General features: G+C 46.6%; 1 protein-coding gene across 1 annotated transcript; it reads left to right on the top strand.

The window, feature by feature from the left end:
- Window positions 1-54,484: 54,484 nt before the first annotated feature.
- NSMCE4A (NSE4 homolog A, SMC5-SMC6 complex component) lies at window positions 54,485-267,822 on the top strand. Its single transcript, XM_069611968.1, has 11 exons — window positions 54,485-54,979; window positions 81,908-81,988; window positions 83,182-83,312; window positions 118,283-118,449; window positions 128,836-128,935; window positions 156,749-156,839; window positions 168,848-168,942; window positions 169,425-169,473; window positions 192,777-192,868; window positions 261,206-261,289; window positions 267,622-267,822. Exons 1-10 carry the CDS (start codon window positions 54,727-54,729, stop codon window positions 261,269-261,271), a joined length of 1,125 nt encoding a protein of 374 aa, XP_069468069.1. The 5' UTR covers window positions 54,485-54,726; the 3' UTR covers window positions 261,272-261,289; window positions 267,622-267,822.
- Window positions 267,823-288,358: the final 20,536 nt, after the last annotated feature.

Below are 288,358 nucleotides of genomic sequence, written 5' to 3'. Positions count from 1 at the left end.
AATCAAAAATAAGCTCCATAAACCAGGAAGTACAGGAGATGTTAGATTTGGGTATCATTGAGCCATCCCATAGTGATTGGAGCTCACCGGTGGTCTTGGTACCAAAACCAGATGGCAGTGTAAGGTTCTGCATGGACTTCCGAAAACTGAACGAAATCTCTAAATTTGATGCTTATCCCATGCCACGTATAGAAGATTTATTGAATAATCTAGGGAAGGCCAGATTTTTAACAACTATTGATCTAACCAAAGGCTATTGGCAGATACCATTATCACCGACAGATAAGGAGAAGACAGCCTTTGCTACACCTACCGGCTTATACCAGTTCACGGTGTTGCCATTTGGGTTACATGGAGCACCTGCAACATTTCAGAGATTGATGAATCATCTCATAAAGGGTCATGAAAGTTATGTCGGTGCATATCTTGATGACATCATTATCTATAGTCATTCGTGGCAAGAACACCTTATACATCTGAGGAATATACTTTCAACTTTGAGACAAGCTGGGTTACATATAAACCCTAAGAAGACACATGTAGCAACCTTCCATACTAAATATTTGGGATACTATGTGGGTCAGGGAATGATTAGACCCCAAGAAGAAAAAGTGAAGGCTATAAAGCAGTTGAAATTCCCAGAAAGTCCAAAACAAGTACGGGCATTTCTAGGATTTGTGGGGTATTACCGACGGTTTATCCCGCATTTTTCTACTTTAGCCGCTCCTTTAACAGATCTGTTGAAGAAACCCACGGTATCTAAGAAAAGTTGGGAAACAGTTGAAACCAGAAAAGCCTTTGATCTTCTAAAAGAGGCTCTCACCAAAAGAGCTGTCTTGCAATGTCCAGATTTTAAATCTACATTTACTCTTCAGACTGATGCTTCAGGAACGGGACTCGGAGCAGTACTTCTTCAGAATCAAGGCGAAGGGGAGAGGCCTATACTGTTCATCAGTAGGAAATTACTACCACATGAGTTAAGTTACCCGACCATAGAGAAGGAGTGTCTGGCCGTCAAGTGGGCCATTGAGGCACTCAGGTACTATCTGCTTGGTCGAGAGTTTACGCTGATTACAGATCACGCTCCCTTGGTCTGGTTAGCCCGTAATAAAGACTCAAACCAGAGAGTTCTAAGATGGTTTCTTTCCCTCCAACCCTTCTCCTTTAATACCGTTCATAGACCTGGAAAAATGCTATCACAAGCTGATTATTTGTCCAGAGCAGAAACCCTTCCCTAACGTAAGGGTTTAGTAGAGGGGGTGTGACGGTGTCTTTAATCCTTAACTGGGAGCACGTATACAGTAAAATAGTGAATGTGTAACCAGGAAGTCCTGGTTGATGTAATCCATGTATGGACTTTCCTCTAATGACAAGGCTGTCATTTGTTTTTGTCACCTAGGAGACGGAGTCTCGTGGGGAGGACGGAAAAAAGGACGGTTACGCATGGGCGTATTAAGAGAAGTTTGTTTTTGTTTATAAAGCAGCTGTTGGCTTCGGCCCTGAAAAGACGATACGAAGTTGCGCCGTTGCGCAGGTTGCCGAGTTATTATTTTTGGCTGTACGTTTGAATACAGCGACTGTGATCGCTGACTTTGCTGAGGGAGGCATCATACCGGAACGAGAGTAGGAGCCGTGTCGGGAGTGCTGAAGTTGACCGTGGAAGTGACCGAGGCGAGAGGCAGTGGACGCCGTTACCTTGGGGAAGCTGTCCCGAGGCAATACAACGATCGTGGCCGCTGACTTTGCCGAGAGAGGTAACCTTCCTGAATCGACGAAGGTGTCGTCACCGGAGGGCAGAAGCAGATCGTTGAGAGGGCTGAGACGGGAGACCCTGGAGGCCGTTGTCCTGGAGAAGTCGGACAGAGCCAACTACGAGTCGTGCCTAGAAGAGGATGACGGAACGCAGAAGTCCTTGCCGAAGGAAACCGTAAGACAGTGAATAAAGTAAGTTCAGAGAAAACCCGGATGGGAGTTTTGTTGATAGTGAAAGACTTTCGAAGAGGGAGAACATTATAGACTGCAGGGAACCGCCAATAAGGGAGCACCTTTATTTGATGGACATTTTTATGAAGTCAGTTACCGAATAAGGACTGCAATACGACGGTGCAAATAAACCGCGAACTGCAGAATTTGTGAGAATATGACTGGAAGAGGCTGAAGAGGGGGGAGAGGTCGAATACAACACATTTATGATTATTATCTATGTAAGGAGGGAGTCTCAAGGATATTTTATTATTTCCGATGAAATGAAGTATCTATTGAAGAGAAGATATAGAGGCTTTGCGACGATGTGTTAGGAAACAGGACTACCAATATTTGCCTTTTTAAAAAAATACTCAGAAGAGTAAGAAGCTAAGTTTGGCTAATTGAAGAAAACCAACATAAAAGTTTACTCTGAGAGAAAAGAAACAAGTTTCAAAACTATATGGTGGAAGGAGAGAAGTAACAACATCCCCAAAAGAAAGAGTCAAAGTAACATAAAGAGACAACTTACCTTGGGCCAGAGGAAAAATCCGCACTCATGCAAGATTGACCAGATTCAACGGTGAAGACGTATCCTTTTTCATTTAAACGATCTCTGAAAGAAAGAGGAAAACATTGTTAATAAAGTTATTTGGAATCTCGTTGCATTCCATACAAACTATTTATTGTCTCAGACTTTTATTTTATACGATATTGAAGACAGGCCATCACACCATCCCAGAAGGATATACTACCATTAGACAAGACAGAACTGGCTCCCGAGGCGGTGGGATAGCCATCATTGCCAGAGATAGCTTATCTCTTAGACTAGCAGACCCACACAACCTCAACCTTGTGAATTCTTCTCAACCTCAACCTTGTGAATCCCTCTCTATCAAACTACCATTAAAGAACTCTCAATCACTCACCATGCATTTAGTCTACAGACCCCCGGGCCCCATTGGCACCTTCTAAGAGGACCTGCATAACATTATTGCTGGTAATCTCAAACACACCTTGCAAGTATTGCTGCTCGGTGACTTCAACCTAGGACTGAATGATCCTTCGGATAAACAGGCTGTGCAAATAGCCAATTCCCTTAACGCATTAGGACTAACTCAAAAGGTGAACACACCCACCCACATCAAGGGTAGAACCTTGGACTGGGTGGCCGACCACAACTGTACTGCCACCATCTCCTCTATCACTCCACTATCTTGGATCGATCATTTCCTTGTGTCCTTGACACTTTCCACCATAAAACAGAAACTTACAGCACCCCAAGTAGCTCCACCTTGTCTAACCAGGTTAAAAAAGAACATCACAGTGGACAGTGTGATCCCAAACATTATACCTACCCTAAACTCTCTGCCAAATAACCTCGACCCAAGCACCATGGTACAAGAATACAATAAGATCATGCTCTCCACCTTGGACAAAGTCGTGCCCCTCAAACTAAGAGCCAGCAAAGCTAAACTACATCTCAATAAATGGTTCACCCCACAACTAAAGGACATGCGACTCTTAAAAAGAAAATGCGAAACTGATTGGCATGCCTGCCGGTCCCATGAGAACAAGAAGAAGCTAGCAACCACTGCATCACGTTATAAAAAAGAAATATGCCAGGCCAAAAGAAATTCTTACAATGAACGAATAGAAAACTCTAATTCTAGTATGAAGGAATTATTTACAATCCTCAAAGAACTAGAGTCCCCTATATCTCCTCCCGATATCTGTATCAAAGACAAGAATTGGTGCTCAGAAATTCAACAAGCATTAACCAATAAAATTAACACTCTCCAAATTAAAATAAAAAACAAGAAAGATTCTCTGAACTTACCTCAAACTGACAACCACCACTCTTCTCCAAATGCAAATATCTCTGACCCAAATACCACCTTCTGTTTCACCAAAACAACAATCTTGGAAGTGGAAAAAACCATCCTTTCTCTAAAACCATCTAATTGTAAAGGAGACATCTGTCCAATGCACATCATAAAAGAGGCTGCTAGAGACCTCTCTCCCTTTATCTCCATATTGATTAATGCCTCCTTCACTTCCGGCACCGTCCCAGATAATCTCAAACAATCTTGGGTGCTCCCGCTTCTCAAGAAGCAAACATTAGACCCTCTCATCGCTACCAATTACCGCCCTATCACAACGGTACCATTTTTACTTAAGATCTTAGATAAAATTGCCTATCTACAGATCCAGAAACACCTTGAAAAGCACAAACTTATTGGAGCCCGACAGTCAGGATTCCGACCACTGCATGGGACGGAGACTGCACTGATAGACTTGAAGACTCAGATCGATGAGCTGAGGGATCAAGGGAAAACAGCACTATTGCTGCTACTTGATCTTTCAGCTGCATTCGACCTGGTCGTCCACAAGGTCCTCTGTAGGCATCTAGTTACAGCAGCCCACTTTTCCACAGGTGCTGTTAAGTGGATAGAATCATTTTTGAGCGATAGAACTAGTAGAGTATTCTCACCCTCCGCAGCTGCGGATCCCACCCCCATTATGTGCGGGGTCCCACAGGGCTCTTGCGTGTCCCCTACTCTCTACAATATATTCACCAAGCCATTGTTCGATGATCTGGACCTTCTAGGTGTCACCTACACTAATTATGCCGATGACACCCAGATTCTTCTCCCTCTTTCTGGGGATCATGGCAGTGACCTGGCCTTGGTGAATAGAATTTATCTCATCATTCAGGCATGGATGGCTGCACACGGCCTCTGCCTGAATGATGACAAGACAGAGTTGATAATCCTCGGTTCTCCTTCCAACATTTCCAAACTAGGGCATGAATATGCCTCCTTCATCATTGACGGTAACAATATCATTGTCTCTAAGGAGGTAAAAACATTGGGTTTCTATCTTGATGCAACTATGTCCTTTACCAAACAACTAAACTCCTTGGCGTCTACCACAGCATACACATGCAAGCTGATCAGAGCAGGTAGACCCTTCCTTTCTAATGACAATTGCCTCATACTGGCCAGAGCTTTAATTCTATCAAGACTAGACTACTGCAACCCCCTCTACAGTAGTGCTAATAAAACCATCATCCAAAACCCCCAAATCTTACAAAATAATGCCATTAGAGCCGCCCTAGGCATTATCAAAAGAGTGCACATCTCGGCTATCAGACATCACCACAAATGGCTATCTACCCACAACAAAATTGAACTAAAAATCGCCTCCCTGACTTATAAGGCACTACACAACATGGCACCAATCTACCTTATTGACAGAATAGCTAGAAGAACCTCTAGTAGACCGACTAGAACCATTAATACAAACTGTCTGGTAGTACCCAGATTTAAATCCTCCAAGATTGGCGGCAACAGCTTCCCTGTCAAGGCCGCCAACCTGTGGAACTCCCTACCACACCAGCTGAGAGCTGACCTCCCCTACTCCTTCTTCAGAAAAAACCTTGTCATTCATCTTTACCTGACTGAAAACTAGCTTTCCTCTGAAACTGTGTTAGGCCAGTCTGACTTGCTCCTAAACTGTATATTTGTCAATTGTGTACATCCATAGATACTATTTAACCGTGCCCTTTTGCGTAATTTAGCCTGCATATTGTATTATTTCCTGTGTACTGTGATTTTTCATTTATTGCCTGTATATTTTGTAACAATTGTAAGCTTCGCATATCCTTCGGCGCCCTGCTACTCACGGGTCTGGTGCGCCTTATAAATGTAATAAACAAACAAACAAACAAACAATTGCAAACCTACAAGACATCAAAGAAAGGATAGTGTTTTGTTGAACAAAGAAGGAACTATTTAAAATGAAGGAATTGTGAGGCTAAATCAGCTTTGTACCTAACTAGATATTTGTGTGACAGGAAAAGACACAAAGAACTGTTAGACCAAGAAACACTGCCATACCATTGAAGAATCCAGGGGAAGGGAACCACCCTCTAGAACCAGGTACTTTTACCATGGAGAATTTTTATGTTGGAGCTGTTCTATTTTTATTTATGAACACTTTTTGTAAATGCTAGGTTAACGATATTTCCCATCTCACTTTATTATTTTGTTTGTAGTGTGAGGGTGGGGATAGAACATTTGGACACACGGACGATTTTGATTTCTGACATCCTGACACAGACAGATCCTTAGTTCTTGGTTTTAGGTTCTAAGGTTCTTCTTAGACCAGGGTCAGAGAGGCAATTTCTCGACCCGTTTATATTAATAAAAGTCTTTAACCAAAAACATGACAACTTTGTGTCCGGCTTTCATTTCTGACCCCTCACAGCATCTTCAGTAAATGCAATACAAGGACGTTGGCTGTTTCTGCCAGGGCGTGTATTCTTACAACAAGCCTCATCCCTACACTGTCCAGGAACCGCCCATTCAAACACTTGCACCCCAAATGGTTACCCAAGCAGGCTAACCTCCTCAAAATACCTCTTTGTCACCCAAAAACCCACACACTCTATGAACTCACACACAGTCATGCTGATCAACGCCCAGTCGGCCGTTGCACATGTACCCAAAATCTCACACCTCATTACCTACCACAAACTAGCTGCAATCTTATCTCTAAAAACTGGCTTTCTCCAACTACCTCCCAAGCCTTCAATGTCCTCATACCACCCGGATACAGCATTCAACATGCAATCTAATCAGGGAAAACAGGTGGTGCCAGTCATATACAAAGGTGATTGGCCATGTTTGGTTCAAAGCCAACCACCCCTTACTACAACCATTACATACAAATGCTCCATCTCGCACTTTCCTCTCATCTATACACCACCTCAAAGGTGTATGTAGTATCTTCCGAGATGAGATCACAGACTTAATCTTGACAGCCTCACCCTTGCACAGAACTAACGTCTTTCATGGAGGCCCCAATCTCCCCAGGACCCACCCAGTCAAGAGTAAATCCCTCTTATGCATAGCTGAATCGGTAGGCCCACCTCAACATATATTCTACCCCAATAACATTAATGGGAATACAGTAGACCTAATCCTCTCCTCCACAGCCCTCTAAACTGTGCTGACCCCATTGACCTGGAGTAGCCAGATGAAACGGCCATACCCTCACACCCAAATCACACATCAGCCCATAAAAACAAGGATAAATGCCCTATGCTTGTATAACGATCATTAAAAATCTTCATGCTACACACCGTGGAAGAACGATTCTCTAGCATCCCTTCCTTGGCGAAGGTTTCCTCCCTTTTGGACTTCTTTTGCCAAACCTGAAAGGAGTTATCTGACACCCATGCACCAATCAAACTAAGTCGGGCCAGGACAAAAACCTCTGGCCTCTTGGTACAACAAAGAACCCACAGTAACAAATGCGCAATTAGATAACTAAAGAAACAGTGGGGCAATACCAGCAAAGCAGAAGACCTCCTACCCATCAAGGCTTTATAGTTCAACCACTGATCCCTCCTAATTGGAGCCAGAGATACTCATTACACCAACACCACTGCAACACCCCCTAACAGGAGCAAAACCCTCTTGGTAGCTGTCAGACAATACTCTAACCCCACACCAGACCCAGTGGTAGCAGATTCACAAGATAAATGTAAGGCTATCAATGACGTCATCAACAAAATTCAACACCAGCAGGACACACATTGAGTCATCTCGGCAATTAGGCCTCACCTAATCCCCTGCGATCCATACAACCCTGGATAGACCTTTCCCTTCTATTACCTGAGGACTTTTCAAAAACATTAATTTGCTAAATCCCAGTGCCTACTAGGATGACATCATCCAGGCAAACATCTCCATACAACCTAGAAGTGTGATAAGGCCAGTAATTTGGCCTTGTCCAGAGGGGATGGGAACCGGTCTCGGCCGTAGGGGGGAAGCCCAGCAGGGACAGATCCAGAGCCAGTTTTGAGGCGGATTGTGGCAGCAGAGAGGCCCCCAGTTCCTGTTACCTCCCCCAGAGCCAGCATGTTTGCTGGCAGATCCCTATCTTCAGCTTTACCTCGTAAAAGAGATACTCGCAAGTTCCTGTTTATTTTCTTTAGAAAACCTGCACTGGAGGTCACAGCTCAGACCTAACAGTTTAGAAAACAGCAGTGCAAATAGAATATCATGGGGCCAGAAATGCAGGAAAAGCTGTAGGCGAGAGCCAAGGCAAAGCCAGAAGCACATTTACTGCTCAATGGAGGAAGAGTGGAGCTGCTAAACTATGCAGCCACACTGAAGGTCTTGCAGAGCTGCACGACCACCAGGGAACAGGGACGGACCCAAATCCAGGGATTGAAATTAAGATTGGATAAGCATGAGCTAAAAGCGGTTCCTAGGTATCAGGCATTAACAAGTGATCAGGAGCTAGTACATCGTTTTCTGCTAATTGAACTTCTACAAAAGATGCAAACTTAACATTTTGTCCATTATTTATTACCTTTTATGCTTTAAATGTCATATAGATGTGCCCTAATTCTCATTTATCAAGTGGACCAAAGGCAAAATATTAATTACACATAGGTAGTTTTGATTGGGATGAGTTGGCGTGGGGAACCAAAAGTAGCTCCTGGTAGCTGTTGCTGTCAAGCTAACCAGGCATTTCTAGGCTACAAAAAGAAGCCATATAGCTCCCAGCTTCCCTCAATTTCAACCGCTGCAGATCCATCCTCCAAAGAGACACTTACCTGTGAACCCCACTTTAAGGAAAGCTGGCACATGAACTGAGACTCTGAACTGTGTGATGAATCCAGGATGTTCGTCCCTTCTCCCCTAGGAGGAACCGCCCTCTTTCAGGCTAGGGAGGGGAGCCTGCTCAGCTAAACCAGCCCTAGGGTTTTGGGCAAGTGGGACCTCACTGGCAGTGACCACCCCTTTGGGAACAAGTACTCCCAGGATAGGATGAGAGCCCTGATAAAATCTGTACTCTCCACCTGTGTGGGGACCACCAAGGTTAGAGAGGCATTAAGACTTGTTTTCACTGCCGAACCCTCCTCAAAATCAATGAATATTAATCAGAAGCACATTACCGCTTGTAATTTATTAAAACCCGGTCAACTAACTCCACAGCTGACTTAACTTCTGTTTTGGACTCACCAAACAGTGTCATTTCTTCAATCTCTTTGACTTCAGGTAATGCTGGATCTCGCCTGAACTCCACTGTCAAAGAGGATGACATACATAAAACCAAGAGGAACATGTAATCGAAGGGGGAGAACCTATGCAGAGGCGAGCCTCTGATAGAAAGATGACCTGGAGGGACAGAGCCATGATGGACCGCACAGCCAGCGGTAGCGTAGTGTGAAGAATCCTACAGATCCCTCACTGAAACCCTGCCTAAAGTCTCCTCCCAGGAGGCCAGGAAAAGACAGATGCTTCCTGATCCTGAATTTGGGGGTGGTGTACTGTGGGAGGATCACCTGGGAGGAGACAAGGCTCCGGGTGGTGAGGAGATCCCGTGGGATGAGCCACAGTATTTGTCCTTTGAAAGGGAGAACCTTTCAAGGGTGCCGAAACAGGTAATGGCTTATTGCCATTAAAATGTATCTGAACCATGTATGAGATCTGTGACGCTGGGCACAAGTAACATTAAATCTGAGCCAGCCTTACCAACAGAAAGACCCTTCAAGGTATTTCAGGATAAACACCCTCCTTATTCCCAAAGGTATAATGTAAATAAATCTAGAAATATTGCCTTAAGTAAAGTGTCTTCCTCTGTAACAATGATTTCTAATGGTTCATCTTTAAATGAATTTAGGGGAAGTAAATCGACCCTTAAAAGCATGCAGCTACCTAAAAGAACTTATTTTGTTGTTGGGGACTACACGTCCCATAATCCCATAAGTACCGGGACGAGGAAAAAAGCTAAAGATTCACGCTGTAGCAGTAGTAAGGTAATTAAGCCTAACAGCCCACACCTGAAGTAGCCTGAGAGGCATAAAAGGCCCCACCAGGTGCAGGCAGGAGGAAGGATCTGGAACTGTGGCTGGAGTGCGTGCTGTAGTACCAGAGGAAGAAAGAAGAAGACACAGTGTTGGCAATCCAGGCAGAAGTGGGAGAACCAACGGGATGCCGGTGCACTGATGTAGCAGATTTCGCCTGCTTGTTGGCTGGTGTATGAGGGGTGTTGTTCGGGGGGGTGGGTGGGGCACAGCGACCTGGGGGGCAAAACTGTGACCCCAATCACCTCGACAGAATGTTAGACACAGCCAATGGATGCAGATGTGGTATGCCTACACATCTGTGTGTTAATGTAAGCAACAAACACAGCGCCCACCCCAGCACATGCACCTGCAACACTATGAGACATGAACCACGGGTACCACGATGCACCACCCTGCAGGCACAATGCATGAAATACATGAGCGAAACAAAGTCCATCATGGGGCACGCAGCCATGCCTGGGGCAAATCCAACTGCCACACATGGAAATCTCTGTCACTACACCCACCCCACAGATACACCGCAGACCAGTATACCGGCCCAGTCACCTCAAGTGACACTTTGAATTGCAATGGTGCAAGCAAGAAAACTAATGTAATCACCAATCAGTTACCACCACTAACATATGAGTGAGTGGTGCAGGACCCAACCACAGTACCTCAGCTCCACCATGCCAGTACACACCCAGCCTCATCACAGAAACCTTTGCCTTCACTGGCGGACCATACCACCAATGCCATTGTGCCTTGGTCATATGGGGGAAGGCAGTGATGGACAAGTACATGGTGACATCAAGTAGTCGTAAGCATGATTAGCAAACCACTGTGTATCATGAAGCACATCAGGCAAATGTGTTATGATGCACACCACATGTATAGTACACATTTGAAATGCTACACACCCATCAGATGTCAGAACATCACGGTCATGCTCAACTCATTTGTGTGAGTGCTGTACCTGATGAAAAGGTCCCTAAGACGTGAACAGCACACATACCCCCCAAGCATGGATCATCCCTAAGTACACTTACCTGGGTCTTACTATAAGAAAATGTCAAGTGTAGTCATGATGAATCTGTGGCATGTGACCATGAACACTGTACAGGCATTGAACACAAGGAATGACAACAATGTTCTAAAATACACTTTACATTGCTCCTGTGCATGTGATGCTGGGTATCCCTTGAAGCAGTGCATCCCGACCCCCATCAGGAAACCAGTCAACAGGCATGAAGAGGGCTACAACCGTGCACATGCACGCACTCGTGTGACGATTGAGCAGACCTTTGGCCTGTTGAAGGCCCGTTTTCGCTGCTTGAGCAGGTCGGGTGGGGCACTAATATACAGGCCTGAGAAGGTGGGCAAGATCGTGTTGGCATGTGCCATGCTGCACAACATGTGCATCGGCACAATGTACCCCTGCCCCTGACATGGACCAGATTCCACCTGAAGATGAGGAGGATGACGGAGAAGATGCAGCATATCGCCCACAATGCAATGTGAATGAAGGACGTGCTGCACGCCAAACTTTGATTGCACAATACCTTTGGTGGATGGACTGGGCAACACAGGGCAGTGGAAATGGGGGACACTGGGCACTGGAGAGAAATAAATTGACACACACTCAAAAAGCAATGTCCAGTCATGTGTTTTTCTTATGCACACCAGGTGTATTAATTAAATGAAAACTATGTACAGTGAAAATGAACCAACGTGGACCTCTATCCAGCAGTTCATTACAAACTAACCCCCACCCCCAACTCCCCCACACACCCCACCCCCAGCTCCTCCACACATCCATGCCCCCCACCCTCCAACTCCCCTACACACCGACACCACCTGCCCCCACCCCGAACTCCATCACGCACCCACGCCTCCCACACCCACCCCCCCAAGTCCCCCACACACCCACGCCTTCCAACCCCACCCCCCATCTCCCCCACACACCCCACTGCTCCCACTGCAGGTTCAATTTCACTCCCTCGTGACATGTGCATGTGTGTCAGGCTACTGACACCCCCTTTTAGGTGGAGTGGTGGTTGGTCTGTGCGGCACATACTACACAGTGACCTCCGCACCGGGCTCGTCTGCGTTGAATTCGCCAGGGTTGTGCTGGTTGATGGTGCGGGTTGTGGTTCGGTCCCAGCATTCCGCTGTTGGGCCATGGTGGCAACTAACTGAGTGACGGCCTGTGTCATGGCTGCCATTCTTTCCTGCACGTGCCGGGCTACACGGTACACAGCACGGCTGACTTTCCTGGAGTTCTCCTGCATGGCCCGGCTTGTGGCTTCCCCTTCTGCAACATACTGCCTGACCATGTCATGCATGGCCTGCTGGCGCTCTTCCATGCTGGTCAGCTGCGCCTCCAGGTCCCTGATGGATTGTGCAGCTGGTGGTTGCATGGGAGGTGGTGTGTGTGTGGTTCCAGGGCTGCGTGGAACTACGGGCATGTCATCTGCAGAGCTGTGTCCACCTGAGCCAGGTTTGGGTGAGAACTGTGGGGTAGGCAGCATGGTTGGGGTGTTCAGCATGTCCTCAGGCATGATATAGCCTGCGGTGCCTGCTTCCTCCACTTCCTCATCCTCCTCCGCACTATGTTGCGCAGATTGTGCCGCCTCACCAAGATCACAGGTGGCCGTTGACTGTGGCCCCTCCACGTCACTGGCCGCTGGGGATCCCTCCTCTTCCACCTGAGGTGTTTCCTGTGGGACAGATTTTTTTTTGTTGGGACCTTTGTGGCAGGGGAGCCTTTTGGCATGGGTGCCTTGATGGCAGCAGTGTGTCCTTGCTGGGGCTCCTTCCTGAGTGTCAGTGGTAGCTGCTCGGCTGGTTCTCCAGACTTTGTGCCCTGTTGGCTGGGGGGCTGTGGCTTGGAAGCGGTGGTTTGCTTCTGGCCAGCCCTTGATGTTGAAGGCCTGGAGGCGTCGTTGTTCCCTCGCCTCAGGCGTGCAGGTGTCTTCTTTGGTGTTGCAATGTGTTCCGCCTTGCTATCTGATCCCGTGCCTGCATACCTCCTACATACATCGATGGTAGTACATTTAGAATCCTGTGCATTCTCGTGTACATGTTAGAGGGGCGGCCATGGTGCTTACAGGAGTTGGGAGGGGTTCAGAGTTTGGGCATTCTTCTGGTGCAGCCATGATGGGCATGGTATCTGTTGGTTGACCTAAAGGTGTATCGTGGGTTGCGTGTTGTAGCCATGCCTCAAGGGCTGTGTGCCATGTGTTGTTTAAATGTGGGTCCGATGTGCTTGCACAATGTGCGTTGGTGCATTGGTGTTTACACTGCATGCATGGTCATGGTGGGTGGGTGAAGTGTGCAATCAGTAGTGATGATGTGTGCACCATGCAATGGGATGGCACAGTGGTCAGGCCTGCATCTGTATGGTAATGTATATGTGTGTGTGTGCATACAGATGGTGCATGTGTTTGCATTTGGGGACTCATGTGGTTTGTGTCAGTGGGGTTTGTTGTGCATTTTCACGACATGGATTTTGTGGTTTTGTAGGAGCTGATTTTAGGTGGGAGGTGATGGACCATGTATTTGCTCTCATCTACTTGCCATTTGGACTTCACCATTGTACTTGGGGTATTAGGTGTGTGTTGTGACTTTTGTAGTACGCTAAGGGTCACTCACCATCATCGGCTGATGAAGGGATTCCCATCTCCGAATGGCCAACACCCTCGCTGGACTCCATGTCCATAACAGTGCTGCATCTCTCCTCCAAACAAGCAAGTTTAATAGGGGATGGCGCTCCTCCACCTGTGGCCTGGGCCTGGGCCTGGCTGCGATTTGCAGAAAGGATGTTGTGGACACGCAGGTGCAGATTGTCCCAATGTTTCCTGCAGTCTCAGAGAGTGCATGGGGTTGTCCCCACCGCAGAGACCTTTTGCGCCACCTGCTCCCATATGTTTTTCTTGCAGATTTGAGCCTCCCGGCGCAGGCCTGCGCAGAAAAACACATCTGCATGCTCCACCAGTGTCTGCGAGCATGTTGAGCTCCTCGTCACTGAAAAGTGGCTTTCGCAGCCGCACGTTGGCTTTCCTAGTTGCCATGGTCATCACCTTGCTAGCACACTCCACAGTTCACCGGTCCAGGTGCTTTAGGCAGAGGATTGCAATGGATTGTGTTTTTTAGGATGGCCGCCGGAGCATTTTCCGTTCCGCCGTGATGACGTTGCTTCCGGTACTGTTTTTTCTGGTACCGGTATTTACGGTACCGTTCCTTACAGCATCTAGGATGCCGGTGCCGATGTCTACGGCATCGATGATGGCGCTATTGGGGTTTGGAGGGCCTTACCGGCATGCCGGTGCAGCTGTTTCCAACATGCGGGAATGCGCGTGCACGGTAACTCAGAATCAACAGTTGATTCCTGCAGTAGTGCTACACGGACACGGTTGCACCGGCATTCCGGTAATTTGCTTTTTTTACCGGCCAACTCGTAATGAGACCCAATGTCCTCTTGGTACACTTTAGTATTGACATTGATATTTTATTTCTATCGCGCTAACACACGTGTTTCAGAGCGTGACGAGGCAAGGAAGGGGAAACATGGGAAGACAAAACAAATGGGGCCTCATTACAACTCAGGCGTTAAGGGTTAACGCCACCGTTAACCCTTAACGCCTGATTCTGATTTTAACGCCTGCTTTTAGCAGGCGTTAAAATCCATGGCGCTAACCTGCCATGGTGCTAATTACGCCGCCGTAATTTACGGCGGCGTAATTAGCGCCTTCCCCACTCCCATTATGCCCTATGGGGCAAAAATGGGAATGGGGAAGGGAAAATGGGAAATGGGGATTTACCGCCCCACTCACCTTGGAATGGGGCGGTAAATCCGCCATCCACCATGGTGTAAACGGAGTTTACACCATGGTGGTAAAGTTGGTGCACTTAGCACCAAGGTTGTAATGAGGCCCATGATCTTACTAGGCCCAGTGACATTGAGAATGCGCAAGTGAAAGGGAGGGGGAAGGGGAAAGTACAAAGGAAGTGAAGTGCTTAGTAGAAGTTGTTGAAGTATAATTAGCAGTACAGTAGAGTAGTCCTGACCAACCTACTGTGAATCCTAAAGGTTGTGAATAGTGACATAAGAACAGTTAACCAAGAATTTGGTTTTACTAACAATTGTAGAAGTTGCATTTCTTTTGAACTTTGGCACGTCTTCTTGGATTATTGGAAGTGGTGGCAAAGCACCGTGGCTGGGAATACCATTGGTGCTGTTTTGAGGAAGTAGAAAGTTAATATTTCACCAAGAAGAACAGACTTGCTATTGTTGGAACTTTGGTTAAAAAAACTTTACCTTGTCATTGAAACATCAAGGACTTATCTGAGACTATGTTACCTACAAGGATTTCCTTGTTTCTTTTTGTTGAACATTGGAACTGAATTCACATTGAATCCTGGGGAAGGGAACTCGCCCAGGTTACTGAGAGGTTATCAAGAAACTGTGAATATTATTGTTGTTATTTGAAATAAATAACATTATATACAAATTTCTTTGTATATAATGTTTATAAGTGAGGGTCAGAGATCCTGTGTTAGAGTGTTTCCCTTTAGTTTTGTTAGGACGGGAAATCCTCAGCAGAGTAGGGATAGCAAGGTATTTAATATCATTTTTATTTTAATAAAATGGCATATTTTGAACAATTATCAAACAGTTGACTGCCATGCATTGCTGACCCCTCACAGCGGAGAGCGAACAAGTTGCTTGCATAATGCTGGAAAGCTGGTGTCTTGCCTGACCGAGAAGCCAAGATCGGAGGAGTGACGGAGACGGAACAGTGACTGTCTCAGCTGGTGGCGTGACCACATGGAAGCCGTCGTAGGCCTGGGGCCCATTAAACGATGCAGAGACCAGAGTGCAGCGGAGAGCCTGTAATGCCTAGAAGTATATTAGCTGTAGAGCCAAGCAACAAAGGGAAGCAAATGCTCTCAAAGAGGAAATGCCGTGGGGAGATGTGAACAGAGACATTCGAGGCTGGAAGAGCTACTAGGGTTATGGGATCCTGGAAAACCTGAGTAGGCAGATGCCCTATTGAGGCCCTGCTAATGCAAGCCTGACAGAGCGCCAAAGGAGTTCAGAGAATCCTAAGAAAGTGAGAGACTTTCGAGGCTGGGAAAGCTGCAAAGGTTACAGGAACCAGCAAACCCAAACAGAGATAAAACAAGCCTATCAGGGGGCCATAGGACTTTGGCGAGTCCTGAGAAACAGAAAGGCAGTCCGAACTGGAGCAAGAGAGAACTTGGAGGGTTCCAATCATTAAGTGTCATTTCAGAACATTGTCAAGCCCTGAGTCGGAAAGAGGGGTATTGTATAAAGAAAACCTTAATTCCTGGAAGGAGGAAAACATATGGAAGTAAGACTTGGCACAACAGAACATACAGAGAGGCTGTGAAGTATGTTGCGAGACATTTACTAACTTTTAAAACCTCTTGGAAAAATATTTAAGCGATTGGGCCAGGCAGAAGCCCAAAGATAGAGGCCACTGCTCCGGCCTTCTTTCTTTTGTTATTTTTCTTCCAAGTAGCGGGGACTAGTTATCTGTCATGCATTCACCTATGAGATGTGGTAGTAAGAGTCCCTACGCCTTTAGAACGGCGGCCAAGCCGTTTTATACCAAATGGAGACTGTTCTACAAACTGCCTGCCAAACGATATTGAAGCTACATTAAATCACATGGCTAGTCACGTGTCTAGGGCACGTATTTAGGTCCTTTCCTTAGAACGCTATGTGCTTCTGATCAAGCTTTTGCTGGCATTCCGTGCAGTCACATCCAAACAGAATTTCTTCTTGTTTCTTGGAGTTCCTGTCTTGCCATTTTGGATTTTGTCTTTCCGGCGGCTGTTAATGGTGAATCCTCGTGCTCGCCATTTTTATGCGAGTTGTGTGCTTCCTAAAGCACACTCCATTGACGCGGCGGCTTTCCTGACGTCCGCGTCAGTTTTCATCGAGTGCTCCTTAAAGCACTTTCAGTAGCGCGGCGGCTTCCCTGGCGTCCGCATCAGCGTCATTCCTGCAACTCTCCGTGGTCGCCAGATCCCACAAAAGTTTCCGGTGGTGTGCTGTTGTCTAAGCACTTCCAGTAATGCAGCGGCTTCCCTGCCGTCCGCGTCAGTGTCAATCCTGCAACTCTCTGTGGTCGCCTTTTCCCACACGAAAGATTCCGGTGGCGTGCTGTTGTCTACAAGGACTGCTTTCTACCAGGACGGCTACAGCTACCTGCTTTCTCCTCCCGTTGCAGGTCATCCTCCACGTCAGTCTTGCCCCAACCGCGGATGTGGTCTATGATCATTTCAGGTACGGGGCATTAGTTCTGCATTTTTGGCTTATTTGAACGTTCCACGTTACTTCCTAAAGAACGGAAGTTATATTAGTTGTAGACTGCTCCAGGAGGTGAAGCTGCCCTACAAACCAGTTGGTTTTGAGTTTCTTTACTTATGCTGTATTATTTGGACTCATTAAGTAAAGGGTGAATAACAGACTGCACCTGAGTGAGAACCTAACAATTTATATTACCAAAGAAAGATGTTATGTGCATTGAACATGAACGCTACCCAGACTGCACCATCCCGACTCTAGTTTGGCCCTCGTTCCGCCCGGGTTCAGTTTCCTACTAACCTTCCCTTCCTTGTCGTTGTTTCCTTTGGATCCATCTGGAGATTCCTGGTTCTTCACCATTCATTCAAGTCATCTAATCAATTAAGGTTAGTGTTGATAGTGGTTATTAGGAGGCCCAACAAAGGTTTTGTTACTTATCAAGTGTTTTCTTATAGCAGATTGGAGACTGTGCTTAGTTATTCATCCTTTCAGATGATTCTTCACGCTGACTGTATATTCTTCAGACAGTGAGTAGAATCATTAGAAAGGATTCTTCCTTGAGGATTCGTCACTGAAGGTTGTGAAGATATCCTGAGCCTTTGTGTGTCCTTTCTAAGTATCCTTTTATTGGTTGTGGTGACCACTGCAAATAGGGTGGCATGTCATTAGCTAATAGGATTTGGTATAAGGACTATTTCTTTGGACTTTGATGAGCACCCTTACATTTTTAGTTTATTAGGCAGGGAACTTCCCTCATAGCAGTAAGATTAGATAGCCATTTTCTTTTTATTTAAATAAAACATCTCAAAAATGGCACACCTTAGTCAGAGTCCTTCTTCTTGTTCCACACAACTGCCTACTCCGCCATCGTTGATACATGGCAGATCCGCACAGAGAAAATAGGTGGGCTTAGCCCCCTTTTCAAGACTTTCAAGTAGAGTGAAAGAAGGGTGCTTGAGTAGCTGGTGGGAGGAAGAGAGTAGTACGGGAGGAGAGTATTAGATGGAAGGAGAGTAAAAGTATGGAGATGGAAAGTAGTAGCGGAGAAGAGGAGTAGTGGTAACATGAAAGGGTGGCAAGAACTAGAAGCAGTAAAACATTGGAGGGACAGACAAATGGTGGGAAGAGTAAAGAAGAGGGGTGTGGTAGTAACAGTAGAAGGGAAGAGGTAAACATGTGTGTGAGTGAACCATCCTGAATCCAAAAGGGTTAGTGCAAGGCACTATCCCAATTTACATTAGAAACACTAACCACTGGATAGAGTACGAATGGTTAGGAAGTTCCTTGGGAAGATTAGACAGCCACCATCTTAGCATACCATCTGCAGTATAAGATAAGCTTCTAGACAGTAGGAGTCAACATTCGCAAGCACTAAACAGAGGTTACGGACACCTAGGTTAAGGAAGAGGTTCAAAAATAGACAAGAGTGAAAGAGATGGCCTTAGATAAAGGAAAAAATAGAAACCCTTGAATTGTCTCTACGATTGGGAGGGATTTTTGTTCAATCGGTGACTGCCGTCCCACCATGACTGCCCTTCTCAGGAAAGTAAACTCCTCTCTTAGAGAACACGCTTTTCAAGACAGACTTCAAACAGGGCTCATCCTCTTGAAAACACACACCCTCGACCAAAGAGATCTGGCAAACTACTGCCAAACTACTGTCCTATTGGTAGGCTCCCTTTTATCGGAAAGATCATTGAGAAGGTGATTGCCAATCTATTTGCCAAAATTCACCAACTCTGCCTTCTTCGAGATTATCAATCCAGCTTCCGCTCCAAACTCGGCAAGGAGACAGCCACCATTGAGGTCGTTGGGATCTTGCAAATTATCGATAAAGGTGCTGCATGCCTATTAGTCCCCCTCCACCTCATTCTAGACATTCTACCAAGACACACTACCATCCCCTCTTAGTCACAGAATGTGCTTTGCAGGCACAGTGGTTGTCTTAATACCTATCTAGGAGACGCCAGGCTGTCTAAATGTGTTCTCTAAAGTCGACACACTGTTAATGACCTTGTGTGTGCCCCAGATCTCAATCCTCTCTATGGTCTTATTCAGTCGATACATTGACATCTGAATACACCACTACTAGGATGACAATCAGTTTTCGGTTCCCAGAACATCGCCCACCTCTGCAGGGCCCTACTGCCATTCAAAATGGATGTGAAGATCCTACTTGAAACTTAACCCTACCAAGACAGAATTAGTTATCCTAGGCTCTCAGTTAAAGGTGGCTAGACAGCATGCACTTGGACAGATTTACCCTGAACTCACTAAGTTAGCAATAATCTCTCAGATTAATTGTGGAAATGAAAGTATCCTTTCAATACCACAAAGCTAAAAAGGCCCAAAAGAGCTGGCATCAAATCAACCCTACTTTGCAAGATAAAACCCTTCCTGCCAACCCAAGACTTCCGAGCAGTAGTGTAGGCTCTGGTGACAAACTGATCACTTAGATGGGGGAAATGCCCTACTAGCAGCACTCCCAGACATGTAGCTAACCCCCTCCTTAAGGAGACATGCCACACATTGGGTCCCTTCAATACCATGGCATGCAAATTCAACCCCACATCCCCTCCACTATATGAATTCTAACTGGACACTCTTAACAGCTAGGATCCTTTTAAACGATGCCTGCATCACCTACAAGGCTACTTCACCGCCATGCTTGCCCGCTAAGTTAAACACCTCTGGCAGATCGCAAAAGAAGCGCAATAGGATAATTGTCACACTCAAGACTGGATGGAGAAAACATGGAAACACTCATTCTCTTGCTATGCTTTGTTCCTATGGAATTCTACCCAAGAAGCAATACTGACTGTTCCGTCTCTCTTCCTTTTCTGTAAAAACGTGAAACCCTTCCTATTTCAGTCACACCTTGACATTACCTAGACTCTGAGACTATTCAGTACCTACAGGGTGTCTATCTGCAGCTCAACAAAGTGCCACTGTGTTAATTGGTTGGTGGTCACACAATACTACATAGTGTCTGCCCCTCAACACTCTTGTCTGTTAATGTTACCCTAATTCTGCTGTACAGCACTTGACTGCTTCTGAGTTGGCTCTGTGCTATAGAAATATAATAATATAGATTAAAATAACTCAACAAATAATAACCCTTCCGATTCCTGTGAAAACCCCCAACTTGATCACTGTGCAATGCTGCACCTTACCACCAGCAAAAGCCTTATCCACAAAGACACATATACCTCTTCACAGTCTCGCCTGAACCCCTTGTTTACAGCCTGACCCAGGCACAACTATTCACAACTCCCCTCTAGACCCCACTTTGCACAAACCCAATCAGTATATCTGTTTTCCCTGCCCTATCCATACCTTTCTCTATAACATCCAAGCATCCATCAAAGCAATCTCTATGCAACACACTCTTAAAGGGTACATGAAGGTGCCACTACAAAAGAGGTCCACCCATGCCACCTCAACAAAAGTCCTGAACCCTCTAGAAGTCCTATCCATGCCCTTTTACAAATCTGAATCCAGACCCACTTGACAAGGGCACATCCTAAACAGCCCTGATTCTAAACATCCCAATCCATTTGCTTTGCAAGGTCTCATAACTCCTCTCCAAAGTGCCAACCCTAACCCCTCAGTCACCTGTCCCCCTTATAAAACCCTGTACAAAACCTATCCGGCATAGTTCTATCCTGAGGCTCCGCTAAAAAGACCCACACAAAAAGCCTCTGAAAAGGACGCATCCTGGTGTTTTCTACAAAGCCCCACCCAGAACATCAATACAAATGTCCAATAGAGCCCCCCCTCTGCAAAGCTCCATCCAAATGTACTATGACAAGGTGCAATACTGATGCCCTCTCTGAAGAGCACCATCTGAAACTGTTCTGCAAAGATCCGAAAGCGATACCTTCTCTGTACGCTCCATTCAAATCACAATCCTGATATATTCTCTGCAAATCACCATCGAAAAACAAGGGCAAGATCTAATTCTGTCCCACACGCCCCATAACATTGCACCTTCCTTAACATCTCTAGCAAGAGGTCGTCCCTGTTTTTTTATCTTGAATTCTGGTCACCCTACCGTCTGCACGAGAAAACAATCCAAAATCCCTGTTTTTATAACATCTTCATGACCCCCTTCTTTGCCACTTTGGAGAGAGAGGGGGTTGTGTTCTCTAACTATGCGGATGACACTAGTGTGTCATCCGGCTGACTGGCGTTCATGCCTCAGATGAAGGTGAACTCAACAGAATCTACTCACTGATAAAGCAATGGATGAATCTTAATTCTCTTTCCCTCAATAGAGATAAAACCGAGTTGATGATCATAGGCACCCCATCAATTCTGACTAAGATGGATCCCAAATACTCCTGCTTTATGTTGGATGATGTGAAACTCTCCCTACAGGCGAAAGTAAAAATGTTATGGGTTACGCTCGACCAACTTCTGAATATGAGCTCTCATGTGAGCTCCATGGTTTCAGCAGCCGTCTACTACGTGAAGCTGCTGGCACACCTGAGACCCTTCATCTCCCAGGACAATGCTGCTACTTTAGCAAGAGCTATTATCTGCTCCAAAATAGACTATTGTAGTAGCACCTTGGTGGGCCTCCGTAAAAAGGACATAAATAGACTTCAAGTCGTCCAGAACAGCGTGGTCCGAGTCATTGTGGGTCTCGCCCGCCGTGACAATGTTTCGGCAGCGAAAAGGGCCCTGCATTGGCTTCCGGTTGAAGCACGTACTTGCTCCCGCCTTTTAGTCTTGACTTTCAAATGCAGATATGGCCTCCTACCCCTGTATCTGCAAAAACTCATTTGCAAAAAGGTCAATAGCAGATCCCTTCGATCCAACAACCAAGACTTGCTGGTCTCGCCTAGATGTAGAACAAAGAAGGCCGAAAATTGAGCTTTTTTGGCCACAGCTCCGAAGGCCTGGAACTCACTCCCTCTTGGGCTACGTGGCATGAACTCTTTGAATCTTTTCAGGAAAAAACAGAAGACTTGGTTGTTTTCGTAACCTGCTTGGACCAACCTAATGTTTTCTTTTTCTCCGACTAGCTTTCATGATTTGACCTGACTGACATGTTCTAGCTCCATCTTTATGTTTTTTTTTGTCTGTCTTGTTATGCGCCCTAATGCCCAAGGGTTCATTGTTTGCCCTATACAAATAAAGTAAAGTAAAACATAACTATCCCCCTTACTGTAAACTGTTATGCTGGAAATTCGTACCCAAATGTGTCCCTCTGCACAGGATAAACAGTCAAGTATCAGGGATGGTGCCAGGGCTCTTCAACACTTTAAAATGAAAGGGGCCTGGCGCCTCAGGAGGGGCTCCCATATTGCCAGTCAGCAGTCTGATAAGACATCAATATATTCCTTTATATAATACTTACATTCTGGGTTTTACAGTGTATGATTTGCAGCGCTGGCCTTACAAGCGCATTTGCTGGAGCCCGTCCAGCCGTCACTTCCATTGGGAAAAATAGAAGTGCTATCACCTTGCTGCCTTTCAACACTGGCTCCTCCACATTAGTGGGCATTCAGTGTTTCAGCTCCCTGCTGGCTCACTATCTTGTGATAATTGGCGGCTATTAACCTTATCTCTATCTCCATTATAACATGCCCCCTTCCCCCCACAGGTGCTTCAGACTGCTTTACGCTGTAACCAAGTGGGGGCGGGGGGTGCAACCATCATGTTGAAATGGGCATCCACACATCTTGAGCCGGGCCTGTCAAGTATGTCCTATTGCACAAAACACATCTCCCTTCTCTCTTGCACGTAACAAATCCACAAAATACCCATCGCCAGCAGACAAGACAAACAAAAGCCACTTGGCGAGAAAACAAACAAAAGATAACTATCTGCATTACTACTGTAAACTGCTATACTGGAAATTCTCCTTGGAAGAGAGGAATAGCTGTGCTCAGCACTATTGCACCAAAAACACCCTCTGGCACATGATGAATCACCAAATACACTGAAATACCCCCAGGCCAAATCGCCCTGCTCCACTAAAACAACAACACTCAGCAAAGGGGAAGCTCGGCTATTTGGAGCCGCAGAGGAAGCAGAATAGCTCCATAACCCGGGCTTACTTTCACAGGGCTAAGTCATGCCCCCAACGTTCCGAGCTTTAAAACTGCTGCTGAGTGCCGGCAAAGTGCAAGCTCTGCTGTTTGGAGCCGCAGTGGAAGAAGAATAGCTCCATAACCCAGACTTACATTCACGAGGCTAAGCCACGCCCCCAATGTTCCAAGCTTTAAAACTGCTGCTGACTGCCTTTGCCGGCAAAGTCTGTGCTCAGCAAAGGGCAAGCTCGGCCGCAGGCTGATCGGAGGTCATGGGCAGGGGAGAGAGAGGCATTGTGTAGGCTTTATATCCTGTATTTGGTGCAGCTGTTGCATTTATGCTGCATCTACCAAGACTTCAATAGCTGTGGGGCATTTTAAGTCTGGATTCGGACCCCATCAGATCATCAAAGTCTGTCCCCTGGGAAGGTACCTGCAACGGGAGCAAGGTGGGGGAGACGGACTAAGGTGGCCCGCTTAGTCATCGGGCGTACCTTGCTCCGTCTTTTGTTCTTGTGCAGCTAATGTAAACAGTTAGCAGTAAAAGGAAGGAAGGAAAGCCAGTTCGATTTGTTGGGTACTTTTGATTCAACTGTGTCAATTGGTGACTGCAACTGTAAAAAAAACTGTGATGGGACAGAGGAGGTTGAGACCGACTAAGGAGGCCCCCTTAGCCATTGGGCTTGCTTCGCTCTGTCTTTTGAGCCGAATAAGCTTGGACAAAGATTTTGGGCTTTTTTCTTAATTGTTATTGTAACTTTTATTGTATTTGTGATTGCAATTCTAAAGCATAATGGGGAAAAGGAAAGTGGAACCACCTACTTCTCCCATTCATAGACAGAATAGAATCTCACAAATGCTTAAATCAATTAGCTATGTAAATATCCTGATTACTTAAGTAAAGGGCCTGTTCACTGATATCGATATCATTGACCATCCCAATGCAGGAAAAGAATGATGCTAGGGCAAATGGGCGGCAGACCACTCGGGACTGTAAGGAAGGCATGGTATCAAACAGTGAAGACAGACACAAGTGATCACAGTTCAAGGGTGTTTATTGTACTTCATTGGGTTGGTTAAATGCCTATCTAAGCCTAAATCTAAGGATCCAAGCAAGCTACGAACATCAAATAATAGTTACTTAGTCCTAGTGGAGTCTCTGTCAAAATAAAAGGGCCTATACTAAAAAACCTATTGCCAATCCTTACTTCTAAATACAAATGGTGTGGGACAATAATGTATGCAAAAAATAAAAGTGTTCAAGAAATAATATGCCAGGATAGGTGAGCAGTTGGCTGACCTTCCCCACGTTTTCGGCACGCGGCAAGGCAGCACGTTCGAGCTTCGCACACACTCTGGCTTCTCTGCCACGAGGATACACTTCAAAGCATAGATATCAGGGACTTCTGCCAAAGCCTCCTTCTTAATAACAGTCTCTTATTGTAGAGGGCGTGTCGTAACAAACAATCACCAAAGTTTCTTTCTCACCAGGATTTTCACATTCACAAGCTCTCGCTTCCAGTGTTTATCATGGGTCTCCCTCCTTCAGGCTCGGACCCCCTTTTAACATAATGTTCACAATTGGTCTCCCTCAATCGGCTCGGACCATGGATCTGCCTCATGCAGATTCAGACCCCTTTTAAACAATGTTCACAATTGGTCTCCCTCATTCGGGCTCAGAACATGGATCTCCATCGTTTGGGCTAGGACCCCCTTTGTATCACAAATCGAAGACTTTCGAATGTGCAATGGGTTTTGCTTAAACCATTGCAGGACTACTTTGGTTTAGTTCACTTCTCAACCTTACCAATCTTCTATTTTCGTTTCTGCCACTTCTTGGCTGGATACCTTACAGAGAACCTTTGATTGAGCACCCTTGCAGTGCCAAAATACTGTTCCCTGGAATTGTATCTTTCTCCTTCAATGTTCAAATATCCATCAGCAATTAAGCTTTCCTCATGTCTTTCATCACATGCGTTACCAATCTTCATTCCTACGCTCTTTATACAATGTTGCTGCTTGAAACCTTCACTTCAACACAGACCGGACTTGTATCAGTCTCCCAAACTCACCGGCTGCATTGCTGTCGCTCGCAGTCGCGGCCGTGACTGGCGATGTCTTCCGCGTTGGAGTTTGAGAGGACGCAGGGCAAGGTTACTTTAGTCCTTTTTCTGTGTTCGCGGCCGCAGCTCCAAACGCAGGACACAACGCTGCCGGGAGTATTTAAATCCCCGCCTCCTGGCAGGTTGTTGCGTTGCAACCCCCTCGGTTGTTTACCTTTCGACTCTGGGTCCTTCGCTCTTCCTCTGCACTTCGCTTTGGAACTACTCAGGGGTTTTTCTTTCCCCATGGTTACTCTTCTCCACCGCCTTCCCTGGGCGGCACTACCTGTGCCTTTTTCTCCGGCAGTCTCTCTCTCTCTCTCTCTCTCTCTCTCTCTCTCTCTCCCTCTCTCTCTCTCTCTCTCTCTCTCTCTCTTTCTCTCACCCGTTCTTCTTCTCTTGCTCTTTGAGTCCAGTCAGCGTGGGGTTTTCTCCCGTGCTCCTCCGCAGTGCTTTCTTGGAAGATTTCTACCTCCACCTCAGCCATTTCAGCTGCTGCCTTCTCCGCCTGCTCTTCAGGCCTACTGCTGCCGTTGGACTTGGACGTTTTGTGGCCACACCCTCATTGTTGGAGATCCTTCGCTTCCTTCTTTCATCTGTTAACAACTGGCCTTCTGAGACAAGACTTGACACCTCTTATCAGGTTTTTTTTCCCCTTGCGGGTTTTTCCCTATATTTTCTGGCTTGGTTCCGGAAAGGAGGTCACTGAGCCGCTGTTCTCACCCAGCGGCCACAGTGACTTCTTTCCGTGACAAGCCCACGCACCAGAAGAAGGAGAGAGACTACCTGGCACGTCGAGGCCTGCAAGATACCATCGACTCGGAAAGCTCAGGTGAGGAGAGCGTGTGTATAGGGGGAACTCAGCCAAGGGTACCGTTCAAGTCACAGATTGCAATGCCAAAGAGTATCACGATGTCAGCTGAGGAACAGGTCCAAGAGCTGTGGAAGGCTTTCCAGGCCATGTCCCAGGAGCTACAAGGGGTCAAGACTGAGAACGCTTTGCTTAAACAAATGGTTGCGGCTAGGGAACCGACTCCCTCGGAATTGCCACCCATGGCGCTGTCCTCTGGGAAATTTGATGGCTCCCCCAAGAAGGGGAAGGAGTTTCTTGAAGCATGCCTGGTTCATTTCACATTCAGACCCCGTACCTTTTCTACAGATCAGGCCCGGGTGGGTTTCCTAATATCCAACATGACGGGAAACGCTCTGTCCTGGTCCACCCCATTGGTGACTAGTGGAAACGCCATTCTGCAGGACTATTCGGGGTTTCAGAACCTTCTCAAGCAGACCTTCGAATGACCCGAGCTCTCCTTTACAGCCTGCGAAGACCTGTTGGATGTCAGGCAAGGCTCGCTAGACGTTTTGTCATACATCTCCTCTTTCAAAACATTAGCAGCCGGAGCAGGATGGCCCGAGACAGCACAGTATGCCATTTTCAGAAGAGGACTGAAGGAGGAGATTAAAGACGAGCTAGCCAGATCTCCTCGTTCTCCTACTTTTTCAGATCTGCTTTCTGCTGCCCTTCATATAGAGTATCGCCTTCAAGAGAGACGAGTTGAACGTCGTAAGCAAAGAATTCCTGGCCATACCTCAGACCCCTCTGTAACCTTTCTCCCTGGTCACTCTACTAACATTGTTACCGAAGAACCCATGCAGATCGGTGCCACCAGGGCGCCCTTGTCCGCAGCTGAAAGACGTCGCAGAAGAGAGAAAGGACTGTCTGCCTACTGTGGATCAGAGCAACATCTTCTCAGAGACTGTACAGAACTGTCAAGCAAGAGGTCGGGAAACGACTACCCTCGGCGTCAGTAGGGACAAGCGACCGAGGGTCTTCGAGCAATCTTCATCGTCCCTATGTCTCTCTGTCAGTGACCTCCTCCGAATCTAAGGAGGACTCCAGGCTGATGGTCATTCCAGTACAACTCAACCTCGGACACCATCAGGTGGAAACACTGGCTCTATTGGACTGTGGCGCGGCAGGGAACTTCGTCGACACCCTGTGGGCAGACAAGGTGGGTCCCCGTCAGATCCCCCGGGCAGAAGGTCAGAAGGTGGAAGGTGTGGACGGTTCGCCTTTGTCCTCAGGTCCCATCACCCATACCACTGAAGATCTCTCCTTGACGATCAACCAACATAAGGACGTTTTGAGCTTTGATATTATCAGGGCTGCCCATTTCCCCATCATCTTGGGCATTACCTGGCTCCGTCGACATAATCCTCTGATTAACTGGACCGAGAATCAGATAAGTTTCAGTTCCCCGTATTGCGCAACCAACTGTTTTTCACTGGAAGGTCGAGCTGATCTTCAGCCAGTCAAGGTGTTTCCCAACAACCATGTGGGTATCCATGCTTTACCCAATTTCTGCTCTGGGTTTTCAGAGGTTTTTCAGGAGTGCCTCCATGCCAGACTTCCACCCCATCGGCCAGAAGACTGCACTATCGATCTGGAGCCCAATGCCTTGGTTCCATTCGGACGGATGTTTGCTCTCACCCAAACCGAGAGACAAGTTCTTCGGAGATACTTGGATACCAACATGGAAAATGGTCTCATCCAACCTTCAAAGTCTCCAGCAGGAGCTCCTTTGTTTTTCATTAAGAAAAGAGATTCCGCCGACCTTAGACCCTGCATCGACTACAGGGGCCTAAATACAGTGACAGTCCGTGACCGGTATCCTATGCCCCTAATCACGGATATTATTGAGGCGGTGCAAGGTGCTCGAGTGTTTACCAAACTGGATCTTCGCAACGCATACCATCTGTTGCGAATTGCCAAGGGTGACGAATGGAAAACCGCGTTTCGTACTCCTCTAGGCTTATTTGAGTATAAGGTTATGCCGTTCGGTTTGGTGAACGCCCCAGCGGTATTCCAGAGGTTCATGGACCGAATGTTCTCTGACATGCTTTCCATCTCGGTCATCATCTATTTAAATGATATCTTGGTTTTTTCCCCTAACATGAGAGATCACATAGCACAAGTACAACAAGTTTTGGAGCGTCTTAAGGAGAACAATCTACTGGTCAAGGAGGAGAAGTGCAGATTCGCTGTACCTTCGGTACATTATCTGGGATATGTTCTATCAGAAGGAGGGATCGCCATGGATCCTGACAAGGTGCACGTTATTCTTGACTGGCCGGCCCCGACCTCCGTCCGAGAGGTCCAGAGATTCTTGGGTCTTTCCAATTACTACAGGAGATTTATTCCAAACTTTTCAGAGGTGGTGTTTCCCATCACCCGCCTACTCAAGAAGACGGCCTATCCTTTTTCCTGGTCTACTGAGGCGGAAAGAAGTTTCTGTCATCTGAAAACCCCTTCTGCTCTGCCCAGATTCTGCAGCATCCCAACCAAACTCTTCCATTTATTCTGGAGACGGACGCCTCTGCTATAGCTGTCGGGGCAGTGTTGCTTCAGTCCTTCAACATGGTGGAGCATCCTGTCGCCTATCTCTCTAAGACTCTTTCTCCCAGCCAACTCAACTACTCAGTTCTGGAGAAGGAATTATTGGCGATGAAATTGGCTTGTGAGGAATGGAGGCACCTTCTCATGGGTGCCCGTCATCGGTTCCTCATTCGCACCGACCATAAGAACCTAAAGGCTTTACAGGACATGGAATGTTCGAACTCCAGACAGGCTAGATGGGCCTACCTGTTTTCGCAGTACGACTTCCAGATCACGTACATCCCTGGGTCTCTCAATCGTCTGGCTGACGCTTTGTCTCGCAAGGATTCCCACTTGGAAACGGTAGCTGTCAGGTCTGAGCCATTGTTCCACAGAAATCGGATCCTAGCCACGGTGAGTTCTTTCCTTCAGGAGGTCAAGGCTGCGGTTGCACAAGAAGCTCCTCATATCTCTTTTTCCGCTGATTCCCCTTTCCAAATGAAGGACGGTTGGGTCTTCTACAAGAAGAGGTGGTATATCCCTGAAGGGTCGCTGCGCCGGAAAGTTCTTAAATGGTGTCACGACTCACGTCTAGGCGGACTGAGAAGTGGAAATGGTACGTTGGAACTTATCTCAAGGTCGTTTCTTTGGCCCAACATCAGGAGAGACGTGTTCAACTACGTAAAGACCTGCCCAACTTGTGCCAGAGTCAAATATGCCTCGGGGAAGCCCCTAGGACTTCTCACCCAAGTGGAGATGCCGACTCGCCCGTGGCGACTCATCTCCACGGACGTCATAGTGGAACTTCCTGATTCTGAGTCATGCACATGTATCATGGTTACGGTGGACTCTCTAAGCAAGCTAGCACATTTCTCTCCTTTTCCAGGACTCCCTTCTGCCACCAAGATGGCAGAAACATTTGCCCGAGATATCTTCAAGCTTCATGGCCTCCCCGACAAGATAATATCCGATCGAGGAAGCCAGTACATTTCCAAATTCTGGACGGCTTTATGTACTCGATTGGGAGTGGAAAGGGCCCTTTCCTCTGGGTTTCACCCACAGACGAACAGCCAAACGGAGCGACTCAACGCAACCTTGGAGCAGTACTTGCGATGCTTTATTTCCCAGCATCAAGATAATTGGGTTTCTCTACTCCCTACTGCGGAATTTGCTTACAACAACTTCAGGCACACTGCCACAGGCGTAACCCCTTTTTTTGTACCTACGGGGTTCACCCGCATTATTTAATGCCCGAGGTGCCCAGCTTCTTCAACTCTCCAACTGCGGAAGAGGTGCTAAGAAATATCAAGGAGGCCAGGGACAGTGCATTGCTAAGTTTGGGGGATTGTAGACAGCGGAATAAGGTTGAAGCCGACAAACATCGCAGGGAAGCACCTTCATGGAAACCTGGGGACAAGGTGTGGTTGTCCACCAGATTCCTTCCCAGATGGACAAAACCTTCTAAACTGTTTCCACGTTTCTTGGGACCTTTCCCCATTCTCTCCAAGGTCAATCCTGTTGCCTATCGTCTACAACTCTCTCCATCTCTCAAACGCATACACCCTGTCTTTCACACCTCTCTTCTTAAACCCTACTATTCAGATCCACATCGCCGGCCTCTCAACCGGAATCTTCCTGTCACTGCTGCCGATCAGGATGAATACGAAGTTTCTGCCATTCGTGATTCTAGATTCCTTCGTGGTCGGTTGGAATACCTCCTGTCCTGGAAGGGCTACCCGGTATCGGAGGATTCCTGGGAGCCAGCTTCCCAAATACATGCCCCTCAGCTGTTGGCCAGGTTTCATCGCTTGCACCCAGGTACGCCTGGGTGGTTGCACTCTAGGGGGGGCATACTGTCGCTCGCAGTCGCGGCCGTCGCCGTGACTGGCGATGTCTTCCGCGTTGGAGTTTGAGAGGACGCAGGGGAAGGTTACTTTAGTCGGTCGCGGCCGCAGCTCCAAACGCGGGACGCAACGCTGCCGGGAGTATTTAAATCCCCGCCTCCCGGCAGGTCGTTGCGTTGCAACCCCCTCTGTTGTTTACCTTTCGACTCTGGGTCCTTCGCTCTTCCTCTGCACTTCGCTTTGGAACTACTCAGGGGTTTTTCTTTCCCCGTGGTTACTCTTCTCCACCGCCTTCCCTGGGCGGCACTACCTGTGCCTTTTTCTCCGGCGGTCTCTCTCTCTCTCTCTCCCTCTCTCTCTCTCTCTCTCTCTCTCTCTCTCTCTTTCTCTCTCTCTTTCTCTCTTTCTCTCTCTCTTTCTCTCTTTCTCTCACCCGTTCTTCTTCTCTTGCTCTTTGAGTCCAGTCAGCGTGGGGTTTTCTCCCGTGCTCCTCCGCAGTGCTTTCTTGGAAGATTTCTACCTCCACCTCAGCCATTTCAGCTGCTGCCTTCTCCGCCTGCTCTTCAGGCCTACTGCTGCCGTTGGACTTGGACGTTTTGTGGCCACACCCTCATTGTTGGAGATCCTTCGCTTCCTTCTTTCATCTGTTAACAACTGGCCTTCTGAGACAAGACTTGACACCTCTTATCAGGGTTTTTTTCCCCTTGCGGGTTTTTCCCTGTATTTTCTGGCTTGGTTCCGGAAAGGAGGTCACTGAGCCGCTGTTCTCACCCAGCGGCCACAGTGGCTTCTTTCCGTGACAAGCCCACGCACCAGAAGAAGGAGAGAGACTACCTGGCATGTCGAGGCCTGCAAGATACCATCGACTTGGAAAGCTCAGGTGAGGAGAGCGTGTGTACAGAGGGAACTCAGCCAAGGGTACCGTTCAAGTCACAATTGCTCTCTCTGGCGCTGCTTTGATCTTGGAGCCAAGGACGTTACCATGGTGGCTACTATTCCTCCCCGACTTGGTCAGCCGTGCAGGAGGGCCCCGGGTATCTCTGACACACAATACAGGATTCTTCAGTCTGGTTTCCTGGCCTTATGCTTTTTAATCTGAAGGGTTTTGGGAAGTCACTGTTTCTCGCCGGAAAAGGTCAACGGTATCTCCCTCCTTGTGCACCTGCGATCAGGAAAATACTGTTCTTTCATGTGCTTTGCCTCGCTCTGAGTGTGCTCTCATGCTCCGCTTTTATCTGTGTGGGGAAGCGTAATGGAAGTCAGGTGTGAGTGGTTACCAGTAATTGCCTGACGTTGCCTGACCATAGTAGTGGAACATGTCAGGTACAATGCACGGGTGTGAGTCTGTTTTCTCCCAGAGCGGGCTGTCCGTGTGAGAGTGTTTATGAAGGGAAAGGGGGCTAGAGTTCCTACATATCCTACTGGGCATGATGGGGTAAAGGTGCTACAGAGAGGGGGATACCGTGTCTTGCCATCAGGTGTCTCACTCCCACTCCCTAAAGACCCCTCGCCCAGGTGATCCTGCCGCACTGGTCCACCCCCAGGGTCAGGATCCAAAGGTGATGGCCGTGCGCTGGCCAGCTGAGAAAGAGACCCCGGGGACTAGCAGGTGAGACACCTTCTGGTTACTCACAGGACCCTTTGATCCCTTTCTTAGCCAATAACAAGCCCAGGCAGAAGGGTGGGCGAAAAGGATAGAACTACTCACTGCACATAAAGAACGGTAGTGGAAACTCTAACACTGGTGGGGGGGGGGGCTCCACGGAACCCTCCACCATTGGTAGAAATCCACACATATAAGATGGGGGAGAAATTGTTGTGAACAACGGTGCCCTGGTAGAAGGTTCAAATACCTCTTTAGTAGTGGGCGACTATGAAAATCACAGGGGCCCTATGCAGGAGTCTGTAGTCCATAGTCAAGGGACAAACAAAAAGTGAAAAGGAAAAAAACAGAATGCTAGTTACAAATCTAAAACCACGGGCATACATAAGGGAAGGTCTACCTCACTTGAAAGGAAAGCGTGTTTGTATCCCATCGGCCCCGGGGCAGGACCAGTTTAGCAAAATAAATTAGTCCTCAAACAGATCCTATTGGCTCAAACTTCAGGAATACAACTGATATAGGAAGTATATAGGAAGTATATCACTGCTGATTAATGATTCTCTCCTAAAGTTAAAGGAGGGAATTATGGAAGCTATTGAGAGGCATCTTGCTTCTTGGTCTAACGAATTAAGGGACCTAAAAAGTAAAATAGAGGCTCAATTGACAGCAGCTTTGATTTAGCCAATTGCAGCTGAACCCTGAAGGGGAGTGGAAGCAACAATGCCCCTATAGTAGGGAGAAAGGTACTGGTAATAAAGCGGGTAATAAGCCAGAGTTTGGTGCCAGGATGAAGCAATCTGCCACCAAACTCCCCTCTGGGAGGAAAAAGGGATTGCCCATCAGTAATGATAGGCAATGTTCACCGGCTTCCACCTGGAGCATATCAAAATAAAGATGCACTGGTGAATAAGATAACATACTGGTTTAGACATTCGAGGGGTTGCCTCTCGCTGATAAGAGAAGATATCATTACGTGTGTTAGAGCTTCGATCCCACATTCCGGCAAGGAATAAATTAAAGTATTTTTGTCATGAAACAGAGTATGTCTTACTATTGATATTGCCAGGCTGCTTGATTGTCGTGAAGAGTATGAAACCTCTTGATTGTCGTGAAGAGTATGAAACCTCCGTCCCCAAGTACCACAGAGAGAGAATACAAGATTACTCCCTATGCGATCATTGAGGCCACAGGTGGGTAGTTCTTGAAGCCCGGAACCACGGAATGTTGAAACCCAAGGCAGCTGTAAAAGAAAACCATTATTAGCAATCAAATGAGTACAGTACAAGCAAACAAGCAGAATAAAGAGCAGGGATTACCTAGGCTGATGGGTGACGAAGCCCAGAATCCTATGATGGTTGATAATTCCGTGGAAGGGCACGTGAGCTGGTTTCCCCAATGACAATAGGGAGAAGAACTGTAGGCTGAGTTAAAACCCAACCTGCCCTCCTGTAACTTGATGAAACGAAAGGACCAAAATCCAAAGTACTTGATAACGTAATGCAGTGAAGAGGAAAATGCCAAGTCCAATTCAGGGTAATCCAAGACAGTCCAAAAGGCGTTCCGAGTTCAAATGGTCCAGCAAACAGAGACAAAAGACGTGAGCAAGCAAATCCGAAAACAGTCAAAGAGTCAAGAGCCGTGAAACACAAAGTATCCAAATGCCGTACAGAGTCCTCCAAAGAATAGCTGTGAAGCGCGGACGTGCTGAAGTTCAGCGCTTAAGTAGTGGATGCTTCCGCGTCACCTGATCCACGAGTGAGACGGATGAACGCGTCACGTGAACCGCAAGCGCGACACGTGAGCGTTGTTTAGACCTCAATGGTCTCCATGATCGCGGAAATGACTTTCCGCACGCAGCATCCTGTAGCCGGCGCCTTCGAGCTCCCTCCTGCAGACGCCATGGCAGACACCAGTGAAGGAACGGGGAACCCTTGAGTCTGCATATGTGGCCCTTGGGGTAATCCTGCTCACGTGACACCCGTCCACTGTGAGTGACAGGAAATGGAAACCTGGCTGGGGTAACTGGTGCATTGTGAGTGTTGCCTGTCCTAGATAGAGTGTGAGTATTGCCTGACCTAGATGCTTGTGAAGTAGGGACAGAATGAGGGGATAGCGTGACAGATATACAGAGAAGAACTGGCCCCTAAGGGTCACATGGGAGACAGCCATCCTGGGGGAGATGCCACTGGGGGGGACACCCAGCATGGTGAACAGGTCACCAACTGACTCTTTTGGTCTTTGAACATAGTCTGGCATGAATTGCATTTGAAATCCTGCCCAGCACTACATCTAGGTGAACAACTGTTTTTAACTTTTCCCCAGATCGGGCATGGACGCCCCATCATGTCTGATGGACACTGTGACTGATAGCACGCTTAAACAAACTGGTCCTGAAGAAGATGACTGCACTGAATATGCGAGCGAAACCGGTTGACCGCTTTTTTGCACAATATCCCAAAAGGGATTGGGATACGGTATATGTATGACTAAACTGGTCAGACCACAAGAAGACTGGAGCTAAAGTTAGGAGCAACCAATATAGCATCCTATTGATTGTATTACATTGATTTTTGATAACATGAAAAAACATTTTTAACTCTCTCAAACGAATTGAGTCACACCACACCCACTGTCCTGCACCTTGTGCATACACTTCACTGGGGGTGAATAAAGAAAACGGCATATAGCCGAAAGAAAATGCTCCACTGTGAAATGTCATACTGTGAACAGATCTGGCTCAATCTTTTTAATCTTGTTAACGCTATATGATAGACACATTGTAGAGACAGGGATAGAGCCTCTCCTGTCTTTTCTATTAGACAGGCAGCGCACCAGCTTTGTCCTAGGGATAGCACTACCCCACAGGGATAGGGTGTGCTTCTTACTAGGGAGAGTCCTAGTGGGCACGTTTACTGTCTTTCTTTGAAACATCCATGCTAAAAAAGATACATGCACTATATCTGTTTGTGTGTGATACAATGATATGAATTTTCAACTTGAGCCCTAACCCCTGTTAGAAGGGTTCTGGGAAGAACACGATCAGGCCTGGGATGTCCCAGACCTTAGGCTAGCCCCTCCAAAATGAATTAATAATTGTGCATTAGAAACAGCTCTGGTCCTGTATGATATATATTTAAGGGCGTGTAACGGGAGGGGCCCTGATGACCAATCGGCAAGGAATACTTTTTATGGCCCTAATGATAAATCATTAATTGACTATGCACTTATATCGGGAAAAGACTGCATAAAGCTCAAAAATGTTAAGGAAAAGAGCAGGCCAGGCATTGAGCACTGCTTGTTGCATTTAGAGATCCTTTTAACTACCAACTCCAGGTCAAAACGTATGAAGCGGGAAAGAGCATTGGAAATGGTCCTGACTGGCAACGCCGTAAGGCTGCAAGATGGACAAGGGTGATAGAGGCAGAACGAAAAAATTACCTGTCCGATGCAGCTAGGGCAAATAAAGAGCCTATATGCAATGATCACAACTACGATATACCTGTTTTAGCTGAATGCGAAGTGCTTAAAAACAAGCAACAATCTTTTTTCACCCATCCATCATGTCAGTTAAAGAAAAAAGCTCTTGGTAAGAATGGGTGGTACAACTCGCAGTGTCGCAAAGCAAAAAAAATAAATTGTCAATTGTGCCAAAGGGAATGCTCTTGAGAGCAAAAAACAACTCCCAATACTGAGGTGAGCATAAAAGAACTTTCTCACCAAAACAAATAGAGTATTTGCAAGTGTGCAATGGTCTAAATTATATACGGCAAGTAGGGAGAAAGATTTAATTACATTTTGGAAAATGGTGGCAGGAACAACTAAAGAAGCCAAACAAACCTGTAGTGTCGGGAGTTGTAGTCTTGGGCGGGCAGGGGCTGGACAAGGGCGTGGGGAAGGAAGTGGCATGGAGGGGAACGGGAAGGGGCAGTACGTTGTGGGGAGGCAAAGAATAAAGACGTTGAGAATCCAGCTCTGTCTCCACCTGGTTTCTTCCCGTGCAGCGAGGTGCACATGGGTGGCCACTGCTGACCAGCGGTCCCGATCACAGCAGAGAGTGCCGACCCGACAATGAGGATGTTTGGCACGCACAAACGTTGCTTGAAGCAGAGGGCTCCCGACCACTGCAGGCATGCCAAAGAGGTCGGCGCTCAGCTTGCAGGTGATACTTCAAGGTCTAGGGCTGCAGCGTTGAGTGAGCACGTGGGAGCGTGTCAAGGGCAGTGGTGCTCATGTCGCAAGGAGGCGACCGCATTTACCCAACAAGTGGACCCGTAAAAATCATCTGGCAAAGGAGCGAGAAGGAAGCACTGGAGATGTGCAGAAAGAGCCGCATCCAGTGGGTACTGCCCACACTGGGCATGGCAATCCAGACATCACTAACCAAGGAAAGTGCAGTGGTCAGCCCCCAACCTGTCAGTTCAGGACATCTCAGAAACGGTACCACTGACCCCACAACAGCAGGGCCATCAGAGGGTGTCAGAATCTCTGGCTGTGCAACTACCCAGCACATTCGATGTCATGGACACTAGCAACATGGGACCCAGATGGGCCAGGTGGGTCTTAGATGTTGACCTGTATGTAGGGGAAATTGTCCCAGTGGAAGACGCACGTCAACAGTGCCTATGAAAGCTATCGGTGGGACCAGCCACAAGAGACATCATTGATGAGTTCCCGGCTGACACCATCGACAAGATCCAGGGCCTCAAAACTGTCATGGTGCGTGCTCCAAAACCCCTGGGGGAGATGCCACTGGGGGGGACACCCAGCATGGTGAACATGTCACCAACTGACTCTTTTGGTCTTTGAACATAGTCTGGCATGAATTGCATTTGAAATCCTGCCCAGCACTACATCTAGGTGAACAACTGTTTTTAACTTTTCCCCAGATCGGGCATGGACGCCACATCATGTCTGATGGACACTGTGACTGATAGCACGCTTAAAAACACTGGTCCTGAAGAAGATGACTGCACTGAATATGTCAGCGAAACCGGTTGACCGCTTTTTTGCACAATATCCCAAAAGGGACTTGGGATACGGTATATGTATGACTAAACTGGTCAGACCACAAGAAGACTGGAGCTAAAGTTAGGAGCAACCAGTATAGCATCCAATTGGTTGTATTACATTGATTTTTGATAACATGAAAAACCATTTTTAACTCTCTCCAACGAATTGAGTCACACCACACCCAGTGTCCTGCACCTTGTGCATACACTTCACTGGGGGGTGAATAAAGAAAACGGCATTTAGCCAAAAGGAAATGTTCCACTGTGAAATGTCCATACTGTGAACGGATCTGGCTCAATCTTTTTACTCTTGTTAACGCTATATGATAGACACATTGTAGAGACAGGAATAGAGCCTCTCCTGTCTTTTCTATTCGACAGGCAGCGCACCAGCTTTGTCCTAGGGATAGCACTACCCTACAGGGATAGGGTGTGCTTCTTACTAGGGAGAGTGCTAGTGGACACGTTTACTGTCTTTCTTTGAAACACTCATGCAAAAAAAGATACATGCTCTATATCTGTTTGTGTGTGATACAATGATATGAATTTTCAACTTGAGCCCTAACCCCTGTTAGAAGGGTTCTGGGAAGAACAAGATCAGGCCTTGGATGTCCCAGACCTTAAGCTAGCCCCTCCAAAATGAATTCATAATTGTGCATTAGAAACAGCTCTGGTCCTATATGATATATATGTAAGGGCGTGTAACGGAGGGGGCCCTGATGACCAATCGGCAAGGAATACTTTTTATGGCCCTAATGATCAATCATTAATTGACTATGCACTTATATCGGGAAAAGACTGCAGAAAGCTCAAAAATGTTAAGGAAAAGAGCAGGCCAGGCATTGAGCACTGCTTGTTGCATTTAGAGATCCTTTTAACTACCAACTCCAGGTCAAAACGTATGAAGCGGGAAAGAGCATTGGAAATGGTCCTGACTGGCAACGCTGTAAGGCTGCAAGATGGACAAGGGTGATAGAGGCAGAACGAAAAAATTACCTGTCCGTTGCAGCTAGGGCAAATAAAGAGCCTATATGCAATGATCACAAATACGATATACCTGTCTTAGCTGAATGCGAAGTGCTTAAAAACAAGCAACAATCTTTTTTCACCCATCCATCATGTCAGTTAAAGAAAAAAGCTCTTGGTAAGAATGGGTGGTACAACTCGCAGTGTCGAAAAGCAAAAAATATAAATTGTCAATTGTGCCAAAGGGAATGCTCTTGAGAGCAAAAAACAACTCCCAATACTGAGGTGAGCATACAAGAACTTTCTCACCAAAACAAATAGAGAATTTGCAAGTGTGCAATGGTCTAAATTATGTACGGCAAGTAGGGAGAAAGATTTAATTACATTTTGGAAAATGGTGGCAGGAACAACTAAAGAAGCCAAACAAACCTGTAGTGTCGGGAATTGTAGTCTTGGGCGGGCAGGGGCAGGACAAGGGCATGGGGAAGGAAGTGGCATGGAGGGGAACGGGAAGGGGCAGTACGGTGTGGGGAGGCAAAGAATAAAGGCGTTGAGAATCCAGCTCTGTCTCCACCTGGTTTCTTCCCATGCAGCGAGGTGCGCATGGGTGGCCATTGCTGACCAGCGGTCCCGATCACAGCAGAGAGTGCCGACTCGACAACGAGGACGATTGGCACGCACAAACGTTGGTTGAAGTAGAGGGCTCCAGACCACTGCAGGCATGCCAAAGAGGTCGGCGCTCAGCTTGCAGGCGATACTTCCAAGGTCTAGGGCTGCAGAATTGAGTGAGCACGTGGGAGTGAGTCAAGGGCAGTGGTGCTCATGTCTCAAGGAGACGACCGCATTTGCCCAACAAGTGGACCCGGAAAAATCATCTGGCAAAGGAGCGAGAAGAAAGCACTGGAGATGTGCAGAAAGAGCCGCGTCCAGTGGGTACTGCCCACACTGGGCAGGGCAATCCAGTGGGTACTGCCCACACTGGGCAGGGCAATCCAGACACCACTAACCAAGGGAAGTGCAGTGGTCAGCCCCCAACATGTCAGTTCAGGACATCTCAGACACGGTACCACTGACCCCACAACAGCAGGGCCATCAGAGGGTGTCAGAATCACTGGCTGTGCAACTACCCAGCACATTCGATGTCATGGACACTAGCAACATGGGACCCAGATGGGCCAGGTGGGTCTGAGATGTTGACCTGTATGTAGAGGAAATTGTCCCAGTGGAAGACGCACGTCAACAGTGCCTACGAAAGCTATCGGTGGGCCCAGCCACAAGAGACATCATTGATGAGTTCCCGGCTGACTCCATCGACAAGATCCAGGGCCTCAAAACTGTCATGGTGCGTGCTCCAAAACCCCTGGAGCTGTTGGGCCCATCCCAGTCCCCGCCTACCAGAAGGACTTGGCAGGCCCCAAGGAAGTGCCCCAGAGTCTCATGGATTTCCTTCCATCTTAATTTCGGATCATGGCAGCCAATTTATCTCGCGCTTTTGGAAAAAAGTGTTGCGAATTAGCGCAAATCGATGTAAGACTTTCCACCAGCCACCATCCCCAGACTGATGGTCAGACTGAGAGGACCAACCAGACTCTAGAACAATACCTCAGATGTATGTTACACCAGTCTGAAAACTGTTGGAAAGACATTTAATGGATAACCGAGTACACCTACAACAACTCTCTGCACTCCAGCATCGGACAGACCCCCTTCTACACCATCTACGGTTTGCATCCACAAACTTCCAATCTTGACTCAACTCAACCTTTGGAAATGCCAGCAGTAAAATGTTTGCACTCTACCATCACCCAAGCCTTCAAACAAGCAATGGATCAGATGAAACAAGCCAATGAAAGGTACAAGAAGTCAGCAGACATCCACAGGAGTGACGCTCCAAAGTATCAAGTTGGAGATGAAGTCTGGCTGGCATCTAAGCACATACCCATGAAAGGAACCCGAACCTTCAACCCCAGATACATAGGTCCATACACCATTAAGACTATCATCAATCCAGTAGCAGTGAAGTTGAATTTACCCTCACACATGAAAATTCATCCCGTGTTTCATGTCTCACTTCTAAAGCCAGTACAACCAGGAACCCGAGTTCTGAAACCACCAAAACCGATCATGGTCGACGGAGAACCCGAATTTGAAATCAAGGATATTCTGAACTCAAAAATCATCAAATCAAAACTGTTTTATCTAATAGACTGGAAAGGATATGGACCACACGAAAGATCAAGGGAACCCAGTGAACACATTCATGCACCACGATTGTTGAAAAGGTTTCATCATAGTCACCCGAACAAACCAGGACCAAGGGAAGACCCCGCCTTTAGGGGGGCATTGGGGTGAGCGCTGTCATGGTGCGTGCTCCAAAACCCTTGGAGCTGTTGGGCCCATCCCAGTCCCCGCCAACCAGAAGGACTTGGCAGGCCCCAAGGAAGTGCCCCAGAGTCATGAAATGGGCTGAACTTATGGAACTATTTAAACTGCCTGTGAGGCTGAGTCTTCTGTTTAATCCAGGGTGTGGCAGAGGGACTATTTTTCCTGAGAGACAGGGTGTGGTAAAGGGACTACTTTACCTGGAACTACTTACAAAGCTATATAAGCCACACCCTGCAAGCAGAACAGGCTGCGTGTTATTCTGCACTCCTGCAGCGTAACGCTCACCGTGTCTGCTCTGCCCTCGAGCTTCTTCAGCCACGCCCGTCGGTGCTTTCCATCCATCAGTGCCTGGAACAAGACAAGGAGAAGAACAGGAGTTACTACAGCGACAAGCCCTTACCTGCAATTCCGCCCATCTGTCTCATCTCCGGCTGGTTCTCTGATCGGCGCCCCTGTTGGAAAAGGACTCCCACACAGATTCAGATACTCACCTGGTATTCTGCATCCTCCGGGTTTCTTCGGAGCGGTTCTTCCATTCTTCATCTTGGGGCCGCGCCGCACCTGCAAAAGGGAAACAGAAAGACAGCAGGTTAGTCGCGCACCATACAAACAAACTTTTACTCTGTCATCCGGCGCCACTCATTCGCACCTATACTCACCTGGAGGCAACCAGCTCAGCATCCGAGGAGAGCCGAATCTTCTCCCGGACTACGCACGAAACTGCATCTATAAGAAAGACAAACACATTTAAAGCCTTGGGACAATATGAGCATCTATACCAAGCTGTTATTGAGATAGAGACTCACCTGATTATCCAAGCATTCCGAAAAAGCAGCAACAGCACTCTGCAACAGTGAAGTAAGTGCGCCCAGAGAAAGACTGAGCCTACTGCGCCCTTGCTGAAGGTCAAGCAGGACGGAGCGCCAACCTCACAAAACTCATAGGTGAGCAGGAGAGGAGTCGGGCACCAGGAGGTTGCAGGTAGCAGGGCCAATCCAACCCACTCATAGCTAACTTCTTGTTTCAACATTACAGGCTAACGCCTTCTGGGGAGATAACAAGGGAGAGAACACTGCTATACCATCAAAACTACACCAGTGCAGTTCCCGGTCATACGACTACGTGCTACGCCCCCGTGGAGACCAGGTGAGCGTCACAAAACAACTCTAGCCACATATTTCAACGTGGACTACGAGAGGCATCTCTTCCACACTACTGAGCAGGCAAAAAGGGAGACAATGGATTCTTTTGGAATCAGACTACGCAGCAAAATGAAACACTGTGATTTTGCAAATTACTCTAACACCGAAGCACTCTGATCGCAGATCATTGCCGGGTGTGAGTCACAATCACTCAAGCGAAAACTACTACAAAAGGCACGGCCCTTGGAGGAAATTTTCATGCTGGCAAGGGCGGAGATGGCTATTGACTCACAAGTGGAATCATTTGGGAGCTTGAAAGTCATGTGCCACAACCCGACAGTGTGCACAAGCTAGCCAGAGCTTCCAGGGCTCTGGGCGGACCTTTCTGTCATCGCTGCGGTTACGAGTACCCGCAGGAAGGCTCCTGCCCAGCAATTGGACAATGATGCTCAGACTGTGGACAAGAGAATCACTTCAAATCAGTTTACCGTCTAGCGAGAGGGCTCGGGCAGGAAAACGACAGAGGCACATCCAGCAGGTCGCACAGGAGGCCCACCATCATGGCCACTGAAACCTCTTAAATGGCTGCACAGTCCTTTCAGCGGGCAAAGGAAGGAGAGATAAGATATCACGGATCAGGTGAGGAGAGGCAAAGAAGAGAAAGGAAGGAAGAAAGATCATGGAAGGAAAGCAGACGATACCAGACGTCCACAACAAGACCGGAGCGTCGCTCAAGACGTCACATCCGCTACCTAGTCGAACAATCTCCGACGGACACCAAACAGAGTTCCTCTGAAGGGGAACAAAAGAAAAGGCTACCTCTATGCACTAGGAAACCAGAACGCAACCAAGCAAAGCACCACACTCCTAATGCAACTGAACGAGACACAAACTGAGTTTCTGATAGACACAGGTGCAACTGTCAATGTCATCAGCGAACGGGTGTACCAGTCATTGCTGCACACTCCTAGCCTATGCCCAGCAGAAGTAGACATCTACCCGTAAGGCTCAAAAGCCCCCTTGAGGTGCTTGGGGCAATTCGAGGCACACTGTCGGTACAAAACACAGACAATGGACATACCAATACATGTGATCTCCACCCCTACGGTGTCCGGATGTATCATGAGTTTCAAGACAGTTTCAAGACAGCAATTCAAATGGGACTAATTCACATCCTCTATAAGATCATGGTCCATAAATACATTGATACGGTGGACAGGAAAGGAAAGCTGTACCTGGCCCTGTTCAAAGGAATTGAAAGGCTCCGGAATCACCAAATCACACTTTACATTGACCCAGAAATACGACCAGTGGCAGAACTACCGGGGAATACCAATGAATATCCAGCGTCAGGTGGAGGAGGAATTGCAAACCTCTTGAGCCAGGACATCATCAAACCAGCATCAGGGCCCATGCCATGGGTGTCGCCCATCGTGCTCATCCCAAAGAAATGATTTGATACCACTCGGCTATGCGTGGACATGAGGAGGCCAAATGAGGCCATCAAACGGGAGAGGCATTTAGCCCCCCCGCATCACGGACCTGGTTCATCTACTAAACAGTTCCAAAGTCTTTTCGAAACTGGACCTGAACAAAGGGTACCATCAGCTGGTTGTAAACCTGGAGGGCAGATACTGTGAGAAACCTGAGGTTATTCTCCCAAGTAGACCTCGATATTCCCTTATTCAGGTGGCCAGGGAAGGGCTGGCGATCCCAGCACTGGGGGGGAGGGCGGCGAGCAAGGGAGGATCACCTGGGTAGGAGAACCCGGGGTTGTGCTCAGGGGAAAACCTCAGGTGAGAAGTTGTTTTATCAGGGAAGAGGACAAAGAGGACTCAACCTCCTTTCCACCCAAAGAATCTCCCTTACCCGAATCCAGAAACCCCTCTTCCGCATCTGGTAAATCCAATAGGAACTCAAACTCTGTGGCACTATGAAACTACATCTACCAGAATCCCTGTTTTCCCGTCGTATATCAGAATACTCCCAGTCATTTTTCTCCACGTCCCTCTGACTATTTCCTGAATTCCCTGTCTACTTTGACAAAACACCACCGGCCCCCCTACCACCTATTCATTTCACAAATCCTACCAAGCCCACCCTTCCAAATTCACATACCCCGTAGGATATCTAGAAACTCAACCCCCTCCTCTTCCAACACACTCTCTTACACTGTGACAAACAATAGACTAATACCAAAACTGTTTACCTGACATGTCATAACCCAAGCACCAGGCAGAGTCAGGCAATTGACAGTAATCACACACACAAATGACGACCCTTTACTTTCCCCGCAGGGATAAAAGGCAGAGCACGAAGGCGCACAACAGACAACCTGAACGCACGAGTAGACAACTACACTGAACCGGCAGTTCAAACGAAGAACAAAAGCGACGAGACCTGGAAGGGCGACTGTAAAGACTGGAGCGGGGTTTATGTACTCCTGCCCTCAGGCAGAGTAGAAGCACAGAGCACCCCAGCCAAGATTCTCTATAGGGTATCTATGGACGAGCAATCAAGGCTTAATCTCTCAGGAGGTGATGCAGGCTGGTTCTTAAGTACAGGTTAGTCCCGGAGCACCCATATACACACAATAACACACTTTGTGCTCAGGCAATTCTATAATGATAAATATATACAATATCTCTGTGGTACCACAATTCACTTTTGACTCCTTTAAAATGTACGAACTGGCGACAGTTGCCATAACATATAAGTCTAATAGTAATGCAAACCAACACCAGACATAGGAGAGAAACAAGTAGTTAAACAATTGGCAGAATACTGGGTCCCTACCGTAGACACAGTTGTGTGTGAGGATCCCCCCACCTGGGCAACCTGTAAATAAGATATACTGACAAGCCCAGTCCATATATTGTTTAGCAGAGTCTTGTTCCTTTCTAGAAATGTTCTACTACCCCAATGTACCTGATTTAGCAGAGTTCTTCAATGAGTTTTTGACAGATACTTCTTGAGTGAACTCCCTTTAAGGCAGGAGCCACGAATCATCGGGATTCCTTAAAGAAGAGGTGAACAATGTTGTTGAGGCAGCAGCTTCGGTCCTTGCGGTGCTTGTTGATGATCAGTTGAAAACGTCCTGCAACGGTGAGGCGTGCGGTGCACCTCGTTGACGAGTGTTCATTGCCGCAAAGGGGAGCAAATGAAGAACTGTATGCCCTGCAAGGGCGTTGGGTCGTCGGCGTCTGGCATCAGCGAACAGGAATCAACCATGCTTGCTTCCGGATCTTCGTTGGTGTATTTGAGGTCTTCGGGTGGCGGGAAACCCACCGGCGGATTCTCCTCGGTCGTCGATGACCTTGACTTTCTCTGGCAGGAAAAAAGCAGTCGACGGTGATGAGCAAGGGAGTCCTTGGTTCAAAGTGTCTTATGCAACGGAGCGTTGCCACTCCGGTCGACGAGTTTACAGCGTTACCTCCAAATCTCGGTTGATGGGGATGGACTTCAATGTCCGGGCGCTTCACTTCAGTCTCCTAGGCAGCCCCCATCTCCGGTCGGCAGCCTTTCGAGTGTCTGACTTCCAGGGAGCCTTGGTGAAGATTAGCTGGTGCACGATGGTCCCGTGTAGCTCGGGAACAGGTCCCCTAGCCAGGTCCTCTATTGGATCAGTTCCTTGACTGTCATGCAGCTTTCAGATTAGCGAAGGACAGCAGCAGCAATTCTTCTTCTTCCAGCGGGCCTCAAGGTTAAGCATCAAGTTTCGACTTCAGCTTCTGAACGATTTCCATCAGTGAGAGGTCCCCAGATATACTGTTGGTCTCTCATTCACTCTGCTGGGTCACACTCAGGCAACCAATCATTCAGAAGGATATTCAGGCAGGCAGGCAGCCAATCAGGCTCACAGTGCATTTAGGCCATTCTTCTCCATCCAGACACTCACAACACAGAATGTGGATTCGGACCAGCACCCAACCAGTCAGCACTCCACAATGCAGTTATACCAGTTCCGGGAAGGCTGTCTCAGTCATTGTGTCACACACTAAATACTAGACACCCATAACATGAAATGTGTATTCGTCACACACTCCATTCACCAAGGTCCCACCCCACTGGTGTACCCGCAACATACAGTCACTGGGAAGGCTCCAGCCAGTCTGAACTGGACTTCCCCACAATACCATATATGGAACTTCCAACCAACAGCCAGTCAGGGGAAGGGACAGAGTCAGGGCTTTCCGGTACTTCAGGAAACAAGGTAACAGGCAATAGAAACCAAGAGGCCACAGGGGCCATCTTGTCCCCATCAGGAATCCTCTGATTCCTATGGCAGGGCATGGGTATCCCAAAATCGAGGATACTCAGCGCCCCTGTCAAATTCAACATGGAGCTGCCACCAGCCTATACCCTGCACTGTGGGCCACACACAGGTGCCCAAAAACATGCACTAGGAGTACAGGGTTGTACTCCCACCCATGGCTGCCATATGGGTATGCCAATGGTCTGTTCACCAAACCAAAAAGAGGAAGAGCCGCACCACCAGGAGTCCCACATGAACTCCTGCGCAGAAAACAAGACATAACACACATGATAAAGGCATAAAGGACAAGGATACGGAGGCCCTGTCCCTCCAATGCATTTCCAGCATCACAACGACAAAAAGGGAAATACCCTTGCTCTTTTCAACTCATGAAGTCATAAAACCAGGAGTTACAGATGGCGTGTGGAGGAGCAGATGTACACGGGGGCCTCCAGCCTTGATAGCACAGGTGGAGAGGCGTGCTGGCTACCGTGGTACCGTCCTTGACTCCAGAGGCAAGAACAGACAGCGGGTTCAACACAGCCATTGAGTAGGAGGACACTGATAGCAAACCGACGTGTGTCGAGCCTATGTTGCAAGTGACAACATTTGATAAATGCAGGAATCTGAAACAAAGAACTTGTGTTTATGCAAACTTTTGTGAAAGCCCAGAAAAGGGCCAGCTGCAGAGTGGGCAGGTGCCATGGAGTATTCAGTCAAAGGACTCTCGCTGGTACCTTGAGTGTTGAAAACTGTAAGCACCAGATGCCCATAGGAGGGGGGCGAGATAATATGTCAGTGTGGTTCTACAAAGGTCACATGAAATCCTTTGTACATTCGAAAGTCTATGACACATGGTTGGGAGAAAGCTTAGGGAAGGGAACCCCGCTTTTTAAGAAGATTGTGAACTGCGAAATAAGGCAAGTTTGAACCCGAGAGAAGGATGCCGAAAGAAAGCTAGGAGAAGGGAACCCATGCTTTCTGACGAAAATAAGGAAATCATGAACTGTGTAGCAATTACATGAACTGTGCTAACGAAGGCTGCAGTGAACCCGATGGAGGGAGGCCCAGGTTGCAAGAAGGATCAGAGCCCGGCAGAGGGAGATCCCAGGGGCGAAGAGCAATCGCCCAAAGAACATTTGTTTGTTTGTTTGCTTGCCGTATTACGAGGAGGGGTGAAGAATAATACAGCCGAGAACAGTGTGTTGATGCGAATGAATCCGGTAGAGGTTGTCCACATTGTCGTTTGTCTAAACGGACATTAAAGCTCCTGAAGATTACAAGCAATATCTGAGAGGCCGCAGTGGACCTGACAGAGGGAGGCCCACTTTGCAAGGAGGATCCTAGCCCGGCGGAGGGAGATCCTAGGGGTGAAGAGTAATCGCCCAAAGGTACAAGATTACCGGAGGAACTCTTGTTTGTTTGTTGTTTTGGTACAGCAAGCCTTCTAAGGAAAGACACTTTGATGAAAGAGACTTAGCCCTTGAAGGTTCTGGTATCATTGAACTGGAATTGTGAACCTTGTGCTGGGAGGCCCAGTAGTGTGCTGTGCTCATGAGTTCTGCCTTGTCCCGTGCTTGAAAAGTGGTGAAGGGAGACACAGCCATACCATCCTAACTTATCATTTTGTAAACACTTCTTTCTTTTCTGATGAACATTATCCCACACTCTTTTTGTAACTTAGTGGTAAAAATTGGTAATAGGTTTTTTAGTACAGACCCTTTTTATTTGACAAGACGCTACTAGGACTGCCTTATTATTATTTGATGGTCGTAGCTTGCTCCCACCTTAGCTTTAGGTTTAGTTTAGGCGTTTTTCTCACCCATTATAAAGTTCAATAAACACCTTTGAACTGTGATCACGTGTGTCTGTCTTTACTGTTGCCACAATGAGTTCCTTACAGTACATTACAAAATTCGTAACCCATCTAGGGTTATACAGATACAAAAGACTAAGCTTTGGCGTCTCGTCAGAGGCCAAAATATTCCATGCTGAAATCCACAATGTGACTAAGCATATTGCGAACTGTATCAATTACAGCAACATCTTAGTCTTCGGTACAACAATGGAAAAGCACGATGATACACTAGCGTGAGTGTGCATGGCCCTGGAAGCAGCCAACCTCACACTAAATCATGACATATGTGAGTTCAGGAAAGGTATGGTCTGATTTTTTGGTCACATCTTCTCGGTGAATGGAATGACACCTGACACAGAGAAGGTACATGCATTAAATAAGACATCACCACCAACTAACGTGTCAGACCTCCGATTGTTCTTAGGCCTGGCAAATTATTGCACCCTCTACATCAAGGACTTTGCAACAATAAGTAAGCCCCTGATGGCACTAACTAAGCAACATACACCTTTCCACCGATCGACAGAATGCCAGGCAAGCTTTGCAGCCATTTGCGACAGAATAACGACGGCGGAAAACATGGCCTACTTTGACACAGACAGGGAGACCGAACTGACCGTTGATGCGATCCCGGTAGATCTGGGAGCTATACTCGCACAGAAAAGCTCTAATGGCTCAGGACAGAGACACATCATCTCATATGCGAGCAGAAGTTTGGCCAAAACTGAACACACCTACTCCCAGGGGGAAAAAGAAAGCCTGGAAGTTGCCTGGGCCTGCAAACATTTGCACTTGTTCCTATACGGAAAACCCTTCACCATCATAACGGACCACGAGGCATTGCTGTTTCGGTATGTCAATCGGCAGGCAGAAATACCACCCCGGCTTTGCACGATGGGGCCTGCGGCTAGAAGAGTACTCGTTCAACATCATCCACAGACCGGGAAAGGAGGCCATCCCGGCTGACTTCTTGTCACGCCATCCCAGACAAGAACACACCTCGGCACCGTCGGTGGCTGATCGATACATCAGATACCTCATCCAGCAGACCGTTAAACAAGGCATAGAACCCCTGGAGCTAGCAAAGGTGGCGGAGGACGACATTGCATTCCAGATAACAAAGGATGGACTGAAGACAGGGAAATGGCGATCCGTTAAAGAAAGGAGTAGAGGAGAGTCGGCAGAAACAAGGAAGTGAGTGGACAGTACACTGCTGGTCAGAGACAAGCTGGCTGACTCAGAAGAGAATCTACTCCTAAAAGGGAACAAGATTGTCATACCAAATCAGCTCAGGATACGAGTGCTCGACCTTGCACACGAAGGACACCGAAGGATCGTCACAACAAAAAGAAGGCTACGCCAGAAGGTGTGGTTTCCAAAACTGGATGAAATGGTGGAAGACTTACTGAAAGTCTGCCCCATGTGCAGCCTCATCACCCCTATTAGACACCCTGAGCCACTAAACATGTCACCGATACCAGAAGGAATATGGGAAGAGGTTGCCATAGACTTCTTTGGGCAGATGGAAGGGGGAAATATGTATTGGCAGTGATGGACGAATATTCTTGATACCAGGAGGCTCAAGTGATCTCAGCCACAGCGGCTCATCATCTAATTCCTGTGTTAGACAGGATCTTCACTGCCTCAGGCATTCCCCTACAGGTCAAGTCAGATAAAGGGCCACCTTTCACGAATAAAGACTTCAGCGACTTTGCAAAATATATGGGCTTTAAACACAGGAAGGTGACGCGATTTGGCCCCAGGCAAAAGGCATAATTGAGCAATTTATGGCCAACCTGAAGCGAACATTGCAAATCTCCCAGTTAACAAGACAACCATATGAGCAAGTGATTCATCAGCTTTTGGGGGACTACAGGAGCACCCCTCACAGCTCGACAGGGAAGTGCCCCACTGAAATCATGTTTGGGTGGAGTGTTTGCACCAGATTGCCTCACCACAAAGGGGCTGCTGAGTACCCTGAGGGGGACCAGGAGGTGAGAGTCAGGGACACCTTATCCAAGGAAAAAATGAAGGCCTACGCTGATCAAAGGAAACAAGCAAGACCGTCCACCTTAGAGCTAGGGGACGTGGTGGTCGTGAAACAAACCAGAACCAACAAAGGGGATACATTCTTTGTCTTCATGAAGATCCCACTTCATGAAGATCCACTTGTCATCACCATTTCCACTGCACGTGTGCGTTCTCAATTTCACTGGGCCTAGTAAGATCGTTGTTTTTGTATTTTCTTGTTCCCATCCCTTGTCTCGTCGCGCTCTGAAACACTTGTGTATGAGCACGATATAAATAAAATATCATATCATATCATGAAGAAGGGTTCACTCGTCACCGCGGAGGGGGATCGGCGTCAGGTGACCATGAACTCGTCACACTTCAAGAGACTGTCTGGGACACTTCAAGGGCCACGACAGGGATCACAGGAAGATGAAAGAGAGTATTCCTCAGACGAGTCGTATCAGGGAGATGGAGAAGAGTCTGAAGCATCGAGCCAGGAAGAAGGGGGACCCGACGATCCTTGGGAGAGTCCCGAACCAGGGAACCCCCGTCCACAAAGGGCTCAAGCCAAGCTTTGGAGACTCACTGAAGAAATGGAGTGAAGTTGTTGTTTTTGCTGTTGTTAGCATTTAAAATGGGGGGAGGTGTAGTGTTGGGAGTTGCAGTTTTGAGCGGTCAGGGGTGGGACAAGTGTGTGGGGAGGGAAGTAGCGTGGAAGGGAACGGGAAGGGGCAGTTTGTTGTATGGAGGTGAAGAATTAAGACGTTGAGAATCCAGCTCTTTCTCTGCCTGGTTTCGAACCACGCAGCGAGGTGCGCACTGGTGGCCACTGCTGACCGGAGGTCCCGGTCGCAGCAGAGAGGGCCGACCCGACAAAACCCCTATGTGTAATATCTCCTGGAGCAATTGGTGATCCCACTTCAGCGCACTACATAGTGACCAGGGTGGTGATGTTTCCATCCAAACAGGTTTTGAACCCTGCCTGATTGAAGGCGATGCAGAGAACATCATAAATTTGAAAGAGGTAGAAGAGGCAATTAGTAAGCAGAAAACATGGAAGACTGCCAGCTCTGATTTCATACCCGTATACCTGTTTAAAGACAAGCCTGAGATATGGTCTAGGGTTCTCCACTCCGTTTTTAACACAGTAATCAGTTCTGAAGTTCCCCCTCCATCCTGGCAAAGAGCGCTTTTGGTCCCCCTTTATAGAAAAGACGGAAGAGATTCCCCAGCAAATTATTGGCCAATTTCATTATTGGATCTGCTGAGAAAATGTTTGGCAAAACTATCTTATAAAAATTACAGGAATGGGCAGATAATAACCACCTAATTTCTACCCTCCAGTCAGGGTTCCAAGCTGAAAAGGGAATGGTGGACCAGTGTTTCACCTTGTTCCTACTCAACCAGAAATACATCAACCTTTTTAAGGGTCAAATTGTACGCAGTGTTCCATGGCCATAGAACTGCCTTCGACAGTGTGTCAAGAGCCACTTTGTGGGAGATTATGTAAGAAAAGTGCCCAAGCAAGCTAGTTGCACTTGTTGGTCAATTGTATTGTATGAACTTAGAAACAGGTAAGGTATGGCTTAGGGGGGAATTGCCTCCACCACTTTTAGTGAGTAAAGGAGTAAGACTGTGCTTCGTGGTAACCCGCCTGTTATTTTGTCTATATGTTCAGGAAATAATCAATGCAATTGTGACTGGCTGCCAGGATTGTCCCAAATTTGGAAATGTGAAGTATCACATACTTTTTTATGTAGATGATGGTGTGTTGCTGGCAACTTCTCCCCGGGGCTTACGTCATTCTTTACATATGTTGGTAAGCAAATATAAAGAATTAGGTTTAGCAGTCAATACTGACAAAACAAAGGCAATGGTTTTTCATAGCAAACATTCTAAATCATATTTTCTTCTCTTAGTAGTGGAGGACGTCCCACTTGAGCAAATCCACTATTTCGATTATTTAGGCATTAGTTTTCAAAAACAACGCGAGTGGGGAGAGCAGATAGAGAGATCAAACTTAGTCTTAAAAAACGTTGCAGAGCTGTAAAAACTATGTTCTGAAAACTTCAGAGTGGGGTTGTCTCCACGGCCCTGGAGATGCACAGGGGACAAATCAGTCCTGGCTTTATTATATGGAGCCGAGTTGTCGGGTTACCGCAATGTTAAAGCTTTGGACGTAACCAAATCTAAGTTGCTAAAAAATCTGCTGTCTCCACCCCTGAGGGCCAACACTGCCTGTGTGAGGACAGAACTGGATGTTACCTTTAGAGCAGTATCTTACTGGCTTAGGTTATGGCAAGCAGAGGGTTTAAAATCACAGAGGGAAGGGTTGATTCATTTCATCGCTGGAAAGTGGGAAAGTCCTCAAATGTGGGCGCCATGTGAAGGAATAACTAATCTCCCGAGGAGTAAGGACATTGTGGGAAGTACTGTAGGGATCAATAACAAAGTGTGCACTGAAGCAAAAGATTTGTTAAAAATCACAAAGAAGAAGCCACTTAATTGGAGAAGTGAATGTCCTCCAGTTGGGACCCGAGTACCTTCTCACAAACAGTTGGCTTTGAGAATTATCTCGACCAATTCTGTACTCTCTGTGAGAGGAGTTTATATTTAGGTTCAGATTGGGAACTCTCTATGGCACCTATCATGAAGAGGTAGAAGTTGAGTGTAAGCGATGTTTGTCCACTCCGTGCTGATACAAAGGAAACAACAGTACATTTCCTTTTGCTTTGCCCTGCGACTCTCAGACTCAGTCGCACTTACTTATGCCCACTGCTTTTTATCAGAGGGTATTAGGAACACTAGAGAGGCATTGGATTTTGGTAAATGTACGACTTGTCTGCATGTGAGCTATTCCACCTCTCATTATATTTACAGAGTTTGGCACCTAAGGGACAAAAGGCATCTTACTACAAGAAAGCCTGAACATGGAGTAAGGGTTAAGAGTGAACCTGCCTTGTAGATTGTGATGTTTTCCAGTTGGTGTCGACTGATATTTTGTATAAATGCCAGACGACCCTGGTGTATGTATGAATGGTCTGTCAGCATGTCAATATAACTGAGCAGTAGCAAATTTGTGCGGGGATATGCAAATCCAAATGTTCTCTGATCGAGCAGAGTCAAGCAAATAGAGAAACTTATTATGAGGTGGTTCGGCTGTTCAACTGCATAGTGTATGTTGCCATTAACATTCAGGTAGATTTGGAAACCTGGTTTGTATTGGCACAGGAGTACATTCAGATCTTGTTGGTCATAATTGGTTAAAACAGGTAAGCACACATGGATATGTTTAAAGTCTTGATTTATTGAGCATGTGAGTGCTGATGGTTAGTTTGGCACGTGTGGTGCTTGGTCACATAAGAAAAGCCAACACATGTTTTGACCGAAGTCTTTATAAAGGCAGAGTTGTGATAAATGTTGGTCTTTGGATAAGGGGGCTGAGTAGCCACTGTGGAGCCCGGGTGGCTCTGACCAACTGCGTGTGCAGTGAGGTGATCTTTCGAAATGTGTTGGCTTTTCTCATGTGACCAAGCACTGCATGTGCCAAACTAACCATTAGCACTCACGTGCTCAATAAATCAAGACTTGAAACAAAACCATGTGTACTTACCTTTTTTAACCAATTATTACCAACAAGATGTGAATATACTACTGTGCCAATACAAACGGGGTATCCAAACCAACTTGTTTACCTGACCTTTGGGAATCAGTGAGTTTGTCCCAAGTAAACCCTGTACTCAGCAGCAGGATCTAATCAACCCCCTAATTGGACGAAGCATAGACAGGGGTCTGCCATTCTTCTAACTCACAACCTCAACTAACGTGCCATTAACATTTATGTGATTATGTAAAGTATTCCCCCTACCTTCCATGCACTTTTCCCCTACCCCCTCTCCCATGCACTTGCGCATTCTCAATGTCCCTGGGCCTAGTAAGATCGCTGTTTTGTTCTCCCGTTCCCCTCGCTTGCCTTGTCGCGCTCTGAAACACTTGTGCATAGCTCTCAACTCTCACGCTTTTGGCGGGTGTCACCCGCCTTGTAAACAGCTGACTCACCCGCCAAGCCTCCAGCACGCCCATTCATTTCAATGGGCGTCTCACCCGCCAAAACTAAAATCGGGTGTTTTCACCCGCCTTCGCGACCCAAATGGTTGAGAGCTATGCACTTGTGTACGAGCACGATAGAAATAAAATATCAATATCAATATCAGTAGACATTTTTCAATGTTATTTTTTATTTTTAATATTGTCTACAGCTTATATAGAGCAAAGGCTTCTTACCTGTAACTAAGACACATTCTTGCAACAGTGCCTCGATGTCCTTTGGCTGCAGTGCGCTTTACAAATCCCAAAAATAAAAATAAAAAAAATTATTTTGGGATTTAAGAATGTTGATTATGTTAACTTGCACTTTTTAACTTTGATTGTGAGAAAAATTCGGATGCTATATTTTATATGTTTTTACGGCTTTTTTCGCCGAAATAAAACAATTTCAAAACAAACCAAACCACCAAGTATGATCTTTTTAAGACTTACTGTAAACCAAATTGGCCTGGCAAGGGAGAAGCGACGGTGTGCGTCAGCCCTCGGCCCCAGAATGCCGCTCTCAGCCACGAGGCTGCGCCAGGCTTCCCGCTCAGAGCGCGAGCCCAGTCACGTGACCCGGCAAAAACGCCCGTGCGTGCTGCTCACGTGACGAAGAGGGCACAGCACGTTGCTAAGGTCCGTTTCTCGAATAGGAAGTAGCCCCTTCCACCTGCAGAGTGCTTGGGACCGGCGCCGCTGGAGGGAGACTGTCACTGGCGAGGAAGGCAGTGGGTCTCACGGGGGGAGAGACCACCCAGCCTCTGCACACTGGTGGTGGCCCATGGAGCCCAAACTCCGCTAGAGAAGGAAAGAAGGGAGGCAGCCGGAAAGCTCGCCCTAGCAGGTCCAGTCCATTCAAGCGCCTAGAGACCATGGCGGACCCAAACACCCCAAGGCGCTCGGGGCTCCGAGGCGGCGCCCGCCATGGGGCCGCCATGCCCTCCCCGGGCCCCGTGCCGTCCCCCAGGCCCGTGTCTTCCCCCCGGAGTGCAGCCTTGAACTCGCCTGCGCCCTCTGAAGACAAGGAGGAGGTCCCGGGCACCAGCAACGGAGGAGGGGAAGGGGACGACACGAGCCGCAGGCAGATCCGCCACCAGTACCGAGAGCTCATCAACAGCGTGCAACGTAAGGGCCGCTCGCCTGCTGCTGTGTGCTGCCACTGCACGTGTTGCCATGCAAGTATTGCCAAAAGCCGCCGGGTCTGCACGCAATCCTTGCCCTGCTCCTTTTCATCTGTTGGATACGATGATTCAGCCATGCAGGGCTCTCTAGGAATCTCCCACACACTGTGTCTAGGCTTCAGGTCGTTTAATTGTACAGAAAGTGCATAGATCGCGAATGTCATTCCATCGGAGCAGAGTACTGAGGGCATGCAACCTACTGCACATCTCCCCAGAGATAAGACCATATTCATTTAAGAAAGTAAAGTCCCAACCTAATGCAAGTGCCCCCAATGGAATTCATATTTTGCAAAACGGTGGAACATGCAGACATGGGTAAACTTTTCAACTAAGGGGTTGGGCGTGTAATCAAATGCAATACAAAAAATAAGTTGAAAGCTACTTGCCAGCCATGAAAAGTCACCATCTGAATTCCACACACACAAACCCTTTACTTGCCAATCCTTGACTCTCACTGAACACCACCATATCACTTGTAACCTTCCGTTTATTACTGGCACTCCCATGCACTTCAGAGCCCCTTCCTTTGACTTTCATTTCTTGTTTGTCTCAATCATTCTGAACAAAGTCCTTCTCAATTTAAATTCCAGGTGGTACCATCGTCTGTGCTGATTTGACCAGAGTTTTGGTAACTGTTTCGATAGGAAGACCCATGCACACAAACTTGGGATATCAACCATTTTTACTATCCAAAACGTTTGATCCTCATTTTTGGTTGCAGGACTCGAAATTAAGATTCGATAAGCAGGAGCTTAAAGCAGCTCCTGAGTATCCAGCTTTAACCAGGGACTTGGAGCTACGACTGGGGAACCAGGAGCTAGAAGCAGCTCCTGGGTATCCAGCTTTAACCAGGGACTTGGAGCTACCACTGGGGAACCAGGAGCTAAAAGCAGCGCCTGGGTATCTAGCATCAACCAGGGACTTGGAGCTACCACTGGGGAACCAGGAGCTAAAAGCAGCTCCTGGGTATCCAGCATTAATCAGGGACTTGGAGCTACCACTGGGGGACGAGGTGCTAGTAAACAGCATTCTGCAAATCTAACTTCCACATGAGATAGTAACTTATCTTTGTGTCCATTATTTATGACCCCTTAATGCTTTACACGTTGTGTAGATGTGTCCTAAAATGGTCCGAATTAAATTTGCATAACTGTTTGGCATCAATTGCTCTGGGGAAGCAAAAGTAGCTCCTGGTAGTGGTTTGTGTCAAGCTTACCAGGCTCTTCTCGACTGCATGCAGAAGCTTACTAGCTCCTTGCCCCTCAATTTCGAACCCTGCGTTTATGGCAAGCCTTGTACTTGTCTCGCTTTATAACCACATGGGGCACACTCTGCATATCATCCCTCAGATTGAAATTCTTCCACATTGTGGAATGATATAATCTTGTGTTCTTTTCTTCATCTAAAAAGGAGTACATTGCATGATGGAAAGAGTTCATATCCGTTATGCTTTTATCACCTCACACAAAGCGGTTGTCTCTTTTGTTCCAAGATGCATGCAGGCCAAAAATATCTTAATAGAATTTGAATGGTTTAAAAGGGATGCTCTTTGTTTTTATGCGATGGAGGAGATGGGTGCCACCCTCACGTACTCTATGTATTTCCACATTAATCTCCCACTCACTCCATACCTATCCTTTTCCTAATTTCGAGTTTGCCCCGAAATTAATTTTGTTGGTTTCGTGGCAGTTGAACTCCTTTTTGGTAAGTTATTTTCATTTTATGGATCTAAACCCGCCTCTCCCTTCCACCTTGTTGATCAAAGCCAATTGTATTGCTGCGTTCACAGACCTAGTGATAACGTTCTACCAATGCATTGACCGTGGGATTCTACAAAGCAGAACATTAATGCCCCATAGTCCAAGTCTTGCAAAAAACAGCCTAATTTCTCTACAAAAGTATCTGAACAGTTGTACATGGAAACTCGGTTCCAATCAAAAAACGTACTCCTAATTGCAATCCCCTCTGCCTTCACCAAGCCTTGGTAACAATAGCCTGCTATAAGGAAAAAGTGGCACCCAATGCATCAGTACCACCCATAATGCATATGACCACATTGACCCACACAAGAACCTTTTTAGCTCTTGTCATTTAAAGCACAGGCTCGGTACTTTTTGCCAACTCCTTCTGCATCACCGTCCATCTTTGACCACCAATAGATCTGGGGTGATCTGCATTCTGTTAAACTCCTCCATAAATGTCCATCGCTGGCAGTCTTCAACAGCTTGGTTTGCAGACTATCAGGCGGGGTCAACATATCATTTCCAGTAACACCACAGGACCATTGTCTAACACATCATATACCCCCACCCCACCGCGGCCTACCAACTTTCCCTCAACCCTTGCTAATGCTGCCAGTTTTCGCATGCAAATAAACTACACACGCCTTGTAGTTTATTTGCATGTTTGATGTCTGGGAGATGACTCTCTGCTAACATTTCCTGGGGTATTCCCTGTGTTAGTTTGTGGTGCATGCCAGTTTCCACATCAATCCTCGCAGTCATTTAACCAATGCACTCATTACTGCTTCATCTCTGCCTTTAGCGTTAGTGCAAATATTGGCTGTTGGTCACCTCATAAACCATCGTCCACCACGTTGTGATCAACAATTCTAGTCCTGCGTGCCATCATCCATTTAGCATATCTGTGATACTTACCAAAACGGGTTTGTATTCAGTGATTCCTTCTTATTATGGTGAGTTCCTCAACCGCATAAAAAATGTTTTTAGGCCCGCCCACATCTAATGCTTTACATATCACTGAGATGCAGTGCAAACGCAATGGGGTGATATTCAGCACTCTGCAAATGGGAACTCACTAACCCTAATCACCCATCACTGGCAGACAGTTTTACATTTTAACACGAAATGGGGCTAATGTAAATGCTCTATGAATTCCAGACTTCAGCCCTCGCTGTAACTGTCAACATATATTTTGTTTTCTACAGCTCACGCATGTACAGTGTTTTCTTTGTAACAATTCAAACATTTTGCATAATAATGTCTCATGTCAAAAAATTACTTGCGTTGCTCCTTTGTTGATCTGTGATGGAACACTTCTTATTGCTTGTGCCATTGTATAGTGCAAATAGAAAAGACATGGTTGGCCTGGATAGAGGGGGCAGATGCATATCTTTATTTGTTGACGCATAGTGAGGTGGGTGTTCCCAATCAGCCTTTTAAGATGAGTAGCAATACCCTGGAGATCGATGGGGATGCAGATTTTATTCATACATCAATAATCAAGATGACACAAATAGTTTGGCAATTGTCTGTTTTAATGTCTAGTATCTGAAACGGGGAGTACAACGAACATCCGCAATCGCTAGAAACAGACTACTTATTTCCTTTAAAAAAAAAAAAAAACACCTGGGCTCTTGTACCCATAACTGGTCATCATTGACGTTCTCCCTGCATCCTACGTGGCAAACTACATAAATCTAACTGGAGAAGGAATTGGTTCTAAGTGAATAAGTATAAGCTCTATATCTATGTGGAGTAATGAAAGAAGGTGGTACGATAATTAACATCAAGTGGGGCAACTGAGCCCTCCCTTTTAAAATGGCCACTACGAACGTCGTTAAATGTACGACGTCCTATTGGCTATACAAACTATAGTACCCCCAACTACGTGGTCTCCTACAATTGGTTGGCTTCTAACCCTTGTTAGTACTTTTCCACCTACGGTGGCAGCATGCAGACTTAACAACCAGGTGCAGATGAGTTTGTCTTAACACCAGCTTCCCACCAATTAAAATATCCATCACTTCAATGGTCCAGTGTCAATTAGTGCTTTGAAATTGGCTTTGAGTTAGTACTCTTCTGAGAATTTTTAAGGAGTATGGTCACTAGCCAGCTTCCGTGTGAAGGTGTGATCATCTCGTTCGTCCAACTTCCTTCCATCACGTGACTGGACACCATGAAATCGAGCTTTTCGTATATATTTGATTTTATTCTTCAATAGTCCTCTGACGTCTCTTGTTTTTGCTTGACCCCCCCCCCCCCCTGAACAGAAGCTTCTGTTCTTTCCCGTTAATTGTATCCATTGTCAGCCAATTCTCAAAAGACCTTGGCTTTCTTGGCTCAGTCAACTCCTCTTGGCTCAGTCAACTCCTTTTAGCTGAGCTTTTATTCTGTTTTTTATTTCAATTGCTTTTCTTAACTGCAACACTGAAATGAGGCCTTCTTGCTTTGTTCAGTACTGCTTAAATGTGTAGTGGAAACGTCCATCCTTTACTTGTCCATATGTTCTTATAGAGGTATATGTGTATATATTTTTGCGCTTGCTGCAGTCTAACTATTCAAAAGCATGTGGCTAGCTTCTTGATTAATTTGTTGCTTGCGTTTCATTGCGTCTGCACACGTTTAAACTAAGTATCTTCATCAGGTCTGTGGCATTAGTCTCTTCATCTTGATACCAAGCTGTCACTTATCCTTGGTACTTCGTTGCTTTTATAAATCGTCTGCCTCTCTGGTCTGGATATCTTTCTATATGGGTGTTGATTCACGTTGTATGACATCACCATTCATCTTTGCCATTTAGTTTCTCTTCTTCTTCAGGAATCTTGGTTAAATGGCCATCTTATTGTTTTGTATGCAGGTATGGTTTCCTCAATGGGTACTTTACTTCCCATATTCTGTTAGGTATAGGTAGTCTTATGGGTACTGCGCAGAGTCCACGTTCTTCTCTTTGCTGGTTTAACTGTTCAGTATACGTCACATACTTTGGTTCATACTTTTGAAGCAATGCAGGCGGGGCAGTTGGAGTGGGGGTACTTGGCTCCTCCTCCACACTCCCACCTCTGGGCGATTTTATCGACCACTCTCACATCATCTTTTACATCTAGACATTCTGGTCTATAAAAATGCTTCCTTGGGATCCATATTTTTATGACTCCCTTCAAGCATCCAGCTGATATCACATGCTCATCCTTGTTCCATGTCATGAGCATGCACTGTCCACTTGGACTGCAATAGATCAATCTTCCCACATATTTCTTATGGTCCTTTTGGATACAGGAAATTAATTCCCTCAGGTGCATGGATACTGGCCTCCAAGGTCTCAGATTTCTTAATCAGTCAGATCTTTAGGCTTCCATCCTGGTTCAACATCAATCATGATCTTCATTCCTATTGCTTTCTTTGCTGTTTCTTGCACTTTGAGATTATTATCTTGATCGCACAGAATCCAAGCAGTATCGTCACTATCAGGGCTCCAAGGAACTTTAAAGTGTCTGCCATCCATTGTGGAACCCACGAGAAGAGTGAGCCAAACCAGCTGTCATCAGCAATGTGTCCTACTTTTTCTATCATCTGGCTATTGACTTTCGTCAGCATGTCTATGGCTTCTTTCAAGGTTCCATTATCATGAGAAGGTATGAACGTGCAACATGATTCTCCAATTTTGGCCCAAACGCCTCCATCCATAGCTGTGATCAGGTCCAAGACATATCTATTCTCGGTGGTCATCAATCGTATAGCTCTCAACTCTTCTCTGAGTTCCCTTCTGGTGATCTGAAGCCACTTGGTATTTGCTCCAACCTGGACTGCTGGTAGAAAGATTAATGAAAACACTGATGAAGTCTGGCTGAACAGTATGTGTTCATATGGAATAGCAGCAAAGGCTTCTGTTGATTTTGCTGGATAATTCTCCCTCTTCACAAGTTCTACAGACCTCTTCTTCCTCAGGTGGGCATCTGCTTTTGGAAAACTGTCAAGGTTCAGATCACTTTTTGGAATCACCAACGCAGGAACATGGACATTAACCAATGTGCAGATTCCTCCCCAATCTTTAGGCAGTCTGATGTAGGCCTTGGGTCCACAAGCCCAATAATGATCCATGCTTACTACTGTTCCGATATTTATTCCTGGGGCTACGAAGATTCGTCCACAGTTCTGATTCTCCCCCATATTTCTTGTGCCTGTGTTCCTGAAGCACAGTTTAGAACTCTCCAATGGTACTAACTGCAGGGGTCCTCCTCTGTCTTCGACCCATGTCAGTGATTTAGCAAGTTTTGTCCATAATGCTTTACACAACATATTGCATTCTCAATTGTTGGTTGGCATTGACCCATTATCACCCAATCTCTGCAGAATACTACTCCTTCCCAGCCGTCTGGTGATAAAGCAGTTCCCCAAATCTACATCTGGCCTCTGTTTTTCCATCTACGAATTTCTTCTGCAGATTTTCCTGGAACTTTCAGTTTTTGATTTAATTCTCTTCTTATTTCTCGTATGCAATGACAAGGTTCTTTGTCTTGGCATTGGACATAGTCATCTTCATTGGGATCTGTCCATTCAGTTGCCCATTTGAGAGAGGCTGTTCGGCCCATGAAATGGCCTCTTGTACTACAGAAAGCTAGGTGCACTATGCAGTGTGAAGTTAGGACATCTGTTTCAATAGCTATGAAGATCTTTGACTTCCCCCATACTGTATGGCAGGAGTGCACATACGAAGCATTCTTCATCTGACGTCCTTCCAACTTCTTTCGTTTGTTGGTACCATATGTTGTTTCCCAAGTGTGCTGTGCTGTCCAGATAATCATTCAGTTCATAATTATCTTCTTGGGTGCTTCTCTTGGTTCTCGTAGTTTTCTATGACCACGTCTCTAAATATATCCACATGGCTTCTTCTGGCTGGTTTATTTGCAGGAACATCCATCTGGGTTCCCTTTGTAGAAGAAAGTTCAACCAGTCTGTCTCTCACCATCTGTCTTTTTCTCGCAGCAGCTAATGACCGCCATAAAGTTTCTACTATAATCTCTACGCGTGACTTTTCTTTGGGACTTGCGCTTGGATCTCTTGTTTCTGGACCAGGTGTGTCTGCATGTATTCTTTGTATAGGCCCAACCTTTATCAACCCCTTGCCATGCCTGATTCGCCAACTCTGTCTTCGGCGGTTAAAAGCATTTTCTGAAACAAGTGCTGTGTGTGATTGATTACTAACATCCATTTCAAGCTCGGGTATCGACCCATCTTTTCTCGGGACAGGAATAACCATGTAAGGTCTAGGCTGCCTTGTAGTTGCCACACTCACTTTTCCCTTCTGCTCAGAAACATATACAGGAGTCTTGCCCCCTTGTGCTCCTATATAAAATGCAGTTCTCACTGTCAGTGAAAGCAATATGAATATAATGCATGTGTAAATGACACAAAGGTATGTCACTTTGCAACCATCTGCTTCTTGGACAGTGTGTCTGTTGTCGCGGGGCAACACAATGTTATTAAAATTCCCCATCTTGATCATTTGATGCTAAGGAAAGAAAAACAAACTTTAATGGCTCTGCATTTTTAGATTGCTTTCTGGAAGCTGGTGTCTTCTTTCAGCATTCGCCCTCTATCAACTTATCCTCTTTCTGAATGATAAGAAATAACTTTTCTCTGGAACCAGTTTTTCTCACCAGTTGGGGTGTAAATGTTCCTTCATCGTGAAGAAAAATGACCTCCTAGTTCTGCTTCATATATCAGCTCCCGATCAATGCCTTGAATCTGCTTCAGTCCAGATGACCTGTTGCTTCCCTGTCAGCAAGAACAAAAAGCTTTGTCTTTTATTCACTATCTCGATCTGTCCCTCGGAGGAAAGTTTCTACACTGCTATGTGATTTCTTTCAGAATAGATGCTCACCTGGATAACACTTTCCAGGAATATATTTAGATTTGCAGTGTTTCTTGGGTCTCTAGGGAATGTGTGCACATCAGTGTGCTTCCCAACAAGATGTGGAAACTCTTCTATTAGTCGAAAGAACACCACACTGACCAGTCTATGAGCTGCTTCGTCTGATGGGACCATGTGTTTTCTTCACTGTGCTCTGGAATTTCAAGAATTGTTCTGCAATGACTGTGAGCAATCTTCTTATTTTTTTAATTGTCAGGATCTCGAATGAAAGCTGAAATGCGGCAAGTTCTCCCCACCAGTGACGGATAAGTACGTAACACCAACTCAAAATACGCAAGTATGTTCCTGGAAAGGTCATCACTGGGTAACACCATGAGTAGAACCAAACAAGAACTCTGTGTGGAAGGAGTTGGGGTATTGTACCCTCTTCCAATTGGTGTATCCACGATCAGAATCTGGCATATTCTTTTTCTTATCCAGGCTTTAAGTATGCCTCAGTCCAAAGTTAATAAGCTACTGTGGCTTTAAGAATGCAGATGTTTCCTTAACCCTGCAACTAAGATGCACAGAGTGTACAAATGTGTCCTTTTACCCTTTTCTTTATAGCTCAAAAGGGAGAGTCCAAAATCAAGCCACAGTCCAAATAAAGGCTTCTTTACACTTTACACTTGTCAGGTTATGCTTCCTTCTTTGTCATAGATCTCGTCTGCATGTGCTGTGGTTCTTCTCCGATGATTGTAGCTTCTTCATGGAGGGGTGTAGGCAGAGGGGTTTCTCCAGAGTAGATCTTTGGATTTCCCAAGAAGATCCAAGCACACCTACCCTGTAATTTGACAGCAGATGGCGTTATGTCCTCAATGACAAAAGGACAGTTGAACCTTGGCTCGTCCTGCCTTTTCCTTGTGTGGTTACAAACTAGGACTGCATCTCCGGGGTAAAGTTTGGGAATGCAAAATTATTCCAGAGTGTGGGTTGTTGAAGCATCTCCTTCTGTGTTCTGTACTGCCCTACACCCTCGTTTTTGCAACTGTCCTGAAATTACAGGAAAACTGGAAATCATACAGTTCAAATAGTTTTGCAATTCCAATCCTGAAACTAACTCGGGATAGAGGCATTAGGGTTGTTCTCATTGGCCTTCCTGACACAATTTCATGAGGCGTAAGATGCTGGTCAGAACCTGGTTGGTTCCTCAATGCATATAATGCTAGTGGTAGGCAATGCAACCACCCTTTCTTCAGAGTAAGCTTCAACTTGGCTATTAACAGGCCGTTGAGCTTTTCACAGATCCCATTCCCTTGCTGATGGTAAGCCGAAGAAAACTTGTGCTTTATACCAAGCAACGAGCTGATTTGCTCAAACTGTATTAACAAAGTGAGGTCCATTATCCGATCTCATTACTTTGCACACTCCCCATCTAGGAAACACTTCTCGCACAAAAAACTTGGCTGCACAGGTAGAGTCTGGGTGTGTGCATGGACCTGCCTCTATCCATCTAGAAAAAGGACACACTAAAACAAGCAAATATCTATATCCATTGCAAACTTGTATCATGTCGTCATAGTCGATATGCAAGTGCTGAAAAGGGCCATTGCGTCTTGGAATGACTCCCCTCACTATGTGCAGTTTAAGACCAGCAGTGAATTGTTGACAAACGATACAATTTACCATAAAAATGCAACATGTTTCATTAGGTTCGACACAAACCATTCCTCAGCAATAGTTAAAGCAAGATTTTCCCTAGTTGTATGCGCTGGATAGTGTAACTGTTCCTTTGTAAGGCTATAGGCATCACTGGTTTACCAGTGCTGTCTTGTTGCCACAATGCTTCAGAGGGGTTTAAAGAACTCTCTTTGCTTCCACAAGTTCTTTTCCTCTTGCATTGCCTCCCATTGGAGCTCCATTATCTGTATTTTAGGCCTATGATTATATCCTTCAACCACAGTCGTCATCACATTCATCCTTTCATTCACATCAGTGGTCTCAATATTCATCCCTGTATCTGCTATGCGCTTGGCTTCAGAATCTGCTGCTTGGTTTCCGCGCAAGATAAAATCTGTCCCCATAGCAACTGCTATGCCCACTGGGAGTTGTAGTGCCTTAATGAGCCTGTCCAATAAGGCTGCGTGCCCTCCGCTCTGAGGTAGCCCCTTCTTTTCCAGCGCGCTACTCCTGCGTTCACTGTCGATGTCACATAGGTGGAATCGCTGTACACTGTTACTTCCTGGTCTGCATGATTCTCCATTGCGAGTATCCACGGCAATAATTCTGCAGCTTGCGCTGAATAATGAGATGGCAATAGAGTACTAATGAGCACCCGAAATTCTCCATTTGCTAGATGTTTCACCAAAGCGGCACCTGTAACTTTGTCCACCATTTTGATAGATTTTCGAAGACCCATCAATGAAAATCTCTTCACCCCCTGCTGCAAGTGCATTATCTTTTACTCTGGGTAGCTCATCACAGAACTCTCTATAATTTGCGCAATCGTGTATGGGCTCTCCTTCTGTGATTGGCTCACCTTTATAGCTAGGTTCATTATTTTACATCAAACTATTTTAATCGCTGGATTTGATGTGACTACCTCATAGGCAGAAGCCTTTTGAAAAGTCGATGTGCCTTTTGGTTTTTCAAAAATGGCAAATGAGGCGTGTTCAACATCATAGAACATCCCATCACTATGCTTGTAGCCTTTTCTATGGCAAATGCGACGGCTGCCAAACTTTGTTCGCATGGAAAGTGACCGCTCATTACTAAGATTCCACTGTAATATGCAAGGGGCTTGTACCCCAATGTGGTTCTCTGTGCGAACACTGCTGTCATAAAGCTACCTTCCGTATGCGAGAATAAAAATAATTCCTCAGCATTATTCGGAATCCCTAGAACGCGCTGTGCAGATTGCTTTTTTCAATTCATCAAACCGTTCTTCCATTGTCTCGGCCAACACAATTATTTCTTGCGTATGCCTGTGCTTTCTTTAAGGCCTGTAAGAGATGCCTTGTATACGAACTGTAGTCAGACCCATGCTCTAATGTAATTACATAGTCCCAGAAAACTCTGCATCTGTTTTATCGTGTGTGGCTTAGCTGTTTTTAAAATGGCCTCAGCTCTTTCAGGGGTAAACTTCTTTCCTTCACATGAAATTAATTGGCCTGTGTACAACACTTCTTGTTGACAGTATTGTAACTTTTCTTTGTCAACCTTATATCCTTTGTCAGCAAGTATGATCATCAACTGAACAGAATCATTTCTGCACTCTTCCTCTGTGGTGCTGCACACTAAAATGTCATCTACGTATTGCAGCACAACACTTTCTAAAGCAATATTGCTAAAGTCCATCTGAAGGATTCTGTTGAAAATCGTTGGGGACTCGCAGTACCCCTGGGGCAGCCTTGTGCTTTTTAATCGCACTTGTAAATAATGTCAAATCTTTTGAGTCTTTGTGCACTGGGATTGAGAAAATGCATTTTTCAAGTCAATCACCTTGAAATATCGTGCATCAACAGGTATATTACATAGAATTGTAGATGGGTTCGGGACTAAAGGGAACTCGGCCTCTACAATTTGGTTTATTGGGCGAAGGTCTTGTATTAGTCTCCAAGACCCTCCTTTTTTTCACAGAGTACACTGACGTATTACATGGTGACTCTGATGTCATTAAGCTACCCCGATCCATCATGGCGGAAATCGTTTTAAAAATTACTTCATCTGCCTCTGGAGACATGGGATACTGTCGTGCTCGAGGTAACATTTCTCCTGGTTTCAATTTAATCTTCACCTCCCCAACCACTTTCAGTAAGCCTAAGTCATAGGGGCCAGTGGTCCAAAATGAAACTGGCACTTTTGCCCTATCTTCATCAAAATATTCAGGACGCTTCTGTGCTAGCATCATTCTCTGTGGTACTTCTCTCTTGATCGCCTTTACCCAATAAGTAATGCACATCTCAAATACCACAAAATCATCACATAGGTAATCTCCAAACAATTCCTCACCAGTGACATCTGTCGCTCTGCAGCCTTCTTCAATGGCAATTACTGTGCTCCATCGTCTACCCTCATTATCAGTTGCATCAAGTAAAGCCATATTTCCTCAGATTATAGCTGCTTCTATGTCTAAGGAAAAAATGTGACCCTCCTCTTCATCCATCGGTATTTGAGGCCTAAATAGATACTCATCTGGTATCCTCATGGTTCTACCTACAAGACCTGGTGGCCGTGTTAGCAGAATGCGTATCCCATAATGGAACACCTCTGGTTCAAACAGTATCGCCCTAGAAGCTATCTGCCCTGCGAGTGCCACAATCATTTTGTACACGTTTTAACTAATGCATCCCGGTGTTGAGCATATTATGCCTTTGTAAACAAAATGGTCATATCAATTTTGCCATCAAATCTCGTCCTAATATGTTGACAGTTGTTTGCCTCGAGTAAAGCAGTGGCACCTTTCATTCTCCTATGGAGACTGGTAATTATTCTGTGAAAGGAACTTGACTAGTTGCTCCTGTAAAGCCCTGAGTATTCATCGCTAGACATAAACAAATGTGCCCTTTTCGTTTACACCCTTGTCCACTAAGAAAGAAAAAGCTTTGCCGCCTATATTTACGCCTATCCTCGGTTCCTCATGAGGATTCGGCGTTATAGATGGGACTAAACACATCGGGTCTCCCAGTGAGCTGTCCTAATGCGGGTACAGTCTCATTCCATCACTCGTAAATGGATTTCCTCCATTAACAGTGACGCCTCCTATTCTACGCGTCATAGGCGGTTCTGTGTTTGTGTTCTGCTTAAGTTGCATAGGAGATTGCTGCGATTGTCCTGACAGTGGGTAATATGCCATTTGCTGTGATTGCAAGCCTTGCTGCACTCTCGGCGCTCGCTGCTGCACTGTTTGATTTTGTGCAGATCCATTTCCGCTCTGCTGCGAATATGCAGGTGGATTTGCCATTACCTGTCTTGAAAACAGATCATTCTGTACCATCCCTTGGCTTCTACACCTACGAGCCATGTGCCCTGTCATTCCACAACATATAGGCAGTGGGCCCCCACATCTGCCCATATTGCATATTCTGATTACCGTTTGCATATTCTGTTAACCTCCCTGATTATTTTACCAATTCCCTTGATTACCTTGCCAACCTCTTCCTTGTGGAGCATATCCATTATTTGTCTGGTTAAACTGTCTTTGGTTATTTACTTATGGCATGTTCTCTGCCTGCTGCGAATTTGACCCTCCTACGCTAGTTAACATTGCCCCTTCAATGGCATACTTGGACAGTTTTTTTCCAGAACCAATTTTGCTTCCTCACCTTTTTGCGTGTCCTTTTTACGATTCTTTTCCTGCAGGAGTCTGCAGTAATGTGCAAATTTTCGACCACCGTTTGGCTTCTATACCCACTAATTACTTGAGCTGCTTCTGTACTTTCTCTGGCAGCCCGTGGCATAATATATGATCAAATACAGGTATAAATTTCCCCCAAGCCTCACGAGTCTCGAGCGTCCAGGCGTCTTGCAAATTCTGAATGTAAACTAAGGGATGATCTCCTTCCTTCATCTTTTTTTGTCATTAAAGCTCCCATATCGGACGTATCTGGATATAGTACTCGTAGCGCTTTCCAAATTGGTACTCTACAGTTATTAAACAGCGCTCCATCATGCGAATTGTTGACTGTATTCACACCAGGGTAACCTGCCCTTGTCTATACATCATCGGCTCTCTCACCAAGTATGGCGATTGGAAGACTTTTAATATCCCCCTATAGCTAATGCATTCCCTCCCGTCATTATTTTCTAACTCCATTTTCCAGCACCGGAAATTAAACTCGGGAGTTTGCATTTTAAAGATTATCTGTCCATTTGGGGCCATGGTGTGTAGTGCGGCCTGGCCCCTCCCTTTTCTAACAAGGGGAATTGTGACGCTCCAAACTCATTCTCATCCCTCATCATTTGTCGATCTACTGCCGGGGTAATATTCCCACATCGCCGTCTACCTGGCAATGATCCCAGCCTGCTTACATAAGGCGGGGACCCTTCCCTCCCCCCCCCCCCTCCTCTGACCGTGGGGTTTCCCCTTATTTCGGTCTGACTGTGTCAGTAGCTCTGGTGCATCAGACACAGGTATTTTTAAATCTGACCATCTTACTTCCTTATCCATAGGTGAATATCCCACTAGATCACATACATCACTTCTCTCTTCCCTCTGGAAGGTTTCCCTTTCTTTGTCTGATACTTCTCGTGCCCAACTTGTGCAACTTCTCTTATCTCTTTTAAAGTTAGTCTGTCTAAAGACAGCTCCTTGTGTCTTGCACTACAGGAGGCTTCCTCTGTGTCATACTGAGTGCTCTTGAGACTATCACTTTTTTCCCTTTCCTTGTGATTCTTTCTGGGCTGGCATTCCATGGTATACTTTGTTGATCGTTTCCTCAATGTTTCGTGGGTCAAATTCGTCTTCTAGATTTACTCTAGGTGTACCTGGTAATGACTCAGATTCTGGAAAAATTCCTCTTCCCATGCTACCTGTAGTTTGGGATTTCTTACTTCCCTTTCCAACTACTCAAGATTGCGTGCTCTCTGCCTTCGTTTGCGTTCCATGTCATCGACTTCTCTGCGCTTTATCGCTTATTTTGTCTTCCTTTCTTTTTCATATCCCTTCATTCATATGCCCTTCGTATCTCCTCTTCGCCTCTGTATTCTTTCCTGTTCATCTTCTATTCTTTTCTAGCCTTTCCTGTTCATCTGCTGTTCTTTGTCTATTGTCGCGTTTTCTTTGCTCTTCTGCTCTCTTGTTTTTCAGCTTGCTCATATTGATATAACTGTTCTCGTCTTTGTCAATTCTTTTTTTTGCTCCCTCATCTTTCAATCGTTCCTCCCTTTCTTTGTCTTTTCTATCTTGTTCGTCTTGATCTCCTCTTCGTCTTACTTGCTTGATGCCTTTACCATCGAGGTTAAGTAAAATCTGTCCTCCCATCCATTCGTTCTGTAAGAGTGCTATCTCATCAGTTTTATCCTTACCTCCTTTCCATCTCTTTATTTCTCCTTATATCTAGAGATGTACTTGCTCGATCACGTCTCTCCTTGTCCCACAGGACCTTGTAGGTTATATCTTTCTCTGGGTCCTCGTCACTACTTTGCGTAGGTGACTCATATGATGGCTTGCTATATCCCGTTGCTGCTTTAAGTTCCCTAAATAGGTATTCCCCTTTGTCATTCTTAGTTTCATCTTTTATTTCAGATGGGACGGGCGAAGAAGGTGGCTCTTCACCCCCCCATCTTGCATATGTTAAGTATCCAATCTAAAGGAGGCTCCTCCTCCTTTTTGTTTTCATACATTTTCCAAAACTCTAGACTCGCTAGGCGCTTTTCTAACCTTTTCCCTGTGTATGTTGTATGCAAACATGTTGTCATATGCTGCAGAACTGCCTTCGATAATGATCCGCCTTGGGGCCATGGCATAAACATTTTGTCTGCGGTTCCTTTAACCCACTCTGCACTGTATTGTTTTAGTTTAAGCGCATGCTTTGGTAGCTATTTGCAAAGATGCACTCATCGAGTAACTTCCATTTTTTTAACCTTCACTTTTCTCTTTCCTACCGCTCACTTATGCTTGATTTACAGTTTCCAAAATATGTCTCAATCAAAATACGCCTATGAGCGAGCACTATTTGTCGCAAGCTCCAATCCCGTCAAACAAAATGTTTTAATTTTTTTTTTTACTTTAATCTTGCTAAAAAAAAACAACCATCAAAGTAAAACAATTTTCGTATCTCAACTTTACGCTTCTCAATTACATGAAAAATGTTCTTTCAACTCTGACGTCATCACACCTTTCAATCACATACAACAGACAGACTTGAACGGCCACTATTCACAATCTTCTCCTTTAAGACGTGTCTTGCCCTCTAAGCAGACCCTCCAGCTTATAGCGATTTTGCGATCCCGTAAAAACGGCCGTTTTGCGCAAAATGCTGCAAAAACGGCAGTTTTGTGCAAAAACAGCATCTTAAAAAAAATGTTTACTTTTTTAAAATTTTTGTAAGTCATTTGCAAAAATTACTGTTTTAAGAAAAATTATACTCAGGGTGCCAGGTTCTCGACTTTTTTTTTCACACAAGAAATGAAATGCGCTAACGCATCTCATCACTTGCGCCCCAAAAAAGTGCAGCCCAATCCACAAGGGACACATGAATGGGCACATTTTATATGCGCGCCCATTCAGATGGCCTTTCACCTCCTTGATCAAATAAAGTGGCGTTTCTGTCAATTTAAAAGCGCATCCCTCATTTCCAAGCAAGATGCACTTTTAATGTTTAGAAATTGTAGGCAACCCTACGCACACTGGATGTGGGGCTGCCACTGCATGACAGGGTCTTTCCTGACCCTGTCATGCATTTCTTTTAAGGTATGAAGCTCTGCTGTGTCGCTTGCATTTCTGTTCCTCAAACAGGATAAAAACGATTTTTTTGGGTCGCATTTTATAGCGGCAGGTACCTGGAGGGCCTGTCCCTGTGGAAGGCGCTGGGAGCTTGCAGAACACTGTCGGGAGAGCGATTCTATTCAAAGTGCTGCCCATTTTGATGACAAAAATCTATTGAATGTTCCAATTTGACCTATTTCGTTTCGTCCAGTACTATTCGTTTTTTTTTATTATTTTTTTTTTAATATAACTACTAAACATGTGTTGCGGGGGTGTCACCCGCTCCCCATGTTCAGTATTTTTGGTCTAGGGTGGTTGCAGAAGTGTTTTCCCTTTTTCTTCAAAATTGGAGGCGGGACAGAAAAAAAGAAAATAACGAAAAAGGGACCCTCCGGAGTCGGATCTAACCCGCGTTAGAGGGATGGATCTGGCACCGCAGGGTTGCAGGGGAAGCGACAGCGACCAAGCAGTTAAGTAGGGGAGGGGGTGGGGTGGTGGTGTAAGGTACATTTTGGCTTGTTTGGCAGAAGTGCAAAAAAAATTGCAGCGGAATTGACTACGGACAATTCCGCCGCAAATAATTACACTTCGGTCAAACAACCCAGATCACCATTCAAGGCCGCTAGCCAGCGCACAATTTGCGCTACAGCTCAAGCCTGTGGAAATGCACCGGTGTCAGAATGCACCAAAGTATCAACTGAAAAGGATACGATATTCAAAAGGATACAGGAGGTAGGGTCTTCCGGATCCCTGTTCACCCGACTTGATAGTCGTGAAGTCAACAAAGACCTTCCAAATGATACAACCCTCTGGCTGATAAAACAGGCAGAGCGATGGATCACTGGAAAGGGCGTGGGTAAGGTATAGTAATCCAGCCTAGGACAAATTAAAGTATCATGAATAACTGCTCCAACCTGAGTATGATGAGTTAGATAATGACAGGAATGATCACACTGACCTGTATCTCTGGGTAGAACAATCCAGAAGCCTCTTGATGGATTTGAATTGAAGAACAAAACGACAGGGAAGGGAAAATTAGTAAGGGAGACTTATCCCGGACGGAACGAGGCTCACGCTAGATACGGGTTGAATTCACCACAGGATAGCGTCCAAAGTTCAGTTCAAAGTCACTTCCAATAATCCTTGAAAGGCTTCCTTCCCACTTAGGGATCAATCCTTCTGTTAATGCCACAGATGCAGGAGTTAGAAGAAAATAGCGTTTGAAGACAACGTGAGCGTGTGGATTTACACGCGGGCAGGAATCGCGCAGCCTTGGCCAGCCGCACTTGAAGACGAAGAGCGCGTGTGGATTTTACACGCGGGCAGGATTCACGCAGCCTGGGCCGGCCGCACTTGAAGACGAAGAGCGCGTGTGGATGTTACACGCGGGCAGGATTCACGCAGCCTTGGCCAGCCGCGTATGAAGACAAAGAGCGCGTGTGGATTTTACACGCGGGCAGGATTCACGCAGCCTGGGCCGGCCGCACTTGAAGACGAAGAGCGCGTGTGGATTTTACACGCGGGCAGGATTCACGCAGCCTTGGCCAGCCGCGTATGAAGACAAAGAGCGCGTGTGGATTTTACACGCGGGCAGGATTCACGCAGCCTTGGCCAGCCGCGTATGAAGACAAAGAGCGCGTGTGGATTTTACACGCGGGCAGGATTCACGCAGCCTTGGCCAGCCGCGTATGAAGACAAAGAGCGTGTGTGGATTTTACACGCGGGCAGGATTCACGCAGCCTTGGCCAGCCGCGTGTGAAGACAAGGAGCGCGTGTGGATTATCACGCGAAGGGATAGCTCCAGGAATCAGCGTGTGGCGGAACACACGCTATCGAAGGCCCAAAAGTAGCTGTAGGAATATACCAGGATGTAGATCAGAGGTTCAGCTACTCGACGCCAATAGAGACGATCAGAAGCAGCGAGTGAAGTTTCTACGCTGCTTAAATACGTGATACCGTATTTCACGTGACGAAGCAAAAGTCACGTGAAGTTAGCGACGTGAAAAGTGTAAACGTCGTTTTCCCGGTAACGTATCGAATAGCCTCCATTTGGAGTAGAACGGTCTAGCTGTTCTACGAGCGTAGCGTCCAGCATGCATGACAACCGGTCACCTTTGAGAATAAGGTGACCTTCTCATTTCCAAAAATGGGTTGTCTAAAAATACCATATCCTCCGTTCTTTTTTTAAATGCCCCATTATTTGAAGAACTGGGTCAAATTGTACCATTCAAAAAAATAAAAAAAATGGTTACACTATGAGGGAGAGTGATGGGTGAGATGTGAAGTGATAGGCAAGAAAGCAGAGGGAGAGCAGTGGGTCAGAGGAGGAAGCGCTGCACAAGAGAGCAGAGGAAGCAGTGATGCGGTGGGCCAGAAGTCTGAGAGCGAGCAGAGGTACAGAAAGTAGAGGGAGTGTGTGGTCGGTGAGCCAGAAAGCAGAGAGGAAGCGGTTGGCCAGAAAGAGGCAGTGAGCTGCAGATTGGGAAAAAGGATGAGGGAAGAGTGTGATAGAATGGGAGAAATGATGCAAGATACAGAAGCAGCACAAAAGAATGAAGGACTGTATATTGCGGGAGGAATTGTAGAGTGTAAGGTGTGAGTTGGGAGTATGATTTGGAGTGTGGCAGGGGCTGGGCAGTGTAAATTGTGACTTGACAGTGTGACACAGCGCGTGAGTATTTGTATGACAGAGTGAGAGGTTAAGGAATGCAAGTTGTGATGGAGAGTTGGTGAGATGTGTGTTGGCGAGAGAGGTGTGTGGGTGTTTGGGGGATTGGAGAACATAGAAGGGGAATATTTTCAGCATTACAATTGATAATGATCAATTTAGTTAATAATATTAAATAGGCATGAACATTAAACCAGAAATGTAGCCAAATCAAACACTGTTCTGCCAAGCCAGAGACATCTGGGACTCTTCCTATTAAATTAATACAAAAGATACATAATAATGATACCCTGGCTCTCTTGTAGCCTTGCACTATGCCTATTTCCTGCAATGTGGCAATCTTACACCCTCCAGTTAATACAAAATGTCCCGCAAAAATGCTGCAATAAATAAAGGTTTGTGCCGCAAAATTTGCCATTTCATGCCGCAAAATCCTGGAAGGTCTGTCTAAGATTCCTCCGATTGGAACTTAGACCTATCTCTTTCTGGATCGCCTTTAATCGATCCCGTCTCCTACTTTATGGGATTCCAGTAGAGGCTCTGCTAACATTCTTTAAAGTCTAGGAACGGGGTGTATTCTCTTATCGTGGCCTCACTCACGACTATTCTTTATATATTGCCCAGCCACACTCCATTCAATATCTCATTTCCCATATACATATATATTTTACTCTTGCGTTATATTTTATCCCTCCTCCCTTTTGTTACTCTCCATTATTTACTATGCATGCATCCCTCCCTTTCACGCGCACTCTTTGGTCTATTTACTCACCGTTCGCATATCTTTCTTCTTCGGATCCTCGGGATCACCGCCTTCGTTACCGCCTGTTAGAGGTGCTTTTCGATTCGCTTCTCGTAGATGTGGAGGGGTTTCCATCTGAAAATAGGGTTCCCGTCAAACCGTCCCTTTCAAGGAGTTGGTTATACTATCCACGGGGAGCTACACGTCCTGTTAGCCGAACGGCAAAGGTCGTGTGATATTGCAAAAGTTACTTATGTCGACTGCCGATGGTTATCTTATCAAACCATCCTATCTCTGCTACCAAGTGAGCTGGGTGTTCCCAAACAGCCCTTTAAGATGAGTAGCAATACCCTGGAGATGGATGGGGGTGCAGATTTGATTCATACCTCAATAATCAAGACGACACAAATAGTTTAGCAAAGTTCGTCTGTTTTAATGTCAATTATCTAAAACAAGGGAGTAAAACGAACATCAGCAATCGCTCGATATTCTGACTCTACTTATTTCATAAAAAAATCTGGACTCGTATACCCATAAATGGTCGTCATTGACGTTCGACCTGCATCATTACCAACGTGTCCTATGTCGCAAACTACATAAAACTAACGGGAGAAGGGATTGGTTCTAAGAGAATAACGTATAAGCTCTATATCTATGTGGAGTAACGAAAGAAGGTGGTAGGATAATTAACATCAGCTTGGGAAACTTCCCTTTAAAATGGCCACTACGAACCTACACTAAATGTATGACGTCCTATTGGCTACACAAATTATAGGACCCCCCCCAACTATGTGGTCTGCTACAATTGGTTGACTTCTAACCCCCGTCAGTACTTTTCCACCTACGTTAGCAGCATGTAGACTGAACAACCAGGTGCGGATGAGGTCATTTTACCAGCTTCCCACCAATTAAAATATCCATCACCTCAATGGTCCAGTGTCAATGAGTGCTTTGAAATTGGCCTTTAGTTTGTACTGTTCTCTGTGAATTTTTAAGGAGTATAGTCGCTAGCCGGCCTCCGTGCGAAGGTGTGATCATATCGTTAGTCCAACTTTCTTCCATCATGTGACTGGACACCATGACATCGAGCTTTTCGTGTATTTAATTTTATTCTTCAATAGTCCTCTGACGTCTCTTGTTTTTGCTTGACCTCCCTGAACAGGAGCTTCTGTTCATTCTTGTTAATTGTATCCAATGTCAGCCAACTCTGAAAAAACCTTGGCTTTCTTGGCTTAGTCAACTCCTTTAGCTGAGCTTTTATTCTGTTTATTTCAATTGCTTTTCTTAACTGCGACTCTAAAATGAGGCCTTCTTGCTTTGTTCAGTACTGCTTAAATGCGTGGTGGAATCATCCATCCTTGTCCATATGTTCTTATAGAGGTGTGTGTGTGTGTATATATATATATATATATATATATATATATATATATATGCGCTTGCCGCAGTCTAACTATTCAAAAGCATGTGGCTAGCTTCATTATTACTTTGCTGCTTGAGTTTCATTGCGTCTGTACACGTTTAAACGAAGCATCTTCATCAGGTCTGTGGCGTTGGTCTCTTCATCTTGATCCCAAGATGTCACTTATCCTTGGTACTTCGTTGCTTTTATAAATCGTCTGCCTCTCTGATGGTTAACTTGCTATAAGGTTGTCGATTCGCGTTGTATGACGTCACCATTCATCTTTGCCATTTAGTTTCTTTGCTTCTTCAGGAATCTCGTTTATATGGCCATCATTTTGTCTTGTATGCAAGTATGGTTTCATCAATGGGTACTTTACTTCCCATATTCTCTTACGTATAGGTGGTTTTATGGGTACTCCGCAGAGTCCACGCTCTTCTCTTTTCTGGTATAACAGTTCAGTAAACATCACATACGTTGGTTCATACTTTTCAGGCAATGCAGGTGGAGCAATTGGATTGGGGGTACTTGGCTCCTCCTCTACAATGCAGACTGGCAATACCTGAGTCCTGAGTCCTGAGTTCCAGTATGCAGCAACACTTGTGTTTCTTCCAGAGGAGAGGGCTGCGGATCAGACAATCGGATGTTCACACTGAGAGACCTCGCTAGCTACTGGCATTCAGTTGGGCACTCGCAAACCTACATATGTGATTAGTGGCATTGCTCTATTTATATGATGTTTTGTAGGCACCTCAAGCTGTGTTGTAGCGTTGACCGTATGAATAGTAGAAGATGGTAAAAGAATGGGCAGTGAATCATTTGGTTGTGGTAGGAAAGGAGATTGGGATAATGAAGACTCCCGACATGGGCATTTCAAACCTTTTAACCTCCACTCTAATTGGCAAAGTCTGATCTCCCAGCTTCTTTAGCTGAGTCTTTGTGTACCCATGTGTGGCATGGTGGTGAGGGCAAACGTCCCTATGTTTGTTCTTGGGGCCGTGCAATCTTTGGGTTCATGGATATAGTTTGAGTGATGTAGAACAGTAAGAGGCATACAACTGTAGTGCTTGCATGTCCATTTGTTGCGTTTCTGGACAAACGCACACCCTGAACCAACTTGGTTGAGGTTGGTTTGGGGTGCTTGTGTTTGTTCTGGTGTTTATCGGTGCTGCGCTACTGTCAGGCCTCAATTTGCACTCACCACTAGCCATTGTCTACTGATCAATGATCACCCACTCTTGGCGAGTGACAAATGTTGTGCTATGTTCATGTGAAGAACTGAGTTGGCAAGTGGCTTTTTAAACATTTTTTTTTCTTTTGGTTGTAAATAACCTTTCAAATCCAAGTTAAAACATGTCAAATGTCAACATGGTAGTCATTTTAAATTGCAATAAAATTTGCATACAGTCGAGTAAAATTTAGCCTGTGTAAATATCTGCATATGGGCTCCTCTGATCTAGGACTAGTAGTTTGACACTTAATCTCTATTTGGAAACTTCACATTTTTACATTCACTCAAGATTGATTTGTTCCTTAGTTTTCCTTTTTCTGTGTAGTCTGTTATTTATGCGTTTTTGTGTTTGTATTCTTTGTAGCGTTCCGAAGCCTGCGGGCATGCAGCTCTTCATAAGAATTCAAAATAAATAAGACGCAGCAGCAGACTGCTGCTGGAGAATGAGCACAGGGAGACATCCAACAGCACACCAGGGATTTTTAAAATAATAAATAAAAGCCCACAGGAAGGCCTTAATAAGTAATCCACTAAACCACCAGGGATTTCTTCTCCAATCACGAAAGAGGCCCACTAGATGGCTCTTGCTAAGGGGGACCGGGGAGAGTAGGGGTATTTGAGTAGTTCCTTGGGGGACTGGTTTCCCCTTTTGATATTGTAAACGCGACAAAACAAGTGGCAAAGGGGGCAGGTCTTACAAGCCATCTCCCAGTCACGCACCGGAGATGATGTAAATAATTGATAGGGTTCAGTGACCATGGAAGGGGTTGGGCTATTTAGAAGGTACGCTGGGGATGGTTTAGTGTGGGCTGTAGTTGGGTGAGGGCATAAGGTGGAGGACAACATCCAAGAGACCAGAGAGGAGAGTGCAGTCGTCTCTCTGTGAGAGGAGTGAGTCCAGTAGGGGAAGAATAGTAGTTGTAAGTGAAGGGAGTAGGAGTAGCAGTGGGAGAGAGAGAGAGAGAGAGAAGTGGTAGGAGGATAATGTAGTGGTAGAAGTAGAGTGTAGTAGTGAGAATAGAGAGAGAAGAGGGGGACAGTAGTAGCAGAGAGGTAGTAATAACAAGGACGTGGTATAGTAGGAGCAGTAATATCGGCGAGAGTAGTAAGTTGTAGTGGTACTAGTGAGTGGAGGAATTGAGAAGGGGGGAAAAGAAGTAACATCAAAGGGAGAGGTTGGAAGGTAGGGTGCAAGATCAGAGGGAAAGAAGCATGGTGGAAGTACACCATCATGGGATGCCAGAGTAGTAGAGAGGTAGGTGGGATGTGCATGCGTGGAGCTCAAGTGACCCCATGTGGAAAAAGGCGCTATCCAAAGAAACCCCTGTAGAACACTAAATGGGGCTAGGAGAGGGACAGCTAGAAGGCCCCTGTGGAGTGAGGTAGCCGCTGGCTTAGGGGAAACACTTGGTCCTAGTCAGAAATAGACAGATGGGGGTCACCAGTCTGTAACACTAACCTCCTTGTTAAGGACAGCTTGGCTAAAGAGGAGGGAAAGGCCAAGGCAGTTGAGCTAGAGAGGGACGGCCCTTGTGCCAAATTCCCCAGATTCCCCATTGCCCCTGCAAGTTTGAGAATTCCAACAGCCAATCTAATTGTGGTCCAAATAAACACTCTTGAAACAACAAAATTGCCTCAAGAATGGTAAATTGTGGCGGACACCATTAAACAACCCCGCCAATTTTTGTGATGTGGATTGAACAGTCTGGTGGTAGTGAACAGATGTGTACCTTTTGTGCATGGCTGTGCTGCGGTAAATTCATTATTTGTCTTTTTGAGAAGCATATGCTCAATGTGTACTCCTCCTGGCTGAAAGCCTATTCTTTGGGCCAGTTTCTTTTTTGGCCACCATCTTTCAGTCTCGGGTCACAAATTGTCAAATAAGGGTATGCATTTTCGCAGGAGCACTGGACTCCCAGTCAGTGCTTTGAATGTGAACTGGCTGAAACTGTTTTGGGTCTGTCTGGTCTCAATCAAGACTTCAGATACATTGGTCCTCATTACAAGTTTGCTGGTCCGGAATGAACTGTGCCGGACCGTCGACAAGTTCTGCAGGCAGGTGCCGACCTGTCTGCCAAATCTGACCTGGCATGCGGAACGGCACCCGCCCGCAGAGATGCACGGAAACTCTGGCACCATTACAACATGGTGCCGGAGTTCCCGCGGTCCCCCCTTCCCGTGGAGTCCTATAGAACGCCACAGGAATGGGGATTTACAGAATTGCCGACGCTGGATTTACCGGACCACTGGGGCTGTAATGCCCCAGTAATTCTGGCAAGTCAGTAATTAACTATGGTCCGGCGGCAGCCTGCCGGTTTTACCAGCATGGCTACCGCCGGACTCGTAATTATCCCCCTTATGTCCTGTTGCTGGGCTGAATGTGAGGTGGCAAGCTGTTTGATTGGACAGCCGACATCTGTTTGAATGTTGCAGAGAGAACCTTGCGCAATTCAAGACCCTCCCATGTAGAAGCCGTAGGACCGCCAGATACCTGCTGCTACAACCAGCATTGGCCAAGCCAACCAAGCTTTTTAGGATACCTGCCTTCAATAATCAACTGAAGACCTGACCCAGGTGCCATCTCTTTCTGGACTGGTGTTCACCAATCTGTCTAAAGGATTGGTCTGAATCCATCGCCAATTCAACTTTGCAGCAGAGTCTGCAATTGACCTGCATTTGGTGGTAACTTTACTGCAGCTTTGCACAGGCTCCTTCTTGCCTCGTCACTGAAAACTTTGCTGGGATCCTCAGCACTCTGCTGCAATCCCACCGGTACAATGTGTTTTCATCGCAAGGCTTTCCAACGCCTGCCTTTTAAACATGGAAAAAATAACGAAAAGGTTCATCAAAATATTGATCCTGTTAAAGTACATCTAGCCTACCTAGGACTTGTGAAGTGTTCTTAACCCAGTCCTGCTGCCTCTCCTCATGGAAAGCGAGAAGGAGCTCTCTTCCAAGCCCCTCTCGCTATATCATGGTGGCCATCTTCAATCCGCCAATTTGCCTTTGATGAAAAGTGGCACAGCTGCCCTTTCTTTCATTGAATCCCTTTTTCTTGTAAACAAATTGTGCTTTTTCTACCCCAGGCTAAACCGAAATGCCATTTCTTGCAGGGTCGGACACAAGCAGTAACTGTACTGGGTCCTTGTCAATGCCCTTATCATGAAGTCTTTGAATTGTTCATGTGCTCTTGTTATGTACCGGTCATTCACTGGCACTTAGTGTTAGTGTATTTTCATTCTCCTCACATCTGACGTTTCCAAGAAGTCAAACTACCAACTACACCTCCTCAGCGGTATTCTTCCTTTCCTCTCCTTCACCCAGAAGCTCACTGACTCTAGCGCTCCGATTCTCGCTAGGCTGGACTACTGCAACAGCCTCTTTCTAAATCTGCCTGCTTCCACGCTCTGCCCTCTGCAACTTATCCAGAACAGGACTGCAAGACTTGTCATTGGCCTCAAGCCCAGGGATCGTATCTCTCCAGCACTGAAATCTCTGCATTGGCTCTCAGTGGCTGCATGGATTAAATTCAAGACCCTTTGCATTGTCCACACGGCTTTCTGGGGCTTGGATCCTCAATACCTCCAACTCTCTCTTCGTAAATACCTTCCTACTCCAGCTCTTTGCTCCTCCTACTCCCTCAGGGTCAATCGCTTCCCCAACTAACGAATTGCTGATAGAACCCGTTTTTCGGCTGGTACCTCCCTCTGGAACAGCCTCCCTGCCTCTCTGAAACTCAAGGCGAACCATCTCCGGTTCCGGAAGCACCTCAAGACCTTCCTCTTTGCTTCTGCCTTCTCTCTTCCTCTCCGCTGCTCATTTCGTGTCTGATACTGCATTGGTCACCTGGACACCCTCTGATTTTGGGCCCAGGACCCTACGCGCCCAGTTGCACAACTGCACTGCCTACTGGCAAACCTTGCACTTGGGTCTGTATCTGTAACCCTACAGTCCCCCTAACTGCACTTTTGGACACCTGTTGTCTGCACTTACCCTTGCACCTGCAACCTGCTGGCCGCACTTCTTGTTTTAATCCCATGTACAGCACCTCCCCTTTCCCCTGGCATTCCCCCCCCCCCCCCCCCCCCTCATGGGTTTGTAGCCAGTAGTCGTAACATTAATTTCTTGCAACAGGAAGGTTCCCAGTCCCAGTCCTCAAAGAATGTTGCATTATTTTATTTGTTTTTTTATTAGCTTCATGAAAACCTAGACCAGCAACTGGTCAGATTTGTAGTCTGAATCAAATGCAAGAATAAAGAGCTTGCCTCGTTTGATTTATGAAAGAAGGATAACATCCATATATGCAGATGGCCATAATTTTCTGATTTTAAAAAGAAAGACCCATCTGAGGCACCTTCAGTCCAGCGGCTCTCCATAATTCGAAGAGAGCACATTGTAGAAGAACACCATTATGAATTCCCACATTAATTTGAGCCCTGCGTGAATTGCCTATTTTGCTCTGCCATACCCTTTGCTTTAGACCGCTGCCAGTGACTGTTTTCCTGCTTGGGATTACTCTGTAAATGGGTCTTTGGGTAGCCCGTAGAGGTTTGAGACTAGGTTGGCCAGTTACCGTTGTGCAATGGCGGAAGACGATGTCCTTGAAGTTAATGTTTGTGCTCTAGTATTGCCGTCACTGCCAGCATCGGAGTATTCATGTCCTCCTTCGATCCCCCTAGATTATTGCCCTGAAGAGGCCAGGCAGAAATGTAACTAACGATACACTGGTTTCTGTTCTAATGCTTTCACCTCTTATGTGACATGCCGTGATAAATTCTTCTTTGCATTTGCTTAATCTCTCACATTTTTAGTGAATCGGGAGGACATGCTAAGTTCACGGAGCAACAAGCTGACGGAAGCCCTACAAGAATGTAATAAACTCTTCACCGGAGGCAAGTGCAACTCTTTCCAGATATCGCTTTGCTAATCTCTACTTCTAAGCAGCATCCACCTGTCTTGTACCCTCTCTACATCCAACTGTAGGCAGTGTGCTAAAGCTGTGTGGGGTGCGACTCTGCGATCAAACACAATTTACTTAGTAATTCCAAAGCACATACCTGTCACTCTTCCTTGGGTCCTCCCCAGCCCCCCCCACCCCCCTTAAATGCATAGGACTGTTGGTGGTTCCAAAACATAACTGCTAAATAGCACAGTTACTCTTCCCGGGTAAAAAAAACATTGTCAATGAAACTGCATCCTGTAGTGACCACCAGAATGTAGTAAAGGACACTTAAGTGGTTCTAAGTTGCTATCTTTTTTTGCCTGGTCAACATGACAATTAAGGTAAAAGCAATGCTGACCGCCAAACACACAGCCTAAAATCCAGCACCAACGCCCTGACTCACTTGCCCATGATATGGACCGTTTTCACTTTCTCCATCCCCACATTTCTTTTTTAGATTTGATCAAATTAATCGAAAACCCCTTCCAATTCCCCTCTTAACCTCCTTTGCCCTGCCCCCAACCATCGTCCTTCCACATAACGTGGCATAAATAACAGGGACGCATAGCCTGGTTTTAGGTTCAACCCAATAAGAAGGGGAATCCTGACCCTCCCATATCGCCCTTACTGCCCCTGGTTATATTCTCACTGTCAAGTGACTGGTAAAAAAGAAATACCTGGCTGTCCACGTCGACTGAGCCAGTTCTGACAATCTCTGTAATAATTTGTCTCTTTAATCATTTGTCTCCAGCCCCTCCCACCCCCAATCACACATGCACGTTCCACTTCTTTTCCCCTTACAGTTATTAGGGAAGCACTTAGCTAGTCTTGTGTCTCCAGTGAACTGAGGTAGGAGAGTTGAGCTCATTACACGGGCACTGAGAACGGTGGTACAATGCTCGCGCTCACCTCTGAATGTTGCATTTTCTGCATACTAGTCACATATACAACCATGGCTAGGTTTGGGGTTCCTGGATCCTTTGCTACTTGATACCTTAACCCGTCTTTTAAAACTCCCCCAGTTTATTTTTTTTGTATCGTCTCAACCTTCTCTTTGCAACTCTCTTTTTGTGGGCCCTCATTACATCCTAGGAGTCCTTTGCACCTTTATGATGAGGAATGCATGTGCTTCTCTCCCTGTAGTGTCCCAGGCACGAGAGGCAGCTCTCGATGCCCAGTTCCTGGTGTTGGCAACCAATCTGGGGAAGGAGAAAGCCAATCAGCTGCATTCAGACATGACCGTCTTTGATCCAACCTCATTTGCTGAAGATCTGGTAAGTACAACCTTCTGTTCAAGTGACCTGAAAGGAGCCAATAAGCAAAGCATGAAATGCAAGTATATGTATTGCAAATGGCACAGATGTATTTACTTTCAACGCACATGAAACCAAACGCAATGGGAGAAATTCTTTTTTGCCTCCTTCATCTGCCTTGCAGCAGTTTGTGCTTACAGCGTGACCTATATTTTCTATGCCGAAAGATGGCTTAAGTGACATTTGTTGAGGCGCCTCCAAAGTCTCTAGCTGCCTTGGTGAAATTTTGTGATACAGGTTATAAATGAATTGTCTTGAAGTGGAACAGGGAAAGGAATACAGGAGAGGGCTGTAGCGGAAAGTTTGAATTGAGAATACAGGAACATTCCAAGGACTGGAAATGCAAGAACAGCTGAAATTAAATTGGGATCTACTGATAAGATGCAAAGGAAAGTCAGGAATAGGGGAAGGAAAGGTCAGGACAGAAAGGAAAGAAAAAGGGAAACACAGACTAAATGTATCGTAGATCACCAACTGATCATATATTCATGCAGTTTAGCATAGCAGCCAAGCAAAACAGAAGGCACTGCTACAATACCAGGAAGCTGGAAACACGACTGGTGAAGATGGACTACAGAAACTGAAAACCAGGTTGACTACAGTAGCAAGCACCCGTTTTGTCAATACACACTTATAGGTACACCTGTGCACCGTGGTGTAGAGTTGGAGGGTTTCACAGCTGGCTTTGAGAACACACCAACTCTTGAAGACCGTTGAAAGATTTTTATTTTTAGATTAGAAAAGGGCCTTGATACCGCTCCAGTCTAGTGCAGGCTGTTCCTCCCTAGCCCATGCATCTTCAACCCTAGGCTTCAATCTAAAGATTGGTTTCCCCTACTATCTAAGCTTTCTTACTGGTTGTGGTGGCAGAAAAGCCAACATCCTCTGACTCCTTTTGGGAACAATCTAGGTGGTGCCTAGTCTATGAAACTATGACCAAAGCTATCCACACGCTTGCCCCGTTAAAACTACAGAAGGCTAAGCCTCACGCCCACATAAACAAATGGTACACACCTCACCTAAAAATCCTTAGAAAAGGGTAGCAGAGTCAAACTGGAAAAAACACCCGTCCGCACAGAATAAAGATATATTCAGTGCAGTATCATTTAACTACAAAACAGCCATTCTCCAAGCAAAGAAAAATATTTACAACGACCGCATAGCAAAAGCAAACTCAAATACGAAAGAATTGTTGAATATACTAAAAGAACTTGAGTCTCCTGCCCCCATACCAGACCCCTTCATCAAAGACACCCAATGGTGTACTAATATTCCAAATGCGCTCCAAACAAAATTGCAACGCTACTCGACAAAATCAACATGAAAAAAAACCTCATCAACACCACCCTGCCTCCTAAACCACCTACTCCACTGCTAGCAGCACTGCCACAATTCAACTTTCAACCTCTTTCCAGTAAAGACGTTGAACAGATCATACTTAAAATCATATAACTGCAAGGGCGATGTCTGCCCAGCTACTTTAATCAAAAGAAGCAGCCTCTGTGCTCTCCCCATTCATTACTAAGTTTATCAATGCTTCATTTGCTACGAGCTCTGTACCTACTAGTCTAAAAGATGCCTGGGTACTCCCACTGCTAAAAAAGCCTACGCTCGACCAGAACACTAACTACCGGCTGATCACTACAGTCCCTTTTCTGTTGAAAATACTGGATCGAGCGGCCTATCTCCAAATCCAGCACTATCTGGAACTTAACAATTTACTAGGCCCAAGACCATCTGGATTCAGACCTAGACATGGGACAGAGACAGCACTTGTCAATCTAAAGAACCAAATTCAGGCTTTAAAAGATAAAGGTAAATCTGCCTTGCTATTATTACTCGACTTACCGGCGGCATTCTATCTAGTGAACCATGATATATCATGCAAGCACTTGTCATCTGCTGCACACTTCTCTGACCAAGCCAACATGTGGATTAGATAATTCCTTAATAATAGATCCATGCGCGTCTTTGCTCCATCTGCCTCATCCGTACCATCACGGGTATCCTGTGGAGTCCCCCAAGGATCCTGTGCATCACCAACACTCTAACGTTTTCACTAAGCCTCTATTCGATATCTTGGGCCATCTGGGTATCACGTATACAAACTAGGCTGATGACACCCAGATCCTTATCCCAATCACTGGTGACTACACTGCAGACAGCAAAACTTTGAATCCTATCTACATCATAATACAAATTTGGATGGCCAACCACGGCTTATGTCTAAACGATGACAAAACTGAACTTCTCCTACTTGGGTCCCTTATCAAATTGAGCAAACTAAACACTGCCTTCAAAACTAATCATCGATGGTAATACCATTAATGTAGCACACAGTGTGAAAACACTGAGTATACACATTGACGCATCACTATCCTTTAAGAAACAAACTAATGCACTTGCATCAGCCACAGCTTATACCTGTCCGTACCTATCCACAAATAACTGTGTCAGTTGCATGAGCATTAGTGCTATCCAAACTAGACTACTGTAACGCGCTTTACTTGGGTACCTCTCAACAAAACGTAAATAAAATGCAAGTAATGCAGAACAATGCAGTTGGGTCAGCCTGTAACATCCCAAGGAAACGGCACATCTCTACTACTAGACAAAACCTCAAATGGCTAAACATCAATCAAACATCAAAGAATTGACCTTAAAGTTCTATCATTAACACTTAAGTCCCTACACAACCAAGCGCCATCTTACCTCTGCGACACCTTTACTCGGCATACTTCAGCAAGACCAGCCCAAACCCATTGCGTAAATATACCCACTGTCAACCAACAAAGTGCGGGTGGAGTTCGTTTCCCTGTTCTTGCTGCAAGAAAATGGAATGCACACCCCCTCACCACCAGAACTGAGCCTTCATTCATGATCTAGCTATCCTACTGCTTTTATGGCGTTTATATTCGCACCTGTATATATGTAACTGTTTACTATGTAATTATCGCCTCTCCTGCTGTAGGATATTGTAAAATATGTATATCAATTGATGCACAATGTAAATGTATGTACAACATGTAAGATATGCGCTCAGCTGCCCCAGCGTCCTGACGCGCAACACAAATAAATAAAATACAAATATGTTGCTTAATATAGTGTAACACAAGGATGTGTAGATTTTAGATACTGGATCAGGAACCAAAGCATGTCTAGATGAAACCATCCAGAACTCCATTGCACACCGCATGTGTGAAATGTCAAATCATTGATGCCAATTGTGATGTCGTCACATGACTCCCTGGTCACGTGGAAAGGAACACGGGGCCGAAGGAAGGGGAGGGACCGGAAATGACGGGGGCTAATCAGTTCTCCAGATAACGTGTGAGAATAAAGATGTGTTCATGAAGACTCCGTGTCCGCTCATCATTCTTGAGTGTAAGAGATGCATGTTGAAGTCTGGGCACATCTCGACACTGGCGACGAGTGAATCCACGCAGCAGGATCACTTATCCGGCGTCTCGGGCGCGACGGCAACATACGGCGGGTGGGAGTCAGTGTACTCCCCGCCAGCTGAACTTCCATCAGGTATCCGAGAGCGGTCCCTGCAAATAACCGCCATCGGTGACAGGAAGACCCGCAGGTGGAGAGCGTCGGCTCCCTGCAGTTTCCACACGTCCGTGTCGCGGGTGGAGCGCATCGGCTCCCTGCGACTGCCTCGCATTCACAGAGGCACATTTCGCGTGTGAGTAGAGAGCGTCGGCTCCTCACAGCGTTTTCCCGCCAACGGCGGGCAGGAAATTCGCGGGTGGAGCGCATCGGCTCCCCGCGACGGCTCATTCCTGTGAAAGGGATCTGATCGTGAGTGGAGCTCATCGGCTCCTCACGTGGAGGCGTGTGAGTGGAGCGCGTCGGCTCCTCACAGCGTTTTCCCGCCAGAAGAAGTGGCATCAGTGGGTGGAGCGCGTCGGCTCCCCACACACATAAAAGGTACGCGAACGACAGACAAAACACACAGAGACTTTCTCTCTCTTCAAAAAAAAAAATATATATATATTTTTTTTTCTCTCTCTCTCTCTGCCCAATTTGTGGAAGCCACGTGGGTGGAGCGCATCGGCTCCCCACACACATACTTTTGTGTCGCACACTGAAATCAAGTCTTAATAAGAAACACGTAGTTGCTGTCATCCAAGTTTACACACTCAACAAGTGCACAGTTGCATATCATCTGTCATGCTTGATGATTCATCTGAGGAATCACTAACTGTACAAGTAACTCCTGTCAAAACAACACGCACAAGCATGACGGACGGCCTGATAACACAACTACCCCCCAATTTTGACCTAAGTGACACCAGCACACTGGGACCAAGATGGAAAAAGTGGGTGAGGGATTTTGAAGTGTGTCTCAAGGCAGTGGGCCCTTTAGAGGATGAAAGGAAACACAGTTTACTCACCCATGCCATAGGATCAAATGTGAGAGACATTCTAGATGAAATTCCTGAAGATGACACAGACACCTACACCAAATTCAAGACAACTCTAACAAACTACTTCACGCCACACACAAACGTGGACTATGAGCGTCATATCTTTCACACCACTAAACAACTAAAAGGTGAAACAATGGATGCATTTGTGATGAGACTAAGAATAAAGATGAAACACTGCGATTTTAACAACTACTCAAATGAGGAGGCACTTCGCTCACAGATAATTGTAGGGTGCGAAAGCAGTGATTTCAGAAAACGGCTCCTACAAAAGGCTCGAAATCTGGAAGAGATTCTACGCCTGGCTCGGTCTGAGGCGGCATTAACAGCACAGGTGGAGAGTCTTGATGGCATCACCATCATTCATGGGAAACATGAAAATCTACACAAACTTGAGAGCAACACCAAAGGAAACGCAGATCCATTTTGTTATCGCTGTGGACATGAATATCCTCATGAAGGCATTTGTCCTGCCATGGGTCAAATTTGTTCTGCATGCGGGGGGGAAAATCATTACAAGGCTGTGTGTTTCATCTATCGCAGCAAAATGCGAGGAAGTGGAAGAAATAGACGCTCCTCACCAGAAAGGGAATTGAGGCGCATGAGTCCCAATCGTGAGTCACACTACAATAATGACGCGACACGCCGCCGACAACGAGAAGAACCATCAAATAGAAGACAATCAAAACCCACACATGAGTGGCGTGACAACAAATCTTCATCCTCCGGGCGGAGAAGACGTCCTCGGAGATATGTCAGGTGTCTGGTGTAACAATCACATTCTGACAGTATCTCTAGCACCTCCTCAGAGGACAAACCCAAGAAGGAATCAAATCCACACAGAGGAGAACCACGGATAAAAGGCTACCTATATGCACTTGGAAACCCCACGGCAAAAGAAAATAGCCCCACTCTCATCATCAATGTCAACCAAGTGGCTGCAGAATTTCTGGTGGACACAGGAGCCACGGTAAATGTGGTGAGTGAAGAAGTGTACAACAACATGCCAAATGCACCACGTTTACAACCAGCGAGAGCGCTCATTTTTCCATATGGCTCCAAGACGCCACTACCATGTAAAGGTTTCTTCACGGCGTCATGTCGATACAAAGATCACGTGAAGGAAATACCCATGCATGTTCTCGAAGCAGCCACTGACAGTGGATGCATTCTCAGCTACAAATCTGCGGTCGACATGGGTCTGATTCATGTTCTATATAGACTCATGATGCACAAGCACCTGGACCCCACCGCCAACATTGACAAGATTTTCCCTACATTATTCAGAGGACTCGGAAAATTGAAGGACAGACAAATTGAACTACATATAGACAGCAACATTCCTCCGGTAGCGCAACACTACCGTGGTATTCCCATCAATATACAAAAACAAGTGGAAACCGAATTAATGAAACTCTTGGAAGCGGACATAATTGAACCTGCTGAAGGTCCCACTCCTTGGGTGTCTCCCATTGTGCCAGTCCCGAAAAAAGACTCCGCTGACATTCGCATTTGCGTGGACATGCGAAGACCCAATGAAGCAATCTTGAGAGAACGTCATCAATCTCCCAGAATAGCTCGATGGGCCTTAAGGCTACAAGACTATCAATTCAACATCATTCATCGACCGGGAAAAGAACAAAATCCAGCAGATTTCCTCTCGCGTCATCCCAATCAAGACTGCAACTCTGATCCATCCATTGCAGATCAATACATCATGTATGTGGTCCAAGAAAGTGCACCACCAGGTCTGGACATGGAACAAATAGCCACGGAAACCAACTCGGACCCTGCAATGCAGATCATTATGAGATGTCTTGAGACAGGGCACTGGAAACAGGCAAAACAACTCAAAGAAAGTGCGGAAGAAGACACCAAGCAAGATATCACCTGTCTGCTCACAGTAAAGGAAGAGCTTGCAGAAACAGAAGGACTCTTACTAAAAGGGACAAAACTAGTGATTCCTCGGTCATTAAGGAAAAAGGTCCTTGAGCTTGCGCATGAAGGACACCGGGGAATAATGTCCACGAAAAGGATGTTGCGACAAAGGGTGTGGTTCCCCCAAATGGACACACAAGTGGAAGAACTGCTCAAGAACTGTCCCACGTGTGTGGTTCTTAACCCTCAAACTAGACCTGAACCGCTCAGAATGACTGAATTGCCCAACGGAACCTGGGAAGAGATTGCGATAGATCACTATGGTCCATTGGAAGGGGGAGAATATGTCTTTGTAGCAATAGATGAATACTCCAGATTCCCAGATATACAAATTGTGCCGTCAACAGCGGCATATCACACCATACCTGCATTGGATAGGATGTTTGCCACATACGGAATTCCGAAAGTAGTGAAATCAGATAATGGTCCTCCATTTACCGGACAAGACTTCAAAACCTTCGCGGAATATATGGGTTTCCACCACCGAAAAGTAACACCGTTATGGCCTCAAGCGAATGGTACAGTTGAGCGTTTCATGGGGAGCATCAAACGCACCACACAAATAGCTCGCCTGACGGGAGAACCAGTGGAGAAACTACTGTGTAAATTAATGAGAGACTATCGAAATACCCCACACAGCACCACTGGCAAATCACCATCAGAAGTCATGTTTGGGAGAAATGTGCGAACCAGGATACCCCACATAGAACTAGAAGAAGAAAGGTACAAAGACGATGCTGAGATGAGACAACAAGACACATCCCAGAAAGCAACCATGAAAGAGACAGCGGATAAGAAAAGAAGGGCTGAAGAGAACATCTTAGAACCAGGAGACATAGTCGTTGCGAGACAGCCACAAAACCGCAAAAACATGGCAGCATTCAATGAAGAACCCCTCCCTGTCAAGCAGAGGAAAGGCTCTCTCATCACAGCTGAAGGAACTACGCACGTAGTGACAAGGAACAGTTCTCACTTCAAAAAAATGCCAGGGATCCTACCCCTAATCGAGCATCACGTGCCAAGAGACGTGTCGGTGCGGGATGCACCCTATGAAGGAGATCAGGAGGATTCTGACACTGATGAGCCCTGTTGGCTGCATCAGGAATCTAATGAAAGAAACAATTGGAGACCTCAGAGAACTCGAAGAAGACCACCTCGTCTCATTGAAGAGATGCCCTGATAACGAACTTAATGTTTAGTATCGGGGGGGTGTGATGTCGTCACATGACTCCCTGGTCACGTGGAAAGGAACACGGGGCCGCAGGAAGGGGAGGGACCGGAAATGACGGGGGCTAATCAGTTCTCCAGATAACGTGTGAGAATAAAGATGTGTTCATGAAGACTCCGTGTCCGCTCATCATTCTTGAGTGTAAGAGATGCATGTTGAAGTCTGGGCACATCTCGACACCAATCTTTAGCATTCCAAATATGTAATAAACTAATATTTAAGGCAAAGAAAAACCAAATTAATATAAAAAATGTCCCAAGAAAATCGAACCTAACGTTCACGGATCTAAACACACATTTTCTGAGTAAATTCAAGACCCTGACACCTATTGAACACCTTAGTACAAGGGACACGGATCATAAAACAACTCTTTTCGGGACATTCTCCCATCTTCAGGGGTGTACTCTGCATACTTCTAACCTCTTCATGAATAACGGATAGAGCATTGCACTATCCTATCGACACCGCCACCATAATGTTCAACGGTACTCCTCATACAAAGCAACCTTGAGAAATGACCTGGAATTGTTCACGCACATCATTGCCGATGCCACATAACTAGCTGGAAGCCATGTAATGCTCGGTCTAAACTGGATAATCAAATTCAAAGCGTACCCCCTCCAATCCAAAAACTGTGCCAATACCAGTATTTTTATTGCCATGCTCCAAATCTGTTTTAGATCCGTGACCTTTTATTTATTTGGGCCGTTTTTGATATTGATGGTTTTTGAGAGTACTAAAAAAGCAACTATTTTTATTTGCCTTAAATTACTTGATTTGTTCAATATTTTGAATGCTAAATATTGACTTGTACATATACAGTGTGCAATTGAGTTCTGGCTGGTTTCATCTAGACATTGTTCAGTTCCTACTGGTTTAGGTACTAGGGCGTACCGGTTTTCAACTTGCACCTGTGAGAAATTATTGTAGACCAATTTGAGATTTTTTTTGTATTCTCATTTATCTTTTTGAGTGCACTCTCCACTCCTTTTCTTTAGATACTCAAGCCCCACATGGTCCTTTCCTTCCACACACTTGTTTTCTTCTTCTTGTGTCTGTGTTCTCCTCTCTCTCATTCTAACCACTGTCTTGGTCTCCCCTTCTATCCCCCTCCCCTTCTTTCCTCACCCTGCCCCTTCTTTCCTCCCCCCTCCCCTCCTCTCCCCATCATGCATGCCCTCACTCCTTCCTTCCTTCCTCTCACTCCTTCATTCAAGCTCCTTATTCTATCTGTCTACTTCTCTCTGCTCTGATCTCTGCTTTCCCTCTCTCCTCTACTCATCCTACTGCACTCTTGTGTTCACTATTAGTCCTACCCTCCCACACTATTGGAATTACCACTCTCTGGAACATTACTACCACTCCTCTTCACACTACAACTCCTCTACACTACTACTCTTCACCACCACCACTACTATTACTCTTCTCCACCCCACCTTATCAGTTACACTCCTTTCGCTCTTCCAGTCCCCTTATACATGCTCTACTCTCCCTCGATTCATTTCACTCACGCACCTCTACCTTCAGAAACCAAAGTACCACTTTCTCCCACCAACCAATACCTCCCCATGCACATATGCCATGATGTTCTGCACTGTCCTACCTCCTTCATGTGACTTCTATCCTCCACTTTCCCCCTACATTGGCTCTCTCTCTCTCTCTCTCTCTCTCTCTCTCTCTCTCTCTCTCTCTCTCTCTCTCTCTCTCTCTCTCTCTCTCTCTCTCTCTCTCTCTCTCTCTCTCTCTCTCTCTCTCCCTCACCTGGTTCCTTGGGCCAACCACTGACTTTCCTTTCCCCAGGAATATGTTACAGGTGACCAAAAGCACAAAGGGTGTCTTAAACCTTGCCCTTTTTTTTGTACGTAGGTGTCTGCCCCAGTTCATGGCTGCCTGTTACACCAAATTCATTTCAGTATCCCAGTTCATGTGAGTGGTTACTGGTGTATGTAAGATGCCAGTTTTACTGGGGGACCGCCCTGCAGCCACGTCGCTAGTAGAGATTGTTTGTGTGCTGAGATTACAGTTTGATGGATGAGAAAGCTCTGCGTTTCAGTGCTGCTGGAGCGGTCTTCTCTGCGTGGACCCATGTTGCATAGTATATTGCGTTATCTAATTTTTAAAGTATATCGCTGTACGGCCCAGTGGCTCTCCACTCCATGGTCTATTTCCCAGGCAGGCTTCTTGCTCGCTCTTCCACCGCTGTGAAGGCTGGTTCTGGAAATTCTACAGGACAAGAAAGAAACTGTCAACATTGTGCAGTGCATGCATGGGGCAAGAGGAAGTGATGCACACCTCAAACGTGCGAGCAAGGATAGAAGGGCAGGGACTGTTTCCCTTACACATGACTATGGTGAAAACCCTGGTGGGCCTTCCACCCCAGGCTATGAGGGGTGGGGGGGGTGTGTTACCCTCCTCTTCTGACAAGGTCGTTTGCCTGGCAACTGGTAGCACCTGGGACTCCATGGCCATTGCATAGTTTGAGTGATGCATTGACTGAAATCTGTTATGGGCTGAAATTTGTCGGAGAAATACATTGACGAGTACCTCATAACTTGCAAAATGCTAGAGGTCTGGTCTGAAGTCAGGACCATATACGGCCTTCGAAAATTTAGATTTCCGATACAATCGGACGAGAGTTGCGATGCAGCATTTGGGTTCATTAAAATCTGGAACTGGATTATGTTAAGTTGATTTTATACTATGCACCACTGCCATTTCCATGTTCTCATGACTAGGTAAGGTCAGGTAGGTTGGTTTATTGAGGTAGATGGGGATAGGATAGATGCTGTGCTCATCTGTTGGTGTGTGCAGAACCAGGAGTAGCTCGTGTGAGCTTTTTGAGTGCTTTGTTTTGTGCACCAGGGTTTCTTGTATTCGGGTGGGTGGCATTCAGTGTGTCTTTTTGCTGTCAGTTTATTCAGTTTGTCCCTTGGTTAGAAAGTGATCAGCGGTTTGTGTATTTCGGTAGCTTGATTGGCTAGCCCTCTGGGCATGCGTGGTCTGTAAGTGAGGTGTGGAAGACAAAAAGAGAAAAGGGTGGATGGTTAGTGGGTTTTGGGGGAAGTCTCTGGGTGTTGTTTCTTTGTGCAGGCCTTTATCTTGCAGTTTCTTTTATTCCGGGCATACAGTTTGTAGACTAGGTTTGGGCCTTTTATGTGTTTTTTGTGTGGTCTGCGCATGGGGTTGGTTTTTGTATAGATTGTTATAGGTTTATCCCTGTGAGTTGAATAGCCAAGTTTTTAGCCACATCCTGAAAGTTAGGTCTTTCGTTCTGATTTTCCCTCGGGATCAAGTCCCATAGTTTGGTTATCGGATAGGAGATGGTGGTTCCTCCAAATCTTATTTCTATTTGTAAGTCTGTGCTAGATCCCAAATCTCTTCTGAGTTGGCACCGGCAGATGTTTTGCTTTGAGGAATCTGTGTCATGATTTATGGGCAGAGGGCTATGAAGTTCATATGCTTATTTATTGTTAGCCAGTGTAGATTTCTCAGGGCTGGTGCGATGTGGGGTCTCGCGGCATAAAATAATCAGTGTTGCACTGTAGGTTTGTTAATTTAATTGACACTTGTAACAAAGCTAGCTTTACACATCCTGTTCAGTGAAAGCACAACTCCCTCTGCGTTATTCCGGCCCTCAGGGGTCTCTCCACCCTCTTTTCTCTGTTCATTGCAAGTTCAAAGGGACTAGGGGAGGGGAGGGGTGGGGGGAAGAGATATATCATTCCGGGAGCAGGAGCTCTCCAACGCGCGGGTGCTCTGCAGGAGCAGCACCCCACCGACCCACACAGGATCTAAGGTAAGCTTGGGGCTCATGATCAGCTGCCCCCAAGCCCCTCGGTGTCCCACCTAATTTCGAATCCTATTTTGTGCGCGGAATGCACACGACGCATCTTGCAGCCTCCCTCCATTACAACGCTCCTACATAGAGCGTGGGCTTATCAGGCCATCTGATACCATTATCTACTATATGCACCCAAGGGGCGCTACTCTTTCTAAGATGGCCGCCGCCCTCGAGTTGCCGTGTCCTCTCCGCTGCCTGTCCCCACCAGGCCTCTAGCCGTATCCTGATTGGCTACCTTGCCTCCCCTTAACCGAACGCGATTCGCCGGCAGGCGGAAGCCGGATCGCGGAAGTAAGGCGAGGAAGAAAGGCTTCAGGCTCTGACTGAGCTGACCGAGCGCAATCGGCGCCCGGCGATGTCTCCATGTCCGTTTTGATGCTGGTCGCCACGACGCTCTTGGTCTCGTCATGCCTAACTAACTAACGGTGCCCGGCAACGAACTTTTCTGGAACTAAGGTAACACTGCCCCCAGCATTAAAGTACCCACATCATTGGTGTCCCTTGGTCAGTCACAACCACCCTCACCGAAAGAACGTATTGACTTTAATATCTGTCTGGCAGTGCTTAGCATATCATGCACGGCCTCCCTGAATCCTCTCGTCTGCAAGGACTTCACGCAACACTTGCATTCAGTCCACTATGCTCGATACAGATATACCCATTTGTACTATGTGTCTACAACTGCATTTAACCTCTTTGTGCTCCACATTGCTTCACCTAGCCAGTGCTGCCTGTGCCCTGATTTGCATCTAATATCTGTGTTTGATCTGATTTGCCCAGGGTTACCTTGCGTCCATACTTGCATTTAATTCGGTCATGCCTCTTGGTCGCTACTAGACCACCATAGTTGTGTTGTGCCCTATGGTCGCTATTAGACCACTACAGTGTGTTGTGCCCTATGGTCGCTATTAGACCACTACAGTGTGTTGTGCCCTATGGTCGCTATTAGACCACTACAGTGTGTTGTGCCCTATGGTCGCTATTAGACCACTACAGTGTGTTGTGCCCTATGGTCGCTATTAGACCACCACAGTTGTGTTGTGCCCTATGGTCGCTATTAGACCACCACAGTGTGTTGTGCCCTATGGTCGCTATTAGACCACCACAGTTGTGTTGTGCCCTATGGTCGCCATTAGACCACTACAGTGTGTTGTGCCCTATGGTCGCTATTAGACCACCACAGTTGTGTTGTGCCCTATGGTCGCTATTAGACCACTACAGTGTGTTGTGCCCTATGGTCGCTATTAGACCACTACAGTGTGTTGTGCCCTATGGTCGCTATTAGACCACCACAGTTGTGTTGTGCCCTATGGTCGCTATTAGACCACTACAGTGTGTTGTGCCCTATGGTCGCTATTAGACCACTACAGTGTGTTGTGCCCTATGGTCGCTATTAGACCACCACAGTTGTGTTGTGCCCTATGGTCGCTATTAGACCACTACAGTGTGTTGTGCCCTATGGTCGCTATTAGACCACCACAGTTGTGTTGTGCCCTATGGTCGCTATTAGACCACCACAGCTGTGTTGTGCCCTATGGTCGCTATTAGACCACTACAGTTGGGATTGTTGCTTTGTACCTCTTAGCACCAACGATATAGTAGAATCATTGTTACTGAGCCATTGACTACATATATCACATCAACACCTATTACCTAGGTGGTTCTTATCACCAGACTGCTTCTATATGTTAATACCCTTAGCATACATTGTGCTTCATACCTGTTACCAACTGTTCCCACTACCCACCAATGACATCACATCTGAGATAGTCCTCCCTTTACAACCATGTATCTACCAGCCATCTACACAGTCCTACTGAGGACTATCCTACATCTATTCATTATGCTAGATGTTAGCCTACCTAACACCTTGCCTCCTCTGACATCGGTAATACATCAAACCTGCATCTCTCCAGGCCAATACCTATATCCTAGCCTCGGATCCCTTGAGACACCTACCTCTGTATCACGCCCATGCGATACACTTAGTAGAAACCTTAGACTCCGCGCCAGGCTAACCAAACTGCATGAACCTCCCCGTAGATCTCTTCCCCCTACCAATATCAAAACTAACCTCCAGCAGATCTGTAAACCCCGCTATGTCAGACTACCGCCTCCACCTAACCGTAATACTCGCCCTACTCAGAACAATGTACTCACTACAGCTGATACTCCTACCGCTCCTTCCCCCCAAGCCACAGAGATCTCCAATACCCCATCTATCGTTGGAGCACTCCTGAACGTGAGATCGCTTGTCGCACATGCCCTAGACATTGCCGATCTAATTTCAGAAGGCAACTTTGACTTTCTCGCTATTACAGAGACCTGGCTACATAATGCAGCAGGACCTTCGCTCATGCTAGCCATCCCAGATGGCTACACGATAATCAGAAATGACAGAGAAGGTGCTAGAGGCGGCGGAATTGCCATAATCTCCAAAACAGGCCTCTCACTCAGACTAGTACCTACTCAATCGTTCCAATCCTGTGAGACTTTATCTGCTAAACTCCAGATAAATAATAATCAAACTCTCACCATCCACCTTTTATATAGACCACCAGGCCCTTTAGGCACCTTTGATGAGGATCTCCACAACTTGCTCACGTACAACCTCAAACCTCACTCCCAAATAATCCTCCTCGGGGATTTTAACTTAGGTTTCCTTGATACCATGGATACCAATGCTACAGCGGTAGCCAACACTATTCACGCTCTAGGCCTATCTCAAAGAGTCGACAGGCCTACGCATCTGAAGGGAAGAACGCTAGACTGGATAGCCGACTGCAACTGCTCAGCCACTATCCTATCCATAAGACCCCTACCTTGGACAGACCATTCTCTAGTGTCCTTTAACCTAGCCACGTCTAGACCCAACCCTCCTATCCTCCCAATAGCACCGCCTTGCTTAACCAGAAATAAAAAATGTATCACGGCAGATAAAGTAATCCCAGCTATACTACCGACCCTCAATGCATTATCAGCTAATCTATGCCCCAGCACCTTAGTACAAGAATTCAATAATATCATGCTCGCCACACTAGATAAACTGGCACCTCTCAAACTCAGACCAAGCAAACCTAAAGCCCACCTAAACAAATGGTTTACTCCACAATTGAGAGACTTGCGCATCTTGAAAAGAAAGTGAAACCACGTGGAGGCTCTGCCCCTCAGTCGACAATAAAGCCAAACTTACCTCTCTCTCATCAGCTTACAAAAAAGAAGTTTGCCAGGCAAAACGTAACTCATATGATGACCGTATTGCCAACTCTAACTCCAGCATGAAAGAGCTCTTTTCTATTTTAAAGGAACTTGAGTCCCCGATCGCCACACCAGACCCCTGTACCAAGGACAAATCTTGGTGCACGGACATCCAGCAAGCCCTCTCCCACAAAATTATTACTCTCCAAAATAAAATCCAGCAAAAAAAAGAAGTACTGAAAATTCAGGACTCACCAAAAATGCCCAAGACCAATAATCTACTGGCGCATAGTGACTCCTTCCACTTCACCAAACTGACCACCATGGAAGTAGAAAAAATTATCTTGTCGCTTAAACCATCTAACTGTAAAGGTGACCTCTGCCCAGCACAATTAATAAAAGACGCTGCCAGAGAATTATCGCCCTTTATCACCAAACTGATAAACGCCTCCTTCACCTCAGCCACCATCCCGGCCAACCTTAAACAATCATGGGTACTTCCCCTACTTAAAAAGCAGACACTAGACCCCCTTATCCCTACTAACTACCGCCCCATTACCACGGTACCATTTCTTCTCAAAATTCTGGACAAAGCCGCTTATAACCAAATTCAAAAACATCTGGAATCACACAACCTCCTAGGTGAGAGACAATCGGGCTTCCGTCCCTTACATGGAACTGAAACCGCCCTTATTGACTTGAAATCCCAAATTGACGAACTTCGAGACAAAGGAAGAACAGTACTTCTGTTACTCCTTGACCTTTCCGCCGCTTTTGATTTGGTGGACCACAAAGTCCTCTGCAGTCACCTGGACTCCGCGGCCCACTTCTCCCCGGAAGCCATCAGATGGATTGAGTCATTTCTGAGTGAAAGAACAATGAGAGTCTTCTCCCCCTCGGCAGCAGCTGATCCCACCCCTATTCTATGCGGTGTCCCTCAGGGCTCCTGTGTCTCCCCTACTCTATATAACATTTTCAGCAAGCCCTTGTTTGATGATCTGGACCATCTCGGTATCACCTACACTAATTATGCAGATGATACACAGATCCTCCTCCCGCTTTCTGGGGATCATGCGAAAGACACGGAATTGGTGAACAAGGTATATCTTATCATCCAGGCCTGGATGGCCACCCATGGCCTCTGTCTGAACGATGATAAGACAGAGTTGATTATCCTGGGCACTCAAACTAATATTAAAAAATTAGGTCAGGAATTCTCCTCATTTAACATAGATGGGAATATCATCCAAGTGTCCAAGGACGTAAAAACCCTGGGATTCTATCTTGACTCCACCCTATCTCTCGACAAACAGCTAAAATCCCTTGCCTCCTCCACGGCTTACACGTGCAAACTAATAAGAGCCGGTAAACCGTTCCTATCCAACAAGAGCTGCCTAATCCTGGCTAGAGCTTTAATACTATCCAGGATTGACTACTGCAACGCTCTCTACGCCGGAGCAAATAAAACTATAACGCAAAGACTACAAATATTACAAAACAATGCCCTGAGAGCAGCACTAGGCATAAACAAAAGATCCCACATCTCTGCCGCCAGACGCCGTCACAACTGGCTGACCATTGAGAACAAAATAACACTTAAAATGCTATCCCTGACCCATAAAGCCCTCAATAACTCCGCCCCCAAATACCTGATTGACAAATTCCATAGGAGAACATCCTCCAGACCGACCAGAGCTGTCAACTCCAACTGCCTGACCATACCTAACTTTAGACTACAGACGATAGGTGGTAATGGCTTTCAGGTAAAGGCGGCAAAGAGTTGGAACTCACTACCTCAAGACCTGAGAGCAGACGTACCCTACCTCCGCTTTAGAAAAAATGTCATCCATAAAATGTCATCCAACTCCTCACCTGACTAACCACAGCTGATCTCACTCGACCGTGTCCCCTTCTACTACCCTACTGCCCGCTCTCAAACCTGTGTATATTTTGTATCACCTGTTTCCCATTTATACTTGTAATTACATGTGCCCCATGACCACACAGTCTTCTCTCTACTGTACATCTGCCTGGTTGCAACCTGTAATTGGATTAACCTTCGCAAACTTGTATACTTTGTCAATTTCAACTGTATTTATACTGTACGTTATGCTTTGATGTAACCTGTAAGCTTTGCGTTTTCTTGCCACTGCGCCCTGCTACCCCTGGGTCTGGCGCGCATAAAAAGTGAATAAAACAAACAAACAAACAAAACAAACAAACATATCTCCTCCGATCTGAAGTGCCAGCCTGCATGGGAGTGCTAGGGAAGATTTTCTTTTTCAAATAATTGAAAACCAAAAGTAGTCGGGATAATGCTTTTATTAAGGTAACTCATGTGTGACAAAGATCAGCATGTGTTAGTCATGCAATTCCATTCCTAAAAATGTAAGTTGTTACATAATGCATAATTACAGAATTGCCGCTGTAAATCACTGCATTGTGTCCATGCTTTACGGTAACGTTTAGGCTACTATATCTCAATCTCAGAGCTAACTTTCATTTTGTTAGGGAAGATGCATCACATTGATGAATAAACACTTTTGAAAATGTACATGATCACATGTCCAAATGCTTTTGATGATCACCCTAATTCTGTGACCTGTTGGTTGCATATTCCTTTGCAACTGGTGTTCAACCCATGCACTGATCCCATACTCCTTGACATCCTACCTAATCACCTGTTTCTTTAGACAAGCAAGATGGAAGAAACTGGGGTACTCCACCTACTTTGCCCAGTTCTCTGCCTGCTGCGCCATCTACTCTGCTTAGTCTCTTTCTTTCGTCTTACATAATGAATACACAAAGCTAACTAGATTTTTACCAAGTAGTGATCTATAGTTAATTCTGTCTGTACATCTGCAGATCTACTGCAATACCATACACTGTATTTGACTTCCAGACCTCGCTTTGCTCTGCATTATTTTGTAGCACCTGCAGGAGAGAGTTAATGTTTTCAGAGCCTTTTTATCATATCTATTTATGTTCATTCATGCAACTAACCTTTCACACAGTACAGACAATCCACCAGGGCTTGCAAAATCTACTCACCCATTTGCATAGTTGAGTAGATTTTATGAAGGAGCGAGTACCATTTGCAGGGATGTTTGAAAATGTTTATTTTGTAGTAAATGTCAAATACAACTTTCACTGTGCATTGCTGGCGTGTGGGTGGCAGCAATGCGCCAAACAAAGTGGATTTGTGCTGACATGTACTTTTTTTTTTTTTTTTTTTTTTTTTTTTTTTTTCAGAAAGCAAATTTAGTATTTTTTTTTGTCATCCGTTGCATGGGCAGAGTGCATTTCTCTTCGGTTGAGTAGGAAACTCATTTGATCTGCAGGTCTAGCAGAATTTTAAAGCATTTGCAAGGGTTGACTCACACTAATGCCTTCAGCGGTACACAACAATGCTGTATTGATGTCTGGTTACATTACAAATAATAGCACAACATTGCTAATCACATGAGTTTGTTTGCTAACTAAGAATATTTGAATTTTCTAACTCTGCTTATCAATTTTTGAAAATGAATGTATGCCTTGGTCTCTTCTATTTAGTCTCAAGAGTAGTCTTGCTGCAGTATTTTGGATGCTTTGGAGCTTTTGGTGGGGCGTTCAGGCATTCCTAGGTATAGACTGTTTGCGTAGACTTTTCATGATGACACAAAGAAAATGATGACGTGGGTTGTGTGGAAAATTGAGATAAGGGAGGATCCCCTACCTCCTTACTTTGTGAAATTAAGTAGTTCCAGAATTCATCCACAAGATTTTCCAAGACTATAATCGTGGCCACTGTTGGATATATTTATGAACCAGGATTAATGCAGGGAGTTTATGCCTCCCCACCCACATCAAAAGCACCACACTAATATACCTGTGATGTAGTTCAATCCATCCCTGTCTGTGATTCTTATAGAACCACATATGACTCCACACCCTTTAGCAATAGGTAAGCCAAGAACCAGGCTGAATAGGAACATTAATATTGGTACAAAATCCCAAATCGCCCACCTCGCTCCGTGGCCCAAATAATTTTCTTTCCTAACACTTTTAACACAAATTGAAAAACACCAGTTGGTTCCAGGTAACACGGATCTCAAAGAGGGGCTTTTTCTTTTTTCTCGTGTTTCCCTGCTCTCGATTAAATGGAAGCAGAGGACACCCCCGCTTCCCTTAGTCGCAGTAATGGGGTCGGCATTTTTGTTATGCGCAAAGGCACAGATTTAATACCAGGTGACCTTATGAGGTTGCAGTACTGGTACGATTCCATCACAAACTCTTTAACCCCACAGCATGTACAGTAAACGCCCTTTGCCTCGGGTTCACTTTTAAACATGTAGCACCTTTTTTAAAACTTGACCAGATCATACTCCAATACACTTGACGTGAAATTTAAATATTGATTTTTCTACCCTGCTCCCCCTCTGCCCCACTCCAGCCCACTTCTGCAGGAGTCTGTCCTGATACATTCTGGTTTCACCTTCACCGTCTTGTGGCCAATGCTGGATTTGACTTTTATGGACTTGGTTGATTCATGGTGCCTCACCCTTTCTCATGGTGGCCCCGAATCATGCTGTTCCCATCTTCATCTTGTATCCAGGCTTGCAACATTATGTGTTACTACTGACTTCTGCAATTGTATTTGCTCTCCCCTCTTACTTCTCCACTCTTTTTGACTGCTTACTCTCTGTTCTCTCCTCCTCCACTTACTTTCTTCTATGCACTTACTCTATCAGAATTGTCCCTGCACCTAGTATAATGGCAACCTTGTCTGTCTCCTCCCACCTCCCCTTACTTGTTACCCGCCGCCCCCCACTATCCCCCAGCACCATCTGAAATGTTGTCGGGCCTAGTGCGATAATTCTTGTTCCTGGCCTCCCTTTCTGCACCCCTCTCGCTCACCTTTATTTTCTCCAGCTCTACCAGAAATGTTGTCGGGCCTAGTACGATAGTCGCCTGTCTGTTTCCATTTCCTTCCCACTGTCCCTCTCTCTTCCTTACCCATGTCTTGGCTCTTGCACTATCTGAAATGTCGTCAGGCAAAGTACGATAGTTAATTTCACATACTTACTGTTCATGGCCTGTAAGAATGTCATTGTATGTTCCCTTGCCTTGAAGTGCTTTGAAACACATTGTGTATAGGCGCTATATAAATAAACTATCAGATCATGCAATACTTCCCTACTGGCAAAACAGTTTCACACATGCAGCGCTCCTGTACATTTAATCTCCCTGTGCACTTGGAAATACTCGCAGTGTATTATATCCCTTCTTTCTTTGCCAGAATGTAATAAAGAATCTGTCTTCTACTCGAGTCACTGCCCCACCCTCAGTAGAGTATGCTTATTAATCAGGGGCTTCACTTGATTGAATTTTGGCAGACCCTTCACTTCCAAACACAAAACCCAGATCTTCAGTTTACATACCACACCTCTGCTTTAAGGCCGGGTCTTAGGAATTTTTTTTTTTTTTTTAACCACCCCTCACTTCAGAGAAGTTTGGTGTTGGCAATGATAGGAGTCCCCAATTTAAGACTTTATTTTTATTTTTCAATTCACACTGGAAGCGATATTGTTCTTTAAATGTCATCAAAATCACCCCATGTTAGTTGGCTATATGGGAATTAATAAAATTATATGGCAAAAATACTAACTGTCTACTTAGTCGGCCCACCTCCTCAGAGGTATTCTTCCCTTCCTCTCCTTCCCCCAGAAGCTCACTGTCTCCCGAGCCCTGGTTCTCTCAAGGCTGGACTACTGTAACAGCCTCTATCTTAATCTGCCTGCCTCCACTCTCCGCCCTCTGCAACTTATCCAGAACAGAACTGCGAGACTTGTCCTTGGCCTCAAGCCCAGGGACCGTATCTCTCCAGGACTGAAATCTCTTCACTGGCTCCCAGTGGCTGCGAGGATTAAGTTCAAAACCCTCTGCATTGTCCACAAGGCCTTCTGGGGCCTGGGGCCTAAATACCTTCAACTCTCTCTTCCTAAATATCTTCCTTCACGAGCCCTTCGCTCATCCTTCTCCAACTCCCTCATGGTCAGCCGCTTCTCGAAGCAACGAGCTGGGGGTAGATCTCTCTCCGCAGCAGGGGCCTCCCTCTGGAACAGCCTTCCTGCCTCCCTGAAACTTGAGGAGAACCATCTCCGGTTCCGGAAGCACCTCAAAACCTTCCTCTTCGCTTCTGCCTTCTCTCTCCCTCTCCCCTGCTAAACCTGCTTAACTCCCCACTGAATTCTGCACTAAACCTGCATCTGAGCCACTCTCAGCGACCTCGGTCCAGGTCCCAGCCACTCTCCACTTGCACTGCCTCCCTGGCTCCCCCTGCACTGTGGGACTGTCACTGCATCCCTACAGCCCCCTTCCCAGCACTTGCTCTGCACTTACCTCGCACTTTGCCACCAGCTGGCCCTTTTATTTATTATTTATTATTTATTTATTTTTACGCTACTTACCTTGTACCGCACTTCCCCCCCACCTCCTCCCCCTGCACTTTCTCCTTTTCCCCTTACCTCTGCACTTGCGCGATCTGAATGACACCTGGCCTAGTAGGATCGTTTGTCTGTCTTCCCCTTGTTTCCCTCCCTCCCTGCCTCGTCGCGCCTTGAAACACTTGTGTATAGGCGCGTTACAAATATCATATCATATCATATCATATCACCCAATCAATAATGGGAAGATATTAAATCAAACGGATCACTGCAAGACTTGATTTGGTTGGACAAGTTTACTTAATAAAATATCTCTGGGTTTGGCCTCGTAGGGAAAAGTCCTCCAGGCTTCTGGGTACTCTGTGGGGGAAACATCCGGACTTGGTTACAGGCCTCTTTAGGTACAGTCAAGAATGGCCTCCAGCATTTAATCTTTTTATTTGCTTCTCCTTGTCTAAATCCTGACTTCTCTCTTTTCCTAGTTAACTCGAATTCCTGTCTCCCAGGCAATGTTGTTTGTTCAGCAATGTTATGGTAGTCCCTCATGGATGATATCGGGCAGTTCTCCGCAATTTCCAATGTGCATCTTGTGACGAATCTTGAAAAGTTGTTACTAGGGTAAGGAGCTTCCTCCATGTGGCCAGGGAAGGGTACAGGTTACCGGACTACAACCCTGGGGGGTGGGTATCTGTGGGAGGACCACATGAGGGCAAGACCAACCTCGGTGGGGTGAATATGGCTCACTGGAAGACCTGTCATACCTCCTGTCATACCTCCAGTCCCTTGTGAGGAATAATGGTCCCCAGTCCTTGCCTTCCCATCTATGTTTAACATATTGTAATCTGGACCATAGTTTAAATCCATAGACAAACACATACTTGTTCCTATGGGCCTACTGGGATGAGGAGGAGGGCCAGAGTAATTAAGATCACGCCTGCTGAGGACCACACAGTGTAGACTAGTTTCGAACAGCTGAATAATGCCAGGAACATTAAAACTCCCGACAAGATGGAGATTCGCCATACCCAAGGCCGATTCGGAAACCGAAGGACACCGAGCAGACCGTAGAGCAGGCGTGATCATGGCAGTGTTGGAAGAGGAGTCTCTCTGCTGGCAGTGCTGCAGTGAGAGGCCCGGGGAGCCTACAGAACGCTGGCCCGAAGATGAAGCTTACCGCTGGGCAACAATCAGACCGCAGAAAATGCCAAAGCAGCCAGGAGAGGCCAGTGAGCCCACAGAGGGAGATTGGGGGCACTTTGAGGCATACCCGGTGTGCCATTTGAAAATAATTGGAAAGCTTGTGAGAACCTGAGCAGGAGAGCTGGGGAAGCGAGTGAAGGTGTGAATGAAAAGTGGCAAATGCCCATTACTGCACTGGAATGGAAAAGAATATGAGCATGTGTGTTAAAACTTTGGGAAAGCCCAGGCAGGAGAGTATACCAGCCCCTTTTTGTTTGAGTCAAGAGACTCCCCTCTGATCTGTGTCGAATTCAAACTAGGAACGCAAGCAGGTCTTGTGAAGGATTGATAACACCAAGCAGGAAAGGAGCAACTTCTTTTGTCTTTTTCTTTTGTTGTGAACTTGGAGAGCAAGAAACTCTTTCTACCAAGAGTTGGGGGTAATCTCTCCACAAGGCAAACCATTTCCAATTATTTAAATGTAGTTGAAAGACCAAGAGGACGGAAATACTTTCTTGCCATTTTTCGGTTAAACTTGTAAACCACTGTGCTGAAAACAAGCAAGAGGAGAAAGTAAAGAAACCTTATAAATGTGTCGCACCTCGGGGAAGAGAAACCAGTCCCTTGAAAGGAAGAGATTGTAAGGAGAAGAAAGAACAATCTGTTTATACAAAATCCTTACCATATATTTGAAGTGGTGGAAAGGCTGAGAGGAGGCACACCACCTCTTGGTGCTTATGCGACTGTAAACTCTGAAAGAACTAAAACTGGGGAGGGGGGAGGACCCCCTTCCAATGATGCTGGAACTCTTGGTTGTTTATTTCTTTGACACACTTTTGGAACTTGGAGTTTAACTTGTGCACTACAGCTGCAAGTGGCAGCAAGAGCACATTAAGCCCTTTTGCACTTTATGATAGGTTTAGCGTGTGAGGGTCAGCATAGGGTTTTGGACATAGGACAGAAGACATCTCGACGGAGAGCGTAGTTAGTTTTGTTGAGGCAGGAAACCCCCTCCTAGAGTTAAGGGAAGAGACTTTCTCCAACCTATTTATTTTTAATAAAGGTTAATAGCAATTGTGTCCGACTCTCAATACCTCAGACTCCTTATAAATCTCAACACTCTCACAAAAATGTCTAAATTATGAGATGCCAGCTTATTGGCTCTTAGGGATCAGACCACTATTTTCCATCCCTTTACCCAAGGCTGAACCTCTTTGATTGGCCTGTTCAGGTAGTAAGCCCACATTTTTGTGAATTTATATTTTTACACATTTCAATTTTGCACTTTTAATATAATGTGGCAACATTTTTGATTTATAGTTGAGCATATTTATATATATATATATATATATCCATGCCAGGCCTAATGAAACCTCTCGTGTCGGCACAATATTCCAGGTTTAAATGGGAGTTTTTTGGTTTTTATTCCATCCAGTCGGGGTCGCCACTTTACATAGTTACATAATTCACTAAGTGACTATTCCCCCATCTCCCACAAATCTCTGCTTCGGGACATTTTCTGGGGAGCTAGAAATACATTTTAAGTTATTACTTTAGCTCTCAAGGTTACATTTTTGTGCTCATTGACTCTTTATGAGCTTTACAGTGATATTTGAATGACTTCTGTGTGCATATGGTTTCTGAGAAAACAAAATATGATTGTTCATTTAAATTTATGGGAATCTCTAGACATATATGCCTATTTTGACTCAATTGAACATTACATTGTGTTTCTCCACTTAACATGAGATCCGGCCATCAGATTCTGCCTGCAATTAATGCATGAACATTCTTTCTGCCGGGGCTAATGGATCATCTTTTGCTTATCTTTGAGAGCAGAAAGGCAAGCGCCACCTCCATGCTCATGGGTCATTTTCTGTAAACCATCACTTGTCAGTTAGGTCTTGGGGCTTCACCGTAAAAATCAAATTTAAATCCATGTGTTTTTAGAGTTCAATCTATAAAATGAATCTTCTGTTTTCACAGGGGCAAGCTGTTGACCTCATAAAAAGCCTTTGTACTAGCACAAGTTGGCTCTGCAGAAGTTTCAAAGATTTTCAGATAAAGGGGAACTCGGGGGCAGCAGGGCTGGCCCGATGGGGCAGAGTCACTATTTATTTGTAGAGTGCACAATAGAGCCCACAGGCATCACGGCGCTTGCAAGTCGATGAAAGGAAGCTTAAATGTTAATACAGTGATACAGACTTAGTTACAGGCATGTTAAGTAGCAGGTGATAGGCTGAGGTTTAGGATTGGCAAATCAAACAAATAGTCTGGTTTTAATAGCTTTACGGAATGCCAGATGGAAGTCAATCATCCTGAGGTGGACGGGAAGGGAGTTCTATGGAGGGGAAGCTGGTGCCACCTACGCGCAATCTCCTGCTTTTGGGAGTGGAGATCATGTTGGTGTAAGCCATTCTAGTAGGCCTTTGAGAGGAGAGTTTCTGAATTCTGGAAGCCAGGTAGGGAGGTGCTAGGTCATGGAGGCACTTAAGGGCGAGTGAGAGGGATTTGAAGATTATTCTTTCTTTAACTGGCAGCCAGTGCACCTTCTTTCTTGTAGTGGAGATGTGGTCCCTCCAGGAGATCCCAGTGGCGGCCCTGAGTGTGTTGTTCTGAACCACCTGTAGTTTGGCAATGTTTCTGCTGGAGGTCCCAGCCAGGAGGGCATTGCAATAGTCCAGTCGTGAGCCGATGATTGCCCTGGCTATGGTGAGGCAATTGGGCAGCGAAAGGAAAGGAAAGGTCTTGCTGCATTAAATAGTTTGGAGAAATAAGCAGATGAAGAAACAATGGCGTTGATTTGTCTATCCATGGTCCGGTCTGAGTCAAGGTAGACGCTAAGTGTTTTGATTGTTTGGGAGACGGCAACTGGAATGTTGTGGACAGTGAAGGTGGAGTATCGATTGCCTAGTTTGCTGAGGATGGCTGGGGATCCAATCAACAGAAGTTCAGTTTTTTCCGCTGTTGAGGCATAGCCAGTTCTGGGCCATCCAAGATTGGATCTTCGAGTAGATAGAATTGAGGGTGATGCTATCGGGCCTGGTAGTCACCCGAGAGGGGAATGATTACCTGTGTATCATCTGCATAATTTGTATGAGATGCCCAGGGCGTCCAACAATTTGAATAGTGGCCTGGTAAACAGGTTGTACAAGGTGGGTGCTATGCAGGACCCCTGTGGAACTCCACACTTGATGAGGCTCGGTGTGGCACAGGCTGAGTCGGAAAAGACTTTCATAGCCCTATCTTGCAAGAATGAGGTGATCCATTCACACTCTTTGGGGGAGAAGTTTGCAGATTTGGCAAAGTGGTGACAAAATGTGTTGTGATCCACCAATTCAAACGCTGCTGTTAGATCGAGGAGAAGGAGCAGCACAGGTTTGCCAGCGTCTCTTAGGTCGTCCATTTGATTCTTGAGGTCAAGGAGAGCCGTTTCAGTGCCGTGGCGAGGACGGAATCCAGACTGCCGAAGACCTAAAAGGCAGTTATCCTCAAGGTATTTCTGAACTTGCAGGTAGGCTGCTTTGTCCAGAATTTGTAGGAGGAAGGGGACTGTGGTGCTGGACCTGTAGTTCCCTGAAACCAGTGGGTCGAGGGATTGTTTTTTAAGGAGCTGGCGGACCCAGGCTTCCTTGAGGTCAGAAGAGACCTGTCCGGATTGGAAGGAGGCGTTAATGAACGCTCTGATAAAGGGTACTAAGGTGGGGGCAAAGTCTTTAATGAGCTGTGCTGGACACGCATCACCTTTACAGTTAGAGGGTTTAATGGTTTTGAGGAGGGCAGCGACTGCAGTTTCACTAATTTCCTTGAATTCAAAGAGAATTGGTGATTTGGTTTGCATGGTTTCAGGAGCTTCATTTTGAAGCTCAGTGAGAAGGTGAGAAAGTGCTTTTTGATGGGCAAGGATTTTTGATTGAAGGAAGTTTGTCGAGCATGGCAGATTGGATGATGTTGCACCATTTGTCATCTTTTAAGAATGTGGTGGGTGGGCATGACGGCTTTTCCAGCTCCCGAAAGATGCTGAAGATTTCTTTGGTCTCTGATTTAGCATTGGATATCCTCGTATTGAAGGACGCTGCTTTGGCTTTGATGATGCTAGATTTCTATTCCCTATATATGGCATCAAAAGCCTTTTTAGAGATCTCATTTGGGTTTGTTTTCCATGCAGAGAGTGCACGTCTCTTCTTGGAGCAAAGTTCTAGCAGCTCTTGAGAGAACCAGGTATTGGATTGTTTAACTTTCTTATTTTTTTTCATAGTAACGGGAGCGATGTCATCTACGGCCTGGGCAACGGCGGTTTTGAAGGCCGTGAAGAGGATATCGGGGTCCATTGAGAAGGGAGGCTGCAGTGTGGGCACTTCTAAGAGAGGGGAGATCTTTTCTGCAGTTAGTTGACGCAAGCTTCTGGTGAGGACAGCGGGGAGTGGAATCACAGGACCGGGAGACCCTTTAAGGGTGTTAAGGTCAAACTGTAAGTAATGGTGGTCAGACCAAGGGATGGGAGTGTTGCCGGTGAGGCGAACAGAGCAGTTGTGATGGCTAGCCCAGTCGAGAGTGCGAACTTTGACGTGGGTAGGTCCTGAGTTGACATAGGCAAACTCAAGTGTGGATGGGGCTTTGCCCAAGGCAGTGGCCTGGGAGTCGTTGGGGTCATGAAGTCCAAGGTTCAAGTCGCCTAGGAGGAGAACCTTAGTTTTTTTCAGATTATGTGAGAGGGCGTGCAGCAAGGCATCATGGACATCAGAGCTGGGACACGGGGTCTGTAGACGAAGTGGATGGCAATGGTGCGATTAGGGGATAGATTGATTTTGAGTGGAAGGTAATCACAGTTACCAATCTCCCCGTCAATCTTTCTGACATTGAAGCAGTCTTTAGTAATTAAGGCAACACCGCCGCCTGGGTGGGGACGGTCTTGTCTCAATATGGTGTATCCTTCTGGGATGACGAGGGTATGGGCAGGGCCTGATGCCTCGTTGAGCCAGGTTTCAGTGATCATAAGGAGGTCGATGTTGTTCTTTATGATGAGGTCATGGATATCTAGGGCATGTGCCGGTACTGAACGGGCATTGACAAGGGCACATTTAAGGATGGCGTTGGGCGCAAGGGTGCATTTGTCAGATTTAGGTGATGGCAGGGGATGGGTGGCAGGGGCACTGTTTGAGTGTCCTGAATAGAAAATGAAGCCAATTCTTATGAACAGAAACCAGTGATGTTAAATGGTACACATGAAGCTTTGTTTTTTGTTTTTTTTTTTTTTCTTCTGAATCCTGCGTCATGCTTTTAATATTCATCTGTACATCCTGATGTATATTCACATGACTCTGGCAATGCAGATTTGTGTGTTCATTGTTCTAAGCTGCAGAATGCACACATTGCTCCATGGCATCTTTCTTTTGGGAAAAGTGCACTTTGGTGGCTCAGTCACTTGTATTCAAAAGTAGGACTTTTGTTTTGGCTTTGTCAATTCGACGCAGGACCCATTTGGTACTCTTTATTTGCATTTTGATTTTTGGCAGTTAAGAGTGAAATGCTGCCTTTTTGTCTGTCGGCCCTGTGAGAAACCTAAAGTCTCACCCGCTTGTCCCTGGGATCTTTCATCCAGGCGGCCAGGGCACGGCCATCGCTTTTGGATCCATTTCTTGGAGGGGGGGGGGGGGCTTCGAAAAAGACAGCACAGCCAGTGAGTTGGAAAGACTGATGCAAAACCAGTTTGTTGCCATCCAAGGTTGCAAGCAGCAACTTTATAAAGGGAACAGTGTGTGAGGCGTTTGCGATGAGCGTCGCAAATATATTTGGAAACCAACAAGAATTGAACTTTGGGAGGCCAAGCAAAGATGCATACAGAGTGGTCCGGCGCCAGATGGGCGCTCATTCGAAAATCTCTGTTGGGCATCCAACTGATGCTGAACTGTGAGAAAAAGGAATGTAAAGATCGAAGTGGTCATGCAACGGGTCAAGCTAAACCCTGTGCACATTCGAAAGTCTTTGATAGTTTAAAGTACATCGCCATTGCTCCGAGCCTGGCTGAGGGGGATGCAGGGCGAGCACCCTACCGGAGTACAGGTGAAAGGAAAACAACATTTACTTATTCTGTACAGCAGACCTTCCGAGTCAAACGTGTAAAAAGGCTTGAACAGAGAGGGTCTTAAATTGAACTGCATTCTTGTGCCATAGAAGCCGATTGTGTGCGCTTTGCTAGAGTGGCCCTCCATTGCCTTGTGCTGAAAACGTAGGGAGGGGAGCCCCACGGCCCGAGCTTCCCGACATATCATTTTGTGAACACTTCTTTCGTTTTCATAACATTACTCCACATTGTTAAAGTAGTGGTAAGGATTGGCAATAGGTTTTTTTAGTATAGGCCTTTTTATTTGAAAAGACTCCACAAGGACTGCATTATTATTATTTGATGGTCGTAGCTTGCTCCCGTCTGTAGCTTTAGATGGGAATTTATCCCACCGTTGCTAGAAGTTCAATAAATAACCTTGAACTGTGGTCACTTGTGTCTGTCTTACTATTGCCACCATGCGTTCCTTACAGCCCCCAGTGTGTGTTCCAATTACAAAAAGGATTTCTGCACTCTTGGGCCCAACGTGGCTAGAAGCAGTTCATTTGATCCTGGGGCTGACATTAAACCCCACACCACAAAGGGTGTTTGGCTGCCCTCTGGTGGCAAGATCCTGATAGCATGTTTTTGTAGTATTAGTGGTGTTGGGGAGAATTCTCAGAAATTTGCTTATTCCCTTCTACCTTGGAGACCCCCAGCATTTTTGCTGGATTTTAAGACGCTTTCATTTTTAACCTGGAGAGAGTGAGACCTTTTTTCCCACTCTCGCATGTATTTTTCTGTGATTTGAACACTGTTTCATTTGACTTTGTTGTCTGAAACTCCATAGGATTTATCTTTACATTATGGGGGCGGGGTCAACCAAGGATTAACCGATTATTTGCAATTGAGGAGCATCTATAAATTCGAACACCATCGCCTCCCAATGCTCATCTAATATTTTTAAAAACAACTGACGAGCTGCATGGGTTATTGGGCCAGATGAGAGCCGAGTGCCGTCAGACGAACTGTCTTCCACCTTGTCCCTCCCCTGCATTCTTGCTATTTCCTCTGGACACAACACAGGGTTCCAAACCAGAGTTCAAAGTTGAGTAAGATTGCCCTGCTGCTTCAGACTTACAATCCACTTTTAAACTCAACTCCTCCATCTTGGTGTTTAGTTTAGTATAGGGGCATCTCTTCTAGCCACCTTCAATTCTTCCCTCATCTCAGCTAACGTCTTTCCCAAAGAGTACAAAATTATTTTTTGCTCGGAATCCATCTCTACCCAGGCAGCACTAATAACGTGGGCCTTTCATTCTTGAAGGTCTCAGCTCACCATTCCTGCAGGGGCAGAAGAGGAATCCACCAAGCCCCTTGGAATAGTCTGTCCTGCAACCTTTGATTTACTAATTGCAGAAACCGCAACCCCATGGGGGTGAGGGTAGGGGATAAATATTTTTTTTTTAAAAGGCAGCTCGCTGTTAGCCGCCCTCTGCTCTCCAGCTGGAGACCTGGCAGTACATCTATAAAAACAAGTTGTACCTTTCTCTGATTTCCTTTCCTAATACAGAATCCTTCTATTCCCCTTGTTACCTGTCCGCCTTAGCTCATAGCTGGAAGGCTCGCTATAAAGTCCAAATTCTAGGCTCATCTTTCGTTTTTTTTTTTAGACACACACACTGTGATTTGACTCCTCTCTCTTGCGCCACGCTACCTGAGCTGCGGCCCATAGACGACTGTAATCTACTGTTTCTAGCTGCATATCCTCTTCTCCCTCACAAACTAACTTCCTGATGGCCGCATCACATGCTCTCTGCATTTTTTTTTTTGTTGTCCTTCGGGGCAGCTCGCGGCTTCTCAGTGACTACATGCATGATCTAACATACTCCCTGCAACTGACCCACCACAGGTCTAGAATCTGCTCGCATTTCAGTCATTCTCAGAGTGCACTAAATGGTTTGTATGTATTGTATGTGTGCAAAAATGTGCTACTTTGTCAGTTTTAGATCTTACTAGCAACCTGCTGGAATTCCATGTTGCACATGCTTGATCAACTTTGTGAGCAATGCGTCACCATAAGTGAATACACGAACAGTCGCAGTAGAGCAATGGTTTCTCACACTGACTCAATGGCACCTTTTATTAAAATAGAATTTCTGTCTACAAAGGCCATCGAGCATTGACCCTGGTGCTCTGGTTCCCATTGATACACCTACTGGGCATGAATAGGTCAAACATGGAGACGGACTATGAGAGCCTTGTGGACAAATGCAGTGGGACTGGAGAAATCGCTGCAATCTACCTTTCATGCAGATACAACTTTAAAGGCAACTGATAAGCTTGTGGCATTACTGCCAGGAAAATAGCTCAGTGAGTTGAGTGACTGTTGCTGCATCGGCATGTGGATCGCCAGATTGCAGGTTTTGAATCCACGCAAGGCCAACTCAGTCTTTCACCCTTCTGCGGTCGATAAACGAGTACCAACTTTGGTTTGGTGCTAATTGTATGTAATGCATGTAAATGTTCGGTTCTATGTGCAGCACTTGGGTGAAACGGCTGTATAAATAATAATTATCATATTAGCTTTTCTTGTTCCTTGACCCCCTCCTCCAGCTGCCCCCCACATTAAGCACCAACAGTTGCATATTAGCCTGCCTGCATGTCTGTCAGGGCCACATAAAGAAATGTGTACTGTGGAAGAAAGTGCCTGAGAAGCAGTTGGCCGGGTCATGCAGCCCTCACGCTCGCCATTGCTTTATCTTGCCACCCTGTATTTTATCTCCCTTTGCCACATTTGGGTAACAGACTTGTTTCTTCTGCTGGCAGGAGAGCCTCTGTGGAGCATGCTACTCCGATCTGGACTGCTCCTTTTTGCTCAGGATGCACCTTTAGAAGGCAGGCTTGTAAAATACATGTTCTGCATGGGTTGCCAAAACCTTGTTAGTTGTGGGCACTGGCAGGTGCTCCAGACCTGCCGGTAATTAGTCACAGTTCAGTCTTGAGTTGTGGTTGTGAATTGATATTTATTAGTTCAGGTGCAACACAACACTTGAACATTGTGCAAAAAAGCCGCCGACGCGCGTTTCAACCAAAGTCAAGGCAATTGGGTAGTGGTGTGGGCTCGCGGTGGTGCGTGAGGCGAAGCCACCCTGGATAGGGTGCTGGTTCGAGGCTTAGAAGCTCATCTGAGAAGAAGTCTGTGTAGCACCGAATGGTTTGAGTCAGGAAAAATACATGCCAGCTAAGAGAGAATTAGGATCCACTGGTTTGTAAGGTAGCCAATCTGACAAAGCCTGCCATGGAGCCTGTCAGATGCCTAAGATTCGTGTGCCCAGTTGGAGACATTTTACTGACTTTCTGTCTGGATGTAGACCTGTTTATATTTTTTTTAAAAATCTTCCTTTGAAAGAGGATGGAACGCCACAGCCCGCAAGACCATATGCTATTACTATTCAGGAGTCTGCCCCCTTGGGGAAAATGTAAAGGATATTTCAGGGTGAAAAAGCCATTCATAGGTATCTGGAGCCATTCATGCATCCACACACTGTTATTGACTGCCTAATGCCCCTCTAAACTGCTTCACGAACGCCCCCTTTTGGTATGCCACACGTTTGCTGAATGGCATCTTCTCCAAATAAATTTACGCCAAATTGTTTACCTCCCTTTTGTTAAAATTATTTTTTTAACCACAGATTGTAATTATGGGTAAAATGTATACAGATATATAGAGGGGTGGTAGGACGAGTCGGAGGGGGGCGGGGGGGAGTGTGTGCCCTCTCCTCAGCGACGTTGCCATTCAGAATAAAAAAATCAGCATGGCCTCATAGATTCGCATTTTTAAAAAAAATGTTCTTTCATGCTTGCCATTTTGGAACCATACCTTTCCTGCAGTCAGGATCTACGGTCCCCCCTTTTAATGGGTCAACACATACAGGTGCGATCACAAAACCTTCCTTTTTCCCCCTTCTCCATCACCTCATCCCTACTTCTCTAGATTTTCCTCTTCTCGCTACGGTTTCCTCTGCAGACCTACTATTCTAAAATATCATTATCAAAGATTGAGCAGCTCAGTCTCTCCTGAGAGGCGATGAGCCCCGACAATATACTGTCAAGTCTAAGCCAAGTACCTTCACTCAGTGCAACATATTAAAATGTATCAGCCACCAAATGTAACTTGGGGGGGGGGGGGGGGTGGTGGGGGGAGCTAGAAAGATATTGGGCGACTGTACCCAAAAATATTCAAATTACTGGTTCTAGCATGATAAGTAGGGGATTAAGGGTGGTGGGTGAGAGTGGTTCAGGCTTGATTTGTACATCCGTGAATGCCTGTGAGACACTTGTAATTGGCCCAGCAAAATGATTGCATTGAGGTTCGGCTCCTTTTCAAGTAGGTCTATTGTGCACTATTATTTGCTCCTTTTTTTCTTTTTCATCTCTAGCTTATCCCACTCTTCACTTGCTCCGTTTCATTTTTACTTATATTCATACTTTTGTTGGTCAAATGTATGTCTTTAACAAGCGAAGAGCCCCACCTCACAATGTGTACAAAATAACTACTTTCCTAAACATGTCATTGGCTGGAGAATAATTCCAAACGCATGACGTGTTGGTGGGTGCTACAAGGGGTAAGGTTGTGTACCTCTCTCGCAGCAACCAAGCCAGAGGGGCTTCTGTGTCTCCCGCTCTCTGACATTCAATATCAAGTACATAGTCGGTGGCTTTTTTTTTTTTATTACTGAATTACTGCTCTTCTTTCTCTTTCCTCGTCTTTTCTATTTTGTTCTCTTGTTTCTATGTGGGTTTGGCCTCCATGCCTTCCTGCCACAGAACTAAACCAACAAAACGCTCTTCATAGACACCTGATCCTGGCCCCCTTCCTTATTCGCATACGAGACTTCATCGCTTGGGATTGCCTGCCAAGTGTACTTGAACATCAGAAGACCAACTTCTGGTGTCTGCCGACTCCCCTCACAAGATAAAGAGGTTTTGCATTAAATCAGATGGCTACCAGCCACTCCACTGAATCTTGAATTTATTTGTGTCTGCAAAGTGGCTCCTCTATCCTTGCAAAATCATATCCCGTGGACCTTGTTTGGTGACTCGTAGTAATTTCCCAGGAGGCTCGTCCAGGGTTACAAAGCAGTCCATCTTCCCCACGAGACTGTTTTTCGCCCACGCCCTCCGGTGCAGTCGTTCCGCTTGATTGTCTGTATTTTCACCTCCCGATTCCATCTGTTATGAGGCAGCCTTTTCTCTCAGCACTGAATGTAATCCTTCACAGGTAAGCTCCTCTGTTGGGTAGATCAGAGCTTAAATGGGTCAGCCCCCAGAATCCCCTTAATACTGCTGACCCAGTGTGGCAGGTCCCTGAGCCCACTACTATAGCATGGCTCAGCATGTTTATAGTTGCTGGGTGGTATATTCGTAAGCCACCCTACATGTACTAGGCCTATTTTATCATTGTACTGCTCCTGGCAGACTAGTTTACACAATAGGCGTTTGTGTGTAGTGAGAGCTAAGCAAAGTCGTTTATTTGGGCTAATATTGATTTAGAAGACAAAGCGTTAAGTACTGTAGCTTGAAGAGCTACGTGTGGGTAGATAATTTCAAATGTCCACATAAATCTCTGGAAATTCAGCTTTCAAGAACAAAGGCGAGGAATTGCAAAATGGCTTTTGATCCGGTCAGTGTCCTGGCGTAATCTGCCTGTAGCCGCCAAACCTCTAATGGGGGTTCTCTTGGCTCCAGTAGCTTTGCATGTTTCATGACTTGTTGGATCACTTCTTCTCTGAGACGAGTGTACTATCACACTGGTGCCACCTGCCCTTCGTTTAACTGCCCCTCTCTTCAATCGTGATGTGTGGCCTTGTATTTGGCCCGTCTCCCTCCCCAACCCCGTTTCCCCCCCCCCCCCCACCACCCCAGGAGAAGCGGTTTTGAATTTTATTCTTTAGCCAGTGTAGTTTTCTTAGGGTGTGCCATTGTGGGAGAATAAAAGGCTGCCTGTTAAATCTAGTTGCAACTGCCATAGTTTATGCAAGGAATACGTTATTGGCATAATGTGTTTTGAAACCTTTTGGTGCCTTCTCTCATGGGTCTTGTGTTCTCATTTGGACAGTTTAATGCAGAGCCTTCTGAAGTTGTGGGTGGTGGCAGAAGCAACCCTTTATGTTCCCGAGTGTCCTTGCTGTTCCATGGTTGGCTGAGTTGGAGTATGAGTGTAGATGTGTTTGTTTATATGGCGCACCTAACCCGGAGGTAACTGGGCGCAACAAATGCATAAGTACATTTACAGCTTAGTTACAGACTGAGGTATGTTACCTAGGACTACATTATAGCGTCAAGTTCCAGCATAATTACAGACAAGGCAAGTTGCAAATACATACAAGGAATCAATGAGGGTACAGGTTAGACAAAGAATAAAGCATAGTAGGCTATGCAGCGTTAGATACTTGGCAAAGTATTGGCATGTGTATGTCTGGCAGTGGTGATGCTGTATTGGTGTGATGGCAAACTTTTGTGCCCTTCACAAATGTGGTGGCATTCGTTGCGGGCAGGTTTAACTTCCCACCGACAGTTCACAGCGCGTTTGTAATATTTGTATCCCCCCTCCCCCCACCCCTTATTTTTATTGAAGTTGAAGTTCATGGGTCTAAATCGTTTGGAAAGCGGAGCACAAGGTGAAGGAGGAAGTGATGCTGAAGAGGAAGGCTTGTTGGAGGGATTTCTTCCAAGTGATGCATGGCAGAAGCTAGGCAAGGAAGCGGAGAAGTACTTCCGGAGGGCGCCAGCATTCCACTATATGTAAGTGACGTGCATGCTGGTGGATGTTTGGATTGTGTTTGTGCGCTGGATGATGCAATATCTGAGCATAGTATTGGCAATCGTGTGTGTGTGTGTGTGTGTGTGTGTGTGGAAAGGGCCACTAATGTCTGTAATGTTCACCTGACCCAGCATCCGCTAGTGGCTTTGGCTTTTGCATTCAAGTGATGAATAATCGAAATCTGATCAGTGTTTTGAGGACGTTAATGGGAGATGGTTCAAGGACATGGAACACATGGAGCATTTGAGGATGTTGGCCATAGACTATTCAAAGACCTGGAATAACTAGTCTCTCTGCAGGCGACTCTTCAGAGCTGAAAGGCCAGCTCTGGGTAAATGATTGAACGCTCCCTGCCAGGAAAATGAAACCCTTGTACTAGGATAACGTGCAAAACTGTGCATAGTCTGGGGATACCGAGAAGTAGCCTGACAGTGGAGAAGAAAAACGTGCATCTAAAAGACTAGCCGGTCAAGTGGCACAGCGAGTAGAGCGCTCGCTTTGACACCCGTGCAGAGCCTGTTAACGCAGGTTCGAATCCCGGCGGGGCCAAACTCAGCCTTTCATCCTTCCGAGGTCGATAAATGAGCACCACACACCGTGGGTAATAATAAGCAGCGCTCGGATACCTGAGGGTTTGTAGCGCTATATAAAAGCCTAATTATTATTATTATTATTATTATAATGGCTTATTTGAGACACAACATACAGGACAGTCTTACAATTTTTCTGTTCTGTACTGAAATTTATATTGCTGTTTATTTCATGAGCCTCTTCAGAAATGCTGCACGCAAGTAAAAAAATGGGCCACCAAATGATTATACAGATGGCGACTGCTTAAAGGCATTCTAGGTGGGAGGTGAAAGGTAACTGTGCATATGAAGATTTCAGAGTGGTGCTGAAGAATCTGGTGCTAGTTCTGCCTAAGATTCTGGCCTCTGTAAGTAGGAGGCCAATTTTCTCAAGGTCTGATGTGTGATGCAGAAGTAGAGTATCCCTGCGATCCCTGGAAAGAGCTTTTAGATGGAGCAAAGCCGTAAAGACACATGGCCAGACCCTGGCGTTGTGCCCAAGGAGTACGGGGTAGTCCAGAAGGGTTTGTTCAGAAGCAGAGCAGCGTGGGTAGATAGGCAGGCAGTAAGAGTGAGTGAGTGAGTGAGGGGTGGGTGGTAACTGAAAGTATGTGCTATTTTTGAACACTGGATGTGACATTTCTGGAGTACTGTTGTGTATTGTCAGGGAGTTGGTTTGATTTGGGAGATTGTATAGGTTCTAGGCAGGCAAGACATGAAGCTGGTGGTGTAGCTGAGGACTCTTCCTGGGATAGGGAGGGGCTTTATGGGGAGACCAAGGAGAAGGTTGTTTTCCGAGGACTAAAGTATAGCGCATGCATTTTGCTAGATGCAGTGTACTTGGAGTGTTAACCTTAAAGATGTTAATAGGTGGTGGCAAGCACTTGACGTGATGAGGACTGGAAGATGTGTATTGGCAGGACAGTGACCATAAGCTTCATGGTTAGCGACGGCTTGTGTTGTGGGAGCGGGGGCAATGCAATGGGAAAAGACCATGCCAGATGTAAAAGATGAACAGCTTCTTGATTTATCTTTTGCTTTTAGAGGTGTTATGCTAAAAGCCCTCAATACTATCGCCCCTATCAAATTGCGCAAACAAAAACCGCAGACCCACCTGAATTCTTGGTTCACACCAATTACACGACTCGCGCAAAGAAAAAAGAAAAGCTGATGCTATATGGAAAAGTGCACCCTCCCTAGCCAACCAAATAACCTTACGTCAGCCACCCTTGCCTACAAAGAAGCTATCCTCCATGCAAAAAAGGAAGTATACAATAAAAGGATCACCCAAGCCCCTCCAACACCAAGGAACTATTTAAGATACTTAAGGAACTTGAGTCTCCAATCGCTCCTCTCGACACGTGTACCCTGGACACGGAATGGTGCTCAAATATTCAAAAAGCTTTGCTGGATAAAATTGCCATGCTCCAAGCTAAAATTAATGCAAAGAAAAACTACCTTTTTAGACTCAACCAGCGCCACCCCAAACTACAAAATCCAGTCGCCTAAACACGACCTTAAACCATTCAGTTTCTCACCCCTTACTATCAAGGAAGTAGAAAACATCATAACTAAGCTCAAGCCCTCCAACTGCCAAGGTGATGCCTGCCCTGCCGCCATCATTAAGGAGGCTGCACCCGATCTCGCCCCATTTATTACCACTTTCATGAATGCATCCTTTGAATCGGGCACTGTGCCCGACAATCTCAAGGATGCGTGGGTCATACCTTTAATTAAAAAAACCTAATCTGGACCCCAGCAATCCTTCCAATTATAGGCCCTCGCCACCGTGCCATATCTGTTCAAAATCCTTGATCGCGCAGCCTATCTCCAAATCCAGGAGTATCTCGAACGCAACAATCTACTAGGGCTTAGACAATCTGGTTTCCGTCCCAGGCATGGCACTGAGACGGCGTTATTAGATCTAAAAACCCAAATAGAGGACCTGAAAAACAAGGGCTAACTGGCGCTCCTGCTCCTCCTTGATCTTTCAGCAGCCTTTGATTTGGTCGACCACCAAATCCTCTGTCACCATCTCAAAATTGCCACCCACTTTTCTGACGCAGCTACATCCTGGCTCAGCTAATTCCTTGGTAACTGAACCATGAGGGTTTTCTCCCCACTAGCGGCAGCCGATCCATCCCTCGTCCCGTGTGGAGTCCCTCAAGGATCCTGTGTATCTCCCACACTATATAACGTATTTATTAAACCACTCTTTGGTATCCTCGACTATCTTGGTGTCTCATTATTATGCAGATGACACCAAGATACTCATCCCTATCACTGGTGATTATGTAACCGACTCAAATTCTCTTAATACAGTCTACACCGTCATCCAGGCCTGGATGGCTAATCATGGGCTCTGCCTTAATGACGAAAAAACATCCTTGGCTCACAAACTAAACTTATGAAACTCGACTCCAACTACAAGTCCTTCTCTATTGACGGGAATGATATCAAAGTTGCCAATGTCACCAAAACTCTAGGAATATACCTTGACTCCACCCTGTCCCTCACTCGACAAACTAATGCAGTTGTCTCTGCATCATCTTACACCTGCAAATTGATTACAGCCTGCAGGCCCCTCCTGACACCGGACAACTGCCTGATACTCGCTAGAACCCTCATCCTGTCTAAAATCGACTATTGAAACGCCCTTTACCTAGGGACCAGCCAAAGAAACCTGGACAAACTCCAGATCACGCAAAACGGCTCCATAAGGGCAGCACTCAACATACCTAGACAGAATCACATCTCCAATACTAGACGTAACATTCAGTGGTTACCCATCTCTCACTGCATATCGCTCAAATCACTTGTGCTTACCCACGAGGCACAGAACAATGCAGCTCCTGCCTACCTAGCATCACGCTTCGCGCAACACACAGCCACTAGACCATTGAGATCTGCCCAGGCTCACACACTGGACGTCCCCAGCTTCAAGTTATGGTCTGCTGGAGGGTCGAGTTTCCCTGTCCTTGCCGCCACGCTTTGGAACTGAGGAACATTCTGCACTGCCACGCCTTTAAAGCCAAAACCAAACTATTGTTACTTGAACAAGATACCTCAGCATCCACCCTTGCATCCATCAGCTGGTTTGATGAATTGAGGGAACTTATCACTTCTCCCTTCTCCCCTGTGTGGGTGGGTAGGGAGGTGAGCCCACTGTGCAACACCCTCCTATCGGTCGAGGCAAGTGGGAACTCGGCGGGGGAGACTGCCTCCCCACCACTTTTGGAGATTAGGACTCTTGTTCCCATGAGCAACTCTGTGAGGCCGTCCATGTGATGGCTTAATGGACTTGTATAATACGCCAGTCTGTTATCGGTTTCATGGATATTCTTTAAATCCGGCTCTCCAATGGACTCTGCCGAAGAGGCTGATAAGGGATGATCTGCCAGATAATGTGGAGAACTGCAAGAGCACAACACAGAGAACCAGTGGCAGCCCCCTGAACGGAAAAAGGCATGGCTGCTGTAGAATGCACAGCACGCAAGAGCAGCTCTGACTCGGAATGAGAAAAGCAGGGAGACCAGATTGTTGGAGCAAAGGAAATCAAAGTACAGTGGGAGAGAGTTTGGTAGAGGCGTGACCAGGAAGCAGTCGTGGTGGTCAGTTCGCCTGTATAGCAACGTACAGAGACTTCTCATGTTGGGGGGGGGGAAAGGGGACAAGGCAACCTATATCCCTATGGTAAAAAGACTATAAGAGAGTCACTTGGAGGGGGCAGGGGATATATAGTAAGTAGATAAACCTCATACATGAAACATCACTCTGTAAAAGGGTGAATTAAAATTGGAAATGTATTCAGGGTATACGAGAGGAGAACCATATACAAGGGGACCCAGAAGCCTGCAATAGAGAACAAACTTGATTTGAACTAAGATAAATGAAAAGGAAATTACCTGTCCCTTAAGGAGCTACTGGAAATCAACAGAAAAGATGAGACTATTCCATTTGGTCTACTGGTGGAACTGAAGAATCAAAACTGAATCCCTGTGAAGAGCACAGTAACCAGGAGAAGGGAGTCATTACCCTGGTCTTAGTTATTTTGGTGGTAGGGTCCGCTTGGATTTGGACGGTGGAAGGACTTGTTTTGGCCACTTAGCACCTTAGTTAGTAAAATAGGTCAGAAACACCATGTAGTCCATGGTAAAAGATTGGCCCTATTTTACTTTAAATCAACCCTTTTTTGTAGTAAAAATGTCTTCCCACGTTCTCCTAATCCGCCACAGGGGTTAATAAAAACAAAAAAAATACTACTTTGGGTGTTATGAATGATCAGAGAAATTGAAGAAAACTCCAAACCTTTCTTTTCAACACATACGCCTAACTTTATCCTACTTACCATTACTGCTGCAACCATATTAATTATTTAACCCAGCAACTGTTCTACTTCTTTTTCCAACCAATGTAGCCTAGCGCTGTGATACTTCTGGGTATGGGCGCTATCGGAAAATGAAATAAAGATGTTGGTGGGGGCACAAGTAGAAATATGGTTCAAATCAGGGGCCGGATTACAGATTTTTCTTTGTTATCACAAATGGAGAGATGCGCAAGTGCATACCTTAATTTTCTTATTTGAAAAGCTCCTGCAACTTTATATTATGTGACTCTTGTACGCATATTCAGGCATGCTTTCATCTTCGTCTGTGAGGCTCCACATGTTTAGACTTGCAAGCTAAAGTTTGCAACTTTTTCGCCTCGTCACCACAACTGTGAAACTTCTTGGTAGAGTAGTTGGCTACACTAGTAAAGCATTGCTCTTGAGAGCAGCCTATGCTTTTCAAGTTCAAACCCTTCACAACTTGGCTTTCCATCCTTCTCCAGTGAATGCATTAATTACCATTCAAAATGGCGTAATATCACATAGTAGGTAATATTGCCTTCAGCTCTGAGAAGTTGGAGTCCAGCACGAAGCGCTATATAAGAGTACGACATACATATTCTTTCTCCAGCATTGGATCTTACATCATGGATTAACATGCTTATGAATATTCTGCGTCACCAGGCTGGGAATCCTCAGTAAAATTAAAGCAGTTTTTTTGCTTTAAAGCTTAAACTGTCACTCATATGGCCCATTGCTACCACTTTGCACAGGCGAAAACACAGAAAGACCCCCACCGTCCATTAGTCGCATGGTTGGAAGAAGGTGAGAAGGCCTCTGACTCGGCCCGAAGTCATGAGACTGCTAGGGTTGGCAGAAGAGGTTGAGATCGCATGCGGATACTTCCCAGGGGAGCAACCCTAAAAGGCCCATGAACATGAGTCGCACAGTTAGACTATCCTTCCGTGAGCGGCTACAATGGCTGCCAAGGCTCTGTCTAAATGTTCAACCTCGTTGGCTGCCCTGGCAGCGACAAAGGACTAGTCGAAGGCACCATGGCAAAGGCTACACCGACAACCGTGATCGCCACGAAGTCGTCATCGGTGACAGGAGCACCTTCGTCCAGCCACTGGTGCACTCGCAAGCTCAGTTCTTTGTCGACGAAGCACTGCTCATCAGCTTCCATTCCGACTGCTCCGTCGACAACCCGTTGGCCCCTTTGGACGAGCCGTATGACCAAAATGGTTCCGGCTTTGTCATCATCGTCTGTGCCAATACAATCAACAACCTTGTCTATGATCACCACCTTAATATCCAGAGTTGTGCTAACTCCTAGGCCAACTCGTACGCTTCCCACCAAGGATAAGCCTCTTTACACTGGTGGCCATGGCCATAGTGACACCACCTGTCCAGATGCTACACAGCGGGATAGCATGTCCGACGAAGAGCCTTTGGAGGATTTCTCTTTGGATCAAGAGGAGATGGAAGGGGTTCCTGGCCCCATTCTGCCAGCTCCTCAACCACAAGTACAGCCTTTGGTCCCTAGACCATCTGTTCTGAGCCAGTACAGCCACCGGCCCCTGGACCACCTGTTCCGGCCCCAGTGCCTCCTGCACAGTGACTTGTCAGACATTTTGTCCACTTTGCAATCTCTGGTGACAGAATTGTAGCAGCGACTAACTCCACCAGCCGCCCCTAGGAGCCAGCGCCGGAGAAGTTCCAGATACTGGCTCGCCCACAGATCTCAAGGTACCCAGGCTACCGATGAGTTCGACTTGGTACCAGCAGATGGGGTAATGCCTGATTGGGATCTACCCTCCCTAAGTTCACCACCTCCCTCATCCCCCCTGCCCCCCCGGATACAAGGAACAGAAGGAGGGATTAATATTACAAAGGAGGGAAGCCGCCAGGAAATCAGTGGTGCCGTTCCTCTGTTGGACGACATCTGGGAGGATGGCCTCATTTTAATGTGGAACCTGTTTTCAGCACCACCAAACAAGGACCACCTGGAAAAGAATCCAGAGGCTGAACCCAAGTGTCTGTGTTCACAACCATCACCTGATTCAGTGGTTTTGGCAACATCCGTAAAGAAATCCCTTTGTTACAGTCGCTGGTTCTGCCAGACAAAGATGGTAAGCAGCTGGATGCATTTGGAAAACACATTACCATGGCGGCGAGCACTATCCAAGCGTCAAATTCCCTGGCCTTTCTCTCCAGGTATGATGGAGAGCTATGGTACAAATGGGGCCTCCTGGATTTCTTACCCGACGACAAGAGGGAGGTGTTAGCTGTGCTGTGTGAAGGGGAGATCTGACCAGGCAATCACTGTGGCACTGGATGTGGCGGGCACAGGTTTCCACCAAATGGGGAACAGGGCTGTTATATAGTGTGAAGTCTGATTGGAAGCCACCAATTTCTGCCTGATGTACAATCAAAGGTCATTGACATGCCCTTCAACAGGGTCAACCTGGTGAAACCCTCCAAGTGATTAAGACTGGCACGGACACTGGTTGCTCCTTGGGTACCCTCCAGCAGCAGAGGCAGCCCTTCTGTTCGTGGAAAGGGAGACTCTTTCGAACCTTCGGGTGTTATCAGCAACCATCTCGCACCTCCTCACAGGAGGCCTACCATGGGAGATTGCAAGCGTACAGGGTATGCAGACCAACGCCTGTGCCAAGATGGAAAAAACCAGGCCTGACCAGGGCCTGTGCAACCACTTAAGCACCCAAGTGTGTGGCCGGTTGTGTCGCTTTGTCGACCAGTGGAAGAACATCACTGACCAATGGGTGCTCAGCATCGTACAGAGGGGACACCCTTGAGTTCCTGGGACAGTGTCCCTACATTTCACCCGTATGCAGAAGGGATTTGCATCTACCCCTTCTACAACAGGCGGTTCAGTCCCTACTCCAAAAGGGGGCTATTGAACCAGTTCTGATGCACCTATAGAGCTCCGGCAGGTACTTCCTGGTGAGAAAGCAAAACTCTGGGTGGAGTCCCATTCTGGAGCTCAACAAATTTTTCATCACAAACTTTTAGAATGGTCACGTTGCAGCAGGTCCCAAATCTGCTGGAACAAGGAGATGTTCTCGCCTCTCTAGGTCTGGAAGATGTGTACTTCAATATTTCCATCCATTGGGTCCAAAGCTGGTTCCTGCGCTTCGTGGTGCAAGGGAAGCACTACCAATTCACGGCTCTGTCCTTCAGCCTAAAGTCTGCCCCACAGGTTTTCACCAAGTGTCTCGGGCCAGTGGCAGCTCATCTATGCTGTAAGGGGTGCATGTCTAACCCTATCTGGACAACTGGTTGATCCGATCAGTCTCGCCAACTAGTTCTGCTGCATACCAACGACACCATTCAATGTCTGACATCTGAGATTCCCCGTAAACCTTCCCAAGTCCTGTCTTCTGCCATCTCGGAATGCTCTATTCCTGGGTTCTCAACTGTACACCTTGCCATGCCTTGCCTCTCCTTCAGAGGAAAGAATACAGTCCATGCGCCACAAGGTCCAACAGCTGTCTCTTCTCCAGGTAACCATGGTATGCTCAATCAAGTCCCTTTTAGGGATGATGTCCTCCTGCATCTCCCTTGTTCCTCACTGCAGGCTGCATATGAGATAGTTCCTGGATGCTGGGTGGAAACAAACCTCTGTCTCCTGGAACGACAAGGTTGCACTCAACCCAGAGTATCGATCACTCCTCCAATGGTGGAAACATAGGCAGCACCTGACTCTGGTTCCTTTTCGCCAGCCAGACTGGCATGTTTTACATCAGGAAGCAAGGGGAGACTCCTTCGCCTATCCTTTCAAAGGAAGCGCAATCACTAGGGCACTGGGTGAGAAGTGCAAGGGATGTTCCTCGTTCCATTTCATGGGGCCGGGATCCACAGCATGGCTGCGGATTCCCAATCGGGGAGCTGCGTTTTTGCCACAAGTACACTCTACTCTGGCTACTGGCAAGCCGTCTCTTTGGTCGCAGAGGCTTGTTAAAGAGTTTATCAAGGGTCTGTTCAGGCCTCCCCTCCCGCCCCCCAGTTAAAGCACCTGCTCCAACTTGGGACCACCACATGGTTATCTCTAAACTGACTGGCCCTTCTTTTGAGCCTCTGTACTGGGCTGCTTTGAAGTTTCTCTCTTGGAAGACTGCGTTCATAGTTGCTATTACATCAGCCAGGTGTGTTGGAGAACTGCAAGCTCTTTCTTGCAAACCGCATATTTGACTCTTCACCAATCTAGGGTAGCGTTGGGCACTAACCCTTCGTTCATGCCAACGGTTCCTTCAGAATTTCATCTTGACAATCCCATAATTCATCCAGTGTTGGTCAGCTCTCCTACTTCTCTGACGGAGAGGATGTTGCATTCACTGTACGTTGCCTGTGCATTGAAGTTTTAACTTGCCAGTACAAAAGACTTTCAAGAGTTTGCAACTCTTTGTTGCTTTTGGGACTGCTGATAAAGGGAAGGCTTTGTCTAAAGCTTCCATCTCCAGGTGGCTATCTGGCTGCACGTCTCATTGTCACCGGCTTGCCAGGAGGCCTCTGCCGGGCAGACTAAGGGCATATTCCACCAGAGGCTTGGCCTCTACTGCGGTGTTCCCGTCTGGTGTTCCCCCCTGCTAGCCATCTGCAAGGCTGCTACTTGGAGGTCCATCCATACGATTTGACTGCCTCGGCAGGGATTCCAGGGAGGGGTCTCGTGTCAAAGAGGTGGTGCTGTGCAACCTTTTTAGCTTCAGGTGAATGTTCGAGGTGAGTTATAATTGCTTCTGTTTGAGCTCTACCACCTCCCATGATTGTGTTTTGTTTGTACCGCTGTTTAATCGTAGCCATAAGCATATCAATCCATGTAAGATCCAATGCTGGCGCAGGAACAAGCTACCTACCTATAACTCCTGTGCTCCGGCATGGGTATCATACATGGATTCACATGTAACCCTCCCTCCTACTCTATGATGGTTCTGAATGCGACAATATTGTACACTTCAAAATCTGAAGATGTCTACCAGGGGAGGATCTAAGGAGGACATACATTATTGGTTGGGGCAGCATGCCCCAACGTGATAGCAATGTGCTATATAAGTGGCAAGCAGTTTTTAAGCTTTCAGGCAAAATTGCTTTAATATTACCTAGGATTCCCAGCCTGACTGAGAGGATTATTCAAAGCATGTCAATCCATGTAAGACCAATTCTTGAGCACAGGAGTTACGGGTAGGTAACTTGCAAATTCGCTGATCTTTCCCCTACACCCAAAACCCCCCGCAACCCCCATCGGGTTGTGCGCTCGCCTTGGTGATTCCTCATTGGTTGAATTTTGTTTTTTTTTTTTTTGTGGCGGGACATGTCGCTTCAATTCCTAGTTTATTGTTGGGAACCCAAACTGAGCACATTGTTCTCAAAGTAATTTAACCGCAGGTGAATTCCCTTTTTGAAGCCTTCCTTGCTGTGTGGCCTATGGTAATATGCATGTTTTTCACTAGGTTGGGGACTTTCAAAATGGATCCCCCCGTGGTACGGCAGCGTGTCGAAAGACAGCGGAAGAAGCCCAACACGGATGAGCGGAGGGCCATGCCTGCGCAGGTGAGCTTGATTACTCAAATATTCCGTTCTACCTCCGTTATCTTCATCTTGTTGCCTTCTCCTCCTCTAAGTAAGTTGATTCGTCACAGAAGTGAACTTGCTTCTTTGCTTTTCTGATGGATGTACCTTTCAGTGTGTCCTGCACATCATTTTTGCCATTTTTCAGTCCGTATTGTTAAGCTCTTAAATCAGCAGACATGCATGACTGTTTTTTTAAACCAGACATGTTATGGTCCTAATAGGTTTAACACCCATGGTGGAAGATGGTGGTTTTGGGGGAGGGAAGGGGGGGGGGGCTTTACAGTCAGTTAGCACCCTCGGCAGGTGCAGCAGCCAATCTGGGCTGAATCTACCGATGCACACCCGGTTGGAAGCTACCCAGCTGTTGTTTTCCCTTCTTTCGCTCCGAAATCCAGCCCCACCACACCACACCCTCCCACCCCCCAACCCATCCACCCATTACAAATCTCTTTAGCTCTTAAGGGCTCCTCCGCCTGGGTCGCACAGCCCCGCCTTCCATTTCCATGGTAACTCTGACTCCCCGGCTGCTGCGAACAAAGCAGCACTGATCTATATATATTTTTTTTCTAGTGCTATTAGCACCTGAAGGGTTTGCCTCCAAGTGCTAAAGCCATCATACCACATTCTGTGGACTTCCCCGGCCGGGTAACAGCACTGGGGCCTGGTGTTCAGGCCCCCGCTTTGCTTGATGAAGCCTGCAGAACGTGGGATTATTGCTTAAGTAACCGCACCTAGTGCGCATTAAGGTCCCTCCACTCTGCCTGTAACTTGGCCCACAAGCATTACCGGGAGGCAAAGCCCAAACAGATTATTGCTTGAATAACCTTCAGATGTTTTTGGCTGAATTGTAAATTGAATTTGTGTCATTCCTAATCTCAAACTGCATGCCTGTGTCCAGGATTGAAACTAGGCAACATTTTTCACATAGATTTTCTGGGGGTTGTCTTTAAGTCTTGGTTAACTGTCCTACCGGTTGTACAGCTTCCGAGATCTGTTTGTCATGTCGGTTGAATAATAATCCTGGCTTTTAGGCTTGCATTCTGGTGCGTGAAGTTCTTTTCACATTGTGTACACCAGACTAGGAGTACTGTACAAAGATGCAAATGGCATATTTTATTTATATCCTACAACAGTCAGGACTTGCAGGACAACCATTGAGAGTTCTCCTGCCCGTTTTTCAGAAGTGATCGAAGCAGGGTGGTTAAATATATTACTATGACCGTATATGTACTGGATAGTTTTGTTAGTCTATAACCTTCCTCTATATTATATGTGGGATTAAGTACCACCTAACATGCGTTATAAGGATATTGCAAGTCACTAGTTCAGTGACCAAAGGCCGAATTCCTTTTATAAGGTCACAGAAATCTGAGGTGACTTGCAATAGGGCGTGTAGTTTATGCCTTTATAATACATGGACACACTTTCCCCTTTTAATCCATGTCCTTTTGATTAATTTAATGGAAGACCACTCCCATTTACCGATCCATATAATCAACGAAGAAAGTGTTTGAATTTACAAAAGCTAATGTGCAGCTTCTAATGTGTTGCAGAAAAATGGAAGTAGTTTAATAAAAATGTATTCTTTTTTAAAGCATGGACCTAGCTGAAGAGCACCGGAGCGATGTTATACAGTGTTGGAAGCCAGCGTATGGGATGGCATATTTTAAAAGGAGTGCAGTATAGTGAGTTAGTCTGTACATCATTGGGAATAGTCCTTGGTCAGGTGCTATTGAAAAAGCCACGTTTTGAAAGATTTGGAGAATTGTGAGGGCATTCCAAGATGATGGCAGAATCGAGTTCCAAATGGTAGGTGCGTGACCCGAGAAGGATTGTTTGCGGGGTCTCTTTGTGGGCGAGTTGTGATTTCAGCCTGTTGGCTGCCAGATATGAGTTCAGCTGCCAGGTACACTGGTGTGCTACTCGTAACTGCTTTTATAGAGAACATGCAGTCTTGAGTACTCTGGCCTGAAGAGAAAGCCTTGTGTAGGACGGGGGTGATTTGGCTAGATTTCTAAGCACCTGGAAGTGCTGCAGCGTGGTGGACTGGTTTTAGGGGAGACAAGTGTGCGGCTGGGAGCCCTGCCAAAAGGACATTTCCCCCCTCGATATGCACCACAAGGGCGTGCACTGTGGTGTGAAAGTCCTGTGATGGGATTGAAGGGTTTGACTTTTCAATGGGTGGAGATTTGGAGTCTACCGTTTTGGGCCTTTTTGGCTATTTGTTTTTGGAAGGACATGCTGCTGTCGATGGTGAAGGCTGCTGAATCAGAGAGTTGTGGAATAAATCTTTCTAGGCGCATATCATTGAGCCATTTATGAACAATTTGTTTAGCAGGGAGACCAATGAGCTGAGGACAAATTCGGTCTTGGATGGGTTAAGGTAAGCAGTCGACATCCAAGACTGGATGTTGGCTAGGTAATCGCGGAGGTGATGGCTAGGTAATTGCGGAAGCGACAGATGCATTGAAACATGCAGATTCTTGCTCTTCAGCAGTGCACAAATTAATTTATGTACTGCAAATTGTTCCTTGTCATTTAATGACTCTAAAGTGCCACAGAAAACGAGTTTATTTTACAAGCAATCATTTTTTAAAAGCTTGTTGTAGCATTAAGTGCTGCAGTATCCACTCTAGTTCTGCTCTGTGTTGGCTCGAGCAGCAGGCACTGCATCATCACAATTGAAGTAAAATAACTGATTTACTGAGCAATTGTGATGTCATTTTTTAATTGGCGGTCACTTGTGATGTCCCAAGTAGCCTGTAATCCAATTCTCTCCAGGCTTGTATATGAATGTTTCAGACTGCCATATACTGGTTTGCTGTCCATTCTCTGGTTTTCCTGTCCATGCACAGAGGCTTGTTCTAAAGCGACTAAGACAGCAGCGCTGATGCACTTTTGGAATGCTAACAAAATGTGTTCACTAGAAAAGCAAACCTTGCTCTACCTTCTGAAGTGGGGCGATGGTCAAATCTGGTTTCAGTTACTGCCGGTAATTCTAATTTTTTAAGATGCAGAAGCAAACAGTGACCCGTTTTACTTTGTCTTTAAAGTGTGCTTCTTGGATTATCTTTAACTATTTTCAAAATAATAATTCGCCAGCACAAACCTTAGGACTCCAAAGGCCGCTATTTCACTATTCCTCGCTATGCACATTTTATTTTTTTATCTTTTGAAAAATACTTTTTCTAAATGCTTTTTAGCATCAGTGACTTATCATTGCTGAGTAACAGTGGGGTGGAGGCATCTATTCTTTAGCTGTATTGTACAGCAACAAATGCTGCTTGGTCTCCTCTCAGTGGCTCTATTGTTTCAGGGTGGGGGTGAGTCTAGTATTCTGAAGCGGGCCTTAAACCTGATCAATAAGTTAGGGGCAAGGGGCTGGGATCTTGATCAAAATAAACTGGCCACTTCAAAGTAGCAATCCTTATAAATCGTTACAAACCTTAAAACCTAGGTGACTTTTGATTTTGTAATTCTGATACTGCTGGACATAAGATCGATATGCAACATAGCAGCCGTTAAGTAAACTTACAATGCAAACCCACCCTTAATGGAAGAAACCTCCAAAACCATGAGTGCTCGCATTTTAATACTATATCTAGTGTGGTGAGTCATGCATAGGAGACAGACCTGGTCCAGCGAGTTTCACTAAAGAAAAGAAGGCCTCAACTATTCCTATAACTATGATGAAGAGTTTCCGTAACTTCTCAACTATCCCTATTGATACGCTGATGGGGGGCGGGGGGTGTTCTGTTTCCCTAACTTCACAGAAAACAAACTAGTGCTTGTCGGGATGTCTGGCAAAGGTTCCAGCCAAACCTATCCTATTCTCAGATCTATCCCTACCACTAGCCTAATATTCCTATTGTTTCCTGAAAACATTTTGTAACTTCTATTTTCAACTGCCACCGTATAAATATTTAAACCATGTAAGGCCCTCCGATACCCTCTGGGTAGGGCCAGCACTAAACAAAAAAATAAACTAAACCACATAATCTTAGCCGAAGTAAGTTTGCTACCACTCTACTTGTCTTGTGACGGCTGGTTCCTGACGTTGTGTTCTTGCTTCTGGGTGATGTTGCAGTTCAAAGTAGAGCCCTGTAAGTCTTCATCTCCTATTAGAGAGAGTTGCTCTGGACCGCCATGCAAGCATTCTTATCAGTTCAAAAAGTTAATCTCCACATTTATGTAACTGGTTCTCTAAACATGTTCGTTGTTTGATTTATGATTTTATATTCAACCCTACTGGGTCTTTTATCCTCCTGACTTTTCACCATTTTTAGCCTGACGTGGACTATCTGGTGAGGCGCTAACCTCCACGTGAGTTATTTTTGTGGCTCAGCTCGTGTGGGTCTGACCTCTCGGTTCGTCTGGTTATCATATGGCTTTCGTCCCCTTGTGCAGTATTCTCTGGGTGAGCCCCTAATGGGGTATTCTGTGTCTGCTCCTTGAGTGCTGTCAAGCTTTTCTGGCCATGTGATTCTCTGGTTGCATTCACCTCCTCGATGGGTAGTCTCTGGGTCAGCACCTCGTGGGTTACCTTGATGACTCGCAGCCCTCCTCCCTTGTATTTCAACCTTCTGCGTACCTGTTCTCCTGCGGCTCTGCATGTGTGGGGGGGGGGGTGACTTTGCCATTTGCTGCAGGAACGCATTCCGATGTCGTGTTAGTCTGATCTTTGTTCGGCTTTGCCTGCCTGCGACTGACTTTGAAATTGGGATGGTTGGACACTAGTCTGCCACTCCAGCGGCGACTCTCTTCACCCTCTGTTAGGCGGCTCAGCACTCCTTGGGCTCTCTGCCTTCCTTGATTGGACAGTGTTCTGCAGGCTCTGGCTTTTCTTCGCCCACCACGGTCTCTCCGTTGTCCTGCTTCCACGCTACTCCTAGAAGGGAGATGTTCCTCCACCTCCGCTCCCACTTCCCTCTGTGCTGCAGCGCATTCTTCTGTGTTTCCCCCTTAGGCTGGCTCTCGCCACTTCCACGTGGGTCTCTGGTATTTTAATTTTCTTCCCCCGAGCTCCTGCTTGTCCTGTCTGCTAGGAGGTGTTAAGGGGAGCAGGCACGTCTCTATGGTCCCAAAGGGGGGGGGGGGGTGCCTTGCCCTTGGTGAGAAGGGATGAGTTTCCTAGAGTAGTCGCACTAAGTAAACAAAACCTGTCTGACCTAAACTTGTTCACCAAAAAATTCAAGGAAAAAAGGTGTTCTTTGGTGGGATGTTGTGTTTTACGTACACGTGTAATCGTGCTTGGATGAGCAACTGGGTTTTTCCTCAAAATGGAAAGCAAGTGGCCCCTTGGACAGCAAGTATATTCTGAGCGCCTTGGTTCCAGGAGAATCTCATTCGGCACTGGTAGGTTAAGGAGTCGGTGAAGTGCAGCCTTGTGACACTTTACTTCAGAAAGATGCCACCTTGCGTCTCTAGGACGGAATCCTATATGCCCTCCAGGGATTATGCCCAAGAAAAAAACTGTAGAACGCATTCGTCTTTGCCCTTCCCTTGCTGGACTGTCCCTCACACAAAGTTGGTATTGGTTTGGTAAATAGGAACATCTGGTATTTCTAGTGCTACAGAGCTGTAGAAAGAGTCCTTGTAAAGAAGCTAGACCGATGCATGTTTCGTGGGCGGGGGGAGGAGTCATTGTTCAATGGTTGCTGGTAAAGACATTCTAACGGGCACATGTTAATCCAGTTTAATGGGTAAACACTTGGCATTGTCAACATCCGTGTAGCCCTAAAAATGGGCGGCTCCCCTGTGCAGGAATCCAATGCCACATATACCATATACCCTGTTTTTAGAATTGTGACCCCCAAATAAAATGTGTACCAAGCCTTTTCCAATAGAGTTAAAATAAAGTTAACTTGGGGTGAATAAAACTTACCATTAACTTGGTGATCTGTTTCTCTTACAGAATCTGACATTGTGGAGCGGTTTTTACCAAAATGCTGCTACCTTAAAGCGGCGTTTGAATGCTTGCCCAATACTACGAAAAAAACGGGGTACACCGTCACTTTGTTGGCATGTTATCGTACTACTGGAAGATCAATCCTATGACCTTCCTAGAGTAAAGCAGTGAAGAGTGAGAAATGTGGGTAATGATTAGTCTACTTTGCTAGCTTTAGGGTGTTTTACTCGGTCATAACTGTATGCACAGATTCCTGCAGTGCGATATTGGAGAAACAGCTATGTCAATAGTGGGGAGGGGGTTCATTTCGTAGGACCAAGTAAACATGTATGTGGATATCCTGGGAACTGTGATCAGCCTCGTATTCGTTGACATTCTTTCAAGGCTCTCTGTTTCGTCCTTAAGACCGAACAATGCATTGCCCAAAATAAGTTAATTGTAATTGTGTTTGAGGAAAACTGAGACGGGGAAAGATGGCTGAAGAATTTAGAGCAATTGGAGGGGTTTGGGTAAGAAAAGCTCCATAGAAATTATAGAAGAGTGACATGGATTTATCAATTTTCGTGTTCTGGGCCTTGGCTAAACCTGTGGTAGCCATGCCGCTGGGTTTATTTATCCATTCCCACACCTACTCTTCTGCCCACTGCTGTACCCTGTACTATATATTTGGCCTGTGTTGAAAGCTAGAACTACTAGTACCGGTTTCGGAAATATGACTGTACTACTACTACTGCTGCTGCCTAGGCTGTAGAGTGCACCTGAAGTGTGCACAAGAAGCTTCTGATGCTCCCTTGCTAGACCTGCTCTCCATAGAAAGGCTGCATGTTTGCTCCCTGTACCGTGCGTACATTGTGGGAGGGAAGCTTGCACTGCTGGCAGTTATGGTTACTAGTCATTCCATCGAAGATTTCTCATCGAAGCTAAGTACCTTCGAATTTCTTCCAACAAAAAATGTTACATTGAATTTCCATACATAAAGTGCAAAGTGTTTTATGCATGGACACCCTTGCAGTTTTGTTATATAAACACTTTACTTTTTATTTTATTATTATTTTTTTTTTGCATGGAAATTTGATGAACCATAACGTTACAGGAAGCTATCCAGTTCTGAAATCTATATTTTTAACACTGAATGGCTCCCTGTAACTTGTGGTCTTTCATGTTTATTGGGGGGGGGGTCCCCCTCCCGACCCCCCACCAACTCCCAAAATGTAACCCTTGTCCAGGGCTGAAATCTTTAATGTATTTCAGCTCTGGACAGCTCCATGTAACTTGGGGGTATTTATTGGGGGGGGGGGGGGGGTCTCCCCCGCCCCCACACCCATTTTCAAAAATTAACCCTTTTCTCAACCCATTCAATTGCCAACCCAAACACACATCTATTTTAAAGGTATGTTTGAGTTGGAAGTCCATCGAAATTCATTCACTGAATATGCTTTTTGATTTCAATGAATACATTTTGTTGGATTTTAATTTGCTGAAACATTTTTCGATGGCAAACTGGGGTAGCCAGTTATCTGTTTGCTTCACAGGGTGTGAAACTTGCAGTACTGTCCCTGCAAGCGTGCATGCTTGCCCTCTGTACTGTGCTTGTTCAGGGCGCTTGGGGGCGGGGCGCATCAGTACCGCTTGTATGAAGGACACTTGCACCTTTTCTGTGGGAGGGACCTGGGATGCACTTTCTTCTGTAGGAGTGCAACTTGCGTTACTGCTGCATGTGCTCTGAATGTTGTTGGAGGGAAGCTTGTTGGATTGCTCTCTGTGCTGTATCAGTTCTGGACTGAAGCTTGCACTGCTGCTGACTGCTGTATATGTTCTGTCGGAGGGAACGTTTCACCGATTACCCGTCTGCTACAGATGTACAAGGTAAGTTTGCACTGCGGTTATCAGTGCTGTTAGGATTTGTACTGTGCACTGCTCACTGCTGCTATTTGCATGGTCTCCAAGTGCTTTATTGGACCTGTAAAGGGGTAGGGGTCTGGGAGTTTGGGGTACTGGAGAGAGAGGAGAATGTAACCTTGCTTTGCACGGACCAAAATAAGGATTTGATGAGCAGGGGCTAAAAGCAGCTCCCAAGTATCTGGGGTCACCCAGTAAGCAGGAGCTACCTCTGGGGAACAAGGAGCTAGAAGCTAATTTTGCTTTCAATTCTTCTCGCTGTTTGCTAGTGTTCCATTTAAACATCGGCACAAATCCTAGAGTTATTGTCACAAGTAGCTCCTGGTAACTGTTCGCATCAAGCATAGGAGCAAAATGGCTCCCACCTCCTAGAAATTTGGGATCCTGCTTTGCTGTCGTCTCCTATTTATGATATAAGGCATTTATAGTGTGGCTATACACGAGTGTTTCAAGGCGTTTGATGGACAATCCAGACCTGCTGCTGCTGCCGCCTATGCTGGGCAAGGACATGTTATGTTATTCGGGTAAGCTTGCACAACTTGTTCCTGTACTGCACGCCCCTCTGGAGTGCGAGAGAAGCCTTTGCTACTGCTAGTGCTGCCTTTGCTGTGTCCAGCATGGGAAGAAGGATGCAAGCATGGTAGTTTTCTTCGGGGGGAGAAGGGGAGGAATGCACAATTTTAGCATGCATGGGCAGCCCTACAGATAAGGGCGTATTGGTCACTTTTACTTGCAGAAATTGGGCAAATACTCTGCAAAAATAAAAACTGGCAGTAAAAATACTCCCAACAAAAAATGGGAAAACCGACCCATAGAACCGTGTGCCCCTGCTTTCACCCTCGGTGCTCCATGGATATGTTTGGACCAGTAGTGCATGTAGTACCACAGGAAAACTATTATCATTGCCTGATGGGAAGAAGTAAACATGTTTCCGATGCTTGTTAATCTGCTTAGAATCACATGCTGTGCATATGGTCCAACATCCAGTGGTAACCGTGGAGTATTGTATCTTGTCTTTCGAGGATCGAAAGAGGATGTCCGCATCGGAGTGTCTGTAACACTATCCCTATCGTGATGTGTAGTGTACCCAAAATCCCTCACGTGCCGAGGTCCCTCGGATTGTTTTTTCCACCCAGATTGCTGGTTGCCCTAATGTAGAGCTCTTGCATAGAGATGGAGTTATTGTCATTATTATCGACTTTGTCGTTATTCCCATTAAGTCACTTCGACAGTTGAATCCTGTGAAACAACGCCGAAGACTGCTGTGGCTTTTCGACGCCTGTTGATCCCGGCGGCGCTGCCGTCCACGTGGCCAGGCCTTCCGGCCAGCCTACACATTAGGGAGAGTGGGGTTGGGCTGGACATATCCTTTACAAGTATGCCTTTCCTCTTTCACCCTCTCTGCTCCCTGGGTTTCATCATAGCTTTAATTTTCTTTCGCTATGGAAAAGACGTTTTCTCCCTCGTGCAGCGCCAAATATCCTTGGAAGGACGAGCACTCTTGGTGCAGCAATTGTCTGCCCCTCGACCACAAAGAAGCGAGTTGCGCAACCTGTAGACTCCTGTGCCCTAAAACACTTGACCTAACCGCGGACCACTCTGTCCACGACACCTGACCACACCAGTCCTAACACGAGTCACGCTACGGGGAAAACACCAGGTGACAGGAGCGCACACGATCATAACACCAAATGCACAACCCAAGGTTCTGCTTCAGCGACTGTGTCGAAGCGTACCAAAGCGCCAACAGAACCGTCGATCTTAGATGGGATCCTCTGATCGGCAGCCTTCCTTGCAACTGCAGTCGTGGCCTGCGACTGGGCAATCCAAAGGCAAGGGCGCTAACATGAAAAGGCACACAGACATCTAAGCACTCGAGGAGGACGCTCAGATGCCGCCTAAGGGCTGGGTGGCGTCAAAATCTTCTTCTCAGCCTCCGGTTGTCCCGGTGGTGGCGAAATCCTCCGGTTCAGCCGGTAGACCGCCCAGATTCTCCTACAATTGCCGACAGTATCGCTAGGATTACTTCGGCAGTTAAACTGAAAGAGCGGTTGAAGGTGGTGTCGAAAAAACACAAAACGGCCGAGAGATGTGTCCAAAGATGCGCCCAGAACTCCGCCAGGACTACGAGATTCCTGTGCCTTTTGTCAGGCACATTAGGGGAAAAATCTCGACGCCACAGGGAAGATGAACCCTTTCCTCCCCTGGTCCCCCCCTGGTTCATCCTCATGGACCAGGGAGAAATTTGAGGGTTGTATGGACAGATTAGAAAAATGTCTCTCCTATTCTGAGGCCCTTGTTCCCAAGAGACCTTGAAGACTTTCCTTCTACCCCTGTATGTAAGTTTTGAAGGACCTTGGAGGAGGATCCACATGAAGAGTTTACTTCTGTTCTTGCAGATGAGGATGTTATGGACACTTATGATCAGAATGAAGAGGGTACCTTTCTAGAAAACTACAATGTGGATGATCAGACAGGTCTTATGGACAATTGGAGGACAGCTGTCAGGATGATGCTCAGCCCTGGACGTCCCCTACTCCCACCCAGGACCCCGATGTCCGCTGCTTGGATTCCCCCCTCCACTCTGGCTCGGCAAGCCTCCCCAGTGGACCATCCGATGCGGTCGATGTCATCTTGAAGGCGGCTGACCATTTTCAGATCGCCACTCAAGAGGCCTTACCAGATTTGTGGAGTATATACTCAAAGAAAAACCTCTGGCCAGCCAGGCGAGTCCCCCTTGTTGAACTCAATCAAGAGGAGGTTGGCACCTTCTTTGTTGACACCGGCCCAGACCAGGGCGGTAAACCCTAGGATGGAGAAACTGTTTCGGGCCTTCTCTGACCGACCCTGCCTATATCGAGGGTCATGCCAAATCCAGATACGTTAGTGGTTACCAACACTAGAAAACGGGCTGGTGTTCCCCTGTCTACAGGAGAGGCACCACCCGATACGGAATCCAAGAGACTTTATGCACTGGGGAAGGGAATAACTGCTGCTGCGTTTACCACCCGTATAGCCAATAACACCATGCTATTGGCCAGCTATGCAGACGTCCAGTGGAACCTTCTACAAGAAGGCCTCCAGGAAGTGCCAGAACCTGCAAGGACCAAGTTGCTTGCCATCATTTCCGAAGGCAAGCGGGTGAATCAGAATGTGCTCATAAACACTCTGAATGCTGCCGAGACGGCGGGGAGCACCCTGGCATAAGGTACCTTGCTCAAGAGACATGCATGGCTAAGGAACTCCGGTTTCAAGCCAGAGACACAAGCATCACTAATTAACAAACCCGTTGAGGAAACCAACCTGTTTGGCAAGGCAGTGGACGATGCTCTTGAAACAGTTAAGAAAGAGCATGAGACACTCAAGTCCCTTCAACAGATTACCTAGAAACCCTCTCCTCATTGAGGAAGCGGCTCCCGCCAGTCATTTCGTGGGCAATCTTGTTTTTCCCAGACCCAGTATAATGCAGGAAATAACTGGAATTCGGGACAAGGATCTAACCCCTCCGCCACTTATCCACCCAGAGGTCAGTGGCGTGGGAAAGGTAGAGGATGAGGTTCCAACCGCAGAGGCGCCCCGGCCTCTGGTCAGAATTGACCTGCAGATACAGGTCCCCTCAATACAACCCCGGTTGGGGGGCATATAACATCTTTCCTTATCATTCCCGGGACTGCGCTTGGAAACCTCTGGGTATTAAACACGTTATAAATAACCTATCATATCATCGCATGGGAGGGGATAACATAGCAGTGGGTACTAAAGATGGTTGCCCACGGGTACTGTATAGAATTTGCCCGACCAGCCCAATACAGACTGCCAAGATCAAGATGCCTGATGCCGGACCACCTGCAAATCCTACTGCAAGAGGTGCAGACCCTTCTAGGAAAGGACGCCATAGAAGCCGTCCCTATTCTACAGGTAAATGAGGGTATCTATTCAGTGTACTTCCTAGTACCCGAAAAGGCTCTCACCATGCGCCCTGTGATAGATTTGCGGACACATTTGTCAAACCTCAAAAGTTTTGTATGGTCCCTTTACAGGAAGTAATACTGCTGGTGAAACTGGGATTACATGGCAACACTGGACATGAAAGCTGCATACTTTCTTATTTGAATGTTGCAAGCGCACAAAAAATAACTAAGGTTCATAATAGAGGACAAGCACTATCAGTCCAAAGTGCTCCCCTTCAGCATTGCCTCGGCACCGAGGGTGTTTACAAATGTTCTGGCAGTAGCGGAAGGCATTAGGTTAGACATTACTAAGTGTTAATAGTGGCTTGGTAAGGTTAATTGCATTGAAATGGCATGGCATTTCCGTAATCTAATCATTATATCAGCCAGCAACTGTTGTCGCAGCTCAAGATGGTGGAGTACTTCCTGTCCAGCAGTGATTGGTCAATGACTACTGTGATGCAGTTTGGAACCTAAGGGAAGGTTCTAAAGTGCCTTTCATTCAAGATGTGTTTATGGATGGTCACAGCGCATTAGAGCTCCAATGTAACCAAAAGAAAAACTAAAACCACAGACTACCTGTTAACAATTCATCAGAAAAAGCCAGAGAAGACTCTGATAAGTGACTGAAGTTATGCTAAAAGCAAAGTTATGAGAAATTGTTTTAATGTTCTAATTTAATTCCGTTCAAAGTTCAGCTTTGGAAAGTCATATTTCAAAAATTGAAAACAAAGTCGAAGACTGTTAGTCGTTCAAAAATTGTAAATACGTTTGGGAAAGGAAAAGTATTTACAATGTACTATTGAACGTTTTTTTAATTGTGTGTGCGTACCAGCATATAAGTAATTGAATTTCAGTTTGTGCGCGACTCACGAAGGCGTAGCAGAATAAATGGAAGCGTTCGTGTATGCATTGCGTGCCGGCCACATTTGAGGAAAGGACATGAAAACGTAAGGCGGCGTGCCCAGGAAGTTCTTGCAGGCGTTGCATAATATGCTTTTCGTCGTTCTGAGGAGATTCGTTTGACCCTGTGGTGGCGAGTGAATCAAAGTAGCGTTTGCACACAAGTGAATTAATAGTAAGCAGCATTCTCAAGATCAGTTGTTTGATGAAGAAGGCAGCGATAATCTTTATAGCGCGATCCTGAGGTGGTATGAATCCAGGTAGCGTGTGCATGTTGATAAAGTGACATTCAGCAGTGTTCTAAAAATAACGTTTGTATTTTGGAATAAATCTAAACTCTGAAATAAGATTTAAGAAGTAATTAAACTTCATACAAGTAAAGAAAAAGTTCCAAGAGCGATCAAATCACTAAATTCAGATTGTTTTCACAAGCCATAGAGTTTCATGAAGCACTGAGAGAACTATAAGTAAACACAGCAAAACAAAGAACAGTTTTAAAATTAGTAAAGATCCAATACAAGTTTAATGTTTAATTACAGAAATTTCAACATTACACAAAAGTAATCTAGATAGTTTATGAACAGATTGAAGTCTAAAGCATTCATCTGAGAAAAGAAAAGTTTACTATAAGGATTAATTCTTTCAAGAGTCTCAGTAAAGAAACAGATTGTCAGGTAACAAAGGGGCCTAGTGAAGTTCAATTCAGAATTGAATTATTGCTGTCATTTGCAGGTATCCAGAGTTCCAAGGTATCAAGCAGTTAAGGACTCCTGTGGTATCCTGGCTGTCTGTTATTTTCTCCAATTCCCCTCCCCTCCCCCCCCACACCCCACTCTGGTCAATCCAATGATTGTTCAATTGTTTGTTGGGTATACTGGTTTGAGGGACTAGGTGGGCTATTCATCTGCTCCTGCAGGAGATCAGCGCTGGGACCTGATAACAAGGGAGTCCTACGAAACATGCCTATTGAACACTTGGAAGACAATGGACCTCTTATTCAGTCTGGGATTCTCCATCAACGAGAAGAAATCCAGTCTAGACCCCAGTCAAGTGAAACAGTTTCTAGGGGCTCTAATTCGGACAAAAGGCTGCCTCGTATTCCTGTAACGCTCACCTGATTACCGCAGCGGCGCCGGTCTTGACTGGGTGAATGCCGTATCTTCAAAGGTGATGTGTAACACACGGTTGGCTCTTGGGCTGGACCTCTGTGCACTGTATGTCTGACTCGAAGAGTAAGATGTCTGCAGATAGAAAATATGGGATTAATGAACTGGGGTTATTGGGTGCCTCTCTCCTCTTCTCTTCCCTTTCTCTTCTCCTGTAGAACCCCAAAGGTTAACGCCCTCACCTTAGGTAAGTGAACGCCGAGCTCTCCATCTGCCTCGGGGCAGGGTGCCGTAACCAGTTTCTTCACTGGATAAGGGTGCGGGCCTCTTGACCTCAGAGGACTGCTGTCCGTCGTTGACTGCACGAACGGTAAGTTCTGGGCACTTCAAATGTCTTAAAAGTCTTTTGTAGTGATATCTCTTGTTTTGCAGGGTTCCGGCGATGGCGGATGGCGGGCTGAAGAGAATTGAGGATTGAACCCGCGTGAGGAATAGAAGTGCCTGGAAGCACGTAAGTAAGCGCTTGTAGCCTGCTTCACGATGCGCACTAACTGTCCCTTTTATCTTGCAGGTACAAGTTCGGAGCTTTAGAGAAGCTGAAGGGTGCTGGAATACCCACTGGATTCGGCGTGGGAAGGAGTAATGGCACGTGAGTAATAAAGTTGCCCAATGTCTTTAAACGCACCTTCTTTTGTCTTTCAGATGCGGGATGCAGCGCCAAAGACCTCCGGAGCGTGCGAAGAGCTGGTGAGCTTTTGTCTTTCAGATGCCGGAATGCAGTGCGAAGACCTCCGGAGCGTGCGAAGAGCTGGTGAGCTTTTGTCTTTCAGATGCCGGAATGCAGCGCGAGGCGTTGGTGACAGCCGATGGACCAGGTAAGAGATGTGCTGCCACTGAAGACCTTAGTGCTAACCTGTTCTTTCTTTGTCTTTACAGGTGCTGCTGAAGACTGGATTCCAGGATGGTAAGCCTTTGTTCCCTTAGGCCCAGGATCAGAAGCTGAAGACACGATGAGCGTTCTGCTGCAGAGAATGCAGAATAACGCAAAGCAAGATTCATCCATCGGGTGTGGTTTAAATAGCCTCCTGTAGTGCTTAGGTGTCTCCTTCCACAGCCTCGCCTAGGTAAGAAAAGAGTTCCTGCTTTCCAGAAGAGTTCCAGTGTTCTGAACCTAGGGAGTGGCTCCTGCCCCACCCAACAGGAAAAGTAGTCCCAAACAGAAGAGGATCAGGGGCTCAACTGGCAGGTAAGTAAGCAGCATGGTCTGCTGCAGGTAAGCCCACCCAAGCATTATGAGCCCGGCGCTTCCAGCGCTGGGACTGGGCATCTTTATGAGCCTGGTGCCACTGGCGCCAGGACAGGGTCCAAAAGGTCCCAATTGGGACTGGCTGGCACTCGGAACCGGGGTTATGGGGGTCTGCTTCCAAGGGAGTTGGGCAAGTCCTGATCTTTTGGAAGCAGAGATCATGACAGCACCGCCCCCCCCTCAAGGCCCCTCCCAAACCGGGCTTCTCCGGGGGTTTTGGCTTGTTAGGAAATGTTCGATGAAATCTTTTGATTAGACGAGGCGCGAGGACGTATTCTGCAGGTTCCCAGGATCTTTCTTGGGGACCGTAGCCTTTCCAGTCAATCAGGTAAAATAGTTTAGATTTGGAGATCTTGGAATCCAGGATGCTTTTGACTTCAAACTCGAGTTCTCCGTGAACTAGAATAGGTTTTGGAGATTTAGTTAGTCGGGTTTGAGGTTGCATGGGTTTTAATAGAGAGACTTGGAAGACCGGATGTATCTTCATGTGAGGGGGCAAGTCCAACTTGACCGCTACTGGATTTACTATGGTAGTGATGGAATAGGGACCAAGGTATCTTGGGTTGAATGTGCGTGGTCCTTTTAGAGGTAGATATTTGGTGGATAACCAGACTTGATCTCCTACTTGATACTGGGGGGCTTCCTTCCGATGTTGGTCTGCTCCTTTCTTGTATTGTTCTTTAGCCCTTTGAAGGTGAGAAACGGCTTCCTTAAAGGCTTGGGTGATTGTAGAATGCAGGTGGTCTACTGCTGGTGTTCCAAGATCTTGGAGTGGATCCAACTCCGAGGTTCGAGGGTGACTACCGTATAAAAGAAAAAACAGGGTCTTCCCAGTTCCCGAGTGGACAGAATTATTGTAGGCATATTCGGCTATCCAAAGGATATCTTTCCATGTTTTTTCAGTTTGTTGTAGCATGCAGCGCAAATACTGTTCCAGAGTTTGATTGGTCCTCTCGGTTTGTCCGTCGGTTTGAGGGTGGTGGCTGGTCGAAAGTCTCACATCAATTTGAGCCGACCGACAGCAACTTCACCAAAAATGAGAAATAAATTGACTCCCTCGATCCGAAATTAGAACTGAAGGAAAACCATGCAGTCGGACGATGTTTTTGAGAAATTCTCGGGCCAGAGTTGCTGCTGTTGGTAAGCCTTTGAGTGGAATGAAATGTGCCATCTTGGAGAATAGGTCCACGATTACTAGGATCGTATTGTATCCGGAGCATGGAGGTAGATCGGTGATGAAGTCCATAGAAAGCTTATGCCAAGGGCGAGGTGGGATGTCAATAGGGCGTAAGAGGCCGGCTGGTTTTTCCTTTTGACTCTTGTTTTGGGCGCATACTCCACAGGACATTATAAAGTCTCTGATATCTTTTTTCCAAGACTGCCACCAGAAGTAGCGCTTTATCTTTTCCGAGGTTTTGGCCATGCCGGGATGTCCTTCCATTAAAGAATCGTGATAACAAGAGATTACCCTTTTCTGTAAATCTGTGCTGGGCAGGTATAACCGTTCTTGGAAATATAATAGGTTGTCCTTCACCGTAAAGTCCTTTCCCTGCAGATGCCAATTCTGTATGTCTGCTGGAGTTACCAGTAGCCTGGCTTTATCCTTAACTTCCTCTATGGATTGTGTGGCGATTACACCCAGAATTCTTTGTTCGGGAATGATAGGTACAGGTTTAGGATTGATCAAATGTTCTTCCACTCCCATCCGAGAAAGGGCATCAGCTTTACCGTTTTTTGTACCAGGTCGATAGGTGATTATGAAGTCAAACTCGGCAAAGAATAGTGCCCAACGGAGTTGCCTAGAGGATTGAGCTTTTGCGGTTTTCAAATATTGCAGGTTTCGGTGATCTGTAATCACAGTAACGGTGTGTCGGGCCCCCAGAAGATAATGCCGCCAAGCCCTAAAGGTGGACTTGATAGCTAGAAGTTCCTTATCAGTAATAGTGTAATTGATTTCAGGAGGCGAGAATTTGAGGGACCAAAATGCCACGGGATGCAACTGATTGGTTACTGGGTCCTTTTGCGATAGAACTGCCCCCATGGCAAGGCTCGAAGCATCAGTTTCAACGATGTAGGGGAGTTCTGGGCGAGGATGTTTTAAGATCGGTGCAGAGATAAATCTAGTCTTCAAATTCTGGAAAGCTTGTTCCGCCTCGGTAGACCATTCAAAACGTGTTTTTCTTTAACAAGGCGGTGATGGGCTGGACTATTCGAGAGAATTCAGGAATAAACCTGCGGTAAAAGTTAGCGAAGCCTAACATGCTTTGAACACCTTTTACGGAGGATGGCGATGGCCATTTGAGAATTGCATCGACCTTCTTTGAATCCATATGCACTCCGCTAGGTGATAATAGGAATCCCAAGAATTCAACTTCAGTCACGTTGAAAACACATTTTTCCAACTTAGCGAAATGTTTGTGTTGACGCAATCTCTCGAGGACCATTTTCACGTGTTTCCGATGTTCAGTTTCCGATGAAGAATAAACGAGTATGTCGTCAATGTAAACAACACACACATCTATGAGCTCTCTGAGGACATCGTTCATAAAATATTGAAAGGCGGCCGGGGCTTTGCAAAGTCCGAAGGGCATGACCTGATATTCAAATAGCCCATACTTGGTGCGGAAGGCCGTCTTCCATTCATCGCCCTCTTTTACTCGTACCAAGTGGTCGGCTCCTCTAAGATCCAGCTTTATATATATGCATGATTTTCTGACTTGGTCCAGGAGTTCAGGGATCAAAGGTAACAGATATCTATTCTTAACGGTGATCTGGTTCAGGGCGCGATAATCTATACAAGTTCTAAGGTCCCCTTCTTTTTTTGGAACGAAGAACAAAGCTGAGGAAGCAGGGGACTTGGAAGGACGAATAAACCCATTCGCTAGGTATTGATCTAGGTATTGTCGGAGGTGAAGATTCTCAGGCTCGGTGAGGGCATAAATTCTACTACAAGGAGGAGTAGATCCAGGTATCAGGTCTATCTGGCAGTCATAAGACCTATGAGGAGGTAGAGAGTTAGCCTGATCCTTCCGGAAAACATCTTGGAATTCTAGGTATTCAGGAGGTAACTGGGGAGCCTCCGAGGAAATTGCTGCCAGTGCAACACCAGGTCGAGGGTGACAAGTAGAGACACATTCTGAAAACTGAACCGTTCTTACTCGCCAATCGATGTGAGGATTGTGCTTTTCTAACCAAGGAATCCCTAGAATAATCTGGAACTGAGGGGCCTTGATCACATCGAACACTATCTTCTCATGGTGTCCATCTTGGCTTATTAGCAGCACTTCTTGGGTGGTATGCGTTACTGGTCCGGAGGCTATCTCCGTACCATCCACCGTAGTAATGACGTCCTTTACAGCCTTTGGACAAAGAGTCAGATTCATCCTCATAACCATTTCATGATCCACGTAATTGCCGATGGCACTGCTGTCGACGTAAGCTTCAATCGCATGTAATCGATCCGGATGTTCAGGGCTAATGAGGACCATAGGTATCACGAAATGCGAGGTCACGGAACTGGTTTTAACGCTCGGCAAGAGGACCTCTTCTTGTCGGGCGAGGTTGTTTCCCTGCTCAGAGTTTGTGACCCTGGTAACTGCAGCTCCTACTGCCTTCTTGGCTGGTTTCACCGGACAGTCTCGAAGAAAGTGCCCCGAGTTTCCGCAATAGAGGCATAATTGCAGCTGTTTTCTCCTCTCCCGCTCCTTTTGTGTTAGTGGTCCTTTCAGGCCCCCTATTTGCATGGGTTCCCCGGAGTCTGCTCCTTTGGTAGGAGTTGGTGATTTGGAAAATACTCGAGCATCAAACTTGGAACGATCGCCTTCCTGTTCTGCAGTCTGTGGTCAATTCGAACGACTAAGTCAATATAGTCCGAACAGTCTTGCGGGGGATTCACTACTTGGGCTAACACATCTTTGAGCTCTCCACGTAAACCTCTATAAAACAGCGTAATCCTTTTGTCCTCAGGCCATCGACTTTCCACTATCAGTCTGTTGAAAGACGCAATATAAGCCAAAAGGTCTTGATTACCCTGTCGCAATGAAAGGAGCTCATTGTCCAAGGCCTGCCCTTGTGAATGTCTTGCAAACAGTTTTTCCATACTGAGCTGAAAAGCTTGAAAATCATGGAGAACAGGATCATCTTGATTAACTAGAGGGATCGACCAGTCTGCCGCATTGCCACTAAGCACGAAAGCTACCTTAGCTTGATCAGTTGGAAAGGGTGCTGGCCGGCATAAGAAGTGCAACCGGCACTGATTAATAAATACTGCAAACCTATTTGGGTCACCAGAAAATCGTTCGGGCGGAGCCAGAGGTACATTCCCAGGTATGTTGATCTGCACTGGGTTCGTAGAGGATGATGATGAAAGAAGATTTGCCCCTGATGCGGGTAACGGAGTTTGTCCGGCTTGTGACTGTAGCAATTGTCTAGCGAGATCGTCTGTTCGCTCCTTGGAAATAATCAGTTCCCTTCTTAGAGCATTCGTTTCCTGACGGGCTGCATGCACTTCTGCTCTTAGTTCCCCAAGTAACTGGGCTAGCTGGTCGGTATCCGAGGTTTCCATAGCGCCTGGGTGGGAGTTTTGCGGTCGGCTTTGCGTTCTTCTGTAACGCTCACCTGATTCCCGCAGAGGCGCCGGTCTTGACTGGGTGAATGCCGTATCTTCAAAGGTGATGTGTAACACACGGTTGGCTCTTTGGGCTGGACCTCTGTGCACTGTATGTCTGACTCGAAGAGTAAGATGTCTGCAGATAGAAAATATGGGATTAATGAACTGGGGTTATTGGGTGCCTCTCTCCTCTTCCCTTTCTCTTCTCCTGTAGAACCCCAAAGGTTAACACCTTCACCTTAGGTAAGTGAACGCCGAGCTCTCCATCTGCCTCGGGGCAGGGTGCCGTAACCAGTTTCTTCACTGGATAAGGGTGCAGGCCTCTTGACCTCAGAGGACTGCTGTCCGTCGTTGACTGCACGAACGGTAAGTTCTGGGCACTTCAAATGTCTTAAAAGTCTTTTGTAATGATATCTCTTGTTTTGCAGGGTTGCGGCGATGGCGGATGGCGTGCTGAAGAGAATTGAGGATCGAACCCGCGTGAGGAATAGAAGCGCCTGGAAGCACGTAAGTAAGCGCTTGTAGCCTGCTTCACGATGCGCACTGTCCCTTTTATCTTGCAGGTACAAGTTCGGAGCTTTAGAGAAGCTGAAGGGTGCTGGAATACCCACTGGATTCGGCGTGGGAAGGAGTAATGGCACGTGAGTAATAAAGTTGCCCAATGTCTTTAAACGCACCTTTTTATCTTTCAGATGCGGGATGCAGCGCCGAAGACCTCCGGAGCGTGCGAAGAGCTGGTGAGCCTTTGTCTTTCAGATGCCGGAATGCAGCGCGAGGCGTTGGTGACAGCCGATGGACCAGGTAAGAGATGTGCTGCCACTGAAGACCGTAGTGCTAACCTGTTCTTTCTTTGTCTTTACAGGTGCTGCTGAAGACTGGATTCCAGGATGATAAGCCTTTGTTCCCTTAGGCCCAGGATCAGAAGCTGAAGACGCAATGAGCGTTCTGCTGCAGAGAATGCAGAATAACGCAAAGCAAGATTCATCCATCGGGTGTGGTTTAAATAGCCTCCTGTAGTGCTTAGGTGTCTCCTTCCACAGCCTCGCCTAGGTAAGAAAAGAGTTCCTGCTTTCCAGAAGAGTTCCAGTGTTCTGAACCTAGGGAGTGGCTCCTGCCCCACCCAACAGGAAAAGTAGTCCCAAACAGAAGAGGATCAGGGGCTCAACTGGCAGGTAAGTAAGCAGCATGGTCTGCTGCAGGTAAGTCCACCCAAGCATTATGAGCCCGGCGTTTCCAGCGCTGGGACTGGGCATCTTTATGAGCCTGGTGCCACTGGCGCCAGGACAGGGTCCAAAACTTCCCAATTGGGACTGGCTGGCACTCAGAACCGGGGTTATGGGTCTGCTTCCAAGGGAGTTGGGCAAGTCCTGATCTTTTGGAAGCAGAGATCATGACAATTCCCCTCCTACGAGAGGGATTAAAAACATGCTGTTTCAGATCCCTCAATATGTAGCCAGTTGGGAAGTGATGGTACGCAAGGCCATGTGACTGTTGGGGATTATGGCATCTTGCATTTACTTAATTCCTCATGCGCGTCTGTGCATGCGTCCCATGCCAGAGTGGCTCAACAGCCAGTGGTGTCAGGCCAGCGGACAATGGGAAGATCTGGTAGTTATCGCGCCAGCCATCGTTCTCTCTGCAATGGTGGTCATGGGAAAACCTCTTGAAAGGGAAGACCTTCACCAAGCCCGCAGTAGAAGCCACCGTAACAACGGGGTGGGGCTCATCTGCTTCAGCAGATGGCACACGGTGTGTGGTCCCCGCAAGTAGCGTCCAACCACATAAATCTGTTCGAGCTATTCGCAGTATTCAAAGCACTGAAAGCCTTTCAGACACGGTTGCAGGGGAAGACAGTACTGATCTTGACAGACGGCACCACACCCATGAACTACCTGAACAAACCAGGGGGAACGCACTCTCCAGGGATATTCAAGCTCTCCCAAAACATTTGGATATGGGCTCCCAAACACAGTATGTTCCTGTTGTCCCAACACATTCCAGCGGAAGTCCATCTTCTGGCAGACCTGCTCAGCAGAGATTTCCCACTGCCCGTAGAGTACGAATGGTGACTACACGAAGACATCGTCTCTAATGTTTTCACAGAATGGGGTTTCCCCAGAGATCGACTTATTCGCAACTCTGGAGAATGCTCAATATCAAGATTACGCCTCCAGGTACCCACAGAACTGCTCGAAGGTGAATGGGCTCTGGATAACATGGTCAGGGAAATATGTTTACGGTTTCCTAGTGGCTATCACTTCTATTAGAAGGGTTGGTGAACTACAGGCCCTTTCAGTACTAGTCCCTTTCATTCCTGTTTAGAGATACGGTGGTTCTGCGCACTCGCCCTCGATTTGCGCCTAAATTTATTTCCACGTTCCACGTGAACCGATCGATAGAACTGCCCACTTTCTTTTCGCACCCCACTAACATGGCCGAAAGGAGCCTACACACGTTAGATGTGCGCAGGGCAGTCATGTTTTACCTGGAAAGAACAAAACCACTGAGGAAAACAAACCAATCTTTCGTTTCAGTGGCAACTGGCAGAGAAGGGGAGTCTCTCTAAGTCGGCTATCTCAAGTTGGATAGTCAAATGCATCACACGTTGTTACTTTGCAAAGCGAGAACTGCCCTTCAAGCCTAGAACACATTCTCCTCAAGTCACTGGGGCTTCCATAGCATTCATTGCAAATGTTCCCCTAGAGTCCATTTGGAAAGCGGCAACCTAGAGTTCTATTCACACCTTTACAAAACACTATTGCCTAGACACTCATTCTAGGTCTGATTCTCAGGTGGGACAAGCAGTACTAAGACATCTTTTCACTACTGTTCCTTCTCGCAACCCACCTCCAACTCTGGGTACTGCTCGATAGTCTATGCACAGCATGTGATTCTAAGCAGATTAAGAAGCATCCGAAGACATGCATTACTTACCGTAATAGCATTTCTGATGACTGTATCTGCTTAGATTCACATGCGCCCACCCTTCCTCTGGGCTCGGGTGGAAGGAACATGGACGTCTTACTACTTTCTCTCTTTATGTACTCACTCACGTTAGCCTTGGGCTCCCTCATGGCAGAATAAATACAATCCGAGGGACCTCTGCGCGTGAGGGATTTTGGGTACACTACGAGTCACGATGGGGATAGTGCTAGACATGCCTATGATATATGATATGATAAGGCATTTGTAACGCGCCTATACACAAGTGTTTCAAGGCGCGACGAGGCGGGGGGGGGGGGGGGGAACAAGGGGAGACAGACAATGATCTTACTAGGCCAGGTGTCATTCAGATCGCGCAAGTGCAAGGGTAGAGGGGAAGGGAAAAGTGCATGGGGGAAAGGGAGAGGGGAAAGGGGAAAGGGCAGTACAGGGTTATTAGCATACAGCATACAGGATAAATAACCAGGGCCAGCTGGTGGCAAGTGCGAGGTAAGTGCAGACAAGTGCTGGGAAGGGGGGGCTGTATGGATACAGACACAGTCCCCTAGTGCAGGGGTTGCCGTGGAGGCAGTGCAGGAGAGAGTGGCTGGGCCGAGAACGGTGAATGGCCCATTTGCAGATTCAGTGCAGTTTCAGTAATATTAGCAGGGGAGAGGGGGAGAGAAAGCGGAGGCAAAGAGGAAGGTTTTGAGGTGCTTCCGGAACCGGAGGTGGTTCTCCTCAAGTTTCAGGGAGGTAGGAAGGCTGTTCCAGAGGGAGGCCCCTGCAGTGGAAAGAGATCTGCCCCCAACTCGTTGTTTGGAGAAGCGGCTGACCCTGAGGGAGTTGGAGGCGGATGAGGGAAGAGCTCGGGGAAGGAAGATATTTAGGAAGAGAGTTATGCCGACGTCTCCTTTCGATCCTCGAAAGACCAGATGCAATACCACTGGATGTCGGACCATATGCACAGTATGTGAATCTAAGCCGATACAATCATCAGAAATGCTATTACGGTAAGTAATGCATGTCCTCTTCATGTGTGTGAATAACTAGATGCAAAGAAATAATTATTACAAAAACAGTGTTTCCCACTTCAAACATATTTATACTCACTTGTACTCCCATTGGGAATTGGACTTACATTTTTACTCTTTTTAAAAATCATTTTACATGGGGAATAAAATACTCCCACTTCCAAATCTTATCTGGGGCACTGTGCAGCCGTGCCAAACCTGGGCATATGACTGTGTGTACTCCACGTGCAGTAGGTTGTCGCTGTGCATGCCGGGTGCACTTTGAAAAATGATCCTGGGCGTATGAAGCCCTTCTGGCATATTGGTGCTGACCATTGCCATGTCATAGTTAGCCTTTGCTTATAAAGGTGCCACACAGCGGTACATTGTGACACATGGCTGAACCGGGGCATATGATGTCTGTGTATTGGAATTCAAGGTTGGATTTGAGCGTAGGATGCGCTTGCTGGCATACTTTCACTGAGCAGGTAAGGCTGAACCTGGGCATGTGAAGGTGCCCTGGCACATACGTGGGAATATGGGACATTAGTCTTGACCTTTTTCATGAAGTGCTTTCATTTGCAGTTTCTGGAGCAGCAAGAGGAGCCTGCGTGATGACTGCTTACCTCTCAGCGGCCCCACATTTTGTTGGCTGACTCTACTCCTGCACACATTCAGTCGCTGGATCCCAAAGGCACCCTTTGGATGGTGGTAGTACATTGGGGCCAGAGGGGAGGCAGAACAGGAAGGAGATTGAGGTGAATCATGCAGTACAGGTCCGCTAAAATGAAATGCTATGTCTGCTAAGGCAGTGTCCCCAGGCTCCTTTTAGAAGCCGGGAATACAGTCCTAAACCTACTCGCTCACCTAGGTCTGGCTGTGGCCAACCTTTTCGAGGCAGGTCTTCATTGGGGATCTAAGTTGCAAGAATACAAGGTAAAAGAGTATTACTTTGAATAAAGATATCCACACAGAGGTATTATGAAATTATTCTTTACCTTAAAAGGTAGGTAAGCATGTAAGTGAAATGTACATGCATGTATTTAAAGCTTAGAAAGTATCCTGGCTTTTTAGGCCTTTCCTATCCTTGGGCAGAATCACATCACTTTGCGGGTACCTTCTGCATGTTTTTTCCATAGGATGTACGCGATTTCTCCAAAAATAAGTCTTCGAAGATGGCAATGGAAACATGACCGAAAGAGCAGTATTTTCAAAGATGTTTGCAACGGTGCTAAATTCAACATGTACATTTTGGTTCATGAAATACACATGTGCTTATGAGATAACATCAAACTAAGTGGACCGACAGGAATAATGTAAACCTAATTATTTGCTCATCAGTTTGTATAATGCTTAGATTTTAAGATCTTTCTGCACTTACCCATATTGAAGAAAGTAAGCCGTTTGGGTACCTCCCGGAATGATGATGATGATGATGATCAGGATTTTGAATTTCGGGCATGCATTCGTATCGTTAATCACTGTTCATGAATCGGGGGAAAAAACGGTTGCACATGAGCCTTTCAGGTAACAGTGGATTTATTAAAAATTGAAAATGCAAAAGATACAAACTAATATTTGACAATATAAATAAAGTACAAACAAAAGTTGGCATTGAGAGAGGAGGTTGTGTAGGTATAGAAAATGCAAGAAGCATGCACAGTAGTCACATTTGGTTTCCTAAACTGAATTGGAACAATACACTTATTGCACAATAAAAAATGAATTGAATTGAAAGCAATGCTCTAAGTTAGTGGGGTATTTCTCAGCAATTTCTTTTGAGTGTTTCAGATTGAGTTGTGGTTTTTATTTTACTTTTTTACATATGTTGGCTGCTCAATGATTGCATTATACAGTTCTCATGAACACCTTGTTCATTTTTTGTAGTAGTACGTTTCGAAACAAATTAAGGCTTTGTATATCCCATGGCAACAGTCAGTTAGACGGTTGTGCCATCGGCAATCCACTCAGAATAGGCTCATAGCCATTACATAACTGTATTTGAATATTAGACTGCTTAAGCCCAAATCTGGTTTGTGCGATTATCCAGGTGTCTTCAAAATAATTTTAAAATACTGGGAAATTCATTTTAATTTCTCTGAAAGCATGATTCTTGAATAATGGACATGTACCCATTGATAACATCTGAGGTTGGTAAGTGAGTGCAGAAAGATTTCTAATATGGTGCTGAAATTCGCTGTTGGTGTACTGTATTTTGTTGCATACTGAATTTTTTTAATATTTCTCCAGATAGCCTGGCAAAAGTGAAAGTAGCACCCTTTTACTTCTGTAGTAGGAAATGCATGATTCACACCCTTTATGGCTGACATTTCAGGCAACATATTTTGGGCTGCTGGAAAGAATCTGGCATGAATTCTGATTTTAGAAAACCCTCAGTGGTAAACACAAACCGACAATCCATTATTTACTTGGCCATGAACAGAATGGTTTTGGGCAGGTTTTAAAAGTACCATCTATTAGTCAGTACAGAGAATTACTCAGTCGATCCAAATTCGGCCTTGTGGCAAAAATAAGATTTCTATTTTCGTGCTCAGAATGATCTTGTATTAAGATTTGATCTGCCTGTAGGGTGGTCTGCAGGTTTTCAAGAATTATCACTCAACCTGGAGTTTTTTTTATATTTTTGGAAATTTAGACTTCTGTTTTCGTAGATAAAATACTTGTCTTTTCAAAAGGTTTGAGGCAGCTCAATTGACCTTCAATACATGGTGGTATTTTGCATAATATTTCTCTAACAACTTGCTCACTTGTACTGGTTTGAGAATTAGCTGTTGATTTAATCAAATAAATGTTTTCTTTGGCTTCGATCATACAGGTATTATGATCATGGTTGTGTTGCTTTACAAACATTATCAGGTCGGTTGACGTGCAAGCTCTGTTCCCACCCCCAGTCATTTTTTCATATTCTGTGCACTTCTACCAAAATGTTTTTTTTCTTTACTCGATCGAGATTGTACAGATAACCCAAATGGTTAAGCTGCTTCCTGCCTTTAGCGGAAAGGTTATGTTTGGCCTTTTCCATAGTGACGCAAAATCCTGGTGCAATAAAATAAACAATCATTACTATTCTGTACTTCGATTTACGAAGTCCGATACAAAATGGTAACATTTTTCACTTACCGGGAATAATAATCCGTGTGCTACACGGATTGTATTGACAAGTCGACTATTTTTCTGTCACACTGAACGCTCGCAGTTTAAGTGACCATTTACCGACTTCATTATGTGGTTCCTTCCTTATTCCCTATTCTCGCATGAAATTATCTTGTGCTATCTGGGAATAAGGAAGTATTGATTATGACACAGAATTAGCTAATTCGACTCGGAATGGGAAAGAGGATTGTCGAATAAAAAGTATATCTCGGGTAAGTTGTTTTTGGAAAAAAACATATTCAAAGAAATCTGCTTCAAAAAAATGTACGGAAGCAGTTTCCTTACCCCATGACCCCCTCCCCTTACAAATGACTTGGCACCATATGAGCAAGAGAACCCTAGAACACTATGCAAAAGACCCTTTCATTATCTTGCTGAAAATCTCACAATACTGGGACAGATATTTTCTTAACAAACGGCCTCCTCACTGACCTGTCACCAAAGCCTGTCATAACTGAGGCAGCCACTTGCTGTGGCTTATCACCATGCCTGTGGAATGCTTGATTACCTCTTGTTCCACACATAAGCTGCAGATCTGAAAACCTCAGTACACTTCTATTGAAAGCCTCCCATATGTTCTTGTAATCAGAACCCCACATTTGATCCGCAAACTTTGTTCTAAAAAGTGTAAAACTCTGCTAGGTCAGAGTCAGTTGGCTTGAAATGTATATCCATCGCCCTGCACTAAGAGTGCAAGAAGGTGCTATATCCATTCTAACAAGACTCTTCACCGAATTATCAAGCACGGGACACCTCAGATATATTCTTTGAAAAATAAATATGACTACTTGTCTCAAGGCTCCATGTTAATAATGTCACTTCTCGCTTATTGCTGTATGCTCCATGCTTGTAGGAGGTATTTTAGCTTCCCATTTCTTTCACTCTATGCTTTTATGTGACCTGAGCTCCTAGCAGTCCTGCTGTCTCTCTACCCATCTTCCTTTGTGAATCTGGTTCACCCTCTACATGATTTCAAGAGTGTCTGGCATTTTTCCTTCTCAGTTGAAGAAGATGGACGAATCTCACCAGGAGGCCACGGAGAAGGAAGTGGAACGAATCCTAGGGCTGCTGCAGACTTACTTCCAGGATGACCGTAAGTAGAATTCCCATTTTTTGGAGTAGTGGTTCAGATACTTGTAATAATGCAAGCGGGTTTGCATTTGTGCTCGGGCCTTCTAGAAACTTTAATGCTTCCAGTGTAGCAGAACAGGTTATGGTCGCATTGCGCTCAGCGGAGCTCCTTTGTCACATTTCCTGGTCCACCTACCCACCACCCCCAGACTGATTTATGGACTAAAAGGTTTTGTGATGATTCACAGGATCGCATTGCTTCTCCCCAGAGGGGAGCCCTTCCCTGTGAGGCTAGGGAGGTGAGACTGCTACGCAACATTCCCACTGGGGGTGGTGGTCATCGGGACCTTGGAGAGAGACTCCCCTCTTGGGGAAAAGGACTTCTGTTCCATGAAGGAATTCCCTATCCCACGAACCCCTCGGACCTTCACTGCCTCAGAAGTCACACCCTGAACAAACCTCGATCTGCTATTGTATTACAACTTCCAGTATTCAAATCAACACAGACCAGCTGAGAAGAAGAGTGACCGAGTAATGCTCATCACTCCTCCATGGCAAATGGAGAATACTGTGAAGAGTGGGAACCATGTAATAAGAAAGAATACTCCAGAGAAACAGAAGTCCAAATATCCTCCTCTGGGGAGGGCCCGGCTCAGATGCATTAAAAATAAAGAAGGACTTGCATATGGAGATCATATTCAAAGAGTGGGAGATGGAAGCCAGTACATTCCGCAAGGTCTTTGTCGAGAGGATGTGGAGAAGGAAGAGGGCCAAAAATACACATGGGAACCATAAAACGCGTTCTCATGTATGTACTCCCAAATGTATTTTCACACAAGGTAGAGGCAGGGTTTGCTGAGTAGATTAGATATATTGCTATTTCACCGCCTATTACGCCCTCTAACCATTGCTAACTAACCCCTCAGTGATGTTCTTTCCCTAGACCTCGGCAGTATGCCGCCTAGATAGGGTGAGGGGAAAGAAACAGGCTTGACCCGATTTTAAGCTACATAATCTTAAAACAATCTCAGACATACAACTGTGGTTGCCTGGATTGCGAATTCTAGCAGGAAGAAAATGTTTTAATATTGCTGCTCTGTTGAACTCAGAATTCTAGAATTATAAAACTAAAAACAAACAATACACACATTATTGGGACGGGATTTCCAGTTACTAATTGGATATCCCTTAACTGAGCCTGTCCGGGCCGCAGAGGGCTGGGGTGACGCATGTTTTTCCCCTCTTACAAACTATGAAGCAGCCTCATCGTGTAGCCGGCTCCTCCACATACTTGGGCCTCTGCACCTCCACGCTCTCTGCTGATCAACCTGTGAGTGATGGCTGAACTTTTTCTACTGCCTCCTCCACTAACAACTTGAATCAAACCTGTGCCTATCGAACTCTGCCTTACTTGACTCACCTAATCTAGCTTCTTTCACTGCATTTTGTGTCCTTTATTTGAATTTCGAATCCAGGTGTGTGCGCTTTTTAACATCATGCACCCCTTTTGCACTGCTTTTTGTGTCCTTTGTAACTACTAGGCCGCCTGATGAGTTTGGGCTAAGACTGTGCTTTGCAGGTGCTCCTCTGTCCTCATTTATCCTTTGCCACCCTGATGGCACTCGCCATCTCTTCCTGTCTTCTAGAACTGCACTATCTCCTACCCTCCTCTCACGAAGTCTGGAAGAGAAAAAGCACAAAGACATCCTGGCCTACCCATCGCAGACACCTATATCAGTGCATCTTCCAGACAGGTCTTGATCGATATCCTCTGCTCTGTCCCCTCCCGAGATCTATGGATGCCTTATCTCTAATCTCTCCCCTTTCACATCATCTCCCATTAATAGTGGCACCAATTGGGAAGTCCGCTTGGCGGGCTTCGCATCATCCTGGTGTATCATTGTCTATCGCACTGGCACTATCTTGGGTCAAGATCCCCAACCCAATCCCCTTCTCTTTGACCAGTGCCTGCAGTCCCTCATTAACTTGCTTCCACTCTGTCCCCGACTGGTATACCATGCCCCTGTCCCCCTACTCAGAAAACCTTCAAAGGTGGAGACCGCATTGATCTAGCCACACTTAACGCTCGCTCAGCCAACAAACACTCCCCTGACATCTGCCTCCTCTTTGAACACATTGACCTCGACATCCTCGCTCTTACCGAGACGTGGTTTTATGCCAGCTTAGTCACTGCCTCTGACTCCCTTCTCCCGGATGGCTACAAGACCATCTGCATGCCTCACCCTAACCGTGCTGGCGGTGGCATTGCCCTGATTTTCCCCTGGATGGGTCCCTTCCTCCCTCATACCCACCCAGCCTTACTCTTCCTTTGAGAACTTGGTTTACAAGTTGGTCATCTCTCCCTCCTCCTCTCTGACCATTGCCACCATCTACAGTCCATCCGGCTCTACCACCTTTTCCCTCTACTGATGGCCCGATTTCTGCTACTCTACCACCTCTAAACTCTTCTGTTGGGCAATTTCAACCTCCATCTCTACTCCTCTATCACAGCATCCACTCTCTTCCATGATCTCTGCACCTCACTTTCCCTCTCCGTTCTCCTTTCCGGGCCAACACAAACAGCTGGACATACCATTGACGCCCTCATCCACTCTGATCTGTCACTCTCCTCCCCACTGATCACCCCTCTCTCCTGGTCAGACCACTCTTTCCTCTCACTTAGGTCCCCTCATCACTCTGACTGCACCTCCTCTAGCCCTGCCAACCTCGTTCACGAACATCCGTCCAATGAAACGAGTGTCCGCTGCTGCCTTCTCATCCACCTTCATCCCCCCCTTTCTGACCACAGCAGACTTTTCCTCTGGCTCTGCTCTCAGCAACCTCCATCTGGCCATTACTAATACGCTGGACATTCTTGCCCCAGATCCGCCTGAAACCGGACTCAAAGCCCAACACCTGGTACAACTCTGATCTAGCAGCCCTGAAACACAAGTGCAGAGTTGCGGAACGGAAGTGGCAGACCTCTGGCTCACCCTTTGACAAACTGGCATGTCGCCTGCTCCAAAGACAAAACCGACTTTCCATCCGTGCCAAGAAAAGGGCCTATATCCAGGCGCGGGTCTCTGGTGCATCCAACAACACGGCTGAACTCTTTAAAATCTGCAGGGAACTAGCCCAAGCACTCTGCAACGCATTGGCCACTCACTTCACTACTAAAACTCCTAAGCACCATTGCGTGCCTCTACGCCACCCACTTACCCCATATTGCCTCCCACTCTCCTTCCTCACTCTCTTCCTTTATCAACTATCACACGTGATGAGGTCACAAGAGTTGTCTGCTCCATGAACTTCTCCTCCAAACAAGTTTCCCCTGCTCTACCATTAAGGACAATATTGTCTCTTGCCCCTGCACTTGCTGATTTTTGCAACCACTCTTGCCACTGGATATTCCCCTTCCACCCTTGTGCGCCCCCTCTTGAAAAAACCTTCAGCAGACCCCACTTGTCCACCTAACTACCGCCCTATTTCTATCACTCCCTTTTTCAGGAAACTCCTGGAGAAGCTTGCCTTCCCCCAACTTTTATCACAGACTGAACTTGTTGGTGGTCTACACGATTAGCAATCTGGATTCTGAGCATCCAGAGGCACAAACTGCTATTCTGAACACTCATGAAGAAATGCTTGCATCTCTTGATTCTAACTCCCCGGCTGTCCTCCTTCTACTGATCTCAGCTCTGCCCATTCAACACGGTCAAACACTCCTCCTAAAATGGCTCCATGATACCCTGGGTATTTCGGCGCAGACAATGGACTGGCTAACCTCCTTCCTAAGGGACTGACCATCCCAGGTTATTCTGAGCACTTTCTCTTCCCCTACCTCTTTCACCACCTGTGGCGTCCCCCAGGGCTCCACCCTGGCTCTTTGGTGCGTGCCCCTACAGCTGGCGCTTATGGAGCTGTTGGAGGACTCTCCTCCATTGAATGGCGCATCACGTCTTTCACGCACCGCATTGCACGGTCTAGTCTTTTGCAACATGGCCGCCCCCTGGAGTTTCATAGGATCACTCCTCCCGGCGGTCGGCCTGTTACAACCCAGTTCGTTCCTCTGTTGGGTGAGAGGCTGTGTTCTGTTGCTCGCTTCCCGAGCTTTCTACTTTCTTGCTCGACACCCTATCAACCTTGCTCGCTTTGTCTTTCTCTGTGGCTGGCTGCGGCCTCTCTGCAGCGCCATCGCCTCTCCTGCGCATTTCTCACTTTCTCCCTGGATTCTCTCGTTTCTTTCCTTTTTTTCGCCGCTCTCGGGTGTTACCCTCTCCAGGGGTTTTGGCTCAGTCTCCCTCTCCTTGACCTCAGCCTCCCCTCTCTCAGGCGTTGCGTTCTCTACGTTCTGCCCTGCTTCCTGTATGAGGTTGGTTCTTACTGTTCCTCAGTGGCAGCTTTCTCCGTGTTCTCTGGAGACAATTTCCATTCACCTCTGTCATCTTCGATCCTCCTGGGAACTCGCTCCACCTCTCTTATCCCCTAGACCCACCAGACCAAGGAGTCTACCGTACCTCTAGGCTTTACTCCTGGGTGAAGATTCTCCATTACTCCAACCTAGGATTCTACGGATCTGCTTTGCCACCATTACACCTCAGGGTTGTTTATGCCATCCATGACTTTCTCTACACTTGTGACTGCCTCAGGGAAGAGGCCACTGGCTTGCTAGTTGCTTAGACGGGCATAGTGGCTTCCTTCCGAGGTAGACCCTACCTCCACAAAAAAGATTACTGGAGAAGAGGAAGAAAGAAGCAACCTTGTGCGAACTCCAGCAGTTCAGATGTGGTTTTCTTCGATTCTGGCGACGAACCCAGTGAGGTTGACACTTTTAACACCTACCTTGCTCCACTGGCACTCCTCATTTCCACCTTCTCCACAACTTCCAGTGTTACACAGATGACTCGCAACTCTTCTTCAAACTTCCCTCTGACCCTCTCACTTCTTCCTTCATTCTGTACTGCCTATCTGCCATACAGTCCTGGTGCACTTCCAACAATCTCTGCCTTAATGCCAGGAAGACTGAGATCCTTCCTATTGGGACTCCTGCTCCCTCTTTCTTCCCTTCACTCTGGCCATTCTCTATGGGCTCTCCCCCTTCTCTTTCATCGGAAGCCAGAAACCTTGGAGTCATCTTCGACTCCTCTTTCCTTCCTCACTCACATTCAGGACATTGCCAAGAAGTCCCACTTTCAACTCTTCCTTCTCAAAGGAATCCTCCCTTTTCTCTTTCCCCAGAAGCTCAGTGTTAGCAAAGTTCTGGTTCTCTCTAGGCTGGACTCCTGCAATAGCCTTCCCCTGAATCTACCCTCTTCCTATTTACGACCTCTCCAGCTAATCCAGAATAGGGCAGGAAGACTTCTCCTTGGCCTCAAGCCCAGGGGCTGCATCTCTCCAGCCCTAAAAACTCTCCACTGGCTCCTGGTTGCTGCAAGGATCAAATTAAAATCCCTCTACATTATCCATAAGGCTGTCCGGGGTAAGTGACCTCGCTATCGGCAACTTGCCCTTATTAAATAGCTTCCCTCCAGATCTTTACGTTCCTCTGGTACCTACTCTGTGTGTCAAGCGTTTCCCTAGACAGAGGGCCGGGGCTGATGTTTCCTCAGATGGCTCCCTCTTATGGAACAACCTCCCCCTTCCGCTTTGTCTTGAGCCGGTTCGCCTCAAATTCCGGAAGCTCCTAAAGACCTTCCTTTTCACCTCCTTTCCCTTGCTCCCTCCTCTGCTAATCCCACAGTTGCTGAGATTGGTGGCCAGGGGCCCTTATGTGTCCTTCGGGGCCCTGGACTCCCACAACCAATCGCCTTCAGCCCTGCCCACCCCCAGCACTTACTGTGGCACCCACTGGCTTATGCCACTATAGGCCTGCCCTTAGCTATTTATTGCAGCTGACCTCTCCCTAGCACTTCCTCCACTGGGCATTTAAATCTGCTGATCGCCCAGCCGCACAGGCACTTCTAGCACTCATGCCCTCTTCCCCTCTCTCTGCACTTGCACGTTCTGAATGCTCACAAGGCCTAGTTACTCCGTCTTCTTCCTCCAGTGTTTTAATTGTTTTCAATCCCATGTTCCCTCCCTGTTGCCCTGTGGAAGCTCTGAAACACAATTTACTTGTATAAGCTCCTAACAAATGCACAATTAATAAATAAAATAAATACATCCATCTCTGGCCGATCGGTTTCATTGGCTATTGTGAGTGTTACCACTTTCTTCAAGACCTTAAGGACTCATAAATTCAATAAGGAAAACACCATTGGTACATCTGCTCTCCAACTGTTCATTCGCACGTCCTCACGGCACCTATTACCCGTTAGGAGATGGAGAAGGTTGGGGGGGGGGGGTAGAGAGCGGAGGAACACAGTAATGTTTTTTTTTACTTGGTCATACATCACTCTATGTATTGAGTGGATTTTCTAGATGGTATCCGAACAGGACTCCTGTGCTTACCCGATGTGATTGACATGACTCGTGCCTTATTCAGCGGGGAGCAGGGTGGCCTCGGGGATTTCAGGGTTACTTGCTTAACCGAGACATAATCGTATATTTCATGTCTGGGTAGTTGGGCAGACAGTGAGATGCATAGTTATTTTATTGATTTTTTGCGGTCAAGGCTGTGATCTATTATTACGTTTCCTTGTGAATAGGGGTACACTGGAAGCAGGGTGCATAGCCTGCTTTGTCTCCTTATAACGATTTCATGTCTTGCATCTAATATTATGGGTCCGTTCACACGTACTGGTGCGGATCTCTGCAGCGTGTCACTACCACAGCTTCTTTCAGACGCGCAGTGTGTGCAAACGTTTATGAATGAGCCTCAGCACTGCATGTTCGCAAAGCGCATGTGCAGCGAGGCAGATCAACAAGCCATGTAGCCTTTGGGGGAGTGTAGTCTCCATAGTTCCTTCGTTGTTTAATTAAGGCAACAGAAATAACTGCTGCCGTTGCCTTGTGTCGAGCTTTGTTCCATGATTTAGTAAAAAGCTATCTTATTTTTGTATCAAAAATGCACTTTTCTTGTACCTGTGCCGCAAGGCGGTGATGGTTTCCTATGGTACTATTTGAAGCCATAATCAGTTTTTATGTATTATGTTGTAGGATCGAAGCATACCGATTGCCCGCTTCTCTAGTCGGGTACGTAAAGGGGGTCTGCCTGCATGATCATGCTATTTCCATGGAAACTGCTGTTTACACATCTCGTTTTCATGGCAGTCCGGTGTGGGCTCCATGCATCTTAAACACGGGGTCTCATGTTTCTGATTTTCACATATTAGCGACACTGGCATATTCTGTTATTCCTTGGTGGGTCATTGGCATAATATTTGTTATTGTGTGTTTATTAGTATGGCCAGCCCCTTACGATATGGGGGGTGGGTTTTATGTAAAACTGCTCAAATAAGGGGGTTGGCCATACTAACTAACACACTATGATAACAGATGTTATGCCAATGCCCACCAAGGAATGGCGCAATATACCAGTGTCGCTAAGATGTTATCAACATCTGAAACATGAGAACCCTGTGCTTAGAATCCTGCAAAATGTTTAACTTTCAGTGACTGCCTTACTTTGTTCTTCCGCCCAAGGGCCCTGGTCGCCAGTGTCCCAACTGACTTTGAGACGCTCATCCCCAGATAGGGCTGGACTTTCTAAGGTATATGCTGCCTGGAGGTTACTTACCAGTATCCTTGTTGCATTATATGGAATGTTGGTTAAAGAACTGGTAGTAAAAATGTATTGGGCACTAGGTTTGATTCGACTTGCGCTGCACTGAAGGTTTCTTCGGATTGCAGGAGTTGTATTTGAGTTGTGAGGTTACTGGTGGTTGAAGTGTTGCACACACCTCGTGTGAAGGTTTAGGCTTTTTTGGGTCCAGTTACCTTGGTTACCTCAAAGTCTACCAGTGAATTGAGTAGTGCTCAACCAATATCTTATTGTATATATGTGAAAACGTTTACTTACCTGAAATCCTTGTAATCTTTTACTTGCTTTAGTGTTTATAATAACTATATTTTTATAAGTGTACAGTGTGAAGGTGTATTATTTAATCGAAGTGTGCTCTGGGGACTTGCCTAGAGTCCTTCTCCCTCCTAGACTTAGCCTAGCTGCACGACCATAGCTACCAAACCTTTTGGGTAGTTCAGGCCAAACAAGAGTTGGAGCCCTGTACTCCCAAGAGTAAGTAGACTACAGACCGTGGACTTTAAAAACTCCTTAAGAGCACCAATCCAACAAGTCGGAGCGGGAAGAGCGGGTGACCCGTGAGGAATGAGAGACTGTGAAATAAGTACAAGTGAAAAAGATATTGAGGTAAAAGAAGTCCACAGGCAGTGGTTTACTTTTAACTACAATGGTGTGCATTTACAGTGGGCTGCGTTCGCAGCTGCAGTAAAGCACCCAAAGGTGCCATTTTTGTCAAAATGGCCCTGGTCGTCTTTTTTCGCCATTTCTTTGTGGAAAGGTCCTTGAGATTTACTCTGCATGCCAAACCAGGTTTGGTCCCTTTGTTCATTTTGTTTGGCGTGATTCATGACTGAAGCCCGCCTCTGGCTCCAGGGTGTTTGGCGGGGGCAGGAAGCGAGGGAGGTGCCTGAAATTCCCTGTGCTTCGTCTCCTAGGAGACAGAAATGCACTCTTAGGTGATTGGCCGGCTGGCTGTCCGGCAAGCCACCCTGCTGGGTGACTGACAGCTAGGCTGGAATGATTGGGAGAAACCTACATAAAAGACGAAGGAATCCGAAGAAGAACTTGGAAGAGGACGCCTGTTGCAACTCCTGGATCGTTGGTTTGCTAGGTAAAGCCCTGCTGCTGTGCTGAAACTCCAACTTCGTTTCGACAGAGCAGCCCCTGCAAGGACACCCTCTCCCCTTTAGTTGGTGGGACCAATCGACTCCAAAGTAAGTCACATGGACATCCTCTCACAGCTGGTTGAAATTCTACTGCAGTTGCTGCTGGTACCGAATAGCCAGGGAGAGGAACACCAGACCGTTTGCATTGCTTTTAAGCTGGCCAAGAGCTCCAGGAAGATCCTCCGGGCTCCCAGGAAGCGGGACTGACCGAGCCTGAGCCACCCCAACAGAGTTCTGGACACCCAGATGCAAGGAAAGCCCACCTCGACAGCCAGGAACCGTTGTTGCTATTTGCGGTAGATGCAAGGAGCTGGCACACCGAAGTGCCACTTGTTTGAAGATTGCCGCTTGCGGTCGTGACCGTCCCATTGCAGTGCAGGAGTCCAGACGTCCTCCCTCTTGTCCCCACGACAGAGGCTCGGCAACACCAGGATCCGCAGAGCTGCACAGGAACTGAAGTGATCTGCTGCCATTTTTCTTCAACCTTAAAGGTACTGTACAGTCTAAGAGAACTCGCCTCTTGTTTAACTGCACTTGTTCTCTGTTGTTGAGACCTGTTGTGGTTGCTCTGTAGAGTTGCTGATAGCTGCTTTACTTCACAAGCCTAAATAGCTTGTGGCCCAGCTTTGAATTCTTTTCTACAAAGACTAAAACAGTGTGCAAGCCGTTTACTTACATGTCAGAAGTGCTTCAGCTCAACTAGACGTTTTCCCAATTGACTTTGGCCTAGCCTGGCTCTCTCAATGACTCTTCTGCCCTCTAACGACAAGTTTTATCTTCCTTCCAGGAAGGGGCTAACTAACCTTGCATTGGGTGTTACCAAAAGTACTTACCTGCTTCAGAATGTGTGTGATCTCTTGTTCTGTTCAAATAACCTTTTTCTTTGACACACTCTTAAGTCTGATTCTAAATGCAAACAAAAATATTAATGCCCAGTGTCCTAGTTACTAAAGTCACCTGAGTGTAGGAAGTGTCTGTGTGCCATCCCAAAAGGGTACTTACTGGTTTAGAAATATTAAGAGTATGGATTTTGAAGTGTGTTTGTGTTACTGTTATGTTGCCCCTTCGGAAGAAGGCTTACTCTAACTGACTGTCAAATAAATTAATAATTGTTTAATCAAGAAACCTTGTGTGTAAAAGTTTATTTGAATTCTTGTCACTGTGAATCTAACTCCCCTACAGCGTGCATTGACCCCTCTTGAGATGAGCCTGGCTGCTCAACAAGCTACCAACCTGTGTAGTACAGACTTACACCAAAGGTTGGGTTCCTATTGCCAGGAGATCCGGGTTGTTGTAGTGCACCCAAAGGGTACTGCACACAATCTTGGCTAACCGTGCCATACACACCTAGATATGTAATCTTAACTGTGTAGGTTTGGAAATGTGTAATAATAGAGAATAAAGGACAAACCTAAGAGCTGGGACAAGGTCCACCATGCGAAAAATGCCACAACCGAGAGAAAGCCTCACCGCAGCAGCGTGCCATGGGTCGGAAACGCTACCAGAGACCAATAAGTCTGCCCCAGAGGTATTGGGGACCCCGGGCTTTCCGACAGTCATGTAAGCAATTGGGAAACTGTTTTGAATACCGACCAACTAAAATACAAAGACATAACTTGCATAAATCCTCATGCATGAGATGTGAGTATGGGGAAAGTTGTGGCAAGTATTACCACAAGCAAATAAACACTAATGAAGATGTTAAAAGGCAGAACTTGAACAAGTCTCCATATATGAGAGATCAATGTGTGGAAGGTTGAAACAAGTAGTATCTGAAGCCATTGAAGTATAGACGCAGTGAAAGGGCGTGAATTCAGAAAAGAAGTCCTGGTCACAGGAGCACTTCAGCCAGTCTGCATTTTAAGGGAAGATACCTGGCGGAGAGGTGTCCTGGGGGATCTGCAAAACCCCAGGATTCCTGATGGACAAGTACATAAGGTGGGCCACTAAAATATCCAAGAGGTTGAAGAGAATCCTGCGTGGAACATCTTGTGAATAAGACCCCTTTAGGTTGTGAACTTGGTGCAAAGAAACGTAAGAGCTAAATGGTATGGGACATATTGTTTGCACAGAAACCTCCTGAATCGGGTATAAGGAATCAAGGGAACTGTTATTTAAAAGACGCTTTTGCCATCCTTAAGGAACTGTTGCTTGGAAAAGATGTTTGTGCCAGCCTACATGAACAATCCAGGGCAAGGGAGCCACCCTCTGGATCCAAGGATTTCTCCTTGGGAAGTATTCTTTGTTCGCTGTATCTATTTGCTTGAAATGTGAACACTGTTTGCCAAGCCGGAGACATTGCCTTTCACCCTTAGTTAATGTTAAGTGTGAGGGGCAGATTAGTATGCTTTGAACCCAAAGACAGTTTATATAACTCTGACGAGACAGACATTTCTTTAGTTTTATTTTCCTAGGTAGGGAATCTCTTTAGGATGGGGACAGATGCTTTTAGCATAACCTTTGAGTTTAATGAAGCTATCCGGCATGGAAAACATAACTTTGTGTCCGCCTCGCATTCCTGACCCCACACCCTGCCACCACAGTAACCTTACTGAAGGTGTGGCATTGTCGAAGGGACACAACCTCCCCCCCCCGCCTGGTCTCGAGTGTGGATGGTTTTTCCTATTCACAGGTGACTCGCCTGCGATTTAAGGGCGACATGTTTTTAGTATACATGAGCGGAGCATGGCGTGGGGAACTGCATAACAAAGAATTGACCTTCATTTAAGTGTTCACCCTTGTGAGGCTGGAAAAGATGCAGTCGATGCCGAGTTAGTCTTCTGGGTTGTTGACCTTTCCATTTTCAGAGTATTAACCAAGTTATAGGATTTAGCTGTGATTAAAATAAAGGGGCGCTTCCCTTCATGTGTGGAGTTCAGTAGGAAGCTGTGATGGAGATGCGTTTGCATGGACAGTGGACAGTGTGCTTCACGTTTGTGTGGTGTGGCAGCAGCAATATTGCAATGAGAAATAGTACATGGAATTTGTACATATACTCACAGGTACCTATAACAAACAAATCGTATGTTTCATTGGCAATCTAGCAGCATTCTCTTCTTGTTCAACTGCAGCACTCGATGGGTTGTGGACATTTAAAGCATTTTGGGGAATTGCCTGCTGCAGAAATGTACTTGAGGTCAATGTTCCTGGAGTTTCATAAATAACCATGGCATGTTTCTCCCCTAGCTGACACACCAATCTCGTTCTTTGATTTTGTGATTGATCCAGAGTCATTTCCTCGCACAGTGGAGAACATCTTTCACGTATCTTTCCTTATACGGGTGAGTTTGTTACTCTAAAAGTCCTCACTCCAGTACTAAGGCGTATGGATGCTCTCGAGGCATGGCGATATGTGGGCTTTGCAAATGAACGCTCCATTCCCTTTTGGCTAGTGTCCCATTACATGAAAATGTTTTTATTTTTGGGGGGGTTAATAACTTTAGTAAAAGTGCTAAACTGGTCAAATGGACTTCTGTGAGTTCTGGACGATTTAATCTACAGTATATGTCTGCGTGGCTGTAGTGACTAAAGGAGAATGAACGGACATGTTGCATGAAGGGGTTAGGTCTTCATTTCTATTGCATGTGCTAATATATTAGATCAATAAACATATTACAATGATCTGTATCATTGTGATCCTACTGGCGATGTTCCTCGACGGGGCCCCATCCATTGCATCCTTTCCTTGATCTGCCCTGTAATCTTTCTCTGTGGCCGGATATTGTTGGTTTGCTCACTTCTTCTTCTTTGGTGTTCTTTATAGGATGGCCTGGCAAGGATAAAACTGGACCAAGACAAGCTCCCTGTTATAGGTAAGCTCCCTGTTATAGGTAAGCTCCCTGTTGCTGATGGTGGGGAAGGATTTGGGGTCGGTATTCTAATCGTCAAAATTGTTAGTGTGTTAGTGTTAGTGTGTGTTAGTTAGTTACCAGCCGGGGTGTACGTGGTGGGCTCGACAAACATTGGATGCAAAATCCAAGACCATTTATGCAAGGTGAAGCCCTTTTAATTGAACTCTGGTAGCAGTGGGCAACGGACTTGCCTCTGCTCCATTTGTCGTTGTCTTTCATAGTAGCCACCTTTTTATTCTCTTAATGGAAAGGCCAGGTAGGTTACAAGTGTGCCTGGAATAATCTGTGGGTACAAAGTGTGTGTTTTGATTTTCAGTGAGTTCATTTGCCTGTTTTTTTTTCCCTGTCTGCAGAAATCAGCTCATTAACTGCAGAGCTTTAATCAAGTCTGCGCAAAAAGTATGAGCATACTCGTCCTTTTAATTTATGGGGTTTAAGTACTTCTTGAAAGAGGCAGTTTGCACAAAGGATTATACCTTAAACGTCACATATTTAGGAAGTTTTAACAGATTATCTCGCTTGTTCCTGCATCCGCTTTTGTCTTTTTATTTAATTCAGTGCTTATTGGTACTTATTCTGCTTCTCGGCGCTACCACATTTTATTACATCAGGGAATCTAGGTTAACTACTATTCTGTGTATATAAAAAAAATAGTTCCATTGACGCCATATGGCCACATCTCAGTCTGTGTTCCCAAATGTATCTTTTAGACTCCTGTAAAAGAGATTTTGAGAGTTGAGTGGCCAAAAGTTTATAGGACAGATTAGGCAACATAGTACATTAACCTGCACAGGTGGACGTTTCATTGGGTTAATGCTCCTGCACAGAAATCTGTGCATTACTTGCAGATTACAGGTTCAAAGCTAGCATGGATGGGCTACTGTCATTATCTTGTTGAGATGGCTACAATGGGTTTGAATGTGTGACTGTCTCTCCCACTGGTCTAACAGTTTTCCAAAGCAATAGCCCTTAGGAAAAGTTCTATATTTTCTGGCATACCACTTTTGCTCATGTCTGCTTCTCCCAAATTTTACTTTTAAGACGTCTGTTTCTTATTGTGGCTGCTGCTAAGATTTGTTTATAATTTATATATCGCAGATCCTAATCTCACCAAAATAGCTTGTGGAGTGTCTGCTGCGATGGCATATATAACCAGCGGTCCCCAAGCTCTAAAAATATTGGGACTCTCCCAATCTCTTAGTCTATATACTGGTACTGCAGTTTGGCAGCAGCTTGCTCTAAAAGGTACCGGTTTGGGCATGATTTCTCATTTCTGCAGGCTGGTGGCATGGTATAACAGTGTGCACTTGCATGGGCCATGACTAGCTGTCTTACTGGTAATGCTGCGAGAGTGCATTGTACAGGATTTTGGTGAGGTGCGTAGTGGGCTACATCAGTGGTAGGTGCTGGATGTGTCGGTCCCTTTTCTGGCAATTCTTCTAGTAGGCCCCTGCATTAAGAGAAGAAGCCAGACTGACACGACTGGACATGCATTCCAAACATGCATGTCATATTGAAGCATAATTAAGCAACTAAAGACACATCTAACAAGTAGCTAGGCCAAATTCAGAGGTAAGGCTGGGAGTCAAGCATGTGCTGCGGTGTGCATAGTGGTTCTCTACAATTCATCTTGCACCCACATATGAGTGCTTTGAGACAAGGTAGAATTCAGACAGCTGCAGTAAAAGGGTCCTTTGGGTGGTGTTTTATGAATGGTCTTGCTGTGTGACGTTGATGAGTCTCCCGGCTAGGCTTCAGTTTGAGTTCCCAGGTGATGGCAGTACCTCATGCCTACCCTCCTGTTAACCCTTGAACCCTGCCAGCTACCATTGGTTCTTTGCATGGCTGTTTGAATACTGTGATCCTTGTTAAGGAGATTTATCATGCTTATCTTCATTCTCCTCTCCTAGTGAGACCCCAGCCCATTTTCCATCCATCCATCCTGAATGAGTGGAGCCTCCACTCATTCATTCTTATGGAACTCTGTTCTTTGTATTTTTACCTGTCTTATGGAGTCTATTTTCCTCCATACCTCTCTAAGGCATCTGTATTTTACTATTGCAGCTCCTTATGGGCTGTGTTGCTGGGGACCCTTGTGGTCCTACTTTTGAGATTATTTTTCTTTCTCCTAGAGTAATTACAGTTCTTAAGGATAGAGAGATACTTGGTATTGCTCCAAAAACTGTACAGGCTCAGATTGGCACCCACCTTATGTGGAGTGCCAAGGGGATACCTAGCGCGCCCCCCGACCAAACCCCCCCCCCCCCCCCCCGCCGCCACCCCCTTGTCTCTTCTCCTGTGACTTTTTAGTCCGACAATCTCCTAGTTATGGCTGGTGGCAGTGGATGTTTTCTACCAACTATTGTGTGATTTTTGTATCGCGGGCTATGCCCTTAGCCTCGATGGTGCACAATAGGGGTGGCCAAGTACCAACTTGGGGCCTCCCTTATTTTTTCGCCACTACTAGCGTGGGCTGTGTTAGCCCTTCTACTATTCTGGCAGGGGGAGGCCTGTGTATGCACGTTTTTGCCTTTGGCGGGATCCCTTGGGTGTCCCCAACTAGGCTCCAGAGTCTGGGCAGGCAGGAAGTGGGGGAGGAGTTTCCATTCTTCGTCTGCCAGAGTGCCTGAATGGACCAGCTCCCAATGGGGGCCTTGATCGGACAGCCAAATGCCCCTTTCTGTAAACTGCGAAGGAAGATGAGAGTGCTGGAACTGTATAAAAGGTGAGGCTCCTGGAGTGAAAAGCAAGCCGACCACTGGAAGCTGAAGTAACCGAGGAAGACTACCAGAGACGCCTGCAGACCATTGAAACACTGGGAAGCAGCCAATGCTGTCCTGACCCAGCTTTCTGTGCAGCAGGAACTTCGAAGAGGACGACTCCTTCACTAGTGGCAACAACCAGTCCCAAGACTAACTTTGATTTGAGCCATCTCCCGAGAGCCTGTGAGTTTCCAGAGTTGCAGAACAGCAATACCAGGAGACCTGCTGCCCATTTCGAGTGCATCGTTGTGGAAAGGCTGAATCAGTCCAAGTTTTTGCTGGGCCCTGAAGGACACTCCAGAGACGCAATCCAACTTGTCCAGACCCCTTCATCAATGTGTGGGATGCAGGAACCGAAGAAGATTGACTGGGCGAATCGCATCCATTGTTGATTCTGCAGAAAAGGCGCCAAAACCACAGGGTGACCAGAGAAGTTGCTGAAAGCCGTGCTAGAGGTCCTCCCTCTAGACTGCTGCTGAGAGATCCCGTCCATTGGCCTGCCTTTCGTCATCACACATCCAGAGGTTTATTCCAGAGCAGCAACATCGCGGAGCATCAAACCTAAGGTACTGTGGGGAAAAGGATATTGCTTACCTTATTCCAGAAAGTCACTCCAGAGCATTGGTGTACGTAGAGGTATTCAGGGCAATCACCTCTGACCTCTGACTCAAGCCGCTGCTTGTGTCCCTTTAGCAAGTTCTTTAACAGAGTCTCAACGCTGGTTAAGCCTTTTTGTATCTTCCTTTCTAGAGACTAGAAAGTATTGCCAGGAACCTTTTGACTTCTACTGCTTTTCAAGACTTTAAGCCTCTCCGAACTGCCTTTTAACTAGGATTGCGTTTTTGGACTTTAAACATTTCCAACTTGCTTAGCAGGGAAACCGCCTCTAGAACATGAAACTCTGATAGGATAACACTAACCAACAGTTTTCCTTCCAAAAAATCACTATTTTATATATGTAATACTTACTGTATTACTTTGTGGGTGTGCGTTATTACCGATAGTATGATAGACTTGTGAAACCCCTGTAGCAATTGTACAGGTTCGACAACTAAATAACAAGTGTCTTTTGAAAGTATTGTAAAGTATACCTATGTGTGTTGGTTTATTTTGCTAAGTATTTAACAGTGGCTCTTGTGTAAATATAATGCATCTATATTTTAATATATATTTGTGTGTTTCTTTGATGTGCATTACTAACTGGGTTCAGAGTACTTACCTACAGCTCACATCTTCCTCTTAAGATGAGCCTGACTGCTCTGCCACTCTACCAAGGTCCTTGAGTAGTACAGACTGATACTAAGAGTTCGGGGATTTACAAATCACTGGGATAGCTTACTAAAGTCTAACCTCCAAATGGGACTTTAGGAAAACTCCCCTTACACTGGCGCCAGCAGTGGTATTTGTGTAGATTGATTTACATTGACTCCTGGTTGTATTGTATCTTAAAGACTCCATCCTCACGGCTACTATACTGTAGAACTAAACCATGCCCTCCAAGAGGGACTTTAGGAAAACTCCTCTAACAATCCTCTTAAGCCAGTATTAGGCAGCTCTTGGAATTGTCTGCATGCACCACACCTTCCCAAGTTTCCTCCTGGATATGGAGTTGAGTGGGGAAGACTAGATGAGACTAGGCTGGTGTACAACTATCATATTCTATTAAGGATTTTCAGGGAATAACGTGTGTTGGGTAAGACAAGTCTAGGGGACAACTCAAAAGTGAAAAGGGTAGCAATGAAGGAACACAGCTGACATCTGTGGGAACCCCTTCTTGAGACCTCTGCGCTGTTTGTCGCAGTCTCTCCTGGAAAACATCCAAATACAATAGTGTCTCCTATAAAATTGTCAGATTCTGCTGGCCTGTTCAATCGACGGCCTTGGTATTTTTCTTTAGATTGTGTAGGGTTCCCAACGCTTGACAATTAAATACATGCTTGGGGCCTTTCTAGCCAACACATCCCAGGCATAGATCAAGCTGGAAGAGCTCCCCCTGAAGGCCTTAGTGTGGTTGTACCCATTTGGCTCAGGGCTTTGGTCTCTGCTTTGAGCTCAAGGGCTTTAGTATACACTGAGCAGCTCCTTGTTCTAGTTTTTGGTCCCTGGGGCAGTCTTTCGGTCCCCCTATGACCTCCCTAACCCCCGCTGAGGAGATTGTACAATCTTGTACCTCTTCCCAACAGTTCTAGAATCTGCACCGTTCTGACCCTGTCTGCCAGAACCTCCTCATTTTCTCTAGAAGGGAACCCCGCCCCCCGCAATCCTCTCCTCTGCTTGGGTATTGTGGTTGTCTTTCTCTACTCTCTGCCACTGGTGTTATGGGACTTCACCTCCTTCTTCCATCACATGAGCTGTTTTTCTGATAGTTCCTTTCCTCCAACCTTCCCAACCTGTTTCTTCCTAGATAACGTTAATCCTTTTCCAGCCTCTGCACAGCTTTTCTTTCTCATAGCTATCCCTTCCCCCTTGATATAAGCTTCTGCCAGCGTCCTCTGTGTACTTCCAACTGCTTCCCAATATTTTCTCTGATGGTCTGCCTCATCTGCTCTCGAACAACGCTCTACCTTCTAATGGTAACTTTCTCTTCCTCCTTCAAACTCTCCCTCCAGTTTCCAGCACTTTCCTGCTGGCCTCTCACTGGTTATCACTTGCCATGCCACCCCCTGCCAAACTCCTACACCAACGCTCCACACTGCCAGACATGCATGGCTGTCTTTAAGAGTAGGGTCTCCCCTCCCCTGGTGTAGTGCTTAATTCTGTTAAGAACATCTGTGCACTGCTGGCTGGACTGTTGGGGGACCTACGCATTAGTGGATGATCGTGTGACATGGAAGGTGAATGGCCGGAGTTCACAGGAATGTCTCGCTAGCTGGGATACCAAAAAAGCCATGGACCGGGGGTAGTGCCTTCTCCTGTCTCCTTTGAAACCCTGATGTCATTGTCTGTTTAGGTCTGGCTCCCCCTGCTCTCCTTGCATCTGAATATAAAGTGGGAAAGTATCTGGGTAAGCAGAGGAAGCTCTGTAACGTGTACACTTCCTTTGTCGCAGGCAGCTTACATGATTGATACGCGATGCTGGGAAAATAAGTTTGGTTTGTTTCCTCGCTCCTTTCAGTTTTTTGTTTCATCGCAATTTTGTAATGGCTAGGTTACACATGTGCGAGTCATAATATGAAGGGGTTCCTCCAGCATCCGTGCAAGAGAGAAACATTTATTCCGTTGCTCGTGTTAGTGGCGTTTTCCTAAAGTCCACTTGAGGTAAAACTCTATAAAATAAACTCTCCCATGGCATACAAGTCCCCAACTCTTAATATAAGTCTGTACTACCCAAAGGATCTTGGGAGAATTGCAGAGCAGCCAGGCTTCTCTTAGGAAGAGGATGTGAGCTGAAGGCAAGTACAATGAACCCAGTAAATGCTATAGTCCAAAGAAATTCTTACACAGTACATTTTATATTAAAAATATACATGTATTCTTATTTACACAAAGAAGGTAGATAAATACTTGTTTCTCTTAACCAGCACACACAGGAATTAATAGCAAAAGCTTTTTTGAGGTGATTGATTCAATAGAAATGTTTTGCGGTTGCATTTGTTCCTGAGAATGACACTGACAGTTCTGCCGTATTATCGGTACTACCGCGCACTTGCATTGATTTACAACATATACGGTAATTGTATTAATTTAGTGTTTCCACATCAAATAGTCTGTAGGAAGGTAAATAATTGGTTATACACACGTTAGCAAATCTTTACTTTGTAATGACACTTTTCAAGGCTTCTAATGTTTTTAATCCAATCCCCAACTATATCAAAAAGTCAGTGTAGGAGTGGAACATGTCATGGTTTATTGGACGGTCACTCATCTCAAGGCGTTCCTCTGCCCCGGCTTCCCCCAATCAAGGTGTCTCACAACAAAGCACTTAGCAGATTCAAATTTGGTTAGGTCTTCAACCTGTAGAACACCATTCAGCAGATGCCCTCTGTATCACCAATAAGCTAGGAACCGAGCCGGTGTATAGGAATAATAGTGTATATGTATTTACATTTCTGCAATGAATAATAAACACATCACAAGAATACCAGACACCAACTCCGTGGCACAACACAATCACAAATGCAAATTAGTGGCATCAATTGACTGACATGTATTGCTTGAGACTTTCAGTTACCAGAAGAAACGTGGGTTGAATTTTAAGTCCAAATACACAGAGGATTTCTTTACACATTAACAGATGGGAAACTTTAAAAATAGTGATTGCTTGGATTATCACAATGCTCTTTTCTCCTAGCAGCCCCCAGCCCCAGGCATCGGTTATTTATGACCCCTTTGGTTTGAAGGCAAGGTACAGGGGGTAGGAATATAATGGGGAATTTCGTTTGGGCTTTTTATTTGAAAGGCAAGGTTTGGGAAATTAACTCATTGGGAATATTGTTTGGGGAACACACATTCAAACGCAATGCAGGGCTTTGGGATTCTTGTTTGGATTTGTTTTGCACACACTACATTCACTTGAAGGGCACAGTTTTATGGATTCTTATTCTCGGATAAAGGACACCCCTCTTGTGTAAGGAAGTCGGGTGTTACAGGAAAATATGGTCTCCTAATTTATTGACTATAATGGCTGTAACACACTGGGCATGAAATGTTTGTTTCGAAGTTTAACAAAAATCATCCCATGATCTTTTCTATATGGGAATTAATTCAATTAACTTTAAATGTGCTAACGGTCTACACAGTTTCACCCCTCACTCACAATTAATTGGAAAGGATTAAGGTAGGTAGCGCCCAACACAATGGATCGCTTTGGGGATATATCTACTTACAGAGGTTGTCTCTGTTCTCAGCTCAGGAGGTCCGCCAGATCTCGGACCCTCTTTTGGGAATGGGTAGGCAGCTCACACCTCTGGTCTCTATTCACAGATCTCTCTGGTAAGGCTTCCAGGCAGGAGCCTCAGCCAGGGTCTCCTGTCTATCTGCTGTCCTGGGTGTTGGCCTCCTTTTTTTTTGTCAACTCTCTGTTGTCATTTTTGGCTCATCTGTCGGCTCTTGTCGTTTTGTACTTCTGTCCCTCTTTATATTGAAAACTGATATTATATAGTTCACGTGCATATTATCAATATTCCAACCCTACAGATTGGACACTTCTTCCTCCCCCTCCCACCAATCCGCCCACTGCCAGCCGATGGGACAATGTGTTTAGGAGGTCTAGATTATGGATAATGGGGCAGAGAGAACTGCAACATTTCAAATGACATTTATTTTACAGATTTGGTTTTCTTAGAATCTCACTACATGGCAACTGTCTTCTCCTTTCAGATAGCTGTGTGTATATATATATATATATATATATATATATATATATATATATATATATATATATATATATATATATATTCAATTCATGACAAATTGGGGAACTTTGATTTCTGCACTCACAAAACACATAGAATCAGCTTACCACGTTTTGAATTTTTCTGATTATTGTGAGTGTCACAAATCCCATTTTCATCTCTACATTGAATTAGACACATGGCATATGGTTAATATTTAGGTAGTACTGAAAGGCATTTTGTGATCTTTAATGTGTCCCGGCTGAGCTCATTGTGACGCACGTTTCTCCTCTTATGGAAAAAGGAGTCCAATGTTAATCAAATGGCAAGACCTAATATGGAGAGTTATAGTTTCATATTCCAAGCAAATCTACACAATTTTGTTTTCCTCAAACATGTTACCTGAACATCTGCTTATCAGGGTCTGTTTGTACGGTCTTTGTAGATCCATTAGTGGCTCTGAGAGGCAATGTATTGGTGTGAAGACAGCCCTAAAAGGTCATTTCTGTTGGCTGCCTCATCTGCCCCTTCCACAATTTTGAGCTAACTGTTGTATTTTACCTGGAAACCAGACCGGTTTTCTTGGTGGGCCCAGCCCAAAGGTCTTGAGGTCAAAGTTTCAGAGGCACAGACGTTTCAGTTCAGTGGGGAAAACAAGCTGCATCCATAATTCTGAAAGGATAGCATTTTAAACTGACACAATGTGTACATGTAACATTTTGTATTGCATCTGGGCCTGCAGTCCATGAGTAAAGTCTTTCCTAAATATACTCCTCAAAAAGGCACGAGTGCCCCTTTCTGCATTGTTCACACATAGGTCGAGGTGTACCATGGGGAAGCCATTGTTTACTTTTAAACAAGTAGGCGTCTCCTTTAAAATTATGTTATTTAGAATGTTGAAAAGTAAGTTGGTTTTTTTGTTGTATTTGTGACAAATGCAAAGTGCTTAGCTTCACTTCAGTATTCTGCTGCTTTGAAGTCAATGTCACATGCTGCTATCTGTCTCTAAGTGAAATTGTAGCTTTTCATATTTTATGAAACCGCATTTTCAGCCACACATGTCTTTTGCCATGCATTGGGTACAGCCAGCAGTTTTAAGAGTTCTCAGGCACATTTTCCTTCACTTGAGCGCCTGTCCATTTTGGAAAAGTTGAGAGGCCCATTTCTGTTCATTCACTAGGCCTTATGTTGGAAAACAATGTTTTGAACTGGCCTGCATATTCCAGTGGGTCTCAACATCAGCCAGCTTCATTCTCACAATAGGGCCATGCATGGCCTGTCACTCTGGGGCTAAATTTGCACCCCACAAACCAAAGTCTTATGTAGCAGCAGAACAGGTAAAGTTCCTCAGGATACCTTAGTCACACAAATAGAAATGTTTAGCAAGATAATACAAAGTAGGGGGAGACTGCAAAGGACTCCCTAATAAGACACAAGCTGTCAAGCTTGGGCCAGAGATATTGGTGGACACCCGGACACCTTGTGACTCCCTGCAGTCATACTGGAGCAACTCTTCGACTTGAGGTAAGTTCTAGCATTAGCACCACAGTACCTTAGGTTAGAAGAAGTAAACCTAGCTGGATTCTCTTGTGCAGCAGCGACGGACTCGGTCTCCAGATTCCTCAGTCTGGTGATGAAAGGAAGTACTATGAATAGAATGTCACAGAGGCAGTCGCAAGAGTTCCCTCAGCTTGGGTTTCTTCGGTCTTTTACTCCGGTCTGTGGTTTTGGTGCCTTTTTATCAGCTCCAACAAAGGGCTGTTATCGCCCGGTCGATCTTCCTTGCTTCTGTCGTCCTGCACTCTGGTGAGGGGACTTGGATGAGTGAGATCGTGCCTCTGGGAAGTTTTGTCCACGCCAAGACATTGCACTGCAAATGGGTCGGAGATATCCTTCTATTCGCGGTCTGCAGCCCTGGAGAGTCACAGCACCTCAGGAGATGGCTCGATTTGTAGTTCGTCTTGCAGCTGGTTGGTCCCACCACCCAAAGGGAAGGAGTCGTCCTTTTCGGAGGTCCTATGCGGATTAGAAAATGGGGTCAGGACAGCAGTGGTCTCTTGACGGTTACTGGAAGGGTCTGCAGGCATCTCTGGTCATTTTAAGTTTTGGATCTTCTGTTTCAGTGGTCAACGTGCCTTCTACCTCAAGAGCCTCACCTTTTTATATTCGGTTTTCCCACTCCTCAGCAAACTTTCAGCAGTTTACAGAAAGGGGCCAATGGCTGCCCAATCAGACCGGCCAGCCCCGCAATGGGAACTGGTTCCATTCAGGCACTCTGGCAGACAAAGGACAGGCGGGGTGGGGGGCGGGGAAATGTTATACTCCTCCTCTTTCCTGCTTTTGCAGACGCACTGGAGCCTAGGCGGGGATACCCAAAAGTTCCTATCAAAGGCAAAACGCACAGAGCTTCCCCTCCCCGAATAAAAGAAGGACTAACAAAGGATAACGACACGGAAAATGGTGAAAAAAGAAAGGAGCCATGTTAGAACATAGGTTACCTTATGCGCAACTGGGACTGAACAGTCTGCGTTAGAAAATGGCACAATAGTTCGTAGAACACGTCCACTGCCACCACACAACTGTAGGGTTGTCACTGTGACTAGAGTCACAGGAGCAGAGAGAAGGGGGATACTACGTATCCTCTTAGCACTACGCATACGGTGGTGTGCTAATCTCTCATTGGCTAAAAGCTTAGGAAGGATACAAAGTATCCCTCTGTCCTTTAAGAACAGTAGTTTTTCATGATTAGTAAAATAATCTCAAAGGAGAACCCAAAGGGTTCCCAGCAACACTGCATATAAGGTGCTTTGAGCTGCAAAAGTTAAACACAGATGCATTTAAAAGATGTGGAGGAAAGCGGACTCCATTTTAAAAAACAAAAAAAGTAAAACGCAGAGATAAGAGTTCCAAAAGTCAGAGCAAAATAAGAATGATTGGGGGTGGGGACTCCACTCATTCAGGAGAGAAAGGGAAAAAAAGGTCCAGAAGTCCAGCAAAATGTGCTGGGTGTCTCCTTAGGAGAAGGGAATAGGCATACAACTGAAATCTCCTTAACAGCTTGTTGGGGACATGACATGTTGCAACATTGTGCCTTAAAGGAAAGGCTGTTTTCCTACTCTAGATGCTTGAGTCTGCCCAGGGAGCTTCAATGCCAGGAGTGTGCTTTATTTAAATGGGGAAATAGTCTCTTGGGGGCTCGGGGCTTAGGAACACCCCCTTTTTCTCTGAAGAAGTCACTGGAAGAGTTGGGTGCTCGGGATACCCCTTTTGTGATTCTGCATAGGAATTCTAAGCAGTTGGGTGGGGGGATGAAGGCCTCCGACTATTCCCTTGGTTGTCATGCATGTTGTTGTGAGAGCAGGATGGATGAATGGGCAGGATGCATGTGCCTCGTGACTACTCCCTGCCTTTGTGCCAGGACCCAGTGCCAGCCCTTTATACGCCACTCAAGCATCCACTAGCTCGGGAGGGCCTTTGGCCACCCACTGGCAGGTTTCCAAAGTTAGGCAGGGCAGTTTGTTACATAGGTTACTGCCTATCTTTAAAGGGGGGGCAGCATGGTGAAACCCAAAACTAGACCGAATTTGGGGTAAATGACATTTGCTTGGAATATTTGCTCATACACAAAGATCTAGCGGCATAAGGGGGTGTCGCATTATCTGTTATGGGGAGGCAGGTTTTATGGTGGGGAGGGACATGAGTAGAGCTAGAGAATGCTGGATTTAAGAAGTGATGTTGGGTTCCTGACGAGGATGAGGATTATGCTATGGCCTTTCCCCTCAGAGTGGAGAGATTGTGTAAAGGGAGCGGTCTTTGACTGAACAACAAAGGTAGCAACTGTTGCATCACAGGTTGCTTACAACACATTAAAATTGGATCCAGAGTGATTCCACATCTTGAGTGTTTGCCTAGGTAGAAGCAAGGGAAGGTTTGAATGTGACCCTCACCGCGATTGTCTTGCAAATATTTGAATGTATGCAGCCTCCTGACTGGAAGCAGAGTTTGCTCTTAGCTCCCAATGCTTCTCTTAAATCTAAGCATCTGCGCCAGTACTTTTTCTTGCCCTGAGACTAGTCCTGAAACACAAGTAGAAACGTTGGGTCCTGCTTACCAAAAGGCGTCATCACTGGGGGTGTACTGCAATGTGTTTGATGGAAATGTAAGGGTAAGGGTAAGAGTGAGGTGTGGGCGAAAATTGAAGTGTCTCTCTATCACAGGGGATTTGCGTGCTCCAAGTCTTGTAGATAATAGTGAGGCTAAGTAAACTGAGAGCTGCAATAGGAACGGTGATCACTTGGATTTAAATGGGAGCCATAGGAGTTTGGTAACTGCTGACTCTTTTGGTGGTTGGAGTGAAGCTGCATCATGTGCTGATTAAAGTTATCAGCAACTACATACAGCTATGTTATGCTGTTATGCCACTTGAGAAGTGCTAAAGACCCACCGGTGTAGCTTCATCTGGCTGTGTGCTGTCCGTAGTGTATTTCTACGCTGTACCTTAGTCTGACATACCACATATGGCTCACACATTGGCAGACCACATTGCGAGACAGTCGCAAAGCTGAGCAGTCAATTTTAACCAGTAGAAAATAGGCTGGGTCTATGCATAGGCTTGTAGGGTGTTGTCTGGGCATAATCTACAGTTAGTGCTGGTTGTCTTAAGTGGGTGAAATGCTACATAAGATTAAGTGAGAAGTAAGATGATGCTGGGCAAAGGAAGTGGGTACTGTTGTCAGCCAGACAATTGATTGCAAACAAAATCGGTGCAAAATGTTTGTTTTATTTATGTACAGGAGGAACAATGCCCTTTTGATCACACAAGCATGTACAATAGATAAGAAATCGGATTTGACGGAAAGTTGTGACCCATCGTGGTCCCTTCCTGAGCACAGCTGGCTGTACCGCCTACCTGCACTTAAAAATGTCAAGTTCGTTGTCCTTAATCTATTCATGTCCACTTATGTATTGTCCCCGGTGACTCTTCCATTTACTTCCCTCCACAACATGGTCAGAATGACTCTCAATCTCGCCCTGTTGCAAGAAGCTCACTGCTTCCCGTCAAATCAGAATATCTATTGCATGTTTGTTTTGTGATCAACAGAGCACTGTTCCTCCTGTATATAAAATAACATAGTTAAAAATTGCCTACGTTTTGCAGAGGGGCAAGTGGGGTTGCGGGCTGTATCGTGTCACAACTGTGGAGAAAGGTGGCCTCGTTGGCAGGTAAAGTCAAAGGTACTCGCTATACTCCAAGCCATAGTCCCCTTTGACCTAACTATGGGGTAATTAACATACAGGAGAAGGGGGTTAGAAAATGTTGCACTTGAGCATTAATTCAAAAGTGTGACAATGTCACTGCTCAACCTGGCTTCCCACTAGTGACTTCTTGCATATACACCCAGCCTTAACCTTTGCTCCTTTTAGAAGCAATTACTTGTGAGTCTCTTGTTAGCAGAGATGGGATAGATGGAGGACCATATGGAGGAAAGGGGGCTGTGAACTAGGAGTACCGTTGTCAATACAGTAACTTTTACTTACTCCTACACCCTGTCCACTTTCCTCCATACTTATGTACAAAGCCAAAGCACCCTACACCAGGATGGGGGAAGAATTGCGCAAGACTGAGTACTTCTGTTCTCCAGAAATGTTCTTGTGCTGCTTGCCTTGCTTGTCATTTGCTCTGCCAATGATGGACTCGTCGTGCTTACACAGAAGTGTATGTTGTTGACACGTGTTGCCGCTTTTCAAACCTCCCTAAGGCGCATGCCAACAAGCCACAGATGCAGATTTGGTGGTCATTGAGGGAGCATGTGGAATCTTCTGGTTCTTAGTTTACAGCAGACCAGGCATTTTTCGATTGATGTTTTTGGCCTCCCAAAAGTGCCCCCAATGGTGGGGAAAAAGCAAGAGTGTTGAATTTCTTGTTCTTTTTAGGTACAGATGTGAGCATGTTGCTGAGCTCTCGTGTTTATTTTTTATAATTTTTTTTTAATACGGCACCAGCTTGTTCACAGGACTAGTCTCAAAGGGCATAACTGTTGTCAGAATTAAGGTGCATCAAATCCCGCCCAAGGGCAACAGGAACTTACTCCTCTTAGGATGCACTGGCCAGAACATTGTGATCTAAAGAAGAGTTGTATTGAAGCGAGATCTGGTGCAGCGCATAAGAGTTGGTAGACAGGTGATGGGTGGCGATTGCTGCATTGTATATGTGTATGTAAAGTCTGGGTGCATACAGGGCTTGATGTGCTCGGGCTGTCCCAAGTATATTGTGGGCATGGTTAACCAGGGTAATCCCAATTTATGGGCCATGTCTTTTTAAAAGGCCTAGATAAATTGGATTCCCAAAGCCGAGGACAAGTCCTCCGTATGTTTTTCTTATTAGGAAAAGCAAATTAAGAACTTATAAAGGGTAAGCAAAACAGGGTTATCTAAGAAAGGGAACAAGTGAAAGGATGGATGTCATCCCACTCCAATTTCTGCCAATCGAAGAACTTGCGCAGTCCACATCAAACAAGAACCTTGCCCAATCCAGAAGTGAGTAGACTCCTGAGGTGGAGTCCTTAGCCAAACATGGGCTGTTCCACATTGAGCCAGAGCCCCTCGCCATCAGCATTCACCCTCTAAACCGTGCTAGATTTTCCCCACTATCCTCCCTGTCAAGTGTCAACACAACTCTCCACTAACTGCATTTTCTCAATCCCCTCTCCGCCCAAGTCCAGGCACTGCCCCGTCTGCCAGGGCTGGAGGTGCAGCCCCTCACGTTCACACCAAGTGAGCCATACAATATCAGGCGTAGGATCTCTGCTGTAATGTAATCCCTCTCTAAACCCTTCACCACTCCTCCAGCCCCTGTGCCACCCATCCCTGCACATGTGTAACATTTAGGGTTCGACGTTGGCCCTCTGAACATAAGTGCCCCCCATGACCAGACCAGCAAAACTCTGCAAGAAAACACCACCCACCCCTAGTTTGTTTAAAATCCTGTTTTGAGAAACACTGGGAGAAAAATCTACAAATTCAAGTGGCATTCCACCACGAACGTGGGTAAAAATGAGATGGGTCAGAGAAAATGCTCTAATATTTCACATGAGCATCTGCTGTAGGCATGTCATGAAGCCAAGTCGGATCCGCACAAAGCAGACACAGACTGATCTATTTGATCAGAGATGTATTAGGGCTCTCTTTAGATTTGGACCAAAGTGAAATGAAGAAAGTAAAGTCTCATTAGTAACAGGATGGGTTCTCCTAGGTGTAACAGTTTCGCTCCTTTTTAGTTTTGAAGTGTCCCTGCATTTGTTTGTCTCCTTGCTTGGTTCACCCAGGTAGTCTGCTTCTAGCCCTAGGTGTCTTCAAAGACACCCTTGGTCCTGGATCTCGGACCCATGTACATTTGCTAGCTAGTCCCACACATGGGTGGAAGCCTGGGTGCTTTAGTGGTTGACCACCCCCTAGACTAGAGCTTTCACCAAGAGGTTGGTAGAATGTTTTTACCTAGTTGCTAGAGTTCTACTTCCTTGCCAACTCCCTGTCTCGGTTAACTGGAGGAGGAAAGCAAGGACTGCCCTTTTGGGGGCAAGTCCAGTACTCTGTCTCTCGCCTAAGGGGTATTATCTCCTGGTCCTCCTGTCATTACCTCTCCAGTCACTCTTTCCTTTTGCACTTCCTCATTGCTTTGCCACCTGCTTCTTCCTCATCCCCTCCCAAGCTCATCCTAGTCAAGTGAAGGGGTTGCCTCTTCTGCTCTCTCCTTCGCACCACCTGCTGTGTCCTTCCTCTTCTCCCTGTCAATCCTTCTCCTACTACTGAATATCTCCTCCACCCTCCTCTTTCTTTCTCTTAGGTTTCCTTCTAGCTCTGCTCCATGTCCCTGATGGTATGTCTCTCTACTCCTCCCTCCCACCTCTTGTAAAATGCCACTCTCCACCTGCCTTCTCTTGCCCCACCTTCTATCGCCTCTCTGCAAACCCCTTCTTCTCTTTGCCTCTGTAGGTTCATTCCTACTTGCCGCATCCTCCTTTTGCGTCTTCTCCACCACCTCCTTTCTCCCTCTCTACCCTACATTTCTCTGTGGCTCCCACCAGCCACCTCTTTGTGCACGCCTTCCGCCTCTCGGCTTTTAACCGTCTGCACCTTAATCGCCAACTCCTTATGCCCACACGTCGTCGCCTTCACTGCTCCTTTTGTAGCACCCAAGCTCCTCACACTGGGCCTTCCTATGCAGGACTGACACTTGGGAAAAATGTTTGATTGTTATTCGTACACTGCTTATGTTCCATCTGTCAACCGTGTTCAATACTGTGTTCAATACTGTAGATCATGACGTTCTATTGCTTAGGCAATGTGAACTATGAGGGCCCTGGTTTGGTTCCTTCGGAACCAGACCCAACAAGTCCATGTTGGTGGTTGTTTCTCATCTTCCCTGTTCATTCCAGTGTACCCCAGGTTTCTAACTTGTCACTGCTTCTTTTCAATATCTACACATGGACTCTGAGGTCCCTCTTTTCTTACTTTGGGCCTCAGTATCATTATTATATTGATGAGACAGATTGATCTTCGTGTCAACAGCTACTTACTCTTTACAAAATATTTTGGACTGCATGAGCAAAGTCAACCAATGGATGGTCCTTCATAAACTGCAACTCAACACATCAAAAACTGAGATGATCGTATTTGCTCCCAAACATGTCCTCAATGATCAATGCAGATTATCATCACTGCCGCCTCCTTTTTGGACTTCCTACTTGCTTTGTTCTGAAGGTCAAGAAACTTGGCTGTTACTGGCAAGCAAATCTGGTTTGTGAAGCCCATGTAGGGGAGATGGTCAAGTCCCTCTTTTACAAACTTTGTCTCCTACGAGCCATCTTGCCTTTAATTGCCTCAACTGATCATTCAATTGTTGATGATGTACTGGCCAACTCCAGGTTGGACTATGCCAGTGTGGTCCTTGCTGGAATCTCGCAGAAGCAGTAGTCCCGTCTGAATGCTGCACAAAACATGGCTGTTAGACTGATCTTTCATTTACCTAAAGAGGCTTCAATCTCTGTTGCGTAGATCCTTGCAATGGTTTCCGGAGAAACAGTATAGAATTTCTAGCGATGTGCCTAGTTTTTAAATGGTTATAGTCCAGCACCACCTTATCTGTCTAAACTAATTCCTGAGTATTGAAGGCATGCTCCTGAATACTCGCACCAGAGAGAATACAACCCGCTAGGGAAGAAGGGCCCAAGTCGATCTTGTTAGGATAACAAGTTTTAATCATGCACAAAGATGAGAGCAAAGAACGGTCTGCCGAAAAAGGGTACAAGCGGAGGCTTAAGAGGAGACACATCATCGGGATGCAATACCATACAGTAAAAACCTGCGTGGTTGGTTGGTGTGCGCCTATTCAGGATCTGCCTGTTCCATAAGGGATGCCAGGTCATTAGTTCCAGCCCAGTCTGTCCGTCTTCCATCATGTGGGTGCTGCGGAGATAATCTTCTCACCAACAAAGGTCAAAGAAATAACTACACTCTAAGACAATGCTACTTCATCATTATACTGTGCACCTAGCAGCCTTTAAGACTGGCACAAAGGTGGTTCTGGGGCACTCTGACCTCCACACACACACTTCACTCACTCCGGCTCCAAGGTCTCCACACTCGTTTTGAACTACAATTTATCCCTCCCAGCACCTTGCAATACAAATCATGATTTTAGCTCAGACGTGCAATGTCAGTTCTCTTTGAAAATTCAAGACTTGTTACTTTTAGGGTTGATGGTAGGTCGCCTGGTGCCATGGAATTCAGGGATCTTGGGGCTTAGTTATATGGGCTATAACTCATGATCGCCTGGGGGTGGGCTGGGTCAGGCTTTGGCCAGTGTGAGAATGTGCACACCAGGCGCCACTGATTCCTTTTGGGTGGAAAAACATCTTTACAACACTAACAGTGAATGAGCTTTATGGCGGTTGGGGGTGTGGGTTGTCCACATGGGAGCTCGAGAATGGATGGAGGTTTATCTCATCTCGCAGTTGGGGCCTAGTGCATGAAATGCTGCATTCGCTGGCAGGCCTCGTCTCCCAACTATGATTACTAACATCTATGCAAAATGGCAGTGTTGCTCGCACCCTGCACTAAACTATGTGTTGATTATATTGTGGTGGGGTCCTACCACTGTCCAAACACCCGCCTCTCCCGGCCCATCCTAGTGCTTCAAATGCAGCTTGCTTTACTCTAAAGCGTTACCCCCGTCAGTATAAACCTTAACGCCCTCTACAATCTGCTAGCCAGCATTTGTTTGTTGTTCCAAGATCCCACTGTGCGTTTCAGGGAGACAGATATTTTTCTGTCCTGGGATCCCACCTCTGGAACCCTCCTGTGATTCATTTACGCTCCATTTGTCCTCTTCTTTCTTATCACAAAGTTCTTAGGAACTAGTTCTTTAACGTTATCCATCATGTCCGCTTAACTGCTTTTACTATTGACCATGTTTTGTTTAGTAATATCTGCGTCCAGATGCAGTTTATCCTGCCTGGTTCTGCGCATTAGAAATACATTTACAAATTATGATCGAGGCTTGTGCCAGCAAATTCCTGTGATCGAGTTCACCTGCAAATAGTATGTGTCTGCTGTTGTGCATCGAGACACAGGCTGAGCTGCCATCTTGGAATTTGTGAGTTTGGGCTGTCGCTGAGCGCCCTCTCCCTGTGTGGGGGTCAACAGTGTCAGTAAGACCTTCAGTTGTTGTTTGCCATGTTGGCTGCTACAAAGGGAAAGTAACTTCCGGTGTCACTGGTTCATTGATCGGCTCTCCACACTTGAACCCTTTATAGGCGCAGGGGAATTCTGTGTAAGCTGCCCGTGAAGATCGCCTTTGTTAGCTAAGGGGTCAGTTGTGGTGATCCGGAATTCCCAGTGTACCTTGTCTGGGCCCAGCATGTGTGTGACAGTAGCCCTGTGACTTTGATCTACTCTCCCCTTCCCTCCCCCCCCCCCCCGACACAGGCAAACACTTCATCATAGAGCATGAGACTGGACTTTCTTGCAACCTGTGGTTGCTGCCAAGAGAAAGCATTTTAAGTCACATGTCTTTGAACTGTGACCGCTACTGTCCCAAGAGCCAGTGCATCAAAGATGTGGATCAGGCTAGGTCGAGAGTCGACTATGATGTATAATATTGGGTGGCCATTGAAGGGTACCTTAACCACTGAGTTCAAGAGTGACAGAGGAGAAACCCTTAACTCAGACCACAATAGCCAGGAAGTAGGTCAGACAGGAGTTTAGTTTGATGCCATATAAATAAAAGTATAAATCCAAGGATCTCTTGAATGGGTTGATTCCCGTCGAAAGAAGCCAGTGGCAGAAACGCAGCCATTTGCTAGTATACTACTGCCGGTTGGACGGTTTCCTTTCCTTCTTGAAAGATCTTAAAATTGTCATCTAATAGACTAAGATGGGCAGAAGTCAGGATCGCTGGTGCCAGACTGGTGAAGAATCTGGGCTGCAGTTGAGTTGGGTCATGTAACTGTAGAACACTCCATGGTGGACTGGAAACCAACTATACCGGTCTAAATTCTATCCTTATGTGGGATGAGAAAGCTCATTCGTATTCAGGTTGCCCTCTAAGTGTGGTGCTCTTGTGTAGATTTTTTGCAAAATCTACTAGTCTCCAGTTGCTGACCTACCCTGCACACAGGGAGTTAGGTCAAATCTGTCTGACATGTTGACACAAATATTGCTGTGATATTATCTGCATAGATTGGTTCTCTCTGGCCTTGAGCCAAGGGCAGGAATGCATGCAGAGCCAGAAGGACTTTCAACTCAAGCCCCTTGATGATGAGCTTGAGTGCTACAAACACCAGTGGTTGTGTGCTTGTAGCTCCTTAACCTGTGAGGGATGAATCTGTCCTTTTAATATGTCTGAAATTCTTGAAAATGGAACGGAACTCCATCAAGAGGTTCATCCACTTGTAAAACCCTGCCTTGACCTCCAGAGGAGAGATCGGAGCTGATTCAGGTTGAGTCTTGTCACCAGTGCTCTCCCAGATTTAGAAACCTGTTCATTGTATATAGCCTGGCATGTGGCACTACAGCTCGCAGGAGGCCATTTGGCACAGTGCCTGTCGTAGAGAAAGACAGGCAAAATCTTGCTCTCCATAATCTTTGAGATTGTAAATCGGTCTTCTCTGTGGGAAATTATGCTGCCAGCTAGAGTATCCCACAGGAGGCCAATGTACCGTAGCTTTTTGAAAGAGCACGTAGTTAATTTCTCATGATGATGGAAAGGCCTATGGTAAATGCAAAATTCAGTGTCCCTTTATACCTTCTTCACTCTTTTCATGCAAAGGTGGGAAGTAGTGCTTAAAAGCTACAGGTGCCAAGCTGAGACCAAAATATCGACTTATTAATGGAAGGTTTTGCCTATGGGGAAGAGAACCTGAGGATCAGGCGATGCGGCTCCACAGTGGTGGTGTGCATGTAGGTATCTTGAGCGGCCAGTAGACGTGAGTCCTACTCTTGGAATGTGGAAATGTAACCTTGTGTTAAAAGCGTAGGGACCCAGGATCGTCCTGAGGCCTGCCCGTGCTTTAGAAGCCTTCCAAAGGATTACTTACTTACACTGCTTCTGGCCTTCTTCTCCAGAAGCTTTTGAACTGCCCAATTCATTTTCAAAGGAATTTGCAGTGGAATGAACTTAACTGGGTAAAGGAGGTCATCAGAGGTTGTACCCTTCGGTCCACAACAGAGTCCACCAGCCTGTTCTGATCATTTTCCTTCCATGCAGGAAGGAAGTTGAGAATGTTGTCCATTACTGGGGGTAGTTTTCCTGAACCTTGTTATTTTCAACAAGCAGAGACCTTTGGTGGTACTATCTTTCTATGACAGCCATTAGAAGGAATATTCCTCTTATCCTGTGACCTAGTCTGAAATCCCTGTACAAGTAGGAGCAACCTCTATCCTCCCAAGAGGCTGTCTGCTGGTTTAGATACCTGTTTGATGAAGGGAGTTGTGATTTATTCAACTGTATTCTTTTTCTCCTTTGTCAGCTGTTCATCAGTTTTTGGATGAAGGTACTGTAGACTTTTGATGAGCAGGGTTCTCCTTGTTCCTGTGCATCTTGGATATGATTTTTGCATTTCAGCCAGGTGCCCCTCTGAAATTCTAGGCCAATACACATGGCCCGTGTACAGTCTAAGCGGCATTGATCAGGTCATGGGCAAGTTTGCATCAGCAGTTCCTCCTAACAGCTGCTCTTTACTGTCTGGGGCCAGATTGCCTGTATACTCAGCTATGTCCCACCACTTGTCTATTGTAGCATCCACCAGAAGTGTATCTCAAACACGCATGTTTTTTAATGTAGATTTCTTTCCATCTCATAATTAATGCAAATTTAAACTATCACATTTTAAGTTTCTCCATGTCCTGCAATAATATTCGGGTCCCTTCCTGTGGCAGAGATCTGCTGGTACCACTGATCAGAGCTTGTCTAGGGAGTTATGTGGGTGGAAGTCGGGGACTCCTATGTCTGCTGATTTTCCATCTTTTTGTTTGGTATATTTGTACACTTTTTTTTGCATCTTTTAGAGTGTACAAGTGTCTATTTTGGAGGGTTGGGTCATGCAAGCCTGCCTGCTATAGGATACAGAGTGTTTGAACCCTGAGGAATAGTGTATAGACTGGAAGGTTAAAAAATAAAAATCCAATTACGGAGTGCAAAAAGAGTAGTGTTGTGGGATGGAATCATCTGTGATGGGAGGTAATGTGCTTGGGGGCATGGTCATGTCATGTACCCTTCAATGACTCCTTTTCAGCCTGATGAGGTGCGGTAGGGTAGGTAGCCGCCTCTGGCTCTTTGAAAGGACTGTGAGGGGCTGCCTTCGAAAACACCTCCAACATCTGAAGTCGGAGTACTTCCCAATCTGCTTTAGAAGCAGATTTATGTGGGAAACCTACCTTCTTTCTGTCGGGTGAGGCATTGGAGGATGACGAATGATGGCGTCTTTTCTTACATTTTTGGCAAAGACAATGAAGAGTGCTGCAAATCGCTCCTGGACCTGGAGTCCTTTAAGTGTTTGAAGCACTTTGAGTCCTTGGAGTAGACCTACTCGAAGATGTTTAACTACACAAGAAATTTGCTGAGGTAAATCGAACTGTTGATGTATGTGGACAAAACCGAACTGAAGCAACAGGTGCGGTACGTGCTATTTATACCAATGTCGATGTCACGTCCGAGTGTGGGGATGCAAGTTGCTGAGGGACTTTGACTTGACCGCGCACGCCACCCTCTGCTGACAAAGTTTTCAGAAGCTGCAAGCAGTATATCGGTACTTTAAAGATGAGGAATCTGTATGAGGACACAATCTAATTTTAAAAAAATTACCAGGGTAAGTAAATTGTTACTCTCCCTGGCCCTATTCCCTCATCTCCCTTGTGTGCGAGACACACCAGTCTCCCACCAGGCTCCGCTGTGCCTCTGCCCCTTCCCCCCACAGCACCTGCTCCCTCAAACGGAAATCTAGCCTTAACCTTTGCATTCCTACCCCCGCCACTTCCTGCCCCTCTTTAGGAATTTGCGATTAGTGCATGTTCCATTTCCCAATAGGCCAGCACTTGGAAAACACGCTTGGTGAAAGTGGGCCCTACTTATGCAGTGCATTTATTGCTTGCGTTATAGAAATAATTTTTCAGTTACTCAGAGAAAACATATTGGGAATGAAGTATGAACACATCTGATCTGGATATATTTAAGGTGTAAAAGTAAGTACATTTGCAATTGGATGATAAATGTAAAAATTGGATTAATTACCTGTGCACGCTAGTGTTCTGCTTTGCCTCTTTCTGAATTGGCTGAGAACCGCTGACATTGCAGAGTTCATTGCCAGGTATTTTATTTTGTACTCCTCCCCTTTGCAATAGTTTCATGTAATTGCAGTAAATGAAGGAAGTTTTGTATGCATGCATGAATTGAAAAATAATTTGAAACAAATGCTCTAGAGCTTTGACAGTTGACTGCAGTGTCTGGGGGGGGAGAGGCAGCTGGTTTGAGGGCTTCTTGGAGTGTCTGGTTCTGTGGAGTGATTTGCATGAGAACATGGTGTTCTGTGAGGTGACCGCTTTTGCGCTTGCAGCTGCATCAGTGCCTAGAATTGAAGCCCCTTCACATATTAAATTTGGTTACTTCAAATAGAGCCTTTAAAACAAGATGAAGGAAAAGCTGCCAATCAGGATCACCAAGAGCGGAACCAGGGGGTCATATCCCTGAGCCCACAGGACTGGAGGGTAAGGACCAGCATTTGTATTGTAAAACGTGGTCATTGTTTTGGGGATATCTGGAAGCAAGGTTTGGCAATGAAAGGGATGGACTCTTGCGCATCTTGGAACTGAAATGCAGTTATTTTGTAATAAATGAGCAAATCTGTGGAAATAATATGCAGCCCGGGCACCATCAGGACTTTGAACAAGCGGAATGTATCCATTAAAGCAGTTGTGCTCAAACAAGGTGTATGTGAACCGTGTTCCTTTTTCTTAAATGAAAGCAGGGTTTTCTTGTCTCCTGTATTACATGATTACATGCCCATTATCAATGGAACAGGGGTGCGGGGGGGGGGGGTGAGTGTGTGTGAAACTCCACCACTCTCGTAGGCAATCGGCACAAAGGAGAATTCTTCTTGTTCTCATAAGACTATGGGGCATTTTCAATTAGGAATGGCAAATGAAAAGGCTATTTCTAAGTGTACGGGCTCAGCAGTTTGACTTGTAATAATCCAGTAAGAAATGGGCAAAGTACACGTTGTTGTCCCCTTTTTGGCATATGTAGGTGATACATTGCATAAGTCCTACCGATTGGTGAAGTCTTTGGAAGTTGTGTGGCTTAATCACTTTTGAAGGACATGCACTGCTGTTTTGATTAGTCCAATAACGGGCACCAAAAAACGGTTCTATTCTGGTTTCAGAGACTACGCCTACACACTTTCAAAAGAATATTGTCGTGGATAGATGCACAATCCTGGGTCTACAGGATTTGCAGTGGTAGGAGGATGAGGGAAAGTTGAGGATCTGGAGGAAGTTGGACATTTAGACTGAAAAAGGGATGCAGAAACGTGCGTTTCCTTTGGTTGCAGAGTGGTGAAAGGGTTGGAGCCCCATAACCTTTGCATCGTGTGCGCTTGCTACAGTGTTTATTGCCATGGAATTTCTAGGTTGGAGCACTGATGAGGCTCCAAGACCAGTGGTGTTGGGATGTTTCCTTCTTAAATGGGTTGACTGCATCTTTTTATATGAAAGTAATATAGGTGGGCAAGTATGTTCTGTAAATTCTACCTGCAAGTACCTGTTTTTGTACCTGCCTCCTTGTAACTGTTATTGCAAAATGTCTGTGTAACCTAAGATATGCGCCCAGATGCCCTTGGCCAGGCGCGCTATACAAATAAAGAAATACAAACGGAATCCATTTAATGATACCATTCCTGGTGTGATCTGGTCCAAGGGTTTGACACCAGGCATGAGATGAGCTGCCAGATGCAGCCTTGTGTGACTGGTTTGGAAGGCTTCGGTGAAAGAAGTACACCAAATACAAACTGGGCAATTTGTATTATGGCCTTTGTTGTACTTTGTTTTTTGAAGCATTTTCCTAGTTTAACGTTCAGAAAGCTCAATGCACACCTAGGGTGCTGGGCTTCTTTGCATATTGCCTGTCTCTCCAAGGGCTAAGCTTGGCAGAACTCTCAAGCCTATAGTCTTTGAGCTGTGAACGGTGCAACAAAGTACAGGTTAACCAATACTGAACATTAAGGGGATTTCCATGGAGTACATATGTAAAATTGTACTCTTTGCTAAAAAACCTATGCACTATTTACAAGTCAATAGCTTTGTAATATTAGTCTTAAATGTGATGACGTCCGCAGAAGCTTTCTTGGAATGTTTGAGTTCATTTAAACAGGTTTTTAGGGTGTGGGTTGTTAGAAATGCAGAAAACCCAATCCTTTCCCTTGGCAAAGTCAATTTTAAAGATCTGTGGATATGGTAAAATGCAGCCATCAAACTAGACCCACGCCTCTGATGAGGCCAAAACATGTCTGGGGATGCTTGTGGTCTTGTGCAGAAGGGATGTGACCTAACAGTTTGAGCTTGGCTGCATCTTTTGGGGTGGGACCAAACATGATTTGCATATGGTTTATCACCTTTCTGTAATGTCTTGGCAGGCAAAAAACAATGGTCTGGAGGGTTGCCCAGAGCAATTACCAGGGGCTTAAAATTAATTCTAACCCTTCCTCCTTGTTTTTGCTATCAAACTGGTGTCGCGTCTGTACAAGTCGTGGATGTGCTTTGCTTGCACCCAGTGATTTCTTATGGCTACAGTGTTGTTCAGCTACAAACCCCAGTGGCAACCCACACGTTTGATTGAAAAGGCTCTATCCCTTGTGGTCCAGGTGTAAAAGTGCAAGATGTGCACGTAAGTGGATGCCAGATGAAGATGATGGCAAAAGACTATTGGCGGTGCTTGATTCTGAGATCAATGCAACTATTTCAGCAGGGCTCAAAATGTGCACCCTCCACTAGCTATTGGATAGTGATAATTGACTCTCAGCGAGTCAGAAATGTTGTGCAGTGGCAAGTGACTTTTTATGCTGGGTTAGTAGATTGCAATTCGAAATGTTTCTCCCTGACTTAAGTATCTGGGATTGCAGCATGAGTGGGTAAAGTGGTGCAGGTGGAGGCCCACCAGTTCACAGTAAGATGAGTGTGTTAATCAGCAGGAGTTTACAAACTTTGTCTACTGCCGGCATGTTGAAGGAGAGTTCAGTGTGGAGGAGGGGACAAGGGGGAGCACTGTAAACTGGTTATTTAGGCCTGGAATTCTGTAGGTAGGTAACTCGACTTTGCAAGTCTTATCAAAGGAAGGGGACACTGGTGTGGTTCTATCTGGTCCTGGGTTGAAATCTGGAGCATGCAGGTCATAGCAACACCAGGTCTTCAGATAGTAGCATTCTTATCAAAGCCTTCGTTTTTGTTAGGTTATTTTTTCTTGTTATGTTTCAGGAGGCGTCCCAGTGTTTTACCTGGATTTTGAGCAGGTCACCATCTTTTTATACAGGTTGTCGGGGCCTGGGTGCACAGCGGGTCTCCAATTGGGTACACTGCACCTTTTTCAAACATTTAGCACCTACTGCCTGTCAGAGGGTCACCACGTTCGAATCTTCCAGGTATTTTCCGTAAGCAGACCCTCAGGATGTGGATTCAGCAGTTGAGCATGGACACTAATCCGTACATCTGGCTAGATCTGGTTATGGCTGCCCTGATCTCCCAAATTGGATTCTCAGGAAGGCAATGACCAGATCTATTGCACATTTGTTTCCATGATTGGCAGCTAAGGTCAACACAGCCTCGTTGTAGAGTGTCACTTGACTTGTAAACTCAAATCGCTGTTTTAGTGTGGACTTGTAGGGAGCAGTCCTTTGTTCCACAATCACAAAGTGTCTGTATAAATTTAGCAGGCTGCATACTACTGCATAGAGTTATCACAAACAGAACGACTTACTTGGGGACACAAACTAGATGGTACTGTAGGCACACCCCTGATCGATCGCACCAGAAAAAATACAAACCGCTAAGGAAAAAGGCCCAAGAAACTCTTGCAAGGATAAAACGATTTTTATTCCCATACAAAATAAGTATCAGCAAAGAACTCTGCTGCTACGGAACGTTCTGAGCTCTAACTCCTGACAACCCATTATAACTCCATACAGCTTCACTCGTGGAGTAATAGTATGCGATACACTTAACCATCCCTATTGTATGGGCACTACACATATAGGGTCTGCTCCATATGGAATGCCAGACTATGCTCCATCTTCATCAGAGCGCCAGGGGACCACTCCGGCGGTGATAGTGCGCGCTACAAATATCCTTTAACACTAACATCTGTTTGTCTTTGTACAAGTCAGTGCTGGCGAGGTCAAACTGACAATTCTACACTATGCAGCATTATTTCTCCAACATGATGTCTGGCATGGATTCACATGCTCATGAATGTTCCTCGTCAAGCTGGGAATCCTCTGTAAAGAAAAAATCAGTTTCATTTCTGAACTGTCTTTCTCCTGACAACCAATCACTGGTTTCTGGGGGTCATACTGCCCCCAGCCAATGACTGCCCTCTACCTAAGCCCCTCCTCTGGCAGCCATCTTCAGATTTTTACTGCACGTTCAAATGTTGGGAGTCCTCGTGCTATACGTCTCGAGCTTATACTGTGTTTTGTGATTTTTTTTTTGTTGATTTTTTTTATTTTTTCTATTTTTTCGGTCAGTCGAGCCTCAAGCTCCATCGATCCATCTTCCGATTAACGGTGACCCGTTTTCTGATTCTGCAGCACCCCTCAAGGGCTATCTTCCATCGCGTTTCCTCTTGGAGGATTCCAGAAGCTTCTTCAAGGCCTACGTCGCGTGTACATGGCGGATGAGAAGGACTCGGCACCTCCAAGGTTTGCCCTGACTGCACCCTACGAAATGTCTTTTCGGACGACGGACATTCCCTGTGCCTTTACTGTGTGCACTTGGACCCGACGACCATGGAGGATGACTGTGTGGCTTGCCGGGAGATAGTGCTGCGCACTCGGACCAATCAGTGCAATCGTCTCAACGAGTGGCTGCAGGTTAAGGCCCCTGCTCTGGGTGGGTCCCAGCAGCATGCCTCCCGTGCCCAGAAGAAGGTCAAGCAGTCTTCCAAGACCTTCGAGGGCGCCCCTCCCGCGGGGGCCCAACATAGGGCTAAGCACTGCAAATACACTGCCACCGGGAGCGCCGTTGTGACGGGCTCCTCGGCAGACAGGGCGAGTACAGCATCTCCGGCGCCTTCGACCACGAGCCAATGCTCAGGATATTCAAAGAGGAAGTCTGACCATCCGGGCAAGCTCTTGGAGAAGACCTAGACCGGCCCTGCAGAGAAGGCCAAGCGGTAGCTTCGGACCTCGCTTTTACAGTGGCCACGGGCATTGCCAACACGGGATTCTGCCAAATGGGCAACAACATTTCCCTTCGGCGGGGCTGGCTGAGGGCCACTCATTTCCGCCACGATGTTCAGTCGAAGGTGTTGGACATCCCCTTCGACAGGGACAATTTGTTTGGTAGGACTGTGGACGAGTTTCTTCAGGCCATCAATCAAGGCAGACACTGAGACAGCTCGTGCATTGGGCACTCTTCGGCAGCCCCGGCCGTCCTTTCGGACTTCTGGATGAAAATCCCATGGTTCTAAAGGATTCAGAGGAGGTGCTTCGTCCTACAGTCAACCCTCCCGCTCGTGAGCCCAGGAGACCTACAGGGGCCATGCCAAGTCTGGAGTTCGATGTCGTCATAGCCAAGGCCCCCAAGGCAGTGCTTTTCAATCAGAACAGGATTGACCCAGCCGTGGGGTTGGGCCCCCACCTGTGCACCCAGATGGGAGGCCGGCTGGCGTACTTAGTCAGTGTATGGAAGATCATCTCCACTGTCAGTTGGGTGCTGGATGCTCTTGCCCACGGACACACCCTAGAGGTGTTCCAACGGAAGTGTCCCTGTATACCACCAGTGGCCCGCCAGGAAAACCACTTCCCTCAGCTTCTGCTGGAGGTGCAGGCCATGCTAAAAAAGGGTGCGATTGGAGCTCGTCCCAAAGGAGCTGGGGCTCCAATTGTACTCTCGTTACTTCCTTATCAAAAACCGGATGGTGACTCTTCAGCACGTGCTAGTCCAGATGGAAGAGGGGGATTTTCTATTGTCGCTGGACTTGGAAGATGCCTATTTTCACATCCCCATACACAAGGGGTACCGCAAGTATCTATGCTTCGTCGTTCAAGGACAACATTACCAGTTCAAGGCCCTTCCCTTCGGACTGAAGTCGACGCACCAAGAGCCTGGCGCCACAGCTGCGTCTACGAGGGATCCATGTGTACCCTTACCTGGCCGACTGGCTCATCCGGGCAAGCTCAGAGGTCATCGCCGTCTAACGCACAGCGAGGACTGTCCAATTCCTGACCGATCTGGGGTTCTCAGTGAACTATGCAAAGTCCTGCTTGATTCCACCGCAGGATGCGCGGTTTCTAGGATCCCAACTCAACAGTGTTGTGCCTATCTCCGTCGGAGGAGAGGATAGCAGGCATCTCGGGCAAGGTACAGCGGCTGTTGGCCTTGAAGATCGCGTGGGTGAGGTCCATCAAGTCCCTACTCGGCATGATGTAGTCATGCATATACCTCATTCGACTGTGCAGGCTACGGATGCGTCCGCTGAAGGAGTTCCTCGACGCCCGTTGGAATCAAGGGTCGGGAAGCTTCGAGGACAAGATCACACAAGATTTTCAGACGAACGATACAGTGGTGGGGAGGGCGTGCACATCTGTCCGCAGGCGTGGATTTCCAGAACCCACCTCATCAGGAGACTGTCACGACGGATGCCTCCCTGGTGGGATGGGAAGTGCACACCGGAAGTCTTCATGCAAAAGGCCTGTGGCTACCGGAGAAGAAGTCGTTGCACATCGTGTTTGTGCTGCGGGCAGTATTTTTGGGCCTTCAAGTCCTTCCTTCCATCTCTCAAGGGCAAGGTGGTACGGCTCTTCACGGACAACACCACCATGATGTTCTACATCCGGAAGCAGAGGGGGATCCAGATCCCCAGTGCTCCAAGGAGGCGCAGGACCTTTCGCACTGGGCCATAGCCCAGGGGATGTTCCTCATCTGATTTCATCTGGCGGGAGTGAAGACACCGTTGAGTCGGAACTTCGGCAGGACCAAGTGGGTCACCTGTTCCGCGGATGGGGCAATCCACAGATCGATCTGTTTGCGACAGCGATTATGCCAAGTGCTGGAGGTTCACCAGCAGGTTTCCCCCACCAGGGAGCATGGGGGACTCATTCTTCCCCCTGGGACGGCCTGTTTCTGTATGCCTTCCCTCAGTTGCTGTTGCTTCGACTAGTCAATCAACTTAGACGGTCCCGATGCAGGATGATCCTAGTCGCACAGGTGTGGCCAAGACAGATATAGTACCTGGACCTTCTGGACATGTCAGCGTCCCCTCCAATCAAGCTTCTGGCGGTCGCAGATCTCGCCAGGGAAGGAGGCGTGATTCTGCACCACGACCCAGGATCGCTGAACCTGAAGGCCTGGCTCCTGCAGCACCAGAGTTTGGGGGCTGTGATCTCCCAGCGGATTATAAGGAGGTTCTCGCCAAGGCCAGATCTTCATCTACTCTCAAATGCAATGGGGACAAGTAGAAGAGGTTTGCTGTTTAGTGCCGTACTCAGAAGATTGACCCTCCACGAATCGCTGCTTCTGCATTTGTTGTCGTTGGCCAAGGCAGGACTGGCCCATGCTTCCATCAAAGTTCATCTGGCGGCTTTCTCCAGCTACACCAGATCTCATGGACTATCATCCTTATGGTCGCATCAATTGGTCAAGGAGTTCGTCAAAGGACTATTTCGCTCATTCCCGCCGGTGAAGGCTACAGCCCTAGCGTTGCAGCTCAATGTGGTGCTTACTAAGCTCATGGGGCCTCCGTTTGAGCCTATGCATTCGGCGCCACTGTTTGGCATGGGAAACACCCTTTCTTGTGGCATCACCTCTGCACGACGAGTGGGAGAGATCCAGGCCCTCTTGTAAACCACCTTATTTGACATTCCACGAGACGAGGGTGGTGCGGACATACCCCTCCTTCATTCCCAAGGTGCTGGTGGACGTTCATCTGAACGATCCCTTGGTGTTGCCGCTAGTCTTCCTGGCACCTTCGTCGCCGGCTGAGAGGACTTTGCTGTTGCGCTCACCTGGACCCCGCAGGGGTTTCGATCGGACCCGGACAGCTGCGGTCTCCGTCAACGTGATGCGTAGTGCAGAGATGACTGTCTGGACTGGCCCGCCTAGTCCTGTCTGCTGGCCCCGAAGAAGTATTTTCCTGCAAGTGGAGACGGGGATTAGCCACCTGTGGGTTTTAGTGATGGCCTCCCAACTGTTCTCGCTCTCCCCCACTAATCACCGCCGATATCTCCTTAGTAACCTCACCTTATGTCTGTAAAAGATGAGCTCTCCATCCTGCGTGTCTTGCAGGGACGCGTAGATACCAGTTACTTCACTGGTTTGAAGGCGTTGGGAGAGTTCGGTAAGCATTGACTCTGAAGTCCCAGGCGGGATTGGTAAGTATCGAGTTCAATGTGCCCGATGTTCACTCTTGTATCTGCTGCTGGCATTCAGGTAAGAGTCTGTGTTACCCAACGCTGTCCGGTAACTATTGCATGCGTTGACGTGTTTTTTTTCTCCCTCTTTACAGATGCGGCATATGAAGATATGGAGAATAATACCGCCGGTGGTAAATCGGGTAAGTCTATAGTGGTAAGAGGTATTTGTTGATTCCCTTGGCTCACCTTGTTATGCTTGTGCCCGGATCGAAAGATGCTGTGAGAACTGAGAACTGATGTACTTTCCAAGTCGGGAGATGAAATGGATCCAGAATCAGGTGAGGAATTTGAAATAAGTTCGTTTTTTAACCTTGTCCTTTTCTTCCTCTTTATTCTAGGAGCTCCGGATTTTAGGCAGGCGTGGCAGAAGACTGGATGCTGGCTGCAGGCACGCGGGCGTGGCAGAAGACTGGATGCTGGCTGCAGGCACGGTGAGAGTCGCGCTGCTGGATGCAGAATAACACAAAGCATGTGCTGCTGTTCGGGCGTGGTTTAAATAGCCTCCAAAGTAGTCTGAGGAAAGAAGTTCCCCAGGACCACACCCGAATAAAATAATAGTCCCTGTAGTAAAATAGTCCCATCCAGGCCTCACGTTGGCTTGGATTTATTTGCAGCATGGTCTGCATGAGGTAAGTAATGTCTATGAGCCTGGCGCTTTGGTGCCAGGGCTGATTTCTGTTATGAGCCTGGTGCCTACGGCGCCAGGACTGGACCCAGACAGCCCCTAGCTGGGGCTGCTGGGGTTTTTATAAATGTCTGGATGCCTGCTCCCGGGGCTGATGGGCTTGATCCGGATGCCCGGGGTTAGGCATCATGACAACTTTGCACTCGCTGAATGTGGCTAGAGCGCTGAAGTTCTATGTGAACCGCACAAAGTTTCCGGAAGACGTCGCAACTTTTTGTCAACTTGGGCCCTGTGAACCATGGGAAGGCCCTCTCCAAGGCTTCCATTTCCAGGTGGCTCTCTGGCTGCATCACCCATTGTCACCTGTTGGCAAACCGACCGTTGCCTGGCCGTCCAAGAGCCCATTCGATCAGAGCGATCGTTGCAACAACGGTGTTCCTGTCTGATGTGCCCCTGCTTGACATCTACAGGGCTGCTACGTGGAGGTTGACTCACACCTTCACGAACTTCTACTGCATCGACAGGGATTCCAGGGAGGAGTCCAGAGTCAGCCAAACAGTGCTGCACAACCTGTTCGCTTGAAGGTGAGACTGATGAGGAGGTAAGAGATGCTTAATATTGAGATGCTTAATGTTGAGTCTTGCAACCTCCCATGGTTGTGCATGTGTGTACTGCTATGTATTCTTTATTCATGGGCCTGTGAATCCATGCCAGACCCCATGCTGGAGAAGGAACAAGTTTCTTGCCTTTAACTGTTCTCCAGCATGGGTCTGGCATGGATTCACATGCAAACACTCCCGCCTACCCCTATGCAGCTCTTATTTTTGTCCTACTACCACTTTATGTGCTACCAAATCTGAAGATGGATGCCAGAGGAGGGGCTTAAGTAGAGGGCAGCCATTGGCTGGGGGCAGTATGACCCAGAGACCAGTGATTGGTTGTTAGGAGAAAGACAGTTCAGAAATTAAACCTTTACGGAGGATTCCCAGCCTGAACAGGAATATTCATGAGCATGTGAATCCATGCCAGACCCATGCTTGAGAACAAGAGTTACAGGTAAGTAACTTGTTCCTTCTATCTTGCATTGTGCACCTGGAAGGCTCGGAAGTCTTGAATCATTCTGACCCACACATCCTCCATTCATTACTTATCGCATCGTCTGCACCCAAGGTTTCCACCCTCATTTTGAACTATAATTTATTCCTCTTTGTACCTCGCATTACAAATCTTGTCGTCGTGAGCTTACAATGGCACAGCCGTATTCTTTAAATCTTTTGATGCCCATTTAGAATTTCATGACATTGGGTGACCCCAGCCTGCTGGCTGGGGTCATCCACGGTCGTGGAATTCAGGGGGTCTTGAATCGAAGACCGTTCTGAAGGCTATAACTCGTGGTTGCCTGGGTGGTGTTGGAGGCCTGCTTTAGCCAGGCCACGATAAGAATGCACGTTCAGGCGCCTAGCTCTGTCTCATGGCCTTGCAGGGGCCCATTCCTTCGAAAATAAACATTGGCAACGTCAAGTACAAAAAAGGAGGGTTTCTTGGGGGTTGGAAGCACAGCCCATCTCCCTGTGGTTTTGGGCTTAATCAGGCTTCTCCATGCAGTCTAACGTGCTGGATATTTCATGGCTTTGCAGGCCTTCTGTTCCAACTGTGGCTAACAAAATGGTGCCTGTTCCTAATAAAATGGCGCTTGTTCGCAGGCATATACTATGTCTAATAATCATAATGCAGTGATCATGTGGGATATTCAATTGCCCACCTCACCCCCCCAGTCCATGACCATTCTCCTAATGGGGCTTTGAACCGCTGAGGGGAGAGGGGGGGTGGGGGGGTAGGGTTTAGCACCTTCCCATCATTCCCCTCCTTTTGTTACTTCGACAGTAACAAGCTCCTGTGTGCGCTTGCACTTTATGCACTGCTTCTTCATATGGTGGTGTTCTGTAGAGAATTGTATGCTGTCTGGCGTGCTCTCTTCGTATACTTGGAATGAGAGTCGCGTGACCGCAGCGGGCGGTTGCTGTGTTTTTAAATAATGTTGAGCCCTGCAGCTGTTAGGGCTCCGGCGAGCTCCGTTTAATAAAGGACTCACCTGCTTTCGTAGTGCTGCCTCAAATCTTTTCAAGTGGCGACGAGGAGGGCACACGGAGCTCGCCACGGAGCCTGGCAACGTCTCCCTCATGACCGCAATGCAGAACGCGGCACGGAGGGCAGGCCCTGCGACAGGCAGAGCGGCCTGCGAAGAGGTGGGGGCCTGCAGAGGGACTGTCTCCGCGGCGCCCGGGAGCGTGGCTCTGCAGGGGGACGGTCTCCCCGCCTCTACTCCGAGCGAGCGGCTACATAGGGAAAAGTGGCTCTTCCTGGTCGGTACTGCCTACTCTCCCTCTCGTTGGACAAGAAGGTGAGGAGCAGGGAGAGGGGGGGCTGGGGCACATCTGGGGGGACACATCTGAGAGGAAGCTCAGGGCCAACAAGAGGCCATCACAAGGAGGGAGTGTGCCAGAGGACATTGAAGTTACTGCAGGGGTGAGCCTCCCAGAGGACATTGAAGTCACTGCAGAGGTGAAGGTGCTTCACACAAGGCTGTGTTGCAGGAACAAACATATAGACAGTGAACCTGCACCATCTGCACTGAAGAGTTGCTTAAGTGCATTTAAGCACAGAAGGACTGACGAGTACTAAGAAAATAAGTGGAAGAACAGTGAGTAGAATTGGAGATATAAGACAGTGCATTAGCGTATTTTGTGATATTTGGTGTAAATAGGACACCAGACACAGAAAGATGGCTGCGGCTAGTATGTAACCCCCGCCACCCTTCCTGTCAGAACCTGGCGCTCCACCTATAAGGTGGGACAGGTGGAAGAAGTTGTTTGACACGTACATGATTGCAATTGGAGGGGACAAGTTCGCAGCGGCGAGAAAAGAGGCGATCCTGCTGCACAATTTGGGGACTAAAGGCAGAAGTGCCTATGATGGATTACCTGATCTTCCACAGCAAGGCCAGGGGGAGGTAGACCAATATTCCATGGCGGAAAGGAAGTTGGAAGTTCATTTTGAAGCCAAGAAAAACATAACATTTGAGACACAAGTTCTTCCAAAGGATACAAGACCCACAGGAGCCGGTGGAAAACTTTATTGCGGCGTTGAGATCTCTTAGCCATACATGCGAATTTGGGCTGCTCACTGATTCTCTCATAAGGGACCAATTGGTTTGTTGCACGAATAATATAAAAATACAAGAGAGGCTATTATCAAAAGATGCATCACTGGAGTCGGCCATAGACATGGCAAGAAGTATGGAACAGACCCATAAATATATGACCACTATGAAGGGGGACAAGTCGGAAGGAGAAGTGGCTGCAGTGAAGGGATTTCGTAAGGGAGTCCCAACAAGGAAATCAAGTGCTACAAATGTGGAAGTAACCGTCATATTTCCACAAGCATGTTTTGTCCAGCCAGAAATTTCTCATGTCTGAAATGCAAGAAGAAAGGTCATTTCGCGAGAGTTTGCCGTGAATCGGGGACAGTGCAGAGCATTGAAGCAGGTGGAAGAGTGCCTGAACAAGAAGATCTAGAAATGGGAAGGAGCAACCAGACAAAGCATGTGCTGGAAGTATCAGAGGTCTCAAGCAAGGGAGGTACGCCTACAGATGTATTCATGGTCAATGGAAGAGTGGTGACAATGAAGGTGGACAGTTGCTCACCATGGACCTTGATTTCAAAGGCGACATTTCTGAGTTGCATGCAAGGAGACGTGAGACAATTGAAGAAGCACAACATAGAACCCTATGCATATGGAAACGTGAGAATTGACATTGTAGGGATGTTCCAGGCTTCCATTAAATATAAAGGGAGAAGCTGTGAATTAGAGGTGTATGTTACCCAAGAAGGTTCTTCACTCCTAGGATGGGGTGAACAGTGGAAGTTGGGAATTAGGATACAGGCGAGCGCAGAGAGACCAGTTGATGTAGCTGAACTGAAGGACAGATGGGGGGGGGGGAGGATTATCCCATGGTGTTTCGTGAGGAACTAGGGATGTTGAAAGGATTTGAACACGAGATTCAGCTCAAGGCAGGGGCCAGTCCAAAAGTGCACAAGGTGAGGCTGGTGCCTCATGGGTTAAGTGAGAAACTCAAAGCAGAAGTAGTTACTCCAGAGAAGAGTGAAGGCTCAATGGCTGTCGCCGGTAGTAGTAGCGGCTAAGGCCAATGGAGATATTAGACTATGTGTGGATCTGCAAGATCTGAACAGGAACATCTTAGTGGATAGACATCCTCTACCGATAATAGGTGACAAGCTATCCGTACTGAACAATGCCAAAGTGTTTTCTGTCATTGACCTTCCCCAAGCACACCATCAGATCCCGCTGAAGGAGGATTGTCAACACTTGACGGCATTTATCAGTGTGTTTGGTTCATTCAAATGCTGTAGGATGCCATTTGGGCTTGCCTCGGCGGCAGCTGTATTCCAAAGGGTGATGGAGACGGTGTTCAGTGGAGTAAAGAACATTGTGTTCCAGGACGATGTGCTGATATATGCTAGTTCTACAGAAGAACATGATGAGGTGTTGAAACAGGTGTTGAACAGATTGAGTGAGGCAGGGTTGACGGTGAAGAGGAGCAAGTGTAAGATTGCGGTACACAGGGTGGAGTATCTGGGACATGAGATTGATGAGCAAGGGGTGAGGCCTAAGAAGAATTTGGTGGAAGCAGTGAAATATGCACCTGTGCCAAAAGATAAAGAGCGGGTGAAATCATTTTGAGGTTTGGCCGAATATTATCACAGGTTTGTAAAGGATTTTGCCAAGTGTCAATTCCCCTCAGAATGTTACTCAAGAAGGGAGTGAAATTTGAATGGTCCGCTGAATGTGATGTGGCTTTTGAGTGTATTAAGCAAGCAGTGGGTGAGGCAACATCCATAGGTAGATTTGACCCCAAGACAAGATTGTTTTGGTAGTAGATGCGAGCATGTTGGGACTGGGTGCGACATTGGTGCAGTACGACGGAGACAATACTGAGAGAGTAATAGCATTTGCGTCTAGGACGCTGAGAGGGGCAGAGCGCAAATATTCAGTTATTGAAAGAGAAACGGCCATGTTCTGGGCGGTGAATCATTTTAAGTACTTCTTGTGGGGGAGGAGATTTATTGTCAGGTCGGACCACAAGCCCATGGTTCAGATGTTTGAGAGCGGAAGATGGGCCATGGGTTCTCCAAGAATAAGCAGGTGGGGGTTGTGACTCCAGAACTTTAACTTTGATGTGAGCTATTTGCCCGGGAAGCGAAATGTTGTGGCAGACTGCCTGTCCAGACTGCCAGTCAGGGGTGAACCTATGGAAGATGGAGAGATGGAGGAGGTGTCAGTAGCAGCAGAATTACAAGGTGCAGTTTGTAAGGAAGAATGGACACAAGAAGAACATTCTGATGAGAATCTCAAGCTAGTCAAATGTTGGACAGTGAGGAGGTGGCCAGAAAAAAAGGACTTGGATTGTAAATTCAATACTTGGTGGGAAGTGAAGAATGAGTTGAACCTATGTGACGATAGGTTAAGGAGAGGGAGGTGCATTGTTCCTCCTCATTCCCTTAGGTCGGTATTGGTTGAGCTGGCTCAACAGGGGCATCCTGGAGAAGCGGCTATGAAGAGGAAATTGAGACAGAATTATTGGTGGCCGGGAATTGATAGGAGTGCGGAAAGGTATGTCAAGGATTGCATGATTTGCCAAACAAGTGACAAATGCAGAGTGGTAAGAGAAGCTCCGTTAATTCCCCAGACCAGCCGTGGAGCAAGTTAGCGGTGGACATAATGGGTCCTGTAGCGGGTCTGGGAGAAGGCTTGAAGTTCGTGTTTGTTGTGGTGGATTTTCATTCCAAATGGTTTGAGTGGGAAGCTGTAAAGGAGGTCACGGCAAAGGAGTTGATTGGTTTCTTGGAAATAGTTTTTCTTAAGGAAGGAGTTCCTGTTGAAATTGTGTCTGATAATGGGGTTCAATTTGTGTCTGGGGCAATGAAAAGTTTCTTGCGGGATACAGTATAAAACACACAAGGACTGCCTTGTATAATCCTAAAGCTAATGGACTTGTTCAAAGAGTCAACAGGTACATAAAAGGGGGCCTGCAGATGGCCATGAAATCGAGACAACCATGGAGGGAGGTATTAAGGATGCTGACATGGAATTATGTCACTACGCCACATTCTGTGACAGGTGTATCTCCATTTGTTTCGATGAAAGGAAGGGAACCTGGGACAAGGCTTTGTCCAGGATGGCTGGGAATGGCCAAGGTGGTTAATGTTGATCGGGACCACATTATGAAACTCATTACATTGAGTCCAGAAAGAAATAAGGAACTGTTTGATGACAGGATGAGAGTGAAGGAACAAGAATGGAAGGTTGGGAAAGAGGTATATTTCAAAAATCCCAGACTAGTGAACAAATGTGTGGAAAGTAGGTTCCTGGGACCGAAGAAGATATGTGCAGTGAAAAGTAATGTGGTCATTTTGGAGGGAGGAGAAGTTTGGTCGAAAGGAAGGTTGGCGAGAGTGGGTGATGGGGAAGAGAGTAAACTGGATGAACAGTTGAGAGCTGTGGAGGAGGATAATCATAAATTGAATGAGGAGACGAAAGGAAGGGTGCCTGATGAGAACGAGAACAATACAGGTGTGAGAGTCAAAGAAGATTCTTCATAGGTCTAGATCTAAGCCGGTGTGGATGAGGGATTATGAAACTTGATACGAATGTGTTGCTCATGTCATGTTTAGGCTGTGCACTACTGTTTAACTTTCAATTCTTTCCAGTTCAGGCAAATTCTCTGATATTACTGATTTATCGCTTTGGTTAAGTTTTTCGTTACTGTTATTAGCATTATAAAGTAAATTATTTACTCTGTTTGAGGGGGAAGATGTGTAGAGAATTGTATGCTGTCTCGCGGCTGTCGCACGTGCTCTCTTGTTGTACTTGGAATGAGAGTCGCGTGACTGCAGCGGACGGTTGCTGTGTTTTAAATAATGTTGAGCCCTGCAGATGTTGGGGCTCCGGCGAGCTCCGTTTAATAAAGGACTCACCTGCTTTCGTAGTGCTGCCTCAAATCTTTTCATGTTCCCTTTATTGGTATCCATGCTCTAAATACTGACCGCTGGCTTTCCCCTGTTTGGGCATATTCTTCAGGTGTGCAAGTCCTACATCCTTCGTCATCTGCTAAGTCTACCCATACTGCTTCACAATTCTCGGGATTGGGAGGAGGAATACTCTGTGTGGTACAACCTGTCTACTTAGTCTCCATAGGGGATGGGGGAGCATATGGGGGAATAGGGTGGCTCGGTTGGAGGTCGGTCTGTATCTTTCTTTTCTATTGCAAAGTATTTGTTGTGCACCGATTGACACCACCATCATTGCGCTACTAGCCCAGCAGCAAAGTCCCATTTGGCAGGTACGGAAGATGACCAAGATGAACATGACGGGCACAAGCATCTTCATGATGGCTCCCATCCTAGGAGCGGGCCCATTCTAATGCTATGTCGAACCAATAGGCTCCATTTATTCCTCCTTCTTTCTTCATACAAACTCCTAGACCATGCACGGCCGCTATAATGTGTGAAAGGGACCAGTTTTCTGCATCTTCCGGAGGCACGAATGTGCAGCAAGAATCGCCAATCTTGCAGCAAACTCCTCCTTCCATCGCTGTTGGCATGTCGAGCACATACCTGTTCTGCATTGTCATTAGTCTCTGTGCTCACAGCTCGACCTTTATTATGTTCAATCAGTGTTTAGTATAGTTTGCTAGTTGAACCAATTCCCAGTGTACAATTTGCAACCACTTGGCATTTGTGGCTGCTTTTACACCAGGTAGCAGTGAGGTAAAGAAAGTTTCAGCTGAACTAAAGTCTATTTATAATGCTTGTTAATCTGCTTGGAATCACATGCTGTGCATATAGTCCGACATCCAGTGGTCATTGCAGAGCATTGCATCTTATATTTCGACAATCGAAAGGGGACTTCAACATGGGCGTGCCTGTAACACTATCCCTAACGTGATGTGTAGTGTACCCAAAATCCCTCACGCGTCAAGGTCACTCAGATTGTTTTTTTCCGCCAAGCAAATTGCCATTGTTTTCTTTGACCTTTGGTCGTATATATATAGAGTTATAGATATTACCCTACCGTCCCTTGCTTCAACTGCTGTTCCAGTTCTCTGCCGAAGAAGGTCCATGGATCTTCGACGGACAGTGTCCGGTCGGCGCTGCCGACCACATGGTCATGGCCTTCGGGCCGGCCTACACAGTAGGGAGAGGGACACATTAGGCAGAGTGGGGTCGAGGTGGACATTGCCCTTTCTGAGAATGCCTTTCCCTTTCCTCCCTCTTTGTTCTCTGGGTCTCTTCGTCACCATGTATTTCCTCAGCTGTGGAGAGGACTCCATTTAGGGTTTGTCCTGTTTGCAGGGCCAAATTCCCTTGGAAGGATAAACACCATAAATGTAACCAGTGTTTACCCCTTAATCACGACAAGACGGTTTGTGTGGCTTGCAAGCTCATGTGCCCGAAAACACTGAAGGAGCACTGTTAAGTGGTGGCCGGCCTACGGAATGTTGCAGGCAGAGTCTGGTTCTCCCGCTGCCACAACCGCCGATTGTGACGAGGGGCTGAGTGACGAACAAGTCTCCGATCCAGAGACAATTGACCTCTCGGCAGAGCATTCTCGCTACCTGTCATCTGTCCCGCTAGGCAAGACTTGGATCCTGCTACGGGGAATGTACACCCCGGCAACATGACACACATGTTTCCCCACACTAAAGACACAACCCCAGGGACGTCTTTGACGAAACAGTCGAATCGTTCAATGGTGCAAACGGGCATACCGAAAGCTTCGGCCCTGCCCACCGACCGTCTGGTCGGCAGCCCTCCCCGCAACCACAGCTGTGTTTTGCGACTGGGCCTACTAAATCAAAGGGAGCTGACCCCAATATCCACCATTCCATCGAGATGCATCGGAAGAAGGCGTCTACGGCTGAAAGCAGCGGAACACTTCAACATTGCTACGCAGCAAGCTGTTCCAGAGGCTGATTTTGTGGAGGATGTTTTGAAAGAAAAACCACCTGCCAGCCAAGCTATTCCTCCCCTAAATTCAATTAAGAGATTGTCCCCTTCTTTATTAACACCTGCTCTTACTAGAGCAGTAAATCCGAGGGTAGAGAAACGTTTACGACCCTCCCCCTCTGACCCTCTCTACATCAGAGGTCATTCTACTCCCGATTCACTGGTTGTTTCTGTTAGGAAAGATTTCATAATTGTATGTAATTTTCCCTCCATGTGTACAACCCACCAAACTTTTTTGCTGCTGTTAAGACACCATAGACTGACTTTGCCAGAGAAGAACAGCCTTCAGCTGCACTCCTCTAGGCTTTCGCTCAATTTTAATGGGGAAACTGACATGCCCTTAAAACAGTCAGTACTGGGAGACTTTCCACTGTTGCAACTTTTCTGCAACATGTAATAAGTACACAATGTACCTTCCAGTACAGTGTACTTGGGTCTGTAGTCATTTTCCAAAGGCCCTCGATACTCCGGATGGACTTTTTGTGAGATGTGCAGATGTGTCATGGACAGGGCTGGTGGCAGCTATCTTTTCGCATTATTTTTTAACCCTTTCCTGCCTTGTTAACCGCTTTTGGCACAAATAGGTGGCTTGGCTCCAAAATGGCCATGCCACGCGGTTCTTTGTCCTGTCCTTTGGCCATCTTGCTCCTTCACCTTCCCCAGGTCGAGTCGACCCGGGTCAGTCTTTATTTGGACTTGCCGTTTCCCACAAAACTACAAGTTTTCACGGGCTTCTGCGTGCCTTGTGTGTGTGTGCGCGCCTCCAGGATGTGGGCTGGGGTCTGTCCTCAATACACATCCTGGGTGCCAGAGAGTCTGGAGTGCTATGAATGACTGGGACCACTGTGGTCCGTGATTGGTCCATGTATGGAGTGTTTGTGAGCAGATCTCCCATTGGGTCCTCTCCGTTTTGGAGGAAAGGGAACTTTGGATAAGAGGAGGCTGAAAACACCCATACCATGTCGATCTCTGGAGTTCTCACTGAACGAAGGATAGAATCCAAGTATCCTGAAACTAGGAAGCTGAGTCTAGGAACTGCTGGTGACATGCTGGAAGGTTTGGCAAACTGAGCCCACTGTCATCCTGTGGGACCCCTCTGCATCAGGTCGTCCTAGAAGATCTGCAAAGACCCCCCTCCATTAGAACAGTGGGACCAACTATTCCCGGCACCTTCATCAAAACCTGCAAGTAAGCTTTCTCAGAAGTGTCCCTGGGCCAACCAGTGGACAGACCAGCTTGCCCAGGTCCTTTGCTCTGTCACTGCCTCCGATTCGAGGAGGCCCTCAACACTTGGTATACTGCTAGCTCTGTGTCCACTGCACCCTCCCACCGAATTTCGTACACTTGGCGTTCCCAGGTCTGAAGTGAGACGAGTGCGCCAGGACTGGAGTATACAGTTACCGTGTTGCCCTGCTGCGGCAACGACCTTTGCAGGTTTGCTGCATTTGTGACCCTCTTGCCCCTGAAGCCTGCTGCAGTGAAACTAGGTCGATTCATCCACCTGGAGCAGAGAAATCGCCAATGTCCCGTTTGGGAATCATCACTGTATCTACGGAACTGAAAGCCGCAGAGACTCTTTTGTTGTGTTCCAACCCGCAAGTGAAGTGGACTGAACTGTTTGGGTCCCAGTGCACCTGGGACTGGTGAGTACTTCTAACACTAACCGGTGACCCCTAGCGCCAGGGCCCCTATTTACGCACAAGTGACCCCTGAGTGTCCCTCTCCTTTCCACTGCTAGTGCGAACTAGCGACTACACCCCACACTCTGGAACTGCCTCTGCCTTCAAGTGGAGGTCCCTTATTCTTTGCCTCATCCACCTTCCTGAGTTGCCAGAGACCCCTGAAGAGACCCCGTTTTGCCCATTGGAACAACCGCGTGCGCTTGCATTGCATGTACTATTGAGCACAAGGCTCCCCTCTTCTTAGAGCTTGCACTGCCTCTTAGTCTATAGGCCCCGTCGTCATCAACACCACACCCAACTATCTGCACTGCCTGTTTTATCCCCTTCTAGGTTATGGACATATTTCATGCATTTAACCCTTTAGACCCCATTGGTCTTGTATATACATTGTATTGATAGTGTTGTGTTGGTTTACTTAGTATTACTGTGATTCTTTCGATATGGTCTTGTAAGGCCTTGTAATAAATGTGTTTTTATATTTTTGATAGAACACCTGTCTGGGAGTAATTTGTAAGTGTCCTTGCTCTGTGTGCTCATTGAGGTCTTTCAGTCACCCTCACCCCTCCTGAGACCTAGTCTTGACCGCCTGCCATAGCTACATTGATTGGTCTGGCTTGTCCAGAGGTTACCCTGTTCCATGAAACTAGGCTGGCTTCTGAACATCTGCCCACTAGGTCAGAGTTCAGAAATCCTTCTTAACAGTTACAACTACCAGGAAAAGAGCAGGGAGGTCCCCAATCTACTGGGGAGTCACTCACTGACGAGGAATGTAAGACTTTATCCTCTGGGGACAAGGATCACTGCGGCGGCAGCTTACTCCACTCATCGCAAACAATACAACAACGCTGGCCAGCTATGCTGATGCGCAATTGGCCAAGCTAGAGGAGGGCCAATAAGTCCCGGAACCACTGCAAGCCCATCTGCTTTCAACAGTGGCAGAGGGCAGGCAAGTTTACCAAAGTATGCTAAAAAATACTTTGGATGCAGCAGAGACAGCCGGAAGATCTTTGGCTCAAGGTAACCTCCTGAAAAGGCATGCATGGCTTAGGAACTCTGGGTTCAAGCCAGAAACGCAAGCTTCACTTATAAATAAACCAGTGGAGGAGACTCATTTTTTGGTAAAGCAATGGATGAAGCCCTCGAAACTGCAAAAAAGGAGCATGACGCTCTTAAGACTCTGGATCAGATCACCCAGAGAGCTTCACAAAGCAGGGGAGCGGGAATAGACGTTTCGTGGGCAACGGTTCCCTCAAAATCAATACAGCTCGGAGAATAACTGGTCCTCTTCCCCAAGGAACCAGCAGCTACACCATCTCATACCCCACAAGGGGGAAACGAATGGGTAAAGTAAGGGGCTGGAATTCTACCCCTCGACGCTCCCCAGCCTCAGGCCAGAAATGACCAGCAGTTCTGGGTCCCCTCCCATGCATCCCTGGTCAGGGGCCGGCTAACATCATTTCTTCAAGCATGGGAGGGAATAACTACAGATCAGTGGATGCTAAAGACTGTTGCCCACGGATACTGTATAGAATTCTGCCGGACCCCACAGTTCAGACCGCCACGAGGAAGACGCCCGACATTAGAACATCTGCGCATCCTGCTACAAGAAATCGAGACCCTGCAGGTCGTACCTCTTCTACAGGTAAACAAGGGCATTTATTCAGTGTACTTTCTTGTACCCAAAAGGGATCTCACCATGCGCCCCTGTACTAGATCTGCGCCCAGCGAACAAATTTGTGAAGTCCCAAAAGTTTTGTATGGTCACTCGGCAAGAAGTAATTCCCCCTGCTCACACAGCGGGATTACATGGCAACATTAGACATGAAAGATGCCTACTTTCATATTTCATTGTTGCCGGCGCACAGAAAATACCTCAGATTCATGATACAAGACGAGCACTATCAGTTCAAGGTACTACCCTTCGGCATAGCCTCTGCACCAAGGGTATTTACAAAGGTACTGGCAGCAGCACACCTACGCAGGCAATCCATCCCAGTTTATCCTTACCTCGACGACTGTCTCACCAGGGGATTCCTATGAAATCGGTATGTCAAATACCCAAAGAACTATAGGTCTTTTGTTCAGCCTAGGATTCTCCATCAACAAGAAGAAATCCAGCCTAGACCCCAGTCAAGTCAAACGGATCCTAGGGGTTCTAATTCGAACAAAGGACAGCCTCGTCTTCCCCTCCAATGAGCGGGTCCAAAACATGCTGTTTCAAATCCCTCAATATGTAGCCAGTTGAGAGGTGACGGTACTCAAAGCTATGCGACTGTTGGGAATGATGGCGTTGCGCATTTATTTGGTTCCTCACACGCGCTTGCGTCCAATGCAGGAGTGGCTCAACAGCCAGTGGTGTCAGGCCAGCGGACAATGGGACGATCTAGTGGTTGTCTCGCCAGCCCTTGTTCTCTCGCTGCGGTGGTGATCGAGGGAGAACCTCTCGAAAGGGAAATCCTTCACCACCCCCGTAGTGGAGGCCACTCTAACTACAGACTCATGTCTCACATGGTGGGAAGCTCGCCTGCTTCAACAGACGGCACAGAGTTTGGTCGTCGGACATAGCATCCAACCACATGAACCTATTGGAACTGTTCGCAGTATTCAAAGCACTGAAAGATTTTCAGACACAACTGCAGGGAAAGACGGTCCTGATCCTCACAGACAGCACCACGGCCATGTACTACCTGAACAAGCAAGGGGGCACTCGCTCTCCAGGGCTGTCCAAACTGTCCCAGAACATTTGGAAGTGGGCTCTCAAACACATGTTTCGGTTCTCCAGATAACATGGTCAGGGAAATGTATTTACACCCCCCCTCCCCGACTTCCCTAATCAACAAGATGCACCAGGAACCAGTAACAATGATATTGGTGGCCCCGCCAACCCTGCTTCGCTCATGTGATGGAGATGTCCATAGCTCCTCCAATGAACTGCCTTGCCTGTACAACATGTTGCAAGACAAAGGGGAGACACTTCACCTATGCCCGCAAACATTGAACTTAGCAGCCTGGCTCCTGAGGTCATAGAATTCGGGCACCTGCAACTCCCTCAGAGATGTATGGACATACTCTGGGAGGCAAGGAAACCTAACGCATGACATTGCTATTCCAGTAAGTGGAAGCGTTTTGTCATCTCGTGCAACTCCTAAGAGCACCAACCCCATTGACTGCTCTCCTTCACATATCGTTTTGTACATGACTCATTTACTTGACTCGGGCCTAGTCTTTAACTTTCTAAAGGCTAACTTAGCTGATCTTTCAGCCTACACTACATCACAGCAAAAGGTGTTGTGGTGGAAGATGCCAGTTATTAAGGCTTTCATGGAGGGAGTAAAGAGAATTCACCCTCAGATTTCTAACCCAGCTCCGGGTGGGACCTAAACGTGGTGTTGACTAGACTTCTAGGGTCTCCTTTCGAGCCCCTGCATAAAGCAAGTCTCAAACATCTCACTTATTAGACTGCCTTTTTAATAGCTATTACTTCCATAAGGAGAGTCGGTGAACTACAGGCCCTCTCAGTTGTAGACCCCTTTGTAACAGTTCCAAGATAAGTTGGTTCTGCACACTCACCGTAGGTTTGCGCCTAAATTAATTTCTAAGTTCGTTTCAGTGGCAGCAGGTAGAGAGGGAGACCCTGTCTCCAAATCTACTATATCAAGGTGGATTCTCAAATGCATCACACTGTTTCTCTCTTGCTAAGAGAGAACTGCCCTTCAAACCTAGAGCACATTCTACTTGAGGCACTGGGGCTTCCACAGTATTCATTGCAAATGTTCCCCTAGAGTCCATTTGCAAAGCGGCAACCTGGAGTTCTTTACACACCTTTTACAACCATTATTGCCTAGACACTCATTCTAGTTCTGATTCTCCGGTGGGACAAGCAGTACTAAGACTGACAAAATTCTGCTCAAGGTAGCCTCCTTAACACACAAATGCCTTAACAATGCAGCCCCCCCCCCCCCCCCCGCTACCTAGTTGACAGAATCAAAAGATACATCCCCATCCGATCTACCCGAACTGCGAATGCCAACTTACTCAGTCCCCACGTTCAAACGAACCAAAACTGGTGGCAACAGTTTCCAGGTGAAAGCAGCCCAACACTGGAACTCCCTGCCACCTACCTTAAGGACACCTAAAACCTACCCCCACTTTAAACATAACTACATTCAGTGGATAAAGTAAAATGACCTCTAACTCACCCTTGCCTGCCCTATGTTTATTTGTAAATTGTTTGTCATTGGATCTGTCGTTATAACTGCAACTGCTTTAACCTACGTAAACACTGTAATTACTGTACAGCACTGTAACCAAGCTGAGAATAGCCTTGTTGCTCCTGTGCCCTGATACCCTTGTGTCTGCCGCGCAATATAAATGAATAAACAAACAAGACATCTTTTCACTACTATTGCTTCTCACATCCCACCTCCAACTCCGGGTACTGCTCGCTAGTCTATGCACAGCATGGGATTCTAAGCAGATTAAGAAGCATCAGAAGAAATGCATTACTTACAATCATCAGAAATGCTTTTACAGTATCTGCTTAGTCACATGCGCCCTGCTCGGATAAAAGGAACATAGACGTCTTACTACTTTCTCTCTTTTCTGTGCTCACGATAGTCAAACTTCCTCGTTGCAGAAAAAATACAATAGGAGGGACATAGATGCATGAGCGATTTTGGGTACACTACACGTCACGTTGGGGATAGTGTTGCAGGCACGCCCATGTCGACGTCCCCTTTCGATTCTCGAAAGACGAGATGCAATACTCCGCAGTGACCACTGGATGTCGGACTATATGCACAGCATGTGAATCTAAGCAGATACAATCGTCATTCTTTTATGGTAAGTAATGCATGTCATTCATCTGGGATCTCTGCAATCAATGCAGAAGAGTCTTTAGATGGGTAATTGGATCTTCTTTTTCTCTTCAGGATCTCATACTGGCTTTTTCCTGGCAGAATGTGTAACTCAAGCGGTGGCATCGTGCCTTGTCCTTTGAATGCCGGGGAGATAGTTGGGGTAGTATCTGGCAGCTGCCCCCTCTCGTGTTCTTCTGGAATCACTAGCAGTGCTGAGTGTAGCGTTGCCAGCTAACAGTAGCCCCTCCATGATGGTAGGAGGTGCAAGTACGCTTGTTGGTCGGACACCCAGTAATAGTCCATCACAGTCCATCTTCTGCAAGACGATCCTCGAGGGCAGCGGGCAGGAGACCCCCCCCCTCCTGCAACTACAAACACCAGGCTGCAGCATAGACCTCTGGCATCACACAGCCTGCCTGACCGTGTCTTCTTCTTCCGCCTGACTCGCCCATGCCGGGCGCGACGCGGCGCCACAGCGAGGCTAAGCCTCGATCTGGGCCTTATTTCGTTCGCAGTAGCCGCCGGCAGGCGGATGCGCCGGCGGCCGACATGAAGGCTGTATAAAGGCCCTGTTTTGCGCCCAGGCCCCCTTCTGCAAGACGATCCTCGAGGGCAGCGGGCAGGAGCCCCCCCCCCCCTCCTGCAACTACAAACACCAGGCTGCAGCATAGACCTCCGGCATCACACGGCCTGCCTGACCGTGTCTTCTTCTTCCGCCTGACTCGCCCATGCCGGGCGCGACGCGGCGCCACAGCGAGGCTAAGCCTCGATCTGGGCCTTATTTCGTTCGCAGTAGCCGCCGGCAGGCGGATGCGCCGGCGGCCGACATGAAGGCCGTATAAAGGCCCTGTTTTGCGCCTGTTTAGCGGCGTTTTGCAAGGAAGCGCTCTTCTCTTCACCCCCGATCACTAGAATTATCTCGGAGTGAGCCTCGTCCTCCTCCACGGTGGGCCCTATCACGGTAAGCCTTGGAACCCTACTTTGCACCACCAATAAGGAAACAAAAACCTCTGACATTGTGATCCAGTATCTAAGCTCCTCCCAAAGACATAAAGTCACTCCTTGAGTTACTGCGAGCTGTACTCATATAATTCTGTCCACTATCTTGCTGCCCAATAGGTTGCTATAATATCCCATCAATCATTGCCAGCGATATGGTCACTGCTATTTGCCATTTGCTGCCTGCACTGTGCCTTTGCCATTTGTAATGCATTCATTATAGCCCTGCGCTCCTTGCGCCCTGCACCTTAGTCATTGCAGCCTATGGAGACTATACTGACCCATGCCATCTTTGATTTTGTGTAACTTATGTCTACGCTACCCACTGGGCCCTTGCTACCTGAATCCTAGCGACTGTGCATATACTTTTCTCTGCCCAGTATGCCCAATTGAAATAGCCTATCCAGCTCCCCGTGCTTATTTGAAATTCAGCGTCCTCATTGCGCAGACCTTCATAGTACTGCTACAGACTCCGTAGCTCTGAACAATGTGTTCTTCACCACCCACTGCATAAACATGGTCCTCTATTAATACACCTTTTGACCCACTCAAGACCCTCCTGGTCTCATGCCAACTGTATGGTCGCTTAGAGATCACTGTGATATTGTGTTGTGTCCTATGGTCGCTTAGAGATCACTGTAATATTGTGTTGTGTCCTATGGTCGCTTAGAGATCACTGTGATATCGTGTTATGCTTTATAGCCACTCCTGACCGCCCACATGCACCCCTAGGACCCTCGCTATTAGCCTAACAGTACTTCACTACTGACTACTGTATCTAGCCGTCGGCCAGTTCAAAGGCCACTCTAACCAAATTGCCTTATGGTCGCCAATAGACCACAACTGATTATGTTTTGCCCAGATTCATGTTTAGCCTCCAGTCTTACGGCCCTTGCCTCTCACTGTTAATTTTGATCTTAGGTGGCCCCTGTCTATGTACTTGGTTGTTGTACCTCCTGGCTCTTCTCTCCCACCTAGGTAACCAGGACCTCATCATGCACATCAGTGTACTCCTCCCATTTCTCTTCACACTATCCCTTCGACTCACCCAAGCTCTCCAGCTACCTACAGTAACAACCTCCACACTCTGGGTTAAAATGGACCAGCCTTCCACCGGCATGGCACCCCCACGTCCACTCGCATCGCCTAGAATAAGCCCGGCAGCACCCACTGTAGGCCATACCAACCTATACCTCAACGACCCAGCTCTATGGCTGGATCACTTTGCCAGGAAACCTACACCTAACCAACCCTGCCCCCTCTCTCTCAGAAATAAGAGACTAGGCTCCAGATTCCGCCTACGCCACTCCCGTCACATCGCCAGGAAACAAACCCCCCTCTCTCCTGGATCTCTGTCAATTACCACCACATGCAAACCCACCTCCACCAAGGCTAAATTGCACATGTTCAAAGGCGCCCTCATTAATGCCAGATCCCTCACTGCACATGCACTAGACATAGCTGACCTCATCACCACGTCCGACCTTGACTTCCTAGCTATCTCCGAAACATGGCTTCATGCCGCATCTGGCCCCTTACTAGCGTTAGCCCTACCGCCGAACTACGGCATCACACGATGTGACCGCTCCTCCACCTCTTGCAAAGGCGGTGGTGTGGCCTTCATCCATAAAAATACTCTTGACCTAAGAGTGTTACCTGACTCCAAACTCACATCGGCCGAATTGCTGTCTGCCAAACTAGCACTCACACCTAACCAAACAGCCACCATGCACCTAATCTATAGACCTCCAGGACCCGCTCCAACATTTGTCAGTGAAATCTCCACTCTCCTCCTCAACAATACAAAGATCAACTCGCAAACAATCATCCTAGGCGACCTTAACTTAGGTCTTGGTGACTTAAAAGATCCGGTGGCCTCTGACCTGGAGATTGCACTATCTGACCTCGGCCTTACCTTATACATCCATGAGCCTACCCATATTAAAGGTAGAACACTTGACTGGGTAGCTGGCTCCAATTGCAATATCAAAGTCCTTAACAATTCCCCCTGTCTATGGTCCGACCATCACATTATAACTTTCAACATTGAAGCCACATCACGAATCCCGTCACCGTTAGCCCCAGCACTCCCAACTCGAAGCAAAAAAGATATAACCAAGGAGAAACTCCTCCCGTTGTTACTCCCGTCCCTTAACACAGCCACCAACTCCTTCTCTGATCCAACCTCACTAGCACACACCTACAACCAAACAATGCAAACTGCCATTGATTGTATAGCACCTCTCAAACTTAGAAAGGCTAAACCTCAAGCCTATCTCAACTCATGGTTCACACCACAGCTAAGATCGCTCCGCAAAGCCAAACGCTGTGCCGAAAATCGATGGAAAAGCCACCCCTCAGACGAGCATAAAGACAGTTTCCTCCTAGCCTCACTCTCCTACAAAGATGCCATCATCACGGCTAAAAAGGAATCTTTCAACAACCGCATTATACAAGCCGACTCGAACTCCAAGGAACTCTTTAAAATCCTAAGGGAGCTTGAAACTCCAGTCGCCCCCCCTGACACATGCGTGAAAGATAGTAAATGGTGCGCCAACATCCAAGCAGCCTTACTAAATAAAATCTCCACACTACAAGACAAAATCAAAGATAAACAGGACAGCCTAAAGCGTGACAACCACGCTCATTCCCTCACTAAGGCCCCCTTACCAGACCCTACTAATATCACACCTTTCGCATTCTCTCCACTTACCGTGGCAGAGGTAGAAAATATAATTCTTAGAATTAAGCCAACTAACTGCCAAGGTGACCCGTGCCCAGCCCATACTATCAAGGATTCAGCGCATGAGTTGGCACCATTCATCACGGCCTTCATCAACTCTTCCTTTCAAACAGGCATTGTCCCGGAAAATCTGAAGGACGCTTGGGTTATCCCACTGCTTAAAAAACCTTCCCTAGACCCGAACATTCCCACTAACTTCCGACCTATCACCACCGTACCATTCCTGCTCAAGATCCTAGACCGTGCCGCATACTTTCAGATCCAAAATTACCTGGAAACTAATAACTTGCTAGGTCTACGACAATCTGGCTTCCGCCCCAGACACGGGACAGAGACCGCTTTATTAGACCTTAAAACTCAAATCGAGGTTCTAAAGGATCAAGGCAAATTAGCACTGCTACTACTTCTCGACCTCTCAGCCGCATTCGATCTGGTCAACCATCAGATCCTGTGCGAGCACCTCCATTCAGCTGCCAACTTCTCTTCCTCGGCTGCGGCTTGGATCAAATCCTTCCTGAGCAACAGATCCATGAGAGTCTTTGCCCCAGCCGCAGCCGCGGACCCCTCCCCGATTCACTGCGGCGTTCCTCAGGGATCCTTGTGTGTCACCTACACTTTATAACATTTTCACGAAACCACTCTTTGATGTACTTGACTATCTGGGTGTCTCCTATACCAACTATGCGGACGACACCCAGATACTCATCCCCATCACTGGTGATTATCTAGGTGACACCAAAGCCCTTAACGACATCTACTTGGTCATCCAGGCCTGGATGGCCCAACATCAGTTGTGCTTGAATGATGACAAGACGGAGCTCCTAATCTTGGGCACTGCACAACGTCTGAGCAGACTAGAACCGTCCTATCAATCATTCAACATAGATGGTAATATCATTCGTGTCTCAAAAGATACCAAAACGTTAGGTTTCTACCTTGATGCCACACTTTCATTAACCCGACAAACGAATGCTGTCAGATCTGCGTCTGCATACACATGCAAACTCATCGCAGCTTGCAGACCTTTCCTCACTACGTCTAACAGCGTTACGCTAGCGAGAACCCTTATTATGGCTAAAATTGATTACTGCAGTGCTCTTTATCTTGGCACCAGCCAAGAGAACCTGAACAGTCTTCAAACGACACAAAACAACGCCATTCGTGCTGCGCTAAACATTCCCCGACACCACCACATCACAGAAACCAGAAGTAAGCTAAATTGGCTACCTGTCAAACAGAGAATTTCACTCAAAACACTTGCCCTTACGCACAAATGTCTAGCCAACAAAGCCCCGATCTACCTTGGTAGTCGACTATCGCGCCACTCTACCTCCCGACCTCTAAGAACAGCCCAATCCCACTGTTTAGCGATCCCGAGATTTAAATTGCAAAAAGCAGGGGGCTCAAGTTTCCCTGTCTTAGCTTCCAAGTTATGGAACTCCCTCCCTGTCTCAATTAGAGCGGAAGACTCTTTCAATACCTTCAAAGCCAACACTAGATCTTGGCTTTTCAACCAGCATTAAGGCCATCTTCGCGCCTCTCCCCGACATACCCTGACCTGCCGTCCACTACTATCATCTATCGGCACTGAAACTACTGTACATATGTATATAAGATCCTCTTGCAAATATATGACTCTTTGCTTGACCTGCATTTTTGGATCCCATGTTTGTAATAATGCTCTGTTATACCTGCATTTCTGTAACCTTGTACTAATTGCGCCCTGATGCCTCCGGGCCTGCGGGTCTGCGCGTTATAAATAAAATACAATACAATACAATACAATACAGCTGTTGTGCACTCCTTTAAGTCTGATATGAGCAGTGTCTTGTTACAACATTCATTGGTGCCAATAAAGACATTTCCTTCCCTGTGGAAACGCAGCTCATAGCTCTCTTCTCGATGCACGCTTACTGGCTTCTCCGTCGCTTCTCCATTGCAGCAGGCAATCTACTTTTAAACAGAGATACATAATTTATGTATGAGGTAGATTAGTTGTACAGGGAAAATGACTGAGACGTGGTTGGGGGTGCTCTGCGAACATCTGAAAAGTGTATCCATTATCGAAATACTTTCACTTTTGCAGCGAGATGGGTGGAAATCACCACTTCGTAGGGGCCATGGAATCTTGGGTTGTTCCACTTTGGTGTGAAACTCCGGACGTAAATGAGTTCTCTCTGCAGCAGCGGTTGGTTGGGAAGCAGGATCTGTGTGGGGGTGCCTCCGCAGTGTTCAGTTTCCCCTCTAGCCGGGGCGATGCAATCTGTCAGACATATTTAATTCCACGTTTTAGGCAATCTTTAAATTTGGCACCTAAAATCGCTGCTGCCCTATGGGCATCTGATCTCCTCATCACTGAGGAGATGGGAGTGCTGATGACTGTGAGTTACTATTTCACGGGGCAAAATGTGGTGATCTCTGCTTGGTTGCATGCCCAACCTGACTAGAGGCAAAGGTGAGCAATGGACCCAATTCTTTTGACGTGTTGTGCAGAGTTTGGAGAGGTTCCTCGTAAGGAGTCCATTGATCCTCTCCACATTGCTGTGGTCCTGTGGGTGGTACATTGAACACATCTAGAGTTTAATGCCAAGTAGTGCTGTGATTTAAGAGCTTGTTGAAAAAGTGGGGGCCATTATCAAACCTCACGGACCAGAAATTTGGCACATTTGGCATCCGGGTGAGCACAAGGTCCAGCCTCCACCAAACGGGAGAAGGGGCACACCACAACAATGAGATCTTGCCCCGTTACAGCTCTTCCCCATGTCCGCATAATTGATGTGGAGCTTGTGGAATTGGGCGGGGCAGAGTGCCGCTTAATGTGTGGAGCATCATTCCGGTGCTCAATACTTGGCATGTGGTGCATTGTATGACCATTGTCACGTGGTGTTCTTGGAGGTTTGGTATAAACCAATCCTCTTGGATGTCTGCTGCAATGTTTTGTCTGGAGTTGTGGGAGGGGTAATGTAGTTCGAATGCTGTCTGAAATAACTTGATGGGCATTACTGCTTTGCCTGTGCATTGTCTCCACAGGAGGTCAGTGGGTGATTGGCTCAAATGGGGATGCAAACAAACGTCTTTCTCCTCTTGTGGTGCTCTACATTGAAGCTCTATTATCTGTTCTATAGGCAGTGCAATGTAAGGGTCCTTCTCTGTGTCGAAGGGGTGGTGACAACATACTCAGCAGGTGTGGGCACTGGGAGATATGCTGCCGCTTTGGCTGCCACATCCGTGGCTGTGTTTCCAAAAGACATTTTGTCAGTATTATTGGTGGCACATTTAACCACTGCCACCACAAATGGTTCTGCTAAGGCTGAAGGGCATCTATTAGTGCTGCATGTTGCACGGGACACCCTCTGGTTCCAGCTCGAGAGACCAGCATGCACTGTTGTGGTGACATATGCAGAGTCCGAGTAGATGATCAGATAGCAATCTTTTGATGCTGCTATGAGCGCTAGGAATTCTGCTTGTGCGGAGCAGTGCATGGGTAGCCTTTTCATCACCAATGTCTCATATTCACCTGCTTCTAAGCACACCTCCACCACACCAGTATTTCTTTGGCATGTATCCTGGTCAATTGTCGCTGACCCGTCAACAAAGAGCACTTCACCTTCATCTAGTGGGTGATCTAGTGCCTTGGGGATGTCGTCTTCCTCATAAATTACACAATCATGGTGGCTAAATTCTCTTCAGTGCACATTTCTGTGAGGAAATGTAGCAGGGTTAACAGTTTTGCAATGGACGGTATGGATGTTTGGGCTGGATAGAATGACCTCATGAGCTGAGGCATGCTGGGTGGTCAATTGATTTGGACCTTTGGAGGATGGCAAATACTGCGTGTTTCACGTACAATGTGACAAAAAATCCCATTACAATTGTAAAACTTATCTAACGCGAATGCGGCCGCCGCAAGTGCCTCCTCACACACAAACTGTCCCTGCATCACTGTGATATGCCGCTGTAGTAGGCCAATGGCTTGTGGCCCATGGTACTCCTTTTTGTCAGTACTGCGGTAATGAGGTGTCAATTGCAGTGCGAAAACAAGGTAGAATTCTTGTTTATATTCTGGGGTGGCTAATTACCCCATTCAGAAACCTTTCCCCATTTCTGCACTCTCTTGGGAGTTTCATCGTTTTTCTGTGCACCTTGAGGCCTTGCAAGCAGGGCCTTGTGTATGCAGCATAATAAAAGATCCATGCCCCACAATAGTTGCACAGCTCTAAGAATTTCGGCATGTCTTGTTGTGAATGGCATAGGTGTTGCCAATACTGATGCAGCCCTGTCTGCAATTATTTGCCTGCTGTTAACTGAGATGAACTGTCCAAGATATATAGCACTTCTCATTGACAATATTGTAAATTAGCTTTGTCAACCTTTATATCCCTTCCAGGCCAATAGTTGGAGAAGTGTGATGGAGTCCCTGCGGCAGTGCTGTTCAGTGTCACTACAGACAAGGATATCAATGTACTAAATGATCGTGCTGGGTTCTTCTTTGTTACCTAGGTCAGCGTGCAGTATTCTGTTAAAGATACTTGGGCTCTCACAATACCCCTGGGACCAAATAAGTGTGTTCGTACCTCATCCCGCCGTGAGTGAAGGCAGTGAGATGTTGCGACTCAGGGTGCAGGGATATTGAAAATAATGTATTCTTGAGATCCACCACTGTAAAGTGTGTTGCCTCTTTTGGGATACTGCATAGAATTGTAGCCGGGTTGGGAACAACTGGAAATTCTTTTTTCACCACATCGTCTAGGGGGCAGAGATCTTGGATTATTCTCCAATTGCCCCCCGTTGATTTTTTTTTTTTTGACGGGGTAAATAGCCGTTTTACATGGGGACGTGGATGGCACTATGTTGCCTGTATTGTGTCTGTAATTCCCTCCTTTGCTTCCCTGGACAATGGGTACTGTTTAACTCTGGGAAGAACTGTTCCTGCTTTTAGGGTGATGTGAACTGGGGTAACTTCCTAGGGAGCCCCGTATCACGTGGATTAGTGGTCCACAAGTAGGTGGGTACATACCCTATGTCTTCAACGAAGGGGGGGGGCGGGGTGACCACTGTCATCAGTGGCCAGTGCACTCTACTGCACCATTATCTCACAAGGGATACAAATCTCAATGATTTCGCCATCCTCATTTTTTTTTTTTCTTCAAACAAATCTGAATCGGATACTTCCTTGAGGGGCATAGTGGGATACAAAGTACTGTACGCCATTCACACCCATGTGTCTGTGCCCATTACAACCCTCTTATACTCTTCCACCCCAACCCCATTTCTTTTTTACATCCAGATCTTTTGTAAATGGAACCGTAGAAACCGCCCCAGCGAATCCCTGCACGTTGATACGTTTGCCAATAATGGGAACCGCACTTCATTAATGCATGGTTTTGCAGCTCCCGATTTGACAATAAAGATGACTTATCTCCTATCTCTGCCCCCACCAAGGGTTCCTCTTCTGGGTCGAGGGTTGTTGATGGAATCTGACATGCAAGAACTCTCTGTAGGCTGTCCTAGTCGGGGTAGTTGTTGCTGCTTGGAAATGAGAAGGGATTTCCCCCTACCACTGTCGCCCCTGCAAGGGGAACGCCTGTACCATTTGGTGTTCCACTGAAGGCTTTAGGGGCATTTCCCTGTTGATCAGGTGTTGGGGAGAATTCAAATTTCAAGGGGATTGTGTCCTCCGACGTATTCCACATCTATGACTGGACATGTCCACAGCTGTGCTGCTTCAGAAATTTTTTGGCAGAGGGCGATCTGCGTCGATCCCTTGTCCCTCGAGGGTCGATGTCATCAGATGTTATATACAGGACGCACAACGCCGTAGCCTCAGTTCTGTTTTTTCCGCAAACGTGTTTGCTTCGGAGTCTCGGCGCACTCGATTCTGCTCTTCGAAAGCGATGTCTTCTTCTACTACCCTGAAGTTGGGCTTTAAGAAATGTCAGGACTGCGGGTCAAAGATGTCCATCACGGACCCGCACGACATCTGCCTCTGGTGCCTCGGCGAAAGCCTCGCCATGGACGACTGCAAGGATTGCCAGGAACGTACGAAGAAATTGAAGGTAGGTAGGGTGTTAAGCCCCATAAATCGAAGTCCGCTGGGCTTTCGACGGATGACTTGAGGGGCGACTCTCTGCATCAGCGAAAATACAGGGGGTCTAGGTCTAGGAGTGGTTCCCGCCATTCCTCTGCCTCGTCGAGGCATTCTCGGAAGCGCCGCCACCGGTCGCCTTCCTTGTCGAAGGACGACTGACAGACGGTTGACTTGTCCCACCAAGTCTTCGTCACCAGCCGAATGGGATTGATTCCGCCGGCAGATGTTAGTGATTTTCAAGTCGCAAGGCAAAGTTCCGTCCGCACCTTCGAAAGAAGCTGGCAGGGAACGGGCTAGGCCGACCACTCGCACGCCTTCGGGTGGTCCACGCGATCATCTGGAGTCGTTGAGGTCCCACTTGGGCAAGGGAGATCGCCATAGCCGTACCCGATCCCGGTCATTGACGCCACCGTCGGAACCTGTGAAACCTTCAAAGAAGGCGTTGATGCCATTGGTGCCCTGGCCGTCGAAAGAACACACTCTAGGGCAAAGCCCTCGAAGTCGACAACGCAGATTTCCCTTGGCGCCCTCGATGCGGTTTGTGGAGGATTTGCCGGAGGTGCTCCGGGGGTGGGGGGCTGTGGAACCTCTGAGGAAGGCTCTCAGTAAGTCTGGGGCCTGTCTTTTAGCCCTATTGTGTTCCTCCTCCTAGATTGAAATATCCTGTAATGGTTGGAAAAACTCCAGAGGTTGAGGAACTGTCTTATGTGGAGATGGTTGTACCTCCTGATGTCCCTGATGATCTTTTGTCTGGGCATAGACAGATGGAGGAACTCTGTCTGTTATTGCATGACGCTAGTGGCCTTGACACCTCTCCGGAGGTGGGGTTTGGCCGACCTGAGCCTGGGGCGCATGCGGATTCCTCCTATCCGCGTCTCATGTCGAGGGTGACTGAATACTTGCGGTGGTCTGCTCTACCTGGTTTTTACTCAGGATGATTTGACGGACATCCTGGATCAAGGTCCACCCACTGACCCGGTGTTGCCATTTCACATGGCTTTGCAAAGGAGGATGGCAGCGGATTGGACTGCTCCAGAGAGTCTACCGGGGCAGTTAATAAGTCGCTTCTGAAAAGATACCGCCCATCCAGTAGTGACCCCTGCTACTTATCGACTCGCCCTACTCCGGAGAGTTTGGTGGTGTAGGCGGCTTTGGCCTCCTCGAAGCAGGCTGCGTACCCTAACATCCCTCCTGATAGGGACGATAAGCGCTTTGATGGTTGGGCGCGGAAGGTATTTTCGGCTGGGGAATGGCTTTGAAGGCGGCCAACTCCCCTTGTGCCTTAGCGAGATTTACACACACTCTGTGGAACTGTGCGTCTTTGGCGGCTGAACATATTCCCGAAGGGGAGGAACGGGATGGTTTTCTAGCCCTGGTGCAAGACGGCAGGAATGCCATGTGCGAGTCCGTTCAGTCTGATTTGGACACGGCAGACTGTGTCAGCCGGTCCATGGCTGCGAGCACCGTGATACGCATGTTTGCATGGTTGCAGAAGTCGGGGATTGCTCCTGATGTGCAATCCCGTCTTCTGAACATGCCCTTTGATGGCGTTCATCTGTTTGACAGCAAGGCTGATGAGAGGCTTGAGAGGTTGTAGACCTCCAAAGCTGCGGCAAAGTCTTTGAGTGCTGCAGTACGTCAACCTCCGCCTTTTCGTCCTAGGGGACAGCAATGGAGGGGAGGTTCCTTTCGGTACTACTCTTCCTTTGGTAGATCGCGAGGAGCTGCCAGTCAAAGGGGCCACCGTAAGAGTACCCGGGGTCAAAAGCAAGGTACTTGGGGTGCCAAAGCCGTTCGGGCAGTTGCCTCTTTGCCCTCAGGCACTGCTGCAGCTGCATCCGCTCAGTCATGAGGCCATGTCCCATGTTTCGTCGGTTGGAGGCATACTTGGGCAGCACCTTGGAGAATGGCGGGCCATTACTTCAGATGTGTGGGTTCTAGAGATCCTAGCCCACAGCTATTGTCTTCCCTTCCGGCAGAGGCCTCACGACAATCCACCGGGGAAGCTCTCTTTGAAGCGTCCAGATCTGCTCCTTGCGCAGGAAATCCTATCCCTGTTGGAGAAAGGCGCCATAGAACTGATGCCTGTAGTGGAGAGGAACAAGGGATGGTATTCCCTTATTTTTTTATCCTTTAAAAAAGACGGGGGATTGAGACCCATCATGGACTTGCGTTGGTTGAACAAGCTCCTCAGGAAGAACAAGTTCAAGATGGTAACTCTTTCTCAAGTCCTCCAGGCCCTTCAACTTCAGGATTAGTTGGTGTCTCTCTAGACCTCAAGGATGCTTACTTTCATGTTTCATGTGCCGATTTATCCCAAGCACAGGAAGTCCCTGAGGTTCGCGGTTGGCGACTCGCATTTTCAGTTTCAGGTCCTGCTGTTCGGATTGACCTCCGCCCGAGTGTCATCCCCAAGCTGATGGTGGTGGTGGCAGCGTATCTCAGGAAATGGGGGGGGGGGGAGATTCACGTCTACCCCTACCTGGACAATTGGTTTATCAGGGCGCGCTCTCCTGAGAAAGCCCTGCATCTGTCCGTCACCTGTCTCCGAGCGTACAAATTCTTGAGGTTGCTCGGCCTCATGGCATCCTGCATTTTCTTCGTGCCAGAGGCCAGGCTGCGGATGAGAGCTCTGCAGTGGGCTCTCAAGATGCAGTGGTCGCAGTTCTCCGGCAGGATGTCAGATCCCGTTCAGATTCCGACCTCGGTCGCCCAGGATTTTCTATGGTGGGCCGACGAAGGCAATCTGATGAAGGGAGCACCATTTTGGCAACCATGGCCGGAGGTGACGATCGTGAAGGACGCATCCCTCACAGGTTGGGGCGCTCATGCCAACGAGTTGAAAGCCAGCAGACGTTGGTCTCCGTCGGAGTCCAGACTCCACATCAGTCTGTTAGAGCTGAGGGCCGTCAGGCTAGCCCTGAAGGCTTTTCTGCTTTCTGTGTGGGGGAAGAATGTCCTGATTATGACGGACAATACAGTGGACATGCACTACCTCAGCAAAAAAAGGGGTGGTGGTGCGGGGGTCACTCCCGTTGTGCTGGGAGGCGATGGAGCTCTTGTTCTGGGCTATCCAGCAGGAAGTTTTGATCTCTGCAGTTCCTCTGGCTGGAGACGAAAACGCGGCTGCGGGTGCTCTGAGCAGGCAGAGCACAGTCTCTCACGTGGGAGCTGGCTCAGGAAGTTCTTTTGGAGATCTTCGCCCTTTAGGGAACCCCACAAGTGGATCTCTTTACTACCAGTGTCAACCAGAAGTGCGAAAGATTCTTCTCGCAGGAATTTCCTCCAAGAGGAGGCTTAGGGACGCGTTCGTAGTGGAGTGGTCCTTCCGACTGCTGTATGTTTCCTCCAGTCCCCGTCATTCCGCAAGTGTTACGGAGGTTCGGTTGCTAAATGATCCTCATTGTTCAGGCGTGGGCCAGGAGAGCATGGTACCCAGACCTTCTAGACATGTCCATCTGCCATCCACGCGGTCTTCCCTAACGAGACGATCTGCTCTCACTGGAGGGGGGTCAAGTCTCTCCATCCAGAGGTCAAGTCTCTCAGCCTTCATGCTTGGTATCTGAAAGGTTGAGGTTTAAGGATTGGAACCTTCCCGAAGACGTGAAGGAGGTGTTGCTTTTGGCCAGAAGGCCCGCAACGAAATCCCTGTACCGTTGCCTTTGGAGAACGTTCTGTGACTGGTGCAGGGTACAGAATGTGGATCCTTTCCAATGTTCCATTCCTTTTGGTTTTGTCTTTTTTGCTTTCTTTAGCCCACAAGGGCCTTCAAGTGGGTACCATTAAGGGTTACCTGGCGGCCATATTTAAGCGCTCGTCTGAGGAATGTTCTTATTTTAAGATCCCTTTGATTTCTCAGTTTCTAAAAGGGCTAACTGTGTTTCCGTCGCCTTTCCAAGTGCCAGGATGGGATTTGAATTTGGTTTTAAAGTTCCTAATGGGAGCTCCGTTTGAGCCCTTACATTCTTGTCCGTTGTTGTCCTTTAAAACTGTGTTTTTAGTTGCGGTTACTTCCGCACGCAGAGTGAGTGAGTTGCAGGAACTTTCTGACAAGCCACCTTTACTGTTTTCCATAAGGACAGGGTTGTTCTGTGGGCGTGGCCTTCTTTTCTTCCAAAGGTTGTGTCGGGATTCCATTTGAGCCAGGTGATTCTTCTGGCGTTTTATCCTCCTCCACATCCTGGTAAGGAAGAGTAGAGTCTCCATAGGTTGTATCCTAGGAGAGCTTTGAGTTTCTATCTCTCATGGATGTCCCGGGTTAGAGTGGACGATCAGCTCTTTGTTGGTTATGCTGGAAGGCGCTTGGCCAGGCTGTTTCCAAACAGACCTTGTCTAGATGGTTCATTTTGACGATCTCTGAGTGTTACCGTTTGGTGGGAAAGGACCCTCCAGTAGGCTTACGGGCTCACTCTACTAGGGGTGTGGCTGCCTCCACTGCTCTACAGAGGGGCGTTCCTGTTCGCAATATTTGTGAAGCAGCCACACCTGTCCATACTTTTGTGAGACACTATTCCTGGGACTCCATCCATGGGCAGGATTTGGCCTTTGGTAAGGCCAGTCCTCTATTCAGCCATTTGATTGGGCATTCTAAAATTCTAAAATTGTAAATTATTTTCCCACCTCCATAAGTTGGTACTGCTTTGGGAGTCTGTCATAGATGTGGAATATGTCGGAGGACACAATCCCCTCGAAGAACAAGTTACCATATCTGGTAACGTTCTTTCGATGGGATGTTCCTCCGACATATTCCGCATCGCCCTCCCAGCCTGCCCCTCTACTGAATTTCTTATGCGATTGCAGCTTACGTTTCCGTAAGGTTTTCTGCAGTCATACTGGCAGGAGATTGGTGCAACACGTTCTGGGAAAAAACTATAACTGAGGCTACGGGCGCCGTGCATACTATATATAACATCTGGTGACGTCGACCCTCGACAGAGGCCCTCGAGGGACAATGCATGGACGCCCTCTGCCGAAATTTTTCCAAAGCAGCACAGATGTGGACTTTACCTTTCATAGATGTGGAATGCGTTGGAGGCACATCCCATCGAATGAACGTTACCAGATATGGTAAGTAACTTGTTCTTCTGTGCTAATTCCCTTAAACCTTGGAGACCTTCAGCTCTTTTGCTGGACTTTAGGACTTTTTCATTTTAACCCTGGAGTGAGTGAACCCTTTTTCTCACTCCATGTATTTTGCTCTGATTTGGATTATGTTTCCTTTGTTTTTGGAGTTCCACAGGCCTCTACTTTGTGTATGGTGTCACACAGCACCTTCAGTGCAGTGCAACAGAGAAATCCTTTAGATTTCTCCTAAGGTTTAAATAACTTTTCTTGGGTGAACTACAGTTCCCAAGAATAGTAAAGTGAAATTGACTTTACTTACCTTTTTCCCTTTGTTAGGTCCAGCACACCATCTAATGTGGAGTTCTGGGGGTGTTACATGAGTAAGTAGGAAAAGGGGCTACTAAGTAACATTATTTTTTTGTTACCCTCACAACATTAAATGGCTGGTGGCAGTGGTTTAATTTTCCTACCATTATGCTTCTCTACCGCAGGCTGAATCCTCAGCTGCAGTATAGCGCCCATTGGTGACCATTCTGTCAAAATGGCCCCGTCTTCTTTTTTTGCCATTTTGTTTGTGAAGTCTTTCTTGGGTTTTACTCTGCGCGCCAAACCAGGTTTAACCCCTTTGTTCGTTTTGCCTTTGGCAGGCTTCAGTTTTGAAACCCGCCTCTGGGACCAGTGTGTCTGGCAGGGCAGGAAGCCCAAAACTCTCCTGTCCTTAGTCTTCAGGGTAACCTGAATGCACACTGCACCCAGTGCTGATTGGCTGGCTGTCCTTGCACCACAGCCCCCTGCTGTGTGAATGACAGCTAGGCAGTGCATGAATGGGAGAAACCTGCATAAAAGGTCATGTTTCTTGGACTGAAGACAGTCGACCACTGGAAGAAACATCCGATTAAGGAATAGTGAAGAGAAGCTTGCTGCATCCTCCTGGACCGTTGAACTGGCCAGTGAAGCCCTGCTGCTCTGCTGAAACTCCTTTTTTAATCAACAAGAGAATTTCCGGAAAGGACGACGACTTCCCTTGGGTTAGTGGGGACCCACTAACCCTGAGACTAACTTTCCTGGAAGACCTTCCCCAACTGGCTGTAGTTCTTTGTTGAGCTGGAACCGAGTGCCAGATGTCGAGAGTCGATTGCAACATTTTTAAGCCGGACTAAAGTTCCAGGAAGATCCCACCAGAGTGCTGGACTCAAGGAGTGAAGGAAGCCCAACCAGTGTCCACGATCTTCGGTGGTGCCATTTGCCGGTAGCTGAAACCGTTAAGTGCTGCTGAACTGAAAAGGCCCTGTAGCTGCCGCCGACCTCCAAATTGCTATGCAGGAGTCCTCTCTTGTACCCACTACTGAGGCCCAGCTGGATTCTCTTCTAACCTTAGGTACTGTTCTAACTAATGGGGTACTTAACCTCTTTTTCTGTAGCTTGCTTTTCTCAGTTGAGACTTGCAGTAGCTTCATTTCTAGAGTTGTGCTCAGCTTGAACTTTCACAAGTTTAACAGGTTGTGGCCCAACATTGATTTTCTACAACAACTCTCTAACTTTGCAAGACTTTTTGGTTATCTAAGTGCCTCAGCTCCATAGACTTTGCTCCAATTGACTATGGCTGTCCCGACTCCCTGCAGACTCTTCTAGCCCATTGAATTTTATTCTTACTTTCCCTCATAGGTGATGCATTGGTTTTTAACTAATATTTGCTGGGAAAGGTTTTTATCTAGACTTTATTGGGAGATTTGAAAGTGCTCACATGCTCTGCGAACCTGTTGACCTTTTTTCCTTTCACTAACCTTGCCTTTTTGCCAAACCTCAGAATTTACCAAGTACAAAAGTGATAGATAAATAACATTACTGTCCTAGTTAGTGAAGTCACCTCAGGGTGTAGAAAGTGTGTATGAAGCACCTCTAAAGAGTATCTTCTTGTTTAACTTGATTCTGAGAAAGTAATTTGAAGTGTATCTTCATTGTTGCACATTGCCCATTTTAAAGAGTGCTTATTTTAAACTGACCGTTTAAATAAATAATTATTTTACTAGAAAACCTTGAGTGTAAGTGTTATTCGGATATTTGTATTTGTGGATTTCAATGCTACAGCTCATTTACCCCTCTTGAGATAAGTCTGGCTGCTCAGTCACACTACCAACTTGTGTAGTACAGACCTATACCAATAGGTGGGTTACCTAATACTGAGAGGACAAGACTGGTGTAGTCTCCCACAGGGTTACTACAACCATTCTTGCCTAACACCCGGGGTACTGCTCTGCTGCTTGCTGCGAGGGTGGGCCCTGCGCTTGGGGATACTGCATGAGGCACGGAGGTGGTCCCTGGGGTAGCGGGCCATAATTATATCCTCCTTGGCAGCTTCTGCAATCTCTCAAAAAATGTCCCCATTTCCCACAATTCCAACATTGTGAAGGCCACTGTTGTCCTACCCTGGGTTCCATCCCTCCGAAAGCCCACCTCTTTCTGTACTGCGGACCTCCACCCCACTGTCCTTGTCTGCCTTGTGCCCAAACTGCAGCTATACAGCCCAGTGCTTCCTTGTGTTGCGTAGTGGTTGGTGGGGGTACAACAGATTTTTTGCCAGTTTAGTCTGTGCTAGTTTTGCTTCCTCTGCCAGCCTACTCTGGGCTGTTTCTCTATCACGCTCCTTCATTAGGGTTGCCCTGGTGCACTATAATGCTTTAGATTTCCGCCCACCCCTTTGCTTCGATAACTACAATTTTATCTAATGCCTTTTTTGTACTTCCTTTTGGCAATCCTTTTTTTTTTTCTTTAATTCCTTTTTTAATGATAAAATAGAAAAAGGGTATAGATTGGTCCCATGAGCCCCCGTTTCCGCCCTCCTCATCTCTTGAACCTTAAGAATGAACCGGGCAGGGTCATCACCATCCCCCCATGGTACACTGCATTATCGATTGTAAAAGGGGCGTGTCTGGGGAGGCCCATCGTAGCACGTCTGAAACCTGTGATCTTATGCTATTGAAAGGTGCGCCATCCTGTGCGTCATTAGCTAACATCACTGTCTGGTACCCTGCCTTCACCCATACATCTGCAGCTTGGTCGCCGATAGCTGCCACTAGTAAACCTTTCATGTCCCCAACTGCTAGCGGCACCCCAGCAGTTTGTTTTTCGAATGCATAGATCAATTTTCCTGTGCCTGCAGTAAGGGCAGGGAGGGCTTTTAATAAACTATTCTCATCCATTTGTGCCCATGGCACATAATGCGCTCTGCCAGCATTGTGTTTTATGGACATTCACATTTTTGCTCTACCACCCTCACTTTTTCCTTGCCACTGCCATCTGGCTAAACCTATCTCTCAGCCTCCCGTTCCACAAGCTTTCAACCCTTGGTGTGTTAGTTCAGGTACGTGCTCTGCCTCCTCGTCCTGCTCATCTTCGGCCTCATTGAACGTACTCCACTCATCTTACTCGCCCCTGGGGAAGCCAGCATTATCCTAGGCTAAGCTGTTGGCTTCACCATCTCTTTCTATATGCACAGTTGTTATGGGTGTGCTATCTACTCTGAACAAAAAAATTGCCTGTCCTCCATTCCTCTGTCCCTTGCTCTGCCGGTTTGTATGTCTAAACTGTGCTTTGCACAGCCCTCAGTCTAGCTAGTTCTGTGCATGCCAAGGGCAGCTTCGAAGTCTCGTTTACTGATGTGTGCTTCTACTGCTGGCGGGAACACATACAGGGGAGGCGGGGCTATTGGTGGTGTTGCCACATAGGTGGGATTTGTATACGCCACTGCAGGACATGCTGCTAAGGGATAGATTCCCTTATGTTCTGTTGATTTCTTCCCATCCTCCCCAAGTTCTGCATCTTTAGTGTTGCTGTGCACGCCATCTTCCACCCTCACGCTCCTCTGTATCCCTAAACATTTTCCAGAGGGTCAACATTTCCCTCCTGTTGTGTAGTTGTTTCCCCTTATATCTTGCTGTCAATATATGGACATGTGTTCCAAGATACTTCTGTTATTGAAGCCCTGCTGCCACAAGCGGGGCTTCCCCCCCTTCCCCTCATTTCTATCACCCACTGCTTATGGTATGTTTAAATTCTATCACGGTACAATGGCAATGCCTTACACATACTCTATGGGCATTTCCCCACCCATGGTGAAAGTGGTTTCTGCATGTCCCTACTTGCCTTATCTAGTGCTCTGCGCATGCTGCCACAATTCATAAACAAATATTTCCCCCCTCCTTTTTCTCACATACCCATTCACACACACACACACACACACACACTCCACAACAATGCCCCCCCTTGGGCCTTCACCTTCTCACAATAAATAACATGATTAAAACAACTAAAATAACAAGCTAAAACAACCACCACTATTTCCAAGCCTACTAATTATACAAGGCTTTTACTTTTTTTCCATGTCCTCCTTTTTATATTCAACTTTGTGATGCCACATTCTCAATTCCCTCAGGGAGGTTCCCTATCATTCTGTTTTCCTTTCCTTAATGTTCTCCTTAAAATATTCCAACAATAATAATATAATCCACGAAATCCACACGACACCGACAAGCTCACCTTCCACGTTTCCACTCTTTCACACCTTCCCATATACTTGTTCCCCACTTATCACTTGCAAGAGTATACTCTCATTCACCCAAACTCCTCTTCACGGGGTCCCAATGATACCAGCCTGCACTCTCCTGGCTCCAGTGAGCAGACAGGACTTCTGCAAAGACTGCTCCTGTAATGCCACTCGATATTACGTGTTTTTCGGGACTGGTCACTGTTGGTGGGCGCAGCCCTTCCGCAGAAGTGGCTTGAGGTCTCTTCAGGCACAGGGCCGCTGGAACACATCAGGGTCACCAATTGAAGGCATGCCCCTGATCGATGACGACAGAGAAAATACAACCCGCTAGGGGAAAAAAGGCCCAAGAAACTCTTGCAAGGATAACAAGTTTTTTATTCCCATACAAAATAAGTATCAGCAAAGCACTCTGCTGCTATGGAACGTTCTGAATACTCGGACTCCCGACAACCCATTATAAGTTTGAACAGTGTCACTCGTGACGTAAAAGCAGGCGACACGCTTCACCATCCCTATTGGATGGGCACTGCACATATAGGGTCTTCTCCATATGGGATGCCAGGTGATTGGTCCATCTTAATCGGTTAGTCTTCGTCCACCTGGGTGCTGCTGGGCCCATCTCTAGGGAACTGAAGTCATTTTACACTATGCAACACTTTGCACTGTGCACCTGGGAGGCTCGGGGACTAGAATAAGAAAAGTCTTTGATCATACTGGCCCACACATCCTCCATTCCTTATCGCATCGTCTGCACCAAAGGTTTCCACCCTAGTTTTGAACTATAATGTATTCCTCCCTGTACCTCGCATTACAAATTGTCGTCGCGAGCTTACAATGGCACAGCCCTATTCTGTAGATCTTTTGATGTCCATTTAGTTTATGGGTGGTGGGCTGGGGTCCTCCACTATTGTGGAATTCAGAGGGTCTTGAATCTAACACAGTTGTGAATGTTGTAACTCGTGGTTGGCCGGGTGGGGGTCGGAGGCCTGCTTTAGTCAGGCCACAATAAGAATGCACGTTGAGGCGCCTAGCTGTGTCTCGCAGGGCACGTTCCTTCTAAATAAACACGCTGGCTGCATCCTGTACAACAAAGGAGGGTTGGGATGCAAAAATGTCAGGATATTGACATTGAGTCACAAATTAGGACGTTCATTCTAACGCTTGGGATGCCAGGGGACATGTGGGTAAATCATTAAGGTTTAAGTGGAGGTTATTTTCTTGCCAGGTTCTTGTGGCCCAAAAAGCAACAAGAGAATTGTCCCTTGGCTCGAAAAAGTTTTGGATTTTCAGAACCAGCCCTGTTGCAGGGATCCTAGCGGCCACCCTAGTTAGTGAACAGGGTAATTGACACTTTGGTCTAGCCAAACTCTATCATGATTATTTGGTATCAGGTAATAATATCGCCACATATATGGTCGCCGTAAATATCTCCGGGAAAATGTCATGGCAATATTATTTGGGTGACCATATATATGGCGACAGGGGCAAAAAAATGTTAAAAAAAAGAAAAATACATTTTTCAGCGATATTTTTGTGGCGACATTATTACATGGAACCGATTATTTTGGACTGAGCATTAAGGCAGACTTTACAAGGTATGGGGGAGGGTGTAATACTACAGGTAACAACGGAAACAGATTAGGCCTTTAACACTAAGCATAAAAAGTAGTCGAGCAGTTTTCACTAAATCCCACTAATAAAAACATGTACATGCAGTTAGTGGTGTCCACTTCACACTTAAAAACCAGATTAACTGTGAGCAATCAAGTGAAGAAACTACGCATTTCAAGACCCCACGGCTTAACTAGTCCTTCCCTACTAGGTAGGCAGGTGGTAACTACCCGAGTAGTGAGCAGGAAAGCCCCCCCCCACCCACCCCAAGAACAGTAGTCTTCAAACTTCTTAAGGCTGAGCACCCCCACACCTTGGGGGGGTGGGGGGGGGGGGGTTGTATAGCTGCCACTCCTGCATTGGACGCATGCGTGCGTGAGGAACCACATAAACGCATGACGTTATTATTCCTAACAGTCGCATAGCTTTGCGTACCATCGCCTCTCGAATGTCTACATAGTGAGGGATTTGAAACCCGTTTTGGACCCTCTCATTGGAGGGGGAAGACGAGGCCGTCCTTTGTTCGAATTTGAGCCCCTAGAAACTACTTGTTTTGACTGGGGTCTAAGCTGGATTTCTTCGTTGATGGAGAATCCCAGGCTGAATAAAAGATCTGTTGTCTTTTGGGTATTTGACCGGCATGTCTTGTAGGAGTCCCCTGTTATGATCCATTCGTCGAGGTAAGGATAAACTGGGATGGATAGCCTGCTCAGGTGTGCTGCTGCCACTGCCGGTACCTTTTGTAAATACCCTAGGTGCAGCGGCTATGCCGAAGGGTAGTACCTTGAACTGATAGTGCTTGTCCTGTATCATGAATCTGGGGTTTTCTGTGCGCCGGCAACATTGAAATATGAAAGTATGCATCTTTCATGTCCAATGTTTCCATGTAATCCCCCCTGTGTGAGCAGTGGGATTCCCTCCTGCAGAGTGACCATACAAAACTTTTGAGGTTTGACAAATTTGTTCACTGGGCGCAAATCTAGTACAGGGCGCATGGTGAGATTCTTTTTGGGTACAAGGAAGAACACTGAATAAATACCCTTGTTTACCTGTAGAAGAGGTACGACTTCTATGGCGCCCTTTTCCTGCAGGGTCTCGACTTCTTGTTGCAGGATGCAAGCATGTGAATCTAAGCAGATCCAATCATCAGAAATGCTTTTACGGTAAGTAATGCATGCCATATCTGGGCCCGCCACTGATCGAAGAGGCTACTGCATGGAGATGGGTTATCGAGCACGGTGGCGGTTGCACACATACATGCTGTCATTTCGAGGGGATTGGGTCCTCCGACGTATTCCATATCTATGACATGTAATTACCACAGCTGTGCTGCTTCGGAAACTTTTTTCTGCGTCCTGCGTCGATGCGCCGTCGTCGAGGACCTCCTCCGACGTCATCCGATGTGATAAGTAGGACGCACGACGCCCGTAGCCTCAGTTCCGTTTTTTCCGCGAACGTGTTGCTTCGTGTTTCTCGGTTCAACGCCTCGACTCTTTGGAGTTCTGTTCTTCTCGGTTCTTCGAACCTGTGTGTGAAAATCCTTCGTGTGGAGATGTCTTCTACTTCGTCTTCGACCCCGCGCCCGGGTTTCAAGAAGTGCGGGGAGTGTGGGTCCAAGATGTCGGTGACGGACTCGCACAACGCCTGCCTCTGGTGCCTCGGGGAGGCCCACGACACGGATGACTATCGACTGCCAGTCGCTCGCGTCCAAAGCCTTACGCGAACGTAAGAAGAAGTTGTCGGTAGGTCGGGTGTCCAAGCCCCGGAAGTCGAAGTCTGCGGGGCTTTCGACGGGTGATTCGAGGGGCGACTCTCCGCGTCATCGTCGGAAGTCTCGTGGGTCTCCTTCTAGGAGTCGGTCTCGCCACTCCTCAGCCTCTTCGAGGCATTCTCGGAAGCGCCGACACCGGTCGTCTTCCAGGTCCTCTTCGGAGGACTCTGCCCGGCACGTCGCTTACCCCACCAGCCGTGCGACGCCGGAGGAATGGGCTTCCTTCGGGAAGAAAATGCTGGCGATTCTTGAGTCGCAGGGTACTAAGCCGTCCGCGCCCCCGAGTGGGGTCGGTCGTGAGAGGTCGAGAGACACCGCTCGCAAGAGTGGTCGGCACGAGTCACGGGAGAGGTCCCGTTCGACAAGGGGACTCGTTCTCGATGTACCCGTTCCAGGTCCCGGTTCGAGACCGTGCACACCTGTGAGGTCTTCGAAGAAGACATCGACGTCTGAGGCGTCGAGGGCGTCGACAGGTTTTCTCGAGGCTCCGAGGAAGTCGTCGAAGCCGTCGACGCCCAGGTCGTCGAGGGACACGCTCGGGGCTCCGGCCTCGAGGGCTGTGTCGACGCCGCCGATACTGGAGGTGCTGCATCTGACGTCGACTCCTATTTCCTCGACGTCGACCCTCTCGACGCTGGCGCCGATTCGCTCGACGCCATCGACGCCTTTCGTGTCGGAGGTACCCCGTGGCACGGGTGAACCCCCTAGGAAGGCTCTGGTTAAGAGCAAGCACTCTCGGGTGCCTTCTTTTCGCCACCTGGACTATATTTCAGAGGCGGATGAGGATTCGGATGGCCTGGTTCCTAGTCAGGTTCCAGATGAAATTGTCTCGGGCCATAGTCAGTTTGACGATTTGAGGCAGTCACTGCATGATGCCAGTGGACTGGACACCTCTCCGGAGGTGGAGTTTTGTAGGCCTGAGCCTGGCTCTCATGCCGATTCCTCGTACCGGCGCCTTATGGCTAGGGTTTCTGAGTACTTGGGATGGTCTGCTCCCCCAGGGGAGTTTGTGCAGGATGATCTGACGGACTTCCTTGATTTTGGTCCCCCAACTGACCCGGTACTGCCATTCCATATGGCTTTACAGAGAAGGGTGGCGGCTTGGACTGCTCCGGAGAGTCTCCCGGCGGTGGGCAGATCCTTGTCGCGAAAATACCGTCCAGCCAGTAGCGACCCCTGCTACTTGACCAGGCACCCCACTCCGGAGAGTTTGGTGGTGCAGGCGGCCACGGCCCCGGCAAAGCAGGCGTCGTACCCTACCATCCCTCCTGATAGGGACGACAAACGTTTTGATGGCTGGGCGAAGAAAGTGTTTTCTTCTGGTGGTATGGCGCTTCAGGCGGCCAACTCCATTTGTGCCTTGTCTCGTTTCACGCACACTCTGTGGAACTGTGTTGCGTTAGCGGCTGAACATCGTCCCGAAGGGGACGGTTTCCTTGCTATGGTCCAGGATGGTAAGGATGCCATGTGAGTCCGTTCAGTCGGGTTCGGACTTAGCTGAATGCGTCAGTAGGTCCATGGCGGCGAGCACCGTGATACGCAGGTTTGCGTGGTTGCGGAAGTCGGGGTTTGCTCCTGATGTGCAGTCCCGGCTCCTCAACATGCCCTTTGACGGTGAACACCTTTTTGGCAGCAAGGCTGACGAGAGCCTTGAGAGGTTGCAGACCTCGAAAGCTGCAGCGAAGTCGTTGGGCGCTGCAGTTCGCCAACCTCCGCCTTTTCGTCCTAGGGGACAGCAGTGGAGGGGTGGTTCCTTTCGCTATTACTCGTCCTTCAGTAAAGCGAGAGGAGCTGGCAGTCAAAGAGGCCAACGCAGGGGTACCAGAGGTGGACAGGGTACCCGTGGTGCCAAGGCCGCTCGGGCAGTTGCCTCTTTGCCCTCAGGTAACGCCGCAGCCGCTTCTACTCAGTCATGAGGCCATGTCCCATGGTTCGCCGGTTGGGGGAAGGGTGGCGCAGCATCTTGTAGAGTGGCAAGCCATTACTTCAGATGTGTGGGTTCTGGAGATCATAACCCACGGCTACTGTCTTCCCTTTCGGCACAGGCCTCGCGACAATCCACCGGGGAACCTCTTTGCAGAGTCCGGATCCGCTCCTTGCGCAGGAAATTCAAGCCCTGCTGGAGAAAGGCGCCATAGAACTGGTGCCTGTAGCGGAGAGGAACAAGGGTTGGTATTCCCCTTATTTTTTGATCTCCAAGAAAGACGGGGGATTGAGACCCATCATGGACTTGCGCGGTTTGAACAAACTCCTCAGGAAGGACAAGTTCAAGATGGTTACTCTCTCTCAAGTCCTCCAGGCCCTTCAGCTTCAGGACTGGTTGGTGTCACTGGACCTCAAGGATGCTTACTTCCATGTGCCGATCCATCCCAAGCACAAGAAGTACCTGAGGTTCGCGGTTGGCGACTCGCACTTTCAGTTTCGGGTCCTGCCGTTCGGATTGACCTCCGCCCCGAGGGTTTTCACCAAGCTCATGGTGGTGGTGGCAGCGCATCTCAGGCAAGGGGGGGGATTCACGTCTACCCCTACCTGGATGATTGGTTGATCAGGGGGAGCTCTCCCGAGCAAGTCCTGGATCATCTATCCGTCACCTGCCACTCCCTTCACAGGCTGGGCTTCTCGCTCAATTTAAAGAAGTCCCATTTGACGCCAACACAGCGGCTCCAGTACATCGGAGCAGTGCTCGACACTTCCCTGGGGCAGTGTTTTCCTCCCCAGGTGAGGGCTCTTCACATTCAGCAGATGGTGCACAAATTTCAGCATGCCCAGACGCTCCCAGCGTTCGAGTTCTTGAGGTTGCTCTGCCTCATGGCATCCTGCAGTCTTCTGGTGCCAGAGGCTCGCCTGCGGATGAGATCTTTGCAGTGGGCGCTCAAGACACAATGGTCGCAGTCCTCCGGCAGGATGTCGAACTCGGTTCAGGTGCCGTCCTCGGTCGCCCGGGACCTTCTGTGGTGGGCCGTCGAAGGCAACTTGATGAAGGGGGCTCCATTTTGGCTTCCCTGGCCGGAGGTAACGATCGTGACGGATGCATCCCTCACGGGATGGGGAGCTCATGCCAACGGGCTGACAGTCAGCGGTCGTTGGTCTCCGTCGGAGTCCAGACTCCATATCAATCTGTTGGAGCTGAGGGCCGTCAGGCTAGCCCTGAAGGCTTTTCTGCCGACTGTGCGAGGGAAGAATGTCCTGATCCTGACGGACAACACAGTGGCCATGCACTACCTCAACAAAAAGGGGGGGGGGGGGGGCAGGGTCACTTCCTCTGTGCAGGGAGGCGATGCAGCTCGAGTTCTGGGCCATCCAGCAGGAAGTTTCGATCTCGGCAGTTCATCTGGCCGGAGACGAAAACGTGACGGCGGACGCTCTGAGCAGGCAGAGCGCGATCTCTCACGAGTGGGAGTTGGCTCTGGAGATTCTCATGGAGATCTTCGCCCTTTGGGGGACCCCTCAAGTGGATCTCTTCGCCTCCAGTGTCAACCGGAAGTGCGAAAGGTTTTGCTCGCGGGAATTTCCTCCAAAAGGAGCCTTAGGAGACGCGTTTGTGGTGGAGTGGACATTCCCGCTGCTGTACGCGTTTCCTCCAGTCCCCGTCATCCCGCAAGTGCTGCGGAGGTTGCCGAAGTTCGGTTCCCGGAGGATCCTCATTGCTCCGGCGTGGGCTCGGAGGACGTGGTACCCGGACCTTCTCAACTTGTCCATCTGCCCTCCACGTCGTCTTCCCTACCGAGACGATCTGCTCTCACGGGAGTGGGGTCAGGTTCTCCATCCAGAGGTCAGATCCCTCAACCTTCTCGCTTGGCTTCTGAGAGGTTGAGGTATAAGGATTGAGACCTCCCTGAAGACGTGATGGAGGTGTTGCTTTCGGCCCGAAGGCCAGCAACAAAGTCTCTGTACCGTTGCCGTTGGCGCAAGTTCTGCGACTGGTGCAGAGTTCAGAATGTGGATCCTTTTGCATGTGACATCCCCATGGTTCTGTCCTTTTTTACTTTCTTTGGCCCACAGGGGCTTGCAAGTGGGTACCATTAAAGGTTACCTGGCGGCGCTGTCCATCTTTAAGCGCTCGTCTGAAGAGTGTTCTTACTTTAAAATCCCTTTAATTTCACAGTTTCTGAAAGGGCTCACTAATGTGTTCCCTCCGTCACCTTTCCTGGTGCCCGGTTGGGATTTGAACCTTGTTCTTAGGTTTCTTATGGGTGCTCCGTTTGAGCCTTTACATTCTTGCCCTTTGAGGCTGTTAACTCTGAAAACTGTTTTTAGTTGCGGTTACTTCTGCTCGCAGAGTGAGTGAGTTACAGGCACTTTCGGTTAAGCCACCCTTCACTGTATTTCACAAGGACAGGGTTGTCCTTAGAGTTCGTCCTTCTTTTCTTCCGAAGGTAGTGACGGAATTTAATTTGGCCCAGAAGGTTGTTCTTCCGGCAGTCTATCCTCCTCCGCATCCTGGTAAGGAAGAGGAGAGGCTCCATAGGCTTGATCCTAGGAGAGCTTTAAGCTTTTATGTTTCACGCATGTCCCGGGTCAGAGTGGACGATCAACTCTTTATTGGTTACGCTGGGAAGCGTTTGGGGCAAGCTGTGACGAAACAGACTTTGTCTCGCTGGATTATTTTAGCCATCTCGGAGTGTTACCGCTTGGCGGGTAAGGACCCGCCGGCTGGTTTGCGGGCTCATTCTACCAGGGGTGTGGCTGCATCTACTGCCCTGCAGAGGGGTGTTCCTATTCGCAACATCTGTGATGCAGCCACCTGGGCTTCGGTACATACGTTTTTTACGTTACTATTCCCTCGATTCCATCTGAGGGCAGGATCTGGCCTTTGGCAAGGCGGTCCTTTGCTCTGCTATTTGATTGGCTATTCTAAATTTTGTTTCTAAATTCTTTCCCTCCTCCTTGCTCTGGTACTGCTTTGGGAGTCTGTCATAGATATGGAATACGTCGGAGGACCCAATCCCCTCGAAGAACAAGTTACTTTCTTACCTGGTAACGTTCTTTCGATGGGATGGTCCGACGACGTATTCCATATCGCTCCCGCCCTGCCTTCCCCGCTGCAGAATTTCTTTTGCGATTGCAGCTTACGTTCCGCAAGGCTTTGTGTCTGACTGGCAGTTGTCTTATGTCACACGTTCTGGGGGAAAAAACTACAACTGAGGCTACAGGCGTCGTGCGTCCTACTTATCACATCGGATGATGTCGGACGTTGGAGGAGGTCCTCGACGACGGTGCATCGACGTCGGACGCAGACGCCGAAAAAAGTTTCCGAAGCAGCACAGCTGTGGTAATTACATGTCATAGATATGGAATACGTCGTCGGACCATCCCATCGAAAGAACGTTACCAGGTAAGAAAGTAACTTGTTCATCTCATTCCATATAGGAGATGCTTGTACAATTCTGGTTTACATTCTGGGACTTTTAGTCCTGGATTTACAAAGTAAAAAACTGGATTAGCGTCTACCAAATGGATTGACGCATGTGCCATGTATGCATCATTCGGGTAAAAGTGGTGGAAGGCACACATGCTGCACAAGTGCACATACTACATATCCATAGTTACGGGAGGTGGTTGATAGGCAGTCCACCAGCCACTACTCTCATGTTAACCTCTACTTGTTGAGCCTCTAAAAGGGCAGAAATTTGATAGAGGCATTTAGTTTGTTGGCAAGGTAAAGATGTGGCAAGAAAATTAACAGCTTCCAAATGAGTGATTTTAGGAGGGTTGCATATGCGGCAAGACGGCAGATTGCTCCTATGCTGCCTGCCCCATCCACAATAAAACAATCATGATGGCAAAAGGCCTGTTGCCAAGGAATTTATTTCCACAGTGGGGTGCAGCCAGACGTGTTGAACAAGAATATTCATTTTTTGATACATTGTCTGCTTTATCTCTACCCTCTCCTTCCGCTGTCCTCTCTATGCTAGTCTTCCATTTTTAACTTGTCCTCATGTTCTTCCTTTCTGCTCTGCATTCTCACAGCTGTTCTGACGCCCCTTCTTTACCTTCCTCCATAATCTGTCCGGTCCCTCCTTACTCAGACTTGCAATCTTCTTCTACGTTCTTTCACTATCCTTTTGTGCTCTCCATCGCTTCACCTTTACATGTTTTCTTTTTTTCTTTTCTTCTGTCTCTCTTCTCACTCTGTCCCTCCCTCTCTCTGTGTAACTACCTGAGAGGGAGCAAGAAAGCCACCCTGGAACACGCTTTAGGGAACCCAATAGATTGAGGACAGTTTGAGAGCGGAGTACGTTAGGCATTGTTAAAAGGTAAATAAGGGATTTTAGGGGCACGTTCCCATTAAAGCACACCAGAGGTTACCCTGGGGGACATCATTGGCCAGAACCTCAACTCCCAACAGAAGGAGAGTTGGAGAGTGAACTTAATGGCCATACAATTGCTATGGCGGTAGAGGGTGTGAAAACAGTTAGACTGGCACACCCACCATACCATGATTTCAGAACAGCAGCCAGAGCAGGTCCCATGATGAGATTTACCCCCCACTAACCCCCCGCTCCCCTGGCCATGACAGACATAGATAGCACGTGATCAGGGATGGCAGGCAAATGTGCCAGGAAGGAAGACTTGCTCCAGCAAGGCTCCTCTTCGTTCTGGAGAGCAACAGTAGGGAAGGTCTTTGGCCAGAAGTCACAATCTGCAGATTACCAAGCTCCAGCGCAGTATGATGACTGGTACAGCAAAGATGCCTTTGCAGAGACTGGACAGCCCACATGATGGTCCCGGGGACGCTTTCCAATGGCTTCTGGTTGCTGGATTCTCATGGAGAGGTCCAAATGGTTGGTCCCACCAGTCCAAGGACCAAAGCACCAACGAGGGTCTACAAGGATTGTAGCAAGAGAGGCATGACTTCCCCAGGACTTACCTTTAGCAATGCTCGGTGTCCCCTGCAGCAGTCTACTGGGTCTCCACTGTGGGCTTCTCTTCTCCGATCGTGGTTCAAGTGGGCCATCTGAGAAATTGATGCAGCGCTTGCTTTGTTATACCAAATTTGAACTGGTGGTGGCTCGAGCTCACCAGTGGCAAGGATTTTTAATATTGGAACTGGTGTGAGCAGTACCGTTGTGGGCAGCCTCAAAGCCCACATCTGGCCAGCAACTGACATCACCTGCCTGGAATGTGGATTCAATCAAGTACCGTGCCCCATATCTGGCCAGGTCGCATAAACCCCTGATTTTTCTGGGCAATACAAGCTGGATCTTGCAAAAGTGCATGGCTTTGTTTCATTTCCTGGCCTGAGGATGCTGAAGAACAAGCTGGCCAATGGATGGGGACAAAAAACAAATGGTGCCATGACATGGAGTACCATATAATCAAAAGGGCTATACGGTAAACAAATATGTGCACGTGAAATCAATCTAGTGCACCAGTCTGTCTAGGCACATATATAAAAGGTAACAATGTGTGTTAGAGAAAAAGATTAAATTACATAGTACCCCCTGCTTCACTTCCCTGTAAGGTGATGTGTGCTGCTGTAAAAGAACACAGGCATCTTGCACAGGGGAAATGGTCCCTCTGCACTGGTAACTATATAGACTGATTAGTGCCCCCAAAAGAAGTGAGTCAAGGGAAGAAAAGCAAAACGTCAGTACACGGTTTAAAGCTTTAGCAAATTGCTGGGGAGTTCCATTGATGTCAATGGAAAGAAAGATGCAAAAAAGATACATTTTTCCTAACTATTTGGTTCTTGGCGGCATTTGTGTGATTCAAACAGTTCCACCTTGAGAGGCCACCAGGAGGGCGCAGGCATGATGGGTGCCTGAGCCGTTAGCTCCATAACCAGCCCCGAGAAAATGGCAGAGTAACTGCAGAGAACGGGCCCCATCTCAATAATAATGGCTGGATAAGGCTCCACGAACCCATAGCCCACCATACCCAACAATCCCCGGGCTTGGAGGTGACCCCAAAGTGGAGAAACACTGACTGAGCTTCGGGGCACCCCTCCCCCACCATCGCGCCTCAGGCAGCGCACAGTAACGCCGACACCCGCCGCAGACCTGGGAAGCCCAGCGCGGTGAAGCGGACTGGCCGCTATCACGCCCAGGCCATCACGGAGCAGAGGAGGAGCCCTGGAGTGGGACACTGAGGGGAAATAACTTGCGGCTTGTGAGGCCGGTCCGGTCCGGGAGGGGCCCCTCTGCCCCTGGCCCGCACATGACGAGACCTGCAACGGCAGCCCCACGGAGACGGCAGTGAGGACCTGTGAGCCGCGGAGTGGGGGCCACAGTGCCGCCGCCCTGCACTGCTGAAGCGGGCCCACGGTCCCACGCCCCCTCCCACTTGCCGGTTGGCCTGCTCATTCATAAAGCAGGCCATCATCACTGGGGCCGATGCGGGAGCGCTCCCATACAGCCCCACACAAGGAACCATCAGGAGTGAGGTGAGGAGGGTGGCCGGCGCTGTCCCAGAAGAAATCTGGACTTTTGGGGCCCACCCGGAGCACAAAGGCACTGCCCTGCTGATACGGGCATATTAAAACTGGGGTATGGCCACATAAGGACCCCTCAGAACATGACTTGAAACTTGGGCCCTGCCCTTGGGGACTCCCACCACACATGCCCCACTGATTGCGGGGCCACCGCAGGGGTTCAGTGACACTACCTTCAGGCCTCATAACCCCGGTGGAGTCCCCCCCCCCCCCCCTCTCCAAAAAAAAACCTGGGCAAGTGCGGGAGCGCGCCCCTTCCACCACTGCAGGGGGCTGGGGGGGGGACATATCCAAGGCCACATCGGAGAGCAGTAGATTACCGAACCCACAGACCCGGATCTGGGGGTGGGGGGTGGGGGTCTCGGGTTGAGACCGGTGCAGCCCCTGGGGGTACGGCAGCTGGCACTCCTGCCCATGCTGGTCGGAGCCCCCCCCCCACACCCATGTCGAGGACTCCACCTGCCCTGGCATATGCTGTGTCTTCGCCAGCTGATCCAGTAAAAGACTGCAGCCCCCTCCTGGAGACCCAAATGTGAAAACCATAAGAGCACCTAGCTACCCGCTTAGAGGGTTGTCTCGCCCTCGAGGCCGCCCCCGGCGGGTGCGGTGCCCCAACTCCCTATACCAGCGAAACGCCCCTGAGGAGACGCCTATAGAGCTGCGTCTGGCACACCCGTCATTGTGTGTGTGACATTGGATTACAGCCACACTTGAGTCAGACACGACTCCCATGAACTGAAAGGAAGCTCTTTCCAAGTACCAATTCCACGCAGCTGAGGGCGGGATGGCTTCCGGGGGGCCCGTCCACTCTGGCCCCTGATCTCAGGGCCATCCAAAACAACATCCAGATGATCCTGGAAGAAATCTGGGGTATGAGAACTGACATGGGAGCCAAGCTGGCGGACCTTACAACCAAAGTGACCTCTCTGGAGGATCGTATTGAGGGGGTTGAAAATAACCAGCTCTCCACGGCCCTCCTGGAAACCCAGATGGAGGCAAGATTCATAGAGGTGCAGCGCTGCGAGGAAGAGCTAAGATTTAAGGTCGACGACATGGGAAATAGGGAGCGGAGAAACAATCTACGCATCTTTGGTCTGGTGGAGACAGATGATGAGAGCCCATCCGGCCTTGAAGGCAAAGTGCATGACATTATACGTATCGTGCTGGGGGCAGAAGCAGGGGAGGACATTAAGCTGGACAGGGTTCACAGGGCTGGGTGGAAGTAGAGGCCCCCGATAGTGTTGGCATAGTTACACTACTATAAGGACAAGGCCAAAATCTTTGAGAGGGCAAAGAGCCTGGGGAACATACAATATGGTGACTCTAAAGTACCCATTTTCCAGGATCTCTCTGCCCTCACTCTTGATGAGGAAAAAGTGTGGCAATCTTACTAGATGGATTCAGGAAAAGGGAGTCCGGTATCGTTGGGGCCACCTTTTCTACCTGGCCTTTGAATGGAACGGGGAGAAACACCATCTTGTGTCTGAAGATATCCAGAGAGTCACAGAGGACCTATTAAGAAATCGAGACGCTCCGTGCGGGGGATATAGGGGAGACGCATGGGACCCTCCCCATGGCCCAGTTGGCCCAGAGCTACCTAGAGGCAAAGCAAGGGTGAAGGGAACCCGCAAGTTCCAGAAAACCAGACTCCCCTCCTCGGCCTCCGAGGGACACCTAAAGTGACTCTTTAATCCCAGACAGCCACTTGGCTTCGTCGTTTGCGTCCTGAGGACCCCAGGTGGGGCTGATGGAGGGGCGATAGCTGAAAGCTCCAAGTGGGGGGGAGGGAGGTGGGAAGGGGGGGTGGGAGGGGAGTCCCTGGTGGTTCGACTACCCCAACGGAAGCAAGGGAATGAAGGCGAATGCCTGGAAAAGAGGGAAGGGAGGGAGGGAACAAGGGAGGGGGAGGAGATATGGAGGGGGATGGGGGGAGGGAAACAGCCGGATTGAGCTAGGGCCCCACAGGACGCTTCCAGCTCTGGGTTCGAAACTTGCAGAGACTTCCAGAGAAAACGATGACAAGGGTTGAAGGGAAAATGGGCACGCTGAATGTCAAGGGCTTAAACTCTCGGAACAAGAGATCTTTGACTAGCAACATGTTCAGCAAGCAGCAGCTAATGGTCCCCTTTTTACAAGAAACCCACTATAGACCGGGGAAAGAATCGGCGATAAAGGGGAAGGAAATTGGAAGCAATTACTGGGCCTCACATAAAAGTTCCAAGAAGGAAGGGGTTGGTATTATCCTGGGCAGGGCTGTTCACCTCACGGATGTGGAGACTAAAAGAGGTTTTGGGGGGGAGATTCCTGGCAGTTAAGGGCACGTGCGAGGGAGAACGAATCACACTAGCCACCTTATACGCAACTAACTCAGGCCAGATACGGTTCTTGACCCAGATCTTTTGGGGTAATTGATGAGTGGGCCGTGATACTGGGCTGGGACTTCAATCTCATATTGGACCCCCAATTAGACTGGTGGTCGGCGAGAGGCGCGGGGGAAAAAGGGAGGCACCAAGGATAACATAGCCCTACAGTCTCTTCTAAAGGAACACTATTGGGTCGATACATGGCGTAAAACCTGGCCAGGACTGGGAGGGAGGGAGCGAGGGAGGTGGGGGGGGCTGGTTGCACACCTTTCTCCCCCCCACACTGCACGTACACCAGAATAGACCTGCTACTGACATCTGAGGAAGGGGGTGGGGGTCGCAGAATCCTCAAGGGTCGAAGCGATAACGTGGTCTGACCACGAACTGCTAGTATCTACCTGGTCACTTCCAGGGTCCCCGAGATCCTCCCGATGGCGCTGTAACGACACGCTCTTAAGGGATCCAGTTTTCAAGGACTTCCTGAGAAAGGAAATGACAGCATATTTTGAAAAAAATTATAATGGGGAAATGGACATGGTGATGGTGTGGGAAGCCGCGGAAGCCACATTCCGAGGCCTCTTGACAGCCGAGGGCTCTAGACGCAAACGGGAAAGATGTCTTCTCGAGAATAGGATCTGTGAAGAATTGAGGACCCGAAGGGCCAAACTCAATTCAGAAGGTGAGGGCTGAAACGCCCTCTTGGTAGAGATGCAAGCGAAAAGACAGGCACTCCACACGATTCTTATAGGGGAGGTGGTTAAGAAACTGAGGTACACGCGACAAAGATATTATGAACGGGGAGACAGGGTGGGGGACACTCTTGGCATGTAGGGCACGGGGGTGCAGAGCAGAGGGGGTTGAGGTCCATTAGAGGTAATGGGGGCAATGAATGTAAGAAGAAAGACCAAAATCGCAGAGTGCTTTGTGGACTTCTACAGGGAACTATACACCAAAACAGCGGAGGAGTCGTCGGAAAAGATCCAGGCATACCTGGCCGACAACCCCCTACCCCGGCTGACCGAACCAGAGCTTGAGAGCCTTGAAGGGGAAATAACGGAGGATGTGAACTGCACAATCAAATGGTTGAAGGCAGGCAAGGCCCCAGGGGGAGACGGGTACACGGCGGACTTTTACAAACAACGCAAACTCATCTTAACGAAGCCAACCAATTATTTAATCAAATCAGAAACCGAGACTCAATCCTGCCGACTTTCCTCCAGGCCTTAATTTCTGTGATACCCAAACCTGGTAAAGACCAGACGGATTGCGCCTCATATAGGCCTAGCTCCCTCCTGAACCTAGATGCAAAGATCTTTACCAGGATCCTGGTGACAAGACTCGAGGGGTGCCTCCCCCGCCTGGTCTACCCGGACCATGTGGAGGATATACTAAATAGGCCAGGCTCGGACAACATGCGAAAGGCCCTCCACGTATTAAACTCAAGAGCTATCTGTGAGGAAGGGGTTCTCCTGTTGTCCCTTGATGCGGAAAAGGCCTTCGACAGGGTCAGTTGGGCCTTCATGGGGGAGGTTTTCTCGTCTCTGGGTATGGGGTCGAGATGGCTGGGGTGGATGTCGGCACTGTACTTGGCTCCCACAGCCAAGGTGGTGGTTAATGGGACAGAGTCAGGGTTGCTTTCCCTGGAGGAGAGGTACACGCCAGGGGTGTCCCCTCTCCCCTTTAATATACACACTGGTCATGGAGCCATGGGCAGTCTCCGTCCGGAAGGATGAAGCAATTGGTGGGGTGCAGATAGGTGACTTGCATTGTAAGTTAAGCCTGTTCGCTGACGACGCACTGCTTTATCTCACAAAACCATCCCAATCGGTCCCCCGTTTGCTCCAGGGCCTAACAAGTTATGGAGTTCTCCGAATTCAAGGTAAACCTTGGGAAATCAGTAGCCTTCATGGGAGGTAACCTATCGGATGCAGTGGAGGAATAGGTGGGGGCTCCCCTTTCGGCTGCAGAGGGAGGGATTCCGGTACCTGGGTGTCCAAGTGACGCGCAACCCCGACGATCTCTTTTCTGAGAACCTTCCCCCGCTATGGGTAGAGGTCAAAAAGGACATAGAGGCGGGCAAGTTCAGGACTCTCATGGATGGCGTGCTTAAACCTAATAAAAATGGTGATTCTCCCCAAATTTCTATTCCTCTTTCAGATGCTCCCTGTGCAGGTACCCAAGACATTCTTAACGGAACTTAAACGGGTCCTCATGCATTTCCTTTGGGCGGGGAAAAAACACAGGATCGCCTATGGGGTGCTCATTAGGCCCAAAGATGACAGTGGAGTGGGGTTCCCTGACTTCGAGATGTATTATAAGGCCTCCCAGCTTAGGGTGTTGGTAGATCACTTCACTCCGGGAACGGACAAACCATGGGTAGCGTTAGACAACAAAGTTCTCGTCACAGTTGAGGAATGGCTATGGGTCCCCAGATCACGCATCCCTAGAAGGGTCCTGCACCATCCAGTACTGGTGGTCCTGTGGTCGGTGTGGAGGGGGGGGGGTTACCATAAATGCTTCACAACTTGGCCATCACCGCTGAACTGCATCTGGCCCCCGCCATTCATAAATAAGATAGCCGAACCAGTAGCATTTCAAAAATGGTTTGAGGCTGGCCTTTGTAGGGCGAGCCAGCTTTGGGTGGAGGGTTCCTTTTTGCCCCTGAAAGATTTGGAGGAGGCCCTGGGGTTGGGCAGCCTTTCACCATTCCGCTAGCTCCAACTCAAAGGTACTCACCGAACCCTCATGGGGTGACACTCTAAGGAGGGACTTGACAGACTTTGAGAGAATGCTCATCTCAACCCGAGGCACCAAGTGGGTGATTTCCTGTCTCTATACATTTCTACTATTCTCAGCTCTAGAGGACCCCCCCCCCCTGTCAGCACAGACTCAGTGGGAAAGGGACCTAGGGGACCCAATCGACGACAAACGGTGGTCCAAGATGTGCATGCGAGCCAGCCGCTCCACGGCCTCGCTCCAGTATCAACACCAGACCCTAAAGGTTCTACATAGGTGGCACTATCCCCTGCAGAGGATTGCCAGAATGAGGGTGGGATATGACCCCCACTGTTGGAAGTTCTGGAAGATGAAGGGGGACTATATACATATGTGGTGGTGTTGCCCAGTGGTCCAAACTTACTGGGAGGAAGTTCTGCCCTGGATAAAAGGGGTCGATGGAGTGGAGAAAGCCCTCTGCCCCTGGCTACTCCTCTTTGGCGTTGAAATGGGTGATAATCGAGGGAAGGCATGGGGACACATACTACAGATCATGTTGGTGGCAGCTAGGTGTTGCCTAGCCAGAAGTGGAAGAGCCCACTCGTGCCAGGAGAAAAAGAATGGGTCACTAAGGTCCGGGCCATCTATGATATGGAGTACTTACCACAATCGACAAATCCAAAAAGAACATCGAGGAACTGTGGCTACCCTTCTTTGAAAGGTACGAACCCTTGGGCTGAACTGACAGTGCTGCAATATGGGCACCACCTAAATACAAATAAATAAACCCAGTGGGAACAATATTAACCACAATTGATACAGTATACACCACAGATTTCACAGGATTAATGAACTTGAGCCCAAGACTTCAAAGCACTGATATGTGATTGGACACTTTACGAACTGTTTCCCCGAGAGCACGCCAACGAAGCGGCCATTTGAACTCGATCCACGGCTGGGGGAGGGGGGAGGTAAGGGAAGAGGGGGTTTATGTTATAATTGTATGAGGAAGAATAAAATAGCTTTGTAATGTTTTATGTTATAACCCAAAAACCAATAAACTTTGATTTAAAAGAAAAAAACAGTTCCACCTTAAAGCAGAGGCGGCTATTGGATTAAAAATCCATTAATTTAGCCCAAAACTAGAATTTATTGAGAGGGGAGCATAGGGGATAGTCAGATTTTAAAAAATGTTGAACAGTTGGGGCAATTGACCTGTTCTGTGGGGTCAAATGTTTAGCTTGGACTTCAACCCATTATCTGATGCCCTTTCTAGATTACCTAAAGTTGTTAGCGTATCAAGTCCTCGCCCCCACAACCACCTTGTCACTTCTGTCTCCATAAATTGTTAGTCTCTTGTCTAGTGTTACCTGTAACTCCTTTTATATATAAATTCTGAGACCAACAGCAAGCCATTGTTCCTAATATGGCCATATATGGTGAGGGCTTCTGCCTTTCTTGGAGATGAAGAGGTCTAATTTCCCAGGCCCCTAACCGGAGAGAACACCTCTGTGTTGTTGTATGTGGCGGCCCGACTGGTCAGAGGCCCAACAGAGTGTGTGGATGGTTGCAACCATGTTTTGGTGTTCCGCAGCCCAGCTTTGCTGTAGGCATAGGTAAGTTGCCAGACCTCCCGACTCCATTTTAAGGCTGCCAGCATTTTGTTGATGATGGCCTCTTTGTGAGGCACAGATGTGTGGTGACTTTGCACTGGGCCTTGGAAATTGCCGTTTGGGACATCCAAATGATATTTAGTTTAAGATCCACCATACTCCCCTGATTAGCACATCAGACAAACGCTGGAAGGAGTTCACTTTGGAAGGATGAGAAGTGGCAAGCCACACTCTGCAAGAGCTCCAAGCAGGGACTTTGCTGGTTCTAGGAGTGTTTCCAGATGGTTTTCTTTAGAATAGTTTTTTTTTTTTGTTTTTTTTTTTTTTTTGCTGAATGCAACTTTGCCAACGTTTATTTCTTTTCCCCGACTGTACCCCCATTTTATTTTTTTACCTCCAAAAAGCACAGGAAATCCAAACTCCCTTGTCCCCACCCCCCTCTATATAGCTTTCTTACCATCTATAGTTTGGAGGTAAAGAAAAATGGTTAGTAAAATCAGCAAAGTTTCATTCGGCAAAAGTGTGGAATACCACTAAGCTGCTTGGATTGGTTGAGACCTCGAGAAAGCTGTTCCCAAAACTGATTCACTTACCAGAGGCTTAGTAGTAACTGTCTATCTTTGTTCATCTGTGCTTTGGGATCAACCACCTTCAACTCTCTGAAGCTTCTCCAAGCAGAGAGTGTGGGGCAGATCCATCTCCTCGGCTGGGGCCTCCCTCTGGAACAGCCTCCCTGCCTCTCTCAAACTTGAGCAGAACCACCTCCGGTTCCGGGAGCAACTGAAGACCTCCCTTTTTGCTTCCGCTTTCTCCCTTCCTCTCCTCTGCTGATGCACCTGACTGCTCAGTGCACTGGTCACCCTCTGGTCCAGGCTCCTGCATGCCCAGTTGCCCTTGCAGTGCCTCTGGGCTCCCCAGCACTTAAGGGTCTGTAACTGCAACCCTACAGTCCCTTCTCTCTGCACTTATGAGCCACCCGCGGCTGCACTTGTGAGTTAACTGAACTTCCCCCTGGCACTTCTCCCTTTCCCTCTTCCTCGCACTTGCGCGATCCAAATGACACAAGGCTTGGTATAATTATTTTGTCGTCCCCTTGTTTCCCCCTCCTTGTCTTGTCGCTCCTAGGAACACTTGTGTACAGGCGCGTTATAAATGCCACATCAGAAGAGCATGGAACATGCTGGCCACTTACAGAAAAATCATCATTGAAGATCGTGCTCCACAGTTTGACGTCCTTAATCCTTAATGATGTAAGAGGTGGAAGCAAAGACACGATCATATGGCAATGGGCAAACACATGTGAAAAACTCCTTAGATTGGATTACTGATCTCCTCACTCTAAAGAACTGTCCAAACTTAGTGAAAAAGAATATGTGGCTACAGGACATGTTAAATACAGTGGAGACAAGATTCCATCATAGGCTGATGAAAAACGCAGCCCCAGAATCAAAGGCTCTGAACACTTTGCCAGGTTATCTGGAGAAATCCCCAAACCTGAAACATAGAGCCACAAACATGAAATTTCATCTTAATTTGTTTGAGACAAAAGAAAGAATAAGTTTGAAGACCAGAGAAGTTGGACCTAATCTCAAATGTATGTTCTGCAATACTGAAGAGGAATCCTTAAAACAGCTGACCGTATACTGTTCAGCATTGAAGCAGTTAAGAACAAGGCATTTAGGCGGCCATATAAAAGAACGACAGCATTATGTGGGGAAGATTGGTGGATGGTATTTGCCAAACCAACCAAAAAATTGTCTTATTCATTAACAGCCTTCCTAGATCAAATGGACTGCCTGCTAACAAAAGATGTTGTAAAGGAAAAAAGGAAGTAAAATAATAGAAAAAAAGTGTGAGGAGACCGGATATAATTTAGCGTCAAGTGATCTAATGTAACAGTGCATTTTCTGTTGTCGTTTTAAAAAAGAAATTGTAAAACTATTTAAAAAATGCCTCATATCCTATATCACAAAATTGTGAACGGTCTTGTTTTGGAACATGAAAGTGCAATAGGGAGTGACTGACCTCATATTTCGCTGACCTAATGACTGTTACTTCAACTCTCTTTGTACTGAACTTCTTTAGGTTCAGCTTTAAATAACGATGCTTAGTTTCCATAGGATGTCACATTTGGGGTGGGTTTATTATGCTTTGAATGCAAATTGACGTATAAAGGTACAGCAAACAATAAATGAACACAGCTCTTCAGGCTGCTTGTCAACTTTCATGCTGTTTGGTGACATGCAACTCAAACATCTGTGGTGTTTCAGTGCAGAATGTGAACAAAGTATTCATTACTTTTTTCTATATTGTCAAATTAATTTGGATCTCCTTTTTGATATTGAGTAATTTTCAAGAGGTTGTGCAAGTCCTTTGATTCTCAGTTTATCAATCTTTAGTATTTGGCAAAAGCCATTTTCATCTGTTTTATTACGTGGGGATGGGGGAGCAGTCTGCATTGCTGCAGGCAGCAAGATATATTATTATTTTTTTAACTGGCTTGCCATGTTTTACTGATATTTTAGGCAAAGCCAATATGATTAACGTAATGTGGAGTACTGGTCTGCATTAGTGCAGCTGGCATGGTTGTTTTCGTACAGTGGCATGGCTCTTTTAACTCGTTTTATGGCAAAGCCAATTTGCGTGTTCCTACCTGGGCATACTGCTTAACATTGGTACAGTCAGTATTGACATGTCCCAAAACCAACATGCGTTCCTATGTGGCCATACTTGCTTACATTGGTGCAGTCAGTCTGGACATGTTTCCTTATACTTGCAGTGTCTTATGGTATTAGCATTTTGGGATGGTAAAACATCAGTATGTTATTGTGTGAAAATACTTTCGTATACTTTGTTGAAGCCAGCATGGATGTGTATGGGTACTGCCAGCATAACAATGTTTTTTTACATTGGCATAAACTGGCATATTTTGTGGCCAAACGTGGCATGGAAATGATTTGGAAAATGCTCCTATGCATTGTTCGCCTTTATTTGTTTTTTGTTCATGCCTTTCCCTACAAAGACGATTGTTAAGTGTGGCTACATCCACAATTTTTCATGTGAGGTGTGCTGTAAAATGCACACTTTTAAACCAATTATTTTAAGAAGTATTGGGAGGTGAAGATGGTGGATTTGGCCACCCCACCCCAGAATTGCTCTAGGTTGGTTCAGTCACTCCTGCATATTTCATGGATAATGTTTACATCCCACCAATCAAAACATTCCACAACGGACGCTGCTGCTAGGCCTCCTTGGGGTACAGGCGATTTTGTACCTCTTCCTCCTCCACAGCTGCGTATATATGTATGACTGCTCAGAATATCCTTTCTAATATTCATCCTGCTGGCCCCTTTGCTTGGGGATTTTTTTAAACCCAGAACTGGTATTTTGCTGCATCCATACCCAAAATGTCAATATTTGATTACATATTCCTTGATATACATAACAGCTTCTGGTTTAGACCATATTTTAATTCAGTGTTGGGACTGGTGAAAGGCCTAGACTGTCTGTTATTGGGCTCACCCTACCTCCAGATGTAAAGACCTAGACCAAGTTCCCACTGGAAAAAAGACCCTTTACGAAGGGTATTTCCAACCACTAACAGCCTGTCCATAGGGCCTACAGCACTACCTTAGTGCTGGGTCTAGCCCCACTTGATGTAAACCTCTAGTGACTAAGGGCCTGTGCTGGGCAATTTCCTCCAGACGTAGAATTTAATAGCAGTACTCCTCCTGTTGCCCGTCTGAACGTGCACCTAAGCTTTTCCACCCGATGGAACCCACTTCATCTTCTTGTCAAAGGGTACACCACTAATGGCTGAACTGAGAAACCACCTGCAACTAATTAGATTAATCGTGCACTACATTCTCAGGCATTTTATGATTTTCTTTCATTGATGAGTTTCTTCCATCTGCACTAAGTCCTTTAAGAGTTCCACATAGATTCTCCTGCTCTCCAGCAGATCTCTGTTCTTCGACATTCTCACGTGAAAAGCTTAGAATGCATCCATGCGCCTGTCCTATCTTCTTTCTCGTGTTGCCCTGGTGGTAAATTCTTCTGGTGTGTAATTTGATGAGTCTCTTTCCACTACCTGATATTCTGCATATTTAGGTTGTGTGACATTAACCATGTTGAGGAGCCTGTTGCTTGAAAAAAAATGGGTTTGTTTACTCCAAGCTTTGATTGGTTAAACAGTGTTATCCATCTGATCTCTGTGATTTTCTTAGAAGGTTGGCTTTTGCACCACCCAGAATGGTTACCATAGTCGTCCTGTACTTGACGTATGCGGACTATGTTCTGTTACTTCCAACAGAAACTAGATGCCTTATGGGGATATTCATTGCTTAATGAACTTTGTATAAATGAGAATAGGCCCACCACTATGAGGTTCATAAGCATGCCTAAAAAAGTAAAAAAAAAAAAAAATGGGCTATAGCTGGCAGATGGGGGGGAAAATGCATTTAATACCCACCCAAACAGTCACATGCTTGGGTTTCAATATGGATGCTGTGGATAATGTGAAACCAGTCACATCTCCTATCCTAGCAAAAGCAAATCGGGCTGCTACTCAAATCAGAAAAATAAAATCCTCTTTCTGTAGATATTCGATCTCTCCTTTGATAACCTCCTATAATATGGAAGTTAGTCCTAAGTGTGTTATACGGAACAGAGATTGCAGTGCATCTGAGGGCTTTAGCTTAGGAAAAGATTGAATCTTGCATCTGGAAACGTGCCCTGTGCCTCCCTGATTGTGTCCCAATGCCAGAATTACGATTTGAGTTAGGATTAGTATCATTGGGCTGCAAATTGGTGGAGGATTTTGGGCTTGCATCGAAAAATGTTTATCGCAGTGATGGGTAACACTGTATGAAGGTCTGGCTTCCATTATGAAGTCTGCTACCATAGAGTCGATGGCCAGGTATAAAAGAAGAGTTCACCTGGCCTTAAGCAGAATTGAGATGACCATAGAAGACTTCGTTGAGCATCCAAATTAGGTCAAAATAAATCCCATTTAGGGACGATTGGCTAAAAACCATCTCCAGAACGATGGACTATATAGGTCATATAAGAGCTTGTCACCTACTCCCTCCAAATAAAAAAAAGAATATTCCCAAATGATTATTGGTCATCCCAATTTCTGAACTACAGATTGAGTCTATTGCACACAACCAAGATTCGTCAAATCCGATCAAAAGAGGTTGGTGGGTCGACGGGTTGTGATTTGTGCAAGGATTCAAATATGGTACAGACCAGCAAACGCATTCTTATGGATTGTCTGGCTTTAAAAGAACAGTGGACATTCTTTCTGGGCATATTCATATATACTTTGGCTGTGTTGGATGCTGAGAGCTTTTAACACTTCAATATCAAGTGGGAAAGAAACAGTTGTCACCAGAGCAGTAATTAAAATGCTGCAAGAGGCGGGCATAGTAAAACTAAGGTGGTAACTTGAAGTACTCCATGATGTTCCGAGGTCAATGGCAGGGGACATTCTCTTCCTTCAGGTCTGAGAAATGTAATTGCTTTCTCTTTCAGTATATGCATTTGATTGCAGTATTTTTGTATGTATTGTTTTTTGTTACTTGGATATGTTCTTTTTTTTAATAAGGAATTAAATTGTAAAGTTTTGTGATTTTTAGGAATAGTTATGTAGTTTTTCTTCATTTTATTGTGTAAGGTTGGGTAAGAACAGCCGATAACACCTTTTTTTTAAACGTGGTACCCAAGAATCTCCTTGTCCATACTTGAATGTGTTGCAGAAACTGAATTCTGAATCTGCGACCTGCTTTTTATTTTTAGTCTGGCTGTCCATCTTAAACCTCTCTTCTCCTAATTTCCATTAATGGAGACTGACCCTGACCAACTCCCCCTCCCCCACCCCACCCCCCCCCCTCCTTTTCGCTCCCCGAGATGGAAATCAAACTGCAGGTCCTATATCTGACATCGGCCGTTGTTTCCACAGATTGGCATTCCTGCACCAGGTACATCTTATCCTTCCTAGTTGGACTTTGGAAATTCTAGTCGCCTACTTTCCCAACCAGGATTTATTTTAGGCAGTCAGAATTGTGCTGCATGGTGACATAGTGCACTGGATACTTGCCCTTTAACCTGTTGCCAGTTCCTTTTGAATGACACATCGAAGGCTTTCTGCCAGTACATAGATGCAGAAAGCTGCTGTTGATGATCGTGTCTTTTTTAATGTTGCCTTTTTTTCTCCCCGGCAGGAAATTATTGATACATTTGAAATAACAGAGCCCATGATTCCTCCGGTGTCTTTTCCTTTGGAGTGACGCAGCGTGTGCACTTGTGTAAGTGGCTCTGTTATTGATGTTAATCCTTGTCTTTGTGTATGTTTTTGTGTGTCCTAAGTATTGCTCTTACTTAGCCACCTTGACTCTGGCTACCCACCTGTGAAGAGTGTGCCACAAATCTCTTGCCCACTAAAGACCACCTGCTTTTGCATCGTTGGCAAATTAGATTTCATACAAAAGGGATGACCCGTGAGGGAATTTCGGGTGATGAAAGATTAGCAAATGGCTGGTGGTTCTGCAGCACCGAATGTTCTTAAATTAGTTTGCCTATTCTGCTGTGTTTTGAATGACCAGAGACCTTTTAAAAAGAGCCCAAGAATGGTTTTGACGTTGACGCCATCATATCTGTGTTCGTGCCATAGTACTTTGAGAACCTTATCCTATGGATCCCATATGTGAATGCATATAAGGAGCCAAGCTTCAGAGCCAGTGGTACAGATGAGGGTTTCGTCCAAAATGGTGTGGGGGGGGGGGAGGGGAGTGCTGAATGCGTGATTTTGGCAGAATTTCGGCCGTTTGAAAAATCCAAATGGCCGAAAAGTTTGACCAGATCACGCATTTGGTGCTGGGGGCTGCAGGGGTGTCCCACGCACCCTTGCTCACTCTTTTGTGAGCAGGAGTTGTGGTGGACACCACCGCAGCTGTCCCTTGAAGAAATAAGGAATGGACCCTGCGTCGCCAGTTCCCTTTCACTTCCCTGATCGGGAACAGGTGTCACAGGGACACACAGCAAGTCGGAATGCAAGGTAAGTAGGGGGGGGCGGGGGTGCTGACCAAGTCAGTAATGTTCAGGGGAGAAAAGACAAGATTATTTTAAAAAAATAATCGAGGGAGAAAAGACAGAACATTTCTAATTGGGTCTTTCAACCCCAATGAGTGCCTAATTTTTATGTAGTGTCTCGTCTGTGGCTGTTGGGTCGCAGGTAATATCAAAGTTGGGGTGGTGGGATCTTTATGAAGCCTGGCCCACTTGAGGAACTGCCTGATTCTTATGAACATATGCAAAGATCTCTGTTAAACACATTATGCTGAAGAGGTCTACGGCTGCAACGTTTGCTTGTTGAATGTGTTACTGAGTTTCCACATATGGACTTTTTTACGAATAAGTGTTGCTACTTGTTGGGGAGATTTATCATAATTGTACCTATTAGGGAGAATTCTCAGAAATGTGTTCCTTCGACCTTAGAGACCCCTAGCTCTTTTGCTGGACTTTAGGACTTTTTATCTCTCATAATTTTAATGTGATTTAATTCCTGTTTCTTTTGACTTTAGTGTCTGACAAACTCCATGGGCATCATCTTTACATTGGCGCACAGCACCTTCAGTCTTTCAGATTTCCCAAAGGTTTAAATACCTTCTCTGTGATAAACTACTGTTTCCCAGAGCAGTAAAGTGAAATTGACTTTAGTTACATTTCTAAGTTTCTAGACCCAGCCCACCCTATCTTACAATAGGGTGCTGGAGGGGTTACCTAGTATCCCCTTTGTCTAGTTTGTCATGCAACATTTCTGTTACCCTTCCTACAATGAATGGCTGGTGGCAGTGGTTTACTTTTTACTGCCCTTGTGTGTTTCTACCCTGGGCTGCGTTAGCAGCCACAGTAGGGCACCCATGGGTGCCCGTTTCGTCAAAATGGCCCCAGTCTTCTTTTTCCCCATTTCTTATCAGGAAGGTCCTTCTTGAGACTTACTCTGCACGCTAAACCAGGTCTGGTCTCTGTTTGTTTTGTCCTTGGTGGGATTCACGAGTGAAGCCCGCCTCTGGCACCAGTATGTCTGGCAGGGGCAGAAAGTGAGGTGGGTGCCCGAAACTCACTGTGCTTCATCCCCTTTGTTTACAGGAATGCACCCAAAGATGATCGGCCGGCTGGCTGTCCATCAAGGACAGCCACCCTGCTGTGCGATTGACAGCTAGGCTGGAATAAATGGAAGAAACCTGCATAAAAGATGAGGCTTTTTGGCTTGGAAGGCAGAGTCGACCACTGGACGAAGGAATCCGAAGAAGAAGAAGTTAGAAGAGACGCCTGCTGCAACTCCTGGTCCGTTGGTTTGCCCGGTGAAGCCTTGCTGCTGTGCTGAAGCTCTGGATTTGCCTAGACTTAGAGAAGCCTTGCAAGGACGATTTACCCCTTTGAGTTGGTGGGACCAATCAACTCCAAAGTAAGCCTGTCTGGACATCCTCTCGTAGCTGGTTGCATTTCCACTGCAGTTGCTGCTGGAACCGAAGAGCCTGGTAGAGGAACACCAGATTGTGTTCATTGCTTTTAAGTCATACCCGAGCGCTAGGACGATCTTCCAGACTTCCCTGATGCAGGACTGACCAAGCCTGAGCCACGTCAACAGAGTACTGGACCCCAGAAGCAAGGAAAGTCTGGAGTGTTATCCGAGAACCGTGTTGTTGCTATTTGCTGTCAGACTTGAGGAGCTGAAACACTGAAGAACTGCTGAATTGAAGTTTGCTCATTGCTGCCGCTGACCATCCCATTGCAGAGCAGGAGTCCCCAGACGTCCTCCCTCTTGTCCCCATGACTGAGGCCCAGGAACAGGATCTGCAGAGCTGCACAGGAACAGAAGCCAGCTGGAACCATTTCTTATAACCACAGGTACTGTAAAGTCTAAGAACTTCTTGTTGTGTAGCCTTACTTACTCTCAGCTGAGACCGGTCTTGGTTACCTTGCAGAGTTGCTAAAGCTTTTCCCTTGACAAGCCTCCCAGCTTGTGGCCCTTCGAGTGTTCAATTTTTCTACAAATATTTCTACAAACATTGCAAGACCTTTTTACCTACCTGCAAAGATCTTCTACTCCCCCTTGACATTGTGCAAATTAACATTGGCTGTCCTGGCTCCATGAGAGACTCCTATTTACCTCTGACTGTGTGCTTTGCCCCCCCCACGCCCCCCCTCCAGGAAAGGGTTAATTTACTCTGCTTTGGAAGGTTCTTAAAAGTACTCTCCTGTTTCTGAACTATTTGTTAACCTTTGTTTTGTTTCTCTATTCTTTTTCACCTAACTCAGTATTGCTCTGAATGTACCAGTGATAAATCAATGTCCACAGTGTCCTAGCTATTTAAGTCACCCAAGGGTGTAGGAAGTGTCTGTGTGCCATCCCCAATGGGTATCATTTGATTTAGAGAAACTGAGTGTGTTTTGAAGTATATTTAAGTGTTGCATAGTTTTGCTCCCTTCTGAAGAAGGCTTATATAACTGACTGTGAAATAAACTAATAATTGTTTTATCAAGAAACCTTGAGTGTTACGGTATTGTGAAACTGTGTCGCAACATCACTGCTCACATTGACACCTCTTGAGATGAGCCTGGCTGCTCGACCACACTACCAACCTGTGTAGTTCAGACTTATACCAAAGGTTGGGTCCCTATTGCCAGGAGGTCAAGGTTATTGTAGTGCACCCAAAGTGTACTGCATGCAATCGTGGCTAACGGTGCTTCATCCCCTCTCCTAGTGAGACTCCCAGCACTTTTTGCTGGACTTCTGGACCTTTTTCATTCAACCCTGAATGAGTTGAGCTTTTTTCCACTCATTCATTCTTATGGGCTCTGTCTTTTGGAACTGTTTTCTTTGTATTCTACCTGTACTATGGAGTCTTTCTGCTCCATAGCTCTTAACGGCATCTTTTTTTTTTTTTACTACTGCAGCACACAGCTTCTTACGGGCAGTGTTGCTGGGGACCCTTCGCGTCCTCCTTTAAGATTTTGTTTCTATATCCTCAAGTAACTAAAGTTCTTAAGGATCCCAAAACCCTATATTCTGAGAGATTGGCACACACCACCTTCAGTGGAGTGCCGAAGGGGTACTTGGTGTCACCCTTCTCTCTGCTCCTGTGACTTTAGTCACATAGACAATCACCTAGTTATGGCTCGTGGCAGTGAATGTGTTCTACCGACTATTGTGCACCAGAAGTAACTGAAGGCGTTGACCAGAGACTCCGAGGCTCCTGCGGACCCCTTGCAAGACTGTGAAGTGACCACTGCTGTCCTGACCCTGTTTTCTATGCGACTGAGGAGCTCCGAAGATGACGACTCCTTCCCTTTGGCTGGTGGGTACAAACTGTCCCAAGAAGAACTTTGAAACGAGCCACCTCCTAAGGTCCTAGGAGCTTCCAGAGCTGCAGAACCCCAATACCAGGAGACCCGCTGCCCATTTCGAGCGCATCGTCATGGAAAGGCTGAATCTGTCCAAATCTTTGCTGAAACCGTAAGGACACTTCAGAGATCCGATCCACCCCTCTCAGGCCCCCTCACCAGAGTATGGGACTGCAGGAAGCAAAGAAGATTGACTGGGCAATCCGTGTCCTTTGATGGTGCTGCTGAAAAGGAGCCAAAACCGCGGAGTGAACCCAGAAGTTGCTGAAAGTCGTGCTATAGGTCCTCCCTGAAGACTGCTGCCGAGACACCCCGTCCATTGTCCTGCCTTCTGTCACCAGACCAAGGAATCCAGAGGTTGGGGCCAGAGCTGCCACATCGCAGAGGAGCCAACACAAACACCTTTTTTAAAACCGAAGGTACTGTGTGGAAAAAGGTATTGCTTACCTGATTCCAAGAAGTTACTCCAGAGAGTTGGGAGTGCACGTAGAGGTGTCCAGGGCAACCCCCCGAGCCCCCACCCCCCCTCTTACCTCAGACCCAAGTTTCTGTTTGTGTTCCCTTCTCAAGTCTGTTTTTAGGTCTCCACTCATTATTCGCAGTTTGTCAAGACTGCAAGCCCTCTCCGAACTGCCTTCAGCTAGGGTTCCGTTTTTTGCACTTAAGACTTGCCAGGCGAAGAAACAGTCTCTAGAACCTTGAACTAAGCTCATGTTGCACTAACCACTTATTTTCCTCCCTTTAAATGACTCTCCTATATGTGTTTGCAGAGTAAATGCATTACTGGATGACCTGTTGAGAACCGCATTATTGCGCAATTACCGATAATCCCATAACCTTGTCTTTTCCCTTTCTAATGTTGCTACAAATGTAACTGCGAACAAACACAAAAGTGAAAGTGCCCTTTGAAGTGTATTATCTATTGTTCCTAAGTGTTCTATCCTAAACATCTGAAGTATTTAAATTGATTCTGGTGTAAATATAATAAATATATATCTTTTATATAAATATGTAAGTGCTTCTTTGTTGTGCCTGCCTAGCAAAGATTCAGAGTACTTACCTACAGCTCACATCTTCCTCCTAAGATAAGCCTGACTGCTCGTCCACACTACCAAAGTCCTGAGCTAGTACAGACTGATGGTAAGAGTTGGGGGAATCTACAAACCACTGGTATTGCTTACTGAAGTCTTACTGCCAGTAGGACTTTAGGAAAACTCCTCTAACACTACTAAATACATATGTTATGATCCACGCTGAAATGCTTCCTTTGGTGGTTTTGGAACTTTGCTACAGTCTACATAGCAATGTAGATTCCTTTTTACCACAGCTTCCAGTGATGTGATTGGATGTTCTGCTGTGGCGGGGGTGCTGGGAATAAAACGATCGATGTTGAAATGTAAATCCACTTTAGTCAAAAAATCATGATTTTGTCAATGGTCCATTTTGCATTTAGGGGAAACGTTAAATGACTTGACTCTTACAGCATGCAGTCAATTAACCCTTTGAACAGAAGTAATGCTTTCTATGAACATTGAAGCAAGGAAGTAGTCTGGTGTACATATGGAAGAGCCATAGGTCTCTGTTAAGCAACTGTATAGGTGCATGAGCAGGGACATGTTCACTACAGATTCCTTTTATGAACAAGCCTTGGCAATGCTATCATTTTGGCTTTTGTAAAAAGTGTGTGTGTGTGTGTTTTATGAAGGAGAGGCGGAGCTAAGATGGGGGGGGGGGGGAACAATGTACATTGTGGTAGCAAAGGCAGGAGAAGAGGGGTGTTGCAACTCTGAGCCGATAGGTGGATGCACTGCAGAAGGACAGCGTCAGTAAAATAGAAAAGTGTTTATTTTGTGGAAGACCACCGAGCTGGCATCAGTGACATGTCAGGAATTGCCTGGCTCAGCCTTTCTTTCAACAATCATCCCAGGGCATTAAAAGAGAAGTTACCAGAAAGCTTCTCTCTGCATGGCCCATTTTTCCAATGGATTGGGCCCAGATCATTTGACTTGGTGTCTTTAAACTTGGAGGCAGGCAAAACGTAATCCTAGATCACATAGCCCATCCGGGTGAGAGGGCGGTCTGGGGAAGGGTCAGAGTACCAGGCGTTCTAAGGGCATAGGTTTTAAGAGCTGTGCAAGAGCAGAATCTACTAGCAGTGCGTTCTCCCATGCACTTATTTCTCCTCTCGTGGCCTTCATGAATTCATAATTTTTCTCTGCTTCATTTTTAGGTGTAAGAAGAAACTGGACTGTTTTATCAGAGATTTTCTTCAACCACCCAGGACGTTTTTTATGTATATGTGAAAACACGTTTCCTTTGAAAAAGTTCATGTTTATTTTTTTAGGTCAATATTATGCTATACTTTGTTTTTAAAGTGTGTACGTCTTGTATAAATTGTTATTTTTTTAATATAAAGTTGTACAAACTCCAATTGCCTATTAATATAAAACCAGCTTCTTTACTTAGGATTACTTTTTTTTTTAAAACTGGTCATGGCACTTTGTGATTTTGTGCAATAGGTAACGCATTCCTTTGTCTGTACCTTTCAAGTTCCACTTCAACTCAGAGCCAGAAACCTGGGAAAGAAGACTTTCCATGTTTCCCATCTACTTCACTTGGGCCGCCCTCATACCTGCTGACTTTTGAGTTTTTCGGAGTGAAGTTAACTCATTTTGTTTTGGGAGGTATTCAGTCATTAAGGCTTGCAGCACAGGGGTGCACTGCTCCCCCCACTCTCCCTGTTTAAGTCTTTTCTGGGTCTACTACCTCCTTTAAGTAGACTTTTGCTGAGACCTTGTTTTCCAAGGGCCCAGACGCCCTGGTGGCAGTGTAATCTTTATTAGCTTTGTGATTGCTCGCCTGTGCATCTTTATTTCTTTGTTTTAACCACAAGGCAGTACATTGTTTACTACAGTGCTAAAATTGGCTGTCAAGGTTTTTTTTACGTGTTTGTACTTCACATTTTGGCTTGCTTCCTTTTTGTGGGTTTGGCCAGAGCCCGGAAGGTAACCTCGTTGTGTTAAAGTAACTATTTTGGATGTGGTACACATTCTAAACCTTTTTTGAGGAAATTGTTATTATCAAGATATGGCTCTCGGTGAGTAGACTGCTACCCAGAAGGTTTAATGGTGCCTGACCCCTGATGGGTGGCCTTTTACCCCGCCACCTAATCCCCTCCCTCGGAACACTCCCAAGTTTTTCTGATACTAGGAGAGAATCAGAGGCCATTTTTTAGTTGGTCACTTATAGCTAAGGAAATGATGTAGGACGACTGCCGCTGGTACCCCTGTTGCCGAGCCATGCACTCGAAGGTGAAGCTCTTTTCTTCACCCAACAGCATAGACTGGTAACGGTGCCTCCCACCTTTTGAAATTGAATCGAACCATTTCGGCATCAAAGAAGCTGTCATCCCGGAGCTCTGAGGAGTCTTGAGCCTGTATCTGGAGCACATCATCCAAAGTGGGGATGTCTCGTGTTTCTGGGATCTCGTACAGGCCGGTTCTGAGTCATGCAGTGCATCCTACCAGTGGTCCCCCTGACAACGGAGATGGTTAACTCTCGTCTCTACCACCCACCCACCCGCCCCCCTGAATCTCGAACTCCAGTTCTCTACTGCTTCCTAGTACGGCCTGCAGCATGAAGCCAAGCCCCATTGCTTGCTATAGGAGAAGTGTGAGTAACTTTACAAGCTCCCCCTGAGTGGGGAAAACTGGTTACTCACCTTAACCGTTGGCGGACTCTGTTCTTAGGATAAGATGTTGATTCTTTTATTGAATGCTGGTGTTGCCTCATAACATTATATATCCTAAGATATTTTGTCTAACATCCTTCACCCTCACTGCAGCATATTTGTAACAGTGTTGCTATTGCACCTATGTGAATTCTAAAATGTTATGTCTTCCATTTTGGGCACCAGTGATTATACATGTGTATGTATTGTTTGACTTACCTGTCAGTATCTTTCACACAAGACACATGTTTTTCTAAATTAATATAGTATTTTTGTACTTACCTGTGTGAGCAATCTAGTGCTTCAAAATATCAGTAGGATTTCGCAGGGACTCTGCCTTGCTGTGCCTAGAAGCATACAGAGTGTGTATGCATTCTTCCAAGCCCTCTTGTAATGACCTCTATGTCCCAGTTTAAGCAGCTGATGTCTTTTGCATGCCACTGCACTGGCTCAAGTATTAAACCATAGTCCTGAGTTAGGGCATGGTTGGGCAGTGGGCTGAATTTCAACTGGAAGAGCTGAAGTGCTTATTTTGCCCACCCGTCGCCCTCTAGTTCATTATTTTGCTGTTCTAAGACAATCCACAGGGATTGCAATGGATAGGGATGCTGGGATGATAGGTTTACCATGCTTGCCCCGGGGCATCCTTTCTCCTATACTGGTCTTCTGCAAAGACCTGTTGAGCCTCACCCCTCAAACCTGCTCGGCGCAGACTTAAGTGGAATTATAATTTATGGCATTCAAATGGAACCAGCAGACGACTCTGATGTAGCAGGCTTCTAGCTTTGCAGCCTCACACCGCCTCATTTTCTTCTTCGCACCCAGACCTATCAAATGATGCTGTTTCACTGGAAGCACTGCATTCCAAGGTCCAGGCTTTTTTTTTTAACAGCCAAGGCACTTTGGGAGCTCTGGTTTTACTTCACATTTATCGAACTCCTTGTGCTTGCGTTTTGTGAAGTGGTTCATGTCTCCTTGGATCCATTTCGTGCAGATGGTGTTAAGGAAGAAGTTCAGAGACACGTTCCTTAGCTGCTGTGAATGACCAACTGATATATTATTTTATTGGGAATGTGGACTGGTGGATTGTCGATTTCGTGTGTCCCGGTTACAAAAGCGATGAGTCTGTTCCTCTGCTTTCAAATAATAAGCTTGAAGTGATTGCCATGTTTTTTTTCGGGGGGGCGAGGGGGTCTGGTCCAGTCCCAGGGGTGGCCGGGGTTCCCAGTTCTCCAACCCCCCTGGCTACAAACACATTTTCACCAGCTGTATGGTGGCCACTGTTGGCTGCCAGGTGGTCTGAGGCATATGTAACGCCTGGTCCTGGAAGGTAATGGCCCCATAAGGATGTACTGACAGCTTAACCTGTGTGTGCTCTTGGACAGTAAGCGCATTGGTGTAGAATCTGAGGGCAGAGCGGCCTGCCTAGGCTAGAGGCCCAATGAGGGCACTGTGGCTTAGTGGGAAATGCTGTCCTCCGCGGCAATCCAAGGTAGGTGTTGATCACTGGCAGCTGGGAAATAAGCTGCCTCAGAACTGATCTACTGGTCTGCAACCCCTGCTTCATTGGCCACAATCCGTGTGTTAGACGATGCTGATACATTGGACAACCCCGCTTCCTGAAAGAGGAGGAGGAGGAGGAGGAGGAGGAGGAGGAGGAGGAGGAGGAGGAGGAGGAGGAGGAGGAGGAGGAGGAGGAGGAGGAGGAGGAGGAGGAGGAGGAGGAGGAGGAGGAGGAGGAGGAGGAGGAGGAGGAGGAGGAGGAGGAGGAGGAGGAGGAGGAGGAGGAGGAGGAGGAGGAGGAGGAGGAGGAGGAGGAGGAGGAGGAGGAGGAGGAGGAGGAGGAGGAGGAGGAGGAGGAGGAGGAGGAGGAGGAGGAGGGGTGGTGGGATGGAGGGATGGAGGCATGGAGGCCTAACACTGCCTCATGTTGAGGTGTGATCTGCTGCTGAGGTGGGATATAGAAGAGTTTAAAAGTAAAAGTTAAGAATAGAGTTGGTGCCTTTATTTGGGAAATCTGGGTTCTGGATGTGGGGACCAATATTAAGGGGCTGTTAAAAGAAAGTTGAGGTCAGGGGAGCTGGTGTATAGTACTATAAAATGGAGATCGGAAGTGTGCATAATTCCAACGCATGCTATGAGAAGAGGGAATGGTTCTGTCCCATCTTGCCAGCCATGGAATCAGGTGTTACTTTTACAGGAGACCCACCTTGGCATAATGGCTATGCTAGATTTGGCTGGGAATTGGGCACCAATATGTACTTTGACCACTTTAACTCGGGGGGGGGGGGGGGGCATGGAGGGGGGAGGAGGTGAGTGAAGTGATCAGCTGGTTATCAAGATGATGTATAAGTCTCTTAAATTCTTAAAAGAGAAGGTTGTTACAAGGGTATGCGACGGGTGGGGCTGTTGGTTAAGGGTGTACTTTAGAGGGAGACGGCGATAATAGTGAGGATATATGGTCCCAGTGTTGACGCATGATTTTTCTTTTAAAGGAATCTTTTAGAATGCTAAGACTCCTCGTATTGCCCACTGAGTACAGCCTGATTTCAGACACGCAGACAGATGGGTGTTCGGTAGGTTGGTGGTCCCTCCTGAGGGCAGCGATCATATTGACTGATTTATATGGCATTCTATGATGTGGTGGTTGTGAATAGGGCAGCACCAAGGGAACGAGCAATGTATCTGCTCGTTGTCATTTCACCATTCATCCAGATGCAATGACAGAATATTGAGTGTACGACAGCTGGGGGAGTGCTTGGTTCAGACCTCCATGATTCTCTCCTGCTCAATATCCGAGCAGCTCCTGTGCCAATTAGGTAGGAGTTCAGGCTGCCCTTGTGCTGGAGATGCAAACTAGGTTCTGTGGCAATGTGATGTTTGAATCCACATTCACAAGGGAAAATGAGGGATGCTTGGTCACTAATTGGAATAATGTAGTCAAAATGGCTCCAGCTTGGGGGCGCATTTTAATGCTATGTTGGGGGGAGGGGAAGTGCTTGGCTCCTTCTACCTTTTATGCCTTTCACCACTCTAACCTTCAATTTAGTCTTGCTGTTAAGTTTCCACTCCTATTGCCTCTATCTCTAAATGTAAGTTTACACCAGATTGCCCATCCAGCTGAATTCTACTCTTTTCTGTCTTGCTACTCTTAATGTCGTCCCTACAGTAAAGGCCTTCACTGATTTCAACCTCACCATTCTCATTTCAAATGCCACTCTCCTTCTTGTACATACCTTCACTTCTCTCTACCAACTCGTGGATCACCCCTCAAATCCTCCTCCACCAGGAAGACATGCAGTATCACCTCTGAAGGTAGCATGCGTATTGTCACCCCTTTCCTACACTAAGGCCCTGGACTGCATCACGCAGACTTCAACACTAATATTACTCAATGTATCAGCAGCCGTTGACACAGTCAACCACGACACTCTTCAAATGACTAGAATACCTAAGGATCAGCAACAAAGCTCTCCTTTGGTTAAAATCATTCCTGACCAAAAGAACATGGCTAGCGCCATTCAAATCAACACCTCGGAAAATAACCTCTTAAAGAAAACCTAGTGGCATATACTTCGATTTTAGAACACTTGAAAAATCTTAATATTTTAAATAAATGGCAATCCGGTTTTAGGCAAGGACATGACACAGAAACATTGATGTTGCACTTAAAATCTAGATTGCTGCAAGAAATGGGCAAGGGACAAGCAGCACTTCTTATGCTGCTGGACCCGTCAGCAGCGTTTGATCTGGTGGACCATTCATTACTAATCACCGGGATCAAAGCAGTTGCCATCTTCTCTGATAAAGCTGCCACATGGATTAAGGTCTTTCTTAGATATAGCATTTGTAGTGCGGGTGCAGAGGCTGTGCTGGCACTGCTGCGGTTTGGATTTTGCTTAGTTTAGTGAGCAGGAGTGTTGCATACCTGAGAGAAGCATTGTTGAGTAAACCCATTGTAAAAACGCTTAGATCCAACAATTCCAATCAGCTGAAGGTGCCTAGGTGTACACGTACACATGTTCATTGGGGCTTTTTTTTTTGTTGCAGCGACACCGAAAGCTTGGACCACAATTCCCCTGGATTTGAGAATTGAAATCCACAGAATTGTTCAGGAAGAAGCTGAAGGCTCGGTTATTTAGCTAGTGTCCTTTACTCGTACGTTTGCCTCCTTTGACTGTTTGCTTTGGATCGTTCAGGGGGGATGGGAGGGAGATGGTTATGAGGGGTTCCCCTTGAGGTGGGGGGGGGGTCCCTGTTATGTATGTTTGGCAACCTTAAACCGCCAGGCCCCCAGGTGTGCAATATAAATATATTAAAGGAAATATTAAATAAAGAGGACGGCCAAATCAATGACAGTGAAGAGGAAAATCCAACACTAACCGGCTTATCTCAAAGAACTAAACCAGTGGATGAGCACCAACAGCCTTAAACTCCACCCGTCCACAACTGAAATCATGATTGCACCCAATGACCTGGTGAGCAACCAGCACATTCCATGGCCCACTGAGCGGGGAAACTTGCCAGAACCATCAAAGGTGGTCAAAATTCTTGGCATTCTAATGGCCAACGAGCTTACGCTAAAACCACAAGTCAATGCGATAGTTCCAACTGCACACAATCAAGAAGATACTTCCCTTCTCCTTCACACACAGAACACTCGATGTCATCTCTCTTAAACTATGCCAACAGCATCTACCTCTGGATGCCATAATACCAGTTGAGGAAGCTACAACAAATACAGAACGCAGCTGCAAGGCTACCCCTTAAACTCTCCAGAAGAGAACTCATCACCCCAGTGCTGAGAATGCTGCATTGGCTGCCAGTCAAAAAACAAATCTTCAAAATAATCTGCTAACGCACGCAGGCAATCCATGACCAGGGAGCGAATTTCATACTGGAGAAAATCACCATCTACAAACCAGCACAAACACTAAGATCCAGCAACATCCGCCTCAAACAGAAACCATACCCAAAACTGGAAATTTGGAGGATCCACATTCTCCTGCATAGCGGTGAAACTCTGGAACTCACTCCCAAAGGAAATACAGTGGATCCCCTCCATTTCAGGAAGCTGCTAAAAACATGGTTCTTTAACACTCCAAGCTGAAGAAAACGCCTGTGTGACAAAATCCATCCACCACAAAACAAGAGTAATCCACGAAAATGGACCACCCAAAAACCAACAAAGAACCCAACAAAAACTAGACAAAGTGAAAGGGCTAAACTAATCGCAAAAACCAAACTACCCAACCAACCCTAAAACATAATCTGACAAAGCCACACCTTGTGGTATGGAGGGGCTACATCAGGAACAGGGATGTGAAGTTAAGCGTGCAGTCTGGCAAGCCACGGCTCAGGGTACATTGGAGGGGGCGAGGGAGGGGGGTGGGTATATCAGATATACAGACACGTAAATGGCAAATCAAGTAGGTTGCAGATAAGATACAAATTCAGCATTCGTGTGCAGGTTAGGTCAGGTAGGATGCAAACGTGTTAGGATACATAGGCCATGCTAGAAAGTGTGGTGGATCGGGTAGGTTATAAGTAGGAGGGATTACAAGTTAGGCCTGTTCGGGAATCAAGATAAAACTACAGGCCCATATTGCGAAAGTGTAATATTGGAAAGAAGTTTCAAGTCGGAAGTATGGGCACTTATAATAACTTCTTGTTGGGATCTGACTAAACACAGTAGGTGGGTGGAATGGCAGCAACAGGGAGGATTATGCAGGGAAGTGGGCAAACTGGTAAAGCCTTGCCCCGCATGGCGGGGGGCTACGTCAGCCATTCTGGGTAAGTTCAGAATGGTTCAATAGGTAACGGTGGCCAGTGGTGAAATGCTGACATTGCGATCAAATCGCAGACTGAAATGATACAACTGGGGTGTTGTGCCAGCCCAGGGTGGGTGTACAATGTAGGCGATGAGCGTAGGAAACGTGCAATTGTAGGTGTAGGCAAGAATATGGTAATGTATGTACATACCTTTAGAGTCTGGGTACCTGCTAGGATGCTTGCTAGGCACAAACAGGTGCTGTCCTTGGGAGTGGGATGCCAGCTCTGCCTTCTGACTGTGTAAGCCTGCTGGAGGAAGTCCTGCAGGCAGCCAATCCCTGTCTGGAGTCAAGGGGAGGTTGGCGGCGACTCGGGTTTCATGGTAGTAATGTTGGCGGTGGCTATCTTTACTCAGGCTTCTGACCCGTTCTACTTCTCAGAAAGGACCCTTGAAAGGCCTTCCCTCGGTGCACAGTGCAGCCACCTAGTAAATAAAGGGGCAGCTTGTTGTTTATCCAGCCAGCTTGACTACAGCACAGACGGGTGCTGTCCTTGCCTGTGGTCCTAACCAACATGATACAAAACCTGACAATAGACCAAGAAACTACAGACACATCCCTCCACAGCACATGACACACATGTCTATTTTTTTCACTTGGTAAGAGTAAGAGCTTTCCCCCCATTCTTGCCTGTGTTTTGCCATGTGTATTTATACTGTTTTTGTGATTGTGGGCTCTGGAGTACACCACTTTAAGAGCCCCACTCTTTGTGTGTTGCACAGCACCCTCAGTGCAGTGACACAGGGTTGTCTTTTAGACTTCCCACCGATTCCATTTTCTGGGGCTGACTACTGTCACCCAGAAAAGGTAAAGTTGCCATTAACTTTACATAGTCACTTTTTAACCACAGGTCCAGTACACCCCATCTTATATGAAGTGTTGGAAATGGTTAATTCATAGCCCTTTGTATCTGTGTATCCTGGAGCGTTGTTTCGCTCCCTTAACATTAAGACTTGGCTGGTGGCAGTGGTAACTACCCTAATTTTCCTACCGCGATTATATTACGTAACGTGGTAATGTTTTAGGCTATTTTAGTAGCCTTGAACTTTAAACCCGCTTGCCCAAATACTTTTTATTTTGGCTCCGGTTTGGTTTAATTTTGTTAACATCCTTCTTGGGTCTTTCTTTGCGCGGCAAACCAGGTTTGCCTCCTTTGTTCGCTGATCTTTGGCGGACTTCTGACCAGAAGCCCTCCTTTGGCGTCTGGGTGTGTAGGTGGGCTGAATGTGAGGGAGGGGGTAGTCACCCCCTGCAGATGGTTTCCTTGGAAACCCAAGTCACACTTTGTCTATTGGCTGAGGTGTTTGTCTGGGCCGGACAACCCCCCTGCTGTGTGATTGACAGCTAGGCTGTGTGAATGGGGGATTTTGGCATAAAAGGCAGGACTCTTGGGCTAGAAGGCAGAGTCGCCACTAGAACTTCAAGGAACCAAAGAGAAGCGGAGAAGAAGACAGCTGCTGCAACCCCAAGTCCTGGTGAAGCCCTTCTGCAGTCCTGAGCTACCTACCATTCAACGACAAGAGAAGATCCAGTCCGGAGTCTTCTTCCCTTCAGCCTGGTGGGGTCAACCAGCTCACCTTTTCTTCAGTCAGATAATCCTCTCCTGGGTCGAAATCACTGCTGTGCTGTAGTGGTCCGGATAGCCATCATCAGAAGATCCCTCTCCTGATTTAAAGGAGCGCACCTTTTATACATTGTTGCCTTGTTCGCTGTTGCTGGCCGCATCCCTGGGTAGTGCAGATCGCTCCAGACGTCGTCCTTCTTGTCCCCACGACTGAAGCCACAGGAACCGTGAGCCTGCAGGAACTACCAGGAACAACTGCCGTGGCACTAACTTTCTTCAACAGAGTAAGGTACTGTGCACATTTGGTTGTTCTCTCCGTCTGACCAGACGGCATCAGAGTGATCCCTTTTCCTCCACGAAGGCTTGTCCTTTCTTCCTTCCCTCTTATAACTTTTCCTTCCATCTGACAATATCTAAGTACTCTTGGCATCTCAAATCTCGAACTGTTAAACGTATGATCCTTGGCAACAGAGCATCTGCTTCATAGACACTGGTGCAGGCCTATTGACTTTTATCTGTATCTTTGAATGAGTCCTCTGATGCTTTGACAAAGGTTTTGCCTGTGATTTTTATCCACTTTTCCCCTTGTTTGAAATTCTAAAGTACAAAACTTTGTGAGCATTTCTATCCGCGGTTACGCGTCAGTATCGCAACACTGGTCTGTCACATCCTAATGTACTTACCTTGAATTCAGTGGAACAAGTGGAATTGGTTGTGTGTAGTGTATTTTACGCGGGATTTTAAAGTATTAGAAGTGAAGTGTTTTACAACAGATGGTTAAAAAATAAATGTACTTATATTCTTTACCTGAAACCTTGAGTCAGCGTTTGCTTGAGTCACAGTAACTGACTGTGGTCCTTTGTGTAATCTCTACTACTGCTAATTTGCTCTTGAGATAAGTCTGCTGCTCCGCTACTGCTACCACTTTAACAGTGTAGTACAGGCTTGTACCAAAGGTGAACTTGTATTACCACTTGTAGTCTTAATTGTGTGTAGTGGTCCCTAAGGGCACTGCACAGGATTCTGCTTAACAGTGGGTTGTTGGGGAGAATTCTCACCCAAGTGCTAAAATCCCTCTACTTTAGAGCCCTCCAACTCTTTTGCTATGTTTTGGGACTTTGAACTTTTCATTTTGATGTGTGTTTTACTTTTGTTTTCTTTGGATCTGGAATTTTAAAATGACTCCATAGGCATAATCTATTTCTTGTGTCACACAGCACCTTCAGTGCAGTGGCACAGGGGTGACTTTCAGACTCCTCAAAGTTTAAATACCTTCTGTGGGACCGACTACTGTCTCACAGAGCATGTAAAGTTAAATTGACTTTACTAGTCTTTTTAAATTTACAGACCCAGCACACCCTATCTTACTATAGAGTGCTGGAGGGGTTGCCTAGCATCCCCTGAGTCTAAACACTCATGTAACAGTAAAATGTTACCGTTTCCCCTCTTGAAATGGCTGGTGGCAGTGCTTTAAAACAAACTTCCATGATTTTTCCCGACCGGGAACACCGGTAGCTAAAAATCAGGTCAGCCATGTTTTCCAATATATAGCGCCCAAGACCTTTCTGTAAAAACACTCATCTTTTTTCGCTGTTTCTTTTAGGAAAGGTCCTCCTTGTGTTTAACTCTGCGTGTTCCCTTTGTTCGTTGGCCTTTGACGGGCTTCAGTGCTGAAGCCCTCCTCTGGCGCCTGAGTGTCTGGGGTGGACAGTATGTGAGGGAAGTGCCCGAAACTCCCTGTGCTTAGTCTCCTAGGAGACCTGAATGCACTTTGGCCTGATTGGCCGGCCGGCTGGCTGTCCGACAAGGACAGCCACCCTGCTGGGTGAGTGACAGCCAGGCTGGAATGGATGGGGGGGGAAATCTGTTTAAAAGCAGGCCTCTGGGACTTGGAAAGCTGCGTCGACCACTGGAACGAGAGAACCGAAGACAAACTCAAGGAAGAAGACTGCTGCAACTCCTGGTCCAACGGTGAAGCCCTGCTGCAGGTCCGAATTGCCTGAAACTCCATCGACAGAAGCCCTTCAAGGACGACGACTTCCCTCGAGTTTGGTGGGAACAACCAACTTGCAAGTCACCTGGACACCGTCTCTATACTGGTCGAATTTTGCTCAGAGTGCTGTTGAAAACCGGAGAGCCAGTCAGGATACAAGTTTGTAGTCTTTAAGGCACTCACACCTTAAACAAATGTTTTGCCAAGCTTGTGCCCTCTTCCCTGGGCAGTGCAGGAACCTCCCAGCATCCGCCTTCTTGTCCCCACGACTGAAGCTCAGGAACAGTGAAATCTGCAGGAACTGCGAGGAACAAATGTCTCAGCTACAGCTTTTCTTCATACCTAAGCTAGTGTGCAAACGCAGTCAGGAGGTCCTTTCTGCCATGGTGAAAGTTTGTGAAACTTTCCCAACTTCGCAGGCGTCTCCTTCCCTAAACCGACATAACTTTTTGTCTGACCAACTACTTCTAAAAACCGTGGCAAAGACTTAACCGTTTGCTACCAGAACTGTGCTGAAACATTAACCTTGGCCCAGGCCTATTGAATTCAATTGCTGGTTGTGGTGAACTGAAACTATTTGCCCTGCCTCTGAAAGTATTTGTGCTTTAATTCTTTCAACCTTGTCTTTTTACTCCTTTTTAAAGTAACTGAAGTGCCATTTTGCTCCACTTCAGGGGAGCTGAACTTGTTCAGAAACTGACTGGTTGTGTATTGTAGTGTATTAGATGTTGATATTGAGCTGCTCTTACTAGTGGAATGTTTTCCAACTGACTGTAAATAAATGTATATTCTTTTACCAAGAAACCTTGAGTAAGTGTTTGTTTGAATCACTGTGATTGCTAGTCCTTTGTGTAACCTCTTGTACTGCTCATTTTACTCTTGAGATATGTCTGGCTGCTCAGCCACTGCTACCACATTACTGTGTAGTACAGGCTTGTACCAAAGGTGAAATTGTACTTACACTCGCAGTCTTAATTGTGTATAGTGTTCCCAAAGGGTACTGCATGTGATTCTGCCTAACGGGGGTAGCCAATGTACTGAATTTAAATGTGTTTGAGGATAGACAATGTATTTGATTTGCATGTGTTTGAGGTTAACTAATATATTGAATTTAGAAGAATGCGATACAACTGTCCAAGACCCACAAACTACTCTCAAATATTCTGCCTACTCGCCCTAAAACCCAGAACAATATACCTCTACTGCAGCAAAACAGAAGGCCATCACAAACTACAAGGAACTACACAGAGTGTGGTACAAGCCCAAATAATATGCTTTACAATTGCTACTATTCGCTCTTGTCCTCGCAGCTTTCCACCGCACCACAAACCATGTGGTCTTCTCCACGGCCACATGCTCTTGCCTTTTCCCCATCTGCTAATGCTACTTGCCCACTGCGTCTCATCTAAGATTAATAACATCTGTGACACACCTCACCAGCTTCCACTCCTTGCACCCCGGTTACCTCTCACCTGTACTGTTTCTCACCAACTTCTCCCACTGGAGTGTCACCCATCCTGAGGTCAGGCAACCCCTTCTGCATCCCGTTTGAACTGCTTGCCCTATAAATCGTCAAGGAAAGTGTACTTCGCACCTACTCCTCCATCTTCAACTTCTTTCCCTTGGGATCCTTCTGGCCTGTTTTAAGGCAGCTACTGTCATACCAATCCTTAAGAGGCCTGCAGCAGATCCCAGTAACCCTGCCACCTGTTGGCTGCTCTCTCCATTCCCACTATTATAAAATCTTTGAATGGCTCTTCTTTAAGAGAGTTTTCACCTCCTGGACACTAATGAACTCTGCAACCCTCTCGTCTACATTCTTTATTTTTTTTTTTTTTTGGTTGGCTGACAAACAACTTTTCAAATATGACACACAAATACATAAAATATATCTAGTTTTCCATACATAGCAAAAGTAAAACACATAATTTAAATTAATTACATAAATGAAATGGCAATATTTCTGTGTGATTTGTTTACAGTAGATAACTTCATTCAATTTCATAATAAAAGGAAATAAGCAACCTTTACAACCAAACATGACATCTGTTAGATTTGTTTTCCCAATTACTACTTAGACTCAACATTACAGTGTCTAGATATTGCACGCCCGCAATTATAATTGCCAGTTTTCTGCTGGTATAAATTGCAAACCAAATTTCATTTTCGGTCCTTGCAGTACACAAGCATAATCATTTATGAAAATGGATGTTTCTCATCAATGTTAAAACGAGACAACTGACAATCGGATGTTGTAATGTTTCTTGAGATTTTACGTCAAGACAAAAACTACAATGATTTAATTCTTTCGGAAGAGACACCCTTCTCACCAATATTTCAGCTGTTGGTAGTAAATTGAATCTGAATCGAATGTACCGTTGTCTAATATACGGTGATGGAAACTTTAGCAAGTAATCTGACATTACCCCGAGTTTTTTAGACCCAAATAATTGCTCATTGCAGTCTTTTACAAATCCAATTGTGCTGGAATCATTTCAGTTTTGCACAATCTGGATTCACTAACAGGGTGTCATGATGCCTACCCCCGGGGGACCCAGACCAAGTCCAGCAACCCCGGAAGAAGGCATCAAGTTACCCCAAGCAAGCCCAACAACCCCTGCTAGGGGTTATTTGGGTGCAGTCCTGGCGCCTATGGCGCCAGGCTCATATGGAGAGTCAGTCCTGGCGCCATAGGCGCCAGGCTCATAGATTAAAACTTACCTGATGCAGACCATGCTGCAAGAGCTCCAAGCCAAAAGAGGCTTGGAAGTGACTATTTTACCTAGGTACTATTTTTACTCGGGTGGGGCTGGGGAGGAATAGTTACCTGGGACTACTTTGGAGGCTATTTAAACCACGCCCGAAGAGCAGCACACGCTTTGTGTTATTCTGCATCCAGCAGCGTAACGCTCACCGTGCCTGCAAGTCTGCATCCAGTCTTCTGCCACGCCCGCCTCGAGTTTGGAGCTCCTAGTAAAAGGGAGAAAGAAGGAGAAAAGGTTAGAACAAGAGCAATACCTTTGATCCTTACCTGAATTCCCGATCCATCACGCCTTCGGGCTGGAAGAAAGAAGTTATTTTATGCGCGTCGCCTCGCCTGCTGCAGCGCGGCGCTGAACTCACCGGCCTTTGCAGCATCTTCACATTTCACCGCATCCTCCTGCATGTTCCCACCGCACTGCGGCACCTAAGGAGAAGACAAGAACAGCAATGTGAGCCAAGGGAATACACAGAGGAATACCCCCCCTAGACTTACCTGATTTTACCACCGGGAGTAGTTTCCTCTTCACAGGTCGGCGAAGCTTCCACTGCATTCTAGCCGAACCCCGGCCCCTAAGGGGAAACAAAAGGACAGCAAGGTGAAACAAAGTGACTAACAAGGGGAACCCTCCTCACGACAAAAGACTTACCTGATTTTACCGCCGGAGGCATTATTCCCTGAGACTTCATACTTTCTCTCAACGCCTGAATAAGGGAGAAAGCAACAGTTACATATGGACATTATTTTATCGAACTGTGTTGGATAATACAAATCCTTACCAGAATATTACCGGTTGCTACGAGGAACTCTTCAGTAGGGTCAAGCTGCAACCTGCAAGGAATCGGACAAGAGTGAAAGTCAGGCATTTCAACTCTTGCGAACTACATACTTAGTGTCTTGCCGGGAATATCGGAGTCAATATTGTCCTGGAACTCACCAATTCCTTCGAGCCAGTGAAGCAACTGGTTATCTACGCGCCCCTGTGCTCAATGCAGGATGGAGAGCTCATCTTTTCAAATCATCAGGTGAGACTATAAGAGGGGACATCCAAGGTGATCAGTGGGGAGAACAACGGGGCAGGGGGATTTACGCTCAACTCCACGGGTGGTTAATTCCCTTTCTCCATTTGCAGAAGAATATTCCTGCGGGCCAAGCAAACAAAGCTAGGTAGTCCAGTCCATCATCTCGGCCCTACGCGTCACATTGGTGGAGACCGCAGCAGTCTAGTCCAGATCAACGCCTCTGTGGGAGCCAGGTGAGCGTAATACAGGTTCTCTATTGAATACACGCATCCGATAGCGCATCCAATACATAACTTTGCCATTTAAATGGGAACGTATGTGCAGAGTTGACAAGATGATATGCAGCTACGCTTAAGTTGTTTATTTTTCTCGAGACCTAATAAACACTTACGGAATACATTACACATTTTCCATAATAATTGTGTGGATAGTGATACTAGGCCCAGTTCAAATCGAAGTATTGGTAGTGGAGTGCACTTTTGTAAATTCAACACAGATTTCCAAAACTGCTTTCCATAATTCCCAGTTGGAATGCTTCATTGGTAACTTGGTTTCAGCTCCATACAACATGATTGGTACCACTTTGGCTTGATAAAACATAATGATATGTTTGCATGAGAATTGACCATATTTAAATGCCAAAATGTACGCCTGTGATTTAAGGGTTTGCAGTTTAAGATTCAGTGTTGTGATGTAATCTGAATCAGAAAAAATGTTATATACCATTGAACCCAGATATTTATATTCAGAAACATTCAATAATGCTATATTTTCCAGGTGCCATCTATAGCTCTTCTGGAAGGTAGTCCTGTTTCGACGACATGTAACAACCTGGGTCTTTTCCAAATTAATGACTAAATTGTTTTCTATTGAATATGTGGATAAGGTGTTCAATAGATTTTGTAATCCACTGGGAATTTAGGACAACAAAATAATATCATCCGCATATAACATCCATGCTATATGCTGACTATCCAATTTTGGCGCATCATTTACGACATTTGTTAACTGTTCACCTAAATCAAGAATGAAAATATTAAACAAAAAGGAAGCCAAGATGCAGCCCTGCTTGAGCCTTCGCTCTGTGGAAAATAAATGCGGATAACAACCCTTCTATTGTTAGTCGAACTTGTAATGTTGTCTTAGTTTGCAGTTGTTTGATTATAGAGATTAAAGATAGTGGACAACCATAGTGAGCCATTTTTTGGTAGAGTAGCTCACGGTCAACAGAATCAAAAGCCACCCAGAAGTCAACAAATGCAAGATACAGTGGTTGATTCCGGGTGGCAAATTGAGATGTTAACATGTTTAGTGTCATGATGTTTGGAGAGGTGCCCAGTCCAGAGTCAAAACTTGCTTGGAATGGATCTCTTTTCCCTAGATCCATTGCCCACCTGTTTAAATCCCTGAGAACAATTCGATTTAATATTTTCCCCGGGACATCCAAGAGGGCAATGGGCCTGTAGGTTGTCAGATTAGATCTATCCCCCTTTTTGTAAATTGGAGGATGATCGAATGTTTACAAGACTTGGGAATTTTCTGTGTCCAAATTATTTTAGAGAACATATTATACAGTATTTCTGACCATAATTTAGGATATTGCTTTAACATATAATTAGATAAGCCATCTGGCCCAGGGGCTCTCGACTGGCTTGCCCTATTTATATAGTACTCAATGTCTTCCTTATCAAAAGTTAAGCAAAAGTTGTCAGCATTTCCACTGGGTTGATATGATGTTCGGGTGCTGGCGGCTGATAAAGATTCGTATAATATTTGATCCAGTCAAATTCTGACACATTGTTAGATTGATACATCATTTGATGTCCTGCACTAGATTGATTGATGATGGCCAATATCTGTGCTGTTTTCTTCCCTGCCAAGGCACTTAACATAGTTGCATCATCATTTTGATATAAAGAAGCTTTATGATGTTGTAACCAATTTTTATGCCTTGTTTTAATCTTGGTTAATACTATTCCTCTAATATAAAGAAGATTCATTGCTTGGCGTTTTTTCGAGCGAAACATAGTTTTTGCTATTTCTACTTCCTTGTTACAAACATGTAAGGTCTGAACCCTGTTGACCTTTTGTTTTGTCCTTTTGAATTTAAATAATTGCATTAGATCATGATAGGCAATTTCATCATGCTGGTTTTCGCTTATTTGGTTAACTCTAGAGCATAAAAATGATTGAATCTTTTTAAGGAGGTTTCACTCCATGTTAATCTATTGCCTCCAGTGTTAACCGTTACAAGATTAGCCGGACATGTATTTCTAGAGTCAATCAATAATTCTTTTACCTGCCAATTAATTACTAAACAATTATGGTCACTCAGGGCCGTAGACTGAATGCAACATTTTGTGACATCAGCAATCATCTCCTGATTGACAGATCTAATCGATAATTGCTGTTGCCTCACCTCTATGCAATTTTGGTTGAGGGGGTATATCATCTATGAATGTGCCATTTAACATTTGCAAGTTTTGTGATTTAACAAAATGGTTCCAAACTCTGAGTGTCTAGTAGTATGCACGAATTTCCCTAGACAAAGTAAGTTGAGATCCCCTGTTGTAATGATACAGGATATGGTGTTATCTAGATATGCTAAATCCAATAAGCTAGCCATATCTCTCATGGAGATGTTATCGGAGATACCGACAGTATTCCAATAAGTGTTTATTAAAGCATATGTTACAGTGCCTATTTGTAATTTTATCATTTGCAGAAAAGCATTAGGAGATATCAAATTCTCTGATTTAAAAGATGAATTGTGTCTTACGGCTATTAGAAGCCCAGAAGTAGGTCTACCATAATTTGATTGTGAGCCGGATTCAAATAGACATCATATTTGTCCCACGTTGGAGCAGTGGTAAGCCATGTCTCTTGAAACATTGCTATATCAGCATTTTCCAAGTTTGAATTTCGACTATTTATTAAATAATGGAATCCTCTCGTGTTCCAACTAATGAGAGAGATTGTGGTTTGCTCCGTAGGGTGGCTTAGTTAATGCATAGTTTGACACTTGCAAGGTTTCCTTGCATTAGATTCTTACAGATTCAAACCAGCGTTGTTTAAGCTATTACACTGTGTACTAGACACACACATTGAAGGATGTAATGTTTAGGCAATGTGACTTTAGATGTTTGATTATTCACATTTATGATAAATCCCGTTTCATACGGCTGATTTTTCGCTAGCCAAATAGTATTGAGAACAACTCTTGAGTTTATCGATAGTCTGACTGATGAGAGAACTTGAGGATCCTTAAATTCAACCAATTGAATGTCAACAGAATTAATGTCCTCCAACTCGGGTATTTCAGAGAAAATTGTCAAGATGAACTTTCGATTCAAGTCATATTGGACACAAGGAGATGTACGACACAACAGAACTAATGAGTGCAAAGCTGGTCGTTTCACATTCACTGTTGAAGGCTCTTTTAGCTGGGATCCAATTGAATGATTAACATTGGTAGCTGAAGCTCCCTGGTCTTTCAAAACTGTTGATTTTGCAATAGCGGTTTCTATTAGGTGATAGATTTCTGGAGCTAACGTTGATATTATACTCTAATTCCGAGGTTCAGAAGTTGAGCTTGTTACATTTGGTGCAATTGGCAGTGACTTTTGCACTTTATCAAGCTGTGGCTCCGTTATAGCTATGGGTTGTGAGGGGAGCTTGTGGCATGACACATCCCTGAGATTCATCTAGGTTTCTGGGAGCTACAAATGAAGATGCTGATGTTTTTTCCAATTGCTGTGGATGATGCTCTTGTTGGTGGGACCTGTGCCCAGAGTCACAGTAAGTGAGATATTTCTGAGACAATTGGGCTGTCATGTAGGCATCGACAGCATGTCTAATCTCTTTTCTGTGCATTTCAAGAGTCTGTTGTGAGGGGCCCGCTGGAACAGTAGGATGACCATCTTGATGTTTGCATGTATGATCAGATGGAATCTTGGTAGATGCAGTTACCAGTATTGTTCATTTTAGTGACAATCTCAACTGGGTCACCAGTAGAGCCCTGTGTAGAAGAATTTAGAATAGAATTGCTTTTGCCAATGTTTTTACATGCCTGAGCCTACAACTGGTATTTCTTAGAGCTCGCCTTTGAAGCTAATGTTCCAGTTTTTTTAGATGGCAATGTTTTCTTGTTCAATTGATCAAAACATGGCGTTTGGTCAGCGTTCAAGGCTGTAACCTTCTTTGTTTTCATGGCTTGTTCTGCCATTTTGTTTTGATTATTAATTTCCTCAATCTTTTTGAATGATGTTACTTCTGTTCCATTCTCTCTCAATGTTGTGTATTTACCTTCCCCCTGGTTTTATTTCTGTATTCTGTTGAGGGATGTTCTCCTGTAGAGAGACTTGTGATTTTTCTTTAGAAAGATGGAGGAAGTTTTTGGAGCAGTGGATGTTACCCCTAAAATATTTCCCATGACTGATAGTAGATTTAGATTCCTGTTGAGCCTTGATTTTAAAAAGATTGTGGCTATTTTAAGGCCATCCTTCAAGGGCCCTTTTATTCCAGTCATTGGCGGCTCAATTAATTGTTTTTCAGTTTGAGGGCCTCTCGACTTGGTGGCACAGTCGAGCTCTTTTTGCTTGGTGGCTCTTTCCTCCACCTATTTCATAGCTTTTTTGATGACTTCTCCTTCTTTATCTTTATTCATGTCACTCCGTATGTGATCACATATTTTCTTTATTGGATTTAATTCAAAAGTTATTTGATCCATGTGCACCAAAACTGGCTGTATGTTGATAATTTTCCTTCAGGAAAGATTGTGAGGCAGTGTTCTTATTTTTAGATTTCTTTTTTCTCCTTTTTTCAAGGTAACTGTCTTTTAGTCTTCGCTGACTCCTAGCTTCCCTCTTTCTTTCTCTTTCCGATTTTGATTTTGACCAGGGGGGCAAATTGGTGGGGACTTCATCTCCTTTATCTTATCCTATATCTTAATCTTGAAAGTCTTCACCCACATTGGCCAATCTTCGGAACTCTTCTAGTACAGATTCGGATAATGGAGTGTCATCCATATGTGAGTTATGGCGATCAATATGAGGGGGGTTCTGTTTTCGTTTGGTTTAGAAGGTATAGCTGTGCTAATAGCTCTCGATTCATTTTCCTGTCTGCTTCCTCAAATACGCCTTTTGTTGCCAATGATCTTTGAATGGGTGAAAGGTCTAGACCTTGTTTTGTTGCTTCCAACTTCAAGTCTTGTAGTATCAGCTTGAGATCTGTATTGGCGACATGGCAGCAGTTAACCACCGCCCCATCCAATGTGGTTACATCTCTTATCAATTCCAATAAGGAACCAGTTTGAGACTGAACTTTCCCCTTTAAGATTTCAAAAACGGAGACTATGGAATTTAGAACATAATTGAGTGCACTCAGGGTTCTCATTGGGGTGCACTCCATTTTGGGCAGGTGCTACTTGCTGGTCTCTAATATCCGCAGAGGGCTGAATTTCTATTACATTTTCCTCATAACCAGTTTTCGATAAGTCCTGCATTTGCTCAGGTCGAGAGAAATCCAATTTACCCAGCAAATGATCACTTGTATCCAAGTCTATTTGGCTCACAGGTCTTTTTTCACCAAAATGTTCATCTATTTATTTTTGTATTTTTGTGGTGGGAACAGTGAATTCAAGTTCTTTTTTTTCCAATCCACCATAGTAGATTCAATTTCTGGCGTGCCTGTTAATCTAACAGGTTTGGAATGGACGGTTTCCATATGAACTTGGAATTGCTCCTGTTGGTTTCCAACAGGTTGTAGCAGGTTGTCCTTATTGATTGAATTTGTACCATCTGGGCCACCAACATGGGCTCCATTAGTTATGTCGGTTTCTTCCCATTCCGGGGCTTTCAGATCATCTGTTAAAGGATTGCTATGCAACTTCATTTTGATTGATACTATAAGTTGTTACAAAATGCGGGTCTGTCCTTCAAATAAGCACGAAGGGCGATAGACCCAACCAATCAGCTCCTCAAAGGGGTTAAGAGATGTATTGGTAGGTGGTGATGTAACGCTCAACACACCCAGTATAGCTTAAATATTTAAGATTTAGAGAGACCA

Source organism: Ambystoma mexicanum, chromosome 8, assembly GCF_040938575.1.
Source record: "Ambystoma mexicanum isolate Mex_15411 chromosome 8, UKY_AmexF1_1, whole genome shotgun sequence".
NCBI classification, from domain to species: domain Eukaryota; kingdom Metazoa; phylum Chordata; class Amphibia; order Caudata; family Ambystomatidae; genus Ambystoma; species Ambystoma mexicanum.
This window is presented reverse-complemented; position numbering and strand designations above follow the sequence as displayed.

Excerpts from the sequence above, each read along its gene's own strand:
- NSMCE4A (XM_069611968.1), top strand. The coding sequence starts at position 54,727 with ATGGCGGACCCAAACACCCCAAGGCGCTCGGGGCTCCGAGGCGGCGCC. Across the intron at positions 118,450-128,835 it reads GCGCCAGCATTCCACTATAT|GTTGGGGACTTTCAAAATGG; the intron begins GTAAGTGACGTG and ends GTTTTTCACTAG. Across the intron at positions 169,474-192,776 it reads AGACAAGCTCCCTGTTATAG|AGCCTTTAAAACAAGATGAA; the intron begins GTAAGCTCCCTG and ends TACTTCAAATAG.